General features: G+C 43.7%; 1 protein-coding gene across 1 annotated transcript; it reads right to left on the reverse strand.

The window, feature by feature from the left end:
* Positions 1-68,104: 68,104 nt before the first annotated feature.
* Positions 68,105-210,922, reverse strand: FOXO6 (forkhead box O6). Its single transcript, XM_040337937.1, has 2 exons — positions 209,305-210,922; positions 68,105-70,473 (listed from the first exon to the last, which is right to left on the reverse strand). The coding sequence occupies exons 1-2, from the start codon at positions 209,614-209,616 to the stop codon at positions 69,106-69,108; spliced, it is 1,680 nt and encodes a 559-aa protein (XP_040193871.1). The 5' UTR covers positions 209,617-210,922; the 3' UTR covers positions 68,105-69,105.
* Between the last annotated feature and the right edge of the window lie 77,436 nt (positions 210,923-288,358).

Below are 288,358 nucleotides of genomic sequence, written 5' to 3' on the forward strand. Positions count from 1 at the left end.
GGATGCCTCACAGACGCTGTCAGACTGATTGATCTCCTGACACACAATAAAATAGGTTTGGCATTACACTCCCACCACCCTCCAGTGGCATGTACTGGTCAATGCTGCGTTCACACTTCACGTTCCAGTGGTCTGTGCTGGCATAGCTAAGTAACAGCCACACCCCTCATGACAACTGCCTTCACAAAGACTTGTATTACAGTGGAACAGAAGGATGTGCCCAACCAGACCTCTTACTGAGGCCGTAATAACACTTGTGCGGTGCGAATTTCAGCTCTCTTATCTCTGCAGAGAGATAAGAGAAGTTTTCAGCAGATCCATTGCGTTTTAGCTGCAGATTAGCTGCGAATTTGGAGACCTGGGAGAGGGGAGGGGGAGGGGGGAAGTGTATTGAGCTGAATGAGAGAAATACTGAAGAGAAACTAACACATCTGCGAATCAGCTGCGTACCCATAGAAGATAATGGGCCTGAATTCGCACCTGAGCCGCACCGCAATGCCTAAAATACGCACACATTTTTTTCTGCAATGCGCAGTGCGAATGCATCGCACATATGTGAACCAGCCTCATTGAAAACAATGTATTTAGAAATGTTCTGCGTATTGGATGCGGTTTAAGCCGCACTCAATTCGCATAGGTGTGTTGATTACAAACTGAAACTGGAGTTGTTGGTACAAAGTCTATCTGCATATATAGCTCTGTAATTTTAATTGAACTTTAACTTGATTTTTTTTTGTGAATAGCAATTTGTATTGCTGCTATATACACATGTAGCAGACAATCATATTAACATTATTATAGTTTCTGAACACCTAAAAAAAAATAAGGCTATCGACTAGGGTTTTGCGGGAGTACTTGTACTCCCGCAAATACCCCCAATGCCTAAATAGAATACTTGCCCCGCCGCCGCTGTCGTATATCGCAAAGCCGCCGCCGCGTTAATCACCGCGTGGGGAACATTAGAGTCAGCTTTCGTTTGAATAGCTGTTTTCCCCGCCGCGCATAGACACTCCCCCTTGCTCGGGATTGGACAGATCTGTCCAATCGCGAGCAAGGGGGAGTGTCTCTATACACAGCGTGGCAGGGAAAACAGCTTATTCAAACGAAAGCTGACTGTAATGTTCTCCGCGCGGTGATTAACGCGGCGGCGGCATCATTTAGGTACGGGGGACATGGCTGGATATGTGGGGAACATGGCTGCAATATGTTTGGGGACATGGCTGCATATATGGGGGACATGGCTGCATATGTTTGGGGACATGGCTGCAATATGTTTGGGGACATGGCTGCAATATGTTTGGGGACATGGCTGCATATGTTTGGGGACATGGCTGCAACATGTTTGGGGACATGGCTGCAACATGTTTGGGGACATGGCTGCAACATGTTTGGGGACATGGCTGCAACATGTTTGGGGACATGGCTGCATATGTTTGGGGACATGGCTGCAACATGTTTGGGGACATGGCTGCAACATGTTTGGGGACATGGCTGCAATATGTTTGGGGACATTGTTGCGTATATGGGGGACATGGCTGCAATATGTTTGGGGTCATGGCTGCGTATATGGGGGACATGGCTGCAATATGTTTGGGGACATGGCTGCATATGTGGGGGACATGGCTGCATATATGGGGGACATGGCTGCAATATGTTTGGGGACATGGCTGCAATATGTTTGGGGACATGGCTGCATATGTTTGGGGACATGGCTGCAACATGTTTGGGGACATGGCTGCATATGTATGGGGACATGGCTGCAACATGTTTGGGGACATGGCTGCAACATGTTTGGGGACATGGCTGCAATATGTTTGGGGACATTGCATGGGGGATATGGCTGCATAGGCTAAAAAAGCTGGGGGATATGGCTGCATAGGCTAAAAAAAGCTGCAAAAATGGCTGCAATATGTTTGGGGACATGGCTGCATATATGGGGGACATGGCTGCATGTTTGGGGACATGGCTGCAATATGTTTGGGGACATGGCTGCAATATGTTTGGGGACATGGCTGCAACATGTTTGGGGACATGGCTGCAACATGTTTGGGGACATGGCTGCAACATGTTTGGGGACATGGCTGCATATGTTTGGGGACATGGCTGCAACATGTTTGGGGACATGGCTGCAACATGTTTGGGGACATGGCTGCAATATGTTTGGGGACATTGCTGCGTATATGGGGGATATGGCTGCAATATGTTTGGGGACATGGCTGCGTATATGGGGGACATGGCTGCAATATGTTTGAGGACATGGCTGCATATGTGGGGGACATGGCTGCATATATGGGGGACATGGCTGCAATATGTTTGGGGACATGGCTGCAATATGTTTGGGGACATGGCTGCAATATGTTTGGGGACATGGCTGCAATATGTTTGGGGACATGGCTGCATATGTTTGGGGAAATGGCTGCAATATGTTTGGGGACATGGCTGCATATGTTTGGGGACATGGCTGCAATATGTTTGGGGACATGGCTGCATATATTTGGGGACATGGCTGCATATGTTTGGGGACATGGCTGCATATGTGGGGGACATGGCTGCATTTGGGGACACATTTAAAAAAAAGTATCGGTATTCGGTATCGGCGAGTACATAAAAAAAAGTATTGGTACTTGTACTCAGTCATAAAAAAGTGGTATCGGAACAACCCTACTATCGACCAGTCTTTGGTAGACATGTGCATTAGTTTTCGTCCGAATGCATTTTCGTCCGAATTTCGGGTTTTTTCGAACGCGCAGAATGTGAAATCCGAAAGATCCGACATAAAAAAAATATTTATTTTCGCTTTTATTGCTACAGCAGTTCGATATATATAGGAGATTCGACATGATGCTGATAATAGCAATCTGTGTCTATCGAACCTGTGGTTGAATGTGCACAACCTTAACTCTATTAGTCCAAGATTATTCTACATAGAGAGGAAAGATTCGACATAGAGAGAAAAGATTCAAAATTATAGAGACAGTGTTGGGGTAGACCATTCGACATGAACGATGAAAATTTGACGAAGCAGCGAAAAAACATATAAATGTTGAATCTGTCATTGAAGGCTTATGGTGTCTGTCGAAGGTTCTAAGAAGATTCGACAAGCAGCTAAACTGTACTAAGCCGCAATCGTACATTCCCGGTCAAATGCTCGGCCCATACGCAATAGAAGAATTTGAATGTTGGTTGACTAGCAATAATAATTTATAAATATAATTATTACTAGTGTCATACAACATTAGAATTATACTATAGGCGGAACATTCGACCGGAAATGTACGATTGCGGCGTCGTACAGTTTAGCTGCTCCGTCAAATCTTCTTAGAACATTCGACAGACACCATAAGCCTTCAATGACAGATTCGACCTTAATTATTTCGGATTTTCGGATGAATCTTTTAACCAGTTCCCGACCACCGCATGTACATATACGTCCACAATATGGCACGTACAGGCACATGGGCGTATAGGTACGTCCTCGCCTATTAGCGGGTGGGGGGTCCGATCGGGACCCCCCCCGCTACATGCGGCGGTCGGGTCCGCTCGGGGAGCGATCCGGGACCACGGCGCGGCTATTTGTTTATAGCCGCTCCGTCGCGATCGCTCCCCGGAGCTGAAGAACGAGGAGAGCCGTGTGTAAACACGGCTTCCCCGTCCTTCACTATGGCGGCGCATCGATCGCGTCATTCCCTTTATAGGGAAGACACGATCGATGACGTCATTCCTACAGCCACACCCCCAAACAGTTGTAAACACATACTAGGTGCACCCTAACTCCTACAGCGCCACCTGTGGTTAACTCCCAAACTGCAACTGTCATTTTCACAATAAAGAATGCAATTTAAATGCATTTTTTGCTGTGAAAATGACAATGGTCCCAAAAATGTGTCAAAATTGTCCGAAGTGTCCGCCATAATGTCGCAGTCACGAAAAAAATTGCTGATCGCCGCCATTAGTAGTAAAAAAAAAATAAAAAATAAAAATGCAATAAAACTATCCCCTATTTTGTAAACACTATAAATTTTGCGCAAACCAATCGATAAACGCTTATTGCGATTTTTTTTACTAAAAATAGGTAGAAGAATACGTATCGGCCTAAACTGAGGAAAAAAAATGTTTTTATATATGTTTTTGGGGGATATTTATTACAGCAAAAAGTAAAAAATATTGCTTTTTTTTCAAAATTGTCGCTCTATTTTTGTTTATAGCGCAAAAACTAAAAACCGCAGATGTGATCAAATACCACCAAAAGAAAGCTCTATTTGTGGGGAAAAAAGGACGCCAATTTTGTTTGGGAGCCACGTCGCACGACCGCGCAATTGTCTGTTAAAGCGACGCAGTCCCGAACTGTAAAAACACCTTGGGTCTTTAGGCTGCATATTGGTCCGGGGCTTAAGTGGTTAACAAAACAAAATAAATAAAAACGAATTTTGGGAGTAACTAAATAAATGTATATTTCGGACGAAAACAAAATTCCGAAACAAAATATTTCAGTGTGCACATGTATAGTCTTTGGGAACCCTGATGTTTAAGCTGGCACTTACTGCCTTTGGCTGTAGTTGGTAGCTCATTAGCCTGTCAATTACAAAGACTGGAGCATGCACCTTCCTGACCGCACTGAAAGCCTCCTGTCGGTTATAGGTGTTGGCATGGTCTGTGGAAGGAGCCCGTCTACACGCCTACAGCAGCACCCCCCCATTCCTAAAGGTACAGGTTTTGGGGCTGATCTGAGGTCTAAAGTTTATACATTGGGGCAGATCTGATGTCTGCAGACTATGTATTAAAATTCTCTAAGGTCTGATGTAAATGCATTGGGGGTGATCTGGGGTCTGCAATGCATAAATTGGGGCTGATCTGGGGTCTGAAGTGCATACATTGGGGCTGATCTGAGGTCATAAGTGCATACATTGGGGCTGATCTGGGGTCTGAAGTGCATACATTGGGGCTGATCTGAGGTCATAAGTGCATACATTGGGGCTGATCTGGGGTCTGAAGTGCATACATTGGGGCTGATCTGAGGTCATAAGTGCATACATTGGGGCTGATCTGGGGTCTGAAGTGCATACATTGGGGCTGATCTGAGGTCATAAGTGCATACATTGGGGCTGATCTGGTGTCTGAATTCCATTAATTTAGGCTTTTCTTAGGTCCAAGGTACATGCATTGGGACAGATCCGAGACTTGAAATATATGCACTGGGGCTGAACACGTTTTGTGGGTGCACTAGTTAATCAACTTTTGAACTCATAGTTGTACTGCTAATGGCAAAGTAACATACTTATTTTATAATAAATAATGAGTTTAACATGCTATTAGCAGAACAACTATGAGAGCAAATCTTTTTTTTTTAAAACCTACGATTTCAACACGTTATTGTTCACTGGCACGTTGGTTATCTAATGCTTGTGAACATGACAGCTAATGTGGAAAAGGTTGCTAACCTCTAGTAAAGACAAACTTATGTGTTGGTTTTTCACACTCACCACTTGGTGACCAAACGAAGACCACAGCAACAAATGTGCACCTCTGATGAAGCCACGTGACGTGGTGTAACATGTAAGGGACGGACTGATTTTTGAAGCAATACATCAGTAAGCTGTCATCAGCTGTTTCTTAGTTTCGTTTTCTTTGATCTTTTAAAATGCACTTGTTAGCGTTTTTACCAATAAATTAGCCTTGGTTTACTACACTATGGGAAGCTACCTTTTTTATTTCCCCATGCTGAGCACCACCGCTGCCAAATAGAAATCTGGAGCCTACAAACATTGGATTATACAGGACGCCCTGAACATCCACAGCTAGCTGCAGATTCAACAACACCCCTTGTGGATATCCATTTAATCAAGGCTTGATTACTACCTTGGGAAGGTAAGCGCATTGTGAGCCCACATTATTTGAAGACCCACATGAGAAGATTTTAAACATTTGTTTATCACTATTGGAGAAGTTTATATTTATTTTTGTCTTTATGGAACTTCCTACACTTTTATGCACGTATAAAGGCTGTATTGTTAGCCTATTATTCCAGGACTGATTTAGGCTTCATATTTATGTTTGCCTGCTGACTTTTGCAGCTATTTTTGTGCACACTTCACATAATTCATTGCGCTCGTCACTTTACCTTTCACTATTTTATTGTATTTCTATTTGATATTTATACATTATTAGATTGAGCAGCATCATCACTTTTAGTTCATTACTATTATTTTACTTCACATCTTAAGCTTTACTAGGTAGGCGCAAGAGCACCCTCACTTTATCATAAACAAATGTGTTCTGTTTCCAAGGTTTACTATACCACAGATGTATTTAGATCTATCGCTGGTACATCCAGGATACTATGAATATTTGTGCATTATGTCATTCAGGAATCTTTAATTATTGAGTTATATAGTATCTGCAATAATGTATAAGTGTGTGGTTATCCCCAAGTCCCTTTTTATTTATAATATGAAAAAAAGGGCAATGGAAAGCACTACAACTAATCAGAAGAAAAGAGTGCTTTTCCTGAAACATGTTGTGTACTACCTGACTATAATTAAAGCTATTTTTATCAGCCATCTGTGTCCTTCCTTTGTTCCTCTTTCACACTGTGGAAGGGGTACTTTTTGTGCTTTGTTGCCGATCATAGTAAGATTTCAATAATCAGGTTATAATCAACATTGCTCTAATTTATAAATAATCTTAGCTTATTGCAGTGTCTCAAATAAGGACATTAGCAATGATCATTACCACTTGTTATACTGGGTCTTACCAAAGGATGGAGGAAATAGAGAAGGAAGCATACTCACCTCTCTTACACTCATGTCTCTTACCGTCCCTTCATTGCAGTAATACAGTCTGTGTGGGACTCTTCGGCATTCAATTATTACAGGAGTGCCAAGGCTTCATCCTCCGACCCGTAAACCATGCATCATGCCAATTCAAATTTTGGTTGAGAAACGAACATATCCACCTTTTTATGTGTTGTGTTAAGGCAACATAATTTATCTGTTTAGCAATTATATTGCAGAGTGGCCACTGAGTGTATATATATTATATTACCAGAAGTATTGGGACGCCTGCCTCTACAAGCACATGAATTTTAATGACATCTCAGTCTTAGATCGTAGAGTTCAATATTGAGTTGGCCCACCCTTTGCAGCTATAACAGCTTCAACTCTTCTGGGAAGGCTGTCCACAAAGTTCAGAAGTGTGTCTATGGGAATGTTTGACCATTCTTCCAGAAGCACATTTGTGAGGTCAGGCACTGATGTTGGAGGAGAAGGCCTGGCTCGCAGTCTCCACTCTAATTAATCCCAAAGGTGTTCTATCTGGTTGGGTCATGACATTTCCATAGACTCACTCCTAAACCTTGTGGACAGGCTTCCCTGAAGAGTTGAAGCTGTTAGGCCTCGTACACACGACCGAGTTTCTCTGCAAAAACCAGCAAGAAACTTGTTGGGATTTTTTTTTTGCCGAGGAAACCTGTCGTGTGTACATTTTTCGACGAGGAAACTGTCGAGGAACCTGTCGAGCCAAAAAGAGAGCATGTCTTGTTTTTCCTCAACGGGAATGGAGAAACTTGCCTTGTCGAGTTCCTCGACAGCCTAACAAGGAACTTGATGAGGAAAACGATGTGTTTCGCCCGTCGAGTTCCTCGGTCGTGTGTACGAGGCTTCATAGCTACAAAGGGTGGCCCAACTCAATATTGAACCCTACGGACTAAGACTGGGATACCATTAAAGTTCATGTGCATGTAAAGGCAGGCTTCCCAATACTTTTGGTAATATAGTGTACATGTTGCAAAAAAGTTGTCAATAGCAATGCAGCAATGATTGTGCTACAGTCAATTAAAACCCTTAAGTACTAATCACGATATAGGTGTATTTGATAGCGAGCTTGCAACCTACTTATATTCTTGCTAGAAAAGGGTCTGCATGAGTATAAGTAATATCAAGAAATATAACAAGTACTGTTTAGTGCTTGTCTCCCTCCCTCTCTCTGTCATTACTGTCTCACTCATATGAACCCTGATAATGCGTTGCCTCCATTCCTGGAGCATGAATCCACAGAACATATGGTCTTCTGTGGAAGATGTATCTTCACTCTACCAGATGGCGCCGTGTGATTAAATGGGAATCAGACCCTGCGAGCCGATCACAGATGGGGGCTATTTTCACTTAATTAATAAAACAAAGAAAAAAACCTTAAAGGCTTGAGATCTTAAAGCACAATATGTCTGTCTTACGCTGCACATTGTGTGTAGGCTTGTGTGAATCTGCTATGCTTCACATGTACATTTTGCGTGTTGTTGTGTTGTAATATAATTAATCCATTACATTTAATTAGAAAAACATATTATAGGTTCTATACTTAATATCACATTCTGGAGTCCATTCACGCTTGAGTGGAGCAGAAAAGTCATAGGATAAATATTACCATGGGCAGAAATTGCATTTGTGACCTACAGGTTTGAAAGCAAACAAAGATGGCCATTGTGATGTCTAACAGAGGTGAATATATAGAGTTGAGTGATCGTTTTGTAAAAGACCTTCCTGTAGTGTATACATAATGTGCATACATGTTACAGGCTATCCAGTTTTAACACCTTAGACATAATGTGCTATGGTCACAGAACTTCAGCTGAACCTTAAAATCAGAAAACATACGTTCCAATGACATCTTAAAGGTGTTCAATATCTTAAACACTTATCCTAAAGCAAGAATGGGACCAATGTTCTCCGTAGAGAAGCAGTGGTTTCATTGCAGTTCTTACCCTTTACTGCAGGGGTGCCCAACCAGTGGCCCGCAGAGCCCTCTGATGTGGCCCGCAATCTCCTGCTCTGGGATGGAATAGAATACTGTTATTAGCCCCCTTGGCGGTAAACCCGAGCGTGACTCGGGGTAGGTTTCCAATGTTAGGATCGGTATCCCCGAGTCACGCTCGGGGTGGACGTGCAGAGTGTGCAGCGGAGCTGCTTACCTTCTCGCTGGATCCACAGGCAAGTTACTTACCTTGTCCCTGGATCCAGCGATGCATCCCCACTGTGTGAGCGAGCGGGACCTCGCTCGATTCACAGTATCCCCGTGTGCCGCCGATCTCCGTTCCCTGCGACGTTACGACGCACGGGGACGGAGAACGGCGCCAAATTAAAAAAAGTAAACAAACACTTTACATACAGTATACTGTAATCTTATAGATTACAGTACTGTATGTAAAAAATACACCCCCCCCCCCCTTGTCCCTAGTGGTCTGCCCAGTGCCCTACATGTACTTTTATATAATAAAAACTGTTCTTTCTGCCTAAAAACTGTAGATTGTCCATAGCAACCAAAAGTGTCCCTTTATGTCAAAAATGGTTTTAGAGCAGCTAGAAAACAGCGATAATAAATTATAATCACTTGCAGAATTGTGCGATAGCGATTTGTGGGGAAATTCGTCATAAAAAAAAAAAAATAATGACAGCGACAATTCTGCAACTGAGCAAATTTCAGTGATTTTGAGTTGATTACATTATTGAATAATTTTTATTATAATTATATTATTATTTGTTATAATTATTTATAATTATTTATTATATTATAATTTATAATTTTGTTTTTAAAAAAAAATCATACCCGGGATGCCTACAAGACTCTTGCTTGGTCAGATTTAAGTGAGTTATTTCTAAAAATTACAGGCCTACAGTATAAAACGCCAAATTTCCTTGCAAAATAATTGTACCGCTTTTGGTACGTAATTCCAGACAGAATCATACCGCCAGGGAGGTTAAAGGTCAGTTTATTACTAAAATCACAGTGTATATATGGGCATATCTGTTCTGCAGTGGTTACTGGGCTGCTTTCAAACTGACCCGAAGATGCAGAGCAGTGCACCTGCAGGTTACCTGCACTGAGCCATACACATTCTGAAAATGCACCAAACATGCATCATATAATAGAAGTCTATTGCAAAGTGCAAGAAAGCCAAAGGTACACTGCTTTGGTAAATCACAGCGCATCAGTATGAAAGCAGCCTTGAGCCCCTTTTACACGGCAGTCTGAACCAATTCGACCCTCCATTCACCTCTAAGGAGGCAGATGTTAACCGATTAACCGTCCTACCTCCAATCTGATCCGCTAAAAAAAGAGTATAGTGGGCTGTGTCCGTGTCTGCTCTGCATATGCAGAGCAGACATGGACCTACCATCCGCCCGCTCCATTTTTTGTGGCCCGTTACCAGTTACCAAGTCGCTTAAATGGCCCTTCAAAAGTTGGGCACCCCTGCTTTACTGGCTCAGACCTATAACTTTACAATTAGCAAGGCTCATGCTCCCCACTGTTTGGAGAGCTCTGGCTCAGACTCGGCAGGGAGTACTGCTTTCCTACAGAGAGCAAAGGTCCCATTCTACAGCATTCTGGTAGGACACGTGATTTTGCATATCTTTTATTTTGATTCATTTATTCAGTTAATTTAAACTGGACTTTAAATGGAAAGGGAACTTGAAAGGGAACTACATATATAGTCCAAAACCAACATGGACAACAGAGATAGGACTAATTGTACAGCAAAACAAATACATTGCTAAACTTTCAGCTCTTGCCCATACACAGGGCTGATTTACTAAAGGCAAATAGACTGTGCACTTTGCAAAGTGCAATTGCACTCTGCAAGTGCAGTTGCTTTAAAGCTTAGTAAATGAGGTAAAACTTCACTTTGAGTACCCAAGCACATGCAAGGAAAACAAAAATGACAGCATTTCTTGCGTGCATATGATTGAATGATTGAAGTCAGCAGATCTTCCCATCATTTACTAAGCTCTGGAGCGACTGCACTTGCAGAATGCACAGGGGATAATTTACAAAAACTGGAGAATGCGAAATCTGGTGCAGCTATGCATGGTAGCCAATCAGCTTCTAACTTCGGCTTGTTCAATTAAGCTTTGACGAAGAAACTGGGAGCTGATTGGTTTCTATGTAGAGCGGCACCAGATTTTGCACTCTCTAGATTTAGTAAATCAACCCCACTGTCTATTTGCCTTTAATAAATCATGTGGAACATCCGCTTTAAGCACTCCTCGCCCTCTTACATGCCACATTTGGCATGCAATTTTTTTTGGGGGGGGGGCTTCGTTAGGAGTGGGACTTCCTGTCCCACTTCCTCCTTCTGCCTAGCGGCCACCTAGGCGAATCCTCCTCTCGCCTTAGGCGGCCCCTCCCTCTAGGCGATCTCGCGCATGCACCGTGCATAACCGGCTGTGAAGCCCAAAGCTGTCACGTTTGGGTGCCCAGAGTGGCAATGGAGGCGCCAGCGGAGAGGGGGGAGAGGAGCGACTCTCCGTTCAGCCGCATCACTGGACCATGGAACAGGTAAGTATCTGTTTATTAAAAGATAGCAGCTACACTTTTTGTAGCTTCTGACTTTTAATAAACAAAAAAAGGCTGAAACTCCTCTTTAAGGATGGTGGCTTTATTTGTTGTTTGGTTCTAATGTAGGTACTAGACGACCAGTACCGGGACGGGGTTGTCCAGCACCCAGGGCATAGAGCTAGAACTGTGCCCCCCACTATTAATTCATGCCTTAGAATTGGTGCCCTACCCTGTGATCGAAACTTTGCCCCCTTGCTTCCCTAAACCTAGGTGTACGTAGGCTCGTGAACTCACTTTTTTGGGCGTGCTTCTATTGGCCAGTAAGGGAGCCAATCAGCAGGTACGGAAGACTCGATGTCCACCGGAAACCCACGATCGTTACCCGCAGTGACAAAACGGGGATCTGCCAGGGTTAACAAGGCAGAAAGGGGAGATCACACAGATCATGTCTTTCTGCTAAGCAGGAAGATGGATATGTGTGTTTTCCCAGTCACACAGTCCCCCATACAGTTAGAAAACACCTGCAGGGAACACATTTAACCCCTTGATCACCCCTGATGTTAACCCTTTCCCTTCCAGTGTCATTAGTACAATAACAGTGCATATTTTTAGCACTGATTACTGTAATAATGTCACTGCTTCCCAAAAAAGCATCAAAAATGTCAGTTAGGTGTTCAATCTGTCCACAACAATGTTGCAGTCCCGCTAAAAATCACTGATCGCCACCATTACTATTAAAAAAATAATAATAAAAATAATAATAACAATAAAAATGCCATAAATCCTATTTTATAGACGCATAACTTTTGCGCAAACCAATCAATATACGCTTATTCTTTTTTTAAATATGTAGCAGAATACATATCGGCCTATACTGATAAATAAATTTGTTTTTTTGTTTTTTTTAAATTGGAAATGTTTATAGCAGGAAGTAGGCCCCTTTCACACGGATGGATAGAATGGTGCTTTTAGCTGCGGATTCTACCGCAGCTAGAAGCACATAAAGCTTTCCTATGGCCCCTTCATACACTGCGTTTAGCTGCGGTTTCATTACCTGCGGTTTGGTGCAGATAGAAAAAATAGAATTGACTGCGTCCAGGAGAAATTTGGCGCAGCTATCTGCACATAACCGCAGGTAATCGCAGTGCACTGTGTCAGCGTTTGGTATGAATCTTGAGGGGGAACTCCACGCCAAATTTTAAATTAAAAAACGGCATGTGTTCCCCTCCCGGAGAATTCCAGGCCCTTAGGTCTGCTATGGATTTTAAGGGGAACCCCTACGCCAAAAAAACAGCATGGGGGTCCCCCCAAAATCCATACCAGACCCTTATCCGAGCACACAGCCTGGTCGGTCAGGAAAGGGGGTGGGGACGAGAGAGCGCCCCCCTGAACCGTACCAGGCCGCATGCCCTCAACATGACGGGTGGGTGGTTTGCTTCAGGGAGCGCCCTGAGGCTACCCCACCCCAAAGCACCGTGTCCCCATGTTGATGGGGACAAGGGCCTCTTCCCGACAACCCTGGCCGTTGGTTGTCGGGGTTTGCGGGCGGGAGCTTATCGGAATCCGGGAGCCCCCTTTAATGAGGGGGCCCCCAGATCCCGGTCCCCCACCCTAGGTGAATGAGTAGGGGTACATTGTACCTCTACCCATTCACCTGGAGGAATTTTTTTTTTTAAAAAACACACTACGCAGGTTTTAAAAGTAATTTATTAGGCAACTCCGGGGGTCTTCTTCCGACTTCGGGGGTCTCTTCTTCTGCTCTCCGGTGCCTTCTTCCTTCTGCCGGGCTTCTCCACTATCTTCGGATATCACCCGGTGACCCCACCCCCTTATGTCGTCACCACCCGGAGCATGATGGGACTGTGACATCATAAGAGGCCTATATAAATCATTGCGCACCACGCACTCAGCATTACAGCGGGAGGAAGCGACGTGTCGACATCAAAGACCGGGCCCCTGCTAGTAAAAGAGCTGCAAGAAGATAGCAGAGAAGCCCGGCAGAAGGACACCAGAGAAGAGGGAAGAAGACGACGCGGAAGACCGGGCCCCCGCTAGTAAAAGAGTGGTAAGAAGATAGCGGAGAAGCCCGGCAGAAGGAAGAAGGCACCGGAGAGCAGAAGAAGGACATGTGGCCTAGTACGGTTAAGGAGGGGGGCGCTCGCTCGTCCCCACCCCCTTACCTGACTGACCGGGCTGCGTGCTCGGATAAGGGTCTGGTATGGATTTTGGGGGGACCCCCACACTGTTTTTCGGTATAGGGGTTTCCCTTAAAATCCATAGCAGACCCAAGGGCTTGATATGCTCTTGGAGGGGAACCCATGCTGTTTTTTTATTTAAAATTTGGCGTGGAGTTCCCCCTCAAGAATCATACCATACACAGTGCCTGGTATTGGCAGGGATCCAAGTCGGATCCCTGTTCAATATCGTGCCGCGGCTAAATGCAAACGCAGCTAATCGCACTGTACAAATGCAGCTCATCGCTGCGCCTGGAGTCTTGAATTTCAGCAGAAAATAAACATGCTTTTAACTGTGGCAGAACAGCCGTCCGTGTGAAAGATATATATATATATATTTTTTTAATTGTCGCCTTTTTTTTGTTTATAGTGTAAGGTAATCAAATACCACCACGACCGCGCAATTGTCAGTTAAAGCGACGCAGTGCCGTATCGCAAAAAATGGCCCAATCAGGGGGTGGGTAAATCCTTCCAGGGCTGAAGTGGTTAAGGAATGTAAAAATATAATAGCCAATTTGAAGTAGTCTCTGCCTTTTTTGATCAGTTTCTCTCAACAGTAATGCATAAAAACCTAAATGTGGAAATATGGAAATCATTGGGGCTGATTTCTAAAGGAAAAACTTTTTTATTAGTTTTGGATAGAGTGTAGGTGGATTAGAACATTTTTTATTGGTAACACTTCAAAGAATTACAAGGAGTGTTCATTGGTTTCATATGTCCAATACATTGTATGCAATAAACAGGGGTTACAAAAGGAGCATTATCGGTATATGGGGTAGAAATTGTTTTAAAATGCTGTTGCTAGTATAGGCTCCGAGGGGCGCGCGGGGGGGGGATAACATTTGGTAATCATAAAGTAGGCGTAAACAACTAAAAAAGGGGGGATTAAAATTTGATTATTGTTGTCTGTGCCCCCATTTAGGGAGAGTCACCCTCTCTATATTTGTCCTGTTTTTCATTATCATTGAAATTAAAATTAAAAGAAAATCACAAATTTTGGGTTGTTCCCAGAAAAGTAATAGAGGGGAAATCTTCCAATGGGACACAGATGGCAAAAAAAAAAAAACAGGGGTTATAACCCTCCCTTACTCTATCCAAAATGCAAAAAAGAAAGTTTGACCTATTGTTATACTTTAAAGGGATAGTAAAGGTTTGTTTTTTATTTTCTAAATAGGTTCATTTAAGCTAGTGCATTGTTGGTTCACTTACCTTTTCCTTCGATTTCCCTTCTAAATGTTTTCTTTCTATGTTTTTATTGTCTGAATTTCTCACTTCCTGTTCCTCCTCAGTAAGCTGACTAATCCCCAGCCAGAACAGCACAAGTGATGGGGGCAAGCTTACTGAGGAGAAACAGGAAGTGAGAAATTCAGACAAAGAAAAAAAAAATATAGAGGGGAAATTGAAGGAAAAGGTAAGTGAACCAACAATGCACTAGCTTAAAAGAACCTATTTAGATAATAAACAACGATCCTTTACAACCCCTTTAAGACAAATAGACTGTGCAATTTGCAAGTTTCTCCAGAGCTTAGTAAATGAGGTAAAGCTACTCTTTACAAAGAATACCCAATCACATGCAAGGAAAAAAATAAAAAAAACATTTTTTTTGCTTGTACGATTGGATGATGGAAGTCAGCAAACCTCCCCCCCCCCCTCATTTACTAAGCTCTGGGGTAACTTGCAAATTGCACAGTCTATTTGCCTTAAAGGAGTTGTAAAGGTTCGTTGTTTATTTTCTAAGCTCTGGGGTAACTGCACTTGCAAAGTCCTCAGTCTATGTGCCCTTAGTAAATCAACCCCATTACGTTTAGTAAATCCACCCAATTACATGTAGTGAACTACCGTATTTATTGGCGTATACCGAGCACTTTTTTCCCCTTAAAATCAGGGGGAAATCGTGGGTGCGCGATATACGCCGATCCCCGCTGTCTAGAGCCGAGCCAAGCACTCGGCTAGGCTCGGCCACGCTCGGCTCCGCCCGCCGCAGCCTTGTGCCGAGCCGAGTGTACTGCGCATTCGGCTAGGCTCGCCACGCTCGGTTCCGCCCGCAGCCACACGAGAGGAGCCGAGAGAAGCCAAGAGGAGCCGAACACACAGGAAATCCGGCTCCTCTCGGCGCCAAATCCAAAAAACAAACACGGGCAAGGTGCGGATGGACACGCTGGACGGAGACGGACACGCTGGACGGAGATGGACACCTGGATGGAGGCCACAGACGGACACCTCCAAGGCTGGACGGACCACGCACAAGGAAGCCGCAGACGGACACCGGACAAGGCCGCCGATGGACGCAGGACAGAAATGTAAGTTTTATTTTTTTTCCTTAAACTAACTTTCTAAGCTTGGGGTGCACGTTATACGCCGGCGCGCGGTATACCCCGATAAATACGGTATATCTATTTTCTCCAGTCATTTCTCCAGATATTTGTATACTTTTTTTAGTGTGTATACAATCATATACATCATTTGCTGCAAAACTCCCAATCGCTCCAAACATAATACACTGTACATCCACATCACAATGGTCTAATCTCTTGTTAGGACATATGTCACATGTAGTGCCGGGGAGACTTTACTTATTCATAATTATTTTTAGAGATATCTTTGGCTCAAATGTTCACAAGACCGAATGGGATTATGAATAGGCAAGTATTCTTACAAAGGTGTGGAACTTGAGCTGTTAGGAAAGGGGTGTCATAAATTTGAAGATTTGACAGATGGAGACCAGAGTGACACTTTCAAGAACATCAGAGAATGACGATGGCTATTCACTATCACTAACAAGAAAAAACAGGCCTGTCCAAAGATATAGCAATGACTGACAAATATCACAGAAAATTTGCCTTTAATGCAGGGTTTCCCAACCAGCGTTCCATGGAAGACAAGGGTTCCTCCAGAGGTTACTAAGGGAAAATTGTATAAAAAATTTGACACATATATAAATACCCTTCTTGTACCAATAAATAAGACAACATGGTATTTTTTTTTGGTGGAAGAAGGGTATTTTGTGTAATTTTTGATACTATTTGAATGCAATATTTGAGATTTTTTAAGTTATTTTGTATTTACTTAGCCGTTTCTGGACCACCCCAATCAGATAAACTGCAGAAGGGCTGCACAAAATCACGTACCTGTATGTGATTTCTTGCACAGGCTCTGGGGCGCATGCTTCCAGCGACCCGCTCCCGTTGTGACTGGACACAGTGGGAAACAATCAGTGGGTCCGGCAGATGCAATGTCCCCCAGGAACCGCCGATCGTTCTGAGGAGAGGCAGAACGCAGACCGCCGTTCTGCCAGACGGGAAGATGGAGATCTTGTGTTTCTGCTAAGCAGGAACACGGATCTCTCTCTTCCCTCAGTCAAAGTACAGCCCCCACCACAGTTAGAAAGCACCCCCCTACAGACACACTTAACCCTTTGATCATCCCTGATGTTAACCCCTTCCCTGCCAGTGTCATTAGTACAGTGACAGTGCATTTTTTTTAGCGCTGATCACTGTATTGGTGTTACTGGTCTCCAAAAGGTGTCAGTTAAGAGTCCAATTTGTCCCAAATTATAAAGTAAAGAATAAGGCGCTATACATGTTCATGTGAAAAACTGGCACAAAGAAAAACACTGCATCAACTTAAATGTGCACATAAATGAAAAAATAAGCAAGCATAAAGTCCATAAGTGAATAAATCCCAACACCAAATGAAATGTTTTGGGATAAAACTTCTAGATCTTCCACCACGAGTGCTCAGTATGAAGATGGCCACTCACCAGAGCTGTTTGACCCCTTTTTACAGGACGGTCAAAAAACGCTTTGGGAACACCAGATTGGTTCCGCTAATGGCATTAATCCACTCCAATGGCCACTCAGGAAGGGGCTAGAATGTAAAAAATTACTCCACAGGAGACACGGATAAAAGTCTCATAGTGTAGTATTTTTTTAATAAAGCAGCAGCAATAATAGCAGTTAGACCCCTTTCACACTGGGGCGTTTTTCGGGCGTTTTTCAGGCGCATTGGCGTTAAAAAAAGCATGTAAAGCGCCTGAAAGAAGCCTCTTCTGCAATCCCAATGTGAAAGCCTGAGTGCTTTTGGAGCCCTTTCACACTGCCAGCCACACTGCCAGCACTCGAAAAACGATGGTAAAGCGCTGCTAAGACCCCTTTCACACTGGGGCGTTTTTCAGGCGCTTTGGCATTAAAAAAAGCTCCCTCAATGGGAAGGGGAGCTTTAGGAGCGGTGTATTCAACGCTCCTAAAGAGCTGCAGAGAAGCTGCTTGCAGGACTTTTATGACGCCCTGCCAGCGCAGCACCTCAGTGTGAAAGCACTCTGGCTTCTTTCAGGCGCTTTACGGGCGCCTTTTTTACGCTAAGACTGGGGCGTTTTTCAGGCGCTTTAGTGTGAAGGCACTCAGGCTTTCACATTGGGATTGCAGATGCAGCTTCTTTCAGGCGCTTTACAGGCACTTTTTTTAACGCTAAAGCTCCTGAAAAACGCTCCAGTGTGAAAGGGGTCTAAGGCCCCGTACACACGACCAGTTTCCTCGGCAGAATTCAGCTTCCGACCGAGTTTCTGGCTGAATTCTGCCGAGAAACCCGGCCGTGTGTACACTTTCGGCCGAGGAAGCCGACGAGGACCTCGGCGAGGAAATAGAGAACATGTTCTCTATTTCCTCGTTGTTCTATGGGAGCTCTCGGCCCGCCGAGCTCCTCGGCGGCTTCAGGGCTGAACTGGCCGAGGAACTCGATGTGTTTGGCACGTCGAGTTCCTCGGCCGTGTGTACGGGGCCTAACACTCACATGTAGTGCCTGGCCTGTGTAAACAGCGTGTGAGTGAGTCAGCTGATCTCTGGGAGTGGCGTGCGTTCCACGTTTCGCTCTGAAGGGCAAAGCCTGATGTGGGGTATCAATTATGGACCCGGAAATAGTGGATCCTCTGCTCCAACATATGTTTCGCCGTGATTGTTTCTTCAGAAAGTTGGATGTCCACCATTACTAGAAAAAAAAAAGATAACATAAATATATCTCATAGTTTGTAGACACTATAACTTTTGCGCAAACCAATCAATATATGCTTATTGGGATTTTTTACCAAAAATATGTAGCAGAATACATTTTGGCCTAAATAAAGAATTTTATTTTTTTTACATTTATTTATTGGATATGTTTTAAAACTATTTTTGTTTATAGCGCAAAAAGTAAAAACCGCATTGGTGATCAAATGACACCAAAAGAAAGCTCTATTTGTGGGGGGGGGGGGGGGGGGAAGGACATCAATTTTATTTGGGTATAGTGTTGCACTAATTGACTGTGCAATTGTCAGTTAAAGTAACGCAGTGCCATATTGCAAAAAATTGTCTGGTCATGAAGGGGGTAAAACCTTCTGGGGCTGAAGTGGTTAAAGCAGGGTTTCCCAACCAGGATTCCATGGAAGCCTAGGGTTCCTCCAGAGGTTACCAGGGGAAAATAGTATCAAATATTAGACACATATATGAATACTCCTCTGCCACCAATAAAAAATACATTGTGGGCCAAATCCTCAAAAGGGATACGCAGGCGGAACTGCTGTTCAGCCTGCGTATCCCTGTGCCTATCTTTGGAACTGATCCTCAGAAGCAGTTTTCCAAAGATAGGCAGAAGATCCGACATCTGTAAGAGACTTACACTGTCGGATCTTAGGATGCAGTACCGCATCCGCCGCTGGGGGCATTTTGTGTCGAAATGCCGCCTAGCGTATGCAAATGAGGACTTACGGAGATCCACAAAGCTTTTCAGCTTTGTGTTTTCTGCGTAAGTTTACGTTTGCATACGTAAAATTAGTTCTGCTTTTACAAAGTGTAAACTAGTAACACCTTGTAAAAACAGACCTTTTTTTCGATCGCCGCGATTTTTTTTAAATTTTGATTTTTTTTTTCGGCGCGTAACTTTTTTTTACCCGACGCAACTTTATTGTCCCGTCGCAATCCACAAAGCCCGGCGTAACGTTATTTCGCGCGCTGCCCGTCGGGAAAATGACATCACGAGCATGCGCAGTACGGCCGGCGCGGGAGCGCGCCTCATTTAAATTGTCATCGCCCCCTGCAGAAGAGGACCGCCTTGCGCCGGAGACATTTAAGTTACACGGCCTGAAATTTCTAGGTAAGTGCTTTGTGGATCGGGCACTTAGGTAGAAATTTTAAGTCAGTGTAACTTAAATGGGAAAAGTTAGGCAGGATCTTTGAGGATTTGGCCCAATATTTTTATTTTTATGCAATATTTGACATTTTTAAAGATATTTTGTATTTACTTGGTTGTTTTTGATACGCCACATGTGTCCTGTGAAAGCAGCTTCCCGTTCTAGTTCTAGTCACCTCATTTCTTTTGTATTAATACGTATGCTCCAGGGACCGCACTGACTTAGTGAGTTGGCATATTTCTATGGTTTAAACCATTTTACCTCTTTATTAGCAATAAAAACTGAAGGGGTTCTAATCCATCACTGTATCCATCCCAGTGCATATTGCATGAGATAAAATACCTCATGGTTTCATGAGATAAATACCACATATTTTAATGAAAAATAACGCATGCAGCATTTTAATAGCTTTTTTTGTGAAATGCAGAAACATTTTTGAAAAACGCTTTGAGCTTTTTTACCGCAGGAAAATACCACTTTGTGAATGGCGCCCATTGCTGTTTTATTTTCCTTGCACCTAATTGTGTATTCTTTCCAAAGTGGAATTTTCCCTTATTCACCAAGCTCTAGGGAAACATTAGTTGCCAAGTGAACAGACTATTTGCCTTTGGTAAAGCAACCCCCACATGTCTACCTACTTCTAAATATTTTTGCTATCAGTCCTTTTTTACATAACAATTGTTTAGTGTGTTCAATATCTTGATGCCCCTCATGGGAGAGCTGGCGGGTTTGTTTGCCCCTGTGGTCCATAAAGATACGTGTGAAAAAATGTCACGTCCCCTAACAACGAATAAAGCTTCTTATTCAGCCTGGAAATATTATCTCTGCATTTATAAAAGTAAGCGCTCTGCTTCGATACTGAATGTTGTAATCCCCAGCAGTTTCTGAACTAGAACAATATAGAACTAGAAATAAAATCAAAAACTTTAGTTCACGGGGAGATTTGTACCCTTTTTCTTGAACAAATGTGTCAAATTTTCATTTAGGTTTCAGTGGGGGACTGAAACTCCAAGTGTAAATTTGAAAAAGACAACAAATTTAGACACTACATATAATGGCTTGCAGTCAGTACTATGTTACGTTGTTGGGGCTTAGATACACTTTAACCACTTAAGGGCCGGAAGATTTTCCCCTTAACGACCAGGCCATTTTTTTGCGAGCACTGCGTCGCTTTAACTGACAATTGCGCGGTCGTGCAAAGCTGTACCAAAACAAAATTTACGTCCTGTTTTTCCCACAAATAGAGATTTCTTTTAGTGGTATTTGATCACCTCTGCAGGTTTTTTTTTTTTTTTTTGCACTATAAACAAAGAAAGAGGGAAAATTTGGTAAAAAAAACAATATTTTTTACTTTTGCTATAATAAATATCCCCCAATAAAATGTCTTAATTAGTTTAGGCCAATATGTATTCTTCTACATATTTTTTCTACATATATTTGGTAAGCATTTTGCAAAAAGTTATATCGTCTACAAAATAGGAGATTCATTTATGTCATTTTTGTCATTTTTTTTTTTTACTAGTAATGGCGGTGATCCGCGCTTTTGAGCGGGACTGCCTCATTGCGGCGGACAGATCAGACACTTTTGACACTTTGGGACCACTGACATTTATACTATAAAAGTGCTATACAAATGCACTAGTGGTGATCGAAGGGTTAAATGTGTTCCCTGGGAGGTGTTTTTTTTTTTCATTTTATTCCTTTTTTATTCAAGGTTTCCCAAAATTATCACATAATACACAAATAATGTAAACAGTATCATGGACATGGAGGGTAATAATCCCAACTTACAATACAACACAAACAAGTTAGGCCATCTGATCCAGCTATACAACATAAGTACATGCTTAATTCAAATCCTCTCCCTATCTAGTTACTTCTTCCGGGGTAAAAAAAACTGTATTACCCTTCACCTATTGAAACAAAAAAAAAGAAACCACCAGCAATATCAGTTTAACCATTTTGCCTAGGTACTTCAATAACTCTTAATTAGGCACTATCTAGGGAGATGTTTCTAACTGTGGGGGGATAGGACTGACTGGAGGAGGAGAGAGATTGCTTTTCCTGATCACTAGGAACAGACAATCACTCTCTATTCCCCTGTCAGAACGGGGATCTGTCTGTTTACATTGACAGATCCCTGTTCTGGCTCTCTGCGGAGTGATCGTGAGTTGCCAGCAAACATTGTGGCCCGCTGGTGACATGCGCATCTGCTCTCTCGCTGTGTAGCGGGCGCGTACGCCCACTGTAGCTCTTAAAAGAGCCGACATACAGCTACAGTGATTCGCAGGAACTTTTACCCCCTTCCTGCCCAGTACAATTTTTAGCTTTTAGCGCTGTCACACTTTGAATGACAATTGCAACACTGTAACCAAATTACATTTTTATCCTTTTGTTCACACAACTAGAGCTTTCTTTTAGGCTGCTTTCACACTTTTGATGCTTTACAGACGCTAAAGTGCTAAAAATAGCACCTGTATAAAGCTTGTAATGCGCCTCTCCTCTCACTCCAATATAAAAGCCTAAGGGCTTTCACACTGGAGCGGTACACCGGCAGAACACTAAAAAAAGTATTGCAAGCCACATCTTTGCAGGGCTGTAGGTGTGGTGTATGCACTGATCCTAAAGCACACTTGCCCATTAAAATCAATGGGCAGCGCACCCAAACCGCTGGCAAAGCGCTGCTTTGCGGATGATTTTATCCCTTTTTCGCCTGCTAGCGGGGGTTAAAAGCGCCTCACTAGCGACCAAAAAGCACTGCAAAAAAGACTTTAAAGTGCCATTAAAAATTGCGACTCTTTACCGCCGACGCCCGGCGCTGCTCAGTGTGAAAGCAGTGTGTAAAGGTATTTAACCTCCCTGGCGGTATGATTCCTTCTGGTTTTAGGTGCAGAAAGCGGTACAATTATTTTGCATGGAAATTTGGCATTTTATATTGAAGGCCTGCAATTCTTAGGAATAACTCACTTAAATCTGTCCAAACAAGAGTCTAGTAGACATCCCGGGTATGATAAAGTTTGAAACACAAAATCATAAATTATAATATAAGAAATAACTCTTAAATAAATAATTATAACAAATAATAATGTAATTATAAACAGTGAAAAAATGCGCATACCCAATAACAAAAACAAAATCAAATAAAAAGCAGCAAACTCAAAATGTTATACAACATATAGGCAAATAATAAAAAGTGGGAGTTGCGCTAAAAAAACTTGGTGTATGAGTGACCATAGAAAGAAATAAAATAAAAACGAGTTGTGCTAGAAACACCTCATAATGATGACCAATAAGGCCAACTGTGTAAAAAAGTCCCAAATATAGATACAAATAAACAATAAATGGAAGAGTGGTGCAAATGTCCAGACAATGTAAAATGAATCCAATTCCGTTGCTAGTGCTGGATCAAAATCAGGAAAAAAGCGTTCAAGCTGACCCTTACCGGAAACATAGATCCCCAAGGATCAAAATAAGCAATCCATGATGTATCAATTGAAGATCCAAATCAGAACGGTTTAGGGAGCTCCCACTTCAATGGACTCAGCCCAGTGGAGAAAAAAACAAAACAAAAACAATAGTGCAAAAACGTATGGCAAAACAGGCACTCTAATTTAACTCCCGGTGATAAGTAATAGACAGACACTGTGAAGTAAAGTCGAGGCACCACCACCATGAAGACACACTGACCCTTACCGGAACTCAACGACCCCCAAGGGATCAATAATGCACGGTAGTGTGTTGCAAACTGTCAGCAGAGAAGCGTTTTCAAACAGGTCCTTTCACTCCAGAGGTCAAATGGCCAGGTCCCATGAAAAATATGTACAAACTCACATAGTGAAATACCATCGAGATTTATTAAAAATAAGTAAGTAGAACACTTACACTTAGGATGATTAAAAACAGCGAGGAAGATAAGCAGCCGGCCGGCAAACAAACAAACAAGGTACGTCCTCAATACGCGGTGACGTCAGCATACAATAATGTAATTATAAATAATTACAATAATGTAATTATAAAAAAAATTATTCAATAATGTAATCAAATCAAAAACACTGAAATTTGATGTAACGGGACACTTTTTGGTTGCTATGGACAATCTCCAGTTTCCAGGCAGAAAGAACAGTTTTTATTATATAAAACTGCATGCAGGACACTGGGCAGACCACTAGGGAGAAAGGGGGTGTGTAATTATTTGATACAGTACTGTAATCTGTAAGATTACAGTATACTGTATGTGTATTGTGTGCTTCACTTTTTGAATTTGGCGCCGAACTCCGTCCCCGTGCGTTGTAACGTCGCAGGGAACGGAGCTCGGCACTGTGAATCGAGCGAGGAGACACAGCTGAGGAGGGGACACATCACAGGATCCAGGGACAAGGTAAGTAACTTCCCTCTGTATCCTGCAATGCAATCCTGGCTCAGGGATACCGCTTTTGGTATGAAAAATTCACCCCGAGCCAGACTCAGGAATATCGCTAAGGGGGTTAATCACCATTGGGTTATTTATTGTTTGCTAAATAAACGAAAAAAGACTGAAAATTTCAAAAAATATGTTTTTTTCTTAGTTTCTGTTATAAAATTTGGCAAATAAATAATCTTTCTTCATAAATTTAGGCCAAAATGTTGCTACATTTCTTTGGCGAAAATAATCCAAATTAGTGTTTATTATTTAGTCTGTAGGAAGTAAAAGTCTATGTTGTTGCATTTATACTGTTAAAAATGTGCGTTAGTCATGGAAACATACATAATCATTATGATTATGTATGTTTGCATGACTAACACACGTTATTAAGGGTATAGGCACAACAACATACACTTTTATGTATTAATTCACATTGTGGGAACACAATTAGGTTGTGTGCAGCCACCCATCACAAGATATACCACACATATACTATCTACAAGGTATCTTGGGATAATCCACTCACTTTCTTAGTCTGTATGAAAGTTATAGAGCCCACAAACTACGTTATATATCTGAAAATGTATCAATCCTGATGTACTGACGGCCTATCTAATTTTTTAAGACCCTAAAATGTTTTGTTGTGAATAACTGTGATTGGCCTTCTTGTCCAGTCAGAAGGATGCAAGGCTGGCCCGCCGGCGATCTGCTAGAGTCCAGGAAGGTGATAAGTCAAGTATTTTGGATGCATTGGTGTTGATTCACTAAATGTAAATAGACTATTCACTTTGCAAGGGAAGTTGCACTTTGCAAGGGAACTTTCCCCAGAGATTAGTGAGGTAAAGTGCTGCTAATATCCATCATCCAATTATGTACAAGAAAAAATGCTGGTTTTAAAAAAAATCCAAACTCTTTTTGTTATTAAAGGTCAGGACAGGGAAAAGAAAGAGACATACCACATTGTATATGCATTGTGTAGGACAGGGCTCAAAATTTTAAGCCCTGAGCTACTAGCCAGGCCTCAAGAGTTACTCGCCACCAGTTGCGCCACCTAATTCATACACTGCTCCACGATTAATTGCGCCCCTAAACACGCCCTCGTAGATTATCTCATGGAATGACACTGTCAAATGTTTTATGCAGAATCAAGTTACACAATTAAATATTACCAAAAACAACTTTAACAAAATGGGACAGGGCACTGGGGACAGACCAGAGGGACAGGGCACTGGAGGCAGACCAGAGGGACAGGGCACTGGGGGCAGACCAGAGGGACAGGGCACTGGGGGCAGACCAGAGGGACAGGGCACTAGAACTGGATCTCTTCCCCATTCTCTTGCTGTCTCCTCTGCAACTCCCAACACCATAGCACAGCGCACATTGACACCGGACAGCACACATTGAGACCAGTCTGCTCACAGTGCTCAGGCTGAACTGCTGGACACCTACATAGAGCACAAGGAGAAGAAACTGCACAAACTGGAAGGCTGCCACTCTCATGTCAGGGCAACTTTCACTGAGCGCTGCACTGCCTACCTGGGACACCCGGAGTGTTAATTTTCGCAATCCTCCATCCTCATTACTTCTTGCTCTCTGCTCTCCAGCTACATTGGTCGGGGGGGGGGGCAGGCTCAGAGAGGTCATACTGTTAGGTCCCATGGCTTAATGAGAATTGTAAGGAGAGCACCTGTGTACTGCTCTGCCTGTGCGCGGCTCACCAGACTACTTTTCCCGAGCATGCACCTTTCCTCTTCGGCCGCCAATCCCTTCGGGGCTCTAAGTGTAGGCACAGATTGGAGGGAGATTGTTCATGCAGCCCTGTCATCACTCGCCCCCAGCTTAAATCCACTCACCAAATGCTAGCAGGCGAGTGGAAATTTTGAGGGCTGGTGTAGGATATACAATCTTACATAGTTATTCATGTCACAAAGGAACATTAGTCAGGAGGTCTACGGTAAAATGTCATTTAACCATGCCTGTAAAAAAAAAAAAAATCCTCTGAGCAGGTAAGTAAAGTGATTGATATCCATTAATCAACATCTTGGGTTACCAAACATACCAAACATTCCCTAACTAATATCCTGCCTTAACTCTTTTCCTTTAGACGGGTTTAACGAAAAGCAAAATAACAATGGGGACACTAATATCAGTTCTCACATCAGTAGTAGCCTATCCAACACTGACTTAGAGGGGGCTAGACCCGGTACAAACTAATTGAAACTTGCGTAGAACTCTTTGAAAAAATGCTGTTTGCACATGTTTGGGTATTTATTGCAAAGTGAATTCCTTTACTAACATTTATAGGTAAAGTTGATCCAGGGAATATCAGATTGCCTCTCGGGGGATCAGGAAGGATTTTCTTTCCCCGCCGGAGCAAATTGGATCATGCTTTGCTGGGGTTTTTCGCCTTCCTCTGGATCAATTGTGGGTATAGGATTGTGTATATACAGTTGAAAAAGTGTTTTCCCCCTTCCTGATATATTTTTTTCGCACATTTCTCACACTTAAATGATTCAGATCATCAACTTTTAATATTACACAAAGATAACCCAAGTAAATCCAAGAGGCAGTTTTTAAATTATTATTTAATTTATTCGGAGAAAAAAGCTGTTCAAACCTGCCTGACCCTATGTGAAAAAGTAATTCCCCCCTCCAATGCGGAATCAGGAATGAACTGTGATTAACCACAATTTTTTGGAAAGCTGAGTTAAATTGCACTTGCCACACCACCCAGGTCTGATTACTGCCAGATCTGTTGAATCAAGAAATCATATAAATAGAACCTGTCAGACAAAGTGAAGCAGATCACAAAAAATCACAAATCTAAAAAAATCAAGAACAGATTAGAAACAATTTAATGTACATGTATCAGTCTAGGAAGGGTTTCAAAGCCATTTCTAAAGCTTTGGAACTCATGTGCAGGGCCGCCATCAGGGGGGTACAGGCATTACACCTGTAAGGGGCCCCGATTGTTCCCAGGGGCCCGGCTGGCCCCCCTTCCATTTATTTATTTTTGCATTACACCTTTAAGGGCCCGATGGTCCCCAGGGCGCCCTACAGGCCCTCCCGTTTTTTTTTTTTAAATTGTATTTATTTATTTTTTGCATTACACCTGTAAGGGGCCCAATGGCCCGGTCGGCCCCCCTCCCGTTTATTTTTTTAATTTTTTTAAAGAGCCATTATCTACAAACGGAGATAACGTGGAACAGTGGTGAACCTTCTCAGGAGTGGCCGGCCTACAAAAATGATGCCAAGAGCACGACGGTGACTCATCCAGGAGGTCATAAAAGAACACAGAACAACTTCTAAAGAACTGCAGGCCTCACTTGCCTCAGGTAAGATCAGTGTTCATGATTCAACAATAAGAGACTGGGAAAAATGGCATCCATGGGAGTGCTCCAAGGCCAAAGCCACTGCTGACCAAAAAGAACACAAAGGCTCATCTCACATTTACCAAAAAACTTGATTATCCACAAGACTTTTAGGCAAATATTCTGTGGACTGAGGAGACAAAAATGTACCCTTTGGAAGGTGTGCACCCTGTTACATCTGGCATAAAACTAATACAGCATTTCATAACAAGAACATCATACCAACAGTCAGACATGGTGGTGGCAGCGTCATGGTCTGGGGCTGCTTATCTGGATGACTTACCATAATTGATGGAACCATGAATTCTGAGCTCTATCAGAAAATCCTCAAGGAGACTGTCCGGCCATCAGTTTGTGACCTCAAGCTCAAGTGCACTTGGGTTATGCAATGATCCAAAACACAACAGCAAGTCCACCTCCAAATGGTCCAAACAAAGCAAAATTTAGGTTTTGGAGTGGCCTAGTCAAAGCCCGGACTTAAATCCAATTGAGATGCTGTATCATGACCTTACACAGGCTGTCCATGCTGGAAAACCCTCCAATGTGGCTGAATTAAAACAAATCTGCAAGGAAGAGTGGGCCAACATTGCTCCACAGCAATGTGAAAGACTCATTGCCAGTTATCGCACATGCTTGAATGCAGTTGTTGCCACCAAGGGTGGCACAGCCAGTTATTAGGTTTAGGGGCAATTGCCTTTTCACATAAAGCCAGGCAGGTTTGGACAGTTTTTTGCCTTAATAAATTAAACCATCATTTAAAAACTGCATTTTGTATTTACTTGGGTTATCTTTGTTTAATAATAAAATTAGTTTGATGATCTGAATCATTTAAGTGTGACAAATATGCAGAAAAAAAAAATAGAAAGTGGGCAAATACTTTTTCACACAATGTTTTTTTTATTTTTTATTTTCCCCTACTATATGTTGAACTAGATGGATTTAAGTCTTTTTTTCAACCTGACTAACTATGTAAAAGTGCAACTTCCCTTACAAAGTCAACATCCTATTTGGCTTTAGTAAGTCAACCCCATTCTGTCAAAATATATAATAAATATATTGCGCTACTTTGTAATAAACAACCAAAAAAGGCAGCCAACACAACAAAGAAAAATTTGTGACAGAATAAAGAAAAAAGTGCAGCGCCAATATGAAAAACCCCCCTGGATGGTAGGGATTCACGCATTAACCAAAAATGTTTATATAAGTGTACCGATGTATGTGATCGGGAGCAGAAATACTCCTCCAATTCTATAACACTCCACAAGACTGGGTGAAAGCATGATCAAAAACTTGATATAAAAATCCCTGTGAAAGGAATTCAACAAACAAAACAATATAAATAACTAAATATAGCAAAAAGTTCAAAGGTGCATCTCATGTATGTACTCCAAATCTATGTAGAAACAGTCCACACACTGTGAAAGTAATAAGGAAGCAGTCCCATAGGTAGGCGAAAGATAAAGTGTGTTTTCAAAGATACATTCCCCGGAATTAGTATAAGGTGAAGGTACCCTTACCGGATGGTGTTGACCCACAACTCACGGTACGGCAGGGGGGGGGGGTCACAAAGGCTAAATGGGCTGGTTGCCCTCTCTGGTCTCCATCCCGATCCACTTGACTGGTTGCACCAAAAGTGGTGTGCATTTGATTCGATCAGAATCAATCAGGGTATATCCGCGACCAGATCTCCAACTCCAAACCGGATTCAGTAAAGGGTAATGATTCATCGCAATGGTTCAAACAAGGGGAAAAAAAGAGAAGAGAGCATCTCCTCATAGTGTTAAAATGTAAAAATGTATTTTAAAAAACTTTCAAAATACACACTGGAATCCAACACAAATCGCAAACCAAATCCACATCAGCAAAAAATTAAAACCAAACAGTCTCCCAGAAGCAGGTTACATGAATGGAAGCTGTCATAAATGTTGCGCAGTGAGGAAATGGTAAGGACCAGTGTACCCGACCGGTTTTGTCTGAGAAAGACTTATACAGGGGCATACTATGTCCCCGTATGCCCCCCGTAGAAGTCTTTCTCAGACTAAAATCATATTTGGGCATATCTGTTCTGTAGTAGGTACTGGGCAGCTTTCAAACTGATCCACAGGTGCAGAGCAGCGCACCTGAGGGTTACCTGCACTGAGCCATAAACTTCTGTTATTACCTGCGAGTTTGGTGCGCTTTCTGATTGCACCACACCTACCGGATATAATAGAAGTCTATGGCAAAGTGCAGCTAAACTTTAGGAAAGCCACAGGTGAACTGTACTGCACCCGTGATACGGGTAAACAGTGCATCGGTGTGAAAGCAGCCTTAGGCCCCTTTCACACAGTCAGTCCAACCCAATTGAAACCTCCATTCACCTATGAGAAGTGGAAGATGTAAATGGAGTGGAAACGCCTACCTCTAATCCAATCCGCCATCCACCCGCTCCGCTCATTGTGGCCGGTGACTGGTTACCAAGTCGCTTAAGTGGCCCTTGCTCTTCAAAATGTTGGTCACCCCTGGCCTACATATAGCAATGGCAGCATGCCCGATACCTGTATATGTGTTCACACGATATATCAAATTGTGTTCGATTGTATATTCGTAACATCATCAGACATAATAGTAAATGAATGATAGCTGTGGCATCGGAAAATAGCTTGACGTGTTTCATGGATGTCTCTACTCATCAGGAGCAGATGCGACAACAATTCCTATAAATATATTAGTATAATAGAATAAAAACCCATACTCTAATTAGAGAGGGAACATGTCAAGAAAGATGAATATCTATAAATAGTTGGATCACAACACTTACCAACAAGGATAGTGATGAGTGCGATATGCGGCAACCAGCATAGGGTGAGCCACAAGGACAGTGCCGAGGACAGTGCTGGGGAGTGCATGAATGAAGTAATCATTTCCATATGAAAAAGATTATTGAGGTGTGTAGCTCATCAAGTGTGGGTATCTGGGAACAGAAAAATATTAATTGTGTATATAATTATGATGATAATAAGAGTAATGAATTGATAATTAATTAATTAATAGATAATGAACCCAGTGTGACTCCCTGAAAAGTGATGGCAAAAATAAGGGGAATAATTTCCATGACAATGGGAAGACCATGTGTCAACAAAGTAGTTGGTCGATAGTTCTAGGAATGGCCAGTATCTTTGAATCTACTGATACGAGTCATATTTTCCACTAAAAGTAAATTCTCTTTTTTAACTATGTTCAGTTTGAGCTACCCAGGTTTGTTACAGATTTACTTTATGTGTTCAAAAAATAGGCAGCGTTTGATCCTGTTTTCCTCCAGCGCCAAAAAAAAAAAGAAAGAAAATAAATCAAAAACAGAGTGGTAGAAAAAACATAGATGATACTGGCAGAATATTCTGGAGATTATGAAGAGATTCAGCAGTTCCAAGAAATCACAAGAGAGATGCATTCAGATTATCTAACCATTGTTTAGCTAATGAACCTCTTAGGAAATGTGTCTTTGTCTTCCTGGACAATGGCACTGCCTGTATACAGATGTAGGATAAACTCAATACTGGACCTGGAAAAACATATATTTACTGCAAAGACTCATGTGAGTTATCGTTATTTTTACAGCTCTCCATAAAGATCATAAGAAGGGAGCCAAAGTGCTGTCTATGGAGGGAATGTAATATTGTCTTAGGGGGATAGTAAGCTGAAATCCTTACCTGTGCGTGTGGCACGTCTTCTATGATTAATGTTTTCTTTATACTCTGGTTGTTACTAATCACCGATGTTATGCTATAAATATTATAGGGTTTTTAATGAAGAATCAGGACCTTGCGGTGCTTTTAATTACTAATTTGGGGTTTATTCTCTCACAGGATTTAGGACAGCATCTGCTTCCATTTATACCTTGGATCTTAAAGTGATTGTAAACGATTACCTTGTAAAACAACCCATTCAGTTTAAAATAGAAATAAAAGGCAAAACATTCATGTTTTTAGAAATAAAAAAAATTATAAAATATTTTTGATCAAATTCCCTCTACTCTCAGCTGTATAAGATCTAGGGGAGGACAAACAGCAGTACACTGATCTTCCCTGTGAATGGCTGTGCAGTGTGTGTGGGGGGTGTCAGGATAAAGCCCTGTACACGCGATCGGTCCATCCGATGAAAACGGTCTGATGGACCGTTTTCATCGGTTACCCGATGAAGCTGACTGATGGTCAGTCGTGCCTACACACCATCGGTTCAAAAAATAATCGTGTCAGAACGTGGTGACGTAAAACACAACGACGTGCTGAAAAAAACAAAGCAAGCATGCTTCCAAGCATGTGTCGACTTGATTCTGAGCATGCTTTTGTTTACATCACATGATCAGCTGTCATTGGCTGACAGCTGATCATGTGGTAAGTGGCCAGGGTCGGCCCCTTACTCGGATCTGTGATCACCTGAGTCTCAGTGACGCATGGGGGGCATGCGAAGGGGAGGACATCTATTGATGGCCTCCCAGCAAAGCAGATCCGCGCTGTGGCCGTCATTTGGCTATGATGTGGCGTAGATTTCAAGTGGTCAAAGGGACATCGGCACTAAAAATCAAGGCACTGTTTATCAGTGTCCTGATTATCAGTGCAGTCCCACCACTGCTGTCAATCAGTGCCCACCAGTGCTGCCAATCAGTCCTGTCTATCAGTGCAGCCTCATCCGTGCCCACCAGTCCCGCCTCATCAGTGCCCATCAGTGCAGCCTATCAGTGTCACACAGTGCAGCCTCAGCAGCGCACATCAGTGAATGAGAAAAATTACTTGTTTGCAAACTTTTATAGTGATTAAAGAGGAACTGCAATCTGCTCACATAATTTGTAATAAAAACATCTTTGCCATTCTGAAGCTTCCCTCTGACCAATTTGCATATTATTTTATATATATACTGTGATTATGTACTTGCCAAATATGCTGCAGAAATCTCCCTCCACTGAGTCTGGCTGTAATCATTTTAACTGTGGGCAGCTGAAGCTGTTGCCTGTTCACTTCCTGGATTTACACAGACACACACCTCCAACTCTATAGCACTTATTGGCCCTCTTATGACTCATCCCCCTCCCTTCCTGGCAAACTATCACGAGAGTAAGAGAGAAAGCTGTGCATGATGTCATAAGCCTAGGCTTTTTACCAGACAAGAAACAGGAAGTGGGCTGTATAAGATATTTACTGGCAGAAAAAAATGTTTTACTATCCAAAGTTAAAACAACAAGGACAGAAGATTTAATAGATGGAAAGATGAAAAAAATGACTGAAGTTCCACATTAAATATCACCGAAAGAAAGCTCTACTTGTGTGAAAAAAAATTATAACAATTTCATATGGGTACAGTGTTGCATGACAAAATTAGCGTCCTTTTTTTCCCACAAATAGAGCTTTCTTTTGGTGATATTTGATCACCTCTGCGGTTTTTATTTTTTGCGATATAAACAATAGAGCGACATTTTTGAAAAAAATGCAATCTTTTTTACTTTTTGCTATAATAAATATCCCCAAAAAAGATATAAAAAAAACTTTTTATTCCTCAGATTAGGCCGATACGTATTCTTCTACCTATTTTTGGTAAAAAAATCACAATAAGCGTTTAACGATTGGTTTACGCAAATTTTATAGCGTTTACAAAATAGGGGATAGTTTTATGGCATTTTTATTAATATTTTTTTTTTACTAGTAATGGCGGCGATCAGTGTTTTTTTTGTGACCGCGACATTATGGCGGACACATCGGACAATTTTGACACATTTTTGGGACCATTGTCATTTTCACAGCAAAAAGTGCTATAAAAATGCATTGATTACTGTGAAAATTACAATTGCAGTTTAGGAGTTAACCACTGTAGGGGTTATGTGTGACCTCATATGTGTTTCTAACTGTAGGGGGGCGGGGCTGGACTTGTGACATCATTGATCGTCTTTCCTTATATCAGGGAACAGACGATCAGTGACACTGCCACTGTGAAGAACGGGGAAGGTGTGTTTACACACACCTCTCCCCGTTCTTCCGCTCCTGTGACCGATCGCAGGACACCGGCAGCGATCGGGTCCGCAGGTCCGGCGGTCACGGAGCTTCGCACTGGGTCGCGGGCGCGCCCACGCAACCCACGGCTGGGCACTTAAAGGGGACATACCTGTACGTGCTTGTGCCCAGCTGTACCATTCTGCTGACGTATATCGGCGTTAGGTGGTCCTTAAGTGGTTAAAATCCCTACTCCCCAAAAAATTTCAGTTTTTAAAACTTTTTTTGCATTGATACATGTCCCCTGGGGCAGGACCCGGGTCTCCAAACACTTTTTATGACAATACCATGCATATAAGCCTTTAAAATTAGCATGTTCGTGTCCCATAGACTTTAACAAAGTTAAGGCAAGTTCTGGATCAAACCGAACCGGGGGGGGGGGGGGGTGTTCAGCCCATCCTTATTCCCAGGAGGTTGACGAACAAGCAAAGCAGGAAGTGGAGTGAAGCTTGTAGGGGCGCGGTGCTCCTACTACAGACACATGCTGTTTTGATGATTCCGTCTTGTAAGTGCAACTGGTTTATACCATTAAATTTTGAATTTTAAAGTACTGCACTATTGGAGCATTTCTTTTTATCTTTCATCCCTGAGTTTCATCTGCAAAGCGAAGTTCCCGGGTTATTACTAAAGGTTTATGGGGAGAAGTATTTCCCTGTAGTTGGTGAGAACATTTTATAGTGTTCACGGGAAGCTGGTAAGCAGGATTACTTACGCTCACATGGGTGTGGACAGGGGTGTATTTAGGTTTTGTGCCGCCCTAGGCCTGGTGAAACTCGTGCACCCCCTACTTTATATATGACGCACCCCTTCCCTTTTAAGACCCGCCCTGTCATTTTCATGGGATGAGGACAGAGGAACAGGATGGGATGAGGACAGAGGGACAGGATGGGATGAGGACAGAGGGACAGGATGGGATGAGGACAGAGGGACAGGATGGGATGAGGACAGAGGGACAGGGTGGGATGAGGACAGGGTGACAGGATGGGATGAGCACAGGGGGACAGGATGGGATGAGCACAGGGGGACAGGATGGGGGACAGGATGGGATGAGCACAGGGGGACAGGATGGGATGAGCACAGGGGGACGGGATGGGATTTCACCGCCCCCCGCAAAGTGCCGCCCTAGGCCTGGGCCTTGTCGGCCTAGGCCATAATACATCACTGGGTGTGGAGCAGGATTTATCTTATATGAAGGATCATCACCTTTCCCCTTATCTGTGGCTTTATCATCTATATGAAGCACAGATTTTGGTTTCTGCATTCTCCTATATACAGTGGGGAGAACAAGTATTTGCTTCACTGCCGATTTTGCAGGTTTTCCTACTTGTAAGGACATGTAGAGGTCTGTATTTTTTATCATAGGTACTCTTCAATGGTGAGAGACAAAATCTAAAAGAAAAATCCAGAAAATCACATTGTATGATTTTTAAATAATTGGTTTTCATTTTATTGCATGACATAAGTATTTGATCACCTACCAACCAGTAAGAATTTCGTTTCTCACAGACCTGTTATTTTTTCTTTAAGAAGCCCTCCTGTTCTCCACTCATTACCTGTATTAACCACACCTGTTTGAACTTGTTACCTGTATAAAAGACACCTGTCCACACACTCAATCAAACTCCAACCTCTCCACAATGGCCAAGACCAGAGAGCTGTGTAAGGACATCAGGGATAAAATTGTAGACCTGCACAAGGCTTGGATGGGCTACAGGACAATAGACAAGCTGCTTGGTGAGAAGGCAACAACTGTTGGCGCAATTATTAGAAAATAGAAGAAGTTCAAGATGACGGTCACTCTCCCTCGGTCTGGGGCTCAGTGCAAGATCTCATCTCATGAGGCATCAATGATCATGAGTAAGGTGAGGGATCAGCCCAGAACTACAAGGCAGGAGCTGGTCAATGACCTGAAGAGAGCACACTACGCCGTCATGGATTAAGATCCAGTAGCGCACGCAAGGTCCCCCTGCTCAAGCCAGCGCATGTCCAGGCCCGTCTGAAGTTTGCCAATGATCATCTGGATGATCCAGAGGAGTAATGGGAGAAGGTCATGTGGTCTGATGAGACAAAAATAGAGCTTTTTGGTCTAAACTCCACTAGCCGTTTTTGGAGGAAGAAGAAGGATTAATACAACCCCAAGAACACCATCCCAACCGTGAAGAATGGAGGTGGAAACATTCTTTGGGGATGCTTTTTTGCAAAGGGGACAGGACAACTGCACCGTATTGAGGGGAGGATGGAAGGGGCCATGTATCGCGAGATCTTGGCCAACAACCTCCTTCCCTCAGTAAGAGCATTGAAGATGGGTTGTGGCTGAGTCTTCCAGCATGACAACGACCCAAAACACACAGCCAGGGCAACTAAGGAGTGGTTCCGTAAGAAACATCTCAAGGTCCTGGAGTGGTCTAGCCAGTCTCCAGACCTGAACCCAATGGAAGATCTTTGGAGGGAGCTGAAAGTCCGTATTACCCAGCGACAACACCGAAACCAGAAGAATCTGGAGAAGCTTTGTATGGCCCCGTACACACGACCAGTTTCCTCGGCAGAATTCAGCTTCCGACCGAGTTTCTGGCTGAATTCTGCCGAGAAACCCGGCCGTGTGTACACTTTCGGCCGAGGAAGCCGACGAGGAGCTCGGCGAGGAAATAGAGAACATGTTCTCTATTTCCTCGTTGTTCAATGGGAGCTCTCGCCCCGCCGAGCTCCTCGGCGGCTTCAGTGCTGAACTGGCCGAGGAACTCGATGTGTTTGGCACGTCGAGTTCCTCGGCCGTGTGTACGGGGCTTATGGAGGAGTGGGCCAAAATCCCTGCTGAAGTGTGTGCAGTCCTGGTCAAGAACTACAGGAAACGTATGATCTCTGTACTTGCAAACAAAGGTTTCTGTGCCAAATATTAAGTTCTGCTTTTCTGATGTATCAAATACTTATATCATGCAATAAAATGCAAACAAATTACTTAAAAATCATACAATGTGATTTTCTGGATTTTTGTTTTAGATTCAGTTGAAGAGTACCTATGATAAAAATATAGAACTCTGCATGCTTTGTAAGTAGGAAAACCTGCAAAATCTGCAGTGTATCAAACACTTGTACATGGACTGTGCATTTGGGACTCCTTGTTAGTTTTCCTTTTTCAGTCTTTTTTCACCTACATCATTTTAACTGTATTAGCGCTGCACTTTTTTCTTTGTATTTTTTTGTCTCTTCATAAACCAATTGTGTTCTGTGATTTCCCATCACTTTCTGTTTCTGTGACAGTGGCCTTTAGGACAATGGAGACAGGGGCCAATCTACCCAGAAGGGGCACCACGGCAATAAAAATTAAACAAGGTTTACAGTCTTTCTCTACTTTGGGCCAGATTCACAAAAGGGATACGACGGCGTTTCTCCTGATACGCCGTTGTATCCCTGTTTCTATCTATGCGACTGATTCGTAGAATCAGTTACGCATAGATATCCTTAAGATCCGACAGGTGTAATAGTTTTACACTGTCGGATCTTAGGATGCAGTACCGCGGCCACCGCTGGGGGGAGTTTGCGTCGTAAACCAGCGTTGGGTATGCAAATTAGGTGTTACGGCGATCCACAAAGCTTTTTCCCGTCGTTACGTCGTCGCGAGTGTTAGATTTCCGTCGCAAAGATAGGGCACCTTTAACATGGTGTAAAAGTACTCCACCATGTTAAAGTATGCCTGTCTTTCCCGCGTCGCTTTTGATTTTTTTTTAAAAAAAATATTTTTCCCGGCGTAAATCTTTTTTCACGTCGCGATTCACAAAACGTCGGCGCGTCGTAATTTCGCGCTAAGCACGTCGGGAAATTTGCGACGGGAGCATGCGCAGTACGTCCGGAGCGGGAGCCCACCTAATTTAAATGGCCCCATTCTATTTGGCCCGCCTTGCGCCGGACGCATTTACGATACACCGCCGCAAGTTTCCAGGTAAGTGCTTTGTGGATCGAGCACTAAACCTGAAAACTTACGGCGGTGTAACTTAAATGGCTAACGTTTCCTCGGCGCAATTGTACGTGAATCTGGCCCTAAGTTGAAATGTTTTGTCTTTACACTTTAAATATGTATTTATTTGCAGAAACCTCATAATCTATTTCTTTATATATATATATATATATATATATATATATATATATATATATATATATATATATATATATTTATATATATATTGTTTTTCATCTTGGCCCTGTGTAAAAAAAAATTGGTCAGCTTTCCTATTTTATTTTTAATCTTGTGCCCCATTTCCACTCAGTTGTGTGACAATATTTGTTGTAGATGGACTGTTTGTGGAAAAAAATAAATGTATGACAGACACCCTGTGTTTTTACCTGTCTTTTCTTGCACAACGAGCATCTTCATTTTCTGCAGGCGTGTATTGGTTAATGAGAGCATTAGCTGTCATACTGCTTGTTTTAATCATGTAAAATGAAATATTATTCATTGGCTTGGAACACACATTTTTGTGTAATATTTTTTTACCGATATGTCAAAACATTTCTAGGTGGGTGTCCCCAATTGTAATTTTTATTGCAGTTGGTTCTTCGAATTACACAGTCTTTGGAGGCACTCAGCGTTGACAGTAAATCTGTTTCACCAGATCTTCCAATCAATCAATGCGGTCTCTGTCTTCTGCACTGCAGACGCTCAAACGTTTTATAATCAGTTCTCTCAGTGAAACAATCATCTTTCCATTTCTATAATATAGAAATTGGTCTTGGATAGTGCTCTCTTTTTCTGTATATTCTCAGATGTATTCCCATGCCATTTAAACGTATATAAATGAAAGCAAGTTTAAACGGTATTCTAGCAATGGTAGAATGTTAGACTACGTGGTGCACCAGTTTCTTCAGAACGCTGTTTTCTCCTAATTTACAGAGTGGTGATTGGGGAGCTTAAAACAATGCAATATGCACTATATTTCCAAAAGTATTGGGACGCCTGCCTTTACACGCACAATAACTTTAATGGCATCCCAGTCTAAGGCCCAGATTCTCGTAGAGGCGCCTATCTATAGGCGGGCGTAGTGTATCTCAGATACACTACGCCGCCGTAACTTAGTGAGGCAGGTATCGTATTCACAAAGAGCCCAAAGTTACGGCGGCGTAGTGTAACTGTGCCGGCGTAAGCCCGCGTAATTCAAAGTAGGCTGGTGTGGGCGTGTTTTATGGTAATGAATAGTGACCCAACGTGATTGACGTTTTTAACAAACGGCGCATGCGCCGTCCCTGAACGCATCCCAGTGCGCATGCTCAAAATTACGCCGCAAATAGTCAATGCTTTCGACGTGAACGTAACTTACGTCCAGCCCCATTCACGGACGATTTACGCAAACTACGTAAAATACGACGCTGTTCGTACGTTTCCGACGTCCATACCTAACATGACTTACCCCTGCTTTATGAGGGGTAACTTTACGCTGGCGTATGTCTTACGTAAACAACGTATCTTGATACGCCGGGCGCACGTACGTTCGTGAATCGGCGTATCCAGCTAATTTGCATATTCAACGCGGAAATCTACGGAAGCGCCACCTAGCGGCCAGCGTAAATATGCAACTAAGATACAACGGAGTAAGAGACTTACGCCGCTCGTATCTAGGCTGTTCGAATTTATGCGTAACTGATTCTAAGAATCAGGCGCATAGATACGACGGCTCTCATTCGGACTTATGACGGCGTACGTGGCGATACGCCGTCGTAAGTCCTTTGAGAATCTGGGCCTTAGTCCGTAGGGTTCAATATTGAGTTGGCCCATCCTTTGCAGCTATAACAGCTTAAACTCTTCTGGGAAGGCTGTCCACAAGGTTTAGGAGTGTGTCTACAGTATGGGAATGTTTGACCATTCTTCCAGAAGCGCATTTGTGAGGTCCACCACTGATGTGGATGCAGTCTATGCTCTAATTCATCACAAAGGTGTTCTATTGGGTCAAGGTCAGGACTCTGTGCAGGCCAGTGAAGTTCCTCCACCCCAAACTCGCTCATCCATGTCTTTATGGACCTTGTTTGTGCACTTGTGCGCAGTCATGTTGGAAGAGGAAGGAACAACCCCCAAACTATTCCAACAAAGTTGTGTATGCTGACGCCTTAAGATTTCCCTTCACTGGAACTAATAGGCCAAGCCCAACCCCTGAAAAACAACCCCACACCATAATCCCCCCTTCACCTTATGATTTTGACCAGTGCACAAAGCAAGGTCCATAAAGACATGGATGAGCGAGTTTGGGGTGGAAGAACTTGACTCGCTTGCACAGAGTTCTGACCTCAGATAGAACACCTTTGGGATGAATTAGAGCAGAGACCGCGAGCCAGGCCTTCTCATCCACATCAGTGCCTCACAATTGCGCTTCCTAAGACTAAGTTCACTTTTTTGAACATGTTGCATGTTTCACCCATATTTAGTGTGGAACATGTAACATGTTTCAGCTCTTGCTGCCAGTCCCCCTGATCCCCCCACTCTCTGTTATAAATGACCCCCTAAGTGACCAGTGCTTTGGTCAAATGATTAGCTGCCACTGTAGCTGCACAGGGCAGTGCTTTCTGTAGGGCAGGTAATACAGGGCTTTTTGTGTTATAACCATAGGTGTGCGCAGCTTACTGCATTAGGGTGAGCTTCCCAAAGCTCAAACACACATCCCTTTCTCTGCAGCCTCAGCTGCACTGGACAGTGAATGATAGGTCCCCAGCCACAGTTATATTGTTATTCTGGTTGAAAAAAGACACAAGTCCAGTTTAACCACTTCCGCCACTTCCTGACCAAACCATTTTTTGCAATACGGCACTCCGTCTCTTTAACCTCCTTAGCGGTATTCCCGAGTCTGGCTCGGGGGGAATTTTTTATACCAAAAGCGGTATCCCCGAGCCAGACTCGGGATTGCATTGCAGTATACAGGCTCCTTCGCTGTGTCTCCTCGCTCGATTCACAGTGCCGCCAAATTCAGTTCGGCGCCAAATTCAAAAAGTAAAAAACACAATACACATACAGCAGCCCTCAAAATTTCCACTCGCCTGCTAGCATTTGGCGAGTGGATTTAAGCTGGGGGCGAGTGATGACAGGGCTGCATGAACAATCTCCCTCCAATCTGTGCCTACACTTAGAGCCCCGAAGGGATTGGCGGCCGAAGAGGAAAGGTGCATGCTCGGGAAAAGTAGTCTGGTGAGCCGCGCACAGGCAGAGCAGTACACAGGTGCTCTCCTTACAATTCTCATTAAGCCATGGGACCTAACAGTATGACCTCTCTGAGCCTGCCCCCTCCCCCCGACCAATGTAGCTGGAGAGCAGAGAGCAAGAAGTAATGAGTTAGGTGGAGGATTGCGAAAATTAACACTCCGGGTGTCCCAGGTAGGCAGTGCAGCGCTCAGTGAAAGTTGCCCTGACATGAGAGTGGCAGCCTTCCAGTTTGTGCAGTTTTCTTCTCCTTGTGCTCTATGTAGGTGTCCAGCAGTTCAGCCTGAGCACTGTGAGCAGACTGGTCTCAATGTGTGCTGTCCGGTGTCAATGTGCGCTGTGCTATGGTGTTGGGAGTTGCAGAGGAGACAGCAAGAGAATGGGGAAGAGATCCAGTTCTAGTGCCCTGTCCCTCTGGTCTGCCCCCAGTGCCCTGTCCCTCTGGTCTGCCCCCAGTGCCCTGTCCCTCTGGTCTGTCCCCAGTGCCCTGTCCCATTTTGTTAAAGTTGTTTTTGGTAATATTTAATTGTGTAACTTGATTCTGCATAAAACATTTGACAGTGTCATTCCATGAGATAATCTACGAGGGCGTGTTTAGGGGCGCAATTAATCGTGGAGCAGTGTATGAATTAGGTGGCGCAACTGGTGGCGAGTAACTCTTGAGGCCTGGCTAGTAGCTCAGGGCTTAAAATTTTGAGCCCTGACATACAGTATACTGTAAACTTACAGATTACAGTACTGTATGAAATAAATACACACCCCTTTGTCCCTAGTGGTCTTCCCAGTGTCCTGCACGCAGTTTTATATAATAAAAACTGTTCTTTCTGCCTGGAAACTGGAGATTGTCCATAGCAACCAAAAAGTGTCCCTTTACATCAAAAGTGCTTTTAGAGCAGCTAGAAAACAGCGATAATAAATTATAATCACTTGCAGAATTGAGCGATAGCGATTTGTGGGGAAATTCGTCATCAAACAATAAAAATAATGACAGCGACAATTCTGCAACTCAGCAAATTTCAGTGTTTTTGATTTGATTACATTATTGAATACATTTTATTATAATTACTTTAATATTTTTTATAATTATTTAGAGTTATTTATTATATTATAATTTATGATTTTGTGTTTCAAACTTTATCATACCCGGGATGTCTACTAGACTCTGGTTTGGACAGATTTAGGTGAGTTATTCCTAAGAATTGCAGGCCTTCAATATAAACTGCCAAATTTCCATGCAAAAGATTGTACTGCTTTTGGTACAAAATTCCAGACATTCCAAATCATACCGCCAGGGAAGTTAACTGACAATTACGTGGGTGTGCGAGCTATAGCGTCTACAAAATAGGGGATAGATTTATTTTACTACTAATGGCAGTGATTTGCGATTTTTAGCAGGACTGTGACATTGCGGTGAACAGATCGGACACCTAACTGACATTTTTTACACTTTTTTGGGAACCAGTGACATTATTACAGAGATCAGTGCTAAAAATATGCACTGACATTGTACTAAGGGCACTGGCAGGAAAGGGGTTAACATCAGGGGCGATCAAGGGGTAAATGTGTTCCCTCACTGTGTGTTTTAACTGTATGGGGGATGGGCTGACTGGAACAACACACAGATCTGTCTTCCTGCATAGCAGAGACAGGATCTGTGTGTCATCCCCTGACAAAACAGAGATCTGCCTTGTTTACTGTGGCAGATCCCCGTTCTGTCACTGCGGGGAACGATCGCGGGCAGACAGCAGACTTTGAGTCCGCCGGAACCACTGATTGGCTGCCCAGATCGCCGGGTACGAGCCTGACGTACACCTACAACGATTTGCTCAGCTGAGCCAAGCTGCCACAGTATTACTGCGGCGGCTGGTCGGCAAGTGGTTAACCGAATGAATGGGAAGTCCTCTATGCTGAGTGGCTTACTGTTCATGCCCAAACTGAAGAATAGTAAACAGTTTACTACGCATCAGTTATGAATAAACACACGAATGAACACAGTGAGTGAGTGTGTTCATAGTGTTCATTTGGAAAAGGAAAGAGTCTGAAAATAACATAGTAACTAGCCCCTTCCTTCGCTCACCATTCTGAAACATCCCCCACAGTAGCTGGGGGGAGAAGAGAGGAGGGAAGCCAGCAGTACTGCAGAGAGCGCAACTAGGGTTGCCACCTTTTTCTTTAAGCCAAACCTGAACACTTTAGCGGCCTGAGACACCTTTGAGTGCCCCAAGGAGAGTAGTAACGCAGTGCGCATAGCGTGCCACAGCGAAAGGTGGGTGTGGCCAGATTACTCTTCCTGACATCATCACCCTGCCCTCTGGTGATACCAAACCTGCCACCAGATGGCCGCTGCAGCACTCGGATGGCAACAGATTTGTGTGTGACTATCTTAGTTACTTAGTTTGCGGAAGGGAGTTTAACAAGGCACCTGGCCACTCATTAAAATTAGAAGAAAAGAGGTTTAACCTTAAACTATTGTAGCGCTGCCCCCTCAGGAGCCGCTGGTTGTTTTGGGATCTACCATCTCTTTTGCTTGGCTCACCCCTTTCGAACCCTCCCTTGACACACCAGAAGTCTGGTGGGAATATTGTGACCTCTGCTGGGCTGGGGTCACAATAACAGGCAATGACAACATGACAATTTAACAGTAATATTACCTGCTTTACGGATGGTCCCTCCAGACGAGAAAATACACTTCACACAGTGGTATATTTAAACCAAAAGAATGAGTTTACTTTATATGAACTCAAAGAAGACAAGCATAAGTTTAAATCATAAATGAGCAACTGTCACACATTAACACAATATGATTTTGCATGGGCCCTTGGGGGAATCAGTAATAACAGTAATGAAAAGATCTAAGCTAGGAATGGTACCATTCATCTAAACTAAACAGGCAGTCTATGCTCGCAAGCTTCTTCTAGCGAGCGATCCTGCCGGACAGCTAAAGACCACGTTGCGGCCGGTTGGTGCACGTTAGTTTTGTAATCCGCAAACGGTAAACGATGAAAAGAAAGAAGGTAGTTAAACAAAGTATCCTGAACAGCAACGTTGGTGACCTGATCGCTCGTCAGCGTCAGTCACTTCTGTATAATGACTATAAAGTTAAGGGGCCTCTAAGTATTAGCTGGAGGCCAAACACGTGTCTCCAGCCTGTAGGGTGGCACTAGGTTAACTGTCTAAAGGAAGAGTTTGAAGCTGAGCATGTGCTCTCTCACCCGACCGGCCGATCTGCCTTCTCTTTAGAAGGCGCGTTGATAGATCACTGCTCCACAGCACCAGGATCCTGGACGAGGGTTCTCTACTGTTTCAGTTGTCAGCTGGGTTGCCTCTCCGATCTCCGGGAACAGGGGCTGGATAGTGGAGTCTTGCTTCCTTCAGAATGGCTGGTCTCTCGGTGAATTTAGGCCCAGGCTTCCGGCCTAGCAGCACTGCTGTGTTGTCTTCGGCAGCTCCGCAGAGGAGAAGAATGCTGGTCCGAGAGAGCGAGAGCAGCCCCTCCCTTTCCTTAAGTAGCCTCCCCCATAAGTCTGTGCAGAGGTGTCACATGGTCAAATGATGCAGGGCATTGTGGGAGGTGTAGTCTATTTCTCAATGGAGTCCATATCTCCTGCTATTTAAAGTCCGACAATGCATAACTTTCTTAAAGGTATCTTACATATTTACAAGCGTGAGCAAAGTTCCGGCGGGGATGGCCTGTCATTAGACTTTGACAGGGTGACCCTGCTACACTACGTATTCTTTACTATAAGACTGCATTCACACCTGAGCATATTGTTTTGCCGCGATTTTGCGATTTGTGACCTATAATCACACACATACTGTAGGTTGGACTTGATGGACTTGTGTCTTTTTTTAACTTCACCCACTATGTAACTTTGGGAGCCACAGCCTGGTTTGAATTCAATAATGTGTCTGGGTTTCAGTCCACCTGACCATGGACACATGATTCAAAACCCGAACTGTCTGGGTGAATCCCCTACAGATGGCAACCCTAGGCGCAACACGGGGGGAAAGCCCAGGAAGAAGGGGAAATTGGCACTGCACAGAGTGATTAGGGTGTGCCCAGGCACACCACACCTATGGTTATAACATTTTTTTCACTATGCACTGCAATGTTAAACAATGTTCTCACTGCATTGTGTCACTACACAATTATCCGCATGTATGTCATATATAGCTACTAGGGGACCAGATAAGAAATGATAGATCTCAAGAAAAATGGCAGTCAGTTGCATTGGACAATTTAGATGTTTGTTTTTTTACCCTAAGGGAAACTGTCTCATAATGGACCTGGCCATCCACATCATACTGGATCCATTACTCCCCAAAACATTTTCTGGTGACTCGATAATGTTTTAATATCCAACCATCCTTTAAAGCCTCTGGCCACTTTTATCTGGGAATAACGGGAAAGCTAGTTCTGGTGCATTTCCCACTGCATTCATTTGAGAGGAGGCCTCTAGGTAGATCTGGAACACAAGAGAGGAATTATTCTTCAATATCTACCTGAATATATAATTTATGATCCTCACTTGTTACCAAACCAGTGTTTTTTTTTTATTTGAGATAGACTTTAAAGGGGTATAATTGTATTTATAAGTAGGTACAGAAGCACATTTTTTTTTATTTTTTTTTATGAAAAGGGCCATGTCTATGTAATAAGTGCAGGAATCCACATGAAATAAGGATTTAGCTAACTGTAGTCATATTAGAAAGACAACAAAATCAAATGATATGTAGTTATTGCACTTTCCCCTAATTTATTAAATAAGCCTAATAGGGCATAGGCAACTGGATTGTACATAGTAACCTCCCATCTGTTCCAAGGAAAATAGGAACATTAGTAATTGGTTACATTCAGTAATTTTTTCATAGCTTACTGCATTAAAACAACATCCATTTTTTTTCAGTTTCATAGAATATTTTTTTTAATTACTAAATGACATAGATGGATTCTGGACATTGATAGTGGAAATAACTAATTAAAATTTAGAAATTGCTTCAATTGACTGCCTATCCTCTGTTAAAATACAGCTGTAATTCTAACCATAGTATACAAGAAAAATATTAAAATGAATTTATTTTTAACTGACTTTTTTTTCAAGGCTGCTTTTTTGCTATCTGCATTTCTCAGCAAACCTTCTGTCTATATTTGTGCAACACATAGGGGTAGATTTACTAAAACCTTGTTCCTTCCTATGGCAGACTTCCTCCAGGCCACCAGCCACCTGTGGAAGAAGGAATAAGGTAGGTATTGCTGCATATTTCAATACCCCTAGACAAGGCCGGATTCCTGACAAGGCCACCGAGGGCCAGGCCTCGGGGCAGCAGTGGGTGCAGCTGCAGCACTCCCCTCCCTCTGTCCTTGGGCGCTCGGATGTCACGGAGATGGGTCTGTGTGTGCAAGGTCCCGCCCCCCTAAACCAGCTTGTGTTAGATAGTAGATTAAATCAGTGTTCCGCCCACAAAGCGTATATAAGAGGGATATTTATTGCAGAAGGGGCAAAGAAAAATAAAATAAGAAGGAGTAAATTAAAAATATTAAAAGAGGAGATATATAGGCTGGAACAGGAACATAAATTACAGGGCCAAAAGAGGGAAACTCTCCGCAAGTTAACTTTAACAAGGGATGAATATAAAGCCCTGGCCGGGCAAGAAACCAAGAATTTCATAAACAGGATAGAGAGTGAAAGATATGTCTGGGGAAATAAACCTAGTAAAAACTTGGCCAGAATGGTAAGAAAAAAGAAAACCAGGAATTTTATCGAAAAAATCAGGAATGGGGATGGGGACTTAGTATATGCGACAAATAAAATAGCAGAATCCTTCAGAAGCTACTACGAAAAATTATACAATGTCCAACAGAAGATCAGGGACCCTGCCGAAAAACAGGACAAGATCAAGGAAGTACTACGGCAAACTAATCTACCGAGGATAGAAGAATGTGAGATGGAAAGAATGGAGGAACGTATTTCTGAACAGGAGATAAGTGAGGTCTTAAAAAATACTCCCAATGGGAAAAGCCCGGGACCAGATGGCTTCACGTCGGCCTACATACAAAGGTTTAGTACTATCTTAGTCCCTAGACTATGTCAATATTTCAATGGGTTGGGGCGAGACTATGAGATGAGTAGAGAGGCATTAACAGCTACGATCACTGTCATTAAAAAAGAGGGAAAGGACAATACGAACTGTTCAGGGTTCCGACCTATCTCACTCTTGAATTCAGATACTAAACTGTACGCAAAAATTTTGGCCGAACGAATGAAGGGGGTGATGACTGCCATTGTCCACCCAGACCAGGTTGGTTTCATACCTGGGAGGGAGGGAAAGGACAATGGGGTCAGGGCACTTCTTCTCATGGAGCAGATCAAAGAAAGAGGAACCCCTGGTCTATTCCTGTCAGTAGACGCTGAAAAAGCGTTTGACAGGGTAGACTGGGGGTTCCTGATACAAACACTAGAATGTATAGGAATTGGTCCAAGGATGATCAAATGGATTAAAACGCTCTATTTCCACCCATGCGCTAGGATCAAGATCAATGGATCTTTATCCGCACCCTTCGAGATGAGAAATGGAACCAGGCAGGGCTGTCCCCTGTCCCCTCTTCTTTTTGTCTTATCATTGGAACCCCTGCTGGCAATGGTCCGACAAAATCCAGAAATATATGGAATAGAGGTTGGAGAAGACGAGCACAAATTATCTGCCTTCGCAGACGACATTTTGTTTTATATAAGTAGCCCAAGAGTTACTCTCCCGAAGTTAATAGCTACTTTAAAACAATATGGTGAGGTGTCAAACTTCAAAATGAATACAGAAAAGACGGAGATCTTAAATATCAATATTCTTCAAGAAGAAGAACAATATCTGCGGAAGAAATATAATTTTAAATGGCAAAAAGAAATAAAATACTTGGGAATAAAACTGGCAAATTCCATCAAGAAAATATATAGAATAAATTTTATCCCCCTGCTCAACGAAATAAAAAGGGAAATTAAAAACATATTCAATAGACCTATTTCGTGGTTCGGGAGGATAAATGTAGTGAAAATGGTTCTCATCCCAAAAATCCTATACAAGTTCCAAATGGTCCCAATATACCTTCCACCGTCATTTATTAAAATAATTAACTCCCTCATAATGAACTATATCTGGAATAATAAAAAACACAGGGTGTCTGCTCAAATTCTAAAACGGGCCAAGAAAAAGGGAGGCTTAGCTGTACCCGACATCAGATTGTATTATAATGCTTCGGTTCTCGCAAGGGTTATAGAATGGGCTAAAGAATCCCAGGACAAAAGATGGATAAATATCGAATGCACATTAGCGAGGGCACAGTTAGGGAGATTAATTTGGAATCCACCACAACACAGATCCTTACACACCTCAACACACACAATAACTCATAATGCATGGAGGATCTGGGATAGACTTCACAAACAATTAAAAACAGAATTCAACTCACCCTTTATTGATTTAAAAGAAAACGAATACTTTATTCCAGGGACAAAAGAAGTAGGGGGAAATTGGATCACAAATAGAACACAGTTAAAAGATATAACACTAGATGGCAAAATTAGGACACTTCACGATATTAAATATAGGATTGGAATAAGGGCGCTCGACGAGTGGAGATACTTGCAGTTAGTGTCATTCGTCAAGCGCCTACCACACCCTTTGAGGTCACAAGAGGATTACACCTTATTGGAACAATTGTGTAGTATTGAAAGCTCAAAAGGAAATATATCTAAAATCTATAATTACTTGCAGAAAACGGAAGAGTTGGACACGCTAAAATACATCCAAAATTGGGAAACGGACTTAGGGGTCCCAAGGGGGAAAACGACCATAGGAAGAATCCTGAAAATGACTCACACCTCGGCAGTAGATGTAAGAACTGCCGAGATGAACTTCAAATGTTTGACGAGGTGGTACGCCACCCCAGATAAAATGGCAAAATACAGAGGGGGGGAGTCAGAGAAATGTTGGAGAGGATGTGAGTCAAGAGGAACAATGGCACACCTATGGTGGGACTGCCTGAAAATTAAAGCTTATTGGAAAAAAATCTTGGCCCTGATAAAGATAATAACAAAAAAAGAAGTGGAAGATAACCCATGGGTAGTTCTCTTTCATGGGGGGGAGATCCCAGAGAAGGAGTACAAGGGTTCACTGACCCCTCATTTATTGAACGCAGCGAAACGATTGATCCCCATTAAATGGAGAGACGCGAAAAGTCCGCAAATGTGGGAGTGGATCGACTCCGTAGAGGACACTTATAGGAGTGAGAAATTAAAATGCGGGAGCTATAAACACAAGGAAGGGGAAAAGGATATATGGGTACCCTGGTTGGAATTTAAAAAGTCCTGGAGGTTCGCAGAAAACCTGAGAGAGGAATAGGAACGCATTTTTCAATTAAGGGAAGGAGTTCTTATAGTGGAGTCGTGGGATGGTCAAGGGAGGGGGTGGGTAGGGGGGGGAGGGGGGACTTAGTTGGGGAGGGGGGAGATGGGGTGCTGGGTATTTCTTTGTCACACAGATAAAACTTTTTAAAAATTCCGTACTTACTATAAAAGAGTGAGTTTTAAACGGTGGAAAAAAAGATGATAATACAAAAACAAACAAATAAATAAAATAAAATTAACAAGTATAAAAATTGGCATAAGAAATGCACCACAAATGATGCTAAACCAGATGTAGAGACGGAATTTTGAATAAAATCATGAGCAAGTCTCTCGCTGTGGTGAAGTCTGAAGTGGCAAAAAAAAAAAAAAAAAAAAAAAAAAAAAAAAAAAAAAAAATCAGTGTTCCGCCTATCACACAAGCTGGTCTAGGGGGGTGGGACATTGCACACGCAGACCCAGCTCCATGACATCCGAGTGCCGGAGAACTGAGGGAGGGGAGCGATGTGTGTTATCCAGGAAATGGTGAGACTGCAATCAGTGGGCACAGAGGTTGCATTCATGGGCACAGAGGCTGCAATTAGTGGGCACAGAGGCTGCATTCATGGGCACAGAGGCTGCAATTAGTGGGCACAGAGGCTGCATTCATGGGCACAGAGGCTGTATTCATGGGCACAGAGGTTTTTACTGTATGGTCGCAAGGCCTTGGGGCGGCAAAGGGAATAAATTCGGGCCTGCCCCTGTGTGTGGACCAGATTTCAGCCTTTCCATGGCAAAAAAAAAATCAACTACGTCAATAGATGAAAATAATTGTAAAATTCAGCAAAGACACATTAAAGGGTTATAAGAATTTCATCTTTAGGCATTTAATATAGCAATGACAGTTTAGTATATTATGAGGGGAGATTTACTAAATATGGTGCATGCAGAATCTGGTGCAGCTCTGCATAGTAACCAATCAGCTTCTAGGTTTTAGGCCTCATGCACACTGGACGTTTTTCGATGTTTTTACAGCAGCTGTTTTTGGCAGTAGATGTTTTTTTCTACAGTCATTAAACTCTCCATCATGTTATCTTATGTGCACACATAGGCTGTTATCAGCAGTTTTGGGCAGTGGTGTTTTTGAGCAGTAAAAATAAAAAAAAAAACGAGTGGATTCTGAGAGACATTTTTCAGCTGTAAAAATGCTCTAACGCTGATAAACGTTGATAAACGTCGATAAACGTTGATCCATTGGAAAAAATACAAAATATATAATAATTTCTTTTAAAAAAACGCTAAGGCCCCTTTCACATGTGCGCACCGTATGTCCGCATTTTCATCCATCCGTTACGGATGAAAACGGGACATACATTGGTCCCTATGTGATTGCGGGTGACCATCCGCTGACACCTGTAATCACCTGCCTCCACAAAGCTCAGATTTTTCGGATGGAAGAAGATCCTATTTTCTTCCGTCTGGCGGATCGGATCGGGTGAACACGGACATACGGTCCGTGTTCATCCAATCCCCCCATAGTGTACGGGGACCGCCCTGTCAGCCGACGGCTCAGCTGGGATTTTATGGAGGACCCCCGCTGAGCTGACGGACACACGGAGGTGGATCATTACTGATCCGCCCCGTGTGAAAGGGCCCTTACAGGGAAAACCGATAAATAAACCACTAAAAAAACGCTATTGCAAAAACATTGAAAAAGCTGTTTTTATAACGTTATTGTCAAAGCTTAATTGGACAAGCTGAAGTTAGAAGCTGATTAGTTACTATGCACAGCTACACCAGATTCTGTGTGCACCAGTTTTAGTAAATTTCCCCTCATAGTATACTGAACTGTCACATTACAATGAGCTGACCTGTGACACGGACATTATGCTGGTCTTTTCTTTTTTTTTTTTTGTACATACCGTTTTATCTGTATTTTCCCCCTCGGATTTACACGGGAGTGGGCGTTCCTATTCACAGGGTAAGTGATTGAGGTTCTTCCGACCGGCGCATACAGCGCGTCACGACTTGCCGAAAGAAGCCGAACATCGGTGCGCAGGCGCCGTATAGAGCCGACCCGACGTTCGGTTTCTTTCGGCAAGTCGTGACGCGCTGTATGCGCCGGTCGGAAGAACGTCAATCACTTACCCTGTGAATAGGAACGCCCACTCCCGCGGGGAATCCGGGGAGAAAATACAGACAAAACGGTATGTACGAAAAAAAATAAAAAAAGACCAGCATAATGTCCGTGTCACAGGTCAGCTCATTGTAATGTTCGAATTTTTTTTTTAGGGTGAACCCCCGCTTTAAAGCTTAGGCCCGCCTAAAAAAAAAAAAATGCCTTTAAAGTTCATGTACGTGCAAAGGCAGGCATCACAATACTTTTTACAATATAGTGTATAACAGCCGTCACTAAATGGCGGCCCGCGGTCCGAGTCCGGCCCGAGTGACACTTCTCCCCGGACCGCCAGTACATTTACAAAGTGCAGCGCTGGTTTGCTGGGATCGCGGGTTTCCCCAGCAACCAGTGACGCTGCCAGTGTGTGCCCGCCCCCCCCGCTCCTCACCGCAGGTCCTTGAAGTTTACGGCGGCGAGAATGGGCGTGACGTCACGTTCCTTCCCCTGCAGCTCGCTGTCCAATGCTTGATTACATTGCGAGTAGGGGCCACGCCTGTCTCACGCGTCACTTGCGTGCCCCGCCCCCTGCTACTCCTGGTTCCCGGGTCCACTCCTGGCTCTCCTAGAGGCGTGACGTCCCGTGCGCGCCCCGCCCCCTGCTACTCGTTCCCGGCTATTTGACTTGCAGTATCCGCCCCTGCATTCACGGTATGTGGCATATTGTTAATCACAATTAAGGGGCTAATAATTTATTGTCAACACTACTCCTAAAGGTCACGCTGATGGGCACTTTTTTTTATGTTAAGGGGAACTCTGATGGGTATATTTTTAATGTGTACGCTGATGGGCACTTTTTTATGTTATGGTTCACCCTAAAATCCACTTTCTGTCACTAGATCCAGCATACTGCTGACATCTGCAGTATGCTGGATTTTTTTTTTTTTTTTTGTACTTATCGTTTTATCCGTATGTCTGCTCCGGCTCCGACCGACGTATCCTTCCGGGTATAGGCGTTCCTAAGTAAAGCGCAGTTGATTGACGGGCTTGGATAGCGCGTCACACCTTCCGGAAATAGCCGACGTGACTCTCGGCAATTTACGGCGCCTGCACAGTCAGCTCTACACGGCAGGCGCCGTATAGCGCCGTAAGCAGCCGAGAGTCACGTCAGCTATTTCCGGAAGGTGTGACGTGCTATCCAAGCCCGTCAATCAACTGCGCTTTACTTAGGAACGCCCATTCCCCGACGGATTCCCCGCTCGAGCCGGAGCAGACATACGGATAAAACGATAAGTACAAAAAAAAGAAAAAAAAATCCAGCATACTGCAGATGTCAGCAGTATGCTGGATCTAGTGACAGAAAGTGGATTTTAGGGTGAACCACCGCTTTAAGCGGCACTCTGATGGGTATATTTTTAATGTGCACACTGATGGACACATTTTGTTGTGCCCATCAGAGTGCGCCTTAACATAAAATATGCCCATCAGCGTACACATTAAAAATATACCCATCAGCGTGCCCCTTAAAGCGGAGGTTCACCCAAAAATCCACTTTTTCACATTAGCTCCAGCATACTGCTAACATCTGCAGTATGCTGTTTTTTTTTTTTTAATTATTGTTATATGAGCCCTTGTTTACCAGCTCCGAGCGGGGAATCCTGCGGAGAATGGGCGTTTTCTAAGCGAAGAGGAGTTGATTGACGGCTGCTAAGGCACGTCACGCATTCCGAAAATACACAAAGTCACACTCGGGCGTTTACGGCGCCTGCGCCTGCCGTGTAGAGCTGACTGCGCAGGCGCCGTAAACACCCGAGTGTAACTTCGGGTATTTTCGGAAGGCATGACGCGCTTTAGCAGCCCGTCAATCAACTCCTCTTTGCTTAGGAACGCCTATACCCGGAAGTAATCCCCCGTTTGGAGCCGGATAACAAGGGCTCGTATAACGATAAGTAAAAAAAAGAAACAGCATACTGCAGATGTTAGCAGTATGCTGGAGGCATATAGCTAATGTCAGAATGTTTAAAGCGGGGGTTCACCCAAAAATAAATTTTTAACATTGCATTCAGCCGAGTTGTCCTAATGACAATCGGCTGCTTTTTTTTTCCCCCCCGTACATGCTGTATTTTCACCGCCGCTTCCGGGTATGTCTTCTGCAGGACTGGGCGTTCCTAATTGATTGACAGGCTTCCGACCGTCACATACAGCGCGTCACGAGTTGCTGAAAGAAGCCGAACGTCGGTGCGGCTCTATACGCACCGACGTTCGGCTTCTTTCGGCAACTCGTGACGCGCTGTATGCGACGGTCGGAAGCCTGTCAATGAATTAGGAACGCCCAGTCCCGCAGAAGACATACCCGGAAGCGACGGTGAAAATACGGTATGTACGGGGATAAAAAAACAGCCGATTGTCATTAGGACAACGCGGCTGAATGTAATGTTAAAAGTTTTTTTTTTTGGGTGAACCTCCGCTTTAACATAAAAGTTTTGTTGTGCCCATCAGAGTGCCCCTTAACATAACATGTGCCCATCAGCGTGACCCTTATTTTATGTTAAGGGGCACAATGATGAGCACATTTTATGTTAATGGGCACTGTGATGGGAACACCTGATGTAAAGGGGCGATGTGATGGGGACACATGTGTGATGGGGCACCTGATGTAAAGGGGCACTGTAATGGGGACACCTGATGTAAAGGGGCACTGTGATGGGGACACCTGATGTAAAGGGGCACTGTGATGGGGACACCTGATGTAAAGGGGCACTGTGATGGAGACATTTGTTGTAAAGGAGCGCTGTGATGGGGACACCTTATGTAAAGGGGCACTGTGATGAGGACACCTGATGTAAAGGGGCATTGTGATGAGGACACCTAATGTAAAGGGGGGCTGTGATGGGGACACCTTATGTAAAGGGGGGCTGTGATGGGGACACCTGATGTAAATTAGTGCTGTGATGAGGACCCCTGATTTAAAGGAGCACTGTGATGGGGACACCTGATGTAAAGGGGCACTGCGATGGGGACACCTGATGTAAAGGGGCACTGTGATGGGGACACCTGATGTAAAGGGACACTGTGATGGGGACACCTGATGTAAAGGGACACTGTGATGGGGACACCTGATGTAAAGGGGCACTGTGATGGGGACACCTGATGTAAAGGGGCACTGTGATGGGGACACCTGATGTAAAGGGGCACTGTGATGGGGACACCTGATGTAAAGGGGCACTGTGATGGGGACACCTGATGTAAAGGGGCACTGTGATGGGGACACCTGATGTAAAGGGACACTGTGATGGGGACACCTGATGTAAAGGGGCACTGTGATGGGGACACCTGATGTAAAGGGGCACTGTGATGGGGACACCTGATGTAAAGGGGCACTGTGATGGGGACACCTGATGTAAGGGGGCACTGTGATGGGGACACCTGATGTAAAGGGGCACTGTGATGGGGACACCTGATGTAAAGGGGCACTGTGATGGGGACACCTGATGTAAAGGGGCACTGTGATGGGGACACCTGATGTAAAGGGGCACTGTGATGGGGACACCTGATGTAAAGGGGGGCTGTGATGGGGACACCTGATGTAAAGGGGGGCTGTGATGGGGACACCTGATGTAAATTAGTGCTGTGATGAGGACCCCTGATTTAAAGGAGCACTGTGATGGGGGACAACTGATGTAAAGGGGCACTGTGATGGGGACACCTGATGTAAAGGGGGGGCAGTGATGGGGACACCTGATGTAAAGGGGGGGGCAGTGATGGGGACACCTGATGTAAAGGGGGGCTGTGATGGGGACACCTGATGTAAAGGGGGGCTGTGATGGGGACCCCTGATTTAAAGGAGCACTGTGATGGGTACACCTGATGTAAAGGGGGGCTGTGATGGGGACACCTGATGTAAAGTGCACTCTGATGGGCACACCTGATGTGGCAATGTAATGAGGGACACTTATGGTGACATCTAATGTAAGAGGGCACTCTGATGAGGACACGCTATGTAAGGGGGCACTGATGGGGGAACCTTATAGAATGGGTCAAATGATATAAGGGGGCACACTGATGGGAGTAACCAGCTGTAAGGGGACCTTCCATTGCAGAAACCTGATGTAAGTGGGTACTGACAAGAATACCTGATGTAAGGGAGTACTCTGACGTTGGCAACTGATTTTTGGGGGTAGTCTGATGGGGCACCCAATGTAATGAATTACTCCGATAGGGGCAATTGATGTAAGGGGGAACACTAATACCCCTTTTACATTTACAGAGTATTACCAAAGTGTGTGGAGGAAACCGTAGAAAAGGCACCAGAGAGCATGGCTTGTGCCAAGAAAAGGAAGGTAGATGCTGAAAACAGAGTCTTCAAAGATGAATGGACAGGCCAATATATGTTCATTCTTCCCATTGGAAGTTTAAAACCAATTTGTCTCATTTGTTGCGAAACCGTGGCATTAATAAAAAGTAGCAATGTGAAGCGTCACTACGAAACAAAACACAGTTCGTTTGCGCAAACATATCCACAGCATTCCGAGGTGAGGGCACGTAAAATAACGGAACTGAAAGCTCAGTATGACAGATCCACCAAAGTCCTCTCACATTCATTTACCGCCCAGCAGCGTGCAAATGAATGTTCACTTAAAGTAGCGTGGATTTTGGGACAACACAAAAGGCCATTTACCGATGGTACATTTGTAAAGGAGTGTTTGAATGCTGTTGCTGAAACTTTACTCGAGGGTAAACAAAAAGATGAGCTGTGTGGAAAAATCAACCAGATCCCACTGTCGGCGTCAACAGCAACAAAAAAGACAGAAATATTAACCGAGGATGTATTGGGACAATTTGAGGCAGCTATTCAGAGTGCAGCATGCATTTCTTTAGCCATTGATGAATCCACAGATATAACTGATAATGCCCAGCTTTTGGTGTATGTAAGATTTTTTCACAGAGAAACAAAAGAAATCTGTGAGGACCTGTTGGGTGTAACACCACTTGAGACACACACAAGAGGACAAGACATATATGAGGCCATTAAGGAGATTTTGAGAAAGAGGAAGATTGATCTGAAAAAAGTGGTCTCGGTTACCACAGATGGTGCCCCTGCCATGGTAGGAAAGGAGAGAGGAGCCGTGGCACGACTGAAAGAGGACAACCCTGACCTTATTTCTTACCACTGCATCATTCACCAGACTGTCCTGTGTGCCATTCTATCAGACCGGTTTGCAGAAATCATGAACACAATGATGAAACTCATCAACTTCCTCAGGGTATCCTCATCCCATCAACATCGTTTACTAAGAGAGTTTCTTAAAGAAGTTGAGGCAAATGCAAATGACCTTTTACTTCACAACAATGTAAGATGGCTGAGTAAAGGCAATGTATTGGAACGCTTTTGGTCCATTCGAACAGAAGTAGCGGCTTTCTTAGTGCAACTCAAAAGTCAGAAAGCAAGACCGTTTTTACTGTTTTTACAGGATGAGAGCACACTGGATAATATCGCTTTCCTAGTGGACATAACCTCACACCTTAACGAACTAAATTTAAAGCTCCAGGGCAAGAACAACTCCATCTGTGATTTGATGACCGCTGTCCGCTCCTTCCAGAGAAAACTGGATTTGTTCAAAGAAGATCTGCAAGGAGAGTGCTTGCATTTCACAAAGGTGAAAGGACAGATTGAAGGAAAGAGAGATGTTTCTCCTTTTGTTGAGTTCATCAATAAACTAATTGGAAACTTTAGTAAAAGGTTTGATAGCTTCAGTCTTGGACAGCAGATCCTCCTGTTCATCCACAATCCATTCCTCATTAAAGACGTCAGAGTTTTTTCAAAGGAGGTGACACAGACCTTCAAGTGGGCACACGAGGGATCTCTACAGACGGAAATGATCGACCTGCAGACAAATGTTGCACTAAGAGAGCACTTTGGAGGAACTGATCCTGCTAACTTCTGGCTACAGACTGTTCCTGAGACTGATTTCCCTTGTCTAACGAAGGTAGCACTACACACCTTGACCATGTTTGGATCTACGTACAGCTGTGAGTCAGCGTTCTCCACTATGAACATTATTAAAACAAAGTATCGTTCCAGGCTCACCAATGAGCACCTTCATATGTGCATGAGAATGGCAGTAACTCAATTTAAGCCAAGATTCAAACTACTGGCAGGACAAGCAAAAGCCCATTTTTCTCACTAGACAGGGGAGGTTTTTGCATGAAAAAAAAATGATAATTTGTGCATTTTTTCAAATTGACACCTTTAGTTGTTTAAGTTAGAAGGTGCTTATTTCTTTTACTTGAAAAATGGAGGTGCTTTTTATGTTTTATTAAAGAGTTATTGATTTATTTCCATATTGTTTTTGTTAAAAATAGTTGTTTGTTTTCTATACAAAGACAAGAGCAAATGTAAAGCTATCCTAGTTTCAACTGTCCACATGTTTAATGTTGTAACTGAAACTTGACAATAAAGTTTGTTGAAATGCTAAGGAAATTGTACTTTTCTCATATTTTGATGGACATACAGTGACTACAATCTTTTTGAGTCATAGCACAGACTTGAGGAATCGGACCTCGGCTTAAAGAAAATTTTGGCGACCGGACCTCCTTGAATTTTAATTCAGTACCCCTGGTGTATAATATAGTTTCTGGGGACTCGATGAAACTTGTATAATAGTATTCCTGCCAAAAACTCAGAAACACCAAATACTCTTGCAAATGCAAGGATGCCAGTCCAGACTATAGCCAGTAGATGTGAATCAAAATACTAAATGACCATATAGCATAAATCTATCATAATGTTGCTTACATCTGGGCTGGTAAGCGCTATATATATCAGTACTGATTTTTTAGTACTAGTCAGACACTGACTGTCACAATCTTATGGGCCAGTGTGGCAGCTCACTATGGGCCAATAGAAAGGTAGCTGTATGCTCTGGTCAATACGCATTTTCATTCCAATATACGCAAGGACCCATGGGAAGCGTTACTTCATAAGCTTATTCTGGAGTTAAGGAAACAGGAGTGAGTCCTGGCAACACACATCTTCATGGCCATTAAACAAACCATAGCGAAGGCATGGAAAACACCCCTTCTCTTGTTTTGAGGAGGTGAAGTGACGGTTGCATGGTACGTTGACAAACGAGAAGCTAAGCTTACGGCAATACTTGCGGACGATAGGGACAAATTTCATAAGATCTGGCAACCCTCGACCAGTTCCCGGCAACAAGTCCACTCTCCCACTTTTTTAACATATAGGAAACTCTGACAAGCCCACCAGTGCTGACCATGGATTCCCGGGGGGGTTTCTACTTTCTTCCTTAAGATTCCTGTTTCTTCGGATTCTTACACTTATTCTCTTTTCTCTCTTCAACCTCTATTTTGTATTTCTTACTTTGGGTCATTTTGTCACCAAACGCCAGTAGGCAGTGTCAGTCAATTGTTTTTTTTGGTCTAATTTCTAAGAGCTCCTCCGGAGGACCCCTGGCCCCCCTTTTTTACACATATATATGCAAACATAGACCAAACTCAAGTATTGTATAAAGTTTGTTATATGATGGCCCCAAAATAATGCCTGCTTAATGTATTTCTAGGCTATTGATGGTAACGGGGTATCCTTACCTGGCTACCTTGCTTATGCTTGTAGTTATTAGATGTATCGCATAAAGGGTCTATGTATATGTGACATATAAATCTACTCTTCATCATTGACCCTGGCGTCTATTCGCCGTTTGGCGAGTTTCACTGTATTAAATTCCAGAGTGGGTAAAAGAAAATGAGAAACATACCTGTGGTGATTGGCTGTGCTCCCACCTGTACACAGTTTGTTCCCATTGGGGTGTCCCGTTGAGTGGGAGGCATGCCTGTCATCACTGTCGCGTTGCAGACCTATGGTTACGCAGGGTTCAACTGACCTGGTTATGTTGAATGTATATGCGTTGAATTCGATAAGTATTGCTACTATGCTGTTATTTTTCTCTTTTTTTTTTTATCTGCATATGTACAGTTGAACCTCGGATAAAGAGCATAATCCGTTCCAGGAGTATGCTCATAATCCAAAGTACTTGGATATCAAAGCGAGTTTTCCCATTGAAGTCAATGGAAATGAAAAAAAAAAATTTCCGCATGGACTTCAATGGGATGCAATACCGAATGCGGGAAGAGGTGGGGGGCGTCAGAGAGCGCCGAAAACGTCCGAAAAGGCCAGAGGACACTTTCCTCGCCCCCGTACCTCAGGCCAAATGAGGTACTGCAGGCCTATTTAGCTTGAATTCTGCTCGTCTTGTGAGTCAACACTTGCAAACCGAGTTAGAATTTTAAAAAAATGTTGCTCGCAAATCAAAACGCTCTCAAACCAAGTTACTCTTATACCGAGGTTCCACTGTATTGTATACATTATTGATGGAAACCTGAAATTGCCTTCTTTGATTCCTGGTAATCTCTTTTGTCTTGGAAAATTGTCAATAAAATAATGGTAAAAGAAATGTAAAGGTAACAACAAGCTTCTAAATTACCCATAAATGTACTTTCACTGTCAGAACTGCCCAGGATACGGCTGCATGGGCAGTAAAGTAAGATAATTTTGGACTATGTTGCGGGTACTTTATAGTGGAACATGTTTTCTTTTATTGTTTATTGTAAGTATTGTTGTAAGTATCTTAATAACACAGTACAAATGAGGAGCAATACGCTTTATGACAGTTCTATCAATATGCAATAGTGAAGGCAAATAAGCACACATAAGACATACAATATTTAAAACAATTTTATTCTTGAAAATATTCTGTACAGTCAGTATACACAGGTTTATGTTACATCTGAAGATTCACACACTACACAACAACACCCAAAAAACATTACAATTGCTTTACACTGCAGTGAGGACAAGGGGGGATCCAGATGGGCAAAGTGAAGCAATGTATAGTGATACTGAGCATCATTACACTGTACCACAAACTGATATTGGGATACTCATAACCATTATACAAAGCGGCTATTTTTCATGATCTAAGTATTCAGAATAGTCATCACACAGGGAACTATGTCCCATAAAGAAAACATTATTGTAACTGTGAGATACTACATGGCATTTCCAGGTGCAGTAAGGCACTTTCGGAGTTAGCCTTGTAGGTTCCCCCCTTACCTGTTAGTCACAATCCTCAAAAATCCCCTCCATAGTGGAAGGCATTACCAAAAAGCAACTTTTCAAGTTTATCCCATTATCTGTATAATTCCTGTGCCTAAACTATGCTGAATGATACATAAACGTACCTTGTCACAATTGCAAGACCTCCACTATTAGTACAGAGGCCAAAAAAAAAACAGTCCTTAAAAATTGAGTTTAAAATGTTTTGAGTGTATAGAAAACAAGATACAAATAAAATAAAAATTATTCCGAATATATTTTTCTGTATGTACATGTGTCTGTATATATTAAATTCTGTTTAAGAAATAAAAAAAAAAAAAAAAATAACAATAAACATGTAAACAATCATATATATGCAGTAAATTAGAAATCCTCATTTATGAGGATTCCAGGGCTAGAATAAAATTTCTGAAAATTAGTCTTTAGGTAGTGTTAAAGATTTTATCATACAGGTTGTTTAGTTTATTATTAGTGGAGTTATTTATTTAATATTTATAATGTATTCTCGTCAATGGAACATTTTTTTTTTTTTTTTTTAATTAGGGTAAACTTGGTTCCTTGGCCTTTAGAGCATTTACCTTGTCCTTCGGTTGCTGACATTGTAGTCTTAATAAATAATAGCAGGGAAAGGGCTGTGGCAATGCAGCCTTTCAAGAGCATACTATACACACAGAAAACCATAAAAATGTGATGGAACAGTATACATAGAGAAAGCAGGTTGGCTATAACGCCATAACACAATAAATCACACGACAAAGATCATTATACTCCTTCATTTCAAGTACAGTAACTCTGCTTTGATTCCAAAGCTACATATAGAAAATGGCTTACTGAACTACACGCATTTCCGCTTGATCAGCATCAATATGTACAGTTTGTGACGAACTGGTTGGAAGTTTGATAGTAAATGTAATTCCCTAGGTAAGTGCCTTTTGACTTGGATACACAATCTTTCTGGATGACATTTTGTTACCCTAGCTCATTTCAGCAAGTTTGCAGCCAAATCAGATTTCATTTTTTTTTTGTTAGCTTGTGTTGTATGAAAGTTTTTTTTTTTTTTTATTTATTTTTTGCACAGAGTTTAAAGATCTTCTGCATTTCTGCATATATCACATGAATTATAAGTCAACAACATTAATATTAAGAGGTGCCCGTTCCCTAAAATAAGTAATTTCCCTATGGATGCATTGTGCTTTAGTCTTCATGGCAGACTACCCTGTATACAAGAAAAATAAAGCTGACCATAGACATGTTGCCCAACTCAGTTGGATTCTCATGCCCATGTGCGCTACAAACATACCCGTGGACCACTCTTGAAGAGAAAGTGTGGGATTTACCAAACAAGTTACTTTCTGCAGCAATAAGCTGGAGTTGGATGGTTCCTTCATTCTTTTCCACTTTTATATTGTAATTGCTTAAAGCATTAAAAAGCATTATAAATGTATATACCATGCACTTGATTAATTGTATGCATACTTTTTAACTTCTATGTATTTTACTTATTTCAATCTATTGATCCTGCCAGTTGCAGTATCTACTTCCTTTGTTTGGGTGGCTCCTAAGTAGAAGCAGCATTGTTACTGCTTTTGTAAACTTTGCTTGCGGCGCTTTTACAAACGGGGAGTTAAAAGGATCTGCACTGAGCATGGCACTGTGAATTTGACAGCTAAAATGCATGTGGTTATATCTAAGTAATCCGTCATAAACAAATTAATTTATTGATGAAGGCTTAGTTATACTTTCAGCCCAAAAAAATAGGATTTTTTGTACTCACTGTAAAGTCCTTTTCTTGGAGTTCACCATACAGCTTGGTAATAAACAACATAGGTTATATTGCCACCTACAGGAAGAATAGACACTATGTACAGAAAAAAACTGAAGGCCAGCCCTCTTCTGGTTATAACCTTTCCCACCTTATACCTGCTCAGCTGTAGCAAGCAGTCTAAGGCTGGGTTCACATGGCAGCATGCTCTGGATCACAGCAGGAGTCCATTGCGTCTCCATTCACAATTTCAGGTCCGATTTTAGCTAAAATTTTTGGCTGAATTACAACCTAAAGACGCACAGTGCCCCTGTGCAATTCGCACCGGAGCCACTGCGGAGATGTATGAACCGGCTCCATAGAGAGCCAACCATAATCTCCTGCTATGAGAATTGGATGCGGAGAATCCAGCCAAAATGAAAAAAAAAAAAAATAGAATATGTGCCCCTCAATGGACTCTGCAAAAAAAGGATTTTACTGTGATTCGTAAAATCCCATTTTCTCTAACGTCCACTGAGGGATACAGCATGGTAATAAGAAACCTAGGGATGTCGAAAAGCATTTTAATCCAAGGGCAGACACAAAAACTGCAAATACACCCAAAAAGAAAAAAGGACTAAAATCAAAAAGGCAAACCAAGAGCATTAAATAGCCGCTTGTAAAACCTTTCAACGAAAACAAGCATCTGCTGAGCCTTATATAACTTAGAGAAAGTATGTACAGAAGACCAGGTTGCAGCCTTACAGATCTGAGAAGCGGGGGCCTGATGACAAAGAATCACTCACTGCTGTAGTGGAGTGGCCTTTTATAGGATAAGGAGGCACTTGATTGTGCCTGAGCAAACACCTGTCAAATCTATTTCAAATAATGGATTTAACGCCAAAGAACCTCTTTAACGACCTTCTGGAATGACAATAATAAATTTGTAGACCTAAAATACGGGCTGAAAGATAAACCCTGATGGCCTTCACCACATTCAGACAATGGTGTGAGATCTCCTTGGGACGAAACGGTGCTGGACACAGAAAAGGTAACATATGCTTTTTAAAGATATTAAAGCCAAGGGACCTGTCCTATGCATTCAAGAGTTTCGACTATTTTGCACCTTCCACCCCCATCCCTCTTCTCCTTTCATAAAATCTGTACTATAGCTTCCATGAATGAAAAATGATCTATGGATGGAAAACAGGAAAATGAATGAAAGGTCTGCAGCCTATTCATAGATCATATTTTATTTATAGTGGCTATAGTACAGCTTTTATGAATGGAGGAGGAGGGGGGGCAGAAAGGCATAGCTGGCACTCTTGGTATGGCAGGTCACTTGGCTCAATTAACCCCCAATGCACCGAAAAACAACAGTGGGAGGATTAGGGGGCATCGGAGATTTAAACTAAATCTGCAGCCAGCAGCACAAGGGACAGTCGGATTGGCTCTACTTAATGTCCCTTGAGCTGACTTTTTGACTAAAGCTTCAAGTGAAATTGAGCCGGTGGAAGGAGTTAAAGCCTCAAGGTGTATGGCCTTCAGTTTTCTATGAGCTCTTGTTCTATTTTTCCCTGTAGATGCCAATATAATCTTACAATACTTATTACCATGCTGTGCACCACAATGGATGATAGGGAGATCTGGTCAAGAACTGTTTCTGACACTTGACTGACTGATTTGATGTCTATGTCTGCATTAATGCTCAGCAATCGTATCTTAACTGCTTTAAACTGACAAAAGCAGAAATCTGTAGGGGTTCTACAGAAACTATTCACGGCATTACTGCAATCTAATAAAATAAGCCCTATTTCTTACTAAGGTGAGGTGAAGGTTAATGTTTTAAGGGCATACAACATTAACGTCACTTTCACACTGGTTCACTTCAAAACTGCCAGTAATGGACATGTGACTAAAAAACTGCACTAAAAATGCTTAGCAGGGGCGTTTTTGATGCAGCTCCCATTCGTTTCAATATGGAGGAGCGTTTTTTTTAAACTTCCCAAACATGCTCCGCAAAATGCTTCAAGCAGGATTTTTAAGACCGCACTGCAGAAGCACACCACCCCAGTATGAACATATACGCAGAATGTAAAGGGAAACATTTATTCTTGAGCTTTTCAGGCGTTTTTTTATTTTTTTTTTATGTAAAATCTCTTCAAAAACTCCCCATTGTGCAAGCAGCCAAGTTTGTAAATAGAGGCAAAATACATATTTTCATTTCATAGCTTTAATATGATGGATCTATGGGTGTTGTTAATTTGCTGTTAGTAGAGAAAGGGGAAAACTTCAATTTAAGGCCAGTTTATAGGTTGGCTAGATTCATTTTTTGTGTAAAAAACAAATAACTAGTAAAATCAATACACAAACTTTTACATCTATTTGTATCTATCTGAATTTTCTACATACCTTTTCCATAAAAATAAATACATAAAACATACAATTGCACTACCATGAGCAACATTTTCAGCACCATACCATTGTGATACTATCTTAATTCTTTTTGGTGCAATTCAAAGTAACCCAGTGTTAGCGTTGGATTAAGCCGGTAAATGAGATGGTGCGGTGTCCTTTTTTTAACTGAATCCCCCAATTTCATACATGAACTGCACGTTTCAAAACAGATAACATCATTTTAAGTCACTACATTAAACAACGTTTTAAAAAAATTTGCCTTTCCCCAATTTTCTTTTTTTGCATCAATAAGCAATAGGGCCTGTGTTAATTAGAATTGGGCTTGTGTTGACAGCATCAGTTCGAGACACTTCTGAGATCCTTTAAAATTCATTGACAGGTGCGAATGACCTGGTGCTGAGCTCCTGATTTGCTTCAAGTGAATTCTGCATTCCCTTATGCCCCGTACACACGATCGGAATTTCCGATGGAAAAAGTCAGACAGACTTTTTCCATCGGAAATTCTGACCGTGTGTATGCCCCATCGGAAATTCCAATGGATTCCATTGGAGTTTACATAGAGAACATGTTCTCTTTTCGTCGAAATTCCAATGTGAATTTGATCGGACAAAGGTCCGATCGTGCAATGCAAAAACCCTTCTGGTGCGAACAAATTCACATCAACACAGGCCCTTAAGTAGCTGCCCAGGTCACTAAATAGTAACCTACCATTAAAAAGGCCCTGGGCAATTCAGACTGCATGCAGTTCAATATGTAGTCAATACCACATAACATTGTAACCCTTGAGTTAGCACCATTTTACAAAACACTGTGCATTTTTTTATCAGTAAAAATGCCCTTTTATTGTTATGGCAAATATAGGCGATCTCCCTTGCCGACTTGTGCTCTTTGAAAGAACAAGTGCTTTCAATTTCTTGCAATCTTTCTCCCTTTTTTGTAGAATATAAGAATAGGAATAAATAGAAAAATTTATAAAAAACGGGTACTTTAGTATTACCAAACATTGCTAAATTGTGAAGTCAACTTGTGTTCAATGGCGGTTGTGATAAATTTAGGTAGAAGCAGCGATTATGACCTAAGCAGTTTTGAAAACATATTTAAATTAAAAAAAATAATTGTTGCTCAAGACTATACATAAATACATTTAAAATGAGAAAAAATATAATTTGGAACAACGGGGTCAATAAGACATCCTTGGACCTTTTTAACAAGGAAGTGCAAAGAGCCATTATGTGCGATTTCAGCAATAAATTTTTTATACTATATTTTAGTTTAAAAGATATCTTAACCCAAGAACAAAAATGTAACAAATTGCAGCTTAACAGTCATTAGATATGGAGGTTGCATTAGTTTTAATTTTTCAGTCTAAGAATATTTTTTAGCAAGTACAGAAAATACCTGTTGGTCTTGCCTTGTTCTTGTTACTTCCTGTGAGCGGAAGTAACAGCACAAACAATGTTATCTTCCTTCTTTAAACTGATAATTTCCCCATCCGCACCCTAATGGAGATGAACAAAGGCAGGCATGTTTGAATTCCAGATTGGACAACAACCAAGTATCCCTCCATTCGGTGGAGGAGTGAGTACAGCCACCATAAGGCAAGAAGTGTGGATTTGCAGGATTATCAGTTGAAAATAAAAGGAAAAAAGCTTAAGAAATTAAAATTAATGCAGCCCACCAAATTTAAGCACTGGTAAACTACAATTTAGTAAATTATTTATTTTTATTTTTTCGGTTTAGATAAACTTTAAGGAAGTTAGAACAAAAAAAACTGACTGGTTGCTATGCTATCTCTTTAAAGACCTTATTGTCACTCAAGTTAAAATTTTATATCATTCATAGTATATGCTTATTTAACTTTATTATATATTTCGTTAAAATCTTAGGGTACAGTTTTGTCTGGTGATCACTAAAAGGTAATTATACTGCATCGAAAAGTCTGCGATTTTTGCAAAAAAAAGCTTAAAACATAAGGGGGCTTTCAGGAAATGTTATGTATGTCAATTCTCCAAGTTTAGGGATTTTGATATGGTGAAATGTAATTCCTATTCCTGGCAATTCTAAATGTGTTCACTAATAGCAACCTTTGACCATTCTCTAGGTCTTGATTTGTGAAAACTCCAAGAACCATTTCAATGTTACAGTATACCAGACTCTACTTACAATTGAAATATCAATTTTGGTAGGAAGGACCAAGTCTAGGAGGTTTGAAACTAGAATATAAATAGAGATGTTGTCCACATCAAGCTAATTTTCACTGTCGAACCTGTAGCGGAATAATAAAAACAGCAAATCTGTCTTTATCATCTTTGCATCTTTCATAGATCAAATCCTCTGAATTTCCAACACCACTTCTCTTGCTTGTCTTGGAGCTTGGGTATAATATTACTTTTGGGGTGGGTAGCTACAAGAGATGTTTAGTAGTGCAACTTGATCTCCCGTGATCGCACAATGTTGCAATTTAATCGTATAGCGGTAAGTATAAGCAATTAAGGTCTTCTAATGCCCCGTGCACACGATCTGGCTTTTGCCCGATCAAACTCATATCGGAATTCTGACAGAATACCATCGGAGGAAAAGAGAACATGTTCTCTATGTAAACTCCGATGGAATTCCTCGGAATATCCAATGGAAAAATTACAATGGGCTCACGCACATTGGCGGATTTTCCGATGGAAAAAGTCAGTTGGACTTCTTTCATCGAAAACTCTGATCGTGTGTACGAGGTATAAGCTGATGACACCAGCTTAACCTTATTGTGGATTCAATGACTAAATCTCCTATTTTAACAGATGAGAAGACCCTTCCCAATTGTCCAGCAGCCATACTATTCAACCCACTAGTTTTTCTCCACCTGAATGTTTTTACCAGTTCTTTTGCAAATAACTAATTGAACACCCTTTGAGGTTTCTCACCCATCTGAAAAAGTTGATTTTAAATCGTACAAAGGTCAATCTACTCAAAATTGATATTTCTTCATCTGGGGGTTGTTGGGCACTTCCTTTTATCTCCATTGGACTGGTGGGAAATTCTCTGTCCTTGAGATCTAAGATGAGATCTGTTCATCTACCATGACCATTGTGAGGGGGGCCCATTCTGTTTATTATACAGTATATTATGTATATGTAGCACCCCAAGATGGACGATAACACTCATAACTTCATGGTGGACAGCAACAGAATAAGATTATATGGCAGAGAAATCCCACCTATTACTTTTGCGTGGACTAAAACTTGAAATAAACACTTGCATATTATTAGTCACAGTGTTCAGAGATGACCTTTTTTAATGTGTGTGTGTAACATGCTCCCTTAAAAGATTTGATTGCTGGAATGACTAAAAGAGCTTATAGATTATGTGAACGTTTTACCTGTTCCAGTGGTCTTGTGATCCCAACATCACTTGCCAGACAGCACGACGAGTTCAGTGACCTCACTCAACTGCAGTTATGCAAAACAGCTCAGTCACTGACTTTTCCTCTGAAAATAGTGGGCAATGTAGTAGACCAATGATACCGCTCTCTTTCCAGCATTTAAAGGAGGCTAACATAAAAAAGATATTTAGGTACTTTAACATTCTAAATATATATATATATATATATATATATATATATATATATATATGGCTGGAGTTCAACTTTGAAAGTAAGTAATGCTTTATTCTGAAAGAAAGACCCCCTAAATAAAAACTAAAAATCTGTGTTGCAGCACAATTAACAGTATTCGTATTTTTGGATAAAAACTGACAGTTGGCACCTGAATATTTGAATCTGAATTGGGAACAATTGTCAGTTCTTATAAAACATATCTTTCAGAATGAAGCCCTTTAACATAAAATGGTATTACCAATCATCTCTGACACTGTTAACAGTTAATATGGCAGTCACATGACCACACAATCTTTGGTTCCATGGTTACATTTCTCTACTTCTAGGAACAACCTTCTCATAAGTGCATTTGTCTTTATTGTTTTGTCTAACTACTGAAATGTTGAGTCTAAGGCACCCTTAAGATCCAGTTAATATAATTTGTATCTAAATGCACAGGATTACTTTTGAGAAATTTAGAAATAATGTTATCTTTCGTTACAAAAATTACATATAGGCTGTCTTTAATTTTGTGGTAAAACAGTACAATGCTACTGTATTAAACAAGATGAGGGCATCAAAGGCGACGACTACATTTGAACCTTTTCGCTCATGTTTTATTTCTGAAACAAAGAGACACCCTAATGATCATACTCAGACTAAACTTGGGAACATGAACAGCTTTCACCTTTATGAATAGAAAAAAATAAATTAAAAAAACATACCACACATGTTATCAAACCCTTTGGAAGGACAAAGGCCTTAAAGGCAAATTCTCATAGCTCTTTCCACATTTTATGGGAGGTTAATTTTTTAGCTCTGCTATTAAAACGAAATGGAATTTCAACTAACATCCATAATATAGAATATTGAAGCCACAACCTTATCCAACAAGAGACATTTCTAGAAACCTAGGTCTTTCATATTTTGCAGGAAAATATAACCAAACCAACATTGTATATCAAATAAATATCTAGTTATGCTAAACATCTGTTTGATTGCCTTCAGGAAACAACTTACATTACGACCTGACCTTGGTTACATTTAACCTTGTACCCAGCTTTGATTTGGCTGTGCTGCAGCAGCCATGTTAAACCCACCTTGTGGTGGTAGAGCAGAGTCAAAATTAAAGTCCATTTCATCATTGTCCATGAAGTCGTTGAGGATAATGGATTCCACATCACACTCTAAAGTACCATTAAACATGTCCAGGTCTAAATCTGGTGGAAATCTGTCTTGGTTGCAAACTTGGGGATGATGGTGGTGGTGATGGTGGTGGTGATACACACCTTGGTATGGCCCTTCCAGCAAGTTTCCATGCGCACTCTGACTACTGAAATAGGAATGATGTGGAACTGAGGACAAGCTGCAAGATTCTGAATTTACCAGTCCACTTAAGCTAGCTAAGGCACTGTTATTAACAGAGCAGTGATGGTTTAGAGTGGATGGGTGGTACAAATTGTGGCTCTTTATTAAACTGGTAGAGTAGGGTATGGACCCTGAGTCACAGTTGTTTAGCATGCCTGTGTTCTGCCTGTGATTGCGTTGTGGTCCCATTGTAGAAGCTAAACCTGGATCAGTCTGCGAAATGGCTTCTTTATGTCCATAGGACATTGATGTGAGAAGATCCTGGAGGGAAGAATTCCTGTAGGTGCTTCCAGGTGAGAAAGTAGCTTGTTTGTTCTCTTGGATTGTCTGCATTGGTAATCTTCTCATCATGCCCATTGTTGGCTGACTGTATATGGTGCCGCAAAATGCATTTGACGTGTTGCTTAACGGTGGGCACTTGGAGGTGAAGGAGAACCCAGGGCTGCGTTGGCGCAAGGAAGTAGCCGAGTTTACACTGTAACCATCCTGCAACTCGTCTAATAAATGATCTGAAAGCCCCTCACCCAGACCGATAGAACCACTCATTTCTGCAAGCCTAGGCATTTCAACTGAACAATGAGCACTGGGCGACAGAGCACTAGATGGGCTTGGATACATAAGAGGTGATGAGGGTGTCACCTCATCGTCCTCTAGTTCATCGGGCTCATCATTACCCAAGATAGGTGAAAGTCTTCCACTCATGTTTCCTGCCACAGGATTGGCTCGATTATGGAACTCTGCCCATACCTCAAAATCATCACTTGTATGAGAAGCTGGACTTTCAGACCATTTTGCTTGTTGGGAAGCAGGACTGCCTTCAGTCTGCTCTGGAGCAGTTTGTGCTTGCTGCTTCTTCTTTCCAGCTTTGCCTTTTATTCTTAGAAATTTTCCACTTGCACTGTCAATTGATGCTGCTCTCCTACGTGGAGTTTTTCCAGTCTTTCCACCTTCGGGATTTAGCATCCACCAAGAACTTTTTCCAGTTCCCTCATTCTGAACACGGATGAAACGTGTGTGTAGGGAAAGGTTATGTCTGATGGAATTCTAAAAAGAAAGATAAAGAAAAAATGTGTGATCAGAATCAGCAAAATTATAACATTTAACAATGCAAATGTATATGGTAGACAAAAAAACGATCTAAAGATTTTTACTCCTGATATGTTTAGCCTAGATAATGTATTTCAAACGTTTTTCTATTTTCTCTAAACAAAGCTAAACAGAATGCACCTAAACGCAGTATGAATATATACCGAAATCATGCATTTATATGTGTTGAGAAATGCCCTATAAAGGTTTATAAATGCATGTATGTCACTGTCAGTGTGAAAAAGGTACATTTTTTTAACATATAATTATGCAAAATAAGAAAAAAGAAAAATATGTATTTGTGTTCAATAGATGCCCCAAGTGTTGTGTCTTTTGTACAGCAAAATACCTGTTGATCCTGCCAAAAATTGCACTTATATCTTCCTGAGCACTAATGCAATAACAAGCAGTGTTATCAGCCCTGTCTTATTAATCTATGAACTACAGAACACCACACCCTAAAGCCCTGTACACACGACCGGTTTTCCTGCCAGGAAAACTGCCAAGAGAGCTTTTGGCCAGGAAAACCAGATGTGTGTATGCTTCCTAGCAGTTTTCCCATCAGGAAAACAGACGGGAATCCCGACAGGAAAATAGAGAACCTGCTCTCTATTTTCCCGTCGAGATTCCCGGCGGCTTTTTTGCTGCCAGATTTACTAATACTCTATGGGAAACACTGTGAGGCAGTGCCCATTGAGCATACACACGGCTGGGATTCCCGGCCAAAGCTCCATGGCAGTTTTCCTGCCGGGTTCTTGGCTTTCCCCTCATTTTTCACGGCAGACTTTGTACCGCCGTGAAAACCAAGCGTGTGTACAGGGCTTAAGTTATGGAGATCAGGAGTGGAGGGGGTACAAGCAACCTAGGCTTCTCCTTACAATGAGTAAAGGTTGTTACTTTATAACAAAAAGTGTGTTACAGGCCGAAAATAAAGAAAAAAAGCCCCAAAATATCAAATCAATGCAGCCACATCCAAGTTGCCCATAATTCTTACTACATTTTCCTATCCATTATCCATAATACATAGCACCCAAACACGAAAGGCAGACCAGCACAAGATTCACTTTGTTCGGTTTCTGACAATAACAAACAATTAACACATAGGAATAAAAACTCTTTATTAAATAAGGACCTTATTGAAGGAAGGAATCCAGATTTAATATCCCCCCAAAAATATTAGGACTCCTTCAATAATGGCTGCAGCATAGTCCTGTCTAGCAGGGGAGGGGACCTGGGAAGGGCATGTAGAGAAAGATTTGAACTGAATCGCAGAGACGCTGAGACTGCCATCAATCAAGGCAGCTGGCAGATCCAGACTTGGAAATCAGGATGACATGCTGCCCCGACTGATGGCAGTGACGTCAGAAAAGAGGGGACTTCGGACCGCTATCCGCTGAAAACGGGTCACAGGAGTGCAAAAATAATTGCACTCCTGTGACCCAGAGGAGAAGCCCAGCCTAAAAAGCTCAGGCTAGGCTCCTTTAACCACTTCCATACCAGGCACTTACGCAGCTTCCCGCCCAAGCCAATTTTCAGCTTTCAGCACTGTCGCACTTTGAATGGCAATTGCGCGGTCATGCTACACTGTACCCAAACAAAATTGGCGTCCTTTTTTCCCCCACAAATAGAGCTTTCTTTTGGTGGTATTTGATCACCTCTGCGATTTTTTTTTTTTGCGCAACAACTAAAAAAAGGCTGAAAATTTGGAAAAAAATTACGTTTTTATTTTTTTCTGTAATTTTTTTTGTAAATATGTTTTCTCTTTCAATTACGGGCACTGATATGGCGGCACTAATGGGCACCGATGAGATGGCATTGATGGACATCGATGAGGTAGTACTGACGGGCACAGATGAGGTGGCACTGATTGGCGGAGCTGGTATGCGACACTGATGGGCACTCATAGGCGGCACTGATGGGCACACATAGGCGGCACTGATGGGCACACATAGGCGGCACTGATGGGCACACATAGGCGGCACTGATGGGCACTCATGGGCGGCACTGGGCACTCATAGGCGGCACAGATGGGCACTCATGGGCGGCACTGATGGATACTTATGGGTGGCACAGATGGGCACTGATAGGTGGGCACTGGGCATGGATGGGCACTGTGGGGTGGCACTGATGGACACTGGGGTGGCACTGATGGACACTGGGGTGGCGCTGATGGACACTGGGGTGGCGCTGATGGACACTGGGGTGGCACTGATGGACACTGGGGTGGCGCTGATGGACACTGGGGTGGCGCTGATGGACACTGGGGTGGCAGCACTGATTTTTGCCAGGTTGCCAGTCAGTGCCCATTTGTGGGCACTGACTGGCATCTTTTTTCTTTTTTTTTAATGCTTTTTTTTTTTACTTTTTTTTTTTTTTTGCGGGCTTTTTTTTTTTTTTGCCCACCCTGGTGCTCCAGGGTGGGCATCCCTGGTGGTCCAGTGTGGCGATCCGAGGGGGGGCTGCGCTGATAAACAATCAGCGCGAACCCCCCCTGTCAGGAGAGCCGCCGATCGGCTCTCCTCTACTCGCGTCTGTCAGACGCGAGTGAGGAAGAGCCATCAACGGCTCTTCCTGTTTACATCGTGATCAGCCGTGATTGGACACGGCTGATCACGTGGTAAAGAGTCTCCGCCGGAGGCTCTTTACCGAGATCGGAGATGCAGGGTGTCAGACTGACACCCCGCATCACCGATCGCCGCGATGCGCGCCCCCACGGGCGCGCGCGGCATGAAATCCTGCAGGACGTTCTAGAACGTCCTGTCAGGATTTCATAACCACTTCCCGGACGTAAATCGGCTATAGGCCGGGCGGGAAGTGGTTAAAGGAAGTTGAAAAATAAAAGACTCAGTGGCCAGGTCACCAGGTGATAAAACCATTTGGGGAACACAGAAAAATGATGACTGCTGTGGTAATGCTAGTGACAGATATATATATATATATATATATATATATATATATATATATATATATATAATTTTTGATTTTGCTCATAGCTCCACTTTGATTGCATTCAATAAAATCTGAACAGCCACATAATGTTTAATATAATTATACAGGCATACTTATTTACATTTCACTTTACTTACTATGCTTGACATTTGAACCTGAGTGTCCGAGGTCACCCAAAATTGGAGAGAAGCTACTAGTCTAGTCAACTGCACAACCTCACAGCCAGAAGAGCGCAGGTAAGCAATTCGACCGGCCAGCAGCTGTCAGACTTTAGGTGACCTCTGTCACTCTGATTGCCTCAACAGCAGCGGCTATCATATATCTTTTTAAGTTTTCCTTTAAAATTTCAGTAACTCATAGTACCAGCCAAAAATCTAAAATAAATCAGATCCAGTCTAAGATGAATTTGTACACAAGCATAGGTTGATAATGTACAACCTTAAACAAGGAGTAGTAGGGGGCTGCTAAAGACAACAGTGGCTGCAATCTTAAAGCGGAGTTCCACCCATAAATGGAACGTCCGCTTTTCGGATGGCTCCCCCCCTCCGGTGTCACATTTGGCACCTTTCAGGGGGGAGCAGGGACCTGTCTCATACAGATATTTGCACCCACTTCCGGGCATAGATAGCTGCATTATCTATGGATATCTACGCCACGTCCGGCACCTCCTCCGCCCCCTACTGCTGTCTTTTGAGCGACTTGCAGGTCCCAGAAGGCAGCAGAGACCATTCGGATCGTGCAGCGCGACTCGTACATGCACAGTAGGGAATCAGGAAGTGAAGCTGCAAGCCTTCACTTCCTGATTCCCTTACCGAAGATGGCGGCGGCAGCATCCGACAGCCGAGGTACAGGTTAGCCTCGGGTGACAAAATCGCGGGTGCCCTGGACAGGTAAGTGTCCTTATTTAAAGTCAGCAGCTGCAGTATTTGTAGCTGCTGACTTTAAAAAAAAAAAATTGGGCGGACCTCCGCTTTAACATAAACCAAAGCTGCAGCTTAGGTTCAATATAGTGTGGTACCAAGATTGTTCTTGTACTGATGTGTACTGCTTCTGAGTGATGTGCTTGTGCATACACAAAGGTGTGAGAAGGAGACAACCATTGACTAAGTAATACTGCAGATCAGGAGTAGACCAGAAGCAGTAGAGGGGTTTGATCCTCCAATGGGTGTTTACTACTGACTGTGAAGGGCAAGGCTGTCCTGGAAGTAAACATTTCTGGCTGCTCCTTTTGTAGTGCAATCACCATATATTCATATAGAGCAGTGGTTCCCAACCCTGTCCTCACCCACCAGGCCATGTTTGCAGGTTTTCCTTTATCTTGCACAGGTGCCTTAAATCAGAGTCAATGGCTCGATATTTTGGAAAGATATTTTAGCTAAAAGAAATTACTAAAACATGGCATGTTGGGGGTACTTGAGGAAGGTCCAAAAAGACATGGATGAGCGAGTTTGGGGGTGGAGGAACTGACCTCAACCCGATAGAACACCTTTGGGATAAATTAGAGCGGAGACTGCAAGCCAGGCCTTCTCGTCCAACATCAGTGCCTGACCTCACAAATGCATTTCTGGAAGAATGGTAAAACATTCCCATAGACACACTCCTAAACCTTGTGGCCAGCCTTCCCAGGTGAGTTGAAGCTGCAAAAGGTGGGCCAACTTAGTATTGAACCCTACGGACTAAGACTGGGATGCCATTAAAGTTAATGTGCGTGTAAAGGCAGTTCGAAAGCTTGCTGCTCAGAATTCAGATTGTTGAAGGAACAAAAGCCATGGTGTGATCAACTGCTGAGAGGGGGACAATGGCACGCTTGTTTTTTTTTCGTTTAGGCACATGCTATTACCACAAGTTGCTTGCCAAAGCTATTACCAGTATTGTGGTTAGAACACCTGCCTTTCAGTATTAGGGTCATTGGTTTGAATGTAAACCTAGACACTGCCTGCACAGAGTCTGCATATTCTCCCTTGCGTGCTTGGGTTTCCTCCGTGTACTTCTTTTTCCTCCCACACTTCAGACATCCTGCTAGGTTAATTGGCTCCTGTCAAAACTGACCCTGATATGCACATGAGCTCAGGATCTTAGATTGCAAGCTCCTTGAGGGACTAATGTGAATGTGTAGTATGTAAAGCGCTGTGTAAATTGTCACTGCTATATACACACTTCTAATAATAATATCAGATAAACTTATCCATATCTGGAGGGTTGTAAATGGTGGATATCTACGTAGTACAACATTGAACAACTGCTAGGTGCATGTACATTGTCCCATTTGCCCTGCAAAGACACCAGTGATGATACGGGATCTGGAGTCTAGCGTTATGGCACATGTACTGTTTTTTTCCCAGCTCTTAAGCCTCGTACACACGACCAGTTTTCCCGGCAGGGAATCCCAGCCGTGTGTATGCTCCCTAGCAGTTTTCCTGTCAGGAAAACAGCCGGAAATCCCGACGGGAAAATAGAGAACCTGCTCTCTATTTTCTCGTCGGGTTTCCCGGCAGAGTGTTTCCTGCTGAGAAAACCGGTCGTGTATATGCTTACCTGTCCAAAGGTAAACCCGCGCATGCTCGATAAGCCTTTGACGCATGCGTGGTAGCATACAAGTTTAGTGTAGGGTGTAGCAAGATGGCAGCGACGGCATCGAATGTGACAAGCGCCGGCTCGACGTAGTCGATGACGTCACCACGTTCTTGTCATTCAAAAGAAGGGAGGGGTCTTTTGAATGGCCATCTGTACACAGGGCTTGGCAAGGCAAGCTTGCCAGGAATCTCGTCAGGAAAACCAACGTTTTTTTCCTGACGGGATTCCCAGCTGTGTGTACAGGGCTTAAAGCGGAGTTCCGGCCACAATTTCACTTTTTAAATATAAATACCCCTGTAATACACAAGCTTAATGTATTCTAGTAAAGTTAGTCTGTAAACTAAGGTCCGTTTTGTTAGGTTGTTACAGCATTTAGACACTTTATAAAATAGAAATTGACTGGGGCCATCTTAAGTGTGGGCATCATGAAGCCAGACTGTATGACTTCCTGGATTTCAGCCTTGCAGATCTCGCACATGCTCAGTGCTGCACAAGCAGTGTCAGATCAGGTTTCAGCACCTGTGCTGTCCAAGTCACATGATTCTTTGAGACTGGGGAGTGCACAGACTCCTGGAAAGTTACACCCACTACATTCCCAGGAGTCTGTGCGGTGTAGGTTAGGAAGCATTAAGCACCTAGGTGCAGGAAGTGGGAAGATTAACTATTCTGCCTAGCAACAACACTTTGAAGGCATCTAAAAAAAAAAAATTTTTCGTAAAGGACTAATGACATTTTTTTTTAAACTACTGATGTACGGTTATATTTATGGGTGGAACTCCACTTTAACAATTAGAATATCTAATAGCATTTTAAAAGTAACAATAACCTCCATAAAGAAAAGACAGTGCAAACTGATTACATGTATGCTGGGAATACCAGCTTCCTTTTCCCGAAAGAATCTCACTTGGAGAATTATTGGAGATCTTCATTATGGTCATGCTTCAGTTGTGAGTTAGATACATGACAAATCGCCTAAACTGTTCGCCTAAAATAGAAGCTCATAAGATTGTGTAACCATGCATGATAGCATGGCAGGTTTCCTTCAATGCCAAGACACTAACTGAAATGAAGATTTCTCAGCCACATGCACACTAGGGGGTTATTTACGAAAGGCAAATCCACTTTGCACTACAAGTGCACTGCTAGTGCACTGAATGTGCACATACAAGTACAGTCACTGTAGATCTGAGGGGGACATGCAAGGAAAATAAAAAAACAGCATTTTAGCTTGCACATGATTGGATGATAAAATCAGCAGAGCTTCCCCTCATTTCAGATCTTCCCCCCAGATCTACAACGACTGCACTTCCAAGTGTACTTTCAGTGCACTAATGTCTCGTACACACGACCGGGAAAACTGCCATGAGAGCTTTTGGCCGGGAATCCCGGCCGTGTGTATGCTTCATCGCAGTTTTCCCGGCATGTTCTCTTTTTTCCCCGCCGGGACTCCCGGCGGCTTTTAAGCCAGCAGTTTCTCTATAGGGAAAACCTGCGGTGGAGCATATACACGGCCGGGTTTCCCGACCAAAGCTCTCATGGCAGTTTTCCTGTCGGGAAACCTGGCCGTGTGTAGGGGGAAAAAGCTACCGAGAAGGTTCTCGGTTTTTCGCTCGGTTTTCCCGGTGGACTTTTTACCGATCGTGTGTACAAGGCATTACAAGTGCACTTGCAGTGCACTTGTAGTGCACTTGTAATGCAAAGTGGATTTGCCTTTCGTAAATAACCCCCTATGTGTTCTTTGAACAAAAAGACCGTGCCAGACTGATGACAAAATCGCTTTCTTGACATAATGGGAAATCAAGCAGCCCAACAAAAGATAAGCCGGGACCTAGATGGGGAGAAACAGGGTCCAGAGACAGATAGTAAATCCATGATCCCAATGCAAAAACCCAGTGGTGATTAAATACTACCAAAAGAAAGCTCTATTTGTGTGGGGGGAAAAAAATGATAAAAATGTCATACAGGTACAGGGCCAGATTCTCAATAGGATTACGCCGTTGTGTATCTACAGATACACCGGCGTAATTCGAAAATCCCGCCGGCGTATCATTGTTTTGTATTCTCAAAATAAGATACGCCAGAATTAGGCTAGGATCCGACTGGTGTAAGTCACTTACAACGTCGGATCCTAAATGCAATACTACGCTGGCCGCTAGGTGGCTTTTACGTCGATTTCAGCGTTGCATATGCAAATGAGCCGAATACGCAGATTCCCGAACGTTTTTGTGCCGCTTCGCCGTAGTTTACGTTTTTCCGTAAGCGTAAGGTTACCCCTGCTATATGAGGGGTAACCTTACGTCGGTCCGCCGTATGCCATGTTAAGTATGGCCGTCCGGACAGCGTCGGGTTTTTCCGTCGTTTACGTAACTCGTCGCGAATAGGGCTGTGCGTTAATTACGTTCACGTCACAATCAATGTATTTGCGGCGTACTATGGAGCATGCGCAGTGGCCTACGTTTAAGGCCAGCGCATGCGCAGTTCGTTCGGCACGGGGCGCGCTTAATTTAAATACAAGCCGCCCCCTTTGTTTTACGCGGGGATACGCCGGCCCATTTAGACTACGCCGCCGCAAATTACGGAGCAAGTGCTTGGAGAATACGGCACTTGCTCCAGTAAGTTGCGGCGGCGTAGTGTTAATGGCATACGCTACGCCCCGCTCGTAGATACGCTGATCTACGAGAATCTGGCCCACTGTGTTTCATGGCCGCTCAATTGTCACTTAAAGTGTGACAACGCTGAAAGCTGAAAATTGCCCTGGGCAGGAAGGGGACAAAAGTGCCCAGTAGACAAGTGGTTAAATACGGTTTTGGTTAAAAATAAATAAATAATCAGGACAAATAGATTGTCATGAGGAACAAGTAGATTGGGACTCCGATATAGTCCCCTTGGACAAGTATTTTTTTTTGTCCACATCCTTGTAATAGGTATACCAGGGTGAAAGAAGCATAAACTCTCATATGCTTCCTTTATCTTACCTTCTGTCCATCCCTTATGGGCCTAGATGAGTAATAACTTTGTCAAAGCTGATATTTGCGATTTGCAGTCTCCTGAAGGATGCAAGGGTGCAACTATTCTCTGCTATGACATATTTAAAGACAAGATAGCTCCTGCCTGCACCAAAGGTAAGAAAAGTAAAGTATATCGTATACCCTGACAGCGTATACCGCCTCTAGTAAGACTGTTACTTTATAGGCTTGGATTTAGACATTCCGCTGGACACATGCCATTAGAATTTTATTTGAACGTTTGTAAAAAGATTCTTAAAAATGATTCATTAGAGCATTTGATCTTGTCATTAAGTCAACTAATTTAATTTGAATGTGCCCCTTTTACACAAATTGACCAATCAGGTCTGCCTGACAGCTTTGTAGGCACAGCTCATTGAAAGCCTAATGAAGGTTAATGGGAAGGTGAATGTAAACAGACGTGTGTCTGTTTACATCCGCCTACCTCCGTGTCTTTCTAAGGTCCAGGCACCATTCTTTTCAATTTTTCTAAACCTAAATGTGAAAGATTGACAAAATACACAAGTTCATTTCCATACAGCAGACTATATATCCAACACATGTCCACCACACTCCACTGTCAAAATGCGGACACAAAACTGAACAGACATGGGTGTCACAATACTGTGATCTGTCCTATTCTTCCTCAATTTAGCAGATTATCTGCACATGGATCCAGGGGCGGACTGACAACTCATAGGGCCTCCAGGCAATAGGAGATTAGGGGGCCCCCAGGCAATAGGAGATTATGGGGCCCCTGGGCAATAGGAGATTATGGGGCCCCTGGGCAATAGGAGATCATGGGGCCCCCAGACAATAGATCATGGGGCCACACAGTATACACACACAGTAAAGATACACAGTATACACACAGACACAATACACACAAACAGAATTTTTCTAAAAACACAGATTTTTACATACTGTCCCCGGTTTTACTGAGGCTGTCAATCCTAATGGGGCCCCCTAGTAGCATGGGGCCCTCGGGCAGTTCCCGAGTGCCGAATGGTCAGTCCACGCCTGCATGGATCCCTTGCTGAACAGAGCAAACCACAACTGTGTGAAAGAACTTAAAATGTAGTGCATAGCGACTTTTTAAAGACATGTTAAAGTGTTACTAAACCCACAGCAGTAAAATCAGTCTGTATATGCAGCAGAGCATGCTTGTTATACTCAGCGTGAAACTTAAGAAGTTAATCCTCTGCATTGTTTAAAAAGGCTGTTTGATCATGTCTTCTCTGATCCTCCCCTCCTTCCACTGTCCTCTAACCATCTCCTGGTAAGACAGAGTCTTTAAAGTCACTCTGCACATGCTCAGTTCGGTGTGTATTGCTACAGTTTTTTTTTTCCTTGGGAGGGTGCATGTGATCCACACAGGGCCAATCAGCTCCGTACAGACAGAGGATCAGGGGTCCTGTAGACTCATACGACAGATAACAATGAAAAATCCTCCTACAAGCTTTAACCAGACACTGATAGAAGTCACAAGACTGCTATATCGGGAATCTCTACGAGAAAATAGAGAGCAGGATCTCTATTTTTCTCGTCGAGATTCTGGCTAGATTTCGGGACAATAGAAAGTTAACGACACCCCCAAATCAGTTTGCATATCACAGTGCGAACTGTCAATATGGACAGGAATTGCATTGCATGGGTGTGAACACACATCCGATCCGATTCTGGTGTGGACCAAAAAAAGGGTCCTGTGCTGCGAGTTTGGTCCGAATGCGATGCAAATTCAGCCATACAACCTGTATAGCGTAATTCGCATCGCACAGACATTGCATGTGATTTGCAGTGCAGTGCGGTGCGAATCACATGGTGCACCAGTGTGAACCGGGACTAAGTATATTATTATTATTATAATTATACAGGATTCATATAGTGACAACAGTTTACAATATAAAAAGGGAGACAGTACAGTTACAATAAATGAGGGTTAAGAGGGCTCTGCTCATAAGAGCTTACAATCTAAGAGAGTGTATAAAGCTGCTAATTTAGCCATTAAATTCTATATAATAGCATCCATATAAAAAAAAAAATCCTGCTGAAAAAAACACAGCTGCATTCATATTTCCATCTGCTAACATCACTGCAATATCTTTATTATTTGTTTTTGTCATAAACGTTGATTTCATTCCTTCCCTTTTGTCAAATTATTAGCGGCTACGTTCTTATCAGCAAAATTCCCATCCCCCCCAGCTCAACATGCTCTGTCTTTTCTGTCTAGCTCTCTGGAGATGGTTAGAATTCGGAAGTAGACTGCTTTCACATACATAGCATAGACATACAAAGCTGCTGTATGCAGGGTCAAGGTTTTTACCTCCAAGAATTTATATTTTTCGCCAAAAAGGGGCATAAACAATTGCCCGCGGTTTAAAGATCATCGCTACTTTATTTCCCTTAAAACAGTCCCTTTACTTAATGGATCTGTCACACTTCTTGTTTTATCCCCCTGCCTCGTGGCAGTATAGTAAATATGGTCCACATTTTACTGTTCAGGATCATTCGATCGATTTACTCTCACTTACAAAGAGCGAAAATACAGAGGCTTAAAGGGAAACTCTGGCTCAAAAAAAATAATAATTCAGTAAATAATAACACGTTTTTTTGTTTTTTTTTCATTATTTTTTTTAAGTGGTTGTGCTAACGGATAAAAATTATTTTCCAGCAGCTGTCAGAATGAGGAGTGGTAGTAAGTACATAAGGTTCCAATTTTATAACATTTTATATAATCTGTAGCTTGATGAAACTGCATACTTGTTATGCAAATCTAAAGCATTTCATTCAGCTAAAGGTCTCCTGCAAACCACTATTTTAGAGTGATGTATATAGCAGTTTTGGACTAAATCTGCACACCCTAGTTACAAGGCGTTGTATCTATCGTCAGTTACTAAACATGTTGCTTAATGTCCACTAGGTGGTGGTATTAGCATCTGGTCCTGTCGCACGGCAATTACCATATTCTTCTTAGTCTTGCCTCGGTCTTTTCCTTTGATGTTCTCTACATATCTTCTAGTTACCCGTCTCCAGAGTATTCCCCACTGTATTAATTCCTTTTGTGTCATTCACATTTCAGGAGTCTAAAGTATCTTCCAACTCCAACGCCTACTTCAATACTGTCACAGAATGCCACCAAAGTGACATTTCTCCTTGTTTTCTCACAGTGGATCACTGAAGCAGGGTTATAGTCTGCTAGTTTGGTTTACTCAGGAGTGGGTTTCTAATTTGCATAGGTGACATCTATATTGGAATAACCCTAAATAAAGTGGAAGCCTTCCCTGGATTGTTATTTACAATAATTAGGGTTGTCTCGAGTCGATACCAAGTACTGGTATCGATACCGAGCATTTGTGCGAGTATTTGTACTCGCACAATTGCTCCCTTTGCCTAATCCGAAACTTGGGAAAGAGGCGGCATTACTCGCAACCATAAGTCAGCGGGCAGAGAGGGCGGAGCGGAGAGCGAGTTCTCAACAGGCTGGCAGCAGTGGAACTAGATATGGGGAGACATGGCTGCATATGTGGGGGGACATGGCTGCATATATGGGGGACATGGCTGCATATGTGAGGGACATGGCTGCATATATGGGGGACATGGCTGCATATGTGGGGGACATGGCTGCATATGTGGGGGACATGGCTGCATATGTGGGGGACATGGCTGCATTTATGGGGGACATGGCTGCATATGTGGGGGACATGGCTGCATATATGGGGGACATGGCTGCATCTGTGGGGGACATCACTGCATTCGTGGTTGACATGGCTGCATTTGGGGACACATTTAAAAAAAGTATCGGTATTCGGTATCGGCGAGTACTTGAAAAAAAGTATCGGTACTTGTACTCGGTCCTAAAAAAGTGGTATCGGGACAACCCTGATAATCAGTGCCACCTATCAGTGCTAATCACAAAAAAGTAATGTAGCGTAACTAGCGTATTTGACACCCAGGACATATAATTGGGTTATTAACCCCCTACAAAATTGTTTTTAATAATCTCCTTGAAGTGAGTAACAACTTCAGAAAAAAAAGACAGTAAAAATTGTGACGACCTATAACAACAAATGACCTCTTACATTGGTGATTAGTGGCAAATTGCCCCCCAGCCCTGCTAGGCAGTGTAGCTGAGAGGTTATTTGCCATTGCTCACTGCTCAAGGAACCCCTAGCAATCTCAGGAGGAACCTAGTGCTCACTGCTCAAGGAACCCCTAGCAAACTCAGGAGGAACCTAGCATTCACTGCTCAAGGAACCCCTAGCAATTTCAGGAGGAACCAAGCATTCACTGCTCAAGGAACCCCTAGCAATCTCGGGAGGAACCTAGTGTTCACTGCTCAAGGAACCCGCTAGCAAACTCAGAAAGAACCTAACATTCACTGCTCAAGGAACCCCTAGCAAACTCAGGAGGAACCTAGCATTCACTGCTCAAGGAACCCCTAGCAATTTCAGGAGGAACCAAGCGTTCACTGCTCAAGGAACCCCTAGCAACCTCAGAAGGAACCCAGCGTTTACTGCTCAAGGAACCCCTAGCAATCTCAGAAGGAATCCTAGCGTTCGATGGAACTCTGGTTGAGAAACACTGGGTTAGAGTAGCTGGCCAGCTGTTTTGCTGACCTACTTGCTTTAAAGTGATTGTAAAGGTTAATTTAAAATAAAAAAATACAAATAATAAACATGTCATACTTACTTGCTCTGTGCAAGGGTCCTCCTTTTCTGGGGTCCCCTTGGAGGCGCTCCTAGCTCCTCTTCTTAAGCGAGTGCCCCCACGGAGAGGCAATTTCCATGGCAGCACCCATGCGGGCGTGCTCCCGAGTCCTGTGGCTGCATCCATTGACACAGAAAGCAGAACTCAGACCCACCCCCCATGTCACTGGAAGTGATTGACAGCAGCAGGATCCAATGGCTCCTGCTGCTATCAATCTACAAATGAGGACCCAAGACAGCGGCTGGAACTGCTGGGCTCGTGCTCATCACTGAAACGATCGGGTTCAGGTAAGAAAAGGGGGGACTCTGCAGCACAGAAGGTTTTTAACCTTAATGCATAGAATGCATTAAGGTGAAAAACCCTGAGACTTTACAACTACTTTGAGCCACTGACCCTGGTTCATATCTCAAGTTGAGGTTTAGAAGCGAGTCCGTTTTAGGGTTTGGCTTTGAGGCTTTGTTTAATTCAGAGTTATCTTTTGGGGGTAAGGTTAAAGAATAGCTGTTCTTATAAAACCCCTTAACTCTTGTAATATACCCAGGATAACCAAGAAAATTTGCAAACTTTTTAAAATTATTAATTATTTATATGATTCCCCCTCCCAGGTCTTATGCCGCGTACACACGGTCGTTTTTTGTGATGAAAAAAAACGTAATTTTTAAAAACGTCATTTAAAATGACCGTGTGTGGGGAAAACGTTGTTTTATGTCTTCTGAAAAACGTAAAAATAAAAAATTCGAGCATGCTTCAATTTTTTATGTCGTTTTTCAAAACGTAGTTTTTTGTGTCATAAAAAATGACCGTGTGTAGGCTAAAACGACGTTTAAAACTACGTTTTTAAACCCGCGCATGCACAGAAGCAAGTTATGACGCGAGCTTGAATGGAACAGAGTACCGCCGTACATGCTGAACCTAACCGCGTTTTGCTAGAGCATTTTGAAAAAACTATGGTGTGTAGGCAACGTCGTTTTTTAAAATGAAGTTTGAAAAACTTCGTTTTTTTTAATGCTAAATAATGACGTTTTTTTTCATCACAAAAAACGACCGTGTGTACGCGGCATTATACTTTAGAAATTTGTGATTCTGGCACATTGACGCTGAGGGGCTCGTGGAGAAACGCAGAGTTACCAAAAGGTCCATCCAAAACTGGCATTTTTTTTAACTACATTTTTCTTGGCAGTTTAGATTTGGCATTGTATTTTTGGACGCAGACAAGCTCTTTCGGCACCATCTAATCTGTAACCTAAACAATTTAAATGATCACAGCAGAATAAGTAAATTTTCAGTTGTGATCGCAACATAACCTCTCTATTCCCTAAAGCCTCGTACACACGATCAGTCCATCCGATGAGAACGTTCTGAAGGACCGTTCTCATCGGTTAACCGATGAAGCTGACTGATGGTCCGTCGCGCCTACACACCATTGGTTAAAAAAACGATCGTGTCAGAACGCGGTGAAGTAAAACACAATGACGTGCTGAAAAAAACGAAAGTTCAATGCTTCCAAGCATGCGTCGACTTGATTCTGAGCATGCGTGGATTTTTAACCGATGGTTGTGCTTACTAACGATCGGTTTTGACCTATCGGTTAGGAATCCATCGGTTAAATTTAAAGCAAGTAGGCCTTTTTTTAACCGATGGTTAAATAACCTATGGGGCCCACACACGATCGGTTTTGACCGATGAAAACGGTCCATCAGACCGTTGTCCTCTGGTTAACCTATTGTGTGTACGAGGCCTTAGGGTAAAGAGCAGTTGTAAATTTACAGCACATAAATTCTTTTATTATATCCAAGCAGCAAAAAACAGCAAGAAACTTGCTGGGATTTTTTTTTTGCCGAGGAAACCGGTCGTGTGTACATTTTTCGACGAGGAAACTGTCAAGGATCACGTCGAGCCAAAAAGAGAGCATGTCTTCTTTTTCCTCGACGGGAATGGAGAAACTTGCCTTGTCGAGTTCCTCGACAGCCTAACAAGGAACTCGACGAGGAAAACGATGTGTTTCGCCTGTCGAGTTCCTCGGTCGTGTGTACGAGGCTTGAGGCTCTCAGGAAACTGCACAGCCACCACTGGAGACTGTTTTGGCTGATCCTATAGTCTTCTGAACATGCATGGACAAATCCCACTAATTTCTATGGATAGGCCACCAATTGTTGGGTCGTACAATAGACGGCTTCATCTGATATTTTGTGCAAAAGGTGGGCCACATCATTTTCCACGACTGGCTGTTTAAAATTACACAAAGTGTATGGACAGGGCTTTGCTAAACTTATAAATAGATATTATTCATGGCTGTTGCTATTAAAAACAGATAGCTGTTCTCTACAGTGTATTTTTGCACAGTGCAGACGGCAGATAGGCTGAATTTTAAAGCAAATATAAAATTGCAGAGGTACTTACAGAGTTGTTTCCAGTTTTAATATAGGATAGGAACTTATGTGTTGTAAAATTACACCTTTTTTTTACTTTTATGGGAAAAAGTCAAGGGTTATGTTGAATTCACAACTGTGTCAATATGTACGTATTCTTCTACGATAATAAAAAAAAATTTGGTTATAAAATAGATGGTGCCGAAAGTACCTGTTCCCAAAATTAGAATGCCACGTCTAAACGGACAAAAATAATGTGGTGATTCATGAAAATGCTCTTTTTGGATGGACTTATTGGTACTTACAATAGGATAAAGGCTTCTTAGGACACCAATTAGCTACTCTAATATTTACTGTATGTTCATAGCACATATCATGTGCATTGTTTTCCTCCAAAAAGATGAATAATACTCATAATGCTCAATAAGCACATGTACATTAACCCACATGACTGAAAGCAATAATTAAAATAATTTTCCTGCATATATGTTGTCACGGTCCCTCACACTCAAGATGAGTCTGTCCGCCGTATATGCTTCCTTTGTCCGGTACCAGCACGATCCAAGGTCCCTTAGCCCACCCAGTCACTTGCTAAAGCATCGGTGTAGGGTGAAAACATCCAGATATACACTCAGGGGGCAATTCCCCTTCTTTGCATAATGACATAGGACAGGGTAAACGTTACCTCCTCCAGTAGCATGACACATGGTGTATTCATCTTTCCAATAGTAGACGATCTTTGGGAGGGGCTGCAGCAAAAATCCCCCCCCCCTCACAGCTAATCCACATAGACATATACATCCCATAATAGGTTGCTCCCAAGGCAACACAAACAATAGAACAATGGGATACAGCCACACCTCAAACGATCTAATAAAAAGTATACAACAATATTCCAGCAGTTGGGAAAGAGGAATTTATCTTCACATTTTCTTGAGGGATATTGTTTAGAAATACTACTGTCCAAAGTGAAAGAGACCCTTAATTCTTTCAACAAAAACCACACATATAAGGAAATGCTGAGTCCGGTGTGGTTGTACGGTGAGTCGGGTTAGTGTAGACATAGGCCGCGTACACACGATCAAGTCAAAACCGATGAAAACGGACTGAAGGACCGTTTCATCGGTTAATCGATGAAGCTGACTGATGGTCTGATGTGCCTACACACCATCGGTTAAAAAAACGATTGTGTCAGAACGCAGTGGCGTAAAACACACAACGTGCTAAAAAAATTAAGTTCAATGCTTCCAAGCATGCGTCGACTTGATTCAGAGCATGCGCGTCCTTTTGACCGATGCTTTTGCATACTAACGATCGGTTTTGACCCATCGGTTAGGCGTCCATCGGTCAAATTTTAAAGCAAGTTCTCTTTTTTTTGACCAAAGGATAACTGACCAATGGGGCCCACACACGATCGGTTTGGACCGATGAAACGGTCCTTCAATCCATTTTCATTGGTTTTGACTGATCGTGTGTACGCGGCCTAACAGTCATCCTGTGCCCCTAATAGACACAGGGTAACTTACACATAGGAGGGGCCGGGGGGAGCTGGACAAGGATTTTTTTTAGAGCTCTCTAAGGTAAGCTGGGTTCCACAAGCCCCCCTGACCAAAGTGACTCCCGTCACATGTGTATTGATATATACACACTATTGACCCAGTCTTGAAAAAAAAAAATGTGTCGTGAGGATCACTAAAAAAGATATTTATAGCGCTGCAGTTTAAAACCCACTTGTAATCAAGGCTGTGTTCAGCAACAAATAGATGAGAATAATGAGGATGCTGACTGACCTTCTAACTGAGGCAGTAAATAATGTGCAAAGATGAGTCATGTTTCACTCTTGAACCTCTACATCTTGATGGGATTATTTGAAATGTGAACTGCAGAAAGCTTTTAACACAGGCAGGTATTGCACTGCCCAAAAGTAGTCAATGTGCGTAAATAATGTGTTCAGGCTTATTAAGGGCCCATATAATGTAAATGGTCCTGATGATACATCCTTATTACACCCCAGACTACAGAGAATTATTATGCCTAAAGTTACCAGTTAAAGTACACAGAATTTTGCCAGGAAGCCACGGTTCACCTTTCTTTATAAGAATGTTAGTTGTCTGGCTGTCATGTGGATTTCTTGTATAAAGATAAGAAATGATGACATTTATTAAGTGCATGCTTTCTGTGGGTCTGTGACTCTTAAGGCTCAGCTTGGGAAAAAAAAAAATCCTCAGCAGCACTTAAAAATAAAACAGCAGCTCTGGCTGCAATATTTGCCTACTCTTTACATTGTCCCTTGTAGACTCATATGCTAAGGGATCCTGGCCGAACTTCATTCAAACCAATTTATGTAAGCCTAGGGTGTCAAGGGCCTGCCCACTGTCGTAGGCTGAAAGTAGAATGCTGTAGACCAGTGATGGCGAACCTTGGCCCCCCAGATGTTTTGGAACTACATTTCCCATGATGCTCATCTACACTGCAGAGTGCATGAGCATCATGGGAAATGTAGTTCCAAAACATCTGGGGGGCCAAGGTTCGCCATCACTGCTGTAGATAGTAGTGTCCCCGATGCCACTCTCTGCTGCATTCATGATCTGTCCATTGTAAATGGACGAAGAGGACTTGCGATGTCACTGTACTGAAGACACCTGAATAAAAGGCATATATAAAGATTTAAAAGGGTTGGGGGGTCTCCAATAGTGTGTAGGGGGTTAAAAGGGGTGATCCCCAAACCCAAAATTGGTCTTTAAGTAATGAAGCCAGACAAAGCTGAGCATTTAGCATTTTTTCAGAAGCCAACAATGGCAGCCCTGCACTTTACACTTCTCTCCCAACAACAAACATTGGAAAATTGTCTGACATAGGGCAGACAATAAACAATGTAAAAAGAAAAAAGACCAATGTGCAGACAAAGAACAGTGTAATGCCCCGTACACACGGTCAGGCTTTTTCCCGGCCAAACTCACATCGGAATTACGATGGAATTCCATCGGAGTAAAATAGAACATGTTCTCTATTTAAACTCTGATGGAATTTATCGGAATTTCTCCGATGGGGCATACACACGGTCTGAATTTTCGATGGAAAAAGTCCGTCTGACTTTTTCCATCGGAAATTCCGATCGTGTGTACAGGGCTTTAAAAGAAAAAGTGCATAGGGTGGACAACAAACAGTGGAAAAAGAAAAAGTGCCTAGGGTGGAGGACAAACAGTGGGAAAAAAAGTGCATAGAGTGGATGATGAACAGTGGAATAAGAAAAAGTACATAGGGTGGATGATGAACAGTGGAAAAAGTGGCTGCACAAGAGAGACTGCCCCTCCAAAACAAGGAACACATGGGAGTTCCGGTGGTAGAAATGTATTAGAAATATGCCCTCTGTGTATTTAATTCTATTCAAGAAACTTATGCAGGCCATACATGGTTCGAATTCAGAAAGAATTTTCTTTAGAAAATCTGAAATTTCATGTGTTTTGTGATCCAATGGTGCCACCATTGATTTTCGAAATTCGACCAACCAAGCCTTCAATTTCACCTCATTGCTACAGATTTTATTTTTAGTGGCTGGGAATCTTCTTTTATTTCCAGGTCACACCTCATGCGCATTTCCTTTTCAATTATATTTCTCTCACAATTCTCTCATCATTGATTAGAAGTTGGTAAGTTTTTCCAAAAATTTCCAACATGTGCGATCACTCAAATTCGATGGCCGAAAGAAAAGCGTGCAAAATGGTGCGAAATGCAAACAAATATTCTCAGTTACGATTTTCATAAGAAAATTATTTCGGAATTCAATCCATGTATAGCCGGCTTGAGACTACAATAAAGTGAGTGTCATGTTGTTGTTTATTCCGTATGCTTCAGTATTTTAAGACAGAAGGTTCATTTCACTAAGTAATAACGAATATTAACTATAACAGTTACTTTCAACGAGAGCTGCAAATTATGGTCACATGGTTAAAAACAACGATCATTTTGGCAAATAACCAAGCAGTATAGCTTAGTCAATTGAGCCCAACTAAATAAAATAAAATCAACCAATGGTGGTGTATAGGGCAAAATGTGTGATTGCCTCCCTATTTACCATGTCATTTCAATATGATGTTCAGCAAAAACAACGGGAAAAAATAGAGCAGGCTCTACATTTTTAATGCCCATTTTCATCATAAAAAACGGTCGTGTGTACGCAGCATAAGGGTATGGAGTCTACCTAAATAATCCTTAAAACAGGTCTAGATGAATCTCAGGAGCCAAGTGGCCAAAGCAACTAAAAATATTGCTTCCTAACTTCTCAAAATTTCATGTTGGCTCATAAATGGTTCCTGAATTCTATATTCCTTTCTCCAAAGAACATTTTTCAAATGAGGATCGGAGTGCATGCCATTCAATCAGTACCGGGGAATGACAGCTGGATAATTATTGTTTGAAGAGACAGCCCTTCCAATTTTATTTCTATTTTACAAATCAGCATATTTAAATCTATGCTCGATATATCTAAGATGAATTTAAACATAGCATTGGCCATGTGTCCTTTCCTTATGACTGATTACAGGAATGTCAGACTTCAGACACATTACAGCTAACGCAGGGACACACAAGATTAGCGAGTGCTCAAGCTATAAGTTTAGTGCAAGTGAAATAATTACTATGCAGTAAATGCAGCCTAGTATATTGATGATGAGGAGCCAAGTCGTTAATGAACATTTAATGCTGAGAATTTCTACTTGGTGAAATGAGAATTCTCTCTTTCCTGCATGGCCTCCTCCTCCCAGCTAAAACACTCTCTTGCGTGTTTGGCCTGTTTGGGTCACTGAATGTCACAGCCTCACCCCACGCTGTCTGCGAATGCACAGGCTGAAGCACGCCATTTTCTAGACTAGTATTTAGAGCATTAATAAAATGAACAGGGTAGAAGGGAGTGAAGTTCACAATGTAGAGTGTAATTCCAATAGTACAGGGGTAACAACACAAGAATACATCAGTATGAAACCTGATGCCGCGTACACACAATCGTTTTTTGGCATGAAAAAAACCCGAAGTTTTTAAAAACGTCATTTAAAATCATTGTGTGTGGGCTTCACATTGTTTTTCGGCTTCTGAAAAACGACCAAAAAAAAATTCGAACATGCTGCATTTTTTAACGTCGTTTTAAAAAATGTCGTTTTTCAGGTTGTAAAAAATTATCGTGTGTGGGCTAAAACGAAGTTTTAAACCCGCGCATGCCCAGAAGCAAGTTATGAGACGGGAGCGCTGGTTCTGGTAAAACTACCATTCATAATGGAGTAAGCACATTCATCACGCTGTAACAGACAAAAAAGCGCAAATCGTCTTTTACTAACAAGGAATCAGCTAAAAGCAGCCCAAAGGCGAATAGAACTTCCCCTTTAGAGTGCCGTCGTACGTGTTGTATGTCACCGCACTTTGTTCATCATTTTTCTAAAACAATGGTGTGTGGGCAACATCGTTTTTAATGATGAAGTTGGAAAAACTTTGTTTTTTGGACATGCTGAAAAATGTCGTTTTTTTTTCATGCCGAAAAACGATTGTGTGTACGCGGCATTAGACTAATTTTTCATTTTGATTTTATGGGGGGGAAAAAATATTAAAATAACCCATGGTCGCTAATCAATTAAAAAAAAACTTATAAATTATGATACATGCCATCAACTTAGAAAAGTACATTGGTGGCTCAAAACACAAAAGCTAATTAAATCTTTGTCCAAAACAAAATACATAATTGCTGACTGTACACGACAACTCTACTTACTTTCTATGACCACCCTAAATGATTGCATAATGCTCCGTACACACAATCAGGCTTTTGCCCGGCCAAACTCACATCGGAATTCCATCGGAGTAAAAGAGAACATGTTCTCTATCTAAACTCCGATGGAATTCCTCAGAATATCCGATGGAAAAACTCAGATGGGGCATATACGTGGTCGGAATTTCCAATGGAAAAAGTTAGTCGGACTTACTAACAAGTTGCGCTCCATTCAGTACAATGGAACCATTCTAATAGGAGCGTCTCAAGTCGCTCCGACTTAGAAAAAGTTTCCTGTACTACTTTGGGATGACTTTGGAAGCAGCTTGCATTGACTTCTAGTCGTTTGCAAGCCGCGCTGAGGTCGCGCTGTGCGCGGCAGCTTCAGAATCGGACTACTTTGAAGCCGCCCCCGTGTGAACAGGCACTAACTAATGTATGTCTTGGAAAGTAGAAAGTTCAGGATAATGCAACGTCCTTGCATTAAATAGAACTTTTTTTGTAATAGTAAAACAGGTGTTTTAAAATAACCAACAAAAAAAACAGTTCTATTCAATATAAAGACATTGCGACAGTAATAAGATTATTAAATAAAGACATTAAAATCGGCTGCCGACCAGCAATGATTTTAAACAACACTACTGATGTAAGTAAAGATACATATTTAGTTAAAGAGGAAGTACTATAAGTCTATAATAAGGGCTTACCTATAGGTACTGTTAGGCTTAATGTATAAAGAACGTTTTAAACCCCCACCTGAACGATTTAACTTGACAGATAGTAACTGGCGTTTAAAAACTTCAGTTTTGGTATTTTTACATGCCGCGTTTGCCTGTAAACAAAACATGGCTAAACGCAAGCTTACAAGTTGTTCCGGGCATTTGGCATTTCAAATGCCTCTGAACATCCGTCCTGAACGCATTTTTTTGCTTTCCCATAAATGCTTCCAAACTCAACTGCCTAGAAACTACTATAAACAACCCTGTGTACACGTACTGATAAGATAGCGTAGAGGAGAGATCAGGAGCAGCTGAAAAAAACTCCCAACTGCTCCTAAATGTCCATTTACCAGCAGCAGTTTAAATGAAGAGTAAATATCACCCTGTTTAGGAGATATTTACTGTATATTGCGCCGATTACGTCATCTGCCCATGCGCTCTGAAGCGATGGTCACTGGTGCCATTTCTTCAGAGCCCTGTACCACGACCGGCAGCTCCCGCGTGCATGCGTGGGAGTGACGTCGCTCGGCTCCGGCCAGTCACAGAGCCGGAGTCCGCAGCCCTGGAAGGAAGACAGGCGAAGATAGATGCGGCCTGCAGCGGGGACGATGAGGGCTTTGTTTGCTATTATGCAATGATTACTAGTACATTATGCCTTTACTTTGCAGGTAAAAAAAAAAAAACAGCAGAGTTTAGGTCCTAGTGGTTTGTCCAGTGCCCTGCATGCAGTTTTATATTAATAATACTTTTCTTTCTGCCTGGAAACTTAAGATTGTCCATAGCAACCAAAAAGTGTCCATTTACATCAAAAGCGGGTTTAGACAGCTAGAAAACAGCGATAATAAATTAGAATCACTTGCAGAATTGAGCGATAGAGATTTGTGGGGAAATTCATCATCAAACACTGAAAGTAACGACAGCGACAATTCTGCGACTGAGCAAATTTCAGTGTTTTTGATTTTTGTGACACATTTTGGAGATATTTCACAGAAATGCAGTATAGGTGTTTGAAAAGCTCTGATTACGTAAACAGAAAAATTGTAAACTTTTCTGCCTGACATTTTTGTGGGTACACAAAGCCTTAAACCCTTGACCAAGTCCTTCATCTTACTGAACAAATTCTATAATGATATTTTGTCCACTGTGACATGCCAAAGAACTGAAACTTAAAATGACTTTTTAATGAGACATTTTATGGTTTTATTTTAAGAAAATAAATCATTAAAAACCAAATATACTACATAATGATATATCCCTGTGCTATAGAAGTTCTAAGTTGAGATGGATCAACATAATTATATCTGCAAAAGTAAATCATATCTTGAGATTTTTATAAAGGAAAATAGAAGCAAAAGATGCAAGTATAGCATCCCCTTGTATAAATTACTTGTAAGTCTCCATTTTAGACATGGGGCACTGCATGAAAGCAGACAGGCAACTAAATAAATACAAGTTAAAACCATTAAAGGGGTGTTCCAGCCTTTGTTTAAGTTTATTGAAAGTCAGCAGCTACAAAAAGTGTAGCTGCTGGCTTTTAATAAACATACACTTACCTGCTCCACGGTTCCAGCGACGCGCCGGCCGGGGCTCCGCTCCTCTTCTCTTCATTCCTAGTGTGGGCACCCGGCAGTGACAGCTTTCGGCTTCACGGCCGGGCACCCACTGCGCATGCGCGAGCGGCACTGCGCATGCGCAATCGGCGCGGTCCGATTGGACAGGCGCTCACCTACAGGGAGGGGCTGCAATAAGGCGATTAAGCTATTCGCCTTACCAGCCCCTCGGCGGAAGGAGGAAGTGGGACAGGAAGTCCCACTCCTCCTGAAGCCCCCACTCCCCACCCAAAAAAATTACATGCCAAATGTGGCATGTAAGGGGGCAAGGAGTGGATTAAGCGGAAGTTCAATTTTTAGGTGGAACTCCGCTTTAAAGGGGTTGTAAAGGTTCGTGTTTTTTCACCTTAATGCATCCTATGCAATGATGGCCCCCTCAGCCCCCCCCCCCCATTTTACTTACCTGAGCCTGTTCACCTGCTCGGCTCGTCCCCCGGCATCCTCTTCTCCACTGCTTCTCGGCATTGATTGGATAGATTGATAGCAGCGCAGCCATTGGCTTGCGCTGCTGTTAATCAAGTCCAATGACGTGGCCGCCAGGGGGTGGGACGAGACATACACTCTGGGTCTATGGACGCAGAGTGTATGAGACGGAAGCGTGACCGCAAGGCAGTCGTCGAGGGACCCCAGAAGAGGACGACCGGGGTTACTCTGTGCAAAACAAACTGCACAGTGGAGGTAAGTATGATATGTTTGCTATTAAAAAAAAGAAAGAAAAGAAGCTTTACAACCCCTTTTATCAGTCTCATTTACAAAAAAAAAACAGCTATTGCCAAAAGATTTTTATTTCTGCCGCTCCATTTGTGAGAATAACACAGCTCTGCCAAACAGCACAGCCGTGTCTGGCAGGGCAGAAGATTTTACTTTTTTCTACTACATTTAACGTGTTACTATACCCACAACAGTAAAATTAGTCTGTATATGCAGTAAAAAATGCTTGCTATACTCACTGTGGAACCTAAGGGGTTAACCCTCCGCATTGTGTAAAAATGCTGTTTCGTTCTGTCTTCTCTGATCCTCCCCTTCTTCCACTGTCCCCAATCCATCTACTGAGCATTTGCAGTCACTTTGCACATGCTCAGTTTGGTGTATATTGCTAGAGAGTTTTTTTTTTTCTTGGGAGGGTGCATGTGATCAGCACAAGGCCAATGAGCACTGTCCAGACAGATGGTCAGGGGTTTTGCAGCCTCATAGGACAGTCAGAGTAGAATGAAAACTCCTCCTACAAACTTTAATCAGACACTGACAGACGTCACAAGACTGCTATATACTGCAGTATATATAATGCACAAGACAAGGTATTTAGCAGTTTATACTTACTAAAATAATTGCATTTCCATGTTCTGTGTATTGTGGGAGATATAGTGAATATAGTGATATAGATATAGTGAATGCAGGGTCCTGGGTTTAGTAATACAGTACTTTAAGTAGCAATAGGGATGCACCAATACCATTTTTACGAGTATGAGTACCGATACTTTTTTTTTTTAGTACTCGCCGATACAAATTACCGATACCTACTGCAACTACTGTTTTGTTATTACTTTTTAATTTTGCTATTTTTCAATGTGAAATATTATGTTAATATATATGTGTAAAAATATTCACTAACAAAGCAAACAAAAAAACTTTTTAATTTATTATAGTTTATAAAATAAATAATAAAAATAGTAAAATAATAATTAAATGGAGGAGAATAGGGAGTTAAGGCTGATTAGAGTAAATTAGAAGTTAATAAGGTGTTAAAGAGAGGAACATGTGTGCATCCCTTTGAGCTGCAGATGAAGAAACAGAAAGATACAAAAGGAAACAAGGTAAGCAATGTTTTTTTTTTTTGTTTGACAGCTCCAATTACCGGACCTCTTTAAAACTTCAGCTGTCAACAGGGAAGACCCCCTCAAAGACCCGAGCCTGAAAGTATCGGTTTCAGGTATCTGTGCATTTGCGCGAGTACGATACTTGTGCAAATGCTCGGTATCGGCTCTAGTATCGGTGCAACCCTAAGTAGCATTTACAGGTCAGGCCCCCTCCCTACTTACTATGCTGATTAGAGGGAAGAATGCACCTTTTACAGAGAGCTAAAAAGATCTTGGTGTCAGTTAAAACTTATCTAAGAAAAGTGGATGCTCCGCTTATCCCAACTGAGGTCTCTGCCAAGTGACGTTGGCTCAAATACTATTTTGGAACTACAGTACTGTATTAGGCAGGCAGGACAACTTAAAAAAACACAGCAACCTTAGAGGAACCTTGGTCAAGGAAGCTCTATCTAAACTTTTCTAATACGTTTACCACAAGACCCCCCCCCCCTCCCCCATAGATACATCATAAGTAGCCCAGGATATACATAACACTTGCTGGGAATCCAACCTCATACAGTCAAATCACATACCATAAAAGGATGCATACAAAAGTAAGCATGACCTTTAATTAGTCCCTTGGATAAAAAATACAATTGGAATAATCTTCATATTAACCTTAACTATACCTGTTGTGAGGGTGGGACTCTGTGCTATGGGAAAGATTGCTGGTTTACGCCATATTTTAGAGAGAAAGGCATGCTGATTGCACAGCTGTGTGTTGGGCTATTTAGTCATGACCTGACTATAGCTCAGGGCCCCACCCTACACACAGGAAGTCTGTCCCGGGAATCAGGTGGATTCCCAAATCCCTCTGAGTGGAGTCAGGGGCTGTGTGCATGTCTGCAAGAGGCAGATGTTATTTGGAGTAAGCAAGGTTTGAGCTTAAGGGCTCTTTCACACGTCAGCTCAGTTTTTTAGATCATTTTTTTTTTCATCAGTTGATCCGTTTTTCCATCAGTTTTTCGTCCGTTTTCCGTCAGTTTTTCATCAGTTTTTCCATCAGTTTTTCCATCAGTTTTTCCATCCGTTTTTCCATCCGTTTTTTCTTTTTTTTTGGGGGGGGGGGGGCTTTTTACATATTTTGATGAAAAACGGATGTTAGTGGATCGTATGGTAAACGGATCATCCGCTAACGTCCGTTTTTCGTTCCGTTTTTTTGACGGAAGAAAAATATGGTTTTCTTCCGTCCAAAAAAACGGAACTTAACGCAGACGGATGCTAACGGACGTTAGCGGATGCTCATCCACTAACGGACGTTAACCCATAGGGAAGCATTGCGGTCCGTTAACGGACGTCCAAAAAACGGACGAACAGAACGGACGTGTGAAAGAGCCCTAACTCTAGGAAACTGTTTGGTTCTGAGCAACAGACCCATGGCCTAGGCTACAGGCCTGAAACAGCCGGATGGCAAGTTTGATAGCCAGGAGGCTAAACTGTTGAGTTGACAAGATACAGGAATGGTGGAACCCCCTGCGAGGGCTGCTATTGTATTTGTGAACTTTTATGCTTTTAAACAAAAGTGGGCTACCAGGCCCTTAAAAACTCAGTTCTGGATTGGCGTACTCACTGGAAAACGCATCTATCGCTGGAGTCTAATAACCCCAATCTTACACCATGTATGTTGATTAAATAAACTTAAAGTCATTTTATCTAGACGAAACAAGCCCAAGGGGAAGTCAGAGGTTGGGGTCAGAGGTTTAGTGTTCACTGAGCGTATAACTACACTTTGCTCGTTTTAAGTAGAGTCCACCAAGCTTCTTGCACGTTTTTTATTCTGTAAAATTAATATTTTCAGAAAAGTGGTTCCTTTATGCATGCAAATACAAAGACATTATTTTTTTTTTTTACTGAATCCACTGCTGTTGGCTATGCAATCAAACCTATACTTTTCACAGCTATACTTAATATGTACTGACATGATGGGCAGTTAACATGAACATGTTTTTCAGGCCATTAATATTCGCGGAGTCTGACATGCACTAGCTATCGCAATATCACTCAGTAACTGTCAAGGGATTTGAAGAAAGACTTGGTAATACAATTTTTCACTAGTAAGATAACGGTGTAGAAAACAATGCCATTCTTTGAATCTTATGGTCTATGAAGTGCTTTTAACATGAGCTTAGATTTAAAATGAAATGCGTACCTTCCTAGAAGAAGAAAATTCAACTGCATGAAAATCACACATTTTAAAAATGACTGCTGATAGCTGACAGACATTAGAGATATAGCAATCAAAATTTGTTTCCGGTGCAGTATGTTGTCTGTGCATTTTTAAGCAAAAAAAAAAAAACACAACCCACCTCAATGTCCTGCCATTGAGCCTGCATTAATCTATGCCATTCAATGCAGCTCAAATGATGTGGTGTGAATGAGCTTATGGAAATGCCCAAGCCATTTTTCAGCTTTCAGCACTGTCACACTTTGAATGACAATTTACTAATAATGGTGGCGATCTGCGATTTTTAATGTGACTGCAATATTGCGGCGGACATATCGGACACTTTTGACACATTTTTGGGACCATTCACATTTATAAAGCAATCTGTGCTATAAAAATGCATTGATTACTGTATAAATGTGACAGGCAGGGAAGGGGTTAACACTAGGGGGCAATCAAGGGGTTAAATATGTTACCTACGGAGTGATTATAACTGTAGGGGTAGGGGACTCACAAGGGGAGGAGACCGATCGGTGTTCCTCTGTACAAGGAACACACCATTGGTCTCCTCTCATCTGACAGGACGTGGATCTGTGTGTACACACACAGATCCACGGTCCTGCTTCGTTACTGGGCAATCGCGGGTGGTCGGCAGACATTGTGGCCACCAGGCACGCGCATTGGGTCCCCAGTGACGCGACGGGTGTGCGCCCCCTAGTGGCCAGGGAAGGCAGGGACGTCATATAACGCTCGCCCAGAACAATAGCCGCACCTTCCAGCCATCATTTAACGGAAGGAAAGTGGTAAATGCACACACACCGCATATCTGTGTCCTTAGGCAGCAGAGCTTATTGTGCTGAGAGCACGCTTACTGCACGCTCCCAGTACAGTGACTGAGCTGTCAAAGACAGTACTCCATCTCAGCTAGTGATCAGTAGCTGGTGAGACCGGTCCCGATCATGTAACCACTGTGACAGACAATCACATTGGTCACGTAATCGGCCAATCCTCGCTCACGCCGGTATGAAAACAATATTAAAGGGATGCCAGGGCTGGTTTGGAAGGGGTAAAATAAAAAGGAATAGATATCAGTCCTAAAATTATGGATGAAAATTTGGGAAGCAAACTGGCTGCTTTCCTTCTGCATTTGCCCTACTCTCTGCAAAATGCTACAAACAATTAGTGTTGCTCACGAATATTCGTATTGCGAATATTCGGCTCGAATATGGCATATTCGAGTATTCGCGATATATTTCGAATTTTGCGGTGAATATTCGCTATTCCGAATATTCTAATTTTTTCAATTTTATTTTTAGAACAGATCACATCCTAGAGATCTCCATCGACGTCTAAAAGCATTGCTGGTATGATTAGAGACCTTGGGCCGAGTAGCTGAAGCGATCATTTTATCTTGCCGAAAAATCGCAATGCGATTATTCGGCAATCGGAATATCGCGTGATTATTTTCTTCGCCCTATCTTCCGCATCAGAGCCAATCAGAGTGCTCCTACAGCAGTAGTCGAAATTCCGCAGTAAATATCGCATTCGCATTTTGCGAAATTTCGATAAAATATCACAAATATTCTGAGCCAATCAGAGTGCTCCTACAGCAGTTGTCGAAATTCCGCAGTAAATATCGCATTCGCATTTTGGGAAATTTCGATAAAATATCACGAATATTCTGAGCCAATCAGAGTGCTCCTACAGCAGTTGTCGAAATTCCGCAGTAAATATCGCATTCGCATTTTGCGAAATTTCGATAAAATATCACAAATATTCTGAGCCAATCAGAGTGCTCCTACAGCAGTTGTCGAAATTTCGCAATTATTTTCGCATTCGCAATAGCGAAATTTCGCAAACATTTCATTTCGATAAAATATCACGAATATTCGAATTTAGCGAATATTTCTCGAATATTCGGCTATATATTCGTGATATATCGCGAAATCGAATATGGCGTATTCTGCTCAACACTACAAACAATCCCTTTTAATCCAACTTTTAAATGCTGCCAAAGCATGCATTCCTTATACTTTAACAAACTGTAGCTCCCCTGATCAGCCTTTTGGGTAAAGAAATTGCTCTCATGGAAGAAACTGTGGCATCTGCCAAAGGGTAGGATGAAATAATCTGGTCCTATTGGTTTGACTTTACATGTTCCTCATATTACTATGCACTAATGTCTCTGGTGGTCCTCTAAAGCATTCGGGGCCGTGATGACTACTGGACCTCTAGTGACCCTTGCTTTCTCCTAGTGGTGGTTTTCCTCCTGGAGCTTCCTCTACCCTCTACTCTTTTTTGGTTTCTCTCTCATACAGTCGATTTTTCTGCCATCTCTGATTCATCTCTTCTCTTCTACCTCATTATCTGTGTCAGGGTTATACTACCCGTAGTTTCACTGTACACACCGATTAAACAGCGAACCCCTTAGTACTTAACATTCTGACAGTAGTCTTATGCCCCGTACACATGATCAGGCTTTTGCCCGGCCAAACTAACAACGGAATTCCATCGGAGTAAAAGAGAACATGTTCAATATTTACTAAAACTGGAGAGTGCAAAATCTGGTGCAGCTCTGCATAGAAACCAATGGATGGAATTCGTGTCCCCAAAGCAGGGAATAAATTTCATCTCTTCCCATAGTAAAAGCACCTCACATAGTATAGTAAAACTCTGGCTAGAAACACAGTTGACCCTTTGATCGCCCCTGATATTAACTCCTTCCCAGCGAGTGTCATTAGTACAGAGACAGTGCATATTTTTTAGCACTGATCATTGTATTAGTGTAACAGGTCAGTTAGTGTCAGAATGTTCGCTGCAATATCGCAGTCCTGCTACAAGCCGCTGATCACTGCCATTACCAGGAAATAATCTAAATATCTCATAGTTTGAAGATTCTATAAATTTTGCTCAGAAAATTCAATATACGAGTATTGGGATTTTTTTTTTTACCAACAATATGTAGCAGAATACATATTGGCCTAAATTGATGAAGAAATTAGATTTTTTTATTGGATGTGTTTTACAGCTGCCACCACCATTTTTTTTTGTTTATAGAGCTAAAACTAAAAATCGCAAAGGTGATCAAATACTATCAAAATTTGAGAGAAAAAAAGGGTACAGCATTGTATGACCACGCAATTGTAGCAGAATACATATTGGCCTAAATTGATGAAGAAATTCAATTTTTTTATTGGATGTGTTTTACAGCTGTTTTTGTTTATAGCGCTAAAACTAAAAACCGCAGAGGTGATCAAATACCATCGAAATTTGTTAGAAAAAAAGGGTACAGCGTTGCATGACCACGTCAGCCAAAGTAGAGCAGTGCCGTATCTCAAAAAATTAAGAGGGCTAAATCTTTCGGGGTCAAGTGGTTAACCTGGTGTTCATTATAGCGAGCATTGACTCTACAGAAAAAAATATCTGCTCTTTCAAAAGGGGAGCAATGCTCCTGTAGAATGCCATACTCAATCAACTATAATTTGTGCAACTCAAGCAAGCCTCGGCTAAGTTATGTAGATTTTACTGAGACTTGTTGATAGCAACTATTGATCAATGCAAGAGAAGAGTACAAGTGTTGTTTACCTCTGTCCACACTAGGACCTGCTACCTGCAGGTTTCAATGAAACCTGTACACGACATTGTGCTTGAATTTTGCTAGATTCAGGGAGTGCTGATGAATCTCAAGCACACCACAGATGTCACGAACACTGACCAAAATCTTGCCCAGTGCGCTTTTCTAGAAATAACGTCCGCTTTTTGCTTGCCTCCGCCATCAACATTACAGAGGTATTTTCTTAGAATCAAGGGAATAGATCATCATCTCTCAAAGATATACTAAAGGATGTAAACCTCCAAAGAAATAGTAAGAAGCCTAATAAGTGCTATGAATGGAAATACTCATGAGACCGTAGTGGAGAAGGACGAATGGAGCTTGGCCAGAAAGGGCAAGCTGTGGCTTGCTGGGCGCGGGGCGTAGACATTATCCCCAGGGATATCCAGTCTTTCTTGCAGACTATCCATGTGAACAGTTTGTCGTCCATTATTATACTGGTTACCAGCACAACTTCTAGATTTGTAGACACCCCAAGCCTCTTTGTGCGGATTTTTCATGCTTTCATGTACTGTACGTTTTGCAGAGACTACAAGCAAACATCAGTTTTCATTAAAATGAACATTATTTTGTGTTGCTGTAAAGAAAAGGTAAATATTTCAGATGAAATACTATTAAATAATTCTCAAAGGCTGCACCATGCACCGCATGCCCAAGTTATGGGACTTTTTAGGTTCAAGAATGATAACACAGAAAACATAAAATGACCAGATATGTATAAAGATATAAAGCAAATGCTTTATAACAGAAAGTAGAAGTTTTTTCAAACTTTTCAGTCTTTTTTTATTTACAGTATAATAATAAAATAAAAAAAACAGAGTGGTAAATAAATACCACCAAAATAATTCCTATTTGTATGAAATAATGATATAAGTTTCATTTGGGTACAGTGTTGCATGGTCAAGCAATTGCCAATTAAAGTGCTGAATAGTAAACTAATGCCAGAAGGTGGTCATGAAGGGGGGTCATAAACAGAAGGTGACCAAAAGGTGGTCATAAACAGAAGGTGACCAAGACCAAACGATAGTGCCATCTTGTAATTACCGATAAATCGTTCAATGGACATAAATAAATCATTTTTTTGTTCGTTTTTTCACATATACCTAGTGCAAACAGTTTGAACGGGAAACACATTAACCTTTTAAGCTAATGTTCATTCGGCAGAAAATTTCCAAATTGTCCTTGGTTTTTTCGGCACAAAATTGTCCCAACTGATTACCGATTTGTGCCCATTAACTGGCCGAAAAATGAACGAACTCTCTACATGACCGAATTTCGGTCGATTTTTCGCATAGTGTATGGCCAGCATTAGACATTCATAATAATCAACTCCTGTGTTTTCTAACTCTTGCCTTCTCACACTCATACCTCTCTACTGGCTTGTAGAGTGGAATCCAGAGCCAAGGACAACAGGAGCTGGTTATTATTTTTATATTAATGTGCCATAATCTTTAAGGTCCATGCATAATATTAATTCTAATGTTGCTCATCTTTAAAGGAGTTACCGTATATACTCGAGTATAAGCCGACCCGAATATAAGCCGAGGGACCTAATTTTACCACAAAAAACTGGGAATTCCGCTCAAGCTGTCTTGCATGCACACGGACACAGTAAATTCCGACCGCCCAAAACGCGGTGACGTACAACACTACGACGAGCCTAGAAAAATGAAGTTCAATGCTTCCGAGCATATGTCGACTTGTTTCTGAGCATTCGTGTTTTTTTCTCCGTCGGAGTTCCATACAGACAAACATGTTCTTTTTCTAATTCCGTGGCGGAAAAAGTCAGATGGGGCATACACACGGTCGGAATATCCGATGAAAAAATTCTGTCTGACTTTTTTCATCTGAAATTCCGATTGTGTGTACGAGGCATTAGTTGTCATACAAAGAAACCTATACCATGTAGCATGGTTGCTCTACAGCCTTGTTGAAAGCTGATGATAAATGGGGAGGACCAGCACTTTTCTATAAATATATTTCTTTTTACTACCATGGGTCTCCAAAGCAGTGCTGGTGGGCCACCAGATGAGCACCACCAATCTAAAATATAATACCGAATAGCTGATAAAACAAAGCAGTCTTCTAATTCTATTCCTGAGAGTCAAATCTGATAAAAAGGTCAGAAAATCTATCCAGATCTATGATCTGTAAACCACATGGCCTGCTGATTATTTAAACAAATGGTAGTTCTCTCTCTGATGGGAATTCCATCCAATGTATGTTAGATACAAATGTGTGCATGGACAGGAAGCACTGAAAGATGGCTTGAAAAGGAAGAATAATGTCCTGGAATGGACCATTCAGAACCTTAACCCTTTAGATTATGCATGGTCCCTCCAAAAGAAGGTTCTGCATGAACTGCCACCCTTGAAAATCCTGTACAGGTCTATAAATGCACATACACATAAAGCATATAACAGATCTGCACAGCACATTATAAATGTGATACCTAAAGATAATTTCCACAATCATCCAGGTAATGGCTGGTGTCTCCCTCGCCAATCCATTTAAAAAAGTCACAGAACATCTGAGGCCTCGTAGAGACGAGCGGACATGTCCGATGAAAACGGTCCGCGGACCGTTTTCATCGGACATGTCCGCTAGCAGATTTTGGTCTGATGGTTGTACACACCATCAAACCAAAATCCCCGCGGACAGACAGCGCGGTGACGTGGCGGCGACGTGACGGTGACGATGACGCGGCGACGTGCGCGAACCCGGAAGTTCAATGCTTCCACGCATGCGTCGAATCACTTCGACGCCATGTGCGGGTTCTCGGGCCAGCGGACATGTCCGGTGAGTCGTACTGACCGTCGGACATGTCCGACGGACAGGCTTCCAGCGGACATGTTTCTTAGCATGCTAAGAAACATTTGTCCGCTGGAAACCTGTCCGGTCGGCCGGAAAATTGTCCGGTCGGCCCTACACACGACCGAACATGTCCGCGGAAACTGGTCCACGGACCAGTTTCAGCAGACATGTTTGGTCGTGTGTACGAGGCCTGAGGTTACTTCCACGCTCAGAGTCATTTGACTTTTTCTGCCATGAAAGTCTTGTTTCAGTAGCCCACCAAATACAAATAGGTTTTGAAGGCCAAGCTATACGGGCAGTTTATTTACAGTAGCTGATCAGTGGGGTATACTGTATAGGAAGGCCAAATATTCATTAGCACGGAGGCATCATTCTGTAATTACTAATGTTCTACTGTGCTAATGAAAAACAGAAAACTGTTAAAAATAAATCTATGATGAGTGAAATATGGCAACTGCTAACCTATTTCCAAGGGTGCAGGGTCCAGAGCTGTCACTGATCTGGAACAAGCATGCAACCAGCGAAGTGTAAACTCACGTCCTGCATAGACTTTAGTGGTCGGTGACTTATTAGGTAGTAATGCTAGGATCTGGATGACAGCCCTGGAGCCTGCAACTTTGGAGAGAATCTGTCACTTTGTTCCTTGAGGAGATACAGACATGTTAACTTGTAGGATGAAACCTGACAAGTTTTCCTGACAACAAGAGTAAAAGGTGACGAAGCTTCAGCTTATTGACAGCCTTATTTCTGTTCCTTTAAACTCTGTGAAGGGGGTGTGTTCCTTCCCTCCAATCAGCTCTTAGAGCTCTCCTCACTGACCTCTGCATTGTGTAATTTTGGCTCTCCGCCTCCTTTTTTCAGACAGCTCAGACAAGCTTTATCAATTCTGGACTTTGAATGGATCTAGAGAAGAGAAGACTGCAAATAAACAGGGAGAACTTACAAGGAGCATTTGTGTATAACCTGCGACCAGTTGCTTTACTGGGTATAAGTTAGGGTTTACAAAGGGGTTGTAAAGGAAAAAAAATGTTTTCATAATAAGCATCCTTTACCTGCAGACATTCCTCTTTTCACTTCCTCATTGTTCGTTTTTGCTCAGAAGTTGCTCTATTTCTTCTCTGTTCTGTTCACTTCCTGCTTGTCTGATTGTTACTCACCACCGTGAAGGGAGGCTTTACTGCGGTGGTCAGTGACGTGCTCGCCCCCTCCTGGGAACTACATCTGTGCGTCAGGATGCTCTCCACTTGTTAGAGACTTCAAGGAGGTGTGAATTACTGGGCGTGCCGCAATGCATACTGGGAAATGTAGTTCTTACATGAACGAGCGCCGCAAACCAGGAAGTGAATGAGAGAACAGAAACTAGAACGCCGGAGGTGATAGAGATGAAGGAATTTAATAGGTATTTACTCGTTTTTTAACAGAATCATTACACTATTCTGTCTGTCTACCTTGCAGACATTAATTTTAGGCAAAAATGTATTTTCCTTTACAACTCCTTTAAGATCAGTCGATCCTTCACTTTAAATCAGCTAAATATATTAAAACTGCATCAAAACAAAAGGTCTCCGATATTCACAGCTTGTTTTTTTTTTCCGAAGCAGCTACAGCCTGAGTAGAAAAGTCTGTCTACTGCTAACATGCTGCAGAGTGGGACCCCTCTCTCTCAAGGTGGAAGAAGTGGTCTCTCTACAGAGGTCTGAAAAAGCCCCTACAGAGTGAGACCTATAGCCCTGCGACTAGCAACGGTTCTGCTCCCTGCTGATCAGACACACTGGCAGCTGGCAGCACCTCAAACCCCCCAGCCCCCTTCCCACTCGCTGTCTTACCCAATCCGGGTGCCATGTATTGGCCAGCGAGCATCGGCAGCGGGAACGGGCATCGGCAGTGGGATCGGGCAGCGGGCATCTGCTCCATTCCTCTATCTCGGAGGCTGTGGGTCTCCTCTCCTCCTCATAGGCGTCCAATAGGATTGTTGTCTTTTCAGCTAATAGGGTGACGTGTCTCAAAGCCTGCTTCGTGTTTGGCTGGGAGGAGGATCAGTGTTATAACAGTAAATATTTATTAGCTGTTGTAACACACCTGGATGGCTCCTGAAAGGGGCCGGACACATAGATATCGGGTGGCGCCCATGCGCCCTTAATGGACAGGCTGCCCCTGATCAGACAGCTCAACAGGGGACATATCAAACCACTCTGAAGTAAGCTGGCATGGGACAGGCTTTTCTACTCAGGCTGTGGCTGCTTTAGAAAGAAAACAAACTAAGTAATTGAACAACTTTAGTGTTTTGTATTTAGCTGATTTGAACTGAAGGTTCAATTGGGCTTTAACACCATCCAACACCGGGGCTTACACAGGGTTTAATCTAATCTGATGGAGAAATGGAGTGGTGGGGGAGGGTAGATAAAGTGAGTATCGGATGTTCACCTTGCAAGACAACGTGTCACTTTGCTAAATTCAGGGCTCATTAATGACAAGTTATCAGCTGCAGCCCCCATAGCTTTCTGAAAGGTTGTCACCTTGTATAATTGATTCTGGTAAGTGATTGTCAGGCTTCCTAAATATGATAAACAAAAGATAAGTAAATGGATGAAGAGAAGCAGGCAGCATTTTTTTTTAGCAGTGGCAGTTCAGCTCTAGCGTGTGGTCACAGCCAGACACAGAGTCACAGAGAGACTCAGTCACATGACAGTGACAGAGCAGAAATATTTAACCATGTGCGAGAGGGCACGGCTGGAAAGGCAAGAGCACGCAAGGAATCACAGCGAGACGGAGAGATGAGGATCATAGAAAAAGGAAACACAAGCCAGGGATTCCAGAACCAAGCATAAGGAGAAAGAAGGAGTTAAAGCATGGGTAGCAAAAGCAACCCTTTCCAACCAACCAAAATCCCTCTGTGATACAAACAAAATTTTGTTGGTTCCTATGATTTATTTAATTTCTCACAGAGAAAACATAAAATAAAAGGAACTTTAACTGTAGACCTAAGGGTTTGTTCGTACAGGCCCTGACACCAGTCCTGCATGCAGGCTCCATTTGTTATTGCAGCTGCATCCACCCCAGGCTGAGTGCAGGCAGCTTATAGAAGCGGCTGAAAACACAGCGGTTGCACAGGCACAGCCGCATGTCAAAATTTGATATGCAAGCATGAGCGGGTGCACGAATCAGAACGCAGATACTATCTGCATTTGGATCCGTGCACCTGCCTCCAGTCTACACTGTCTGCGTAGGAATCTGTGCACCCAAATTGTAGCTGTGTCCATGCAGCCGCTGTGTCTACATTCACCTCCATTGGCTGCCCACCAAAAGCCTGAGGCAGATGCAAACGAAGGAAGCCTGCACGTATGATGGGTGTCAGCACCTGTCAGAATAAAGCCTAAAAATATGAATTCCCCGGCTGTCACGCTGCTCTAATGGCTTGCTAACACTGGGTCATAAAAGGTATGCAGATTAGAAGTCATGACTTCACTCTGTCTTTCCTGTTTGTTCCAGGTTCTATAATTTACTGAAGCTTGAAGCAGCCAGGCAAAAAAAAAATGTCAGAAGGAGGACAGCCTAAATGTTGATCTCAGCAAAAGTTTCCTTTGAAGTGGTTGTAAATCTCAGACATGAAGTATGAACAAAGCATATCCCTCTATAGCAGGGGTAGGCAACATGGGGCCCCCCAGCTGTTGCAGAACTGCAAGTCCCATCATGCCTCTGGGAGTAATTGTAACTGCCAGCCCTGCAATGCCTCATGGGAAATGTAATTCCACAACAGCTGGAGGGCCCCAGGTTGCCTACCCCTGTTCTATAGTGTGTACTTGTCTCAATCCAGAGCACTAAGTTCCATTTATGTCTGCTGATCCGTTCCTCTGCTATCAGCATGAATCGCTTCTGACACCAAGAGAAAAATGGTGATGGGGAGGGATCTCCAGCTGATTGACAGCCTCAGCTCTGTTTCTGTGTAAAGTAGGTGTGGGGCCCTTCCCTCCAATCAGCTCTCAGAGCTCTACTCACTGAGTTCTGCAGAGTGTAACTTCATGTCCCCAGTCCCACCCCCTTTTTTCTGAACGCTCAGAAAAGCTTGAGAAATTCTGGACTTTGAACGGATGTAGAGGAGAGAAGACTGAACATAAATAAATACATCTTATATAGGAGGCCAGTCACTTCACTGGGTACATGTCAGGCCTCGTACACACGACCGAGTTTCTCTGCAAAAACCATCAAGAAACTTGCTGGGATTTTTTTTTGCAGAGGAAACCGGTCGTGTGTACATTTTTCGACGAGGAAACTGTCGAGGATCCCATCGAGCCACAAAGAGAGCGTGTCTTCTTTTTCCTCGACGGGAATGGAGAAACGTGCCTTGTCGAGTTCCTCGACAGCCTAACAAGGAACTCGACGAGGAAAACGATGTGTTTCGCCCGTCGAGTTCCTCGGTCGTGTGTACGAGGCTTAAGGGTTTACAACCACTTTAACAAAGAAAGACAAGCAGGTAATGCTATTGGGCAGCATAGTAGCTTAGCGTTTAGTCCTTTTGCCTTGTAGTACTGGGGGGGGGGGGGGGGGGGATCCTCCGTCTTCATGGAGTTTGCATGTTCTCCCAGTGTTTTCTTAGGTTTCCTCCAGGTAGTCCAGCTCCAACCCACACTCCAAAGACATGCTGGTAGGTTCACTGGCTCCTGTCTAAGCCCTCATTCACATGAGGTGGACTCAGTCACTATGGAGTCCGCCAGCTCCCGCCAGCTCAGAGGGAGATCTCTCGCAGATCTCCGCTGAGCTGGCGGATGACAAGTCCCTCTCTGCTTACTGAGCGGGCAGAGGCTTGTGCAGCGCCGCTGTCTCCTGTGGAGAGATCTGATGAAAACGGACAGCATGTCCATTTTCATCAGATCTCACGCAATCCGCCATGGACGGATAGGGACGTATCGCATTGATTTTTTTGGACGGTTCGGATCGGGACGGATGTCAGCGGACATGTCTCCGCGGAAATCCTACGCTCAATAGGCTTGCATGGAGCGGCCGTTCAGGTCCACCAACAAAACTGACAGGCGGACCTGAACGGTTCGACACGTATGAAAGGGGCCTAAACTGGTCTTAGGGCCCTTTTACACGGGGCGGATCAGTAATGATCCGCCTCCGTGTGTCCGTAAGCTCAGCGGGGATCGCTCCGTAAATCCCAGCTGAGCTGTCGGATGACAGGGCGGTCTCCGCACACTGTGCAGGGACCACCCTGTCTTTTCTCCGCTCTCCCCTATGGGGGGATCGGATGAACACGGACCGTGGGCCAGATTCACAAAGAGATACGACGGCGTATCTCCTGATACGCCGTCGTATCTACTGATACGCCGTCGTATCTCTGAGACCTGACGGTCGGATCTATGCGACTGATTCATAAGAATCAGTTACGCATAGATCTCCCTTAGATCCGACTGGTGTAAGTGACTTACACCGTCGGATCTTAGGCTGCAATCTTCCGCTGTCCGCTAGGTGGCGTTTCGTGTTTTACTTGCGACGAATATGCAAATGAGGAGATACGCCGATTCAGAAACGAACGTCCGCCCGTCGCTTTTTTTTACGTCAATTGCGTTCGGCTTTTTCCAGCGGATAGTTACCCCTGCTATATGAGGGGTAGGTAATGTTAAGTATGGCCGTCGTTCCCACGCCGAGTTTTGAATTTTTACGTCGTTTGCGTAAGTCGGGCGCGAATACGGATGGCCATAATTTACGTTAACGCCGAAAACAATGACGCCCTAGCAACGTCATTTGGCGCATTTGCACTGGGAAATTTTGCCGGCGGCGCATGCGCAGTTAAATCGGCGTGGGGACGCGCCTGTTTTAAATTGTACACTCCCCCTAGCCGCGGAATTTGAATTCCGCCGGGGGAGTGAAGATCCGCCGGCGCAAGTTTGGAGGTAAGTGCTTTGTGAATACTGCACTAGCCTCGCAAAATTGCGCCAGCGGATTGTAAATCACATAGATTACGCGGATCTAAAGATCCGCTAATCTATGTGAATCTAGCCCCGTGTGTCCATGTTCACCTGATCTGATCCGCAGACGGAAGAAAAAATAGGGTTTTCTTCCGTCTGCAAAAATCGGATGTTTGCGGAGGCGGATGATTACGGGTGTCAGCGGATGTTTATCCGCTGACACCCGCAATCACATAGGGACCAATGTATGTCGCTTTTTCATCCGCATACGTCTGAAAGGGGCCTTAGTATGTATGCAAGTTAGTAATTTTGGATTGTAAACTCTTTGAGGGTAGAAACTGATGTGAATGAACAGTATACAAAATGTTGGCGCTATATAAACACCTGAAATAAATGAATAAATTGGTCAGGAGCAGCAGGAAAGAATAAAATACGGAGCTTGCAACAGGTTGATGGAACTAACAAAGGACATAAGAGATTGCGCTGCACCTACATAAATGCAAAAGTAAATCACTGATGAAAGCCCAGAAAGAGAAGTAAATATCATTAGCATACACAGATTGTGGTTTTATAAGAAATTAAGTGCACCGTAACATCGTTTGCAGGAGAAAAACGGCGATTAAAGATGAAGAGAAAACAATCAAAGGAAAAAGGATTGCCGACAAAGTACTTCCTTTACAATTCCTATTTGGTATTCAGCAGACAATGAGGGACATATGAAACGCCAATTTGTCTCGGCAACGTAGAAAACCAACTTGCTGCTCCTTTAAATCAAGTGGAAAGGCAGGGAATTCCCTCTAAGAGTGTATGTGTGCATGGGAGGGGGGGGGGGAGCACACACGTCGCCGTGGTTACGGGAGCCCCAGACGGTTGCCATGACGGCCGGCGACAGGAGTGTTACCATAGAAACGTGACTGGGTGTTTGTGGGGACAGAGAAAGTGTGCCTCTGTGATATATACCGATATTTTGTATCAACTCATGTTCCTAAAAAAAGCATTAGTGATATAGAAGTAGTCTATATATAAAGAACCAACTCGACCATAGAGTATAGCAATATGGAAAGATATTAAGCCAAATCTAATATTCAATAAGACAGCTATTCATCATTAATTTGGGCTTAATACATTCTGAATTATTCTTAAAAATATTCATAGTTCCGAGGGGAAAAATTAACCCTTTCTGGTAGCGACAAATCCCACATAATAAAGATTATAAAAAAAAAAAAGATTATAAAAGGATCAATTAAATTCTTTCAGACCACCAGCTCATTAAATTAAATCCCCTATAATTCTAGAAGTGCAAAATGTAATTACGCTTATATTTCTCTGCCCAGCTTATACATACAGGTAACCCTACATACAGGAATACTTTGCTTCTCCCAGAATAATGATAATGTAAAAATCGTGACCACCGTGGGGTTGATGTGATGTACTAAAGGCAAATAGACAGTGCATTTTGCAAGTGAAGTTGCTCCAGAGCTTAGTAAATGAGGGGAAGCTCTGCTGACGTCTTTCATCCAATCGTGTGCAAGCATATTTGCCTTGCATGTGATTCGGTATTCTTTGCAAAGTGAAGTTTTACCTCATTTACTAAGCTCTGGAGCAAATACACTTGCAAAGTGGGCTGTCTATTTGCCTTTAGTAAATAAACTCCTCCTAAAACAACAATCAGCTCTGGGAGAGGGAGGGGGAGGGGGAGGGGCAGGAGAGGTTTGCCTGAAAAATGTATGTTATCTTCCTGGAAAGTCGCTTCAGTTAAGACAGTGATCCGACTTCTGAGGCGACTTCCATTGAAATCAATGGGTACAAATCGCCTACAAGTCGGATTGAAGTAGTACAGGAACCTTTTCTGAAGTTGGATCGCCTTGAGTCATGTGTATTAACACCGCTCCCATTCACTTCCATTGTTTTTCTCTACAGCACGACTTGGGACGACTTGAGGCGACATGAAGTCGGATCGCAAGTCGCCCCAGTGTGAACCGGTTCTTCCTGTACTACTTCAATCCGACTTGTAGGCGATTTGTACCCATTGATTTCAATGGAAGTCGCCTCAGAAGTCGGATCACTGTCTTAACTGAAGCGACTTTCCAGGAAGATAACATACATTTCTCAGGCAAACCTCTCCTGCCCCCCCATCCCCCTCCCCCTCCCTGTCCCAGAGCTGATTGTTGTTTTATTGGCCAATGGAAAGTCTCCTGTCCTGGAGACGACTTCAAGTCGTGTTGTAAATCTCCCCAGATCGCCCTGTGGTTCATGTTCAAGTCGTGTCGGAGTCGCCTCTGAAAGTCGCGCTGGAAGTCGTGTCGCCCTAGTGTGAACCGACTCTTATGCTACAGGGATAAAAATGTTTCACAACCATCCCTATGCTACAAAAAAAAAAAAAAACAGCCCGCACTACTTACCCCATCCAGGTTGCGGTCGGCTTCCCCAATGTGCAGGAAGACAATAGCGAATATCAATTTGCTAATGTCATACAAGTGGGTACGCTCGGAGTTCAGCCCACCCATTTTCAAGACAATTAAAGCCTCAGGCTCTAATCATGTGCTTCTGGAAAAAAAACATAGGCAGCGCCCTGCATGAAAATCAGGGGCCGAGCAAATGGAAATTATGACCCCTTACTGATGCCATACCTGTAGTCCAAACTCTGTTTCACTGAAACCTGGCCAAAAATGACTATCCTGATCTTTTCGCACTGTCCTGGCACAGAAAGTGGGGGGCATTAATGGTTGAGCATATCCCGAGCATCACAGGAACAAACAGACACATGCGTAGTACGCTCTCCCTTTCCCCTGTTGCAACTAACCCATTAAATTGGTCATGTGACTGTTCTCCTTAAAGTTAAATGTGGTCTGCCCACGTAGGGTCAACACCCAGGTACCTTTTGACACCTTCGCTTAAGCAACACATATTTTTCTTTTTCTTCCCCATCTCAACACCCTGTTTGGGAACGGGAAAGCTGCCTGTGTAAATTGTGGGTCAGGGCTCCATATCTCCATATTTGACAGCGCTGGTGCTTAACCTCCCTGGCGGTATGATTCTGTCTGGAATTACGTACCAAAAGCGGTACAATTATTTTGCAAGGAAATTTGGCGTTTTATACTGTAGGCCTGTAATTTTTAGAAATAACTCACTTAAATCTGACCAAACAAGAGTCTTGTAGGCATCCCGGGTATGATTTTTTTTTTAAAACAAAATTATAAATTATAATATAATAAATAATTATAAATAATTATAACAAATAATAATATAATTATAATAAAAATTATTCAATAATGTAATCAACTCAAAATCACTGAAATTTGCAGTTGCAGAATTGTCGCTGACATTATTTTTTTTTTTTTATGACGAATTTCCCCGCAAATCGCTATCGCACATTTCTGCAAGTGATTATAATTTATTATCGCTGTTTTCTAGCTGATCTAAAACCATTTTTGACATAAAGGGACACTTTTGGACAATCTACAGTTTTTAGGCAGAAAGAACAGTTTTTATTATATAAAAGTACATGCAGGGCACTGGGCAGACCACTAGGGACAAGGGGTGTGTGTATTTTTTACATACAGTACTGTAATCTATAAGATTACAGTATACTGTATGTAAAGTGTTTGTTTACTTTTTTGAATTTGGCGCCGTTCTCCGCCCCCGTGCGTCGTAACGTCGCAGGGAACGGAGATCGGCGGCACACGGGGACACTGTGAATCGAGCGAGGAGGACCCGCTCGCTCACACAGCTGGGTGGCATCGCTGGATCCAGGGACAAGGTAAGTAACTTGCCTGTGGATCCAGCGAAAGGTAAGCCGCGCCGCTGCACGTCCACCCCGAGCGTGACTCGGGGATACCGATCTTAGCATTGAAAACCAACCCCGAGTCACGCTCGGGTTTACCGTCAGGGGGGTTAAAGGTTGGCCAATGCTGGCATATGAAGCAAGTCACATTCTTCTATACCCTGAAGTGCCAGGTACTTCCATACTCTGTAATACCATTCACTGGTGGCCATCAGATTTTTATTTATTTTTTTCAGACAAAGATTTTCAGCAAGTTCCCTCAACAAAAGCTAATGAAGCAGGGTTCTTCAGGAACCAGATGAAGATATATTACCACCTTTACAGTGCTCAACCTTTGGCCCCTCCAGCTGTTGCAGAACTACAGGTCCAATGGTGCCTCTGCCTTTGGGAGTCATGATTGTAACTGTCAGCAACTTTCATGGGACTTGTAGTTTCACAGCAGCTGGAGGGCTACAGGTTGAGAACTCATGAGGTAGACCCTCATATTATATGACTATTGGCAAATCTAAAGTAATTTTAAACTATCAAATTACTACTTGTGGCCAGCATAACGGCTATACAAATACACTGATTTCAAGAAAATGTTTCATTGTAAAAATCCATTGCTGACCTCTGCCATAGGTTCTAGTTATGCTGACTCTGAAGCTTCTGAAGTATGCAGATCAGGAATGTTATTGACAAGTCAGAGGTTCATATGTGAATCCTGAGTCTGTGTTCATGACTCAAATTTGAAGTAGGAAGATGAGCATGACAGCAGGTAGCATTTGCAGATCGAGAAATCAGCAATGACAGCCTGCATTGAAAGGTGGGAATGGAGTTGGGTGTATAGGATTTTACTGTGTTTTTTATTTTTGTTTTTTTATTTTTTGTGGTTGAACTGGATGGACTTGTGTCTTTTTTCAACCTGACTAACTATGTAACTATGTAACTAACTATGTAACTATGTTTCTTTTGAAGCCCACATTTTGCAGTGCATTAATGTGCATCATGTTGTTGTGTGTTAATGAGCATTGAGTTAAGGCAGCCCATTGACATAAATGGGCTGCCAACACACCAAAGCATTTGGAAAACCAGATGTTACCTACATTTTGTAATGCGACACACTATTGTGTGTGACAGCGCACTGCAACACAGGTGCATTGCCTTCGATTGTTGGGGTTCAAATGAATGGCACTGCAACACATGTAATGATCTTTGCTATCTGTTCCTCAACACAGAAGACCAAATGAGCTGTAAAGGTTGTTCTCACCAATACGAGACACACAATATATCGCACAATATATTTGAGAAATGCCTAGGCTATGGTTTGCAGCAATGCGGGCACTTTTAAGGGGTCTAAAACAAGGAGGCATGAACAAATTTTTAGTACTTAGTCACTATCCAGACAAATAAAGTCAATCAATCTAGATGTGCCACCTTTCAATGCACTGTAGGGGCGTGAAGGCCACAGCTCATCGCTAACCCATTTAAAGCACACTGCCGTCACCAAACTCCTGCCCCCCACAGGGGGCTCAAAAATTGTGTGAACGAGGGGGTTATAAATGACACGCTCTGATAGAAATAGTATGATAATAGTATTAATTAATAATGGTCGTTATTGGAGGATGGTCATCAGCCGAACTTAACCTCATTTACTAAGCTCTTCAAAGTGCACACAGTCTATTAACCTTCAGCAAATCAACCCTTGTGTGTTTAACACCCATGAGAACTTCATGTGTGTCTTTGCTTGGAGACTGCAGTGGCGAACCTTTCCTAGTAATACTTTTTTTTTTATCTTTCATATTCTTTATTGGTTTTCTGCATAATTAAAATAAATTAAGTTACAATCATATATATTCACATTTTTCTCATTTCTTATATATCATGACATTTTCGATATCCCGCCTTTTACTCTATTATCTTTTTTTCCCCATCCCTCCTCCCTCCCTGCCACATTACTGTTCATATCAATGGGGTTTCTTTTACATGGGATATCCCATTTTTTCCAACCAAGGGTTCCACATTTTGCCAAACTCCCTGATGTTTCTTCTCTTAGTATATATACTACCTTCTCCTTCCATATTGTTTCAGTAACTACATTGACCCATTCACTTACTGATGGAGGGTTCTCTGCTTGCCACCTTGGAGCAATTAGTTTTCTTGCTTGAGAGGCACCTCAACACTACTTTTAATGTGCTGGCTACTCCGCTTAGTTCTTCCCCTAGACCCAGAATACACAGTCTGGGATCTATCTCCAACTTTGTTTTCTATGTCGTATTTATGACATTGAGGATCCCCAGCCAATTCCTAAACAATTTCGGGCACCTCCATATCATATGTATTAAATCCCCTGTATCATGGCACCTAGTAATACTAGTTGCCTGGCTGCCATGCTAATCCTTTGCTTTCCTTTGGACTTCTTATGGCTTCTTAGGACCTAAATTGATCTGCATGCAAAAAAAATCCAAAACCGGGGTCTATAGTGCTTGCTGCTAGGCCAAACAAATACAAAAGCAGACAAATGTTAGGAAAAGAGACTCAGTGGCGTTTTGTAGAGTTCTTAATTGTAAGGTCCCTTTTTTTTTAACTTGTCTGCTTACTTGTTTTAGGTGACTTATTCAGAAAATATCACATCCAGGCAACTAGAGCTTTCGGCATGCCAGCAATGGCAGTCACTGTATTCCTCTTATGACAAGTTTACTTTAAGATTTTTATAAAAACCAGACAGAAGCAAAGCCATGAGAAAAGACATCCTTGTTTACACTCACTTACAATGTACAAAATCATTATGAAGGCAGGCTGGATGAAAAATTATGTTCATATGTGTTGCTGCACCTGCCAGTGCCTCTTGCCCACCCCTCTTGAAGAAACCTTTAAGACCTCAGATGGACTTAAACACCTTCTTCATTGCCAGGCCTCTGCAGAGCCAGACAGTGACTACCCAAATGTACACCATTTCTATAGCCCAGAGCTATGCCGGTTTACCGCAGTAGAGGAACTCCAGACTAGCTGTAGACCCTGTGCACTGCAGCAGAGGTCAATAGTGGAGAGTGGGTCCACATTACATATAAGGTCCTCGTCAGTATCTCCTTCAAAAGAGTGGAGGGAACACTGAGGCCTGGTACACACGACCGTTTTCCTCGACAAAATCCATCAAGAAAAATGCTGGCAGAGCATTTTTGCAGAGGAAAGCAGTGGTATGTTTTTCGTCAAGAAAACTGTCGTGGATCTCGACGAGAAAAAAAGAGAACATGTTCTCTTTTTTCTCGTCGGGAGTCTCAATTTCCTCGTCGTGTTTCTCGTCGGGCTGGTTTACGACGAGAAACACGTTCGTGTGTATGCTTAGAAACCCGTGCATTCTCTGAATAAAGTATGAGACGGGAGCGCACCTTTGATAAAAGTAGTTTTCGTAATGGAGTTAGCACATTTGTCATGCTGTAACAGACTGAAAAGCGCGAATCGTCTCTCACCAAACTTTTACTTAACACGCAGTAACATGAGATTAGCAAAAGCAGCCCCAAGGGTGGCGCCAATGGAATGGAACTTCCTCTTTATAGTGCCGTCGTACGTGTTGTACGTCATCGCGTTTGAGAACGACGAGATTTTGTCTTGACAGTGTGTATGCAAAGAAAGCTTGACAAGATTCTCGACAAGCCTGACAAGAACCTCGTCGAGGAAAACGACTCGGTCGTGCGTATGAGGCCTCACAGCTATGTTTTTTATATAAAAGCAGCAGCTACCCTTTTAAAGGGACCCAGTTGGCATGAGAAAAATTGTGAGTCTGAATCACTGTGAATACTTGCCTGTCCAGACAAAGTCTAATCTTCATTGTTTACCAAAGCAACAACCTTTTCTACTATCCAACACTTCTGCGGTTCTTTTCACTGGCCACTCCATCACTATACGGGGCAGCAGTGGCCTAGCACCTAGTAGGTCAAACTACCACAGAGCCAAGAGGGGGACACACCTAAACAAACATGTTGGGTAGCAATGGCACCCATAGCGCTGCAAGAGAACAAAGACTGGACATGTTGCCTCCTGGACAATTTTCACAGCGCTTTGCTTTACATCTATATTGCACATTTACATCAGTCCTTGCCCCCAAGCAGCTTACAATCTAAGGTCCCTAACTCACAGTCATACATGTACTAAGGCCAAACTTAGATAGGAGTCAATTAACCCACCAGCAAGTCTTCGGAGTGTGGAAGGAAACCCATGCAGGCACAGGAATGCCCTCAAGGCTAACAGCTGAATAAGAGATGAAATATATGGAAACGGTTTTACCTGTTTCTAAAGGATCTGTAATTCTGTTCCTCCAGTACTGTGGTCAAGGCTTCCCGCCACACTGAGCTAACTTAGATAAGTGGGAAGATGCTTTCTACAGACACAGCTCACCATTCTACACCCTAAAGCTGAGCTCCAGGTATGGATTTTATTGCATAGGTTCATTGGTCGAGCTTAGACCCAGGTAACTATGCATACCTGTTGGACCACTGTGGATGCAAAGAATGACTGTACTAGTCTCATCTACTACAGTGTTCGCTACAGTTTTCAGGGTCCCACCATGTACACAACCTTACATTTTTCTCAATAAATGCAAAGTGTTTTTCTGGTTGGACGAGGTTCAGATCATTACATCACTGAGAAAAATGTAAGGCTTTCTGTGAATGGCGTCTGAGCCGAGCATGCGGCCCCTGTAGTTACTATGCAGTAGGGCAGCCACTCCGCATAGGATGCAGAAAACAGTGGCAGTCACTGTAATAGTGGCCAATAATGCAGCGATTCCCTGATTCCATATCCCACAGGTACGACATATGCATATGTAGATTGGTCCAAGCTGGACCATAGTAACTATGCAATAAAATTACCTTGCATGTACACTTGAATTTTAGCTTTAAGCTTGACAATACTAGAACATTTTTATTTTAAGCCAGGCTGGCCCAGTCAGCACCCAGCTCGACAAACTGTGAATGGAAGATCGATTGGGTTGGGTGGAAAATTATGGGCTTAATAGTGACTGCATCCAATTAGATAAAGTCACCATTCACAGAGTCAGGTAGCCATGGGTACCTGAACATAGTAGCCAACACTGGACATTCACACTAAATCTATTAATTTCATCTATTTAATTTTCTCCCATTCAGTCCATGGGCTGAACCAGAGAATTCCAGTCGTGTATGGCTAGCAATAGTTTGCTGCACCAGTAAAAGGTTTCATTCATCTCAAAGGATGATTGCAGCTATCATTCATACAAAGAGCAGATATTCTAAGGCAAGGATGCTGGTAGTGAGAAATGCACGGGAATGCGCTATTCTGACTCCAATTTCTCCATCTGAATGGCGATTTGAAAGCAGCATATGAGTGGGGCAGCAAAGCGCTTTTAGCTGTAGAGGAATTGCAGAGTGATGGGCAGTGTCTGCGAAATGTGTTTTGCTGCTCATTTGAGCAAATCCTAAATATAGAACACCTAATTTACATATTTCCATTACATCTAATAGTAATAACGATGCAAAAGTATTTTGAAGAGAACCTGGAAGCCCAAAGAATTTATGTTTTTCGTAGGTGAAACGAGAGCTTAGTAGATGTCCCAGCACAGATATAGCTGCAGATAATGTACTGCTAGTAATCAAATGTTGCATTACCAAAATTATGTCCAGGATACTTGTGAGTGGGGCTCACGGAGGGGTACCTTTCGCACGGAGCAAATTCACCGATGCCCGGAACCAGGAGTAGACTGGTTAAGGCAGCTCACCGACTTAGAGATGAGCAGTAACAATACAGAATTCCTTTGCAAAGCGACTTGTCCCATGTCACTACACACTGTAACAAGTATGTTTGCATTAGGAAGGGCGTACTGAGCCTGCACCCACTTCACCAGTCCAGCGTACCTCTGTTACCTCACTCAAAGTAACAGAATGGGCTCCTGCTGAGCCCATAGTGTAGACCTCATGTCTGCTTTCACTTAACACTTTCCTTACTGTACCACATGGCCAGGCCATGGATCTCCGTAACTCTAGTCTGCTCCTGGTTATTTTGGAAGGGAGGGAGCCAGAACATCGACCCCCTCACTATTGGATGACCTGCCATCTTGCTCAGGTACGACTGGTTGCGTGTAGCTTGGTTACCCATAGCAACTGCACTCCTTTTCCTTGTCTTGTTGAGTTAAACTTTTGTAGTAGTGTTAATTCATACCCCATATGTGCATTACAGACCCAGGTTCTTTGGAATACGCCAGAGCCAAAATGTGACCCTTTTGAATAACTTAAGACCAGGCTCATAACTATTACGATAACTTTTACTGTAGAAATGTAGCATGATGGTACAGAATGAACAATGTCCTTTCCCTCATCCTAACTAATATGATGTAGTGGCCCAGGCATACTTCCGTGATGCAAGAGTTCATATAGGCATTGTCCATGACTTGGATGCTATCCGTGACTCACAGTATCTTCAGCGCTGTCCTTTCACTCATAGATAGGTCTCTATACCCCTGAACTATGTTCTCCACTCCTGGCTCAGCGACCCTGGTCTTAGCGGTCCCCTTCTTTATATAACAAGTGGTCTTGCCAAAATTAAAAGCCCAGGAAACTGACCCAAAAATGTTTAACCCCTCATCCCCTTGGTTTTTCATTAAGAGGTAGGATGAATGTGGTCGCTCCTGGTGCAACACTTAAAGGGGCGCAGACAGGGCAGGTGGAGGAGGTCAAGGTGGAGGAGGCTTCCCGCTGGTTGCTGCAGCTGCAGCCGCCACCAGATATCCTGTTGGAGATATTTTCCTGCCTGCATCGAATACAGCTAACCCTCCTGTCCCTGGCTGCAGGACTGGTGAGATGTGGGGGGATTGTGTGTTTGATGGGAGAAAAGGGGGGGAATCTGGGGGTGTGATCAGAGTGGAGAGATGGGGGTGTGATCAGAGTGGAGGGATCTGGCGGGGGATCTAAGGGTGTGATCAAAGTAGAAAAATCAGAGTGGGAGTATCTGGGGGGGTGTGATCAGAGTGGGAGTATCTGGGGGTGCGATCACAGTGGGAGAGAGTATCTGGGGGTCCTCAGAGTATGAGGAAATATTTGGGGGTGTGATAAGAGTGGGGGTGTGTGATTAGAGTGAGGGGAGTATCTGGGGGGGGGGGTGATCAGAGTGGGGGTGTATATGGGTGTGTGTGATCAGAGTGGGGGTATCTGGAGGATGTGATCAGGGTGTGGGTGTATCTGGGGGTGTGATCAGAATGGGAGAGAGAATCTGGGGGGTCCTCAGAGTATGAGGAAGTATTTGGGGGTGTGATAACAGTGGGGGGGGTGTGATTAGAGTGAGGGGAGTATCTGGGGGGTGTGATCAGAGTGGGGGTGTATCTGGGCGTGTGTGATCAGAGTGGGGATATCTAGAGGATGTGATCAGGGTGGGGGTGTATCTTGGGGTGTGATCAGAGTTATGGGTATCTCGGAGGTGTGATCAGGGTGGAGGTATCTGGAGTGTGTAATCAGAGTCTGGGGTATCTGGGGTGTGGTCAGTATGGGGGTATCTGGGGAGGTGTGATCAGAGTAGGGGGGGTATCTAAAAGTCTACAGGTTAGTGGGTGCAAATTACTTGCCTTTCCCGGGCGCTGACAACTAACACTACGCCACTGGGTCAACTGCATGTCAAGTATACTTGTTAATGAATCTACACAGGTTCTGAGCCCATTGATACCAGCTCTTACAGAAAAGCCTGTGAAAACGTAACATAGTCCTCCAAAGTTCTAGCCAACTCAGTAGATTGCTTAAAAAAAGGAATCAATTAGTAAAAACAGCAATGTAACTTGTTGATCCAAGGAGTATACGACTGACGTCGGGTATAAGGAAGATTTTTTTTTACCTGTTGATGCAAACAGGATTCAGCTTTTAATAAACTTACAGTATATTTCAGTTCTCCAGGGCTACAGGTTACATCCCATCAAGGAAGGAAAGGAAAAATAATATACATTAAAGATGAGGTAGAACGCATAGTCGTAATTTCCAATAACTTTTATAGATCGCACCAGTCATAAAATGGCAGTGTTACAATAACACATAGGCATCCTATGGTCCAAAGTACATTAAAGACATCTCATAACATCCCACAATCTAGCCGCCAACACCCTCAGCCAGGGTTAATAATTGTCAAAAAAAGGCAGTTGCCATTAACATCTAATTGGACCTTGAGTGGATAGAGTGCTATAGAACATGTTCACTCTGCATAGGTGTATATTAAATATAAGGAGGGCAGGCCAGGAGGATTCAGCTTAAAAGGATCTGGATCAACTGCAGGTTTAGGGTTCTGAAGATGCAAATTTGCAAATGTTTTCATAATTCTTGCTGTTTGTCTAATTCTTGCATTAAAGCCGGGGAAATGACTCAATAGTATATTAACATGCCTTTAATGAACAAGAATGCTGTGTATATAAACGATTTACAATTACACAAATACAAGACATACAGTGCTGCAAATATGCAAACACATGCACATGCTACCTATCCTTTTGTAGCAATGTATTTTAATACATTTTTTGTTTCTTTTTGGTAAACTCAATGTAAAAGTAAGCTCTTGATCTCTAGTCAAGTATGAGTCCCCTATAACTTCTGAGCCACTGGGTCCTTTTACACCACCTCGATCCGCTGTGGTGCATTATTGGAATTCACTGCCTAACGCACCACAACAAACCAAACATTTTCTGCAGCTTAACACATCACACCAAAGTGTGTAATGCGTAACATTACCATGCATCATAGTAGTGCACTTCTAACTGACTTTCTCACCAAAATAAAAAAATGGTAAGCATTGAAAATGAAATGTTCCGACAAAATAGAAGTAATAAGGGTTACAAAAACAAAATCTAAAATCTTGTATATAAAATAATTATACCACTTTGAGGGGTAAATACATTATTTAGTTCCCTGCATTAAAAATAACAAATTAAGCATAGTAAAAAAGAGGAAGTGAAAACAGGCGACACAAAGTTTATGAATAGGGAAAATCCATTAGAATAAAAGATGATAATGTGACAATGGAAAGCAGTGAAGTTCCAGCAAAAAGCAAAGAAGCTTTGCTTTATTATATATATGTACGGGGTTAAATAAAACTATAAAAAAGCAGAATTCTTTAATTGTACCCAGGGCCGATCCGCCCTATAGGCTCACTATGCAAGCCGATTAGGGCCCAGCAAAGCTGCGGAGGGCCCTCCAAATTACTAGAGGCCCTGCCTGGTGAGAAGTCATTTTCAGCCCCTCACCCTGCTTCTCAACTTGCTGGCTGCATGGGAGAAGAGGTAAGAAGTGTCAGCACCCCCCGCTTCTCAGTTTAATGTAAGATGTCATTTCGGACAGCAGAACACCCCATGTGACATGTCATTTTTGGCAGCCCCCCTGCTTCTCAACTTTAATGTGACATGTCATTTTGCTTAGGGCCCCTAGGGAGGTCAGGATCGGCACTGATTGTACCCCCTTTATTATTAGCCTCTAGTTATTTTGTCAAAATACCAGTGAAATTACAATATGATAATCATACTAGGTCAACCTTTCTCAACCTATTTATCACAGAGGAACCTTTCAGGTCTCAGGAAACCCCTGGTAAAATTAATTCATTGGTGGGAATTCAGTGGAAAGAAAACTCCCCTGATAGTGGTGATCAAAATGTCATCCTTGCAGACAGTCGGAAAGATCACTGGTGTTATGCTGCTTTTTCTGCCAAGTGGTGTTGGACCCAGAATCATGCAGACGCCATCATATGGGAGGTCAATTGCCCACAGCTTAAAGAACCTCTAGCAAACTTTAGAGGAACCCTAGCTGAGAATGGCTGGCCTAGTAACATACAGAATTATGCCACTGCAATGATTCACCCCATACCATAAATTATAGTTATGTGGTAACTGCTGACCTCCTTGTGAAATATGGTCCAAACCATATTAAGGAACATCTTTTGGGAACAGGTGGTGAAGCAAGTAAAAGTCCCCCTAGTGACAGCACAGTGGTCAACCTCACCTTGTGTTACTCCCCTTACTATAGAAGGAGGACAAACCAACTGCCTATGGGCCCATTTACAACAAGACAGTTCATTGCAATGTGTTTAAAGAATGTGTTGTGCATCAATATACATTGTCAAAAGGCCCAACTCCGAGAAAAATTTGTCCTCTGACAGACGCGAGTAGACGAGAGACGATTGGCGGCTCTCCAACAGGGGGGGTTTGCTCTGATTGTTTATCAGCGCAGCCCCCCTTGGATGCCCACACTGGACCACCAGGATGTCGCCAAGGACCACAAGGGAAGCACCCAACATGTGGATGGCCAGGTAAGTCCCCATCGCCATCCACATGTACAAATAACATATGCCAATCAGTACCCACAAATGGGCACTGACTGGCACCATCATGGCACAACAAAATGTGTGATGCCCAGCAATGCCACCCACCAGTGTCATCAGTGCCACCCACCAGTGTGCATCAGTGCCACCTATCAATGCTCATCCGTGCCCACCTGTGCCCACCTATCAGTGCCTGTCCATGCCACCTATCAGTGCCATCCATAAGTACCCATCAGTGCCAGCTATGAGTGCCCATCAGTGCCAGCAATGAGTGCCCATCAGTGGCGCCTATAAATGCCAATCAGTGCCGCCTATGAGTGTCCATCAGTGCCGCATATCAGTGCCCATCATCAGTGCCCATCATTGACGCCTTATCTGTGCCCGTCAGTGACACCTTATTGGTGCCCGTCACTGACGCCTTATCAGTGCCGCCATATCAGTGCCCGTCATTGAAGAAGAAAAGGTACTTATTTACAAAATAAATTAACAGAAACAAAGAAAAACGTATTTTTTTTAAAAAAAAATCGCTCTTTTTTTATTTGTTGCGCAAAAAATAAAAATCGCAGAGGTGATCAAATACCACCAAAAGAAAGCTCTATTTGTGGGAACAAAATGATAAAAAAATTGTGTGGGTAAAGTGTAGCATGACCGCGCAATTGTCATTCAAATTGCGACAGCGCTGAAAGCTGAAAATTGGCTTGGGCAGGAAGGTGTATAAGTGCCTGGTATGGAAGTGGTTAAAGCAAACAGCCTTGTAATGTCTGTAGATGGACATAAATGATGACGGACTCCTGGACCATAGACAAAACAGGAGCCAAGTTTATGCATTCCACACACCCAGCCTACAAATAATAACCCTGGCAGAAAGGTGTGGGGCAATACGCTCAGCACTGCAGGTCTAAAGGGCTTCACGAAAAAGTTGAGAGATGCTCAGAAAAAAAACGGACTGTATATTCGTAATTACTATAGATAACATGGTACAATAAGTTTTATCTGTTCATCAATGCTAAGCATCAATATACAGAACAGTGTGTTCCTTCTGTATTATTCCCCATTCTCAATCCTTTTATGGTGTGGCCGTAAAAATAATGTCGGCAGTAAAGAGAAATATGTACAGGGAGCGTCTGCTCTCCTCGTGTGACCTCAAGTTCCTGGAGCCACAGGGGAGAGAGTGGAATCAATTCAACACAGACAGCAGGGACAGACTGGGAAGAGTTCAACTGTACCTAACTGTCATCCAAAGTATTCTTCATAAAACTTCCTTAGGTGGACACGAGTTCCATCAAGGGCACTCCCGTGCTCCATTACACTTCTACACATCCCGTAATATGTACACTATTTTTACCAATTACCTCCATTTGAGTGCCCCCCATCCAGAGGCGATGAACCATACAACGTAAAGTGGTTGTAAACCCTCACATATACCCAGTGAAGTGACTGGACTCAGGTGATACACAGAGATGAAACAAATCCTCCTACATAGGTTGTACCTGTTTATCTACAGCCGTTTTCCCCTACATCCAATCAAAGTGCAGAATTTACACAGAATCTCTCAGCTCTGAAAAGCAGGGGGCAGAGAGCTGAAGTTACATCAGTGAGGAGAGCTCTGATAACGCGTACACACGACCGGTTTTCGGGTTGTAAAAAATCAAGGGGCAGATTCACGTACAAATCTGTTACGCTGCGGCGGCGTAACGTATCCCATTTACGTTACACCGCTGCAAGTTTACAGCGTAAGTGCCTGATTCACAAAGCACTTACCTGTAAACTTGCGGCGGCCGAGCGTAAATCCGCTCGGCGCAAGCCCACCTAATTCAAATGGGGCAGGGCACCATTTAAATTAGGCGCGTTCCCGCGCCAAACATACTGCGCATGCTCCGTCCGTAAGATTACCCGACGTGCATTGCGCTAAATGACGTCGCAAGGACGTCATTGGTTTCAACGTTAACGTAAATGGCGTCCAGCGCCATTCACGGACGACTTACGCAAACAAAGTGAATTTTTCAATTTCGACGCAGGAACGACAGCCATACTTAACATTGGCTAGACCACCTAGAGGGCAGCTTTAGTTTTATGGCGCGTATCTCGACGGAAACAACGTAAATTTAGAGTGACGGATAAAGCGTACGTTCGTGAATCGGCGTAACTAGTCATTTGCATATTCTACGCCGACCGCAATGGAATCGCCACCTAGCGGCCGGCCTAGAATTGCAGCCTAAGATCCGACGGTGTAAGTCAATTACACCTGTCGGATCTTAGTGAGAACTATGCGTAACCTGATTCTATGAATCAGGCGCATAGTTACGGCGGGCAGATCGCAAAGATACGACGGCGTATCAGGAGATATCTCTTTTGTGAATCTGGCCCGAAGTTTTTAATGGTCTAGAAAAAAATGAAGTTTTTTTTTTCAACCCGATCGTTAAAACGGCCTTGCCTACACACGATCGTGAAAAAAAAGGCTCTAACAAAGCGCGGTGACGTACAACACCTACGACGGCACTATAAAGGGGAAGTTCCATTCGGATGGCGCCACCCTTGGGGCTGCTTTTGCTGATTTCGTGTTAGTAAAAGACGATTTGCGCTTTTCAGTCTGTTACAGCGTGATGAATGTGCTTACTCCATTACGAACGCTAGTTTTACCAGAACGAGCGCTCCCGTCTCATAACTTGCTTCAGAGCATGCGCATTTTTTTCACATCGTTAACCACTTAAGGACCTTGGCTGTTTTTCAGATTTGGCGTTTACAAGACTAAAACAGTTTTTTTTTGCTAGAAAATTACTTAAAACCCCCAAACATTATATATATTTTTTTCTAACACCCTAGAGAATAAAATGGCGGTCATTGCAATACTTTTTGTCACACCGTATTTGCGCAGCGTTCTTACAAGCGCACTTTTTTTGGAGAAAAATCACTTTTTTTTATTAAAAAATAAGACAACAGTAAAGTAAGCCCAATTTTTTTATATATTATGAAAGATAATGTTACGCCGAGTAAAATGATACCCAACATGTCACGCTTCAAAATTCCGCCCGCTCGTGGAATGGCGTCAAACTTTTACCCTTAAGAATCTCCATAGGCGACGTTTAAAAAATTCTATAGGTTGCATCTTTTGAGCTACAGAGGAGGTCTAGCGCTAGAATTATTGCCCTAACGATCGCGGTGATACCGCACTTGTGTGGTTTGAACACCAGTTTCATATGCGGGCGCTACTCAAGTATGCGTTCACTTCTGCGCGCGAGCTCGTCGGGCCGGGGCGCTTTAAAAAACATTTTTTTTGTTTTCTTATTTATTTGTATTTATTTTATACATTTTTACACTGAAAAAAAAAAATGGATCACTTTTATTCCTATTACAAGGAATGTAAACATCCCTTGTAATAGAAAAAAGCATGACAGGTCCTCTTAAATATGAGATCTGGGGTCAAAAAGACCTCAGATCTCATATTTAGACTTAAATGCAAAAAAACAAAAAAAAAAAAAAAAAACGTAATTTGAAAAAATTACAACTAGAAAATATTGCTTTAAGAAGCATGGGCGGAAGTGACGTTTTGACGTCACTTTCGCCCTGCTAAGCTATGGGGACCATCTTGACGTTTTGCGGCGGATTTTCGAGCATGCGCACTGGGATGTTTTCAAGAACGGCGCATGCGCCGTTCAAAAAAAAACGTAATATACGCGGGGTCAAGCCTAATTTACATAAAACACGCCCCCAACATCCCCATTTGAATTACGCGGCCTTACGCCGCAACACATACGTTACGCCGCCGTAAATAAGGGCGCAAATTCTTTCTGAATACAGAACTTGCTCCCAAAGTTACAGCGGCGTAACGTATCTAAAATACGTTACGCCGGCTGGACAGATACGCTCAGGTATCTGAATCCGGCCCAAGATCTGTATTTTAATAAGCAGCAAGGAGAGAAGCAAAAATAAAAAACATCATAAAAAAGTACCCACAAACACAATGCCTATCATGCGCAAGTATTTAGAATATCTATAAGGACTGTGTGGGAATGTGTACATCCACATCCAAGAACAACCAGAGATACTGACCATTCCGCATATAATGTACATGCTTATTTATATTTATATATTTATTTTGTTATTTTTTCAATAAATTATACTTTTTGGTCCATTCTTTGCTACTCAGCTACTTAGTCTTTCCAACTCAAAGTCCCATCCGAGGAAACGCACCCTTCGGGGTGTATCGTTGTATTCTGTATTCAGGGACGTGGTCTGACTAATGTTTACATCCGATGCACTTATGAACACCGCCTCCTGTGTTATGTGTCCGCCATAATGTCGCAGTCACGATAAAAATCGAGATTTTGTCTTGACCGTGTGTACACAAAGCAAGCTTTTCGAGTTCCTCGACAAGCCTAACAAGGAACTCATCGAGGAAAACGATGTGTCTTTTTCGACGAGTTCCTCAGTCGTGTGTACGAGGCCATACACACAGCCTTGTGGAGTCTTCCTTACCGGCAGAATGATCAATGTTGCCGGCTATAGCCTGCGGCAATGACCATTCATGAAAAACTGGATGGTTAGATCATCTAGCGTACAACCAACCTGCCTATATATGGGTCAAAATTCAGCCATTCCCTGGCCAGCTTAAGCCTATGTGTCGGCCACCACCTGCGATAGCTTCTTGTACCTGTTCCTGACAGGTACATGAACCTATTTCAAGCACCAACGAATGTGGGAGGGGTGGTGCAACTGAATTCTAAAGCAGGGCTCGACAAATGCCGGGCGCCAGGTCGCCATGGCGACTAGAAATGGTGTCCTGGCGACTTGGCTTGGAAGGTGGACGCCATCTGGTGGTGAGCCGTTGGTATTACAAGTTATTACCACCAGATGTGTGAGCTGGCGCCATCTGGTGGTGGCCGTTGGTATTACAAGTTAAGCATTACAAGTTAAACAGCAATTCTAATGCAATTTTTCACTGCCATCTTCTTCCCTCTAATTAGAACCCCCAAACATTAAATATATATTTTATCCTAACACCCTAGAGAACAAAATGGCGATCGTTGCAATACTTTCCGTCACGCCGTATTTGCGCAGCGGTCTTACAAGCGCACTTTTTTGGGAAAAAATTACACTTTTTTAAATTATAAAATAAGACAACAGTAAAGTTATCCCCATTTTTTTTAATATTATGAAAGATAATGTTACGCCGAGTAAATTCATACCCAACATGTCACGCTTCAAAATTGCGTCCGCTCGTGGAATGCCGACAAACTTTTACTTTTAAAATCTTCATAGGCGACGTTTATAAAAATCTACAGGTTGCATGTTTTGAGTTACAGAGGAGGACTAGGGCTAGAATTATTGCTCTCGCTCTACCAATCGCGGCGATACCTCACATGTTTGGTTTGAACACCGTTTACATATGCGGGCGCTGCTCACGTATGTGTTCGCTTCTGCGCGCAAGCTCGTCGGGCTCCTAACTTTTTTAGCTGGCTCCTAGATTCCAAGCAAATTTGTCAAACCCTGTTCTAAAGCATGCCTACGAAACTCTATTAGCCCCGTTTCACACTGTCACCCACATGTGAATCGCACAGGAACCACATTGCATTCCTGTGTAAGTCACATGCGATTCAGTGCAGTGCACTCTGAGCCCATTCATTTTGAAAAGGCTCAAATCGCAGCGCATTACATCAAAGAAGTGCAGGCACCTTTTTTGGAGCAGCACCCCAACAGGATTGAATGCTTGATTTGTACCATGCGATCAAGTGCAGGCAAACCGCACTGCATTTGCAATGTGTATGTAATGTCATTAACTTTCCAGTGGATTGCAAACACAGTGCGACTGCAATGCGGTGCGCAGGGATCGCTGTGTTTTCCGCACTGCATAAGTGTTAACCTAGGCTTAAGTCCAGTGAATGTTTTTACCTTTTTTGCATCTCAGTCTTCCTGACTACGTGCACTCCAGCCCTGGCACATCAATGCTCAGGATTGGCTTCTTGGTGGTGACGGTGGCAGAAATATGCCTGTTCAGTGAGCATCAGCATAGTTGCTTGCAGGCTCCAATGAAAGTGCCTGTGGCAGGGTAACATTGCAGGAGAGTAATTGGGAAACGGGGGGAAAAGTGTTGTCACCTCATAACAGGGTTTGCCTATACAAGGATCTTTATGGCAGGCTTACCAGGTATTATTTTAATGAAAACTGCAGATTTAAAAAGATTGAAAATGACTGTTGAAATGACATTACCATGTCAAAGATTATATGACAGATGTACTTTGCATTACAATGAGCATGTTACAATAGAGCCAGGGTTTCATTAGGAGTACTAGAGGAAAAAAATTCTAGGAACTCGGGCAGCCCAACTCGCCAGTTTCTCTTATTTTTTTATTTAAAGCGGGGGTTCACCCAAAAAAAAAATGTTTACATTACATCTGGCAGAGGCAGCATACTAAGGACATTTACTTTCGGCAGGTAATTTTTTTTTTTTTCTCCGTACATACCTTTATATTCTGTTTTTGTCCAGGGCTTCCGGGTTCCGGGTTCCGATGACAACGGGACTGGGCGTTCCTATCCTTCTGTTCGATGATTGACGGCTTGTGAAACAGGTGACCTGTCGCACAACGCGCATCACCAGATGTCGGGAAATAGCCAAGCTGCGAGTCGGCACTATACGGCGCCTGCGCAGTCAGCTCTACACGGCGGGCACAGGCGCCGTATAGTGCCGACTCGCAGCTCGGCTATTTCCGGAAATCTGGTGAAGCGCGTTGTGCGACAGGTCACCTGTTTCACAAGCCGTCAATCATCGAACCGAAGGATAGGAACGCCTAGTCCCGCAGTCATCGGAACCCTGAGGCTGGGATAGGAACGCCCAGTCCCGGAGTCATCAGAACGCGGAAGCCCTGGACCAAATCAGAATATAAAAGTACGTTTGGAGAAAAAAAAAAAAGACCTGCCCAAAGTAAATGCCCTTAAAGTGGAGTTCCACCCTCTTTTTCAAGTCCTCTTCATGTCCTGCTGCTCTGTCCCCTTAAACACATTTGGCATATTATTTTTATTTTTTTTGAAAACTCACAGTTTTATTTAGTTATATGGATCTCCTCCGCTGCGGCGAAAGCCCTGAGAGTGGAAGTGGGAGTGGCAGTAGTTTGCTATGCACAGATTTGCCTAAGCCACGCCCTCCTGTTTTTCTTATTGGCCAGTCGTGTCTAGAGGAGCGGCTGAGCAGGATGATAGTGTAGTGGGAGAAAGAAGTAGCAACAAACCAACAGCTTCTCCACTTATGTACAACTATCATGGTCGATCACCAGCCAATTCTCAATGTTTCTTTATGTCCAGCGATCCACGGCAACCCCCCCCCCATGATCGGCGGGACCACCCCCCCGCGATTGGCGGCACCCCCCTCCCGCGATTCGTGGCACCCCCCTGCGATCGGCGACCCCCCCCCCCCCCCGTGATTCGCCGCCGTAACTTAGGACGCAAGTGCTTTGTGAATACAGCACTTGCCTCTCTAACTTACGGCGGCGTAGCGTATATGAGATACGCTACGCCTAGATACGCTAGGCACGTCTACGTGAATCTGGCTATATAACTTTTGTGCAAACAAATCAATATTGGGATTTTTTTTTACCAAAAATATGTAGCAGAATACATATTGGGCTAAATTGAGAAAGAAATTTGTATTTTTGGGATATGTATTATAGCAGAAAGTAAAAAATATTGTTGTTTTTTTTTCAAAATGGTCTGTCTTTTTTTTGTTAATAGCGCAAAAAATAAAAAGCGCAGAGGTGATCAAATACCACCAAAATAAAGCTCTATTTGCGGGAAAAAAAGGACATCAGTTTTATATGTGTGCGACTTCACACGCCCGTGAAATTGTCAGTTCTGTATCACAAAAAATGGCCTGGTCAGGAAGTGGTGCTCTGATTCTGCCCACAATTCCAAATCGCTAAGTGTGAATGGGACCTAAGGGGCTATTTAGGTTAATTATACTTACTAACATGAACAACTTTACTTAAAGAAAATCTTTACACTTGAACATTTCCTGGAACAAGAACATCTGTACATAATCAGTAAACAAACTACACTGAAATGAAAAACACATTTATGAATGAATCCTGCCAAGAGTGATTGCAGGTTTCATTCACACAGGAGTCGCTGTCCGGAAAAATAATGACGCTGTGTAGAGGGATTGCGGGAAGGGGTTACTGGTTTGTGATGTAGAGTGCCCAAATCAGATGGGTGGCAATCCTACTCCCATCTCTCCACAACACCTTTGGTCTATTTCTCCACCTGTTTTCTACATCTTCCTTAATATGCCCCTTTTAAAGGGACCCTGTCATATCAACTATTATAACATCAATGTTCCTAACCTGCATTGAAACTCTTCCCATTATTGTATTTCGTTTGAGGAGCTACTTATCCTTGTATTCATTGAAATAATGGTCACAGTCACTATAACAGATCCCTAGTTCCCAACCCGTGCATAACACTGTTTCCGATAAATCTCCCAATCTCTCCATGTAACTAGTCCTTTTTTACTTCTCCGTTCTCTCTGTAACTATCTATGAGGCCCCGTACACACGACCGGATCTATCCGCTGGGATTTATCCGCAGATCAGTTCCAGCGGATAGATCCGGTCGTGTGTACGTCCGAGCGGACATTTATTGGCGGAAAAAAATCCAGCCGACGGATTTCAAGCGGATAAAAATTTCTTAGCATGCTAAGAAATCTATCCGCTTGAATCCTGTCCAGCGGATTGATCCGGTGGTCTGTACAGACTCACCGGATCAATCCGTCTGTTCCCCTCCCTCGCATGCGTCGTAATGATTCGACGCATTCGTGGAAGTCTTTACCTTCCAGCGTCGCGCACGTCGCCGCTTCATCGTCGCGGCGACGGCGCGACATGTCACCACGGATGGATTCCGCGCGGATTTCGATCTGATGGTGAGTACAGCCATCAGATCCAAATCCGCCAGAGGATTTATCCGCTGGAAACGGTCCAGCGGACCGTTTCCAGCGGATTTCCTCTCGTGTGTACGGGGCCTAAGTGTTCCCTATAGCTCCCTCCATCTCTTCGTGTCACATGTTCATACCTCCTATCTTTTCGTACAATTTTTCTTTCCCCATTAGTTGATCACTATTACTTCTACCTTCTCATTTAACTGATCACTAGTACTTCTTTTACCTCTCTATATAAATGATCCCAAATACTTCTCCTACCTTTCCATATAGTTGATCCCTATTTCTTTTACGTCTCCATTTAACTGATCACTATTACTTTTTTTTTACCTCTCCATATAACTGATCCCCAATACTTCTCCAACCACTCCAAATAGTTGACCCCTATTACTTCTACTTCTCCATTTAACTGATCACGATTACGTCTTTTACCTTTCCATATAACTGATCCCTAATACTTCTCCTACCACTCCAAATAGTTGATCCCTATTACTTCTACTTCTCCATTTAACTGATAACTATTACTTATCTTACCTTTCCATATAACTGATCCCTAATACTTCTCCTACCACTCCAAATAGTTGATCCCTATTACTTCTACTTCTTTATTTAACTGATCACTATTACTTCTTTTACCTTTCCATATAACTGATCCCTAATACTTCTCCTACCACTCCAAATAGTTGATCCCTATTACTTCTACTTCTTCATGTAACTGATCACTATTACTTCTTTTACCTTTCCATATAACTGATCCCTAATACTTCTCCTACCACTCCAAATAGTTGATCCCTATTACTTCTACTTCTTCATATTACTTCTTTTACCTTTCCATATAACTGATTCCTAATACTTCTCCTACCACTCCAAATAGTTGATCCCTATTACTTCTACTTCTCCATTTAACTGATAACTATTACTTATTTTACCTTTCCATATAACTGATCCCTAATACTTCTCCTACCTCTCCATATAGTTGATCACTATTACTTCTACTTCTCCATTTAACTGATCACTATTACTTATTTTACCTTTCCATATAACTGATCCCTAATACTTCTCCTACCTATCCAAATAGTTGTTCACTATTACTTCTACTTCTCCATGTAACTGATAACTATTACTTCTCCTAACCCTCCATATATCTGATCCCTACAACTTCCCCTAACTGATCCTTGTTACTTGTCCTGCCCCAGTTCCCTATAGCTCCCTCCATCTCTTCATGTCATATGTTTATACCTTCTATCTTTTCAGGCAACTTTTATTTCCCTATTACTTCTCGTACCTCCACATACCTTCTCATATAGCTGGTCCCTAATACTTATCCTACCTCTCCACATAACTATTGTTATTACTTTTCCTACCTCTCTACATTAATGATCCCAATTACTTCACATACCTTCTCATATAGCTGGTCCCTATTACTTATCCTACCTCACTATATTACTGATCCCTATTACTTCTCATACCTTTTCATATAGCTGGTCCCTAATACTCATCCAACCTCTTTACATTACTGATCCCTATTACTTACTTACTGACTGGTAGTGGGTAACTGTTAAAGGATGAGGCCCCATACACACCATAGAATCTATACGCAGATAAATCCCATCGAATGGGTTTCAGCGGATAGATTCTATGGTGTGTACACTCCGGCTGATATTTATCCGCGGATATTTCCGAATTCCAGCAGATAGATATTTGTTGACATGCACAGAATATCTATCCGCTGGAATCGGATCCCACGGATGGATCCGCTGGTCTGTACAGACTCACCGGATCCATCCGTCCAAAGGGATTCCCCGCACGCGTCGTAATGATTCGACACATGCGTGGAATTCCTTATATGACAGCGTCGCGCATGTCGCCGCGTCATAATCGCGGCGACGGCACGACACGTCATCGCCAGAGGATTTCCGCGCGGATTTCAATGCGATGGTGAGTACACTCCATCGCAGAGAAATCTGCGGAAATCTTTGAGAGGATTTATCCGTGGAAACGGTCCGCTGGACCGTATCCGCGGATAAATGCTCCCGTGTGTATGGGGCCTAAGTTCACTTTTAATAACATGTTACACCCATAATTGGGGTGTAACATGTAAAACGTTATGAATGCCCCGGCCCCCACGCCTCCCCGATCTCCGCTGTGCCAGCTAGCAGGGGATCTTCTCCACCCGCTATATGTCGAAATAAAAATAAAGAACGTGGCCGTGTGGGGGTCTATCCATCCGGCTGTGTCACTCATTCACAGCATTCTGTAAATGGAAAACTACAAGGGCCAGCAGCCAACGCGGCGATCGGCTTGTAGTTTTCAATGAACTACCACGGCACTGTGAGCGCTGTGGCAGCTCATTCATCCTTCCGGTTAACATGCATCGGCATCCTTGTGTGAGGTACCAGCAAGCCAATACACTGAGGCCTCGTACACATGACCGAGTTTCTCGGCAAAAACCAGCAAGAACCTTGCTGGGTGATATTTTTTTGCCGAGGAAACCGGTCGTGTGTACATTTTCGTCGAGGAAACTGACGAGAACCTCGACGAGCCAAAAAGAGAGCAAGTTCTCTATTTTCTCGACGGGAGTCTGATTTGGCTCGTCGAGATCCTCGATGGGCTGGTTTTCAACGAGAAACTCGGACGTCTGTATGCTAAGAAAAACGCGCTTGCTCAGATTAAAGTATGAGACGGGAGTAAAAGTAGCATTTGTAATGGAGATAACACATTTTTAAAGCTGTAACAGACTGAAAAGTGCAAATCGTCTCTTACCAAACACATGAAAGTAGCAAAAGCAGCCCCAAGAGTTTAGCCAGTGGAATCGAACTTCCCCTGTCGTTGTATGTGTTGTATGTCACCGCGTTTGAGAACGTTTGAGAACGAGGAGATTTTGGCTTGACTGTGTGTACGCAAAGCAAGCTTGTCGAGTTCCTCGACAAGCCTAACAAGGAACTCGACGAGGAACTCGATGTGTTTCGCCCGTCGAGTTTCTCGGTTGTGTGTACGAGGCTTCACAGTGTGCAGGAGACCTGCATGGCATCTGCAATCTGCTGATCGCTGGTGCATTGCTTTACAGGCTCCTGCAACAAAAAATAATAAATGCACTTTTTTTACCCTGCATTTATAGCTTTTTTCTGAAAAAGTGAACTTATCCTTTAAAACTATGAAAACATTAAATGTATTCCAAATGTGGCAGAGGAGGGGGGAAGAGGATTAGCGGAGCTTCTCCTTTTGGGTATGCTTTGCTTTAAGAAAATGTGCAACAAATCGCTTAGGTGTGAATGGAGACGGAATGTAAGAAGAAAGTCAATACTTTCTATGGAGACTTTTTTTTCACAGGTTTTTGGAGAGCCTCAACCAGCCTGCATTTTTGTTTATGGGCTGTTCACAAAATTTTGGATGGCTGAAAACTCAGTAAAACGCTTCCAGCACTTCTTGTATGTCTATATCAACATTCTCTGAACCTTAGAGCGTGCGGTTTATAAAGTCTACACCTTTGCTCGGCTCTCCTTCTCTGTAGTTTCTCCTCAGATAACCTATACTAGAATCTCCTCCGTATCTTCCTCGTTGTATGACCATTCAGTTTTCCCCTTATAACGACTGCTTTCCACCATTCTAAAGAACGACTTACATAACTATTTCAGCATATCCTAAATATATCAGTGTCTACCGTGTGACTTCTCTATGTACACATAAACCCCGGCTCCTATAGTTACGTTTATCTAGCAGGCAGTTTCGTTATTGCTTGGAAGGGAGTGGGGTTTTTCATGGGGTTCATCTGAGGACAAGACTTGACTTCCTTATGCAAGGGTTGAGGAGGGGGGTGAAATCCCTGCAGTTTTACTACATCTACAGAGGAATTACAGGGTCAGACAGGGACGGAGAGGGAACACGCAGACTACGTAAGAGGAGAGCCAGAGCACAGTGAAGACGGCAATAATAAGCTTGGGAGACAGTAAAAAAAGGTTGACGCAACGTTTAAGGAAAACAGAGACAAACAGCAAGAGGAAATGTGACAAAGAGTAAGCCGATAAAAGGAATCTAAAAGGGTGGTGGTTGAATGAAGAAAAAATATGACTAATAGCTATTCACTAAGAAAGGGCTCTACTACAGCGAAGGACTTCATACTATAGGATGAAAACAGGAATCAAACAGATGTGGGCATACTAAAAGGAAACTCCGCTAAGTGTAGTGAACATAAAAAAGCATTATATGTGTAAATACGTGTTTTTATAATGCTGGTAGCTGCACAGAAAAGGCAGGAAAATTCATGGAAAAAGAACATTGAAAAATGCATGTTAAACATCACGACGCATGAAGCTGAAAAAAAAATTATTAGTAAAAATGCTTGCCGGTTGCTAGGTTACTGCAGATTTCATTCTTTGCAAACACAGAATATACATACGATTTTGAGCATTCTAAATGTCACCTTTTTATATGATTCTAGCAATGAGGAAGCAATTGATTTACAGATCCAAAGCCAACACCCTCACTAACTGTGCGCTGGATTGACACCCCAGATTAGAGGAATTGCACCATGGAAGATCAGTTGATTTTATTATGTTCAAACCTACTCGGCTATTAGACCCTTTTTACACCGAGGCGCTTTACAGGCATTTTTGCGCTACAAAAAGCGCCTGTAAACTGCCTCTTCTGCAACCCCAGTGTGAAAAGCCTGAGTGCTTTAACACTGGGGCGGTGCGCTTGCAGGACAGGAATCTTTGGGGTGGTGCGGAAGTGGTGTATTGAAATGAATGGGCGTCGCTTTCAAAGCGCCTTAAAATCGGTTTGAAAGGGCACTTTTAACCCCTTTGGGATTTTTACCTTTCAGCGGTAAAGTGCTGCTAAAACCAGCAGCGCTTTATCGCACCGCCCCAGTGTAAAAGGGGTGTTACACATATGCAGAGTGGAAGTGACTATGCTTTAGGTCTCGTTCACACTAGTACAATCACTGTGTCTGCCATCTTGCTGAAGTGCACGACAATGAAAATCACATTATTCTCTATGGTGCCCGTTTACATCAATGCAATACAGTGTAGTGCAATTTTAGAAACATGCAGGGGATTCTTGTGGTGCAGCATAGTGTGTTTTTGGCCCCACAGACTTCAATAAATGTGCATGCGATTTTGTTTTGTTTTTTACAGGGTTTTGTCTCCTCCTCCTACAAAATAACACATGAAGCATAAAAACGCATCAAAAATGCACTACATAAATGCACTGAAAAACAATATATTATGCAGCAGCACTAGTGTAAACCTAAGCTTATAGGGGTTTTGGACCATGCTTTATTAAAGTTTTCTCTCCTTCCTCGTATTTATACGTTCTAAATGTATTTTTTATTTATTTTTTGTTTAAACTAGATGGGCTTGTGTCTGTTCAACCTGACTAACTATATAATTATGTAAGTCACTACACAGGAGTTACAATTCAAATTTGTATGCATGCATCTATTAGAAGAGACATTTTCCTACAACGGGTAGTAATACGTTTTTCCAATACTGGATTACAATAGGATTTTGTGAGGTTGCCATTGTTGACATGAATAGTGAATAGGGAAGTGTTTACTATTTATTAAAGGAGAAGTAGGGCCAAGGCTTTTTTGGCTACACTTCTCCTATAGATCACAGGAGTGAGTTTTTTCTGCACTCCTGTGACCGATTTTCAGCCAACTGCAGGCTACAGCCCGCTGTCTGCTGACATCATGGAGCCGGTCCAGGCTCAGAAAAGATTCCGACCATATGGATGGGATAAACCCAGAAGCCTGGACTGGCAGCTCGCTCAGCGAGCCGCTGAGAGGCTGAGCCACCCACTACCACCCCCTCCACATCACAGTGCTCCAGTGAGCGCTGGAGGGGCAGAGCAGAGAGCTCTTAGTAGGTTGAAGACCGAGAGCTGAGCGATCAGCAGTCTTAGAGGTGGCGGGGGCAGCTGCAACTGGGATCGGTGCTGCAGCCATCTAGGTAAGTATGATTTTTTTTTTTTTTTTGCGATTTCCATACTTTTCTAGGACTAATTTAGAAATGTTAAAAATTGGCCATGGCCTCCTACCTAGACCCCTAAATGCACTAAGCTAAGTCATCCAATGCACTGTGCAGATGATTACTTACATCCCCTAATGGTGGTGGCCTTCTGCATTATCTTTAACTTGGCTGGTAAGAATTTAGTCCTGGCTTGGCCATGCCTATACACTAACATCACATAGACTTTAATAGAATGTTGCTCCTGCAATATCTTCCCATTCAAATCTATAGGATGTTAGTGTGCTGGAAGCTTTTTCACTAGGTTATTGAAGGTTGGGTTCTAGACCAGTGTTTCATAAACAGGGTGCCAGGGTGCTGTCTGAGTTCCCCCTGTGGTGTCACAAGCACGGGATACAGTTTTCCCTGGATCAGCAACGAGTTGCTATGGTGCAGGCAGGAGAGCCACCAGCACCATAACAACCAATGATGCTCTAGGGCCAGGTCATACAGCCTCATTCTTTGCTATGGTGTTGGGTCTAGCTCACCCGCACCATGGCAATGCATGACTGATCAGGGACAGGTGGCATGCAGGGTCACCCCCAGCATTCAAGAAAAGACAGAAGTCCACTCTCATGCATGGAGGGGCCTCTAATATATGAGAGGGCTCTGATCTGACAGGGGGTTTCTGATGTGAAGGGGGGCTCTGAATAATGGGGGGACCTCTGACATGATAGAGGACCTCCAATGGGAAGGGGGGACTCTGATGTGATGGGGGACCCCCGATTATTAATATTACACAGTTTACACCGTGCTTTACAACATAAGGACAGGCAACACAATTACAATACAGTGAATGTGAAGTTCATTTCATCAAATTAGTTGTGTGCATCGTCCTGGGCTCAGGTTTCCCACTGATAAGTAAAATTAACTTTTTTACATTTTGGACTGTGGTTCCAGATTTTTCACACTTTTATAGGGTGCCACGACTGAAAAAACGTTGGTGGAGGTAAAAAAGCAACACTGGGGGGTGGATCGTCAAAAAAACGTAATTTGTAAAAGGCATCCATGGGCCATTAACATGGCAATATTGTTTCAACGAATTGCGTACAAGGTTTTTTTCATATGCCTTTTATTTTGGCACGTGCGCTTTTTATTTATTTTTTTAGCAAACTGGTCAATATTCAATTCAACTTATTTTTAAAAATGTTTTGCAATGTGCATTTGGTGTTGCACCTTGGGGAAACAGGAGGCAGCAACATTATTTTGATGTTGACCGCAGCACAGCAAACTAGGACCGCACTGTATGCATTCAACATGTACGATCAACTACATAGGTTCATGAGTCATGACTGTGCATTGATTACGGTATTTCATTTAGGAAATCACTGGATCTGAAATAAGTACAGTCTCTGCTACAGCTATGAAAAGATTACATTTGGAGAATGGCCGATGAATGTGATTGGTTGCTGTGGGGCATAAGATGCAGTTGATATTTCAGGCTCTTATAAAATGAGGCTGAGTTAGCAGCTAGGCAAGCAAGATATCCAAGGGACACTGCGTGCAAAGCAATAAACCATGTGGTGCATATGCAGTGTAACTCTGTCTGTGCATTACAACATTCACACTCAGGGACCAATTATAACAATGCCAGTTTAGCATTACCTGTGTGAACCTCTTCTTTCACATTTCAAAACTTCCCTTCCCCCATTTTTGTTTTATTACATTTTTACAAACCCTCCTAAAGAGGAAAAGCTTATCGCTGCTGTACGGTCTCTCAGGGCTCAATTCACAATAACTAATCTGTATTGCTGAAACCCGTTAAATGTGCCATTCCAAAATATCGATCCCAGTGTGACTGATAACCAAAGTCATTAATCCCTGCTTTGGCACTCATTGCTACAGACTAAGCCAGTTTTCAGACTCTGTTGGCGAGACTGATGGTTTATTGCTAATTTACATACTGAACTGAACAATATATATTTTCTGCATGTAAAATTGAGAGCATTCATTTATTATTAGGACTGAGTAACTTTGGTTTCTTTGTTTAAATATATATGGTATGACTTTTTAGCATGCTGTAAGGCTAATGTCAGACGGGCCACTCTGCCGAAAGGGATCCTGTCGCTGACAATTTATGGAAGTCGTCTGTTTGGCCCAAAGTAATCACTTCCTCTGTAGCTGAGGCAGGAAGATGTCACCCCCATCACTAGTGATCGAGAGTCAGCTTTTAGTGTAGCGCCAGTCTTGGGGCGGACTGGGCCAGGAGGAAAATCAGTCTAGTGCCCCCATAAAGCTGCCGCACTACTGCCGGTATAATAATACTGGCAGGGACACCATCGGGGGGGCAATCCATACACGTGGAGGAGGCTAGGGCGGCAGACCCCAACCAATGAGTTGATGTGTGGGCGGGCGGCGTTCCGCAAATGGGAGGGGGGCTTTGCATCGCTTCTAGTTTTGACTGTCCTATCATAACAGTGGACCTCCCACCTGAGTTCTCAGCTAGAGAGGGACAGATGTCATGTCGGGAGGCCAAAAACTGTCAAAAAGTCAGCTGACGGACTCCATAGAAAAACAGGAAGTCAGAGTAAATCCCTGCAAATTCAGGGACTCTACTGCCCCCCCCCCCAAGGCCCTCAGAACTAGTGTCCCCACTGGAAAATGTCAGGGCGGGTCTTAAATGGGGGTGTGGCCTTGACAGGAAAGGGTGGGTCATATTTAAATTAGGGGGTGCACAAGTTTTGTCTGGCCTAGGGCAGCACAAAACTGAAATACACCACTGTCGACAGAGCGACATCTCACTGCATGTAGCTAGATAAGGAGTAATAGGGACGGGGAGGGGCTGCTTGTTAAGCGATCCTGCCACTGGTGGTTTGTCTCTCACGGCAGAATCACCCAACTAGCATCAAAGGTTGGCCATAGATGCCTTGTTTTTTTTTTCGATCAGCCAGAGTTGATCAGAAAAAAAAGAACGGATTTTCCTACCCATACAACCAAAGAATCCTCCCTGCAATGCCATTGTACTCTGACAGTGGGACTTCTCTGCTGAGAGAATACACTGATCAGCAACTGCAGCTTATTGGCTGGAGCCAGATGATCAACAAAAGTTTTCCAACAATCCCATTGCGTAGGAGTTACAACATCACTGCCTGCCCAATGGACAAAGCAAGAAGATCGTGTGTACAGGGCATAAGATTGCCCTGTATTTGGCTCCATCCATCTTCCCATCCACTCTGACCAACTTCCCTGTCCCTGCTAAAGAAAATCATCCCCACAACATGATGCTGCCACCACCATGTTTCACTGTTTAGGGTGATGTGCAGTGTTAGTTTTCTGCCACACACAGCATTTTGCTTTTAGGCCAAAAAGTTCAATTTTGGTCTCATCTGACCAGAGTACCTTCTTCCACATGTTTGCTGTGTCCCTCACATGGCTTCTTGCAAATGGCAAACGAGACATCTTATGGCTTTCTTTCAACAACGCCTTTCTTCTTGCCACTCTTCCATAAAGGCCAGATTTGTGGAGTGCATAACTAATAGTTGCCTGTGAACAGATTCTCCCACCTGAGCTGTGGATCTCTGTAGCTCCTCCAGAGTTACCATGGGCTCTTGGCTGCTTCTGTGATTAATGCTCTCTTTGTCCGGCCTGATAGTTTAGGTGGACGGCCATGTCTTGGTAGGTTTGCAGTTGTGCCATACTCTTTCCATTTTCCGATGATGGATTGAACAGTGCTCCGTGAGATGTTCAAAGCTTGGGATATTTTTTTTATAATCTAACACTGCTTTTAAATTCTCCACAATTGTATCCCTGACCTGTGTGGCATGTTCCTTGGCCTTCATAATGCTGTTTGTTCACTAAGGTTCTCTAACAAACCTCTGAGGGCTTCACAGAACATCTATTAGTTATGCACTCCACAAATCTGGCCTTTATGGAAGAGTGGCAAGAAGAAAGGCATTGTTGAAAGAAAGCCATAAGATGTCCCGTTTGCCATTTGCGAGAAGCCATGTGAGGGACACAGCAAACATGTGGAAGAAGGTGGTCTGGTCAGATGAGACCAAAATTGAACTTTTTGACCTAAAAGAAAAATGCTTTGTGTGGCGGAAAACTAACACTGCACATCACCCTAAACCGTGAAACATGGTGGTGGCAGCATTATGTTGTGGGGATGATTTTCTTTAGCAGGGACAGAGAAGCTGGTCAGAGTGGATGGGAAGATGGATGGATAGGTGGACTCTATTTACTAATTATGTGACTTTAGAAGGCAATTGGTTCCACTAGATTTTAGTTAGGGATATCAGAGTAAAGGGGACTGAATACCATACTTTTCAGATATTTATTTGTAACAAATTTTGAAAACTATTTATCATGTTCCTTCCACTTCATGATTATGTGCCCCTTTGTGTTGGTCTATCACATAAAATCCCACTTAAATACATTTACGTTTTTAGTTGTAACATGACAAAATGTGGAACATTTCAAGGGATATGAATACTTTTTCAAGGCTGTGGAACCTTGCACATTATGGCAAATGCTGGCCACTTCCACCACTTTAAGAATATAAAAAAAAAAAAAAGTCTCAGTACACATTTCATATCCTTACTGGCAATTTTATCCTGACTAAAGTTCCCCTTCAAGTCTACTGCTAGAACATTTATAGACATTGTTAATTTTGCCAGACACGTAATACTAGGGTTGTCCCGATACCACTTTTTTAGGACCGAGTACAAGTACCGATACTTTTTTTCATGTACTCGCCGATACCGAATACCGATACTTTTTTTAAATGTCATGTGACAGTTTTCAAACCACAATACAGACTAAGGATATTTTCTTTAGAATTATGAAGAACTCTAACTCAAGACATTATAAAAGAATAAAAATGAGTAAAAATTAATAAAAATGTTTTGTTTGCTTGTCACGCAGTAGTAAAAAACTCAAAGAATTTTCATAGAACATGTTGATAAATACAAAAAAAGTATTCTATTCAGGCATCGGGAGCATTTGCGCGAGTACAAGTACTCCCGCAAATACTCGGTATCGGTCCCGATACCGATACTAGTATCGGTATCTGGACAACCCTACGTAATACCATAGTTTATTTTATAGATCAACTTCTTTAAAACACCTACAGTGTAGATCACTACTAGTCTAGAGTCTATGGGGCTTCAGCATGCCATCAGGTAGTCTGAAATGTCAACAGCAAACTGTAAGGCCTGGTGCCCAAGGGACTTCTTATGTCAAACAAGAAAATAGCAGTGCAAAGGAGCAGAGTAAAGTGGGGCTATTTGAAGAGGTCAAACCATGCATTTATTATATGGTGGCGAGGTCAAACCATGCTTTTATTGTATGGTGGCGAGGTCAAACCATGCTTTTATTGTATAGTGGCGAGGTCAAACCATGCTTTTATTGTATGGTGGCAACCTCACTGCAATCTATAGTTAATTTTTCATAGATAGATAAGATGCCTAGATTAAATATTAAAGAAACACATTATCTAAGTCACTGACTAAGAATAAAGAAAATAAAACAGAATAATGTTTTTTTTATCACTGTTCCTAAACAGCACACAAAAAAAGGCATATTTAAAGAGACTCTTGCTCATTCAGGGAAATATGACAGAGGCACTTTCAAGTTCCCCATTAACTTACAATGTACTTAAAGTGGAACTTGAGTCAGAAAATCAAGTACTGCTAGATCGCGTCACACTGGCCCCTTTTGTAGGTATAGCTATGTAAAACATTAAAATTTTGTGCCTATACTCTTCAAAATCCAGTAATACACTGTCTCACCTGCACATGCTCAGTTGCTCTGTATTTTTCAGCACTGTGCCAGAAATGTAGAGGTCAATCTGCTGTCAGCCTAAAGATTTGGGCTTCAGCAAAATGGCATCCTCCGACAAGAAGATACAGGAACAAAACTGGAGGCAATTGACAGCACATACTAATTTTGGTAGCATCTGGAATGTATGTTCCTTGCTAAAGAACATTTTTTTTTGATCACTTTGTTATGGGTAAAGTTCCACTTTAAACTCTTTCTCACAGTGCTACCCCTCTACTCCTTTTTCCATTACAGTAAAACCTTGGATTGCGAACATAATTAGTTCCGGAAGCATGCTTGTGATCCAAAGCACTTGTACTGTATATCAAAGCAAATTCTCCCATAGGAAATAATGGAAGCTCAAATGATTCATTCCACAACCATTTATTCATAAGTCATTCAGTCTATAGTCCATATAAAAAGATTATAGCAATGTGATGGGTTGTGTAATCATAAAATGTCCATCCACAAATGGCAGCCTCCCCAAGGGGATTAGAATAAAAATCCAGCAGAACCTACAGAGTATAAAAGAGAAAGAGGCGCCTCTAAATGTTGCAATATGGTTACATTTAACCGCTTAACGACCGGCGCATGTACATATACGTCGGCAAAATGGCACGGACAGGCAGAACGACGTGCCCGCACGTCGCTGCCTTTCCGCGGGGCGGGGTGGTCCGATCGGGACCCCCCCCGGTACATGCAGCGGTCGGTAAGCCTCAGGGAGTGATTCGGGATGAGGGTGCGGCTATTCGTTTCTAGCCGCCCCCTCGCGATCGCTCCCCGGAGCTGAAGAACGGGGAGAGCCGTATGTAAAAACGGCTTCCCCGTGCTTCACTGTGGCGGATGCATCGATCGTGTGATCCCTTTTATAGGGAGACATGATCGATGACGTCAGACCTACAGCCACACCCCCCTACAGTTGTAAACACACACTAGGTGAAACATAACTCCTTCAGCGCCCCCTGTGGTTAACTCCCAAACTGTCATTTTCACAATAAACAATGCAATTTAAATGCATTTTTTGCTGTGAAAATGACAATGGTCCCAAAAAATATGTCAAAATTGTAGGAAGTGTCCGCCATAATGTTGCAGTCACGAAAAAATCGCTGATCGCCGCCATTAGTAGTAAAAAAAATTAAAATTAAAATGCAATAAAACTATCCCCTATTTGTGCAAAAAACCTAGGGCTCCCATGTATGGAGGGGCATGTGGCCTACGTTAATGATGTAGAGTTCAGGCCAGAGAGGCTAACTATTAGGTCCAAACATGGCAACATGATGGAAGGGTGATATTATATCTCCCTGTAAACTCTGACACTAGCCAACACTTGATATTTTGATGCAGCTGCGATGGAGGAAGGAGCGGAGATGAGAATAATTTGGTTGGGGAAGGCGTTAAAGGATTCTTGTCACCGTAAATGGACAAGATGACAGGGGACCAAGAAGGAGCGTGATAACTGCATGTAAAGAACAATTACCACTTTCAACAAATCACATTTTATTTTCTCCTTTAACGGAAAACTGATTGTTTCTTTCTGTAACTGTTACTGAAATATGCATTATACTTTGTATATCTTTATTAAAGTGGATGTAAACCCTCCATACACCCAGTGAAGTGAACAGCCTCAGATGATACACAGAGATTAACCAAACCTCCCTACATAGGTTTTACAGTATATGTATATCTGCTTTCTTCACATTTATATACTGTTTAGAAAGTTGAGATCCTGTTAGGAGATTTTCTCTTCCTGGTTAACACAGAGTGTGATGTCTGGGCATACAGCCAAGATAGCTAATGCCGCGTACACACGATCGGTTAAACCGATGAAAATGGTCTGATGGACCGTTTTCATCGGTCAAAACCGATCGTGTGTGGGCGCCATCAGTTAGTTAACCATCGGTTAAAAAAAAGCCAACTTGTTTTAAAATTAACCAATGGATTCCTAACCGATAGGACAAAACCGATCGTTAGTAGGCACGACCATCGGTTAAAAATCCATGCATGCTCAGAATCAAGTCGACGCATGCTTGGTAGCATTGAACTTCGTTTTTTTAAGCGCGTCGTTGTGTTTTACGTCACCGCATTCTGATACGATCGTTTTTTTAACCAATGGTGTGTAGGCGCGACGGACCATCAGTCAGCTTCATCGGTTAACCGATGAAAACGGTCCATCGGTCCATTCTCATTGGATGGACTGATCGTGTGTACGCAGCGTAACATTGCTGATTGGAGGAAAGGCACACACCCTCTCTCCTCATAGGCAGAGACTCTCAGAGCTGTTTTGTAATAGGTGCTGCTCTCTGCTACTATTTTAGCAACCTCCTTTGACAAAAGATTCAGACTGCTTTTGTCTAAAAAGTAAAAAAATATGTCAGGAGTTCTCAGGCTGATAACAGGGGAACCGTTCAGAAGAGAGATATAAGACTTAGCTCATTGAAAAGAGATAACAAAATACTGCAGATATATGTGCCCAGCTCAAATTTCATGAATCAGGTTTACATCCACTTTAAGGCTGTGTTTACACATGCTGCAGCCGCGGTCCAAATTTTGGACTGAATTCCCACCTGAATCGGTACCAAAGACGCACAGGACCAGATGTGGACCGCGGTCGCCCCGGAGGTGTGTTAACCGGCTCCGCTGAGAGTCGGGCACACTCTTCTGTCATGCAAATTCACGTAAGTGTGAACCCAGCCTAAATAAGCCTGACAGTGACTAATTTGGTTCCACTTTCAGTGAACATGCAAGCACAGCACTGCCTTCGTTTACCAAAAATCTCCCGAAATCTGAATTGAGCAGCAGAAAATAGTTCATAATCATAAGTCTTAATTTAGTAACCTATAGCCACCAATCAGAATCCCTGTTGCACCAGTCTGTTATCACTGACATCTGATTGTTTTTTTTATGGGTTCTTACTGTTAACAAAGAACACTTTTTTATAAAATATAATTTGGGCGCTATAAGAGAATCATTTTTTGAACATACAAAAACAATTTTCTACAATGTTTTATCACAAAGCCAGGATTTAAAGAACAAGTCATCGAAAGTCAGGAGATAAAGAACTTGTCATCGATACCTTTAGTGAAGGTGTTATAATACACGACAGATGACAGACTCTAATTGACACAGAATGTTCAGGGTTAATGAAAGGTGCTACCCAGAGACATGTTTCCTTGGGCACACCCCTCCTGCTGTTAATGATGCAATGTTACAGCATGTTCATCTCTGGAGGGCCCAACGTTCTTGTTGCCACACTCCACTGGGACGCAGAGTCCCTCAGGAGACTTGTCAGGGATTTCATATTTCACTGCCCTACAGAATGACTGGAGCCTACAAATGCTAATAAAGAGAAATGGACAATGGCCTAAAATGTTCTGTATTATGTCCTCCTGCACTGATTTATATTTCAAATGTAGAGTATGTTAAATCCACATAATAAACAAAATGGTGTTCAAGGCAACATCATTCGCATCAGCTGCATTCGCTCTTTCCTGTTCACTTCTTTAAATTTTAATTTAAAACATGTATATTGGGAAATAATTTTGATAAGCTGTGTTAATTCGAAAAATGCCTTTGCACAGAGGTGGGTAAATCTAAGCACCTAAGCATGCAAAAATCAAGCTGTTAACTATATTTATTTGCTCTTGACGCTACGATAAGTCCATATTTTTATACAAAATATAGCTATTTTTTTACTTCTTACCCTATGACTTAAAGGGGTTGTAGAGGTTCATTTTTTAATGTATAAATAGGTTCCTTTAAGCTAGTGCATTGTTTTTTTCCTGTTGGCTGTGGTCATCCAAGTCGGATAAGTAGGTGGGGAGGAGGGTTACATGGACAAGTGGCGAAACACTCTACAAAAATTTGCTGTTTTGTTCAATAAATTTTATAATTCATATACCCCTTCCAAACAGCCACAGATTGGTCAAAAACACCTATCAAAACACACCCTCAGCTTACTAATCGAACAATAAAGGAGCAGAAGTAAACTAGTAAACAGTATATAAATTCATAAAACGCACACACACGTATTTTTAGAACTGTTCAGCTTTAAAAAATACCTGCCAGCTGCTAATGAGGACTTGACCATATCCTGAATTTTACATGAATTTGTTTCCCCAGTAATGCTAGAAAATGAGAGGAAGAAAACGTGAAAAAAAAGCACATCCTATGCCCTTTTGCATTACCAGAGCTGCTATTTTTATCCCAGCAATAGTTCAGAGTAATGCCCCATACACACACAATCAGAAAATACTGTAGTACGAAAAATATCGCTTTCGAAGCGATCGTACAATAATCAGATCGTTAGCACAGAGCTTTCGAGAGCCGATCAGGACAGTTCATCCGATATTATTTGATCGGACATGCACAAAATTATTTATATGCCTGATCGTACAAGTTTCGTTTAATCAGTACATTCAAAATTCAATACAAATGCATTACAACACATGACATCACTTACAAATTTTTTATCTGTCGTACGAGAATTTTCGCGACTTTAGTAAACTCTTAAGATTCGATCTGAGATTAGCATGCAAAAAAAAATGGACGATCATTCGTCCGATAATCTCATTGTGTATACCGGGCATTAGGCATATACCAGTAAAATTTTGTTGAGAGAACATTTGTTTTCTTTTCCCACGGTTACTGGAAAATTTGTAGGCGCAGAATGGAATAGGAGGGTACAACACCTTGGCACCGACAGCATGGGCATGCGGCCGCCCCTCCCTCTGTTTTAAAAAAAAAAAAGGTTACTGCCACTTTAAGAATTTAAATAGGAATAGGTGGGAAAACATGTACCACGTGACATAGGAGAAATTTCTGGAATGACACGTGACAAGTTAGAAGGTTCCAGAACCAGTGGAGCTCATTATATAAAGGGGCTCCGCTATGGGGGTTTTTTTGCCAGTTGGTCAGTGTCGGCGCAACAAGCTTCCCTTTGTTTCAAGGCACATTATGTGGCATTTTCACCCTTTATATTTAAAGGTGGGACTTATTATATTTATGCAGTTGGAGCTCAAGTCCCTATTTACTGAGCTATTTGAATTTTTATTTGATAAGAGAAATGTAAGTTTAATAGTTAATTAAATATTCATCAAAATGCTGATATTTATTTATTTATTTACACCAATAAACGTGCCGTGGCCAATTTTATGCCATTTAAATTTGTGTGTTTCATTATTTATTTATTTAGATAATAATGTGTTCGGGAGAGGGGAAAAAGATTATTTTTCAGTGAGCAAATCTCTTATGCCTCGTACACGCGACAGGTTTCCCCGACGGGAAAACTGCCATTTTGCTTTTTGTCGGGAAAACCATCCGTGTGTATGCTCCATAGCAGTTTTCCCAACGAGAAAACTGCCCGCCAAAAATTAGAATCAGCTCTCTTTTTTCCTGTCGTGATTCCGGGCGGTCTCGTGTGTATGCTTTTCCAAGGGGAAAAAAAACGTGCATACTCAGAATCAAATATGAGATGGGAGCGCTCGTTCTGGTAAAACCAGCGATCGTAATGGAGATAGCACATTCGTCACACTGTAACGGACTGAAAAGCACGAAGACTGAAAAGCGCGAATCGTCTCTCACCAAACTTTTACTAACACGAGGATCAGCAAAAGCAGCCCAAAGGGTGGCGCCATATGAATGGAACTTCCCCTTTATAGTCCCGTCGTACGTGTTGTACGTCACCGCGCTTTGGTCGGGCGGGATTTGGCATGAACGTCTGGTATGCAAGGCAGGCTAGAGAGGAATCACGTCGGGAAAAACTCAGTTTTTTTTCCTGACAGGAAAACCGGTCATGTGTACGAGGCATAACAGTATATGTGGCTTTCTTTCGGGAAGTCCATTCACTTTAAAAAAGAAGGCTAAATGCAAGTTTTTTTTACGTACAATCGAACGACACTTGTCATCGAATGTACTGCTGAGAATGAAGGTTTGTTTGAAAGTTTACTAGTGTATGGCCAGATTAGATCTCCTATACAAATCCAAAATATAAAAGTTGCCTATTCACCAGGAAATACACTGCGCCTACATAGAATTTCTGCCAATTTTAACCACATTTTAAAAACCAAGGCCAAGGCTTCTAAAAAAAATTGGATTATGTGCATTATCCAGAAGCCGTTATGTCATAATATAAGATGATTGTGTACACAAACGGTCATGGTCTAAGCTAACTATGTTCAACATCAACTGAGGAATGACAAGCGTAGGAATAAATATATAGTTTTGGAATGAGATAATTCTTTAAACAGAGCAATGAGTACTAATGGAAAACATAATGTGGTAATAATAAGTGTATATCAACCCACAGAACCTCCTTTAAGTGTTCTTTAATTGACGACAATCTTTTCCATTTTAGCCGTTCAAATCTTTCTAAAATACGGTTCGATTTGATATTATATAAAAAAAACTGGTACAATGTGTTTTTTTTTATTAATTATCAATCATTACATGCCACATTTTTACACTTTAATCGTTTCACTACATTGGTGTTTGTAAGACCCCATACACACTATTAGATTTTCTGCAGATTTTTGTCTTCAGATTTACCAAAACAATGGCGTGCAAGGGCCTGCCTGATTGCATACAAATAGAAAATTTAAGGTTTGACCTCATATTATATGGTTTCGGTAAATTTGAAGACAAAAGTCTGCAGAAAATCTACCAGTGTGTATTGGGTATAAGAATGAAATGTGCTGCAAAAACGAAATCTACAAAGTACAAGATCATTCCATTAAAGCTATTCCTTTTATTTGCATTTCCAAAGTTCCTCTTCTGCATCCTCTAAACTAACCACTTCAGCTCCAGTAGATTTATCCCCTTCATGACCAGGCCATTTTATGCTATACAGCACTGTGCTACTTTAACTGACAATTGCGCAGTCATGCGATGGTGTACGCAAATAAAATGTTTGTCCTTTTTTTCCCCACGAATACAGCTTTCTTTTAGTGGTAATTGGTCACCTTTGCAGTTGCTCCACAGCTTTTACAGGTGTACCCACTAAAGTCGATGGGGCAAACATGCCCGAATATAGAAAAAAAATTATTAACTTTATGTGCTTAAAGCAGAGCTCCACCCAAAAAGGGAAGCTCCGCTTGTATGCTTCCTCCCCTCCCCCCTCTCTGCTGCCACATTTGGCTCCTTTCTGGGGGGGGGAGTGGTTACCTGACCAGGTATCAGCTCTCACTTCCAGGTAAGATCGCCGCAATCGTTGTGCGGCGGTTTACCAAACTTTCGGCCCCTCTTCCTTTCCCCCCGCTGACTTCCTGTTTCCTTTAGTGAAGATGCCAGCGCCTGCACCCGGAGGCGATGGACGGATCAGCTTGGGGTGCCGACATCTCGCTCTCCCTGGACAAGTAAATGTCCTTATATTAAAAGTTGGCAGCTATAGTATTTGTAGCTGCTGACTTTTAATAATTTTTTTCCCCAGATTGGAACTTCTCTTTAACCTCCCTAGCGGTAATCCCAAGTGTGGCTGGGGGGGATTTTTCATTACCAAAAGCAGTAACCCCGAACCACACTCGGGATCGCATCGCAGGATCCAGGCAAAATTACTTACCTTGTCCCCAGTATCCTGTGATGTCTCCCCGCTGTTCCCTGCGAGCATCAAGACCCACGGGGAGAAAGCCTGGCGCCAAATTCAAAAAGTGCAGAAAGCAGATTAATTTCACCTCCCTTTTGTCCCTAGGTGGGAGAATGGATGGACAGCCGCACTCCAAAAAGTCTTGTTGAAAAAAGACGTGCTCTTTATTGTAAAAAGGAAAAAATGCACAGCACACAACAGCATACAGTGGGATAGACAGCTGACGCGTTTCGCATTAACAACTAATGCTTAGTCATAGCTACAAATGAAATACAAAATTCTCAATATATACATATGAGGGTGTAAACCTCAAAACCTCAATATATTGAGAATTTTGTATTTCATTTGTAGCTATGACTAAGCATTAGTTGTTAATGCGAAACGCGTCAGCTGTCTATCCCACTGTATGCTGTTGTGTGCTGTGCATTTTTTCCTTTTTTTCATTTTTTCCTTTTTACAATAAAGAGCACGTCTTTTTTCAACAAGACTTTTTGGAGTGCGGCTGTCCATCCATTCTCCCATCTGCTTAATTCTATGCATTGCCAGCACCCGTGTGATTCCTGAGTGGACATTGATTACCTGCCTGTGCTCACCTGGAGCGGCGGTCTCCCTACCTATCCCTTTTGTCCCTAGTGCTTTGTCTAGTGCCCTGCATGTAGTTTTAAAACACAACGACGTGCTGAAAAAAACGAAGTTCAATGCTTCCAAGTATGCTTCGACTTGATTCTGAGCATGCGTGGATTTTTAACCGATGGTTGTGCCTACTAACAATCGGTTTTGACCTATCGGTTAGGAATCAATCGGTTAAATTTAAAGCAAGTTGGCTTTTTTTAACCGATGGTTAAATAACCTATGGGGCCCACACACGATCGGTTTTGACCAATGAAAACGGTCCATCAGACCGTTGTCCTCTGTTTAGCCGATCGTGTGTATGAGGCCTCAGTGAATGTAATATGGGTGACCGTATAGCTTTTCTATATGTTGTGAAATAAGTGGAATGTCTTTTCCTTTTCATTTATTCATTTATTTATGTTATTTGAACTGACATAAATGTAGGTCATACCAATTAGGTGTGTGCTGGGAGGGGAGCAGGTAATGTTGTGTAAAATACATGCTACAACCGGAGATTGCTTCTGAGCCTCAAAAATGTCATGCCCACAAAGGCCAATCATGCTAATGAACTGACATTCAGGAAATGCTTCCATAAGAAGCTAACACGTTGCCTTCTCCCCTTGTAATAATACACACCAACTCTTTAAGAACTTTGATTAAACATTTCCAGGCTTCTATATGTAACATACTTACATCATGGAATCAGCAGGTTCGTGGGGATCTATAATGACCTATTCAGCCCAACGATTTCATTACAGCCTGCATCCAGAAACATTTCAAATCTCTAGAAGAGGCTTAAAGGTCAACATAATCAAAGTTTAATGCACCTTCTGGACATACGTAAGTGGAGTCTGCGGGTCTATCATATACAACAATCATACTCAGGGACCAATTACAACAATGTCAGTTCAGCAACGTCCATGGTGACCTCTCTCTTTCTACACGACTAGAAAAAAATATTACTTTTAATATTTCTGTTGCCTATAACACTTTCTTTCCGTGAGTTTTCATAATTTGATGCACTGAGACTAAAATACATTATATTTATTTCCTGGCATTAGAAACTGTTACATCTGCTCCAGGCAGATATAAAAGAGACAAATGATTGCAGGTCTGTAATCATGAATATTTAATTAAATGTATGTTTTAAATACAAGCAGAGTAAGTGAATTTGACCTGGTATCTCCTTTAATGGCTTCATTTCTTCAGGACTTCTCCAGAACCTCTCCCATCCTCTGGGACTCCCTGCCCCGGTATGCCCAATCAGCCCCTACCCTGTCCACCTTTAGGAGATCCCTGAAAACTCATTAATTCAGGAAAGTCTATCCCACACCCACCTAACAACTGTCCCGGGGCCACCCCCATCAAATCATTCTCCGCAGCTATTACCTTTTGTACCACCACCCCCTCCCTTTAAAATGTAAGCTCTACGAGCAGGGCCCTCCTGTACCTTCTATATTGAACTGTACTGTAATTGTGCTGTCCCCCCTCTACATTGTAAAGCGCTGCGTAAACTGTTGCCGCTATATAAATAGTGTATAATAATAATAATAATGGCAGACCAGTAGAGTGCAAGGAAGTAGCAGGACAAGGAGCCAATCAGTTCATGTGCTGACAAGAAGAATGTTGATAGGAGGAAAAAGCAGAGTGACAGAGAGATGGGATCATCAGTGTCCTGCTTCTCCTTTCACTATTTAGTCACAGGCTGGGGTGGGTCCAGGATGGACAGTAGACACATGCAGGTAAGTAAACTTCACAATTCCATGTATAATTAATAATATATAGTTAAAATTTCCCATGACAAGTCCATCCACTAAGGGCAAGCAGTTCTGGGAGCAGAAGCTGGTTCTAAGTGTAGAAAAAGGACAATTTTATTAAAACCCACGAGGGGCCACTCACATGTATAACTTAAAAACAGGCTCATCTATGGTGTATCAGGATGCCAATTGTATCATCCACAGGAAGAAGACACCAGAAGTCCACTGTGAACCGCTCGAGCTTGAGAAAGGAGAACGCACATGCCCAGACACGTCATTGTGCATGCTCAGAAACGCATTGCTCTCCACCTTCCGGTGAGGTCATCCAGTAGACACTGGGTTCTACCGCGATTCTGGATGAGTATTAACTGGTTTCCTCCCCCATGGTAGCAGCCCACAGTGGACTTCGGGTGTCTTCCTTGTGCGAATGATACAGTCCACAGCCCAATACACCATAGATGTTTTTGATTTACACATGTGGGCTTGAGAAAGGAGAGCGCACATGCCCAGACACAGCATTGTGCATGCTCAGAAATGCATCCATCGCTCTCCTCCTGCTGGTGATGTGATCCAGTATACACTGAGTCCTAACGCGATCCTGGATGAGTACTAGTTGGCTTCCTCCCCCACGGTAGCAGCTCACAGTGGACTTCTGGTGTCTTCCTTGTGCAAATGATACAATCCATGTTCCGATACACCATAAATAAGCCTGTTTTTAATTTATACATGTGAGTGGCCCCTCTTGGGTTTTAGGAAAATTATCTTATTGTTCTATACTTAGAGGCGCTCTTCCTTCTGTCTTCCGGGTCCAAAATGACTTGGGCTCAGAACAAGTGGGTTGAATGATGATGACCGTCAGACTGTGGACATCTCAGAGAGAAACACTGCAGGGCAAAGCTCTAGATAAATGGTGACTTTTAAGACAAAAGTTGGCTTTGTTATTGCATCTTTTGATGGGCTACTTCTTATCTTGTTATTTTTGGCTGGCTTTATGCTATAATATAGTTCTATGATATGAATCAATAGAAACTATACTCACATATCGATTCGTCCTTTCTCATTTATTACTGAAACAATGGCATTTTTAATCAATCTACCCAGAGTAGGGATGGCCTCTTTTCCCAGAGCGCCCTAGAACTGCTGTCCTCATAATGCTTTTCATAGTAAGGCTCAAGTCACACATGTAGGAGCGATTTGTGCAATTTTGTGTGCTGCTTTTAGGACAGCTCATTCATATCAATGGGCTGCCCTACACACCCATGCGCGTTTTGGGACGTTACAGGAATGCATTTCATTTTGCACACATTTCCGCAACACGCAAATGTAAACCTAGCCTGAAAATAGAAATAAACATGGTGAAGAGCAAATATCATTAATGACGCCTAATATTTGATACTTTCTGGATAACAAGTTTCTGATATTTTGATTTGTAATTTAGTATGTATATCTAAAGCTGCGTAGGTTTCAGCTTGTGTAGTTGAGCATATGAAGCCTGCTTTCAGGTGCATTGAAATTCAATTTGAGATCCGACTAAGATGCTTCCAATTAAATCTAATTTCCTTCACGCCTGCATTTGAACTTCTACTGAAGTCACATCAAGCCACTCTTGCATTCCCATAACCTTGCATGGGGAGAAACCCGTATTTACATCCTCCTTTAAAGCCACACTCTGGGAAAAATCTAACTTTTTTACCACAAACTCCCAACCTATGCTGACAATCTTTTTTTCCCCCCCTTACCTGTTGAAGCCAGCAATACTAACCTAAATGCCCCATCCTTTCCACCTTTTGGTTGTGTTCAGGGGGCTGCTAATCCAGTGCTGCATGATGCTTGGAGACCACAAATCCCCTACTACACCCCTGTGAGAATACTGATCCCCTACACACCTGTTCTCTTTTGTATTCTGAGACGACCCCGCCGGTTGCCATCCAATAGGAAGTGCCCCAGTCATGCAGGCAAGGATGTGAACACCAAAAAAAGGACCCCAAGTAGGAAATAAACACAAAAGAAGAAAACTTGGGATGAAGTATTATGTGATTTCTGCTTAAGGTACGTAAAAAGGGAAGTTCAGATTTTTTTTTTAACACAGCAATCAGATAGAGCAAAATGAAAAGGTAAACTCACAACACCCGACACACACACTTTTTTTTTTTAAGTGTATTTTGTGCGTGTACTCGAGAGAGGAGCCGGACTGCAGGAGTTGGGAGTAGGCAGGCCTCCCCCAGAGGCAATCTGCCACCCTTCTCCATGCCCCGGGTTGCAATGGCAGGTGTGTGAGGGGGTCCTCCCACATAGCCCGCCCTACCTGCTCCGCTTTGAAGCCCAACGGGGCAGAGGGACTCCCTATAAGGGAGGATCTAGCCTGCTCAACCAGCCCCGTTAGTCCTTCGCCTCTCTTTTTAGAGACCGCGTGGTCAAAGTGCGTGCATGTTAACCAAATTTCGAGTGCTTGCAAGTGTGGTGGTTTTTGTGGGAGGGGGGTGGGCGTACTAAGCGCAGGCTTACCTCGCATAGCACACCCACCGGGAGCCGGGCTGAGACCACCAAACTCAATTCACATGTAGCCGAGATCGGGATCCGAACCCCTAGCTGCAGGGGTGAATGGCTTGTCAGCGCAGTGCCAATCGCGTTGAGCCACCGCAGCTCCCCCCACACACACACTTAATTAGCTTCTTTAAAGATTATTTTCCACTACTGCCCACGCCAGCTAGTGTAGTGGACTTGGAATCACAATGCATGCAATAGTGAGTGGTCATTGGTCAGCATCAGCACATGACCAAGCAGACCAATGAGTCCTTTTTGTTTCAGAATTGAGTCTGGTTCTGGGAAGAGTGTGGTTTTCAAATGCCCAGACCACTATATCAGCTAGTGAAGGTGGTGGAAGATGATCTTCAAAGGAGCCCCATACAGCAGGGACCATATGATGGGGAGGGTGCTAGGAGTTAGTTTTTTTTGTGAAAAAGTGAACCAACGTTAAAGACCCCTTTCACACTAGCGGACCGATTGGGTCCGCCTGTCAGTTTTTCAGGCAGACCCAAACAGACCCTCCAGTCTCCTCTATGGAGCAGCAGGTATCAATGGACTTGTGTTCATTGACACCCACCAACATCTGACCCAATCATATCTGCTTAAAAAAAACAGGTGTCTGGGGAATTGGATTGGATGGCAGTCGGGTGTAAGCGGACAGGCGGTCCATTTACATCCTCTAGATGAGAGTGGGCTGTGTCGGTATACGCTCTGCATAAGCGGAGCGGACACAAACCAGCTATCCGTCTGCTCAGTTGGGATCATCAAACAGATTCCCTGCTGAGCAGGCAAACTTCAATGGAGCCCATCCCATGTAGAAGGTCCCTAATGTTTACAAAAAGGCAAAATGCTTTGCTTTCATTTTGTATGGAGTAGAGGTTATTTAAAAACCCTGTCCAGATTTATTTTGTAGCTCTGTCTGACAGAGATTTCACTTCCTGTTCTGTAGGCACAACATGAAGTGATAGTAAATCTCTCCAATTTGAGGGAAAACCTCTCTTAAAAAGTTGCCATTGGATGCTTCGGCTGCCGACATCGCGGGCACCCTGGACAGGTAAGTGTCCATTTATTAAAAGTTAGCAGCTGCTGTATTTGTAGCTGCTGGCTTTTAATATTATTATTTTTTTAGGTGGATCTCCGCTTTAAGTAAAGAATAATCTGTACACCACACAACAAGATTCTGCCTGCAAGCTGGCTGACGGCTCTTTGCAGCCATTTGGTTGCCACTGAGTTTTAGCCACAGCCCCATGTGCAAGCCAACCTGGAATAGCTGATCCAGTTGTAAGTCCAAGGACATTCCAAATCGCTCTGCCAAAAAGTGGTAGCACACGGCAAAATGCCTTTCTGATATCACGTCGTAAGGTAGCACCAAACTTCCACAAAGGACTCTTGCCAGCACAGCTCAATGGGGGGAACTTATGTTACAGGCACTTCTGCCAAGTATTTCCTTCCCCCACCCAGTGATGTCTCCACCTGCCAACTGAGCTGCATCTGGTGAAATTACAAAAGCTAGATAAAGAGATGGAAGAATTTAAATTTTTCGTAAGTATTGTAAGTTTTATATCTTTATAACAATAAATACAATGCACAATGTGGCACAGCGGCTGATCTCCTTGGTGCGATTATATCTAGGGATACTATGATCATTTTTGCACATTTCCTCTAAGTGCTTTGGTTTCTTCCCATACTGTATTCTAGTAACGATAACAGGCTAACGTCCTCCATTCTGTATAGTTACCGTAGGAACATAAGTATGTGAGCTCTTTTGGTGAACTTCTTTATGATATGGCTTCACCTTCTTCACCATGCAAATCAGTGAATAAAATAATAAATACTATATATAGATTTGTTATGTCCTGTAGATATGAGAATGGATTTGAGTTTAGTAGGCTGGATCATCTCCGTAAACCAAAAATTGGACTGCGGCTGTATGTCTAAGTTGGGTATATCTGAAATACCAGTATACCAGTACCTCGAAATCTCCTCCCAGTTCCTCAAAGGATTTAAAGGTATAGCATAAATCTTATGTGCATAAATACATTTATAGACGACTGTTCTATGTTCATTTATCTTATTTCTATCAAATGAAATAATGACTTAAAGGAGAATCAAAAAATAAAGTATAACTAAACCCAGTACCCCGCAATCGCTATGTCTGGTCTCCCACAGTACACGGAAATACAATTATTTTAGTAAATATAAACTGTTTAATACTTTTTCTCATCAGCAGATAGAGCAATCTTGTGACTTCTATCCGTGTCCAGCCAAGCACTGGTTAAAGCTTGTAGGAGGAGTTTTCTGACTGTCCTGTTAGACCCCTGACCCTCTGTTTGGACAGTGCTGCATGGCCCTGTGCTGATCACATACACTCTCCCAATAACAAAAATACTATTCAGCAATACACACACCAAACTGAGCATGTGCAGAGTGCCCCCAAGACTCTGTTCTTTCAGAAGATGGTTTGGGGACAGTGGAAGAAAGGGAGGAACAGAAAAGATGGGATCAAACAGCCTTTTACATAATGCAGTGGATTAACCCCTTAGGTTCCACAGTGTGTATAACAAGCATGATTTACTGCATATACAGACTGATTTTACTGTTGTGGGTTTAGTAACACTTTAAGTTATTAGAAAGGTCGCTGCATAAGCCTTCTTTTTAGAGAAGGTTACTGCTTTTGGCCCCCTCATTTCTTTTTTTTCTTTGCAAAGACTGTCTGACTCGCCCACTGAGCAGGTAGAACCAGAGAAACCAGATCTGATTTAAGCAGATTCAGTGCCAAATAAACCAAACCCAGTTACTACACTTACTGTGAAAGCATTGGCATAGAATTATACAACACTAGAGAGATGTAATGAGAAGAGAGTGGGAGAAATGCCAGTTCACATCTCCCAGGGATAGTCTCATAGACACCAAAAACAGGAAGAATTCAATTACTCAAATTTACATGGAGGAAGGCCCTGCCATACGATATCCATGACATGCAAGGGAATATCGCTAACTTAAAGCGGGAGTTCACCCATTTTTAAAAAAAAAAAAAATCTCCCCTTAGCTTCCTGCTCGTTCGGTCTAGGGGAATCGGCTATTTATATTAAAATATGTGCAGTACTTACCCGTTTTCGAGCTGCATCTTCTTCCGTCGCTTCCGGGTATGGGTCTTCGGGAGCGAGCGTTCCTTCTTGATTGACATTCTTCCGAGAGGCTTCCGACGGTCGCATCCATCGCGTCACTCGTAGCCGAAAGAAGCCGAACGTCGGTGCGGCTCTATACTGCGCCTGCGCACCGACGTTCGGCTTCTTTCGGAAAATCGTGACGCGATGGATGCGACCGTCGGAAGCCTCTCGGAAGCCTGTCAATCAAGAAGGAACGCCCATTCCCGAAGCCCATACCCGGAAGCGACGGAGAGGATGCGTCTCGTAAACGGGTAAGTACTGCACATATTTTAAAATAAATAGCCGATTCCCCTAGTAATAACGAGCAGGAATCTAAGGGGGAAAAGTGCCCTCTAAGGGTGAACCCCCGCTTTAAGAAACAATAGTAGGTAGGATCTTCTAAGCTACGATGTTGGTGCTTTGGGTTTATGTAAAATTATTATTCTGGGCACAAATTATATGTATGTGTATTTCTCAGGCTGCTATATAACAGGACTGTGCAATGGACTATTCATAGTTGATGAAAGATCACATCATCCAGTTCTTGCTTCTTTTCATCCCCAGCTACTGCAAATTGGCAGCTGATATCAGGGGTATACTTGATGTTAGAGCGGGGCTCGACAAAATCCGGGCGCCAAGTCGCAATTGCAACAAGAAATTGTGACCTGGCGCCCGCGCCCATGCCGGTAATTGAGGCTGCGGCTTTGCGGCCTACAAGGCCGCGGCCTCAATCACGCGGCGGGGGAGATGGGGTCGCACGGAGGCACAGGATCCTGTGTCCCTGTGCGCCCCACCTCCCCCGCCGTGCGATCGCGGCGGGTAATTGAGGCCGTGGCTTTGCGGCCTTATGAAGTCCCAAGCTTCCTTTAGTGACCTGGCGCCTCCTGGTGGTGGCCGTCGGCATTACAAGTAAAACCAGTTCAAATGTGTAATTTTTCACTGTTTTCACTGCCATCTCCTTCCCTCTAATTAGAACCCCCAAACATTATATATATATTTTTTATTCTAACACCCTAGAGAATAAAATGGCGATCGTTGCAATACTTTCTGTCACGCCGTATTTGCGCAGGGGTCTTACAAGCGCACTTTTTGGGGGAAAAAATACACTTTTTTTAATTAATAAATAAGACAACAGTAAAGTTATCACAATTTTTTTTTACATTGTGAAACATAATGTTACACCGAGTAAATTGATACCCAACATGTCACGCTTCAAAATTGCGTCCGCCTGTGGAATGCCGACAAACTTTTACCCTTTAAAATCTCCATAGGCGACGTTTAAAAAATTCTACAGGTTGCATGTTTTGAGTTACAGAAGAGGTCTTGAGCTAGAATTATTGCTCTCGCTCTAACGATCGCGGCGATACCTCACATGTGTGGTTTGAATACCGTTTACATATGCAGGCGCTACTCACGTATGTGTTCGCTTCTGCGTGCGAGCTCGTCGGGACGGGGCCCGTTTTCTGGCTCCTAACATTTTTAGCTGGCTCCTAGATTCCAAGCAAATTTGTTAAACCCTGTAAGTTAGAGGACTTCAAATTGGCAACAATAAAGCACGCTCATTTCGTTCTGCACAACATGCCTAATGCTGCGTACACACGACCGGTTTTCGGGTTGTAAAAAAATTACTTATTTTTTTTAATGTCATTAAAAAACAAACGTGTGTGGGCTCCAGAGCATTTTTTACGATGTACGATAAATTTTAAACATGCTCACATTTTTTACGTCGTTTTTAACGTTGTCGTTTTTTTACGTCGTAAAAAATGGTCATGTGTGGGCTTTAAGGACGCTAAAAAAACGCGCATGCTCTGAAGCAAGTTATGAGATGGGAGCGCTCGTTCTGGTAAAACTAGCGTTCATAAGGGAGATAGCACATTCATCACGCTGTAACAGACTGAAAAGCGCGAATCGTCTTTTACTAACATGAAATCAGCAAAAGCAGCCCAAAGGGTGGTGCCATCCAAATGGAACTTCCCCTTTATAGTGCCGTCGTATGTGTTGTACGTCACCACGCTTTGCTAGAGCATTTTTTTTTTCACGATCGTGTGTAGGAAAGGTCGTTTTAATGATCGAGTTGAAAAAAAAATTGTTTTTTCTAGACCCTTAAAAACTGCATTTTTTTCAACCCGAAAAACGGTTGTGTGTACGCGGCTTTAGACCAGTGGTCTCCAAACTGCGGTTGAATGTGGCTCTTTGCTTGCCTTATCTGGCCCTTGGGGCATATTTCACCAACTGACACCAAATATGGGGCAAAATTCCCCTTACTGATACCATCAATTGGGCACTTTCACATTGATATTGTCAGGACTCAGGAGCATTAAGTGCTCCTGCCCCCTATTCCAGCAACCGGGGTTTTGGCTATGACACTCTCCTTGTCTGTCTGTCCACCTGCAAGGTGATTAATATGATCAGTCTCTGGGTGCAAACCAAACCTGTTATAAGCCAGCCAAACTCTCGCTCACGTGCTTGTGATAGGGAGCGATATGTGTGTTATTCTTGATCAAGCCCCCTGTCTGTCTGCCCTGCTCTGCTAGATTGGATTTCCCTGTGTATGACCTTGGACTGGATTTTGGACTATTCCCTGAACTCAGCCTGCCTTTTATCTGGACTGTCATAGAACCATGCTACTTGTCTGCCAATCGCAAGTACCTGTTTTCTTTGCTCAGTTCGTACCTGCCCTGGGGTGGCGGCCAGGCACTATAGAATTGTGTATAAGACCTGGGGGCAACGTTGGGGTAGACATGACAGATATCAACAATGGGGCACTGTTCCTCCCATTTTAATCAATGATGAGGCACTGATGCCAGGGCATTTTCTACTCCCACTGGCCACAGTCTGACCCCCCTCCCCCCTAAAGCATGAAGGACAGTAAACTAGCCCCTTGATTTGGAAGTTCAGAGACCCCTGCCTAAGGCTGCATTCACACTATAACACGGCGTACGCGGCGTATTTTGCCGCCATTTGTAAACTTTTTTTTTTTTTTTTACAAAACATTTACATTGATGTCTATGCCGAAAGCCGCCTGAAAAAAAGGGTCCGGGACTTGTTTTCAGGCGGCAGGCGTACGGCATTTCGGCGTGAACCATCTCATAGACATCAATGTAAATTCGCCCCTCCAGCGGCACGAGCGTCGGGCGTAAATACGCCTAGGTGTGAATGCAGCCTTAGACTAATGACAAAAAATGAAGCTATTGCTCAAACAAACCAGAAACAATAGTCACCCTCATTATATCATACAATTCCTTGAGCAATTTCCATCTCTCAGATAAGTAACCACCAACACCACTGATCTTTTTAACTATCTGTAGGACCAACTGACCACAAATATAAGGAGCATTTTTCCACACTGACCATAATGCCCATAATCAGTGAGCTATAGATATAGTAATTATTAGCTGCCGGAGATCGTTCAGACTGGAAAGTTAGTTCCCGTTCACACTACAGCGACTTGGGATCCGACTTGTGTCGCTCCAAGTAGCCCCAAGTCACACGACATGAGAAATTACATTAAAGTGAATGAGAGCCGTCATAATGTACACTACTGAAGTCGCTCCGACTTAAGAAAAGGTTCCTATACTACTTCAAGGCGACTTGTACCCATTGATTTCAATGGAAGTTGCCTCCAAAGTCGGATCAGTGTCTTAACTGAAGCAACTTTACAGGAAGAGAAAATTGTTTTCTCAGGCAAACCCCTCCCTCCCACAGAGCAAAGTTACCTGTCATGGAGGCAACTTGAGGTTGCCTCAATGTTGCCTTGAAGTTGCCCCACAAAGTCGTGACGACTTTTGTATGTCGCTGTAGTGTGAACCGGCACATATTTCAAGGGTTCCTCCATGTTTAAAAGTTTAAAGGAGTTGTAAAGGAAAAAAAAAATGTCACCTTAATGCAATCTATGCATTAAGGTGAAAAAACATCTGATGATGCCGCCCCCCCCCCCCCCCCCCGAGCCCCTGTTTTACTTACCTGACCCCTCAAAAGTCCCTCGCTCGGTCCCGAGATCCTCTTCGCCGCTCAGCCTGGCCGCTGATTGGCTAGAGCGGATGGATTTGAGAGCAGCGCAGCCATTGGCTGGCGCTGCTGTCAATCACATCTAGTGACGAGGCGAGCCGAGTGATACAGCAAGCGGCTATGGCCGCTCACTGTATCACGGGAGCACGCCCGCAAGGACTCACCACCATGTGAGCTCTCTCGCATGAATGTGGTGAGTTCTTGCGGGAAGGACCAGAGACAGACGCCGAGGGACCCCAGAAGACATGGATCGGGGCCACTCTGCAAAACGAACTGCACAGTGGAGGTAAGTATAACATGTTTGTTATTTTAAAGAAAAAAACAATTCCTTTAAAGCGGGGGTTCACCCTAAAAAAAAAAAAAAAATTCTACCATGTCATCCAGCATACTAGCGCGAGCTACAGTATGCCTTTATTTAATTTTTTTGCGCCGTACTCATATTTAAATCCCGTAGTTAAGTTTCAGACTCCCCGCGAGGAGTAGGCGTTCCTATGCAGAGGGGAACATGATTGACGGCCGGCAATGGCGCATCACGCTTCCCGAAAATAGCTGAAATAGGACTTGGCTCTTCACGGCGCCTGCGCAGTCAGCTCCTAGTCTGTGCGCAGGCACCGTATAGCGCCGTGAAGAGCCGAGTCCTACTCCGGCTATTTTCGGGAAGCGTGACGCGCCATAGCCGGCCGTCAATCATGTTCCCCTCTGCATAGGAACTCCCATTCCCCCGCGGGGAGTCTGAAACTTAACTACAGGATTAAACTGTGAGTACGGCGCAAAATAAAAAAATAAAGGCATACTGTAGCTCACGCTAGTATGCTGGATTTTATGGTAGAAACTTGTTATTTAGGGTGAACTACCGCTTTAAGAAAGGCTGATATATAAAATTACAGATAATTGCTGACTGGTTTGTATTTTCTCTGTTTTCACTTTTCCAACCAGTATACGGCAATCACTTTCATTTTCTAGTCAGTACAAGAAAAATTGTTATTGGCTGCTATAGGCAACAGTTCCGCTTTATTTATTGCATATGTCAACTGTGCATTTATCCAACGCTGAAGATTTAGGAATTCAGTGCATGAAAACACATTTAAACATTTAAACAGTTGCATAGTCGCTGATTGCACACAGTCGTCTAATTACACAAGAATTGCGTGTACAGCTTTTCACCCAGTGAATTGCTGTAAAAATGCACAAGTGTGAATAGGTCTGCTGTTAACAGGAGCCAAGAGATATGAAACATTAGCGTAGATCAACATAAAACGCATATACAAGGGAAATACACATTTGAGATAAATAGCAACCTGCATGCATAAACTTAAAAAAAAAAACGAACATCTCATCACAGCAAAATGTTCTACAATTTTGTGATAGTGCTCATCATAAATTACCAGTTTGAAAGAAAAAAATTACTGTAACATATAGTTAAGGCAGATCATCCATCTTTCTATACTTACTGCCTCTAAATAGCAGCCAGCGCACTGTGTAATCAGGCAAAACACTAAATTATTTTTGTCTTCCTCAGCTCAAGAGGGTTTATTAATCCTTGGCTGCTCTACAGAAATATGACAACTTTGTGCGAGAGGTGGGTCACATTACTGTTTAGGTTAGTTCCAGAAAGAAGAAGATGGAAGCAATCAGCTTCGAGTATGTCACCTCACCAGACCAGGTATAGGCAATATGAACAACAACGAAAGGTGCTACTTACCTCAGATTAGTGAAACTCCTCCTGAGCTGTTGTGTGCAGGATGTGCAGTTGCTCAGCTGCCAAAGTGATAAATGGATAAAGGACAATCCGCAACTCCATATGTGCTCTTAAATCAGTCCGAATTTATTGTATCTCCATAAAAAATACAGCAGAGGTAGACGCGTTTCAGCCGCAAGGGCCTTGTTCATAACCATCAAGGCCTTGTGAACAAGGCCTTTGCGGCTGAAAATGCGCCTACCTCTGCTGTATTTTTTATGGAGATACAATAAATTCGGACTGATTTAAGAGCATGTATGGAGTTGCGGATTGTCCTTTATCCATAGGCAATATGAGGTCCAACTTTCAGTCATTACACTTACATGAAGAAAACTGGTATTTTGTAAACCCACCTCTGAATGGGGGCTGCCATGGGTGTGCCCACCAAGTATCTTTTTGTATTTTGTATAGACCCTGACCAGGTCTCTTGGCTGGAGCACCCCTCCCCCTCTTCATTACCTCACATTAGTGGCCACCAGTGTATAGGAAGAATCCCTTCAGTTCTCCCACATAGAGGAGTTTTTCTCCCATGGTTGAGACCCAGGTTCTTTCATTCTATTACTAAGGTAGGACCCACTAATTCGGGGTACTTTGTCGCAGTAAGTGGGCTTAGCACTATATGACTATATAGTGTGACCAAACCCCCGTATTTTTGAATATGTTCAGGTGTTTTTAACTAGCCTTGCAGGATAAATGTCATTTTTGCATGTGTGCGCTATAATCTGTTTTGTGCCATGGGAAAAAGTCTGCCCGATTACACAATACGCTGGGAACTGTATAAAGGTGGTGGAGAAACCATAAAAAGGAGTAAAGTCAGCACTGTGCAAATTGTTGCCAGTTCCTGATGAACCAGACGAAAAAGATGCTTCGTCAGTGGCCCCAGTCAATATGAAAATCACAATGAAAAGACTACCTCATGGGTTCAAATAATAGAGTACCCACTAATTCGGGGTACTTTGTCGCAGTGGGCTTAGCACTATATGACCATATAGTGTGACCAAACCCCCGTATTTTTGAATATGTTCAGGTGTTTTTAACTGTAATTTTTGCATGTGTGCGCTATAATCTGTTTTTCAAATAATAGAGGAGACACAAAGCATTCAAGGTATTCCCTAATCTGACTGTAGATTTTTTCAATGACCTCATGTTTTTTTGAAAGATTCAGGTTTTCGTGTAATTACGGTAACTGGCTTCCCCTTCCTTATATTATTTTTCTTTCTAGTTTGTGGGAAAATTTAAGTATAACTAAAGGCAAAACTAGAAAAACTAGAAAATTAGATCACCTGACAGCTTTTATTGCTGTCTGTGCCCCCAAATAATGAGATTCTCCCTCTCTATTTCTCCTATTTACAAAGTGAAAGTAAAAGAAAATCCCAAATTCTGGGATGTTCCCAGAAAAACAATAATGGAGAAATCTTCCAATGGGGATCTGCGGGCCCCCAAGGAATTACCTTATTTTTCAGGGATTTCCTCTCACTTCCTGTTTGGCCTAGGGACAGGAAGTGAAGGGAAATCTCTACAGTGGGACACATATGGCAAAAAGAACAGGGGTAAAAATATGACCCCTCTCTTGCTTTATCCAAAGTCCTATAGATGGCATTGTTCTCCTGATTAATTATGAATCTCAGGCCCCGTACACACGTCCGAGGAACTTGACGTGCTAAACACATCGAGTTCCTCGTCGAGTTCTGTATTGAAGCCGCCGATGATCTCGGTGAGCCAACTTTCCTCATTGAACAACGAGGAAATAGAGAACATGTTCTCTATTTGGCCCGACGAGTTCCTCGTCGGCTTCCTCGGTGAAAACACACGACCGAGTTTCTCGTCAGAATCCAGCTCCGATCGAGTTTCTGGCTGAATTCTGCCGAGAAACTCGGTCGTGTGTACGGGGCCTCAATGTCAGTTTCATTGCTTCTTGGGAACTTGCACAGCTTTGAAAAAGCAGAAACACTTCCTAGACAATGATGTGAACTTTCACAAGACCTGATCATAAACTAATTTGCTAGAGTATTTTAGCTTACAATTTTATGTTGTGAGACAGAGGAAGACATATGTAAAAGAGGCATCTATCTTAGTTTCAAGCCTGCAGAGATAGACCTCATTCACATACCATCAAGAAGGAGCGTATTTCTAGCCACACCACCATTAACTAAAGACACAGTTTGGTCCCGTAAGGACAGTTATATGTGAGGACAGCGGCCAGTTGTCTGTACTGTTGGAATATTGATGAGGGGATGTGCTGGACACCTTTGCTGCCATTGTGCTATATGCTGGGTGTCCAGTGCACCCCTGTCCCTTTAAGGAGGGGTGCACTCCCTCCAGGCTTACCTGCCCTCTATTAATCCATTATTATGCATGTGCTTCTACTATGGAGGCTCTCAGAATTTTGAATTAGGACTGCAGATAATACTGGGGTGCCGTGAAGTGGCTCTGCTGCTTACACATGTATTTGCAAATGTGTGCAAACTAAACCCCTGTTTTTAACGCATATTGTTAGACAGGATAATTCAATTCAGTTGGTTGCAGGCTGGTCGGTAAGTTGAGCTAGGACTTTTCTCTGGTTTTGTTTTGCATCCCTATACAGCCACGCATCAATACAGAAATACCAAAGTCAAATTCAACACATGCGGTTTTAATAAAGAGCATTATTTACTGACACAAAACCAGTGGTGGTGCGTCCATAAAGGGCACAGGAGCGATCTACCCCTCTCTCCTGCACCTTTCTATCACCAATAGATAGATTCATGCATTGAATGAATCTATTGTCACCGATCCGCCCCCTATTCAGGTGTCCGGCCCCTTGTTGAGCGCCGGGCATCTGAATTACAGCTGCGTTTTTTTATAAGCGCGTGGGCTCCAATTGGTGACCTGATAGCCATAGGCTCTAATAGGCTTCTAAATTGGTAAACAGCGGGTGCAATGCTGTGCGTTCACTGTTTACTCAGTGCTGTGTTAGGGAAGCGAATAAATCACTTTCCTAACACTGACCCACATCTCAGCCAATCAGGTGCTCAAGTCTGGTTACCTGTCACCTGATTGGCTGAAGCGACAGGCGCTGTGATTGGACGCCTGTCGGGAGTCCAATCATAGCAGAGGATGGGAAGAGGATGGGAGAAGACATCAAGGACTCAGATCGTGGAGGACAGGTAAGTGGGATGGGGGATGCACACTGGCAGCATTTGATGTGGCACAGTAGCGGCAATTGATGGGAGACAATGGTCGCAATTGATGGGGGACAATGGCAGCAATTGATGGGGCACACTGGCAGTAATTGATGGTGCACACTGGCAGCAATTGATGTGGCACACCGGTAGCAATTAATGAGGCACACTGGCAGCAAATAATGAGGCACACTGGCAGCAGTTGATGGGCACACTGGCAGCAATTAATGGGCACAGTGGCAGCAAATGATGGGGGGGGGGGGTTTCAGTAAGTTTGCGCCTCCCAAAACAATGCATTAGTATTGTTCAAACATTTTTTTTTATATTGAAAATGTGTGCATATCCTTAGTCCATCCCTGCAGCTGCCGCTGCTATTTTGGGTTCTTCATGACAGTCAGCAGGGGAAGTGATACATTAATGTTAAAGTGAAAGAATACATCCATGGGCACCCTTTAGATGTGTATTCTTCAGGGAGGTAGCTGGACACTGAATGATGTAGACTTTAGTTATGCAGTCTCCCCATCAGTTGCTTGATTCTCAGGGCTGCTTCTGGAACAGTAATTAAGCAACCGATCAATACAGCACAGTCTGCACCATCCAGTGGCCAGAAGGGGGAACATGCTTGTCTAATGGGTTGCCAGGGATGTGTACTTTCACTCATCACATCACTCATCTGAATCTTTGGCTACAAAGGCAGGTAATGAGAGTGCAAAATGAGTTGTAGACACAGGCATAAATAAAATGAATGCAGATAGGGATTTCTGGAATGATTCTAAGGTATTTATGGGGACTAAATGTACACAAAATGTTAAAGAAACAGGATCTGTATTGGAATTGAAACCTGAAGCAGTTATGCTTTAGGGTATGTGCTATTCTGAGCTTTTGTACATTTTTGGTAACAAGCCAAAAAGGTGTATAATTCTAATACATAAGTAAACAATATATAACACTAATGTGAACAATGTAAGCACTTATTTTATAAACAGTAATATCTCAGATGAGCTCTGCAAATAAAAAGACGTGTATTGTTGGTCTACATTAAAATTCACACATCTCTTTATTTGTATGACTGACAGATAATGGTTGTAAAGGATTCACTTAATGTCAGCTCATGAAAACTCATATAAGACTTCCCAGACATACATATTTGCTGTATATACCGTATTTATTCGAGTATAACGCGCAAAATTTTATACCAAAAAAAAAATCAAAGTTTTGGGTGCGCGTTATAAACGAGGACTGGGGCGGGATGGCAGTGGCGGGACCGATACCGAGTATTAGCGGGAGTACTCGTACTCCCGCTAATACCGCCGATACTAGAATAGAATACTTCCCTCCTCCCCCCTCCCCCCGCCGCCGCCGCCACCAACGCCGCTACAACGTTAATCACCGCGGCGCGGGGAACATTACAGACAGCTTTCGTTTGAATAGCTGTTTTCCCCGCCGCGCATAGACACTCCCCCTTGGACGGATCTGTCCAATCGCGAGCAAGGGGGAGTGTCTATGCGTTGCAGGGAAAACAGCTGTTCAAACGAATGCTGTCTGTAATTTTCCCGCGCCGCGGTGATTAACAGTAGGTGGCTGCATATACAGGGGACATGGCTGGACATACAGGGGACATGGCTGGACATACGGGGGACATGGCTGGACATACAGGGGACATGGCCGGACATACGGGGGACATGGCTGGACATACGGGGGACATGGCTGGACATACGGGGGACATGGCTGGACATACAGGGGACATGGCTGGACATACAATAAATACAATAAATGATTTTTGGCAATTACAATGATTTTATACCGATTTTTAATCGAAAATTAGGGGTGCGCGTTATACACGTGTGCGCATTATACTCGAATAAATACGGTAGGTAAAAACAGACAAAAGCTGCCCATACATGGTTAGATTTTCATTCACATTTTTATAGAAAAATCATTTGTACGAAACATTCTTTGTTACCATCATGGACTCAATTAATTTAGTCTGAAAGCCCTTAAAAGAAACATTTTTAGTGCTGCTCCTTCAGATTTTTTCATCACTATGGTCCAAAACGAATAACTTGACCCCACTAATCATTAAAAAAAACGATAAAAAAGTCAAATGAAATACTATCAGCTTATTTGTAGCATATTAGTATTGGTACCAACCAGCTTATTACTGCAGCTTATGTCATATCTTTTTCTTTCAACCCCCCCCCCCCCCCATCCTTTATTTGGCCTATGCTAATTCATTGACTTGCACCTATCAGAAATGGACTGCTGACTTGATAGATTTGGATGGAGGGGATTGGGAGACTTGCACCAGACACCTTGTTACGACTATGATCTCTGCTAGAGACAGGTTTGTGCAGTTCCTTCATGGAGCTTCGCCTTCGAATGACCCCTCTTGTACACGTTGCCACTCCTCCATTGGTTACTTCTTACATATGGTGTGAACGTGCCCTTCTATTAAATATTTTTGGATGGCAGTGGTGGCTGAACTTAACAGGCTGTGTGATTCGACCCTCGGACTGGACCCTAAGATATTCCTGCTAGGTATCCTGGATGAGGTGAACTTAGGTCTTTGTGTTAAGTTATATACTTTCTTTGCCGCCTTTTATGCTATCGATACTGCTTTACCAATAGAGAAGTTAACTTATGCAAGTAGAAACTGCCCCCAAAAATTCTATAAGATATGATCAACCTGGATAGACTCCTGGGGCTTTAGTCATCCCGTATAATGATATCAGCAGAACTGTACTACTCAACGCCTCTTTGTTTTATGAATGTTGTGCCACTCCCTCTATATGGCTGCTATCCTCCCTTTCTGCCCTCATGTTTCTTCTTTAACCCGTAAGCCCTCTCCTCTGTCCCCCCCCCCCCATACTGTGGGGATGTCCTAATATCATTTTAAAGTACTTCAAGTAGACTAAACTCGTTAAATAGTTGCTTATTAGGTTTTTTGATAGGCTAGTCGATAGATTGTCCTTGTCAACTTACTTGGGGCGCCTCTGTAAGCATTCTCAGATGTAACTTTTTCACTGGAGACTTTGTATTATCGGATGGTGGCTTGTACTCATGTCTCCCCTTTTTTGTTTCCTGTATGGTTATCATGCTGCTTAGTTTGTACGGTTTTTATCTATTTTATACTCTATAAAATTTTCTCCCAAACAAAAAAAAAACATCCTCCTATGCCTCTAAAACTTTAACTATATTGTTTGTATTGGTCATAACGTATTGAGTACTGATAACTTCAAGCTCAGTAGCCAAGGTTTTATTTTAAGTATCTGCAGATATGCCTTGATCTGTTGAGACGCTTCTCACTTTCAATGCTTGTGGCCACAACAGGTCATGTTTTCGAGACTTTCATATATAGCCACAGATTAAAAAAGACACCTTAAATATTCCTCCTGTGATGATGTGGAAAACAAAAGTTCAAGGCCACCAAGCGTTGTGGATGAGAAAAAAAAACCCTGCATACATATATTTGATTTATATACTCTTATTCCCCATTGACATTTAGTGTGAGTATAACCAGATGATTTAGAGGATCTTTTTGTGAGTTTATACACTCAAATCTAGTGTAGAAGCAGATTTGGGCATTTTTGGCCCCATAGAGTTTTAAACATGAGTGCCTGAGAAATGTGTGTAAGCACACGATTTTCACATGTTTTTCAGATGGTAAGTATTTGGGTCAAAAAATGTTTGCATACTTTGAGCTATATGCGACAGGTGACAAACAACAGAATAGTCAGGTGTGAATGAGCCCATTGAGAAAAATGGGATTCTTCATCTTGAGGTTTGTTGCCTCTTTCGTGGATCATACAACAAAACACTATGGTGTGATGGGGGGGGGGGGTGTGCTAAAAATTAAGTGAGTAGGGCAGGCCAAACTCTTCAACCAAGGGTTGAAGGAAAGAAAAATTATTGATTGTCCCATCAACACAGTGAATGAATGAATGAAAACTTATATAGCGCAACACATGCAAACTTAATCGCCTCTGGGCGCTTGTTGTTCCTGTCTCCTTTGGTATCAAAAGAGATGAGTCTTGATCTTTCTCCTGAACGCCAAGTGAGTGTTGATGAGGTAATCCCTCCCACAGTGCTGCTGTTTTGCTGGTGGGAAGCCTTCCCAACCAGCAGAATACAACGAATACTGTTGGCTGCTATAGCCCCAAACAATGATTATGCAGAAAAAAAAATTGACTTCAGTATAACCAGCCTGCTCATAGACGGGTCGAAATTCGTCTGGTTCCTGCAGAACTGGACAAATTGAGATCTGTCTACTGCTAGCTTTAGAGGTCTATGCTGGTACATAAATAAACAAGTAATGAACGCCAGACTGGGAACAGTGGTGCAATGTCCTCGGGAGTCAATTAAATTCACTAGTTATTTTTAACTGCATTCCTTATTTTTTTATATTACTTTTCTCATCAAATTTTTCAATTTAAATACATAATTATAACCAACACATGGAGCACTTGACTGCCGCTCTTAGAAATAAAAGTAAGGAGCACAACGCACAATGGCTTCACTGGGACATGTTTTACTATTCAGATGAATACTAACATTATCCTAACCTGCTAACATTTACTACATTGGATTTGATTTGAGGTCCCATTGCTCCCACCGTTGACCCTCACCCCTTCCATCTGCCCCATCATTTGTTTTTTCCCTTTACACCCCCCCCCCTCCCCTTGAAACATTTATTTTATCTCTTCTCTTTTCAAGTTATCCCTCTCACTCCAGCCACCTTATGGTGCTTCTCTCCCATTTTTTCAAAAAACTAATTTCTAAAAAAAATTAAGAGGTTTCGGTGTGCGTTGACATCGTGGTTATGACGGCTCGGAGGTCATGTGCACAGATTCTGATTCTTGCACCCCTGAACTTGTTTTGTTTTATCACTAGCCGCTACCTCAAGATGTATGTTAATATTATTTAAAGAGGTCCCACACCTTTTATCTCAATGGTAGTTCTAATGCCCCATACATACGATCTGAATTTCCGATGGAAAAAGTCACACAGACTTTTTCCATCGGAAATTCCGACCCTGTGTATGCCCCATCGGAAATTCCAATGAATTCTATCAGAGTTTACATAGAGAACATGTTCGCTTTTCCTCCGATTGAATTGCAATGTGAATTTGGTCGGACAAAGGTCCGATCGTGTGTAACTGGGAAAGATACCTGTATGGCGCTAGTAAAAAAAATTGGGTTCTGCCAATGATGGTTTTTCATGGCCTATATGTACCCATTCATATTATCCTGTCATATTGTATTACTTTGATGCATACCTTTAAATATATATTTTTTTAAATAAATAAATACATAATGATCACAGGTATTAAAGCTGTCATTTGATCTCATTATAGATAGTGATCATTATTGGCAGACAGTGATCAATTAATAAAGCAGTGTTTACTAATCACAACATTTTCTTGAAATTTTGTCCCTCTACTTTTTTCTGTAATAAATTAAAGTGAGCAGCATCAAGACAGAAAGAGAGAGAAAACACATTTTTCCTAGCACCCTACAGCGGATATGTCAAGAAAATTGTGAAATTGAAATGATACATTTCTAAATACTTGCACTTAGATGTGATTACCATGTGGTTAAAGTAAACCTGTGACAACCTTAGGCAATTCAATCCGAACATATGGTAGGAAAAAAGCATAAGCAGAAGTTACCTTCAGTAAAACCACATACCAAAACAATTAGATCGAGAAATGCAAGCAGTATAAGTAATCTGGAAATCTTGATTTTCTTCCCATAAAAGTTGTGCTTACTCCACCATTTCCCTTTTAGTCAATGAGGCTTACAATCACATTAACCTCCATGGCGGTATGATTCTGTCTGGAATTACGTACCAAAAGCGGTACCATTATTTGCAAGGAAATTTGGCGTTTTATACTGTAGGCCTGTAATTTTTAGGAATAACTCACTTAAATCTGACCAAACAAGAATCTAATAGGCATCCCGGGTATGACATTTTTTTAAAAACAAAATGATAAATTATAATATAATAAATAATTATAAATAATTATAACAAATAATAAAATAATTCTAATAAAAATTATTCAATAATGTAATCAACTCAAAATCACTGAAATTTTCTCAGTTGCAGAATTGTCGCTGTCATTATTATTTTTTTTTTATGACGAATTTCCCCACAAATCGCTATCGCACAATTCTGCAAGTGATTATAATTTATTATCGCTGTTTTCTAGCTGATCTAAAACCATTTTTGACATAAAGGGACACTTTTGGTTGCTATGGACAATCTACAGTTTGCAGGCAGAAAAAAAGGTTTTTATTATACAAAAGAACATGCAGGACACTGGGCAGACCACTAGGGGTGTGTTTTTTTTTACATACAGTACTGTAATCTATAAGATTACAGTATACTGTATGTAAGGTGTTTGTTTACCTTTTTGAATTTGGCGCCGATCTCCGCTCCCGTGCGTCATAACGTCGCAGGGAACGGAGATCGGCGGCACAGGAGGACGCTGTGTGAATCGAGCGAGGTCCCGCTCGCTCACACAGCGCGGTGACATCGCTGGATCCAGGACAAGGTAAGCCAGCGCACGCTGCAGGCTCTGCATATCTACCCCGAGCGTGACTCGGGGATACCGATCGCAGCAGAAAAAATCCACCCCGAGTCACGCTCGGGGTTACCGCCAGGAGGGTTAAAGGACCAATAGAAAAGCTTAAATCGCTGATGAGGCAAGGCCACGTTCTAGATTCTAACATTTATATGTAAAGTTGATCCAGGGAATATTCGATTGCCTCTCGGGGGATCAGAAAGGATTTTCTTCCCTTGCTGGAGCAAATGGGATCATGCTTTGATTTTTGTCTTCCTCTGGATCAACTATGGGTATAGGATTGTGTATATGGTATTTAATGATTTATTTTTTTCCCTTTTATTAGTTGAACTAGATGGCCTTATATCTTCTTTCAACCTGAATAACTAATGTACTTATATAGCTTTCTCAAAAGTCTACATCTTTCTTCAGTTTACAACAGCTGGATCCATCGATCCTTCCAACATAAGGATTTTACGGAAGACTTCTTAACTTATGCATGATGTCATCACACTCAATTTCAATTGCTCATGCTTGTATCAGGTTTCCTTTAACTATATGCAAATGTGTTTATTTCTGTGTGGATGCCTATTTGTTTCCTTCTTTAGTCATGGAGGGAAATCAAAAACATTTTAATACTAGCCATTAATGTGTTGAATTTTTAAATCCAGTTTAATCCAGATACTTTAAAAACTTTTATTTTTTACTGGCTAAAAATTAGCTTTTTTACTATTTAATTGAAATGTCAATTCGTATTGTTGATTAATTTTTCTGATCAACAGAGCTACCTGGCTGTAGCCTTCGTAATTTTGCATAGTCACAGCTTGACAGCCGTCAAGAGCCAGATTAACTCCCCACAAAGAGTTGTGCTAAATCATTTTAACTTTTATTGCAATGGGTTAATAGTTCCCCGTTGTACTGCATGTGTGTTATCTATGCGTGAGTTTTACCTTTCCTGGATTTTTTTTTTTCTTCAATACCACACTTTAGTTAAATCTGTTTTTTCTGTCGGGAAAACTGCTAGGGAGCATAGGCCTCGTGCACACGCCCGAGAAACTCGACGGGCAAAACACATCGTTTTGCTCGTCGAGTTCCTTGTGAAGCCGCCGAGGGTCTCGGCGGGCCGAAATTTCCCATTAAACAACGAGGAAATAGAGAACATGTTCTCTATTTGGCCCGACGAGATCCTCGTCGGCTTCCTCGGCCAAAAGTGTACACACGACCGGGTTTCTCGGCAGAATACGGCTCCGATCGAGTTTCTGGCTGAATTCTGCTGAGAAACTCGGTCGTGTGTACGGGGCCTCACACATTCTGTTGGGAAAACCGGACGTGTGTACGAGACATCAGAGATTGAAAAGAAAGACCTGTCTTAGGCCTCGTACACACGACAGTTTTCCTCGACAGAATCCAAACTTGGTGGCAGAGCTTTTTTGCCAAGGAAAACGGTCGTGTGTATGTTTTTCATCGAGAAAACTGTCGTGGAACTCGACGAGAAAAAAGAGAACAAGTTCTCTTTTTCCTCGTCAGGAGTCTCAATTTCCTCGTCGTGTTCCTCAGCGGGCTGGTTTTCGACGAGAAACACGTTCGTGTGTATGCTTAGAAACCCGCGCATGCTCAGAATAAAGTATGAGACGGGAGCGCACCTTCGGTAAAAGTAGCGTTTGTAAAGGAGATAGCACATTTGTCACGCTGTAACAAAATCGACTTCTACCAAACTTTTACTTAAAGCGGTGGTTCACCCTCCATAGCAACATTTTAGCATAAAATTCGGCATAGTAGCGCGAGCTACAGTATGCCTGTCTTGATTTTTTTATCCCCGTACTCACAGTGCAATCCTACATTGAAGATTCCGTCTCCCTGCGGGGAATGGGCGTTCCTATCCAGACGGAGGATGATTGACGGCCGGCTCTGGCACGTCACGCTCCCCGAAGACAGCCGGAGTAGGTCTCGGCTCTTCACGGCGCTATACGGCGCCTGCGCACAGACTATGCGCAGGCGCCGTGAAGAGCCAAGCCTATTTCGGCTATTTCCGGAGAAGCGTGACGTGCCAGAGCCGGCCGTCAATCATCCTCCGTCTGGATAGGAACGCCCATTCCCCGTGGGGAGTCGGTATCTTCAATGTACGAGTGCACTGTGAGTACGGGGATAAAAAAATCAAGACAGGCATACTGTAGCTCGCGCTACTATGCCGAATTTTATGCTAGAATAAATTTGTTTTTTGTTTATAGGGTGAACCCCCGCTTTAACACGCAGTAACATGAGATTAGCAAAAGCAGCCCCAAGGGTTGTGCCAATGGAATCGAACTTCCCCTGCCTTCGTATGTGTTGTACATCACCGCGTTTGAGAACGACGAGATTTTGTCTTGACAGTGTGTACGCAAAGAAAGCTTGTCAAGTTTCTCGACAAGCCCTAACAAGGAACTCGTCGAGGAAAACGATGTTTCATTTACGACGAGTTCCTCGGTCGTGTGTACGAGGCCATGCGCCTCCACATGGTGCAGCCCAACCACTGCCTTGTCCTACAGAACCTGCTCACCCCCTACTACCTCTGTGTGCAGGTCTAACGTGAGAGGCAGACTCTCACGTTAGACCTGCAAACCTTTTTTTTTATTATTCCAAAATAAATATGTTTTTTTTTCTGAAATTACATTGGAGTTTATGTTACCAGTTCTACCAATAAAATGCCCCTTGTTATATCCTTACCATACCATATAGAGGTTATTGTAATCTCTATATTGCTCCCTTTCTGATGTCACAGCTTGCTAGCAATCCCTTGATAGGAGATGTGTGTATGCGCTTGTCTGCATATGTGTGTGTGTGTGTGTGTGTACTATGTGTGTGTATTAAATGGTTTGTAGGATTTTTCATATGGAAAAATAATGCTAAATATTTATCATCAGTCCCCTTATTGTGAGGATTTAGTTCGTAGTTATATATAAAATGAACTGCACGCTTGTAAGCCTTCAGTATTTCTGCATTCTACTCTACACCAAGGTCTTCCATCCAATTTTCTATGCCTCCTATGAATAACCTTTTGTTTTAGAATAAACCCAGAGGATTGTGGGTCCTCTCCATGGGTGAACCATTTTATTACAATTACACAGCTGGCCTCTTCTAAATGGCACATGTCACCTCTCTGGCCAAGCCCTGACACCAATTATTATATCATTAAAAACAGAATTAATTTAGGGGAACCTGACAGTTTTTCTTTTTAAATACCGTACAATGAAATGAACATGTTTCAAACCGGTTCACTCTGTCGCTTAGCTATACAGCAGTACTTCCACGGCATCGCAGCGGTGGGATGGAAACGAGAGAATAAAAAATATGAAATGTATTTTTATGTAGCAGTGATATGTAGTGAATTGACTTTAATTCATACAGTAAATCAACTACTGTTATAAAAGTAACATCAATTTTTACCTGCAAAGAAAAGAAGAAAAGGGCTATATGCCTAAAATCGTTTTTCCGAGAATTTTTACGTTTTTTGGTAATGGGTGCTCGTGGTCTATTTAGCCAATTATAGGAACTATGGGCCAGATTCACGTAGAACTGCGGCAGCGTAACGTATCGTAGATACGTTACACCGCCGCAAATTTTCATCGCAAGTGCCTGATTCACAAAGCACTTGCAATGAAAACCTACGCTGGCGGCCTCCGGCGTAAGCCCGCGTAATTTAAAGGGGCGTGTGCCATTTAAATTAGGCGCGCTCCCGTGCCGGACCTACTGCACATGCTCCGTTTTGAAATTCCCGCCGGCGACGTGCGTAGCGTACTTCCGTATTCCCGGATGTCTTACGCAAACGATGTGAATTTTTAAATTTCGACGCGGGAACGACGGCCATACTTTATACAGCACATATGTGTGCTGTGTAAAGTTAGGGCACCCAAAACGATGACTAAATTTGCGACGGGAAACTAGACTAGCAGCGACGTAGCGAACGCGAAAAACCGTCGTGGATCACCGTAACTCCTAATTTGCATACCCAACGCTGGTTTACGACGCGAACTCCCCCCAGCGGTGGCCGCGGTACTGCATCCTAAGATCCAACAGTGTAAAACAATTACACCTGTCGGATCTTAGGGCTATCTATGCGTAACTGATTCTATCCGTACACACGACCGAGTTTCTCGGCAGAATTCAGCCAGAGCTGGATTCTGCCGAGAAACTCGGTCGTGTGTACACTTTTCACAGAGGAAGCCGACGAGGAACTCGTCGGGCCAAATAGAGAACATGTTCTCTATTTCCTCGTTGTTCAATGAGGAAAGTTGGCTCGCCGAGATCCTCGGCGGCTTCAACACAGAACTCGACGAGGAACTCGATGTGTTTGGCACGTCGAGTTCCTCGGACGTGTGTACGGGGCCTCAGAGATACGACGGAGTATCTGAGATACTCCGTCGTATCTCCTTTGTGAATCTGGCCCTATGTCTCAGTTTCCAGAGGAAATTATTCAGCTATGAGACATTTTATACACTCACCCCTTCTTACAAAGAATGCAAACCCTTTCCTGTGTTCTTTATTATTACTCTTGCTGAGAAGTAACTTACTTCTGTGAATCCACAAAGAGCTGTGTTAGCAATACAGTGCCTTGAAAAAGTAATCACACCCCTTGAAACTTTCCACACTTTGTCACGTTACAACCAAAAACGTAACTGTATTTTATTGGGATTTATGTGATAGACCAACACAAAGTGGCACATAATTGTGAAGTCGAAAGAAAATGATAAATGATTTTCAAGATTTTTTAAAAATAAATATGTGAAAAGTGTGGCATGCAATTGTATTCAGCCCCCTTTAATCTGATACCCCCAACTAAAATCTAGTGGAACCAATTGCCTCCAGAAGTCACCTAATTATTAAATATAGTCCACCTGTGTGTAATTTAATCTCAGTATAAATACAACTGTTCTGGGAAGCCCTCAGAGGTTTGTTAGAGAACCTTTGTGATCAAACAGCATCATGAAGTCCATAGAACACACCAGATAGGTCAGGGATAAAGTTGTGGAGAAGTGTAAAGCAGGGTTAGATTATAAAAAAAATAACCCAAACTTAGAACTCACGGAGCACTTTTCAATCCATCATAAGAAAATGGAAAGTGAAAGAGTATGGCACAACTGCAAACCTACCAAAACAAGGCCGTCCAACTAAACGGACAGGCCAGGCAAGAAGAGCATTAATCAGAAAAGCAGCCAAGAGGCCCATGGTAGATCTGTAGGAGAAGCAGAGATCCACAGCTCAGGTGGTAGAATCTGTCCACAGGACAACCATTAGTCATGCACTCCACAAATCTGGCCTTTATGGAAAAGTGACAAGAAGAGCGCCATTGTTGAAAGAAAGCCATAAGAAGTCCCGTTTTAAGATTGCAAAAAGCCACATGGGGGACACAGCAAACATGTGGAAGAAGGTGCTTTGGTTAGATGAAACCAAAATCGAACTTTGGCTTAAAAGCAAAATGCTATGTGTGACAGAAAACTAACACTGCACATCACCCTGAACACACCATCCCCACCGTGAAACGTGGTGGTGGCAGCATTATGTTGTGGGGATGCTTTTCTTCAGCAGGGACATGGAAACTGGTTGAGTTGAGTTGATGGGAAGATGGATGGAGCCAAATACAATCTTTAAAGAAAACCTGTAAAGCCCTGTACACATGACCGGGATTCCCGGCGGTATAAAGTCTGCCGGGAATTCCCACGGGAAAACCTGCTCGGTAAAGTTTCCCTGTGTACACACTAGAGGTTTTCCCGTCTGGAAAACTGTGGGGAGAGCTTTGGCCAGGAATCCCGGCCATGTGTATGCTCCCTCGCAGTGTTTCCCCATAGGAAAACTGCCGAGTTTAAAACCGCCGGGAATCCCGGCTGGAAAATAGAGAGCAGGTTCTCTATTTTCCCGCTGGGATTCCCGGCAGTTTTCCAGTCAGAAAAACTGCAAGGAAGCATACACACGGCCGGTTTTCACCAGCCAAAAGCTCTCTTGGCAGTTTTCCTGACAGGAAAACCGGTCGTGTGTATGAGGCTTAAGAGTCTGCAAAAGACTTGAGACTAGAGCAGGGGTTCACCTTCAAGAAAGACAACGACCCTAAACATACAGCCAGAGCTACAATGGAATGTTTTAGATCAAAAGCATATTCATGTGTTAGAATGGCCCAGTCAAAGTTCAGAACTAAATCCAATTGAGACTCTGTGGCAAGACTTGCAAATTGCTGTTCACAGACGCTCTCCATCCAATCTGGCAGAGCTTGAGCTATTTTGCAAAGAAGAATGGGAAAATATTTCACTCTCTGGATGTGCAAAGCTGGTAGAGACATCCCCAAAAAGACTTGCAGCTGTAATTGCAGTGAATGCTGCCTCTACAAAGTATTGACTCAGGAGGGCTGAATACAAACGCACGCCACACTTTTTACATATTTATTTGTAAAAACTTTTGAAAACCATTTTTCATTTCCTTTCCACCTCACAATTATGTGCCACTCTATGTTGGTCTACCACATAAAATCTCAATAAAATACATTTACGTTTGAAGTTGTAACATGACAAAATGTGGGGAAAAACTGGAAGCCGATTGGTTTCTATGCACAGCTGCACCAGGATTTCGCACTCTCCAGTTTTAGTAAATCAACCCCTAAGTGTTGTGCAAGCAGCAATATAATACATTTTTGTTCTTGAGTTTAGATCTGCTTTAATTATACAGGATAATGCAGAGACCATAATTCCCCAACGTATTATTACTAGATTGCTATATGATAATAGCGCATACATATATCTGTGCTGTGTTATGATTGGTATTGGGTGTACACCCATCTGTCATGTAAAGGCGTGATTGTCACTAATTCTCCCTGGCTAGGATCTGCTTCTCATAAGCTGGTTAGGGAATATTAAGCAGTACTAAATCCCTGCAAGACTGATCTACTTATGAGTGACAAGCTCCTGTGCACTTAGTTACCCTACCGAGTGAAAAAAGCATCCTTCAAACATCAATTGTGGTATTTTCTGCATTACTAAGTCAGTGGTCAAAATATGCTTTACAAAGTATATACAAAAATGGCAAATACTATCACAGTAATTAGCCTTTTCTCCTCATCAATCAAACCTAAGACTGGGTTCACACTGGTGCGATGTTAGATATTGCATGTGATTTGCACCGCACTACTGTGCAGATCACATGCGATGTCTGTGCCATGCAAATTCAGCCATACAGATTGTTCACACCCATGCAATTCTCAGCAGGGAAGACAGCTGTACTAACGTTGTATTATTAGTACCGCGGATCCGACCTGAGCTGTCAGGGTTTTTTTTTTTTCTTTGTTCAAACGGCTAAGTTAAACGAAAAAAATGATAGTGTGAACTAGGCCTAAGGCCGCATACACACGATCGGTCAAAACCGATGAAAACGGACTGAAGGACCTTTTCATCTGTCCAAACCGATCGTGTGTGGGCCCCATCGATCAGTTAACCTTCGGTCAAAAAAATGAGAACTTGCTTTAAAATTTAACCAATGGACTGATAACCGATGGGTCAAAACCGATCGTTAGTATGCAAAAGCATCGGTTAAAAACATGTGCATGCTCAGAATCAAGTCGGCGCATGCTTGGACGCATTGAACTTCGTTTTTTTCAGCACGTTGTTGTGTTTTACGTCACCGCGTTCTGACACGATCGTTTTTTAAACTGATGCTGTGTAGGCACATCAGACCATCAGTCAGCTTCATCGGTTGGACCGATCGCGTGTACGCGGCCTTAGGGTGCATGGGACATTCTGGGCAAGCCATTGGAGGTCTGCTATAGTAAAAAGTTAAGAATGGCGCGTACACACGTTTCGGGCATTTGCCCGACCAAAAGCACACCGGAATTCCGACGGAATTCCATCGGGGTAAAATACAACATGTTCTATATTTAAACTCTGATGGAATTCATCAGAATTTCTCCGAAGGGGCATACACACGGTCGGAATTTCCGATGGAAAAAGTCAGTCGGACTTTTTCCAATCGGAAATTCCGAACGTGTGTACGCAGCATTAGTCTTCCATTCCGCAATGAGGAATTCCCCACTTCTGTGCCCTTTACGTCAGATCAATGCAATTGGGAGTTGACTAAAAGCTATAATTACCTTTATAACATACAGTCAGGGTACGGCGCATTTAACGCTATAGGGATGAATAAGACACCTGATGTGATATTGTTTCCTCCATGCTGCTAACTTTAGTGAATGGTTTTCTCTTTGGTTTACCTTTGAACACCGTACTCTCCTCCAATAGTCAGTCTTGTCCTGACATAACCCCCCCCCCCCCACACCCTCTCAGCCATTCACTGGGAATCTCAGTGTACTGCTGCTCCCCCCCCCCCCCCCCCAGCTCTTATACAAAAAAGGGAACAAAGGTATTTAATATCTATAAAAAAATGTTTGTTTTTAATATCTATAAAAAAAATGGTTTGCCTTTCATTTCAATTTAAACTGAATGGGTTGTTTTACAAGGTAATAGTTTACAATCACTTTAACATCTTTGCAACCTTGCTATAGCCGAATGACGGCTACAGCGTGGTCCCACTTTGCCGTCATTTGACATCCTCCCATGCTCGCGCTGCCTGTGCGCCCCCTGCGGTGTGCATTGACAGTTATCTGTGATCACTGCGTTATTTGGACGCAGCTGATCACAGGTCGGAGTAAAGAGCCAATCTTGCCAGCTCTTTAACAGGTGATCAGCTGTGTCCAATCACAGATGATAACAGGATTTGCCGGTTATCAGCAATCCTCTCCTTATGCCAGTGCTTCTCAAATAGTGGGGCGCGCCCCCCCAGGGGGGGCCCGAGGCTACATAAAGGGGGGCTCGTTCCGGACCGCGGCGATCGCGCCATTTAGTATCAGCTTCTGTCCCCAGCCTCCTCCACTAGTTAGAGGAGCGGACGGCGGGAGGCGGGACATTTTTGAACTGGGGGACGGGACCAGAGAGGTAGCAGCCTGTCATGTTGGACAGCAGGTGATTGGCTGCTAGGAGGCGGTCCTAGCAGCCAATCACCAGTTCGCCCAAAAGTCTCCCCGCCCGCCCAGTGCTGCTGTGGCTTCACTTGACGAATGTCCCGCCTCCTGCTCTCCGCGCTGAAGTTACAGGTAGGAGTGGAGAGGGAGGAAGGGAGGAAAAATATATGGAAATGTTAAGGACGAGGAGTGGGGGCTGTGCTGTGGGGGGAAAAGGGGGGTTATGTGATGGGGGAAACTGTGTGCAGGATATGTGATGGGGGTCATGTAAAGGGGGCAATACTTTGTGGGGGGGGTATGTGATGGGGTCATGTAAAGGGGGCAATACTGTGTGGGGGATATGTGATGGGGCAATACTGTGTGGGGGATATGTGATGGGGCAATACTGTGTGGGGGGGATATGTGATGGGGCAATACTGTGTGGGGGGGATATGTGAAGAAGGGCAATACTGTGTGTGGGAGGATATGTGAAGAAGGGCAATACTGTGTGGGGGGGATATGTGAAGAAGGGCAATACTGTGTGTGGGAGGATATGTGAAGAAGGGCAATACTGTGTGGGGGGGATATGTGAAGAAGGGCAATACTGTGTGTGGGAGGATATGTGAAGAAGGGCAATACTGTGTGGGGGGATATGTGAAGAAGGGCAATACTGTGTGGGGGGATATGTGAAGAAGGGCAATACTGTGTGTGGGGGATATGTGAAGAAGGGCAATACTGTGTGTGGGGGGGATATGTGAAGAAGGGCAATACTGTGTGGGGGGGATATGTGAAGAATGGCAATACTGTGTGTGGGGGGATATGTGAAGAAAGGCAATACTGTGTGTGGGAGGATATGTGAAGAAGGGCAATACTGTGTGGGGGGATATGTGAAGAAGGGCAATACTGTGTGGGGGGATATGTGGATACAGTGTTATGCAGAGGTGTACTTATAACAATTTTATAGACAAATTATACTACTTACAGTCGCGCGGGGGGCGCAAAATGTTTTCTTCTTCCTAGGGGGGGGCATGACAGAAAATAATTAAGAAGCACTGCCTTATGCTGACAGGCCATGAGGAAAGGAGAGCCAAAAAACAGCAAATCCACACAAGGGACGTCTGCACATACAATCAGGGCACCCTCAACCAGTCAGTGTAGCCTCAACAGTGCCCATTAGTGCTGCCAATCTGTACCCACCAGTGCTGCCAATCAGTGCCCATCAGTGATGCGTGTCAGTGCCAATTAATCCTGCCTATCAGTGCCACCTATCATTGCCGCCTATCAGTGCCTATCTGTACCATCTATCAGTGTATATCAGTGCTGCCTAAAAATGCCCATCAGTGCCGCATATCAGTGCAGCCTCATCAATGCCTCCTCATCAGTGTCCATCAGTACCACCTCATAAGTGCCCATCAGTGCCGCCTATCAGTGCCCATCAGCGCCCATAAGTGCAGCCTATCAGTGCAGCCTCATCAGTGCAAATCAGTGAAGGAGAAAAATTACTTATTTACAAAATTTTATAACAGAAACTAAGAAAAAAATGTTTTACTAATTTTCAGGCTTTTTTATTTTGTTTAGCAAAAAATAAAAAAAACTCAGTAGTGATTAAATACCACGAAAAGAAAGCTCTATCTGTCTCAAAAATTTTTACTTTTGTGTGACGGTTTTGTGTAGTGACCATACGAAAATCAGACGTGGAGCCGTTGTCTGACAAAAACGTACTAACCTGTCATCTAACAATTGTTGGCAGAAAACTGGAAAACAATTGTCTAAAGGAGCGTACTAATGGTAAGAATTTAGGACAACAATCTGTCAACAGACAATCCCCTTCCACCAATCAAATTGTGTGTACAAGGCCTAAGAGTTATGCCGCGTACACACGATCAGATTCCGTCAGAAAAACCTTGGATGGTTTTTCCAACGGAATTCCACTCAAGCTTGGCTTGCATACACACGGTCTCTGAACTTTCGACCGTCAAGAACGCGGTGACGTACAACACTACGAGGAGCCAAGAAAATAAAGTTCAATGCTTCCAAGCATGTGCCGAATTGTTTACGAGCATGCGTCGGAATTTTGCGCATCGGAATTCCTACAGACGATTAGATTTTCCGATAGGAAATGCTCACATCGGACTTTAGCTGTCAGAATTTCCGATTGTGTGTACGGGGTATTAGAAATTCATATTCATTCGAGAATTTTCCACCCTTCTCCTTCAAAATTTTCTCGTCACTATAGTCAAAGAGAAATGTTGATTTGACCCCACTAACTATTAGAAAAATAGAAGAAAAATTCCAAAAACTAATTTTTTTTTTTAAAACAGATTAAACTAGTGTATGGTCAGCTTAAAGGGGTTGTAAAGGTTATTTTTTATTTTCAAAATAGGTTCCTTTAAGCTAGTGCATTGTTGGTTCACTTACCTTTTCCTTCGATTTCTCTTCTAAATGTTTTTTTTCTTTGTCTGAATTTCTCACTTCCTGTTTCTCCTCAGTAAGCTTGCCACCATCACCTGAGCGGTGGTTAGTCAGCCAGAACAGCTTACTGAACAGCTTACTGAGGAGGAACAGGAAGTGAGAAATTCAGAAAAAGAAAACAACAAAAAAAAACATTTAAAAGGGAAATCGAAGGAAAAGGTAAGTGAACCAACAATGCACTAGCTTAAAGGAACCTATTTAGAAAATAAAAACAAACCTTTACAAACCAGTTAAGTATACAGGTATTTTGACTTCTAGATTTCCAAACAGAGGGCAGCAGTGATAGCCCCCTATCTCTTTTGGTACAGGTTGCCTTCAAAACGTACACATTGTTATATACAGTATTTATCGGCGTATGAGGCCCCGTACACACGACCAAACATGTCTGCTGAAACTGGTCCGCGGACCAGTTTCAGCAGACATGTTCGGTCGTGTGTAGGCCCGAGCGTGCCGAATTCCAGCAAACATTTGCCCGCCGGGCCTTTTCCCAGCGGACAAATATTCCTGGACTTGTTTTAAAACAGTCCGCTGGAATCCTGCCCGCTCGGACATGTTCGGTCGTCTGTACAGACCTACCGTACATGTCCGAGCGCCCGCCATCCCTCGCATGCGTCGAATGACTTCGACACATGCGTGGAAGCATTTAACTGGCAGGCCCGCCCACGTCGCCGCGTCATCGTCGCCGCGACGCCGCAGACACGCCCCGCGTAGTGATTACGCACGGATTTCTGTACGATGGTTAGTACAGCCATCGTACAGAAATCCCCGGCCAGACATGTACGGTGAAAACGGTCCGGCAGACCACTTTCATCGTACATGTTTGGTCATCTGTACACGGCCTAACACGCACTTTTTTCCCCTTAAAATCAGGGGGAAATCGTGGGTGCGTGTTATACGCCGATCCCTGCTGTCTCTGAGGGAAGAGGAGCAAGTGCCGCTGAATTACATAGAGCCGCAATCTCCTTCCTGTGTACCCGGCACTCCGTCACTCACAGCCACACCTCCTGGCCCCGCATTGAACCACTGTACTGTCTATCATATGAGCAGGGGCAGGAGGCGTGGCTGCGAGTGACGGATCGCCGGGTACACAGGAAGAAGATCACGGCTCTATGTAATTCAGCGGCGCTCACTCCTCCTCTTCCCTCGGAGACAGCAGGGGTAATCTGACACTGATGGCAGAGGTGAAACTGCAGATGGGCACTGAACAGGCTGCATTTTGGTAAATGTATAGGCTGCAGATGGGCACTAATCAGGCTGCAGAGGGGCACAGATCAGGCTGCAGAGGAGCACAGATCAGGCTGCAGAGGGGCACAGATCAGGCTGCACTAAAGCTGCATTGATGCTCACTGACCATTATTTTGCTTCAAAGTGGTTCATTTAACCACTTAAGGACCGGACCAATATGCTGCTACATGACCCAAGGGGTTTTTACAATTCGGCGGTCGTGCGACGTGGCTCCCAAACAAAATTGGCGTAGTTTTTTCCCCACAAATAGAGCTTTCTTTTGGTGGTATTTGATCACCTCTGCGGTTTTTATTTTTTGCGCTCTAAACAAAAATAGAGCGACAATTTTGAAAAAAATGCAATATTTTTAACTTTTTGCTATAATAAATATCCCCCAAAAACATATATAATTTTTTTTTTCCCTCAGTTTAGGCCGATACATATTCCTCTACCTATTTTTGGTAAAAAAAATCGCAATAAGCGTTTATCGATTGGTTTGCGCAAAATGTATAGCGTTTACAAAATAGGGAATAGTTTTATTGCATTTTTATTAATTATTTTTTTTTACTACTAATGGCGGCGATCAGCGTTTTTTTTCGTGACTGCGACATTATGGCGGACACTTCGGACAATTTTGACACATTTTTGGGACCATTGTCATTTTCACAGCAAAAAATGCATTCAAATTGCATTGTTTATTGTGAAAATGACAGTTGCAGTTTGGGAGTTAACCACAGGGGGCGCTGTAGGATTTGGTGTTCACCTAGTGTGTGTTTACAACTGTAGGGGGGTGTGGCTGTAGGAATGACGTAATCGATCGAGTCTCCCTATATAAGGGATCACTCGATCGATGCAGCGCCATAGTGAAGCACGGGAAAGCCGTGTTTACATACGGCTCTCCCAGTTCTCGCGACGCGACGGAACGGCTATAAACGAATAGCCGCGCCGTCGTCCCGGATCGCTCCCCGAGGGAATCCGACTGCCGCATGTAGCGGGGGGGGTCCCGATCGGACCCCCCACCCGCTAGAAGGCAGGGACGTACAGGTACGCCAATGTGCCTGTACGTGCCATTCTGCCAACGTATATATACATGCGGCGGTCGGGAAGGGGTTAAAAAAAAAAAATCCTGAAACTTCCCTCTTAAATTGGGGTGCGTGTTATACGCCGGCGCGTGTTATACGCCGATAAATACAGTACATTTCGATGCCAAAACGCTTGTAGATCTCAGTCACAATCAGCCCTCAAATCATGTGCTCGTCATATCAATGTGATTGCATGGTGCAATCAGAGATAACAGAGGTCTCATCGTAATCATATTTTCAGTATATCACACAAATCTTCTAGACCTGTAACCAGACAACTATCAAATATGTACACTTTGTTTTGGCTGGAAAAAAAACCCAGAGGTCAGCCAATACACCAAAAAAACAAAAACAAATGGTACCTATTTTTTACTGCTGTCTATTGGACCACTTGTTTTCAGTTTCTAAAAAGTACCTGCTTGGTTCTACAGTGGACTATACAGTAGGTTTTGTATTTTGCCATCAATTCGGTATTCCTGTTATAACCAATAAAAAAATATTAGGTTAGCTGACTGGTACCACCTTGTAGGGTTTGACAAATTTGCTTGGAATCTAGGAGCCAGCTAAAAAAGTTAGGAGCCAGAAAACGCACCCCGTCCCGACGAGCTTGCGCGCAGAAGCGAACACATACGTGAGTAGCGCCCGCATGTGTAAACGGTGTTCAAACCACACATGTGAGGTATCGCCGCGATTGGTAGAGCGAGAGCAATAATTCTAGCCCTAGACCTCCTCTGTAACTCAAAACATGCAACCTGTAGATTTTTTTTAAACGTCGCCTATGAAGATTTTAAAGGGTAAACGTTTGTCGGCATTCCACGAGCGGACGCAATTTTGAAGCGTGACATGTTGGGTATCAATTTACTCGGCGTAACATTATCTTTCATAATATTAAAATAAATGGGGATAACTTTACTGTTGTCTTATTTTTTAATTAAAAAAAGTGTAATTTTTTCCCAAAAAAGTGCGCTTGTAAGACCGCTGCGCAAATAGGGCGTGACAGAAAGTATTGCAACGATCGCCATTTTATTCTCTAGGGTGTTAGGATAAAAAATATATATATATAATGTTTGGGGGTTCTAATTAGAGGGAAGAAGATGGCAGTGAAAAATAGTGAAAAATGACATTAGAATGGCTGTTTAACTTGTAATGCTTAACTTGTAATACCAACGGCCACCACCAGATGGCGCCAGCTCTCACACCTGGTGCACCTTCCAAGCCAAGTCGCCAGGACACCATTTCTAGTCGCCATCGCGACCTGGCGCCCGGGATTTGTCGAGCCCTGCCACCTTAATAACCAAAATGTATATCCACAAATTATATCTACCGGTAGTATCTCCTACTCTCTACATACAATAGTTGGCTGGTGGAATCTGAACATTTATAACCAATTGCTCGAGCTACTCAATTATTCTCTCAACGCATGCATCTATTGTTTAGTGTATGTCAGGTAATCCTTCTATTAATTGGGCTCACTGGGTTAAGTATTACCCATTCACGCATCGTGTTGTATACTTTCCCATAACCTAGTTCCATAGAAACACACAATAACCTGGGCTAGTATTAAAAGAAGCCTATTACAATGTGCATCATAGGTTGCTGGTTGGTAAGTGGTGTTGGGATTGTCCTTTCAAAGAAATGAAGATTTGCTATGGTGCGATGGTGGCGAAGGCATATTTCTGTAGTGACAGTTCATGAATAATACAAGTCCAATTATCATGTGGCAATAGATCACTATTATAAATGACCCACCGGCAAAGAGAAGAGATGCTGGGATCAAGTACCACCTGACCTGATGTGAACTGCAGATGGAACAAATTAAAACAGAAGCACAAGAAAAAATTAAATCTATTTCCCACACACACAAAAGAAAAAAAAAATTGCTTGGTTATCAAAAAAAAAAAAAAAAACATATCTGTCCTGAATTGAGATGTGTATATAAATATTTTTTTTTTTGGTGAAACCAACACCTCTCCAAAATTCAAAAAATAAATGCTCTGGTCGTTAATTGTGAAAAAAAAACAAAAAAAAAAAACGTAAACATTCAGTGCCGGTTCACACGGCTGTGCTGTGAATTTGTATATTTTTTTCACTCAATTCTGAGGTGAGAATTTACCGCGATTTTAACGCGATTTGAATGCAAATTTCAGGAGTGGGACATAGCTGCGATTAATGTTCTAGCCAATGGAATCATAATGTAAAAAAAAAAAAAGGTGTTAACTTCCTGTTTTTTGTGGAGAATAGTGTGGTGGAATTCGCACATATGTAAACCATCAAATGCGATTCCAGAACGATTTAAATTGATGTCTATGGAGACTAAATTCCCAACGCAACACTCTAAACTCGCACAAGACCCTTTTTTTCATCGAATTCGTAGAGGAATTGCAACGCATAGATGTGAACCACCATCATTATAAACAATTACCGTATTTATCCCCGTATAACATGCACTTTTTTCCCCTTAAAATCGGGGGGAAATCCTTGGTGCTTGTTATACGCCGATCCCCGCTGTCTGTGAGGAATATAGGAGCGAACGCCGCCGATATACACATAGCCAAGTGTACTGTGTACTCGGCTAGGCTCCGCTCGCAGTCACGCCCAGTCCCGCCATTGGACCTGTGTTATGTCCATCATAGGAGCCTGGGCAAGGGGCGGGACTGCGAGAGGAGCCGAGTACAGCCGAGTACACAGGACATCTGGTTCTGTCTATCTCTGTGCCGCGGCGGTAATTTTAAACGTTCAAGGTGCAAGGACACTGGGAAAGGCTGCAAGGACACTGGGAAAGGCTGCATGGACACTGGGCAAGGCTGCATGGACACTGGGCAAGGCTGCAATGACATTGGGCAAGGCTGCAATGACACTGGGCAGGGCTGAAGATGGACACTGATCATTCTGCAACAATGAACAAGGCTGCAGATGGACACTGATAAGGCTGCATTGATGGGAATTTAAATGTAAGTTTTTATCCTTAAACTTCCTTCCTAAAAGTTTTTTTCCTTAAAATTCCCTCCTAAACTTGGGATGCGTGTTATACGCCGACGCATGTTATACGCCGATAAATACGGTACTTTTTGGGTGACATGCGAATCTAGTTTTTGTTTAACGCATCGCATTCAGTATCAATTCGCACAAGTGTGAACCGGCACTAAAGGGGTTAACAGAAAATGTTAGCTCTTGAAGAGAGTTAAGTAATCAGCATTCAGTGGATTAAAATCCCTCCAGGTATTAAAAAAAACAACAGTGGACTTGTGATATAAATACCAAATCCAGGAATAGTCCAGCATGTAAATCCAAGAACCTGCCATACACAAGGGGATGCTGTAGGCGTAGTAGTTGAACACCAGGGAAAAAGCCAAGATGTGTGAATGTGTCAAGCACTTCACAATGTGTAAAATCCTCAAACACACATTTAATAAGTGACAGGACAATGCACAGTTGCAATCGTTCTTTGACACTCAACACAGTTAAAACTGTCGCACAGGAACGGTTTACTGCCCGTAACAAATACTCCAATGCTTTTGTTAGCCTAAAGTATCATGACAGGCTAGCCTCATTTGGAGTATGATTTTTAGTATGCCACGTAATGGATATTTCTTTATATGTTACACCTTCGTATTTTATAGTTTTTTTTTGTTTTTGTTTTATTTTTTAAAGTTTTATAAAAATTTACTAGTAGTATACTAAATTGTAGACCTACATCCTTCTATAGCAGAAGACAATAGAAGGGATCTTCTGATGCCCTCCTTGATCCTCAAGATCCATTTTTATATGAGCCATTCGTCAGCATATAGCTTGTAGTCAGAATGTGATCTGATCAAATATGATTTGATGTTTTTTTCACAAGGAAAATATGCAGCCAACTTGAAGGGAAAAACACTTGCCAACACCTTAGGATACACCAAGCTAACCCAACTGTGCATCTGTCAACTGTCCCGAACTTACGTACTTTTCTGGAGGCATACCCAACAAAAACAACCCCCGTCTCAGCAATCAGCCAGGTCTGTCGGAGCCTTCTCAAGTCCCAAAGACAAGTGGATTTTTATTTGAACATTTTATAAAAATTTGCTAGCGGTATACTTATTTGTAGATCTACAGTACATCCTTCTACAACAGAAGACAGCAGAAAGGATCTTCTGATGCCTTCAGTGTTCTTGATCCTCAAGATCCATTTCATATCAGCCATTCATCAGCCTATAGTATGTAAATGGAATATGGTCTCATTAAATATGATTTGATAGTTTTTCCCCAAAAATATATGCAGCCACGTTGAAGGGAAAAACACTTGCCAACATCTTAGGCCTCGTACACACGACCGAGGAACTCGTCGGAAAAGACACATCGTTTTCCTCGACGAGTTCCTTGTCAGGCTTGTGGAGAAACTCGACAAGCTTTCTTTGCGTACACACTGTCAAGACCAAATCTCCTCGTTCTCAAGCACGGTGACGTAGAACACATACAACGGCAGGGTAAGTTCGATTCCACTGGCACAACCCTTGGGGCTGCTTTTGCTAATCTCATGTTACTGCGTGTTAAGTAAAAGTTTGGTAAGAGACAATTTGCACTTTTCAGACTGTTACAGCGTGACAAATGTGCTATCTCCATTACAAACACTACTTTTACCGAAGGTGCGCTCCCGTCTTATACTTTATCCTGAGCATGCGCAGGTTTCTTAGCATACACACGAAGGTGTTTCTCGTTGAAAACCAGCCCGACGAGGAACACGACGAGAAAATTGAGACTCCCGTTGAGGAAAAAAAGGAACTTGTTCTCTTTTTTCCTCGTCGAGTTCCTCGACAGTTTCCTTGATGAAAAACATACACACGACTGGTTTCCTCGGCAAAAAATCTCTGCCACCAAGTTTCTTGATGGATTCATGTCGAGGAAAACGGTTGTGTGTACGAGGCCTCAGGATATACCAAGCTAACCCAACTGTGCATCTGTCAACTGTCCCTTACGTACTTTTCTGGAGGCATAACCAACAAAAAAAAAACAGTCTCAGCAATCAGCCAGGTCTGTCGGAGCCTTCTCAAGTCCCAAAGGCAAGTGGATTTTTATTTGAAAGCTTTATAAAATTTACTAGCAGTATACTAATTTGTAGATCTACATTCTTCCACAACAGAAGACAGCAAAAGGGATCTTCTGATGCCCTCAGTGTTCTTGATCCTCAAGATCCATTTTCATATCAGCCATTCATCAGCCTATAGCATGTATATGGAATATGATCTCATTAAATATGATTTGAAGGTTTTTCACAAGGAATATATGCAGCCATGTTGAAGGGCAAAACACTTGCCAACATCTTAGGATATACCAAGCTAACCCAACTGTGCATCAGTCAACTGTCCCATATTTGCATACTTTTCTGGTGGCATGTTCAACAAAAATAACCCCGTCTCAGCAATCAGTCAGATCTGTCTGAGCCTTCTCAAGTCCCAGAGACAAGTGGATTTTTTTTTTTTAAGGAAAATAAGTACGAAATGAACATATTTTAAATTGGTGTACGGTTAATCAACTCTAACATTTAAAAAAGTACCAATTACTTCAAAATGAATCTATCCCTGAAATATCACATGCCAATTACCCAGCACCTAAAGGTATAAGCTTGGCAGAACCCCAAGGTTTTTCAGGCCCCCACTGATTGCACAGAGGCTTAGAAAATTTTGCAATGAATGGGTCAAAGAACACTGCTTAGTCAGGTAGGTAAAGGTGAAGACAACTTGCCGTACCTGTTACCAGAATAAAAATAGGCAATTGCAATTTTGGAGAAAGTGTTGTATGTAACAGATTTGAACACAATGTGAAAGATTCAATATTTCCTAAGCAGGAGGAGGTTTAGAAAGCTTTGTGGCACTGATATAGTATGCAGCATAGAAAGCAATGGGGGGGAATTACTAAAACTGGTGCAAAATCTGGTGTAGCTGTACATGGTAGCCATGGTAGCCATGGTACATGGAAGCCAACCAGCTTCTAACTTCAGCTTGTTCAATTACGTTTTGACAATAAAACCTGGAAACTGATTCTATTCTCCTGGAAAATGGTTCTATGCAGAGCTGCACCAGATTTTGCACTCTCCATCAACCAATGTGTAATAACCTTGTACAATGTGACAAAGGGAATAGTAAAATTGCTGATTTTTAAAAACAAAAAAGGTGTGGGGGTGCAGGTATACACATATTAAGGGAACTTTCACACTGGTTCACCTCAAAACTGCCAGTAAAACACCTATGCTTTAATGGATAATTTGCTGTGCGGTTTTTAAAGGACATAAGACTCAAAAACTGCACCAAAAACAATTAGCAGGGGCATTTTTGATGCGTTTCCCATGAATTTCAATGGGGAGGAGTGTATTTGGGTTTTTTTTACCTCCCCAAACATGCGCCAAAGATGCTGCAAGCAGGATTTTTTTCAGCGCACCGCCTCAGTGTGAACACATTCATCGATTTCAAAGAGAAGCATTTTTTTTTCATTTTCCAGGTGCGTTGTTTAACACAAAAGCGATTGAAAAACTCCTTATGCCCCGCACACACGTGCAGGATTTCTGACGGGAAAAGTTCCCGTCGGAAATCCCGAGGGGAAAGCCGAGAACCTGCTCGGTCAGTCTTTCCCCCTACACACGGACGGTTTTCCCGACAGGAAAACTGCAATGGAGCATTGGTCGGGAATCCCGGCTGTTTGTATTGTCCCAGAGGAAATCTGCCAAAAACCGCCAGGCAAAAGTCCGCCGGTTTTCCCATTGGGAAAAAAGACAGCTGGTTCCCTTTTTTTGTCCGGTGTTTTTTGGGCAGTTTTCCCTTCGGAAAAACTGCGAAGAGCATACACACGGTCGGGATTCCAGGCCAAAATCTGATTGTGTGTACGAGGCATCAGAGTGAAAGGGCACTTAGTGATTAGAATAAATAAATTGGGCCGGTGTAAACGTACATGTCCGTTTACAACCTGGTCCGCCTGAAAAACTGACAGGCGGACCCAATCGGTCTGCTTGTGTGAAAGGGGCCTTAGATGGTTGCTATATTTTTTTCTCCACGGTCCTACTGTATGTAGGAATGTAGCCACCATCTTTTACATGCACCTGAGATGAACTAAGGAACTATGGACTATAGGATTTGTAGTGCACATCAAGCTGTGCACACAATAGCAATTAACCTGCACTGCTTGCTCCAAACAAATGGAAGTGAAGGGGAAAAAGAGAGATACGGGGGCTCGTAGAGGAAGTTAAAAGGAGGCAGGAAAAGACAGTAAAAAACGATTTAAAGGGGTTGTAAACCATTGTGTTTTTTCACCTTAAAGGGGTTGTAAAGGAAAAAATGTTTTCCCTAAATAGCTTCCTTTACCTTAGTGCAGTCATCCTTCACTTACCTCATCCTTTTGCCTTAAACCAAGGTTCACACTGCTGCGAATTCAAAATCGCGGTAAAATGCGATTTTACCGCGATTTTGCGGCTGCGATTTTGCCGCGATTTCGGCCGCAATTTAATGTAAATCGCGGACCGAAATCGCAAAAAGTAGTACAGGAACTACTTTTTGAAATCGCAGATGCGGCGTCGCACTGATTAGGACAGTGCCATTGCCGACAATTGCCGCCGATTTGAGATGCGATTTGACATGTCAAATCGCATCTCAAATCATTCCAAATCGTACCCAGTGTGAACCAGGGCTCAAATGTCCTTATTTCTTCTAAGAAATCCTCACTTCCTGTTCTTCTGTCTGTAACTACACACAGTAATGCAAGGCTTTCTCCCTGGTGTGGAGAAAGCCTCTTGAGGGGGCGAGCAGGAGTGTCAGGACGCCCACTAACACACAGCTCCTTTCTCTATCTGCAAAGTAGAGAGCGTCCTGACTTGCCTGCTCGCCCCTTTCCCCCTCAAGAGGCTTTCTCCACACCAGGGAGAAAAAGCCTCCCATTACTGTGTGTAGTTACAGACAGAAGAACAGGAAGTGAGGATTTCTCAGAAGAAATAAGGACATTTAAAAGAAAAATCGAAGGATGAGGTAAGTGAAGGAGGACTGCACAAAGGTAAAGGAAGTAAAGGAAGCTATTTAGGGGGAAAACATGTCCTTTACAACCCCTTTAATGCATCCTATGCATTAAGATGAAAAAACTTCTGGCAGTGACCGGCCCCCCAGCCCCCACCCCCCCCCCCCCCAGTTTTACTTATCTGAGTCCCGTTTTTCCCTCGGCGGAGATGTGCTGTCCCTCTCTGCACAGGGTCCCGAGTCTTGATTGGATAGGCTCCCGCTGCTGTCAATAAAATCCAATGACGTGGGCTCCGGGGGCGGGGCTGAGCTCGGCATTCGTGTCTATGGACGCCGAATGCTGGACTCGGGAGCCCGCCCCCAACGTAACCCCCCCCGGGAGAGCGCTTCTCCTAGGGGGGGTCTGATGCGAGGAGTAGCCGCGAGAGCCGCCGAGGGACTCCAGAAGAGGAGCTGCACAGTGGAGGTAAGTATGACATGTTTGTTATTTTAAATAAATAAAAAACAAAGGCTTACAATCACTTTAATGAAAAATAGGATTACTGCACCATTACGTAGTGGATGTGTATGGATTATTTTGGAAGAATAAGGATATGGTTTAATGTCACTTTAAGCTTACAATTTTACCCACTTACAAGAATTTCAAATATCTTAATAGAATACTCTCTATACTCAAGATCCTTTCCAGTTACAGACATTTCTGTCTTCAAACAAAAACTGCAATGAACAGCAATATCCTCTTGTAACAGTATTAAATACGAGTCAGTTCAGAAAAGATGTCTATAGTTACATGAAAGAGGAACTAATCTGATAATGTGTTGCATTATGCGCTAATACATGGAAGTGCAATCTCTTATTTCTTACCAGTTTCCCTATAATTTGCTGAAAATCATGTGAGGATCAGCCTGGAGCATGCACTGTTGAATGTTATGGGCAGAGCTCAGCAGCATCTACAACAGATATATATATATATATATATATATATATATATATATACAGTTTATATATATATATATATATATATATATATATATATATATATGCAGTCCCTCCCGAAACCCCAAAAAATGATTACACTCCTATCTGCATTTAGCCGACCCATAGATTTTTTTTTTCGACTAGCAGGTCGAATGAAGAAAACTGACCCAATTCCCCTTGATGTGGACAGGGGAATCCTCCTGGCTGAGCTATTGGATTCTAACAATGGAGAGGCTTCCCCTCCATCACAATACACTAATCAGCGCTGCAGGCTATAGCGTGCAGTGCTGATTAGTGTATTATGGTGGAGGGGAAATCTCTCCGCTGATCAAGCATGGAGAATCTGATAGGGCGGGTGTACAGAAGTTGATCGTTAGATCTGCACAACCTCCCTTCCCACACATGGATCAAAATTCGGCCAGTCCCTGCTGAACCGGACAAATTTTTTAATCAATGTATGGCCAGCACTGGGACTCATTAACAAATAATGGAGCAAAAAGTCAAGCTGCTCCCACAGCAACTAGATCCTTCATTTACTTTCTACATTGAATGCCGTTATACCCTGGTTGCTTTGTAGTTGATTCACTTTCTGCAGGAGTAATGCCGCATACACACGATCGGTTAATCCGATGAGAACTGTCTGATGGACCTTTTTTATCAGACCAAACCGATCGTGTGTGGGCCCCATCGGTTATTTATCCATCGGTTAAACAATTTGAAACTTCAGTTAAAAATCCACGCATGCTCAGGATCAAGTCGACGCATGCTTGGAAGCATTGAACTTCGTTTTTTTCAGCACGTCATCGTGTTTTACGTCACCGCGTTCTGACATGATCGTTTTTTTAACTGATGGTGTGTAGGCACGACTGACCATCAGTCAGTTTCATCGGTTAACTGATGGAAAAATCCATCAGACCGGTCTCATCGGATTGACCGATCGTGTGTACAGGGCATAACAGTTTTATGATAGCCATACACGCTTGGATTTTTTTAACTGATCATTATTTGATCAAAATTATGGAATCCGCAAAGAATTGTGCAGCCTTGACTTCCCTTTTGATCGATTTCTACTCAATATAGATTGGATTCAATCAAAGTGAGTTGACTGGCCAGGGTGGCCAAATATTGGTCACTTTGCATCTACAGGCAATATTAAGATGCTTTGTTCACAACGCTTTCATATTTTGATTGATCGGATTATTAGATCGCAGGGTGGAAACAGAGATGCAATCGTTAGCTTACGATTGTATTTACAATTGCATCTTGACTAGTAGTTATTGATCTGTATTGGTACTATAACCTGCAGGAGGTGTAAATAGTACTGAACACCAATCTATCGCCAATTGTACAGCCATGACTTCCCTTGAGTGAGTGAGTGAGTAACTTGTATAGTGCTACAAATGCGAACTAAATCACCTCAATGCGCTTTTTGCATCCAGTGCTGTCCTGTGTCTTCAGAAGAGGTGGGTCTTACGTTTTTTTCTGAAGGCCAGATGGTTTTCTTCCATGCGGATGTCCTTGGGTAGAGCGTTCCATAACCGTGGTCCTTGGACCGCAAATCTTTGTTCCCCTTTAGATTTGTAGCGGGTCTTGGGGATGTGGAGGAGTTTTGGTTAGTTGACCAGAGGGCGCGACTAGGGGTGTAGTGTTTTATTTTCTCTGATCGCTTTCTATTCAATATAGATTGGATTCAATCAAACTGAGTTAGACTGGACAGGGTGGCCAACTATTGGTCATTTTGCATCTAAATGCAATATTAAGATGCTTTGTACACAAAGCTTTCATATTTTGATTGATCGAATTATTAGATTACATGGTGGAAGCAGAGATTCAATCGTTAGCTTACGATTGTAATTTACAATTGTATCTTAACAATGGATCAAAATCCACCTCCACCTGTGTGGCTTATTGATCAAATGAGATGTCAACTACAGATCGATTATTCCTATCACAAGAGAGAGCTACTATTTCACCTACTTATATATTAGAATACTCTCTATTAGGGTTGTCCCGATACCACATTTTTAAGACCGAGTACAAGTATCGATACTTTTTTTTTAAGTACTCGCCGATACCGATTACCGATACTTATTTTTATGTCATGTGTCAGTATTTTTTTTTATTTTACAATTAAAAAATTTCAAAACTGTTTGTTGTTTTTTACAATGCTTTCTTGGGGGGGGGGTGGATGGTGTCAGTGTGTTTTTTTATTTTATTTTAATATGTATTATTTTTTACAATTAATTATTTTTATTTATTGCTAAAAAAAAAATCTTAGCCCTGTTAAGATATCAGGGGGTCTTAACAGACCTCTGACATCTCCCCTTTGAGACAGAGAAAGAGACTAAGGACAGTCCCTTTCTCAGCTGCACTGAAAATGAATGGAGAGAAGACAGAGGCTCCTATCCATTCATAAACTGAAACATTGTAAACACAGGTTATGATGTTTCAGTTATATGAATGAACAGAGTCAGTGATCACTGACTCTGTTCATTCGGAAAAGGTAGGAGCCGGGTTCAGCGGCTCCTACCGCCGCTCTCCATCCTGACAGAGGGGGTGGAGGAGGAGGACATGGAGAGTGACACCATGGAGGGGGAAGCAGCGGCACGGAGGGGGGACATGGAGCATGGAGGGGGAGAGCGGAGCATTGAGGAGGACAGCTGTGGCAAGGAGGGGGACAGCAGCGGCACGGAGGGTGACAGCAGCGACACAGAGCGTGACAGCAGCGGCACGGAGGGTGACAACAGCGGGACGGTGGGGGACAACAGCGGCACGGAGGGGGCAGCAGCGGCGCGGAGGGGGAGAGCAGCGGCACGGAGGGGGAGAGCAGCGGCACGGAGGGTGACAACAGCGGGACGGAGGGGGACAGCAGCGGCACGGAGGGTGACAGCAGCGGCACGGAGGGGGACAGCAGCGGCACGGAGGGGGAGAGCAGCGGCACGGAGGGTGACAGCAGCGGGACAGAGGGGGACAACAGTGGCACAGAATGGGACAGCAGCGGCACCGAGGGGGAGAGCAGCAGCACGGATTGGGAGAGCAGAACCGAGGAGGATAGCAGCGGTACGGAGGGGGGACACGGAGCGTGGAGGGGGATAGCAGAACGGATGGGGGGAACTGGAGGAGGGTCGGGTATCGGGTGAAGTATCGGAGCATTTTCCCCGAGTACAAGTACTTGGGGAAATGCTTAGTATCGGTCCCGATACCGATACTAGTATCGGTATCGTGACAACCCTACTCTCTATACCCAAGATCCTTTCCAGCTACAGACACTTCTGTCTTCAAACAACAACAAAAAACTATTGGAAAATAAATCGATTGTTTATCGAAAGGACCACCTTTAGAGTGCCACTGCAAACCAATATTATCTTTTACACAGCAAATTGGGGTCTTTCATTGGATGCTTCTGTATAGCACAAAACATAAAAATGTAAACAATCAGGATCTAATAAAAATAAACACATTTCATAATATATAGCATAAATTGATACTATATAGAATACTAACATTGAAAAAACTAATAATGAGCTGTCCATGCAAGCCTACTAGTCAGTTCACGGGTATTGACTAGTAGTTATTGATCTGTATTGGTACTATAAACTGCAGGAGGTGTAAACAGTATTGAACACCAATCAACTGATCAGATGTGCAATCTTGGCAAAGAACTAGCTGATGCCATTCAGAATTGTCTTCTGAATTATTGTGTACCTGCTGTAAGAATAAATGACTCTCAATCAAATGAATATTCCCCATGGCTATATTTTTTCATGTGCCGATACACATTTACTTTGCACAGATTCCACTTACTTCACTGTTCCTCTTACTGACTGGCAGAAACTTATGCTGGCCATACACTATACAAAAAATCGGCCGAGCCCATTTTAAAAACAAACATTCATTGAGCCGTGAGAGCAAGTTCGGACGGCAAGCACATTAACCTTTCAATTTACCGTTCATTCGGCAGAAAATTTCCAAACTTGTCCTTTGTATTTTCGACTCAAAAACGTCCCAACGATTTTGTGCCCATTAACTAGAAAAATTAACGAACTGGCCAAATGACCAAATTTCGGACGATTTTTCTTATAGTGTATGGTCAGCATTAGACTGAACATACTGCAAGTATCAATGTTTAACTCTTCTGGCAAAAGAGCCAATGAAATAATTTTATGGGCCAACGCCACATTCCAAAATAAATATAACGGTACATATAAGACTGAAGCCTTGTACACCAAAATCACATCGGAATTCCATCGGAGTAAAAGAGAACATGTTCTCTATCTAAACTCCATTGGAATTCATCGGAATTTACGATGGAACTACTCCAATGGGGCATGCACGCGGTCTGACTTTTCCATCGGAAATTCCGATCGTGTGTACGGGGCTTAATACTGCCGAGTATAGAAGAGATGTAAGGTGAGAACATAAATGTAGTCCAAAGTTCAGAAGAGACTAATAGTAGTAACAATAAATAAATTAGGCTAGGTTCACATTTGAACACAGCGCCACACCACGTTTTGCATTATACATTTTAGTAAATTTTTTGTGCTTTTTTCACGCAACAACCTATTGACTTGAATGGTCTGCCTGTTGTGCAACCAACGCAACAAAGAAGCTCCAGTACCAAAAGTTTACACTGAGCCAAACACACTTGGTAACGCGCAACTGCTACTTGTGTTTGGGGTGATATTACAAAAATAAAGTCAAGGCAATCGCATTGTGCGTTCTAGCACCTTTTTTATTAAGCATTTTCAAAAGTATGGTCAGAAACACCCATTTTTGCCTGCGTTTCCGCTACACTCAGGTGTGAATGCAGTCTTAAAGTGAGCTCCATCCAAAAGAGGAAACTCCGCTTGTTCGCACCCTCCCCTGCCACATTTGGCACTTTTTGGGGGGACCTGGTTTTGACAGGTATACGCTCCCACTTCCACTGTGGCGATCTCCGAGTATTTCCAGCCCCTTCTCCTTCCCCCTGCTGCCTTCTGGGGCACACACAGGTCCCAGAAGATGTTGGGACCATTCAGAAAGGGCAGTGCGACTGCCGGTTTCCCTTAATGAAGATGCTGGCGTCTGCACCTGAAGCTGATTAAAGAATCGGCTTGAGGTGTCGAAATCACTGGATCCCTGGACAGGTAAGTGTCCTTATATTTTTTGTCCAGACTGGAGCACCTCTTTAAGGAGGAATTATTAGTGGCAAAGCTTCAGATTTTTTGACTTGTTACTAGGTACATCAGACAATGTTCTGCAGAAGAAACGTGGTAATGATACATTATGTAGCTATAATACTTGTTAAAAGGGAAGCTTTTACCAGAAAAAGGTTTGAGCTCCTTGTCACCCAGGGGACAAAGTGCATGTGTGTCCCAAATCGATAAGATTCCTTGGATGCTGAGCTAGCGTGGTTGACAGCATGCCCCCTTTGCCCCACCATGTTCTCCAGGAGATAAATAATAAATGAGCACTGGATGACAGCGACAGCACAAGCCTGTATTTTGCAGCAGTACAAGTTGGTGCTGTATAGTCTCATGAATGGGGTAAAGGAAGTGGTTGTGGCGCCTAATGCTGTACTGGCTCATAATAGGGAAGAAAAAGGGGGTAGTTCCTAGTACTGTGCTGGCTTATAATTTGGGAGAAGGTAAAGGTGGTGGTCCCTGGTACTGTGCTGTTAGCTTCCCCATAGAAACGCCCATAAATTGGGCTTCAGCCTAGAGAGGAGCTGACAGCCAGCAGAAACAGAAATAAACATGGCTTTTTTTTCCTAATGGTTCTGAACAGGACAAAGTGCTACATTTATTGTGTCACCTGGGGAACTAGAAGAACAAACAATAGTTTTCTTTATAAAATTTTAGATTCTAAAGGTTATACTGAGTTGACTGTTTTCATGATTCAAAGGCCACCGGGTTAACTATTATATAAAATTCAGATGAGTATTATAGGAAAAGATACCACACTAATATGTTGTATGTGATTTCTCTGTAATATGTAGATATGTACAGTATGCATTTGCACTGTTCTAGAAATGGTTAAGTCGATCTCTCATTGGACAATTAACTCTTTAAAAATAATGCTGTCTACTTATTCAGGCAACAGAATGCCACATGTCTTTTGGGCAGCTGACATTAGGATAAACTACTTTACATCAATTTTCCAGTATAAACATGCATACATTTATATTATATTCCATCTTATTCTCCTATACAGTATAAAAGCTAAGTACCACATTAACATCGGGGATTCTGCCTCCAGTCCAGTGATTTCCCATGTGGATCTCTTTTTCTTCTATATCCTACCTCTGGCACTGACCGCACTTATCTATTTGCATGCCAGCAGTAAGGCATCACACACCTATTTCGTTTTACATTTTCAGCGAGTATAGTTCCATCACCTCTTTCTGCTCTCCGCCCCCAGCTCTGCTTTAAGGAATGACCCCTACTCTATAAGGTCAGCATTACTGGAGGCTCCCGCACACAAAGAACTTTACACCCTTGTGGTTCATGCGCCACCTCACTCTCGGCTCTTCTCCCGTTGGAACGTGGTGAGGGAAACACTCACAGAACGTGGGTTTCCCGCACCTCAAGTGTAAACGAGCCCTAAATCCACTGGCTGAATAAAAAAAATGATCTGTGTATAGTCAGCCTGAGGCTGTGAAGGCTGTGGTCCACCCACACTGGCAGCGCCTGCACATGTGCTCCTCTGCACTCCACAGGGAGGAAATGCTCATGTTCCGAAGAGATACCAGAAATTGAGGACACTAATCTTTGTGGCAGTCTAAAATATTTCTTACCTTTTCATTTTTATAATGCTTATACAGTACTCTTACTCAAGGCCAGAGTCAAGGGGTGGGCAGGAGGGACGGCTGCCCTGGGCGCAAAATGTATTGCAGGTATGCCCTATGCCAGATGCTTCTGTTACAAGGCTGGCAGGAGGAGTGACAATGACATCACTGGAAAGGGGTGGGCGCAGTTTGGCCCCTTTGCCCTGGGTGCTGGATGAGCTTGGCCCGGCACTGCTCTTACTCTTATATTAACCCCATCAGCACCTACCACAAGAACATGCACACTAGCCCCTCAATGCCCATCTCATGTGTGTTAGCACCTCAGCAGCCAATGTTAAGTAGATGTGTGTTAACCCCTAAGCACTCACTTTTCGGCTTGTATTCGTTAACTTCTCTGTGCCAAATCATGTGTGTTAGTCCCTCAATGCCCAGTTCCCGATGGCTTTGCATTAATACATTGGTGCCCCGTGTGTTTACCCCTCAGCACCCAAATCCAAACACATGTGCTATAACCCCTCAATGCCCATCCCTTTTGCATACGCAATAACCCCTTAGCACCCAGTCCGTAGTGCATGTACAGTAAACCCTCTGCATCTAGTTCCTAGCTCATGTATGTTAAGCTTTTTGCTCTCGGTCCCCAACTCGTATGCGTTAAATTTTTTACATTTAGTCCGTGCCACATCCCCCCCAATGACTTATGCCGTGTACACACGGTCAGATTTGTGACCGGGCAAACCTCTCGGAATTTCCAACGGAAAAATAGAGAACCTGCTCTCTATCTAAAGTCCGTCGGAAATTCCGACGTAAAAAGTCAGATGGGGCATACACACGTCGTAATATCCGATGAAAAGCTCCCATCGGAAATTCCGACCATGTGTACAAAGCTTTAGTGCCCATTCCCGAGCCCATGGGCAATAACCCCTCAGTGTCCGGTTCCCAGAGCATCTGCATTACCTCCTTAATGCCCCATGGGTAAAAACCCCTCAACACAAAGTTCCTAGCACATGGGGGCCCTTCAGCACCCAGTCTGCAGCACAGGAACAATGACCCCTCAGCACCCAGTCCCCAACTCATATGCATTAATTCTTCTGCAGCATCAGTGAATGTGGCTTAACTTCTCAGTGCCCAGTCCTCAGCATATAGGGATGAACCCCTCAATTCCCAGTGCATGTTTATTAACCCCTCAGCACTTAGTTTCCAGCATATTTTCATTTACCGCTTACCAAACATATTTGCTAGTATAAATAAAATTATATATTTTTTTAAATAGTGATATTCACCACAAACCATTTAGCACCCAGTCCCCGGCTCATGTGCATTAACCCTTCATTTCTTAGACCGCAACCATTAAGAGTTAACTCCTCAATTTCAAGTCCCCAGAGCATGTGCTTTAACCCTCAATGCCCAATTCCAAGTGTGTACATTCACCCCTCAGTGCCCAGTCTTTATTTCAAGGCAATAACCTATTCTCTCACAATCTGCACTGCATGCACATTAACCCCTCAATACCCAGTATTATAATTAACCTCTCAGTGCCTTGCCTACAGTTCATGTCTGTTAACTCCATAACACTAAGTGACTAGGTTATGTAGATAGACTCCAGTCTGGGGTCCAGTCCCCAGCACATGTGCATTTACCCCTTAGTGCCCTATCCACACCACATGCACATTAACGCTTTAATGCCCAGTTTGCAGCTTATGTGCATAAACCTGTAAAGCCCAATTTCCAGATCGTGTGCATTAACCCCTTGGTGCCCAGTCCTCAGCATGCGTAAGTTAACCCCTCAGTATCCAATCCCAAGCCGCTGTGCATTTAGCCTTCAACACCTGGTAGCCAGCTCATATTCATAGAACATTTACCACTCCCTGTGTGCTAAACTCTCAATGCCCAGTCCCCATACATATAGGTACCCCCTCAGCACCAAGTCCTCATAAAATGTGCATTAATTCCATCCTCTACACCACTGCATAAGTTGCTTAGCACCCAGGGCATGTGCATTAGTTCCTCTATACCCAGTTTCTAGGGTGCATTATCCCATTTGTATTCTTTGCATTGTACCCCCCCCCCCCCCAAGCACCCAGTCCCCAGGGCATGTGCATTAACCCTTCCATCCCTCATAGCATGTGCAAAAACCACTTGGCACCTAGTTCTCATCTAATCTGCATTAACCCCTTAGTGCTTAATTCGCTGCCCAGATGTCTTAACTCCTTTGTGCTCATTCTTCAGCGCTTATACCTTAACTTCTCAGGGAACCAGTCCCAACAGCATGTGCGTTAACCCTATAGTGCACAATTCCCGCAACATGTGCATTAACCCTATAGTGCACAATTCCTGCAACACGTGCCCCATGGAGTGTTTCAGTGCCAAGACCCCAGAATCTACGCATCGTCCCCTCAGTGCCCAACGTACAATGCATGCGCAATAATTGCTCAGCACCCACCTCACAGTGTATGCATATTAACCCCTTTATTACCCATCCCCCAAGCATTGAGCATTTGCATTCACCCCTCTTTACCCCAGTCCCTATGGCATGCACAGAGAGTGGACTCTATAGTGAAATTCCAGATCACGTGTGTCAGAGATTTCCTAACCCCTGTTGCTTTCTCTGCCAGATTTTGCTATAAACGTAAAAGAAAAAAAGTACCATTTATATCGCAACACACACACAAAATAAAAATGACATTTCCTAAAGGAAGCATTTCACAAAATTACAAAAATAATTAACCTAATTAACAAATAACCCTAGTTCATAAAGGGAAAACATGGATTTTTTTTTCTATATATATATATATATACATATATATATATATACACACATATATATATATATCTATATCTATATATATTTATATATACATACACACACACATATATATTTATTTATATATATATATACACACACACACACATATATATTTATTTATATATATATACACACACACACATATATATTTATATATATATACACACACACACACACACACATATATATATATATATATATATATATGTATATATATATATATATATTCTCTCTACTGAGTACCGTAACTGGCTGGTTAGCAAATTATTCTGCAGTGGCTTCAACTGTGGAGCATTTTCTGTCCAAGGTGCTGCCCCAATAGACCAAAGCTAATGTTCCCTTTGGCACCAGTGCTTGCACAAAAAATAAATGTATCTCACATCTAATCTTCCAACTTTGAATATACATTGCCATGCATACCTACTCCTTGCCAGGGATTCCCCTGCATGCACACTACACAGACCGCTCATATTAATAGCAGTCAAGTGCCAGTTACCCATCATTGTCACATCAAAAATCAAATCTTTTCACCTCCACAACCATCTGTCTTGGCGTTTGCACATCAACACATAACTATAGAATTACATTTAAGTTTTAGGGGGTTTTTTTTTGCGTGCTTCCGATCAACCTAAAGAAACCAATTGAGGGTTCTCACCTTCCACCCAGCAGAACTGTTGCTGTCACCTTTGTCTTTGAAGTAGGGTACAAACCGGACCATCCAGTCGTAAATTTGGGATAGGGTCAGTCTTCGCTCTGGAGAACTCTCTATAGCCTTGGTGATGAGATCGGCGTAGGACAAGTTACCCCAGGCGTTCCTGCGCGAACTCTTGGCTTTGCGCATCTGCCCTGGATCCAAGCCAGGAGGAGGCAAGGGCATATCCGAAGAGGGTTCGGGGAGCGGGGGCCAGGTGCAAGAACGGGGGCGTCCCTGAGGCTCCACATCTGACTCAGCTTCCAACTTCTCCATCACTGGCTCACAAAAGTACCCCGCTCTTTTACTCAGATCACAAAAAAATTAAAAAAAACGACTTAAATCCTCATTTGCAAAGGAAATAAAAAAAGACAGTCAAATACGGTGTAAAAAATAAAATAAAAATAGGCAACGGCAAGGACGAATTTCCTCTGGAACAGCTTGGTGCAAGCACAGCAAATAATGAAAAATCTTTGCATGTATATCATTTGAAAATCAGCTTCATATTGGCAACAAAAAAAACAAAAACAGTGTTAGTCTTTTTTTTTTTTTTTTCGGATATTCCCAACAATTTAGAAGGCTGATTTTATCATTTGCAGAATTCTTTCAAATCAGCTGAACAGAAAGTCTCCCCCCCCAGTCCTGCCAATCAATAGTCAAGTGTCAGAAAAGAAGCGGCGAAAAAAAAAAGTCAGCGCCTATATTGTCTGCCAAACGCTTCGCTTATTCCAAAAAAAAACATCAAACTAATGTCAATGGGCGAGCAGCTATCCAAAAAAAAAAAGATGAGACACTTGAAGACGTTGAAATGGACCGATCAATCTTGTATTTTCTGATATTGTCAAAGGAATATGAGCAGGTTCGCAATAATGAGCCGCTATTGAGCAACAACAAAGCTGCTTATGACATAATGTTCCAATTGCTGTCCCAGGGTTCAATCTAAAGCCAAAAAATGTCAATTGTAGATGTGATCTGCGAGGAATACAAGCGGGGAGGTGAAATCAGTCCAAAGAGGTGTCTGGGCTCAGTCTTTCGCAGCAACAGATGTTCCTAAAACAAAAATCCCCCAAAAAATAAAAAAATCCAATTCAAGTCTTTCCACCCCAAAATGTGCTGGGTGGAGCCAAAAGTCCCCCCCTTACCCCCAGACACTTCAATTGAATAAGAAGATCATGGCTCAGCTGGCACTCGCTGAAGGCAGGGTGGTTCCGAATTTGTTACCTTTGCTCTTTTAGTTGGTTCCTGTGGATCGGTCACGCGTGGCCCCCCAGCAGCCAGATCGTCACGTGTGGAGATGCTGCGGTGTGGGGAAAGGCTGCTGTGGACAGACTCATTGTACGGTGGGGGATCTCGGGTGACACCCCGGATCTGGAGGTGTGTATGATCCGCAGGGGGACCCTGACACCTGCTCCACAACAACACAGCCCCGGGGGGGATCCCTCACTCTTCTTCCAGGCTCCCTCCTCCTTCTCCTCCTCCTGGGATCCAGCACCATTCAACCAGGATTTGGGATCGGCTGCCTCTGCACTCTTCACCTTAAGCATTTAGAGAGAGAGGGAGCGAGACAGAGAGAAATAAATAAATAAGATGCAGCCCTTCGCCCCTCCTCTGCTGTCTCCTCCTCCCCATCCCCAGCCTGATGCTGCCTGCCTGCCTGCTACTCCTAGGATCTCTACGGCTGCTGACAAATGTGCATGGAGAAACCACTGGGATCCATTCTGCACACTCAAACTTCACTCATGGTCAATGGGTGTGATCGTCTATTCCAGCGGATCACAAGAAATCTACCAGGAATAAATCACAGGGAAGGGGGCATTCTCCAGTGGGCACAATCATTCGATCATTCAATGTATATGATCTATAAATGCATCAAATCACATTATCATCATCAGATCAAACCTTTATTATCAGATCACATGTATATCATCAGATCACACTATTATTTCAGATCACATTTGTACATTTGTATCATCAGTCAGATCACACTTATTATCAGATCACATTTGTATCATCAGATCACACCTTTATTATCATATAACATGTATATCATCAGATCACACCTTTATTATCAGATCACACCTTTATTATCAGATCACATTTCTATGATCAGATCACATTTGTATGATCAGATCACACTTATTATCAGATCACATTTGTATCATCAGATCACACCTTTATTATCATATAACATGTATATCATCAGATCACACCTTTATTATCAGATCACACCTTTATTATCAGATCACATTTCTATGATCAGATCACATTTGTATGATCAGATCACACTTATTATCAGATTAAACCTTTATTATCATATCACATGTATATCATTAGATCACACTTTTATTTCAGATCACATTTTTTTGATCAGATCACACCTTTATTATCATATCACATTTCTATGATCACTCTGATCACATCTTTATTATCACATCACATTTGTATGATCAGGTCACACCTTTATTATCATATCACACATTTATGATAAGATCACATTTGTATGATCCGGATCACATCCTTATTATTAAATCAAATTTGTATGATCAGATCAAATCTTTATTATCAGATCACATTTCTATGATCAGATCACACCTTTATTATCAGATCACATTTGTATCATCAGATCACACCTTTATTATCATATCACATGTATATCATCAGATCACACCTTTATTATCAGATCACACCTTTATTATCAGATCACATGTATATCAGATCACACTTTTATTATCAGATCACATTTCTATGATCAGATCACATTTGTATGATCAGATCACACTTATTATCAGATTAAACCTTTATTATCATATCACATGTATATCATCAGATCACACCTTTATTATCAGATCACATTTCTATGATCACTCAGATCACATCTTTATTATCACATCACATTTGTATGATCAGGTCACACCTTTATTATCATATCACACATTTATGATAAGATCACATTTGTATGATCCGGATCACATCCTTATTATTAAATCAAATTTGTATGATTAGATCAAATCTTTATTATCAGATCACATTTCTATGATCAGATCACACCTTTATTATCAGATCACATTTGTATGATCAGATCACATTTGTATGATCAGATCACACCTTTATTATCAGATCACATTTGTATCATCACATCTTTATTATCAGATCACATTTGTATCATTAAATCACACCTTTATTATCAGATCTTCTTATTTTTCAGAAAAAAAAAAACCATGTGTCGCCTTATACAGCTAGACGGTATAAAGAGCTATTGCAATACAGAGGTGTCCTCGTTTCACTATATAATGAGCACGCTCACTAATGGTGAGTACAACCACACACTGTCCCCCTTCTCCCATAATGACACTGTGATCGCTGTCACACAGAAGCCGGGAGCACGCTCCAACCAGGGCTCACAGGACTGGGTGTGGGCGGGGCAGTGGGTGGAGCCCCCTGTCTAAAGCCCTCTGTCACAGAAGAAGCCGGGAGCACGATCCAACCAGGGCGCACAGGACTGTGTGGGCGGGGCAGTGGGTGGAGCCCCCTGTCTAAAGCCCTCTGTCACAGAAGATGTCGGGGGCACGCCAGGGCGCGCGGGACTGGCTTGTCCGTCTTGTGGGCGGGGCATTGGGTGGAGCCCCAGCGTCTAAAGCGCTCTGTCACACAGAAAGCCGGGAGCACGCTCCAATCATAAACGCGCAAGGACTGTCTTGCCCGTCGTGTTGGGCGGGGCTGCGTGTCTGACGCCCTCGGCTCCAGACTCCAGGCGCTTGCAGCGAGACTGACTCGCAGCCACGTGGGTGTGAATACACGGCGCTTCCTCCCCGCCTGCTACGATGAATTGGTCACGGTTCGCTGCCCATTGGAGGAGGCGTTCCAAGCCACGCCTTTCTGGCCATTAGTTGGCCGTGATGTAGAACCGTTCCACCTGTTTGGATTGGTCAGGAAGGTGCCTCATAGCAAGGCATGTCCAGGAAACCCCTGTTTGAAGTGGTTGATAAGGGCAATCGGTTTATAGGCTCTTTTCAGGGATGCATCTCCCAGGTCATCAGAGAGGGGGCGCTCCGGAGTTGATAGTGTGCAATATTGGAGGTTTCCTGTGACATATAGGGGCTGATTTACAAAGCCTTTGCTCCATGATTCATGAAGCAAAGGCTGGAGCAACAGCAGTTTTGGAATTTACTAAATGAATGCGCTGCCAAAGCAGCACAATTCCTTATTTACTATAATGCCGAGTGCGCCCAGAAGGGGGCGCATGGTGCGCCTCTATGGACCTGGCACACGGCATTTAGAAATGTAAAATGAAAGTGTTTGTGGGTGTGTTTATTAGGGGGGTGATGTGGGGAAGTGTAGTGACATGTGTTTGTTTAACAATTACTGCCTAATTGAAAATGACTTTTCTGAAAACTAGTAAAGTACATTTAAACCTGCGGGAGGTTTATTTGAGTACTGCACATGCGTGAGCGGCAAATTCGGGCACTTACGCACGCCGCTCTACTACGCTGGCAAAATATTGGTAAATACCAAGCAGCGTAGCTGCCTTTGCGCGGCTTGAAGCGGCGCATGTGAATGCCCGAATCGTTTTCAGCTTACGCTGACCATGGGAACTCCACGCCAAAATAAAATAAAAAATGGCGTGGGTTCCCCTTCAGGAGCATATCAGGCCCTTAGGTTTGGTATGGATCGTAAGGGGGAAAACCTACGCCGAAAAAACGGCGTGGGGGTTCCCCCAACATCCATACCAAACCCTTATCCGAGCACACCGCCTGGCCGGACAGGAATGGGGGTGGGGAGTGCCCCCCCTCCTGAGCCGTACCAGACCGCATGCCCTCAACATGGGGGAGTGTGTGCTTTGGGTCAGGGGGGCACTGCACCCCCCACCCCAAAGCACTCTTGTCCCCATGTTGATGGGGACAAGGGCCTCATCCCCAGAACCCTGGCCGGTGGATGTGGGGGTCTGTGGGCGGGGGGGCTTATCGGAATCTGAAAGACCCCTTTAACAAAGGGGACCCCCATATCCCGGCCCCCCCTGTGTGATATGGTAATGGTACCTTTACCATTTCACCGAAAAAAATGTAAAAAAAAGACAGTAGCCGGTTTTTGACAATTCCTTTATTAATGTCTTCTTTCCGCCCTTCTTGTTCTTCTTCCATCTTCTTTTCTGCTTTCATTCGGGTTTCTTCCTTCATCTTTTTCTTCCTCTGCTTCTTTCTTGGGTCTTCTCGTCCGCATCTTGCACCGGCTTCTTCCTCCATCTTCTTCTCCTTCCTTCGGTCTTCCCGTCCGCATCCTGCACAGCTTCTTCTTCCCCGGACGATCCGCTTCCAATTGAAGTTCCCGCCGCTCCCGTTCTTCAGACAGTTCTTTTATCACTGAGGGCGCGGCGTCATCCGGTGACTCTGACGCCACGGGGAAAGCCATAAGAAAGTACCCGTGTGGTACATCTGCATCAGAGGGGGGCAGGGTCACAGGAGCATCACACAGCGGGAACTTCAATTGGAAGCGGATCTTCCGGGGAAGAAAAGCTGTGCAAGATGCGGACGATCCGCTTGCAATTGAAGTTCCCGCTGTGTGACGCTCCTGTGACTCCGCCCCCCTCTGACGCACATGTACCACACGGGGTCTTTCTTATGACTTTCCCCGTGGCGTCAGAGGGGGCGGGGTCACAGGAGCGTCACACGGCGGGAACTTCAATTGGAAGCGGATCGTCCGGGGAAGAAGCCGTGCAAGATGCGGACGAGAAGACCCAAGAAAGAAGCAGAGGAAGAAGATGGTGGAAGAAACCCGAATGAAAGCAGAAAAGAAGAAGATGGAAGCAGAAGCGCGGAACGAAGACATTAACTACTTAACCCCCGGACCATACAGGGAGTGCAGAATTATTAGGCAAGTTGTATTTTTGAGGATTAATTTTATTATTGAACAACAACCATGTTCTCAATGAACCCAAAAAACTCATTAATATCAAAGCTGAATATTTTTGGAAGTAGTTTTTAGTTTGTTTTTAGTTTTAGCTATTTTAGGGGGATATCTGTGTGTGCAGGTGACTATTACTGTGCATAATTATTAGGCAACTTAACAAAAAACAAATATATACCCATTTCAATTATTTATTTTTACCAGTGAAACCAATATAACATCTCAACATTCACAAATATACATTTCTGACATTCAAAAACAAAACAAAAACAAATCAGTGACCAATATAGCCACCTTTCTTTGCAAGGACACTCAAAAGCCTTACATCCATGGATTCTGTCAGTGTTTTGATCTGTTCACCATCAACATTGCGTGCAGCAGCAACCACAGCCTCCCAGACACTGTTCAGAGAGGTGTACTGTTTTCCCTCCTTGTAAATCTCACATTTGATGATGGACCACAGGTTCTCAATGGGGTTCAGATCAGGTGAACAAGGAGGCCATGTCATTAGTTTTTCTTCTTTTATACCCTTTCTTGCCAGCCACGCTGTGGAGTACTTGGACGCGTGTGATGGAGCATTGTCCTGCATGAAAATCATGTTTTTCTTGAAGGATGCAGACTTCTTCCTGTACCACTGCTTGAAGAAGGTGTCTTCCAGAAACTGGCAGTAGGACTGGGAGTTGAGCTTGACTCCATCCTCAACCCGAAAAGGCCCCACAAGCTCATCTTTGATGATACCAGCCCAAACCAGTACTCCACCTCCACTTTGCTGGCGTCTGAGTCGGACTGGAGCTCTCTGCCCTTTACCAATCCAGCCACGGCCCATCCATCTGGCCCATCAAGACTCACTCTCATTTCATCAGTCCATAAAACCTTAGAAAAATCAGTCTTGAGATATTTCTTGGCCCAGTCTTGACGTTTCAGCTTGTGTGTCTTGTTCAGTGGTCGTCGTCTTTCAGCCTTTCTTACCTTGGCCATGTCTCTGAGTATTGCACACCTTGTGCTTTTGGGCACTCCAGTGATGTTGCAGCTCTGAAATATGGCCAAACTGGTGGCAAGTGGCATCTTGGCAGCTGCACGCTTGACTTTTCTCAGTTCATGGGCAGTTATTTTGCGCCTTGGTTTTTCCACACGCTTCTTGCGACCCTGTTGACTATTTTGAATGAAACGCTTGATTGTTCGATGATCACGCTTCAGAAGCTTTGCAATTTTAAGAGTGCTGCATCCCTCTGCAAGATATCTCACTATTTTTGACTTTTCTGAGCCTGTCAAGTCCTTCTTTTGACCCATTTTGCCAAAGGAAAGGAAGTTGCCTAATAATTATGCACACCTGATATAGGGGGTTGATGTCATTAGACCACACCCCTTCTCATTACAGAGATGCACATTACCTAATATGCTTAATTGGTAGTAGGCTTTCGAGCCTATACAGCTTGGAGTAAGACAACATGCATAAAGAGGATGATGTGGTCAAAATACTCATTTGCCTAATAATTCTGCACTCCCTGTATTGCTGCCCAAAGACCAGAGTACTTTTTGCGATTCGGGACTGCGTCGCTTTAACAGACAATTGCGCGGTCGTGCGACGTGGCTCCCAAACAAAATTGCCGTCCCTTTTTTCCCACAAATAGAGTTTTCTTTTGGTGGTATTTGATCACCTCTGCATTTTTTATTTTTTGCGCTATAAACAAAAATAGAGAGACAATTTTGAAAAAAATGAATATTTTTTACATTTTGCTATAATAAATATCCCCCAAAAATATATAAAAAAACATATTTTTTCCTCAGTTTAGGCTGATACGTTTTCTTCTACATATTTTTCGTAAAAAAAAATCGCAATAAGCGTTTATTGATTGGTTTGCGCAAAAGTTATAGCGTTTACAAAATAGGGGGTATTTTTATGTCATTTTTATTATATATTTTTTACTAGTAATGGCGGCGATCAGCGATTTTTTTTTCGGTATTGCGACATTATGGCGGACACTTCGGACACTTTTGACACATTTTTGGGACCATTGGCATTTTTATAGCGATCAGTGCTATAAAAATGCATTGGATTACTATAAAAATGCCACTGGCAGTGAAGGGGTTAACACTAGGGGGCGGGGAAGGGGTTAAGTATGTCCCTGGGTGTGTTCTTACTGTGGGGGGGGGGGGGGGGGCCTCACTAGGGGAAACACTGATCCTCGGTTCATACATTGTATGAACCGAAGATCAGCATTTCCCCTGCTGACAGGACCCGGAGCTGTGTGTTTACACACACAGCTCCCGGTCCCCGCTCTGTAACGAGCGATCGCGTGTGCCCGGCGGCGATCGCGCCCGCCGGGCACACGCACGGGAGTCGGGGGCGAGCGCGCGCCTCCGGCGGCGCCCGTGCGCCCCTAGTGGCGGCTGGGAGAGAGGACGTTATACTACGTGCTCTCGCCCAGCCGAGCCAACTTGCGGACGTGGAACGGCGGTGGGCGGTCGGCTAGTGGTTAATAAAGGAATTGTCAAAAACCGGCTATTGTAATTTTTTACATTTTTGACACTTTTTTTGGTGAAATGGTAGAGGTACAATGTACCCCATTACCATTTCACACAGGGGGGGGGCGGGATCTGGGGGTCCCCTTTGTTAAAGGGGTCTTCCAGATTCCGATAAGCCCCCCGCCCGCAGACCCCCACAACCACCGGCCAGGGTTGTGGGGATGAGGCCCTTGTCCCCATCAACATGGGGACAAGGTGCTTTGGGGGGGGGACCCCAAAGCACCCTCCCCATGTTGAGGGCATGTGGCCTGGTACGGTTCAGGAGAGGGGGGCGCTCTCTTGTCCCCCCCTCTTTACTGGCAATCAGGCAATGAGGGCTTAGAGCAGGGTTCCATGGGACACTAGGGTTCCTCCAGAGGTTGTTAGGGGTTCCTTGAGCAATTCCTGCCTGATAGATAAAATCCCACATTGATCTTTAAATCCAGACCAGGCCTTTTCTGGCGGGTTTAGTGAAAATGTGATAGTGACAAACAGTATTTTTTGCAAGAAAATTACGTAGCGCCCACCCCCCCCCCCCCCAAACATTATATATATCTTTTTAAAGCAGAAGCCCTAGAGAATAAATTCATGGGTGTTGCAATTTTGTATGTCACACAGTGGTAGTCCCACAGAGTTTTTCTTTTTTTTTAAATAGTGGGTGGGGGCATACACATTTTTCTCAATCTTAACGACCTCCCACCCACCTTATAGCCAAAAGATGGCTACAGCACAGGCTCACAGTGCCAGGAGGGCATCTATGAACGTTGTCCCGTGATCACACTTCATGCTTGCATTGGCACAGATCTGTGATCACTGTGTCCTTCGGGGTAAAGAGCCAATTACAGCAGCTCTTTACCATGTGACCAGCTCTGTCCAATCAAGGTTGCCATCTCATCCCTTTAAGACTCCTTTCACACTGGAGGCTTTTTAGCTCTAAAAATAGTGCCTAAAAACGCCTCCCTTGCAGTCCCAGTATGAGAGCCCGAGTGCTTTCACACTGGAGCGGTGCGGCAGGACGTTAAAAAAAGTCCTGCAAGCAGCATCTTTGCGGTGCTTTAGGAGGCCGCTAGTGGGGAGCTTTTAACCTCGGCTAGTGGCCAAATAAATGGTTAAAACTGCCACTGCCATGCCACTTCAGTGGCACTGCCCATTGATTTCAATGGGCAGGGGCGCTTTAGGAGCGGTGTATTGCTGTCACAAGGAATGTTAATAGCGGTAGGCATTTGACAGGTATTCTTTATGGCGAGACCAAATCCCTCCTCTGGCCCTTAAAATCATTCAAAACACCAAGATTGGTGCTATGCTTTTGATTTTTTTTTAAATGGCACCGTTGACACCTGGGTAAATCAGAAGTCGTTTTAGGGCATCGCTTCTGGGTTACCATAGCCAAGAGCCGATCCAATCTTTGTTCAGCTCTCAAACCAGCCGGCAGCTCTCTCGCCGGGGTGAGGAGGAGCCCAAGAAAGCCGCAGGAGGGGGGGTTTCCTGCTTGTAAAAGCAATCCAGCGGCTAGTTAGCAGCTAGGATTTCTTTTACATTGGAGCAGTGGCATCCAGTAGATTTTTGACAGCAGATTATTCCGTGTGTTATTCCGAGGCAGTAGACCTTGGCCCGGATTCAGGTAGATTTGCGAATTTTTTACGGAGGCACAGGGCAACGTTTTTGCCCTGCGCCCCCGCAAATTTACTGCGCTGCCCTTGATTCACGGAGCGGTAGCTCCGTAAATTGCGTGGGCGCGCCGGCAAAATGCCCGGCGTAAGCGCGCGCAATTTAAATGATCCCGTAGGGGGCGGGAAACTTTCCCGACGTGCATTGCGGCAAATGACGCCGCAAGGACGTCATTTGCTTCAAAGTGAACGTGAATGGCATCCAGCGCCATTCACGAATCACTTACGCAAACTACGTAAATTTGAAATTTCGCGCCGCGGGAACGACGGGTATACGTAACATTGGCTGCCCCTGCTAATAGCAGGGGCAGCCTTACGCGAAAGACGCCGTACGGAAACGACGTAAACTGCGTACGCAGGGCTCGCGTAACGTTGTGAATCGGCGTTAGTATGCAATTTGCATACTATACGCTGAGCACAACGGGAACGCCACCTAGCGGCCATCGCAAGAATGCAGCCTAAGATATGCGGGCATAAGAGCCTTATGCCGCGCATATCTTAGGCTGCAGTCGGCGTAACGAGGTTCCTGAATCAGGAGCATTCGTTACGCCGGGGCAAGTAAGCGATTGCACTGTGTAACTATGGTTACACAGGCGCAATTGCTTCTTGAATCCGGGCCCTTGTGAGTGCATATATTTTACAATTTTGTGGGGATGTTTTAATAAACAATAATGTGCAATGAGATTTCTTTCTTTTCTATGTGTGTGGAACATTATGGATTTGTGAATGGTGATTAGAAGAGTCTGACCAGAGACATTAAGCGTAGTTTGACCTACCTTAGTGTACACTTAGGAAGTCAACAACGTGTCGTGAGTTTGGTCCTCGAAGGGCGCAAGAGTAGGTTTATTTGAAGCACTTTTATGGACTGTTAGCATTTTAATATTACACTTTATGAATTGTGGCACTGTATATATATAAAAACCGGTACAGGAATGATGTCTGCATCTGCATAATAAAAGCTGCAGAATAACCACCCGAAGTCCAGCGATGTACGGGTACGTTGTTGGTCCGGAAGTTGTTATAGTTATCTGTAAGAGGGCATTCTTCCCACTGACCATCACACTAATGTATCATGAGGTGTAGATATAGTCATTTTTAGCAGGGGTTTCCTGAGACCGGAAAGTTCATGAAGATGTTCCTCTGTGTGGAAAAGGTTGATCAGGGCTGGGTTAGAACGCATGCACTAAAAATCGGGTGATGAGGGGTTATTACAAAGGCACTAAAAATCAGTTTATGAAGGGTTATTACACATGCACAAAAAATCGGGTGATGAGGAGTTATTACACATGCACTAAAAATCAGGTGATGAGGGGTATTACACATGCACTAAAAATCGGGTGATGAGGGGTTATTACACATGCACTAAAAATCGGGTGATGAGGGGTTATTACACATGCACTAAAAATCGGGTGATGAGGGTTATTACACATGCACTAAAAATCGGGTGATGAGGGGTATTACACATGCATTAAAAATCGGGTGATGAGGGGTATTACACATGCACTAAAAATCGGGTGATGAGGGGTATTACACATGCATTAAAAATCGGGTGATGAGGGGTTATTACACATGCACTAAAAATTGGGTGATGAGGGGTTATTACATATGCACTAAAAATCGGGTGATGAGGGGTTATTACACATGCACTAAAAATCGAGTGATGAGGGGTTATTACACATGCACTAAAAATCGGGTGATGAGGGGTATTACACATGCACTAAAAATCAGGTGATGAGGGGTTATTACACATGCACTAAAAATCGGGTGATGAGGGGTTATTACACATGCACTAAAAATCGGGTGATGAGGGGTTATTACACATGCACTAAAAATCGGGTGATGAGGGGTATTACACATGCACTAAAAATCAGGTGATGAGGGGTTATTACACATGCACTAAAAATCGGGTGATGAGGGGTTATTACACATGCACTAAAAATCGGGTGATGAGGGGTTATTACACATGCACTAAAAATCGGGTGATGAGGGGTTATTACACATGCACTAAAAATCAGGTGATGAGGGGTTATTACACATGCACTAAAAATCGGGTGATGAGGGGTTAATACACATATAATTTAAAAATGGTTGAAGAGGTTTTAATACACATGCGCTGAGAATCAGGTGATGAGGGGTTAATACACATGCTCTGCGAATTGGGTGATGAGGGGTTAATATACATGCTCTGAGAATTGGGTGATGAGGGGTTAATGCTCAGAGAATCTGGCAATAAGGGGTTAATTGCTACGTGATTGGACCCTGTAAAAAAAAAGACAGGCAGTTCATTCCTAGGTATAATCTCTCCTCGGTAGACCGGGCTTCAGTTTTCTTGCCATTGTCGAAGGTGAAAATTACTGCTATGCAGCTCTCTGCACAATTTTACCAGATTGTCGATGGTTCCAACAGGCATCAGGAGACTGTATCTATCCATTCCTTTGGCTGTCATGGCTCAGAGTACTGGAACCCGGACTCCCCACCAGACTAAGAGACGGAATAATGGCCTGTATTGTTGCCGGTTGGAACTGGACCCTTTGTTTACAGAGCCCTGCACATTAATATTGCCTGATGTATTATGGTAGGGTACTCAACAGGTCCATGCCAGTGAACCCCAGCTGGGGGATCAAGTCCCTGAAAGCCCTCTTGGCAAAGCCAGCTGTGTTGGGTTGGTGAAGTTAGGACCAGAGCTTTTTTTCTCAGAAAATAGGTGCAGGAACTCAACCACAGATTTCACAAACAGTAGAAGGGTCTTAAAGGGGCATTAAATACCAGAATTGCATTACATACAGAGCGCAGAGTTCAGCGGGTTACAAAGCTGTCACTTGTAAACACAGAAACCAGACGTCTGTGTTTACAAGTGATTGTGGTGAGCAGGCACCAAAGGGTCTGAGCCAAAGGTGGTGGAACTCAGTTCCCCCAAGTTCCCCCTGAAAAAAAGCCCTGGTTAGGACCCTGCTAAAAAAAAGTCCTTCATCTGGGCTGGTGAGTGCCCCTGGATAGCCCTGTTAGTAATCCTATAAAAAGGTACTCCCACCCCCCAACAACCCTACTTTGGTACAAGGAGTGGTGGCCCTGCTGTTTGTCGGCTTTGTGTATCAGCTGCTTTTGTATGGTGCTTTTTACTGTGTGCTTCTAGCGGGCTGAGACTGCTGTTTGGAAGCATCTGTGTGACATGCAGGTCACAGGATCTGGTTCTGCTCACTGTTCGATATGCCTGGACCACTCCTTTATTTATTTACTTGGGGATTCCCCTTGGGTTTCTACCATTTTTATGCATCTAAATGCTAAATCGCAGTGGCAATGGTGGGGGGGGGGCTGTGGAAGGTGAAATACTTCTCCACCCTCTGCATTCCCTGATGACACCCAAGTCACGCATGCGTAGTCCGTGCTGTCATGCTTGTCTTTAATGGATGTGTCCCTTTCTCCTCCCGTTTCTTATTATCAGTGGAGGAACATCTGGAGGAGAAAGCAAACAAATTCATACCAGAAGATGTGGAGGGGAAAGACTCCTCCTCAGAGGATTCTGCACCAGAGGAACCCCAGGATCAGAGTTTACCTCAGATTGAAAAGGCCGTTTGGGAAATTTGAATTTCTCGCAGAATTTGAAACTGCTGCTTCCTGAGTCCTCTTCTAAAATAAATTTAGGACTTGGATCATGGCAGCTGCCATTAGTTCCTCTGGCTTCTCTATACACTTTCACCTTTAGTGTTGTTTTTTTTTTCCAACAACTGGGATTACCCTGTTGAAGTGCTTGCTCTGCTAGGAGATTGACCTAACAATATCCCTGAAAAAATGTGTTGCCTTGGAAGAGGCGTATGCTTTTGGTGACTCCAGTGATCTCTTATCTCATAAAAATTCTCACATTCTTGGCTTAGGTGGCTCAGGAGCAGGGCCGATCCTAGGCAGGGTGCGCGGGGTGCTCCGCACCCAGGCGGCGCAGAAATGGGGGCGCCAAAGCTCCAAAGTAATCTAATCCCTCCTCCTTGTCTGTGTCCAGAGGCGGAGCACATGTAGCGGGTGCTGCGGTTCCCCATCCCGCTTGCTCTCCCTGCTGGCAACTGACAAGAACGCATACCTCCCGCTGTCCCCGGAATCCGGGTTGGGTACCGCAGCGGAGCCTAGTATTGGAACACGTTCCGGTACTAGGCTCCACTAATTAATTCTGTGCGGTGCGTGTGGAGCGATCTCCTGTCTGCCCCGCCCCTTCTGTGTCGGCTCTTCTCCCATAGGTGGTGTGATGAGAGGCTTCTGGGTTGGCCGGAGCTGCTACCAATCATCCGTACACTCCCAGAAATGCTCACCGAGTACCACCCTCCTAGTAACCAAAGATGCCACGTATGCCCCGCTCCCTGTAATGTGCTTCTGCTCCCAGCGTGCCTGAGCTACAGGGATCTATTGGACAAGTACTGATCTATGGGGACACCTGATGTGGGGGGCTCTGATGGGGACACCTGCTGTGGGGGGCTCTGATGGGGACACCTGCTGGGGGGCTCTGATGGGGACACTAATGAAGACTTCTTAGGGGAGCATCTCTGTGTTTGAGTCATAGCCATAGAAACATTTGTAAAGGGGAGGAGTTAGTAAGATGACCACACCCATGTGGGGGCGCAGCAATATTTCTGCACCCAGGCATCTGTGACCCTAGGATCGGCCCTGCTCAGGAGGAAGTGATTCTCACCCTCTCTTGGGCAGAGCTTCATTGCCTGATCTGTCTGCCATTCACTTTCCAGGAATGGAAGATTGGCAGAAGGATTTCCACAGTATTCAGCAGTTGTGGAGCTCTGTCAATAGTGGGGCTCTCCAGGTGGACCTTTGGTTATCCAAGTTCAGGGCGTAAGTGGACAAGTTCATCCTCAGGCATTTGCTGTGGATGTTCTGGGGATGCCACAGGGCCAGTTCTCCCTGAATTATGAGAGAAAGGGAGTTACCGCTCCAGGTGGGTATGATGAACAATCAATGACTATTCAGGAGATCAAGGGTGCCGGCAATGCACAAGGCAAATTGTAGACGAAAAAAGATGGACAGCCGCACTCCAAAAATCCTTTAGGTTGTCTTTAATATAAAAAATGAAAAAATGCACTACAAAAACCAGCAGAAAATGGGGATAGCAGCCTACGCGTTTCACACTATAGATCAGTGCTTAGTCATGGCCATGACGGAAGTGATCCTGGAAGTACGACACATGAGTTTAGAATCCCGCTATTTAAGCGTGGGGGCAGTGGGTTGGCGTGCACCCCATTTGATGTCTGTTTAAGACGATCCAGTTCTTAGGAGCCCTTGGTGTGAACAAGCGTTGGTAATCCACCACCGTATGGTGAGCTGGGTCCCCCCCGGAGGGTAAGAGTATTAATTTCTCTCCCCCTGCCCAAAGGTGAAGGCACTCCTGGGTGACACTCTCTATAGCACACCAAGTATAGATCACTTGAAGTACCAAGTACAGTGCGACTTCGGACAAGTCTCGCCCCACTTGGATATTTACTGTTGAACTGTCTAGTGCTCATAACTTTGGACTCTGGCAATTTATTGTATGTAGATTGTTTTATTTCACAGTGATTAAGATACACTATTTTTGGTGTTGGGATTTTCATTGCATTTGTGTTAAATTTTTCACATAATATTAACATACTTTTTTATTTTTGAATATATACACTGCTCATATTTTGAGCATGGTTTAGTAATATGTTTGTCTGTGCACATTGGGAATAGTCATATTTTCCCAAGGTTTCACCCACGTAATTAGGCATTGATGGTTTCCATATCTTCTCATTTACAGCGCTACACTTTATACTTTATTTGCACTATCACAATTCTTGTCTGATTGTAGTGTTTAGCTGCTATTTCTTGTTTTTGGCGCAATATTTGATTTTAGATTTTTTGACTTCTGTCTGATGACCTCTCCGTTAGCAAGGAGGTGACAATATGATTAGGTGTGAGTGACAGTCCATGTTCCTCGCAGAAAGGGTGCTATGGAGACCAGTTCTGTCATTCACCAAAGGAGAGGAGGGAGGCCTGTCAGCTCCAGGCTTCTTGTGTGCTCTTGGTTTACAAGAAATTCCACCTGCCTATAACCAAAAGTGTACAGTAATTGAGCAGCACCAGTGCTTGTAGTTCCTCACAGCACTTCTCATTCAATCTTTTACCCGTGCCTAGTGGAGAAAGCAAATTGAGGTGACTACAGCTTTAGCCACATTACTTATAAAGGATGTCCCACTGTATGCAGACATCTGTATCCTAGAGAAATCTTCACTGCAGGGATGCCGGTCCTCTTTCTGTCTTTGAACTACTAGTGCTGTAATGGTTAACAGCTTTAGGTCTTCGGGCAGTACAGCAATACAGATGGCCCACACCCCTCCTTCTTTCTCCATCATTGAGAAATGTCAGTTCATTGTCTACAGTGCTTGTAACACCATCTGTGAATGGGTAGGAGTCTGATCAGTCTCGGGATTCTCTCCTCCATTCACATTCACGTGATTCCGTTCATTCACTCTTTAGGAGCCTGTCCACACCAGTACATTCACTGGTGCGATGGGGTGCCATTCATTCTGTGTGGCACCCCTTCACACCTACATTGTGGTGTACATTCATTGGGCAATACAGCATGTGCAATTTTCAGTCCCATGTGGTCATTTTAGAGCCTGTTAATATTGTTGGGCTCCTGCGACACACGTTAATGCATTCATGTGTGTTCATTATACTGTAGCGGCCAGGATGATTTGAATTGCCCCTAAGGCCCCGTACACACGAGAGGATTAATCCGCGGGAACGGTCCTCCGGACCGTTTCCGCGGATAAATCCTCTGGCGGATTTTGATCTGATGGTTGTATCTGATGGTTGTACTCTAGCCCCACTCTTCCTCTACAAGTGTGCAAATATATTCGGGTCAGCTTATACTCGAGAATATACGGGTACTATTGGCCAGATTCAAGTAGAGGCGCGTATCTTTATGCCGGCATAGCGCATCCCATTTGCACTACGCCGACGTAACATTGTGAGGCAAGTACTGTATTCACAAAGCACTTGTCTCCTAAGTTACGTCGGCGTAGCGCAAATGGCCCGGCGTAACCCCGCCTAATTCAAAATAGGCAGGTAGGGGGCGTATTGTATGGTAATGAATCGTGAACTCATGTAAATGAAGCGCCGATCGTACGGCGCATGCGCGCGCATGCTCAGAATCACATCGCAAATACTCATTGCTTTCGACGTGAACGTAACCTACGCCCAGCCCCATTCACGTACGCTTACGCAAACGACGTAAAATACGACGGCTGGTGAGTTTGGTGGTCTCAGCCCGGCTCCCGGTGGGTGTGCTATGCGAGGTAAGCCTGCGCTTAGTACGCCCACCCCCTCCCACAAAAACCACCACACTTACACACGCACTCGAAATTGGGTTAATATGCACGCACTTTGACCACGCGGTCTCTAAAAAGAGAGGCGAAGGACTAACGGGGCTGGTTGAGCGGGCTAATCCTCTCACTCCCTTATAGGGAGTCCCTCTGCCCTGTTGGGCTTCAAAGCGGAGCAGGTAGGGCGGGCTGTGTGGGAGGACCTCCTCACACACCCGCCATTGCCAACCGGGGGAATGGAGAAAGGTGGCAGATTGCCTCTGGGGGAGGCCTGCCTACTCCCAACTCCTGCAGTCTGGCTCCTCTCTCGAGTACACGCACAAAATACACTTTAAAAAAAAAAAGATACGACGGCTGTTCCGACGTCCATACCTTGCATGGGCTGCGCCATCTTTTTGGTGGTTTATCTTTACGCCTGAAAAACGCCTTACGTAAACAGCGTATCGGGCGCAAGTACGTTCGTGAATAGGCGTATCTTGCTCATTTACATCTTCTAGGTGTAAATCAACGTACACGCCCCTATCGGCCAGTGTAAATATGCAGCTAAGATACGACGGTGTAGGAGACTTATGCCGGCCGTATCTTAGCAACAGAGAAGCGTATCTCAGTTTGAGAATACGCTTAAAGATACGACGACGTGCATTCGGACTTACGCCGGCGTATCTACTGATACGCCGTCGTAGGTCTTTAAGAGTCCGGCTATTAGAATTTAAAGGGATGCATTTTACTTTTATTGCAAAAATGCTTCAAAAACTATTAAAAAGTCAAATACAATACAATCTTATATATACAAAATATGTTTATTTTTTTAAAACTGTCCATTTCGGTTTTCGGTCGAATGCATCCCGAATTTTTGGTCCAGAATTTTCATTTCTGTGCACCACTAATTATTGTTCAAAGATTGGCTAATTTTATCCTTAAAAAATTATATTATATTATACTTGCTCCCCTTATGGCAAATTTCTGAATTTTCATGGTGTAGCTTGATTAATTGCATTGAGTGTCCTGCATTGATACTTTGTTATCAAAGGTGAACAGCTAGCTGCGGTTGGTAAAGAATATGCTATCTTTATTGATTTTGTCTGCAAATGAATACAATAATGGCAAATGTACTTACACTGCACATCACAGTTTAGAAGCTGTTCTTGTTATCACAGGAAACTTGATTTAAAATAAAGTGCTTTCTGTTCGTAGAGAGAATTAATACACCTGATGGCATCAATTTTGTGCTCTTCAGATCCTCATTTGAATGTAAATAAATGTTAATACCAGATTAATGTACTCTACTTCTAAAAAAGAGCCTCTCAAGTTTCTGCAGAGTTTGAAAGTTGTACCCCCTGCACGTGAAGACAATATATAGATATGTGAAGAAGTAGATGTCTTTCAAACAGTACTTACAGCTAAGGCTGATATACTTGAACAGATGACACATACAATTGACACTATGGGCCTGATTTACCAAGCCTTTACTCCATGACTCATGGAGTAAAAGCAGGAGTAGCAGCCGTTTGGCCATTTACTAAAGAAATACGCTGCTAGTGCAGTGTATTTCCCTAGTTACTAATGTGCTCCGTGCGCCCAGGAGAGGGTGCATTGTGCACCAGTACAGACCTGGCGCACGGCACATTAAACTGTAAATTGCGGGGGTTTGGGCGGGAGTTTATTAGGGGGGGAGGTGGGGGGATGCAGGGGAAGTGAAGTGACATGTGTTTTGAAGTGTTTGGCGGGCCGAATTGAAAGGGAAAGTGTTTTTTGAAAACAGATCCCCGTACGCTTGCACAGTGCGCCTGAACCTCGGGAGGTTCATTTGCATACTGGGCATGCGCAGAGAGAAAAGTCAGGGATTCCCGTGCGCCCTGTCAGTACGCCGTGAAAATCTTGGTAAATACCAAGCGGCGTACCCGTGAATGCGCTGCGTGACGCGGCGCACGGGAATCTCCGAGCTGTTTTCAGCCCTGAAGGGGAACTCGGCGCCAAATTTCAAACTTGAAATCGGCGCGGGTCCCCCTTCAGGGCTACATTAGGCTCTTAGGCTTGGTCCGGAACGTGAGGGGTTAAACCCGCGCCGATTCGGCGCGGGGGTCCCCCCCAGATCCAAACCAAGCCCTCATCCCAAGCATGCAGTCTGGCCCGGACAGGAATGGGGGAGGGGACGAGCGAGCGGCCCCCCCCCTCCTGAGCCGTACCAGACCGCATGCCCTCAACATGGGGGAGTGTGTGCTGTGGGGGAGGGGGGCACTGCCCCCCCACCCCACAGCACTCTTGCCCCCATGTCGATAGGGACAAGAGCCTCTTCCCGACAACCCTTGCCGTTGGTTGTCGGGGTATGCGGGCGGGGCTAATCGGAATCTGTGAGCTCCCTTTAATAAGGGGGCCCCCAGATGCCGGCCCCCCACCCTATGTGAATGAGTATGGGGTACATCGTACCTCTACCCATTCACATGGGGGAAATGTAAAGTAAAAAAAAAACACCACACAGAATAAAATATTTTATTAATCTGCTCCGGAGCCCCCCCTTTCTTCTTTAGTTCTCTTAGAAGGGGGGGTTTCTTCTCTCCCGATCTTCCGCCGGGACCCTGGGCTTCGGTGATTTCTGCCGGGGGAGGGCGCCATCCCTCGGTCCTCTCCGGAGCCTTCCGCCGGATGCCCCCACCCCATTTAAGCTCTTTTTCATTAGGGAGGGGCATCCGGACTTCGGGGTCTTCTGCCGGGGGATGGCGCCTATCCCCCGGTCTTTCCGGTGCCTTCCGCCAGGGTTCCGGTCTTCCTGGTCTTCTGCCGGGGGTGCGCCAACTCCCCGGTCTTTTCTCTTCTGTCTTCTCTGCTCCCTCTTCTGCCTGGCTCCCCCGCGGAGCCAGGGCTTTCTTCCGTCTTCTTTCTTCTCTCTTCCTTCTTCTGCCTGTCTCCTCCGCGGAGCCCAGGGCTTGTCTCCGCTGTCTTCTCCCTTCTCTTCCATTGGATGTTGACACGACGAGGTCCGGCGTTGGAATGCCGTCTGAGCAGTGGGCATGGACTTATATAGGGCAATGCCACCATGTGACCTCAACCCATGTGACATCACATTCCCATCATGCCCAGGGAATGTGATGTCACATGGGTTGAGGTCACATGGTGGCATTACCCTATATAAGTCCATGCCCGCCACTGACACGGCATGTCAGCGCGGAACCTCGTCGTGTCAACATCCAATGGAAGAGAAGGGAGAAGACAGCGCAGACAAGCCCTGTGCTCCCGGAGGAGACAGGCAGAAGAAGGAAGAGAGAAGAAAGAAGACGGAAGAAAGCCCTGGCTCCGCGGGGGAGCCAGGCAGAAGAGGGAGCAGAGAAGACAGAAGAGAAAAGACCGGGGAGTTGGCGCACCCCCGGCAGAAGACCAGGAAGACCGGAACCCTGGCGGAAGGCACCGGAAAGACCGGGGGATAGGCGCCATCCCCCGGCAGAAGACCCCGAAGTCCGGATGCCCCTCCCTAATGAAAAAGAGCTTAAATGGGGTGGGGGCATCCGGCGGAAGGCTCCGGAGAGGACCGAGGGATGGCGCCCTCCCCCGGCAGAAATCACCGAAGCCCAGGGTCCCGGCGGAAGATCGGGAGAGAAGAAACCCCCCCTTCTAAGAGAGCTAAAGAAGAAAGGGGGGGCTCCGGAGCAGATTAATAAAATATTTTATTCTGTGTGGTGTTTTTTTTTTACTTTACATTTCCCCCATGTGAATGGGTAGAGGTACGATGTACCCCATACTCATTCACATAGGGTGGGGGGCCGGAATCTGGGGACCCCTTTATTAAAGGGGTCTCTCAGATTCTGATAAGCTCTCCGCCCGCATACCCCGACAACCAACGGCCAGGGTTGTCGGGAAGAGGCTCTTGTCCCTATCGACATGGGGGCAAGAGTGCTTTGGGGTGGGGGGGCAGTGCCCCCCTCCCCCACAGCACACACTCCCCCATGTTGAGGGCATGTGGTCTGGTATGGCTCAGGAGGGAGGGGGGCGCTCGCTCGTCCCCACCCCCATTCCTGTCTGACCAGACTGCGTGCCTGGGATAAGGGCTTGGTTTGGATCTTGGGGGGGGGGGGGGCACGCTATTTTTTTGGGCCCCGGTTTAACCCCTTATGTTCCAGACCAAGCCTAAGAGCCTGGTATGCACCTGGAGGGAACCCACCTTATTTTTTTTGGGGGGGTCTGGAGTTCCCCTTCATGAACAGCGATCTGTCATTTACACATGTCAGTCCCATCCCCCCCCCCTACAGTTAGAACACACCCAGGGAACATATTTAACCCCTCCCTCGCACCTAGTGTTAACCCCTTCCCTGCCAGTGGCATTTTTTGAGTAAGCAATGCATTTTTTACAGCACTGATCGCTGAAAAATGCCAATGGTTCCAAAAAAGTGTTCGATGTGTCCGCCATAATGTCGCAGTACCGATAAAAATCGCTGATCGCCCCAATAACTAGTTAAAACAACAAAAAAAAAAAATTTGTAGACGCTATACCTTTTGCAAAAACCAAACACTAAACGCTATTTGCGATTTTTTGGAACCAAAAAGATGTAGAATACGTATCGGCCTAAACTGAGGGGTTTTTTAGTTTTTTGAATATATATTTTTGGGGATATTTATTATAGCAAAAAGTAAAAAGAATTTTTACATATGTGGGCGGGACTTACGCAAGTCCCGCCCACATATATAAACATCGTTCAAACCACACATGTGAGGTATTGACGCGTGCGTTAGAGCGAGAGCAATACTTTTACCACTAGACTTTCTTTGTAACTATAAACTGGTAACCTGGAAAAAAAAATAAAAGGTCGCCTATGGGGATATTCACGGAATTCATTTTGGCCCCATTGCAGGAGTGTTTCCAATAGTAAAGCGTGACATGTAAGGTATCTATTTACTCAGTGTAACATCATCTTTCACATTATCCCCAAAAATTGGGCTCACTTTTGTGTTTTGTTAATTTTTAACCACTTGAGCCCGGACCATATTTCTGGTCAATGACCGGGCAAGTTTTTGTGATTCGGCGCGGCGTCGCTTTAACTGACAATTGCGCAGTCGTGCGACGTGGCTCCCAAACTAAATTGGCAACCTTTTTTTTCACACAAATAGATTATTAAATGTGCGTGTTTACTTCTGTCTTTAACACCTCCCCTTCAGGCTGGAAAGCATCAGATCAGGGGAAACAAAAAAAAAAAGCTCTCATTCCATTGCAGCTTGGTTCCTACATGTGTGATGAACTGAGCATGCTCAAACACTTAGAAAAAAAATATCCTTTCTTTTTAAAAGGTGAAAAACACTCATTGGATGCTCATAGAGCGTGGTTTGGGTTAATTGCAGGTGTGCCCAATTACAAGCTCACCCAAACTAGAGACTGCAATTTGTTCATGTGATTTCAATTGCTTCATTACTAGCACTGTTATAAAAAGCTTGGATCGATCATTCCTCAGCTGCCCTCAGAAGGGGCAGGCTGGCAGAAATGCTGTTGCTAAACACAAATGTGGTTTGTTGCATGGGTTTTGTTTTATTTTGCCAATGGTTTTGGTTTATTTTTAAATAATGTTCACTTTGATGTATTTGTCTATGTGGCCTTATTTTATGAAAAATGTGTAAAGCTATGGTTAATTAGAATTTTGAAATGTATTTTTGTTTGTTTGTCTTTTTTTGCTTTCCTTGTTTTGTTGACCAATAAAAATTACTTTAAAATTGTTAAGTTTGTCTTTTGTTACTTTTTCATGCTACATATGTTGACAGCTGCAGCTGAACTAGGTTTGGGCCTAACAAATTATGTGTGATTTTTGTCTAAGCTTCTTTCCTGGTGTGTAATCATGAAATGTTTGCCATGTTTATTCTCCCTGACTTTAAAGACAAAAACTGGTAAGTATTTTATTTATTCTGCAGTGGTCCTCAGCCCTCAAGTACCCCCGACAGGACATGTTTTGGGGATTTCTCTTATCAAGAATTGCTGTCCAGACTATTTTAAAGCACATGTGCAAGATGAAGGAAAACCTGCAAACATGGCCTGTGGGGGGGGTTTGCTATTGGTGGACAGGCTTGACGTGCTGATTTACAGCACTGTGCTTAAATCTAGCGCAAGGCAATCCTATTCAAATTGTTGGTGTTTGAGGGAAGCCAAGTGAGTGTTAGAACCCCTGCTTTGTGTTTTTTTATTTTTGTGTTGAGCTTTGTGTCCCTTTTCTTAAAATTGGCTTCACTTCCTGTCACACAGCTGAACAGGAAGTGAGGTTAAAACCCTACCAGTGTCATTTCTTGGGGACACCGGTCAATCTAACTAGTGTCCCCATTAAGCAAATTGCACTCCAGCACTGCTGTGTACACCCCAAATCATGGGTCTTCAAACTACGGCCCTCCAGTTGTTCAGGAACTACAATTCCCATCATGCCTAGTCATGTCTGTGAATGTCAGTGCATTACAAGGCCTCATGGGATGTGTAGTTCTACAACAGCTGGAGGGCCGTAGTTTGAGGATCCCTGCCCCAAATGATTATTTAGTTTGGGGTTTAGTAAAGGCAAAGCCACTCTGCAGTACAAGCATAGTTGCTGAAAATCTGAGAGGAAGCACTGATGGTTTTAACATCCAATCCTGTAGAAGCAAAGTTGTTTTGTTTTCTTCCTTGCTTTGCACTTGTAGGAGTGGATTTGCCTTTAGTAAATGGACCCCAAAGTCCAAGATCCCTAATAATTTGGGGTGTACACAGCAAAATGCTAGAGTGCAATTTACATAATGGGAAACTATTTAGATTGATCTGTGTCCACAAGAAAATATATTAGTAAGGTTTTACCCTCACTTCCTGTTTGGCTATGTGACAGGAAGTGAATGAATTAGAAAGGGTGAAGACACCTCACAAATGTTGTCACTATCAGGGGTGCAGACATCCCCAAAAAAATGAGCAGATAATACTTATTTGCAAATTAATAATTTTTTAGTTAACATTGGGTGGGGTGCTCTAACACACACATTCCTACATATTAGCAACGCTCTATCCTGGCCTATTGGCATGGTTATATTTTCTTAGGGCTCTCAATAAAACTCTATGAAATTTGTGCTTAAACTAGAACCAGGGGCGGACTGACAACTCATGGGGCCCCCGGGCAATAGAAGATTATGGGGCCCCTCTGGCTTACAGATGACCACCACGCCAGGAGGTAGTGCAGAGGCGGGCAGCTAAAATCTTGGGATATTCACATTAAAAGCATGTCATTTTCGGACATATCAGGGACAGATCTAAAAAAAACACAGATTTTTACATACTGTCCCTGGTTTTACTGAGCCTGGCAACCCGGATAGGGCCCCCTAGTGGCATGGGGCCCTCGGGCAGTGCCCGAGTGACTCAATGGTCAGTCCGCCCCTGACTAGAACTATAATCAACACGTTTTATTTTCTTTAATTTGGGATAGAGTGAGGGAGGGTTATAGGCCCTGTCAGTTTATTTTGGATTATCTGTGTCCAATTGGGGAGATTTGCCTTCACTTCCTGCCCCATAGCCAAACAGGAAGTGAGAGAAAAACTATGCAAATTAACCACTTCCCGCCCAGCCTATGGCCGATTTACGTCCGGGAAGTGGTTACACAATCCTGACAGGACGTCCTGCAGGATTTCATGCCGCACGCGCCTGTGGGGGCACGCAGCGCGGCGATCGGTGATGCGGGGTGTCAGTCTGACACCCTGCATCTCCGATCTCGGTAAAGAGTCTCTCACGGAGACGGAGACTCTTTACCACGTGATCAGCCGTGTCCAATCACGGCTGATCACGATGTAAACAGGAAGAGCCATCGATGGCTCTTCCTCACTCGCGTCTTACAGACGCGAGTATAGGAGAGCCGATCGGCGGCTCTCCTGACAGGGGGCGTTCGCGCTGATTGTTTATCAGCGCAGCCCCCCCTCGGATCACCACACTGGACCACCAGGGATGCCCACCCTGGACCACCAGGGTGTGCAAAAAAAAAAAAATTATAGAACAAAAAAACAAAAAGCATTAAAAAATAAGAAAAAAGATGCCAATCAGTGCCCACAAATGGGCACTGACTGGGAAAATCAGTGCCACCCCACAGTGCCCATCAATGCACAGTGCCCACCTATCAGTGCCCACCTGTGCCACCCATAAGTATCCATCAGTGCCACCCATAAGTGCCGCCCATAAGTATCCATCAGTGCCACCCATAAGTGCCGCCCATCTGTGCCGCCCATCAGTGCCGCCTATGAGTGCCCATCAGTGCCGCATAGCAGCGCCGCCAATCAATGCCACCTCATCTGTGCCGTCAGTACTACCTCATCGATGTCCATCAGTGCCATCTCATCGGGGCCCATCAGTGCCGCCATATCAGTGCCCGTAATTGAAAGAGAAAAACTTATTTACAAAAAAATTAACCTAAAAAAAGAAAAAGGTTTTTTTGTTTCAAAATTTGCAGTCTTTTTTTAGTTGTTGCGCAAAAAAAAAACGCAGAGGTGATCAAATAACAACAAAAGAAAGCTCTATTTGTGGGGAAAAAAGGACGCCAATTTTGTTTGGGTACAGTGTTGTATGACCGCGCAATTGCCATTCAAAGTGCGACAGTGTTGAAAGCTGAAAATTGGCTTGGGCGGGAAGGTGCGTAAGTGCCTGGTATGGAAGTGGTTAAGGGAATCCAGTGCCCCCCCAGAACTAGTGTGTGGGTCCCCTGAAAATTACTGGGCGGGGTTATACAAAAACAGGGTGTGACCTTGACAGGAAGGGGTGGGTCATTTTTCTATTAGGAGGTGCAGATATGTAGTCAGGCCTAGGGCAGAACCAAACCTTAATATACTACTGCATATTAGGGCTTATTTAGACCGGAACCGATTTACAGCGTGTTTTTATATTGTGGGAGGAAACCCACGCAGGCACAGGGAGAACATGCAAACTCCATGCAGATGCTGTCACGGGCGGGATTCGAACCAACGACTCTTTTGCTGCTAGGTCAAAGTGCTATACACTACACCACTGTGGTGAACGAACATGATTGCAGCTGAAAGCATGAGATCTATTTTTTTTTTTTTTCAATACCATGCTTTCCAGCCTTATTGACCCCGCCTCTCTCCATAAAGAGGACCTGTCACACACTAGTCCTATTACAAGGGATGTTTACATTCCTTGTAATAGGAAGAAAACTGATCATTTTTTTTTTATTTTTTTATTTCAGTGTAAAACATTATAAAACTAAATAAAAATAAATAAGAAAACCCCAAAAAAAAATTTTAAAGCGCCCCGTCGCGACGAGCTCGCGCACAGAAGCAAACGCATACGCGAGTAGCGCCCGCATATGAAAACAGTATTCAAACCACACAAGTGAGGTATCGCCGCGATCGTTAGAGTGAGAGCAATAATTCTAGCCCTAGACCTACTCTGCAACTCAAAAAATGCAACCTGTAGAATTTTTTAAACGTCGCCTATCGAGTTTTTTAAAGGGTAAAAGTTTGACGCCATGCCACGAGCGGGCGCAATTTTTAAGCGTGACATGTTGGGTATCATTTTACTCGGCGTAACATTATCTTTCACAATATAGAAAAAAATTGGGCAAAATGTATTGTTGTCTTATTTTTTAATTCAAAAAAGTGATTTTTATCCAAAAAAAGTGCGCTTGTAAGACCGCTGCGCAAATACGGTGTGACAAAAAGTATTGCAATGACTGCCATTTTATTCCCTAGGATGTCTGCTAAAAAAAAATATATAATGTTTGGGGGTTCTGATTAATTTTCTAGCCAAAAAATTGTGATTTTCACATGAAGGAGAGAAGTGCCAGAATTAACCCGGTGGGCAAGTGGTTAAAGTACTCATGGCTATAAAGAATAGAGTCATTGCTCATTAAAAAAAAAAAAAAAAAGGGGGTCCCTCCAAATTAAATTACCAGGCCCTTCAGGTCTGGAATGGATATTAAGGGGAACCCCGCCGTAAAAACCCCAAAAAAAAAGACGTGCGGTTCCCGGCAAATATCCATTCCAGACCCTTCAGGTCTGGTGTGGATTTTAAGGGGAACTCCACCCCAAATTGAAAAAAAAAATGGCGTGGAGTCCCCCTAAAAATCCACACCAGACCCTTATCCGAGCACGTTGACCTGGCCGGCCGCAGAAAAGAGGGGGGGACAGAGTGCGGCCCCCCCCCCTCTCCTGAACCGCACCAGGCCACATGCCCTCAACATGGGGAGGATGTCCCCATGTTGATGGGGACAAGGGTCTCATCCCCACAACCCTTGCCCGGTGGTTGTGGGGGTATGCGGGCGGGAGGTTTATCAGAATCTGGAAGACCCCTTTAACAAAGGGGACCCCCAGATCCTGACCCCCCCCCCCTGTGTGAAATGGTAATGGGGTACATTGTACCTCTACCATTTCACCACAAAAAAAATGTCAAAGTGATAAAAATGACAGTAGCCGGTTTTTGACAAATCTTTTAATAAAGTCTTCTTTTCTTCTTTCCTTCGGGGTTCTTCCGCTGCTTCTTCTCGTCCACATCTTGCCCGACGTCTTCTTCTATCTTCTCCGTCCGTCCTTCCGCCTTCTGGTCCCGCATCTTGCCCGTTGTCTTCTCCGTCCGCCTCCTCGTCCGCATCTTGGGTCTTCTGCGGTCTTCTTCTCGGTCCGCCGCCTTCTCGTCCCCTGCGTTTGAATTGTAATTGGCCGCCGTTTTCCCGCTCCTGGGACCCGCCCCCCTCTGACGCCACAAGTAAACTCCTTAGAAGGTCATGTGCGTCAGAGGGGGGCGGGGTCGCAGAGCGTCACACAGCGGGGGAATTCAATTTCAATCGCGCCGCCCGGAGAAGAAGTTCCCGCCGTGTCACACTCATGTGACCCCGCCCCCTCTGACGCACATGACCTTCTAAGGAGTTTACTTGTGGCGTCAGAGGGGGGCGGGTCCCAGGAGCGGGAAAACGGCGGCCAATTACAATTCAAACGCAGGGGACGAGAAGGCGGCGGACCGAGAAGAAGACCGCAGAAGACCCAAGATGCGGACGAGGAGGCGGACGGAGAAGACAACGGGCAAGATGCAGGACCAGAAGGCGGAAGGACGGACTGAGAAGATAGAAGAAGACGTCGGGCAAGATGTGGACGAGAAGAAGCAGCGGAAGAACCCCGAAGGAAAGAAGAAAAGAAGACTTTATTAAAAGATTTGTCAAAAACCGGCTACTGTCATTTTTATCACTTTGACATTTTTTTGGGGGTGAAATGGTAGAGGTACAATGTACCCCATTACCATTTCACACAGGGGGGGGGTCAGGATCTGGGGGTCCCCTTTGTTAAAGGGGTCTTCCAGATTCTGATAAACCTCCCGCCCGCATACCCCCACAACCACCGGGCAAGGGTTGTGGGGATGAGACCCTTGTCCCCATCAACATGGGGACATCCTCCCCATGTTGAGGGCATGTGGCCTGGTGCGGTTCAGGAGAGGGGGGGGGCCGCACTCTGTCCCCCCCTCTTTTCTGCGGCCGGCCAGGTCAACGTGCTCGGATAAGGGTCTGGTGTGGATTTTTAGGGGGACTCCACGCCATTTTTTTTTTCAATTTGGGGTGGAGTTCCCCTTAAAATCCACACCAGACCTGAAGGGTCTGGAATGGATATTTGCCGGGAACCGCACGTGTTTTTTTTTTTTTGGTTTTTACGGCGGGGTTCCCCTTAATATCCATTCCAGACCTGAAGGGCCTGGTAATTTAATTTGGGGGAACCCCTACACATTTTTTTGTTTGTTTTATGAATGAATCCCTTTAGAATTGTCAGAGCCGACAATTCATTATAGCCGCGTGTGAATTTTTAAATGACTTTTTTCCTTCAGAATGTCACTTTGTGCAGGGGGAGTTCTAAGTGCGGGAAAAATGCGCTATTTCACATGCTGACATTACACCCCCCCTAGGTACGAAATTTAAAGGAATATTTCACTTTTATTGTTTCACTTTAAGAATTATTAATTTCACTGCTCCCGAAAAAACGGCCGTTTTAAAAAATAAAAAAAGCATTGATACATGTTCCCTGGGGCAGGACTGAGGTCCCCAAACACTTTTTAGGACAAAACTTGCAGATTAGCCTTTAAAATGAACACTTTTGATTTCTCCCATAGACTTCTATAGGGAGTTCGGCGCGGCTTTACATATTAGTTTCAATGCGCCGGCTGCTACGCTGGTTCATGCGCCTGATTAAGCCTCCACCCGGAGTACTAATTAATGCATGAACCAGCGCAGCGCACATAGCTTAGTAAATCAGGCCCTATGTATAAACAAAATGAAAAAATGTGCAAATGTGCTATAAATTAAATTTAAATGGATCTAAAGCTGCAGACACATCCGAGATAGTATCACTCCCATTAAATGTGCATATAAAAAAGTGCTGCTTTAAAAACAAATGTGCATAGATAAAAATTCATCAAAAGGCAGTGAACAGTGATAAAGTGCCTTAAATCAAAGGAAATGTTAAAGCGGTAGTAAACCATGTACAGTACTTGCCTTCTTTTGAGAAAAGGGGGTCATGTCTATTTGGTAAGCAGGCACTTTATCACACGCTTGTTTATGGTGGCTAAAGGAGCACTTTAACGCAGATTCACTGGGTTTGAGCATTGGGAGTTTCTTTTGGACTATTTAATATTTCTTTTGATTTTTTTAAGGAACTTTCTCACCGCGTCGTATCTTTATTTTGAATTCCCAAACAAAGATACGACGGCATTTGGCTAAGATCCGACAGGCGTACGGCTTCGTACGCCTTCGGATCTTAGGATGCAATACTTCGGCGCCTGCTGGGTAGAGTTCGCGTCGTTTTCCGCGTCGGGTATGCTAATTAGCTGTTTACGGTGATCCACGAAGGTACGCGCGTTCGTCGCATTCTCTTACGTCGTCGCTAGTCGGCTTTTCCCGTCGTAAAGTTGCGATTGCTATTTAGGTGGTGTAAAAATAGACAGCCCATGTTAAAGTATGGCCGTCGTTCCCGCGTCAAATTAAAAATTTTTTTTGGCGTAAGACGTCCGGGAATAGGAAAGGACGTAACGCACGTCGCCGTTCAAAAAATTACGTTGGTGCGACGTCATTTCGCGCAAAGCACGGCGGGAAATTTCAAAACGGAGCATGCGCAGTACGTTCGGTGCGGGAACGCGCCTAATTTAAATGATAGTCAAAAATATTCCAATTGCACACCTTCCAGGAAATGGCCAATAAGTAAAAGGGTGCTGAAACGATTACCGTCTGGGAACCGGAAAGCAAATCATATACACATATTCGCCAGCACACCAAGGATCATTTAAAAAACGTCCAAAAATTTAATGCATGTTAGCGATCCAGAAAAAGCAACGTTTCGAGGTCGCGCAGGACCTCTTCGTCAGGCAAAAGATACCTGACGAAGAGGTCCTGCATATATCATTTAAATGATATATGTGTATATCATTTAAATGATACACGCCCCATTTGAATTAGGCGGGCTTGCGCCGGACGGCTTTACGCTACGCCGCCGCAAGTTTACAGGCAAGTGCTTTGTGAATCAAGCACTTGCGCTGAAAACTTGTGGCGGTGTAACGTAAGTGACATACGTTACGCCGCCGCAAATGTATGTGAATCTGGCCCCATGTATTCATTCTCATAATCAAAATCAGGGGTCCGCCACTTTGACATGCTGCATCCTCTGCGCTACTAAATATAAGTGAAAATTTAAATTTAAAAAGTTGGACTGCTGCAAAACCTAAAAGTGTAAACATGAATATAATTTACAGTGATCTTACGCATATCCTGTAATATCCCATACACAAAGTGAATCATAAATATTGACAAATTAATTAAATATATAAAGTGAAGTCCATTACATATAGTTACATAGTAGGTGAGGTTGAAAAAAGACACAAGTCCATCAAGTCCAACCTATGTGTGTGATTATATGTCAGTATTACCTTCATAGGCGTGCGCAGGGGGTGTCTGGGCACACCCTAATCACCGCTTGAGGTGCAGATTCCCCCTGCTGATATTGCACCAATGCCCCTGAACAGGGCTCCTAAAAAAATTGTAAAAAATAAAAATAATAAAATTATAAAAATAAAAAGCCACCGACACTGTCCACGGCCCTACTGACATCAACCACTGCTCCACTGACACCATCCATGTTTTAAAACATTTGGGGTGCACACCCTAATGCAACAGGCTGTGCACACCTATGATTAGCTTGTATATCCCTGTATGCTGTGGTCATTCAGGTGCTTATCTAATAGTTTCTTGAAACCATCGATGCTCCCCGCTGAGACCACCGCCTGTGGAAAGGAATTGCACATCCTTGCCGCTCTTAGGCCCCGTACACACGAGAGGATATCCGCTGGAAACGGTCCGCCGGACCGTTTCCAGCGGATAAATCCTCTGGTGGATTTGGATCTGATGGCTGTACATCAGATCGAAATCCGCACGGAATACATCCGCGGGAAAATTGTCATTTTCACAGCAAAAAATGCTATAAAAATGCATTGTTTACTGTGAAAATGACAATTGCCGTTTGGGAGTTAACCACTAGGGGGTGCTGAAGGGGTTAAGTGTGACCTCATATGTGTTTCTAACTGTAGGGGGGCGGGGCTGGACGTGTGACATCATTGATCGTGTTTCCCTATATGAGGGAACACACGATCAATGACAGCGCCACAGTGAAGAACGGTGAAGCTGTGCTTACACACAGCTCTCCTCGTTCTTCAGCTCCGGGGACTGATCGCGGGACTCCGGTCACGGAGCTTCGGATCGGGTCGCGGGCGCGCGCCTGCGACCCACGGCTGGGCACTTAAAGAGGACGTGCTTGTGCCCAGCCGTGCCATTCTGCCGACGTATATGTGCAGGAGCCGGTCCTTAAGTGGTTAAACTCCCTTCCACGAAAAGCGTATATACCTATTGTGGGGTCACCAGTATGGTATTTGTAAATTGAAATCATATCCCCTCTTAAGCGTCTCTTCTCCAGAGAGAATAAGTTCAGTGTTAAGTTCAGTGTTCGCAATCTTTCCTCATAACTAATATCCTCCAGACCCTTTATTAGCTTTGTTGCCCTTTGCACTCTCCAGATACGCCGTCGTATCTCTGAGTTGCGCCGTCGTATCTATGCGCCTGATTCTTAGAATCAGTTACGCATAGATTTCCCTTCGATCCGACAGGCGCAAGTCTCTTTTACCTCGTTTGCGTAACCCGTCCGTGAATGGGGCTGGACGTAATTTACGTTCACGTCAAAACCAATACGTCCTTGCAGGGAATTAGGAGCAATGCACACTGTGCTGTTCGTGAAAAACGTCAATTACGTCGAGTCATGGTTATTTTACATAACTCACACACCCCTGTTCAAAATTTGAATTAGGCAGGCTTACGACGACCGATTTACGCTACGCCGCCGCAACTTACGGAGCAAGTGCTTTGAGAATACAGCACTTGCCCGTCTAAGTTGCGGAGGCGTAACGTAAATCGGATACGTTACGCCCGCGCAAAGATACGCGGATCTACGAGAATCTGGCCCTCTCTATTTCCAGTACATCCTTCCGTACCAGAGTCTTGTAGAGAGGAAGAATTATCGTTTTTTTCTCTGGAGTTAATCCCTTTTTTAATGCATGCCAATATTCTGTTTGCTTTGTTGGCAGCAGCTTGGCATTGCATGCCATTGCTGAGCCTATCATCTACTAGGACCCCCAGGTCCTTTTCCATCCTAGATTCCACCAGAGGTTCTCCCCTCAGTTTATAAATTACATTTGTATTTTTGCCACCCAAATGCATTATTTTAAATTTTTCTACAATGAACCTCATTTGCCATGTATTTGCCCACCCCATTCATTTGTTCAGATCGTTTTTGCAAGGTTTCCACATCCTGCAGAGAAGTTATTGCCCTGCTAAACTGTTTAGCACCATCTTCACCATTTTGAACATTGGATGAATTATACTAATGGACTTCACTTTATATATTTACTAAATTTGTCACTATTTATGATTCACTTTGTGTATGGGATATTACAGGCTATGCACAAGATCACTCTAAATTATATTCACGCTTTTTACAGATAACCTCAGTAAACCCTCCCAAATGCCCACAATGCAGGAAAAACAAGTCTCTCTCTCTCTCTCTCTCTCTCTCTCTCTCTCTCTCTCTCTCTCTCTCTCTCTCTCTCTCTCTCTCTCTCTCTCTCTCTCTTCGTGCAGCCAACAACAAGGGTTTAGGAAAGTCTGTTTTTCCCATTGTAAATTGTCTGCAATTTTTCCCCATTGAAAATGTTTCTAAACGCGAGTTACCACGTTTACACGCTTTTAAAAGCATTTGGGGTTTCAAATGTCACTAAACTACCCCGTACTGAATGTGATTTTTTCCTTTTTAGAAAAATGCTTCTAACCTTGACTACTTCTAAACTACTATAAACGCCTGAGTGTACATGTACCCATAAAGTAGCATTGAGGAGAGTTCAGAGAGTTCAGGGGCTGTTAAAAAAAAGCCTAAGGGGCAGATCCACAAAAGGATTACCACCGTCTACTGATACGCCGGCGTTAGTTTAAATTTCCCGCGTCGTATCTTTGTTTTGTATCCACAAAACAAGATACAACGGCATCTGGGCTCGATCCGACAGGCATACGTCTTAGTACGCCGTTGGATCTAAGCTGCAACTTCTTCGGCGGCCGCTAGGTGGCGTTCCCGTCTAAATCCGCGTTGAGTATGCAAATTAGCTAGTTACGGCGATCCACGAACGTACGTCGGCCCGGCGCATTTTTTTACGTCGTTTTCGTTCGGCTTTTTCTGGCGTATAGTTAAAGGTGCTATATGGTGGCGTACTCAATGTTAAGTATGGCCGTCGTTCCCGCGTACAATTTTGAATTTTTTATGTCATTTGCGTAAGTCGTTCGCGAATAGGAATTTGCGTAGAATGACGTCACCGTCGTAAGCATTGGCTTGTTCCGGTTAAATTTCGAGCATGCGCACTGGGATACCCCCAGGGACGGCGCATGCGCAGTTAAAAAAAACCGTTGTTTACGTCGGGTCACGACGTATTTACATAAAACACGCCCCCATTACATCCATTTGAATTCCGCGCCCTTACCCCGCAAGAGATACACTAAGCCGCCGTAACTTACCGCGCGAATTCATTGAGGATTCAAAACAAAAACAAGTAAGTTACAGCGGCGTAGTGTATCTTAGATACGCTACGCCCGGCGCACTAATGCGCTGTTGTACGTGGATCTACCCCTAAATGTCCGTTTACCAACTGCAGTGTGCATGAGGCCTTATAGTTTATTCTCTTTTTTGTTCCTTTGCTCAGCTTTAGTAATTGTATAACTTCCCATGCTCTGAAGAATTAAAATATGTCGAAATTATACAATTTTATAGCTCTCATTATGCATTGACCCCTATGAAACCCCTTTCATGCTTTGAGTGAATTTGCCCCTCTATCCCTAGAGGGCAGTGGTATCATTTCTTCCCTATACAGACATCCTAATGGCTTTTATCTTCCAGACAAATCCGCTCCGATGATTCCGTTTTCCTTCCAAGATTGGTTGAAAAGCATATCCACAAATGTACACATTATATGGCAGTTCTGGAAACAGTCATTAAATTACATACTAGGTAGTACATGAACCCTTCTAAAGTTCACACTTTTTTTCAACGGGCCCTGCAAATAATTTCAAAAGGTCCCTGCATTGTGGCAATTTTATTCACGATTTTTAGCGCTGTAAAGCATTATGCCCTTTGTGGAAATATGCAGTATAATGGCCCAAATTAGGTTCACAACTATCATTGACAATGACAATTGACTCTATCCCAGATGTGCCCCTTCCTTGCGAAAAGTTATTACACTCTTTATTTAGTGCTATTCATTGGGTTATTGCTTTCAACTGGCACTCTATTGTCTGCAACATGATCACAGGTATTGGCCCATATGGAATCTATCAAAGTTATAGAGGTGATATATCATACTATTAACAATACCATGCCCATTTTTGAACAGAAGTGGGATTACTGGTCCTCACATTGAAACACTCTTTATTCACCTTTAATATCATTTTGGGTTCCTTTTTTTTACTCTGACTTTGTTGTTCTGAATCCATTCTGTTCTACCCCTCTTGACCCTATTTGGTAGATGATTTTGGCTTTAGCCAATAGCTTTTCATTCTGCTGCCGTTTTGGCCCTCTTTTCTTTTGTTGTTATGGAACAATTTTTTTTACTAGGTCATGCTTTTGTGAGGCCCCGTACACACGACCGAGTTTCTCGGCAGAATTCAGCCAGAAACTCGGTCAGAGCTGGATTATGCCGAGAAACTCGGTCGTGTGTACACTTTTCAGCGAGGAACCCGTTGAGGAACTCGTCGGGCCGAAAAGAGAACATGTATTTCCTCGTTGTTCAATGAGGAAAGTCGGCCCGCCGAGCTCCTCGGCGGCTTCCACACTGAACTCGCCGAGGAACTCGATGTGTTTGGCACGTCGAGTTCCTCGGTCGTGTGTACGGGGCCTCAGTGTAAGCGACTGATTTAATGTTACGTTCCATTTGCACTTTTTCCGGTACTTGTGATGACATGTTTTGACAATCTATCTTGCTACATGGCATTTCAGTGATCTGTATTTTGTATATCTCTTTTATTTTGACCTCAATAAAATCATTTGTCCCCCTCATATCCTGTTCACAAGACCTGTAGCTGCTATACCCTCTATCCCCCTGGCAACGGGTTTTGTACGTTCCCCACAGTAGATCTTTGTAAAGCAAATGGTGATGTAATTACGTCACTGCTCGCTGCAGTGGCCAGACCTGGGAGTCTCAGACTCTGATCTTCCCACTGTGCTGGATAGATTGATGGGTCAGGAGACTTTTGGTCTGTTCTACCTTCTATGTCTTCACACATTCACTAACAGACCTAGAGTCTCCTGGCGCAAGTTATGCAAATTAGCCTTATGCCCCCTTATCACATCCATATACGCTATTGAACTTCAATAATATAAAGTGTACACAGATATAAAATATTAAGCTGCAAAGTGGGTTGGCATTTTCTATAGGATGAGGTGGAGTGGAGGGGCAGTGCTGTCACGATCTCCACATCGTCCAATCAGAGTACTTGTATTTATTTAAAAAAAATACAAATCACTTCTTGTATGGCGATTGGGTTGAGTAAGTAACCCTATGGTCAGTGTGCAGTGGGGCAGCCACTTGCATAGAATCTGAGCAGGATTTGGAAGATTGCAGCTATCACTGTCGTAGCACTGACTGTTACAGTGCTTTCCTTATTTCTCAGCAGTCCATTAGTGTGAGTAATACATACTCACATTGAACCATGCTGGACCATTGTAAGTATGTAGTACAAATCATTACTGGAATTATTATTATTATTATACAGGATTTATTGCACAGCGCTTTACAATATAAAGCGAGACAATACAGCAACAATACAATTCAATACAAGAGGTGTAGGAGGTCCCTGCTCCTGCTCGCTTACAATCTAATAAGTTTAGCTAGTAAACAGAAATTAAACTGCTATGCATCTAAAACACATGCCAGAGATGGTCAACACGACATGTTGTCAACATTAGCTACCAAAGCTTCTTTTGCTTTCCTGACTTCCAGTCTTTTGGGCTTCAACAGACCACTCTCATACTTTTATACTTTTGGTGTTCATTTGAACTCCAGTATCAAGGCAGATGACACTGAAATGTATCCCCTGTGACAGTGTAAGACCCTGCCACTATATAAATTGGGCATTAAAGTGACACCTGATTCTCAAAACTGCAGTTTGAGGAGCCCTTAGGCCCCGTCCGTACACACGGTCGGACAAAACCGATGAGAATGGTCCGACGGACCGTTTTCATCGGTTCACCGCTGAAGTGGCCTGACGGCCTGATATGCGTACACACCATCGTTCCAAAAACCGATCGGGTCAGAACGCGGTGACATCAAACACACGACGTGCTGAATAAAACAAAGTTCAATGCTTCCAAGCATGCGTCGACTTGATTCTGAGCATGCGCGGGTTTTGAACGGATGCTTTTCTGTACTAACCATCGGTTTGGACCGATCGGGCAGCGGTCCATCGGTTCGGTTTTGAAGCATGTTTTAAAATTTTGGACCGAAGGAAAACAGACCGATGGGCTATACACACCGTCGGTTTGGACCGATGAAACTGAACCTCGGTCCATTCTCATCGGTTTTGTCCGACCGTGTGTACGGGGCCTGAGAGGTTGATTGTGAACGGAGAAAGAGGAGTTCTATACTTTCTCCAGATTTGGTAGTTCTGCATTGAGGCTGGGAGCTTGACGGTTCTAAAGAGTATTGGATGGGACAGAACCTTCAATTCGGGGGCCAGGCTTTACTTGACTGTGTGAGTGCACAGGTGTGCAGGGTCATTATAAGGCAGATCTGAGCATAGCTCAGGGTAAATGGAGTTGGAGTTGTTGCATTTGCTGTAGCCAGGAGGGAAGTGTGCTCCTGTCTTGAGACCAAGACAATATCCTCAAGACAGCGCTCCATGTGGTAGAAGTTCCAGGCCATTGGATTGAGTTGGGCCAGCTGAGAGAGGCTAAGGAGACTGTGAGAATCTGGGAGACTAGAGCAAAAGAAACTGGGAGAGAGCCCAGGGGAGCCAGAGCAATCTGAGTCTCAGGGGAGTGAGAGCGTCTGGGATATCAGGAGAACTTCTACGTAGAGGCTAAGAGTAGGCCCGTGCAGGAAGGTACTGCAACTAAAGCTGAGTGAGCTTAAGAGCCAGGTGGCTCAGCATTTTGTGTTTGGTGTGAAGCTGAATCCCATATGTGGGAAACCCAATGTTATAAAGACTTTGTTTTTCTTTCTTAATAAAAGTGGGTTACCAGGCCCTTAACTATAGTTCCAGTCTGCTGTGGACTCACTGTACAAACGCATCTACCGCGATAGTTAGCATCCCTCCTATCACACCCCTAACTCCCAGTTTCTGTTTCTTATTATCTTTAAAATATTCTGCTGTCTGTCTGTGAATTTTTCAAACTGTGGATAAAATAGAACGTGTTATTTTGATGCCATTTCAAACCTATTTAACGGTCTGAATTAAAAATAAAACCTCCTGTTGATAACATCCCAATAATGGCAGTTCCCCATGGTTACTGTATTGGGCAATCAAACATTACGTTTACATGCTAATTACCTCCTGTCATCTCCAACTTAAAAGCATTTTCGTCATCCTTCCATCCCTCACACATGACACAATTTAAATGCTACTGCTTTCTCCCATCATATCCTGGCTTGATTGTTGTAACACCCTCCTCTGTGGCCTACTAATGAATAGACTGGCATTTCTCCAATCCATCCTGAAGTCTGCTGCTCAATGTATCCACCTCTTCTCAAGTTCCTCATCTGCTACTCTTCTTTGTCATTGTCTCCATTAGCTGCTTCGCATGTTTCGTCATTAAAATATAATTTCAGTGATGAAATGCGTCAAAGGGATGATCTGTGGTTTTTCCCATATACAAGCATTATAGTGCTATAGGCACTTGAGTAACATGAGTGCATTTATGTTTATTGCTTTTATACGACTGTGTATATATATGTTTCAGTAAGAAAATTACACTATACTGTATGGTTTTTATTTTCATTCGTCAAACCATTTATGAGACCATACTTAAACGTATAAGAGGGTGAAAAGAATTGTAAATTGTTTGAATTCTGATACATTTCCGTAAAGAAATAAAAATGCTACAATGTGGTGGTGAACCACAGTGATGCAAATAGAAGAATGGAAGGGACTTTAAATGAAGCTCATGATGACAAAGACATGTAGATGGTGGGAATATAAATATTTATTGATATTGCATACAGAACATGGATGTGAGCATTAATTACATGTACAAAAACGCACCTATCAGAAGGCACCAATCCTTGATATGGTAAAAAAGAGGGAGATCTGCCATATTGATATAGAATAGTATATAACATCTGGTGCAGATGTTATTATTTTAACCATACTATTCTATATCAATATGGTGGATCTCCCTCTTTTTTACCATGATCATTGATGTTTGTTAGGCATGTTATGTACTAGTTTTTGCATATTCAAGGATTGGTGCCTTCTGATAGGTGCGTTTTTGTACATGTAATTAATGCTCACATCCATGTTCTGTATGCAATATCAATAAATATTTATTATCCCACCATCTACATGTCTTTGTCATCATGAGCTTCATTTAAAGTCCCACCCATTATTCTATTTGCATCACTGTGGTTCACCGCCACATTGTAGCATTTTTATTTCAAATGATAGGGATGGAGGTGCATGACTCTACCCAGCCATGACCTAATTTAAAGTCCCAAATTCCCCCTTCCCCCCTTGTTTTACCTTTCCGTAGTGCTTGTCCAAATTACAAAACCATCATAGGTGAATTATAACAACAAAATCCTTCAAAAGTGCAAATAAAACTTACATGTTCATCCAATAAAAAATATTTTTCAAAATAATTTTTATGAGTAATAATAATTCTTCAAACAAGGTGCTCCTAAATTGTGACCTTCTGCAGCCTTCACCCTGCGTGGGTCAAAAAATACATGCATGTGCTGCAATCCCCAACACCTATTCACCACTGCGCTCACCTCAATGTTAGACCTATATTCGGTCCAAACTTGCCTTCCCCAGCTGGGGTGTACTCCAGGTTTTAGATGGCTGATCGATTATCCTTCTTCTCTCACCTCTCTGAGTTCAACTGTGCACTTTATGTGAACTGTATGAGGAAACTACTTTTCTCTTCTGCCTTCCCTCGATCAAAAAAAACCATGCTCTCATTGTGTAGTATTTAACTACTTCCAGACCTTAGGTGTTTTTCAGATTCGGTGTTTGCAAGACTAAAACAGTTTTTTCTGCTAGAAAATTACTTAAAACCCCCAAACATTATATATTTTTTTTCTAACACCCTAGAGAATAAAATAGTGGTCATTCCAATACTTTTTGTCACACCGTATTTGCGCAGCGGTCTTACAAGCGCACTTTTTTTGGAAAAAATTCACTTTTTTTAATTAAAAAATAAGACAACAATAAATTTGGCCCAATTTTTTTATATATTGTGAAAGATAATGTTACGCCGAGTAAAATGATGCCCAACATGTCACGCTTAAAAATTGCGCCCGCTCGTGGCATGGCGTCAAACTTTTACCCTTAAAAATCTCGATAGGCGATGTTTAAAACATTTTTTAAGCTACAGAGTAGCTCTAGGGCTATAATTATTGCTCTTGCTCTAACGATCGCGGTGATACCTCACTTGTGTGATTTGAACACCGTTTTCATATGCGGGCGCTACTCGCGTATGCGTTCGCTTCTGTGCGCAAGCTCGTCGGGACGGGGGGCTTTAAAAAAAAAAATTTTTGTTTTCTTATTTATTTTTATTTATTTTATTATTTTTTACACTGAAAACAATAAATAATAATAATTTGATCACTTTTATTCCTATTACAAGGAATGTAAACATCCCTTGTAATAGAAAAAAAGCATGACAGGTCCTCTTAAATATGAGATCTGGGGTCAAAAAGACCTCAGATCTCATATTTGGGCTTAAATGCAAAAAATAAAAAATAAATAAAAAATTTCATTTTTTCAAATGACCAAAAAAAAAATTTGTCTCTTTAAGAGGCTGGGCGGGACTGACGTTTTGACGTCATTTCCGCCCAGCCGAGCTATGGGGACGGGCGAAAGAGATTTTTCCTTCAGTCTCGTCCCCGCTCACCAGCCGACAGCACCCGATCGCCTCCGCCGCTACCGACGGCTCCGGTAAGCGGCGGAGGGCGCGGGAGAGCGGCGGGAGGGGGGGGGCCCCTCTCCCGCCACCGATAACGGCGATCTCGAGGTGAATCCGCCGTGGAAACCGCCATTATCGGATTCCAGACCGCGCACACTAAAGATTGATACCTCGATTGTGGCAGCAGCTGCTGCCGTTACCGAGATATCAGTCTTTAAAAATAGGACGTACATCGTCGTGCGCAGGTCTGGAAGTGGTTAAAACACATAGGGCCAGATTCACAGAGATCGGCGTATCTCTGTGAGGGCGTAGCGCATCTCATATGCGTTACGCCAACGTAACCTAGAGAGGCAAGGACAATATTCACAAAGCACTTGCTCCCTAAGTTACGGTGGCGTAGCGTAAATGGGCCGACGTAAGCCCGCCTAATTCAAAGTAGGCTGGTAGTGGGCGTGTTGTATTAAAATGAATCGTGACCCCATGTAAATACGACTCAATGGCAACGACGTGAAAGTAACCTACGCCCAGCCACATTCACGTACGACTTACGTAAACAACGTAAAAATATACGCTTGTTCCGACATCCATACTTTGCATTACCTGAGCCTCATATAGCAGGGGTAACTTTACGCCGGACGTAAGCCTTACGTAAAACGGCGTAGCTAAATCCGACGGGCGCAAGTACATTCGTGAATCGGGTTATCTAGGTCATTTGCATATTCGACGCGTAAATCTACGGAAGCACCCCTTGTGGCCAGCGTAAATATGCACCCAAGATACGACGCCGTACGGCAACTTACGTCGGTCGGCTGAAGCCATATTTCAGGCGTATCTAGTGTTAGGAATCAGGCGCATAGATACGACGGCGCATCTGGACACTTACGCTGCATATCTGTAGATACGCCAGCGTAAGTGTTCTCTGAATCTGGCCCATAGAATTTATTGAAAGCATCCACTTACATTAAAGTTAAAGACAATGCGTTTGTCCCTATTTTCAGCAAGACTTGTGTCTCCTATGTTCTCCCGATGCACTATATCACCCGATTCCTTCCAACATGTTTTGTCCCTACCACGTGACTTCCCCAGAGGAGATAGCGAGGGATGATATAATTATTTATTTTATTCGCCTTTCTGTAGTGGAAGAGGACAGGAAAATAAATATACATAAACAATTAATTGTGGTAGTATTGTAAGATAAATTGTTAAAGTGGTTGTAAAGTCGGAAGGCTTTTTATCCTAATTCATTCTATGCATTAAGCTAAAAAGCCTTCTGTGTGCAGCAGCTGCCCCAGCACCCCCTAATACTCACCTGAGCCCCATCTCTATCCAGCGATGTCCACAAGTGCCTCGGCCGCCTGGGACTCTCCCCCCTGATTGGCTGAGACACAGCAGCGGCACCATTGGCTCCCACTGTCAAAGTCAGTCAGCCAATCAGGAGAGAGAGAGGGCGGGGCTGGGCCATAGCTCTGTGTTTGAATGGACATAGGTAGCTGTGGCTCAGCTCGGTGCCCCTATAGCAAGCTGCTTGCTGTGGGGGCACTCAACAGAAGGGAGGGACCAGGAGAGCAGAATCTGGCCTGCTCTGTGCAAAAACAATTACACAGAGCAGGTAAGTATAACATGTTTGTTTTTATAGAAAAAAAATGAGACTAACACTGTGGAAAAGTGTAAGTCAGAAATGTTGTACATACTAGATTTTCATATAGAAAACCCCAGCACTATCTTTTCACTTGTTGACTGCTTCTGTCCAATGAAAATCCATGCACGGTGCATGATCTAACAGAGGGATGGTAGTGGCCCTCCTTTGACATATTCAGTGTGTTTTGTACAGCAAGAGATCAAAATACATTGGCTATTCTGGGCATAACAGTAAATCACTGTATGGAAAACTTCAAGGTGGTGCCTTTAACTTTCTACTTGCTGGCTGAAAGTAGTGAATAAAATGTTTATATGCAATCAGATTTAATTGACTAAAATAAAATAGTTTTTTTTTTTGTACAGACCACATCAAATTAAAACATACTTAAACCCAATACATTTATTTTAACAGCAGTCAGTATTAGCAGTATCCAAGGATGAGGCCCCGTACACACGGCCGAGGAACTCGACGTGCCAAACACATCGAGTTCCTCGGCGTGTTCAGTCCTGGAGCCGCCGAGGATCTCGGCGGGCCGAGTTCTCCCATAGAACAACGAGGAAATAGAGAACATTTCTCTATTTCCTCGCCAAGGTCCTCGTCGGCTTCCTCGGCCGAAAGTGTACACACGGCCGGGTTTCTCGGCAGAATTCAGCTCTGAACCGAGTTTCAGGCTGAATTCTGCCGAGAAACCCGGTCGTGTGTACGGGGCCTAAGTCATTGGTGGCATAAATGCACAGTAATTCGGGATTTTATTGCTTTTTTTTTTGTTCAATCATACACACAAGGGGTATCCATAGGTGCTTCCTCTTCTTGGGTGATAACACTTTGTTCAGCTGCAGTGTTTTCCTTCAAACTCCTGATGTAAGGCTACAAGCACACGTGCTAATGCACATGCACTGCATGCTGGCATATTCTCTTGTAGTTACCACAATAATACTGCGATATTTTATAGCACCACCCCCTGTTGATAAAACTGGTTCCCCCCAAATAGTATTCATTCTGCCTGTTACTACAACCAACAGTCCATACACACCAGCTCCAATAACTCAGTCGCAGGGGTCTCCAAATGATGGCCATCCAGTTGTTCAGGAACTACAATTCCCATCATGCCTAGTCATGTCCGTGAATGTCAGAGTTTTACAATGCCTCATGGGATGTGTAGTTTTGCAACAGCTGGAGGGCCATAGTTTAGAGATCACTGGTAGGGGGTGGCTTTTTAAAGTTCATTGCTTGAAGGACTTTAAATAGGTGGGGTGTTTGGGCATTGGATACTCCGAAAAAAGCTTTACAGTACCGCAAGGACTATTGTCCCTAGCCTCCCATTCAAAGATTCTGCTGCGGACACAGGAGAATGGCCAGTACTATGAGAGCCATCTCAGTCCATAGCAGTGGCGGTTCGTCCATAGAGGGCGCTGGAGCGCCGCCCCCTCTGGCTCTCACCGCCACTGAGTCAAATAACATAGATTCATGCATTGCACGAATCTATGTTATTTTCGCCGCTGCCGCTGTTATTCAGATGGTCGGCGCTCAATGTCCGGCCATCTGAATAACGCCAGCTGGTTGGCTGTACGGAAATGTCTATCAAAGCCAACAGCTCTGATAGGCTTTCCCAATACAGCCCTCGGGTCCCGGAAGCTTATTCTCGGAGCGCACAGACTGTACACCCATTGAATAAGATGACAGGCGTCTCAGCCAATCAGGTTGGCTGGTTCTGGCTACCGGTAACCTGATTGGCTGAGACGCCTGTCAGTCATCGAGGGCGGGAGAAGACATCGTGGGACGTGGATGCCTAAAGGCAGTAAAGGTAAGTGTCGGGCGGGGGAGGAAGAAAGCAATTTACAGGGCACAGTGGGGACAATTGGCACAGCGGCGACCATTAAAGGGCACAGTGGCTGCGTTTAATGGCATGGCACAGTGGTGACAATGTATGGCACAGTGGTGACAATGTATGGCACAGTGGCTGCGTTTAATGGCATGGCACAGTGGTGACAATGGATGGCACAGTGGCGGCGTTTAATGGCATGGCACAGTGGTGACAATGGATGGCACAGTGGCTGCGTTTAATGGCATGGCACAGTGGTGACAATGTATGGCACAGTGGCTGCATTTAATGGCATGGCACAGTGGTGACAATGGATGGCACAGTGACTGCATTTAATAGCATGGCACAGTGGTGACAATGGATGGCACAGTGGCTGCGTTTAATGGCATGGCACAGTGGGGACAATGGATGGCACAGTGACTGTGTTTAATGGCATGGCACAGTGGTGCAAATTGATGGCACAGTGACTGCATTTGATGGCATGGCACAGTGACTGCGTTTAATGGCATGGCACAGTGGTGCGAATTGATGGCACAGTGGCTGCATTTGATGGCATTGCACAGTGATGCAAATTGATGGCACAGTGGCTGCGTTTGATGGCATGTAACAGTGGCTGCGTTTGATGGCATGTAACAGTGGCTGCGTTTGGGCACAGTGAGACTGCAATTTTTTTTTCCTTTGCGCCCCCCCAAAAATTTTGAGCACCACCCGCCACTGGTCCATAGTTCTCCCTGGCACTTGAAGCACACAGTCACTAGGGATCAAAACTCAGAGTCAGTCCCCAGAGCAGCTACACACTTTCCAGCTTCCTCTGGACACACCCCAGTGAGCAAGACAATCCTTCTCCAGACCAAATCCTGTAAGATGAAATTCCACAGCCAGCTTCTCAAGTTGATTCAGGTCTTCAACCCTGCCACCTCACGGAACAGATACACAGTCCACAGGCTGCCTCAAGGGGCAGCAGCCCCATAGGCCTCAGAGAACCCTCCCTAATGAGGAAAGAACCCTCTCTCCAGGGCTGCAGACAATTTATCACCTCCCCAGCCACCTTGTGGGCCCTCCCCTCTAGTGATTGGCTAGGGCTGGTAATTTGCCTCTCTCAGTCTATAAAACCCTGAACAGACCAGAGGAAACAATCACTTCTCCCTTGACTATAGAAAGAGCCCAAAAAATAAATTTGCCTAGCATCCTACACTTGGAGTGTGCTACATTTAGTTCCTGATGGAGTGTGCACACATTAACATACTGTAAAGTTCATACAAAAAGCTTATAGGATGTATACAGAACAGAGATAAAACTATAAAAAGTGAGGGAAAATCTTTATTTTTTAAACAAAAAAATGGCAATCCTATGTTACTTATAGAGCTCTACAAAACCGTATTATTTTGTGAGAGCGTAGTTCTATTTTCACCTTTCTACTGATCCCAGCATCATGTTCTTTTGATTAACACTGCTCTGTTTCTTGGTGCAATTTGCATTGCAGCTTTTCTCTGAGACCTCAGAGAGCAACTACAAAGTCCACAGTCCACAGGCTGCCTCACGGGGCAGCATCCCCAGAGGCTTCAGGACCCTCCATAATGAGGAAAGAACCCTCTCTCCAAGGCTACAGACTATCTATTAGCTGCAGGCATCATCCCGGTACTGATGCCGCCCCCTACAAAATGCCACCCCAGGCAAACGCCTAGTTTGCCTCACGGTAAATACACCCCCTGCTTACAGCATTCTACAAAACCATATTCTTTTGAGAGTTTAGTTCTATCTTAACGTTTCCATGGATCCCAACATCATGGGGGTTATTTACTAAAGGCAAATTCACTTTGCACTACAAGTGCACTGCAAATGTGCACTTGAAATTGCAGTCGCTGTAGATCCGAGGGGGACATGCAAAGAAAATAAAAACAGCATTTTAGGTTGCACATGATTGGATGATAAAATCAGCAGAGCTTCCCCTCATTTTAGATATTCCCCTCAGATTTACAGCGACTACACTTCCAAGTGCAATTTCAAGTGCACTTTGCACTTGTAGTGCAAAGTGGATTTGCCTTTCGTAAAACACCCCCCATGTTCTTTTGATTAACACTGCTCTGTTCCTTGGAGCAATTTGCAATTAATACAGGTTTTAATTGCACTCATTTGTGCATGTGTGCTGGGAAAACTTTTGTTTGCGCTGTGCAAAGCCCTTCCATGTGCACCTTACTTCAAAAGTTAGTTATATATTGGGGTGGATGCCATTTTTGTATTTCTTGCTTGTTAAACTGTGGGGTGCCCATAGACATAAGACGGCTACCAGAAGATCTGACTACTGAATGATGGTTCTTCAGGCAGATCACGTTATAAACATATGTATTCATATTAGCATGTTCATGCATTTTGTAGACGTCCCTGGTACAAGACCTACCCCAGAGGAACAATTTAATAGACCAACTCTTCCCCCGAGACTGGGAAAAGAGGCTTTATAAGTGTCACAGACAGGGCATTTTATATTACTGTTAGCTGATCCAAAAGTAATCAGCTGAATACGGAAATCTTATCTCATATCTATGGTACTGTTATGATTTTTTATACATAGCCAGATTTAGTGATCCACTGTGCATCAGAATCATCTTCTGTAACTCATGATGTCACATTCTGCATAAAATCGTTAAAAGGATCATTTCAGTTTTCTTTGGATTACATCTTACAGCATGCAAGGAAACCTCTCTGACAAAATGACACACAAAGTGGATCATGCTATTCCATTTAAGACTCAATTCCCATTAGTAGCGGCCAAAACACTCGCAACACTATTGTATGTATCGCAAACCTTAATTGAGCATTGGTTCATGTATACAAAAATACGGCAGATCTTTTTCTGTTTTGAAGTAAAGCAGAAAATGAAAAAACAAATCTTTTAATTATAGCGTATAAGCCGACCCGAATATAAGCCGAGGCACCTAATTTTACCCACAAAAATTTGGGAAAACATATTGATTTGAGTATAAGCCTAGGGTGTCCATCTGCATGCCTCACTGTGCCTCACTTTGCCTCACTGTGTCCATGTGCATGCCTCACTGTGTCCATGCCTCACTGTGTTCATGCCTCACTGTGCCCATGCCTCACTGTGTCCATGCCTTACTGTGTCCATGCCTCACTGTGCCCATGCCTCACTGTGCCCATGCCTCACTGTATCCATGCCTCACTGTGCCCATGCCTCACTGTGTCCATGACTAGACTGACATTTAACATGGGAGCCTATGGAAGGGGTGCCAGGCTTTGAAAAATCATCGGTGCTCCCCAGCCGTAGGTCTCTCAGACAACAAACTTTGCACACTTGTAGAGGAAAAATGGGGCTATATGTGTGCCAAGTTCCGGGTCCAGGGGACCCACGACCGTCCGGTACTGGGTCCCCAAAATCACTGGAGAAATTACCATTTAACATGGGAGTCTATGGAAGGGGTGCCCGGCCGTAGGCCGTAGGTCCTCCAGACAACAAACTTTGCACGCTTGTAGAGGAAGAGTGGAGCTACATGTGTGCCGGTACTAGGTCCCCAAAATCCGGGGGAGATCAGGCGCAAAAAGGTGACTCGAGTATAAGCCGAGGGGGGCATTTTCAGCACAAAAAGGTGTGCTTAAAAACGCTGCTTTTTTTTTGAGTACATACAGTACATTCATATACTGTTAGGCTGTATATATTCTCCTTGTGTAAATACACTGTATGCAAACCTTCACTTTTGTGGAGATTTTACAGATTTAACAAACTTCTCAGCAGCTTTTGTTCTCTGGATGCTGTGGCAGGTCATTAAACCAAATAATAGTGAAGCACTTTCAACTTAATTGCTCATAAAGTGACATGTGCAATAAATCATTAAAAGTCTCATAAATGCAGCAATCAAATACTAAATCCATAAGAATAAAAAAAACATATAAACATACGTGTTGAATCCCATATAATACATTTCACAATTGGTGCATAAATGTCAAAAATCAATATTTAGTGAATAAATGTGTAGTCCATATACACATACAATCGTGGTGCAATCCCTTTATGATGCCTCTATCCTTCCGTCCGTGTACTTTCTTCACATAAAAAACACACCACTGCAGTGCCCTTCACCACCCCTTCAGGGTATCTATCTCCTCATCTGGTACTGTGGACCCCCGAATATCAGAATATCAGAGGGACCACATGCGCTTTTTAATGGTTCAGAGATTTGTCTACTCCAGACGTTGGACCTCGGGTATCAGTCCCCCAATGGAAAAACACAGAAATCCAATAGTACAGACAGTTTTAAATACAATTTTACTGCTAAAAATAGGCATTTCACTTACATATATTCATAAATAGACAGACATATCAAAGACTGGCAAAAAGCCATTCACAAAGATGGCATCTTGGTCCTACCCAACGTAATGATGTCACTGCTCACCTCACGCGTTGCGGCCTAAATTATGTGCTCAAAGGATGAGAACAGTCATCGGCCACGAAGCTACCAACCTGCAAACCAGGGCCATCTTAATGCATGGGCACTCCTGGGCACTGCCCAGGAGCCCCAGGTATATGGGGGGGGCCCACAATAATCTTGCATTACATCATACTTGGTTGTGTCCCAGGAAGCGTCCCAGAACCTATACTGTGCCCTCCTGATCCCAGTGTTGTACCCTCCTGACCCCCCTTGTACTGTGCCCTTCTGCATTCCCCCCTGTACTGTGCCCTTTGTGCTGACTAGTCTTTGATTTACGGAATGTTTTCTTTTTGTAAAATCGACTTTATTGAAAGTACTAATGAATATATGTTTAATTCTATCTACTATTTATACATTTTCTTGAAAGTAGGTGTGTAAATTGGGTCAAACTGGTGGAGCCCCAATGACTTTACTTTGCACAAGGGCCCATGATGCTATTAATACGGCCCAGCTGCAAACTGAACAAAGGATTTCTAAGAGGTTCCTCTTTTCATGCTAAACCCCCGCTGAACTTTTTCGTTCTGACAGCCGCTGGTAGCGGCTGTCAGAATTTCTCAAGCAGCGGCTGCATCTGATTGGATGCAGCCACTGTTCAGCCAAACATTTTGCAGAAGGCTCCTTCACATTGGCCAAAGTTTGCTCATAGTATGGTCAGCTTATGTGTGTGTGTGTGTGTGTGTGTGTGTGTGCGTGTGTAAGGGGGAAGGATAGATGCCTGCTAGAATCATACAATTAATTCTACAAAGAAAATGTATGTCGGTGTCCCTCCAGATGTGCAAGTACCCTTGGAAAGTACCTAAACATGAAAGGCTGTACACTGCCAAATCTCATAGAAATCAATTAGCTATTTATGGAACTGATATAGCACTTAGCGTTGCTCCTTTCCTCTACTCCTGCTGGTGGTGTGAAGCAGCTGTTACTTGTATCATTCACAATCCTCAGAAAACACCTCTGTTTGCTGCGAGCATTCTTTATTATAAAGGAGCTGATCCATCAGTCGATTTACACCTCCAGATGCTGTATCCCTAGAAAGCTCTTATATTCAGTACGAGTTATATAAAGAAAAGCGCAGCCGAGATTTGAACAGCCATTTTTATTCTTCTAAAAGTGCTTTGTTAGGGCCAAAAGTGCCAGTTCAAGCCAATTTAAAGCTGAACTTCAGACCGATATAACAAAAACTCTAAATTGTGCAATCATTTATTTGCTAAAGAATAATTCCAGGCATGGGATATTTTCATATAGTTACATGGATCCAGCTTGGGCCAATGTAGCTGTGTACACTATATGGGGACACTTGCCTTTACACGCACATGAACTTTAATGGCATCCCAGTCTTAGTCCGTAGGGGTCAACATTGAGTTGGCTCACCCTTTGCAGCTATAACAGCTTCAACTCTCCTAGGGAGACTGTCCACAAGGTTTAGGAGTGTGTCTACAGTATGGGAATGTTTGATCATTCTTCCAAAAGTGCATTTGTGTTGTCAGGCACTGATTTTAGACGCAAAGGCTTGGTTCCCATTTTCCACTCTAATTCATCTCAAAGGTGCTCTATTGGGTTGAGGTCAGGCCAGTCAAGTTCCTCCACTCCAAACTCGCTCATCCATGTCTTTATGGACCTTGCTTTGTGCACTAGTCCAAATGGGGATGGCCCCTTCCTGTTCTAACATGACTGCGCACCAGTGCACAAAGCAAAGTCCATAAAGACATGGATGAGCAAGTTTGGGGTGGAGAAACTTGACTGGCCTTACCCCAACCGGACAGAACACCTTTGTGCTGAATCGGAGCAGAGACTGCAAGCCAGGCCTTCTCATCCAACATCAGTGCCTGACCTCACAAATGTGATTCTGAAAAAATGGTCCAACATTCTCAGACACACTCCTAAACCTTGTGGATTGCCTTCCCAGAAGAGTTAAATCTGTTATAGCTGCAAAGGGTGGGCCAACTCAATATTGAACCCTATGGACTAAGACTGGAATGCCATTAAAGTTCATGGCCCAGATTCAAGAAGCAATTGCGCCCATGTAACCATGAGTTACACGGCGCAATTGCTTACTTGCTCCGGTGTAACGAGTGCTCCTGATTCAGGAACCTCGTTACACCGGCTGCAGCCTAAAATCTGCGCGGCATAAGGCTCTTATGCCTCGCAGATTTTAGGCTGCATTCTTCCGGGGGCCGCTAGGGGGCGCTCCCATTGTGTATCAGCGTGTAGTATGCAAATTGCATACTACCACTGATTCACAATCTTGTGCGGGCCCCGCGCAAGCCAGGTACGGAGTTTTTGTACGGCTACTTTAGCGCAAGGCTGCCCTTTCTAATAGCAGGGGCAGCCTGTGCTAAAGTATACCGCCGCTCCCGCGTCACGACGTTCAAATGTTACGTCATTTGCGTAAGTGCTTCGTGAATGGCGCTGGACGCCATTCACGTTCACTTTGAAGCAAATGACGTCCTTGCGACGTCATTTGCCGCAATGCACGTCGAGAAAATTTTCCCGACGGTGCATGCGCTGTACGCTCGGCGCGGGAGCGCGCCTAATTTAAATGATTCCCGCCCCCGGGAATCAATTTGCCAGCGCGCCCTCGCAAGTCACGGAGCTACTGCTCCGTGAATCGAGGGCAGCGCAAAATATTTGCGTGGGCGCAGGGCAAAATCTTATTAAATCTGGGCCACGTGTGTGAATACAGGAGGCCGGCCGCTTTGCACAGGTGTAACTCAGAAAATGCTTTGCATTTACTGAATGAATGCACAGCATTCTCGGATTGGACGAGGTGGAAAGGCAGGGTGGTGACATCAAGCTTTCCACCTGGTCAGTATTAGCATACAACAGGTGCTGGGGATCAATACTAATAATGTCAGCTGTCATGCTGACTTTCTAGCTTTAATCGTTTCTGGGGCATTAGTCCGCAATGATTATGTAGATCAGGAACTCCCACATCACCTGCTATATAAGCTCAGTGGCTCAACTGGGTGAATAGGCATCACAGTCTTGCAGTGGCAGCTGGTGCTCAAAACAATTGCAGCCTCACTGTGCCCATCTAATGCAGCCACTCGGCCCATCAAATGCAGCCACTGTGCCATCAATTGTCACTACTGTGCCATGCCATCAAACGCAGCCACTGTGCCCATCAATTGTCACCACTGTGCCCTTTAATTGTCGCAACTGTGCCCTTTAATTGTCGCTACTGTGCCCTTTAATTGTCGCCACTGTGCCCTGTAATTGTCGCCACTGTGCCAATTGTCGCCACTGTGCCAATTGTCGCCACTGTGCCCTTTAATTATCACCACTGTGCCCTGTAATTGTCGCCACTGTGCCAATTGTCGCCACTGTGCCCTGTAATTGTCACCACTGTGCCAATTGTCACCACTGTGCCCTTTTATTTAGCCAACTGTGCCCTTTAATTGTTGCCACTGTGCCCTTTAATTGTCGCCACTGTGCCCTGTAATTGTCGCCACTGTGCCTATTGTCGCCACTGTGCCAATTGTCGCCACTGCGCCCTTTAATTGTCGCCACTGTGCCCTGTAATTGTCGCCACTGTGCCCTGTAAAATGCTGCCCCCCCTGCCCGTCACTTACCTTTCTGGGGTCGGCCATCCTCCTTCCACGGTCCCTCGATGTCTTCTCCCGCCCTCGATAACACTTCAGCCAATCAGGTTACCGGTAACCAGAATTGGTGAACCTGATTGGCTGAGACGCCTGTCAGTCTTATCCAAGGAACGCACCCCCCGTGCGTCCCTGGATAAGTATTTGGAAGCCTATTACAGCCCCTATGGACGCACCGCCACTGCAGTCTTGTATTTCTAAAATGCTGACAATCACATCCTCTCTACACCTCTCGTGAAGGCAAACAAAATAGCACCATTTGTTTCCACTTGTGTATGGTGTTTATTCTATTAAAGCAGAACTCCAGGACTATATTGTTTTAAAAACTAGGTTTAGCTAGATGCTTGGCTAGAGGCAGAGAGAGGTTTAGGGCACACTGCTGCAGTGTCTTCTGTTCTCCCAATAGACTTCAGCTGAATGGGTTAACACTACTCTATGGGCTAACTATAGCTCTACCTTCTGTTCATGTCCCTAATACAGCTAGGGATTTTGCAGCTGTGGTGGCAACTCTGCACGTTCCCAGTTTTCAGTGAGTTTCTATACTGAGCATTTCCTCCCTATCACATCTGAGCAGCCCGTGTGACTATAGATTCAAACATGTGGGCGTATACACAGTGGCAAATGACAGCCCACTCCATCCTTCCTCCTCCATGCACACTAACTAGCTAAACACAACGGGGGATGAATATTACATATAGATTAATGGTGGCTTCACCTCCCTCTTATTCTAAGACACAGGCTGGAGGGGTGTGACACAGCCTGTGACTGGCAGAAATCTGCCCACAGCATGTTATTTCCACATAATACTAAAGATTTGATTCCAAATATATATGTAAATGCCAATTTAAAACAGTTTATTTAATTTTTTTATTTTATTTGACTCTGTATTCTAAAGGCTGTTTTTTTATTTTGAGCATGTGAACAGCAGCTGAGGGCTAGAAGCTCCTCCTGCGCATGTTTCCCTTCAGACAGGCTCAGAAAGATCTGGGTCATGTGACAGTTGTATATCGATTCGAAAAAAGGTACCTCAATGTTTTTTGTTATATTTATTATTAAAATAATTACAATGCCATCATCCACATACAGAAATATAAGGGACAATGTAAATTAAACAGTGAGGCCGGGATTCACATACATCGGCGCAGCGCAGAGAGGCATGCACTGTATTCAGAAAGCCATTATTCACCAAGATGCGCCAGCGTAACGTATTTTCGAAGGCGTAGGCCAGCGTAAGTGTAAGTGGGCATGACCCCATGCAAATGATGGTCCGAGCGTTTTGCAGTGGTTTATGTCGGGCGTATCTTAAACGGCGCATGCGCTGTGACGTGGATGTATGGCCTGCACCCCTCTGCGCATGCTCACAACCACGCCCGGCGTAACCCCTAAGATACGCCGGCCCACCGCCTACGCCCAGTGTATAAATACACCCAGACATGCGCCCGTTGAGCGCAAAAGTACACAAGCAGCTTTTGGTGTAGGTACTTTTGTTTTCTGTTTTCTGAGCCATGTCTGCTCCAGTGACTGGGAAGGAGAGGAGGAAAAAATACTTTACACCAGAGGAGAAGGCAATCATCATCAATGCCATCTCAAGGCACGACGTGTACCTCCATGGGGCAGAGAGTGGCACGACCAGCAAGGTCCAGAAGGAGGAGATCCTGCAGGAGATAACCATGCAGGTCAATGCCCTTGGCCATGAGGTTAGGTCCTCAAGGGACATAGCCCAAAAAATTTATGACCTGCATCGTCTGGTCAAAGACAAGCTGGCCACGATGAGGAGGCACGCCAGGGGCATGGGAGGTGGACCAGCCAGGAAGATCAGGCTCACTCCTGATGAGGAGGAGATTGCCAGGTGCCTGGAGAGGGAGCAGGTAGAGGGCCTGGAGGGCTATGACTCCATTGATCAGCCCTTGGGGACAGGTAAGTGTGTTTTATCTCCTATCCGGTGTGTAGCATGTGTGGGGGTGCAAGGGAACATGTGAAAAGTGTGTGGGTCCACCAACATGTGAATGCTTTGTGTCATCCACAGATGTGCTGGATGGAGCTGGGCCGTCGTCGGCTGCTGGGCGACCCACGGCATCCCAGGGGGAGTGTGCCCACACCTCTCCTCTAGAGGAAGTTGAGGAGGAGCACGGTACTCTAGAGGAAGATGTATACCTCGTGGAGAAGATCCCCATCCCTGGAGCCTCCCAAACCTCCTCCTCCATCAGGGAAAGCCCCTCAAGGGCCTCCTCCATTAGGGCAAGCCCCTCAAGGGCCTCCTCCATCAGGGCAAGCCCCTCATCCCCCTCATCAGGGAACTCCCCTCAAGGGCCTCCCCGTACAGATGGCCCCAAGCCTCTCCTGCCCCCAGGAAGGCTACGAGGAAGACCAGGGGTGATCCTGATGCCTTTGAGGAAAATCTGGCGAGGGACCAGGCCCGGCAGACCCGCCATTTGGGTTCTATAGTGAGTGACATGCACCGTGTGGCAGAGAGCCTGGCCTCCTCGGCCCAGACCCAGGCTGCCTGCACATTGGCTGTCCAGCAGGCCCTCACACAGCAAGCTGATCAGAGTACCTCCATCTCTGACAGCCTGCAGGATGTGAGAGCCAACTGCACTGCTATAGTGACCTACCTTGGGGAGCTGCAGGCCACAACATCAGGCCTTGTGGCAGAGGTCAGGAGCCTTGCAGTGGCTGTCCAGGCGAATACAGCTGCCATCGAGGTGGAGGGGAGGAGCCTGGCATTGGCCGTACAGGCGAATACAGCTGCCATCGAGGTGGAGGGGAGGCAGAGGAGGCGCCACCAGCCGCTCACCACCACCCGCCAGCTGCGGATGCAGGCGGAGACAAATGCGGTCCTCACCGATGCACTGATGATCTGGCACACAAAGTTTGGGGAATACAACAGGGACCCCCCGGACTTATCCAGGTATCGGAAACGGGACTTCAGGATGCCAAATGTGCGTTCCACCACTGCACGGGTACGTATGTGTGCAGTATTGCATCTTCTCTCTCCTCTGGTTTGGTGATTCCGGTATGGAGTCATGAGATGGGGCCCAAGTGCATATGCAGAGTCACCTGGAAGGGAAAAGACAGGAGGATGTTAGCCGTGCATGTGCCCCTCGTGATGTCTGCATAATGGGGTCGGACAGTCATGCCTGACACCCATGTCACTCACCAACCAGCCAGCTGTCCCCATACACGTTCTGTTCGAATTCTGTTGGGATGTTGCTTTGACGGTATATGTAGCTGTCATGGCTGGAACCTGGGTGTTTGGCACGGACGTGCCATATGAGACATTGGGCATCGGCTATCACCTGTACGTTGATGGAATGCCAATGCTTACGATTGCGGTATATGTGCTCTGTGGCACGGGGGGGGGGGGGGGCGTAGTGCCACATGTGTGCAATCAATGGCCCACACGGTGCGTGAGAATCCGGCAATTCTGAAGAAATCCTGCATTGCCTTCTGCCGCAGATGCTCATGGGTGGGTTTGATGATGTGGTGGGACATGCGTGTGAGGATTGCGGAGACAACCTGGTGCACACATCTGCTCATGGTGGATTGTGACATCCCAGCCACTACTCCACTTGTACACTGAAAAGATCCACTGGCGAGGAAATGCAGTGTTGCCAGTACCTTGACCAGTGGCTGCACTGCATGTGAGCGTTGTGTCTGGCTGGTGATTTCATCATGCAGGGCTGTGGCTAATTCCAGGATGGCATCAGGGCTGAAGATGCGATACACCTCCGATTCCCCCATGCCAAAGACGTTCATGCACATTCGGTATATCCTCTCCCATGCCCTCCTACGTGCCTGTAGACGCAGTAGTGCTATGACCATGGCTGCCCCTGGCATGTTGGCATACAGATGTGTTGTCCTGCAAGTGTAGTTGCTCAGCTCGTCCGTAACAGTGCTGCTGTAGCTGCTGTCCAGCTGACCTGTGCACGTCTGTTGCTGAGTTACCCCTGCTTTCTGAGGGGTAACTTTAGGCCGGACGTACAACTTACATGCGCCGCACGTAGCCTGCGCACGTACGTTTGTGAATCGGCGTATCTTCCTCATTTGCATAGGAAATATTTGCATAGGAAATATAATGGGAGCGCAGGATGCGTCCAGCGTAAATATGCGCCCACGATACGCCGGCGTAGGAAAGTTACGTTGGTCGGAAGAAGCCGATTTTCAGGCGTATCTAGTTCTGTGGGTACGGCGCACAGATACGACAACGCAAATTTACACTTACGCTGCGTATATTGAGATATGTCGGCAGAAGTGCTTTCTGAATCCGGGCCTGAGAGTTTAGTGTGTGTTTGGTATCAAAGGAAACTCCCCCATCCATCCATGTCTCCATGCTTTTTTTTTTGCTCAAAAATCCCCTTGAAAAACACTCTCTAGCATTTTTGGACTGCGGCCATCTTGAGTAAGGCCCCTTTCACATTGGGGCGGGAGGCGCGGTGGCGGTATAGTGCCGCTAAAAATAGCAGCGCTATACCGTCGGATTTGCCGCGGGATTCGGACGCTAGCGGGCGGTATTAACCCCCGCTAGCGGCCGATAAAGGGTTAATACCGCCCGCAATGCGCCTCTGCAGAGGTATTGCCGCGGTTTCCTATTGTTTTAAATGGGAAGGAATGTTATACGTGCCAATCCTCTCACCGCTCCAAAGATGCTGCTGACAGGAGATTTTTTTCTCTCCTGCCAGCGCATCGCCTCAGTGTGAAAGCCCTCTGGCTTTCCCTTTGAGTATGCAGTGAAGGAGTTTTTCAGGCGGTATAGCAGCGTGTGAAAGGGGTCTAAGGGTAGATGATTCATGTAGCATTTACTTCCGGGAATCCATCTGCTCTTAGCTCAGGCATGCAGACAGAAGAGTGTGCTTAGCAGAGAAAACCCCTCCTTCTCTCCTGAAGATTCCTGGGATGTATGACATCATTTGCATAGCCATAGAAACCAGGAAGTAACCGAAAAAATTGATAAAAAAAAGTTTAAAACAAGTAAATATAATATACCTTCCTTTCCTATCTATTTACTAATGTTAGCAGCATAAGGCATAATTTCCACTTTAAGAGACTTGATGGTTGGCAGCATTGAATAATGGGAGATGAAGTTTAACTACTTAAGGACCGGGCCTATTTTTCAGACTTAAAATCAGTATTTTTTTGCTAGAAAATTACTTAGAACCCCCAAATATTATATATATTTAGTTATATATATTTTTTCAGACACCCTAGAGAATAAAATGGAGGTCGTTGCAATACTTTATGTCACACCGTATTGGCGCATCGGCCGTACAAGTGGAATTTTTGGGAAAAAAATACACTTTTTTGAATAAAAAATAAACAGTAAAGTTAACCTAATTTTTTTAGAGGAGGTCTAGAGCCTAATCTCGCTCTAATGATCGCGGCAATACCTCACATGTGTGGTTTGAACACCGTTTTCATATGCTGGTGAGCCTTACGTATGCGTTCACTTCTGCACATGAGCTTGGCTCGATGGGGCGCTTTAAAAAAAATGTGTTTGTTTTCTTATTTATTTTACGTTTTATTTTTTATTTTTACACTGTCATTTAAAAAAAAATTGGGTCACTTTTATTCCTTGTAATAGAAAAAAAAGCATGACAGGACCTCTTAAATGTGAGATTTGGGGTAAAAAAAAACTCACACTATGGGGGTTATTTATGAAAGTCAAATCCACTTTGCACTACAAATGCAATGAAAGTGCAGTCGCTTTAGATCTGAGGGGAAGATCTGAAATGAGGGGAAGCTCTGCTGATTTTATCATCCAATCATGTGCAAGCTAAAATGCTGTTTTTTTTTTTTTTCATTTTCCTTGCATGTCCTCTCCAGATCTAGAGCGACTGCACTTAAAAGTGCACTTGCAGTGCAAAGTGGATTTGCCTTTATTAAATAACCCTTTTTTTACAAATTTTTTCCCCCCTTTAAGACCATTGACGTCGCTTCCGCCATCCAATGTTATGGAGACGAGTGGGGACCAGCTTTCTTACACTCAGCATCCACCTTCAGAGAGGAAAGGACCAGATCGTCTCCGCCGCTACCGACGCCTCCTGTAAGCGTCAGAGCCGACCAGAGTGTGGCGCACCCGAAAAAAGTGATCTCGCGGCAAATCCACCGCAGAGACCACTTTCATATGAAAGCGGACTGCCCACTGTTGAGAGGATACCGGGGTGGGATGGTGGGAGTGCTGAGCGAGTGTCCCCATGTTCCATTTGCAGAGGCGAACCCTTTGGATTAGCACTCGGAAGATCACAGCTATCACTGTATGTAGCAAGGACTACTACAGTCATTTTTCAACATCCCCAATTGCCCCCTCGGATATCCAATAAGGATACTTGCACTGATCCAAGCTGGACTAACGTATATTAGCAACAAATATAATCCCTGGTGTTCCACTTTAATGTTGTATGCCAACACTTGGTATATTAAATGATCTTTTTAGTTTCAAAACTGTTTATTTTCTTGCAGTTTCTTTGTGCATCTATGACATATATTTTTCATTCATGGCACAATGTGTCAATTGGATTTAGGTCAGGCATGACATAGAAATGCACCTTTTTGTGTAGCTCTGGCGTTGTGCTTCTGGTCATTGTCATTCTGAAAGACGAAGTGTTGTCCCAGTTTTAGCTTCCTTAAAAATGGCAATATTCTTCCTCTAGGGCACTTTTGCACTTTTTCTTCATTTATTTACTCTTGGGATTAATATTATGTTTTATCGCTAACACACAGCTTTGTGGTACTGAGGAGGAATATTTCTTGGATTTTGTAGTCCTTCAAAGGGAACATCATAAATCTGGACAATTCAAACTCATGTGTTATGATGAAAATGTACTTTCAGTGAAACCATTATAACAACAGAATCTGTAGATCCATGGATATAGACAGCTAAATACATGCAAATATTGACTTTTCCTGTTCAGTCTTGCCACCCAGGGGCGGACTGACCATTTGGGCACTCGGGCACTGCGCGAGGACCCCATGCCAGTAAGGGGGCCCCATCAGGGTTCCCAAGATTATAGTTGTCCCGCCTTTCCAGTACCTTCACAGTGTGTGTATGTGTATTCTGTGTGTATGTATACTGTGTTTGTATACTGTGTATGCATACTGTATGTGTGTGTGTGTGTATACTGTGTGGCCCCATAATCTCCTATTGCACGGGGGCCCCATAATCTCCTATTGCCCGGTGGCCCCATGAGTTGTCAGTCCGCCCCTGTTGCCACCTGACCCCCCCCCCCCCCCAGCTGATCTATTGGCAGCCCAACTGACCAATAAGGAGGCACAGATAGTGGTGGCATAAAAGATGTTTTAACCTTTGCTACATACAACAAATTGGATAGAGTTCCACTTTGAGTGCTGAATTTGCTCACTTGCACATACTGGGCCAGATCCACAAAGAACTTACGGCGGCGTATCTATTGATACGCTGCTTAAGTTCTACGATGCGCGTCGTATCTTTGTTTTGCATCCACAAAACAAGATACGCCTGAATGTGGGCTAGATCTGACTGACCTACGTCTTAGTACGCCGTCGGATCTTAGGTGCATATTTACGCTGGCCGCTAGGTGGCGCTTCCGTTGATTTCCGCGTAGAGTATGCAAATTAGCTAGATACTCAAAAAAGTGTGATAACAAAGAAAGGAGAAGACCAACTTTTTTGCCCAAGTCAAAACCTATGTTTATCTCAAGCATACGTAACCACTTCACATCCTTAGGCTGTTTTAAATCATCCTGGACTAGGAGTGGTTAAAACAAACTCATGGCTGACTACCAACCCTCCCAGAGCAAACAGTACACATTGTATATGTCTTGTTTACAAAATTATTTGCAAGTATTTACAACCTGAAAGTCTGTTATTAATGTCTTCCCCTTACATACAATATCTCACAAAAGTGAGTACACCCGTCACATTTTTGTAAAATATTTTATTATATCTTTTCATGCGACAACACTGAAGAAAATACACTTTGCTACAATGTAAAGTAGTGAGTGTACAGCTTGTATAAAAGTGTAAATGTGCTGTCCCCTCAAAATAACTCAACACACAACCATTAATGTCTAAACCGCTGGCAACAAAAGCGAGTACACCCCTAAATGAAAATTTTCTAATTGGGCCCAATTAGCCATTTTCCCTGCCCGGTGACTCGTTGGGGAGCAGGTGTGTTAAAATTGGTGTTCTCACTCTCACTCTCTCATACTGGTCACTGGAAGTTCAACATGGCACCTCATGGCAAAGAACTTTCTGAGGATCTGAAAAAAAGATTTGTTGCTCTACATAAAGATGGCCTAGGCTATAAGAAGTTTGCCAAGACCCTGAAACTGAGCTGCATCACAGTGGCCAAGATCATACAGCGGTTTAACAGGACAGGTTCCACTCAGAGCAGGCCTCGCCATGGTCGACCAAACAAGTTGAGGTTGTCTTTGGAAAATAGACGTATGAGTGCTGCCAGCATTGCTGCAGAGGTTGAAGGGGTGGGGGGGTCAGCCTGTCAGTTCTCAGACCATACGCCGCACACTGCATCAAAGTGGTCTGCATGGTTTTCGTCCCAGAAGGAAGCCTCTACGTAAGATGATGCACAAGAAAGCCAGCAAACAGTTTTCTGAAGACAAGCAGATTTAAGACAGGGATTACTGGAACCATGTCCTGTGGTCTGATGAGACCAAGATAAACTTATTTGGTTCAGATGGTGTCAAGCGTGTGTGGCGGCAACCAGGTGAGGAGTACAAAGACCAGTGTGTCTTGCCTACAGTCAAGCATGCTGGTGGCAGTGTCATGGTCTGGTGCTGCTGGCACTGGGAAGCTACAGTTCATTGAGGGAACCATGAATGCCAACATGTACTGTGACATTCTGGGGGTTATTTAGTGATTAGGGTATGCCTAGACACACCTGGCACACCCCCTGTGCACACCTATGAAGCTGCTTAATCTCTTTTCATTCATTAAACTATATGGCCGCCATGTAAGCAGCAGCCTTATATAGTGTGGGACGTGGGCTTAGCCCCCTGAGCCATGATTGGCCAAAGGCACCCTGCCTTTGGCCAATTATGGCTCTCTGAACAGAGCGAGCTGTGATTGGCCAAAGCATGCAGGTCAGGTGCATGCTTTGGCCAATCATTACACAGCAATGCACTGCTCATCCGTAGTTTTCACGTATTGGATAAAAATCAATTCCTGTCTCCTTCTAAGTTATAGTTTGTTCAGTACTATGGGCCAGATCCTCAGAGCGAGTACGCCGGCGTATCTACTGATACGCCGGCGTACTTTCAAATTACCCGCGTCGTATCTTTAGTTTGAATCCTCAAACCAAGATACGACGGCATCTGGGTTCGATCCGACATGCGTACGGCCTCGTACGCCTTTGGATCGTAGATGCAATACTTCGGCGTCCGCTGGGTGGAGTTCGCGTCGTTTTCCTCGTCGGGTATGCAATTAGCTATTTCCGACGATCCACGAACGCGGCCGTCACATTTTCTTACGTCGTCTGTAGTCGGCTTTTTAGTTAAAGCTGGTATTTTGCGACGTCATTTCGCGCAATGCACGGCGGGAAATTTCAAAATGGAGCATGCGCAGTTCATTCGGCGCGGGGACGCGCTTCATTTAAATGAAACCCGCCCCCTAATCGCCGATTTGAATTCCACTGCCAGAAATACACTACGCCGCCGTAACTTACGGCGCAAAATCTTTGAGGATTCAAAAGAATGCCAGGTAAGGTACGGCGGCGTAGCGTATCTCTGATACGCTGCGTCGATCCATTTCTATGTGGATCTACCCCTATGACTTTATTGGTTACACCTTTACCATTATTAGGGTGTGCCTCATTCTTCTGGGAGATTTTTGCCTCCAAATTGGTACTTTGGGTGTACAATATCATATTGTGTTACATACATTTTTGATTCTTCTAAAGTGCACTTAATTCCTTTTCCGCTCCTCCACTTAGGTATTATTTTCCTGAAGATCTGTTTTCTTTTTCTAACCATTAATATTTAAATTTTTGTTTCATTTTTATTCATTTTTATTTCTTGCTTGTTTGCTTTTTGGTATTGCATTTAAAAAGTGCAGAACAAAAATAAATAAATAAAATAAACATTTGTAAATATCTTTGCAACACTTTGTATAGGAACTAATTTTAGTGTCATTTAAATGGGACAAATGAAAGAATTAAATGCATGCTTTTCATCTAGTGTAGTGGTCTCCAAACTGTGGCCCCGAAACCAGATGCAGAGTTGCAGACCTTTGCTTGCCTTTAACCGGCCCCTGAGGCATTATTTCTGCCACTGACACCAACACTGGGGCACTATTCCTTCCAACGACACCAACACTGAGGCACTATTCCTTCCACTGACACCACCGACACCAACACTGGGGCACTATTCCTTCCACCGACACTACCGACACCAACACTGGGTGACTATTCCTTCCACCGACACCAACGATGGGTCATAGTTCCTTCCAACAAAAAGGGGGCACTATTCTTCCCACTTACACCAACTATTGCTCCCCCTTATACCAAAGATCAGCATTTTTTACTCCCATTGGGCACAGTCAGGCCCCTCTAAAGTCTGAAGGACAATAAACTGGCCTTGGTGTTCCTGTCAGCAAGTGGTTAACACAAGATGCAGCCATGACCTCTGTACTATTTTTTCAGCCAGCTATCGGCTGTTTTGTGAAAATGATCTAGGTGGCTTTACGCCGTCTGAGCACTTTGACAGCACTGCAAAGAGCCGCCCCTTTTCCTTCCACCGCCCCTGCTGGTTTCCTGGGCTCTTCCATTTCTCCAGGTAGTCTAAAACCAAGGTAAGGGCCTGGGACGACTACACACAGAGATGGAGGAACATCCATTTCTTGATCTCCTCTGTGATGAATGAACCTGGACAGAGCTTTTTTTCCCCCCTCAGCGAATAGGCAGCAACTCTCCCCTTCTGAGTCACCCTTCATTTCTGCTTCCAACCCACCTCTGAATACCGTCCGTTGGTTAAACCGAGTACCCACCTCTGAGTACCACCCCTTTTAGAGAACACAGAACCAAGTATCATTTTGTGCTACTAAGTGATTTGCAGGGAATTTGTTCATGATGACAAGAAAGACAGTAAAATAGATCCCCCCACAGTAAGCAACAATAGACCCAACCCCAGCAACAGTAGACCCCCCCAGCAATGATAGACCTCACCCCAGCAACAATAGATTCCCCCACACAACAACAGACTTCCCCCTCAGCAACAATGGACTGTAACAATAGACCTCTAGCAGCAATAACAGATCTCTCAGCAGCCAGCATCAATAGACCATCCAAGAGCCAGCAACAATAGACCTCTCCCTCAACAATAGATCCCTCCCAGCAACAATTCACCGCCACAGCAACATAACCCCCCCCACACTAGCGACGATAGACCTACCCAGCAACAATAGACCTCAACGCAAAAATTGATCCCCCAGCAGAAAGCATCAATAGACCCTCCAGCACTCCTTGCCATTACATAATTCATTGCTGGAGGTGCTGGAACCGCGTTTCCCTCCATGTTCTCACTGAAATAAAGCCTTGAACCGGGAAGCAACAAGGATTTTGTCACTTCTGGTTTCAAAGCTGCCATGCCCAGGCTGTTACAGCCAGGGAAACTGTTAACCAAACACAATTTGTCCTTAGTTAGCTGATTTGGAAGACGGGAGAACCGTGATTTCTCCATAAAGAAAAAAAATCGAGATCTAGCACGCATATGTGAACAGTGGTTGCACCACACTTAAGGTATTTCTGCAAACGTCAAAGTGAGAGCAATAATTCTAGGACCATGATTCACAATTGACTCTAAACTTATAACTTGAAAGGCTTTTAAAGTCTCACCTATGGGCAATTTTAGGCTGTGTGCAATTTTAAATCTTGACATGTTCGGTATCTATTTACGCAACATCAACTTTTATGTTTTACCAACAACTTAGGTATTGTTTTGGAATATTTTTTTCCTAAAAAATTGTATTTGATAAATGGCTGTGCAAATATTGTGGGACATAAAACACAACAGCTATTATGGAAGTTCAACATGGCACCTCATGGCAAAGAACTCTCTGAGGATCTGAAAAACAGAATTGTTGCTCTACATAAAGATGGCCTAGGCTATAAAAAGATTGCTAAGACCCTATAACTGAGCTGCGGCACGGTGGCCAAGACAATACAGTGGTTTAACAGGACAGGTTCCACTCAGAACAGGCCTCGCCATGGTCGACCAAAGAAGTTGAGTGCACGTGCTCAGCGTCATATCCAGAGGTTGTCTTTGTGAAATAAACGTATGAGTGCTGCCAGCATTGCTGCAGAGGTTGAAAGGGTGGGGGGGCCAGCCTGTCAGTGCTCAGACCATACGCGGCACATGCATGAAATTGGTCTGATTGGCTGTGCAAGAAAGCCCGCAAACAGTTTGCTGAAGACAAGCAGACTAAGGACAAGGATTACTGGAACCATGTCTTGTGGTCTGATGAGACCAAGATAAATGATTTTGGTTCAGATGGTGTCAAGCGTGTGAGGAACCAGGTGAGGAATACAAAGACAAGTGTGTCCTGCCTACAGTCAAGCATGTTGGTGGGAGTCTCATGGTCTGGGGCAGCATGAGTGCTGCTGGCACTGGGGCGGTACAGTTCCTTGAGGGAACCATGAATGCCAACATGTACTGTGACATACTGAAGCAGAGCATGATCCCCTTGCTTTGGAGACTGGGCCGCAGGGCAGTATTCCAACATGATAACGACCTAAACACACCTCCAAGATGACCATTGCCTTGCTAAAGAAGCTGAGGGTAAAAGTAATGGTGTCAAGCATGTCTCCAGACCTAAACCCTATTGAGCATCTGTGGGGCATCCTCAGACGTAAGGTGGAGGAGCGCAAGGTCTCTAACATCCACCAGCTCTGTGATGTCATCATGGAGAAGTGGAAGAGGACTCCATTGGCAACCTGTGAAGCTTTGGTGAAGGAAGTGTTGGAAAATAATGGTGGCCACACAAAATATTGACACTTTGGGCCCAATTTGGACATTTCCACTTAGCGTTGTGTACTCACTTTTGTTGCCAGCGTTTTAGACATTAATGGCTGTGTGTTGAATTATTTTGAGAGTACAGCAAATTTACACTGTTATACTGGAAAGGTAAGAAAGGATATTTTACTGGATATTAACAGTCTAAGCATAGTCCTGCCCAGAGTTCATCTTTAACAATAGCTTTGTCATTACTTAAAATAACTAGATAATACATACAGCATCTCACAAAAGTGAGTACACCCCTCACATTTTTGTAAATATTTTATTAAATCTTTTCATGTAACAACACTGAAAAAATTACACTTTTCTACAATGTGAGGGGTGTACTCACTTTTGTGAGATGCTGTATGTATTATCTAGTTATTTTAAGTAATGACAAAGCTATTGTTAAAGATGAATTTTGGGCAGGACTATGCTCAGACTGTTAATATCCAGTAAAAGAGCTTTTCTTACCTTACACTAAATTCTTTAGCTCTTTTCACAATTGCTCTGCCTCTTTTAAATCCTCCACTGAATCAGTGCCTAATCATGCTGTGTCACCCTTATTTCCTTTTTACAAGACCAATGGCCGAGTTCTCTGTTATTATTCCTCTGGCCATTGGTCATGTAACTTCCCTGCTGCTCAATCTAGTGGCAAGGCCCCCTGGCATATGATTCGCCCACTCCCATTGTGTTTTTTGAGGCAAGGGACCGGTGACTTCTGGTCTGTCCCACCCATCACAACCTCACATTGTAATCCAGGCCATTCATAGAAGATATTCCCATGGAATCGTGGGAACTGTAGTTTGCAATTGCAGGGGTGTTTAACGAGTGGGTGTGACATACAGTTTTTTTTTTAAAGTCAGCAGCTACAAATAATATAGCTGCTGACTTTTACTATTAGGGCACTTACCTGTCCAGGCATCCAGCAGTGTCCTCACCCTAGTCAATTCTTGACTTGACTCTCGGGTGCTGGCGCTGCCATCTTGGCTAAGGGAAACTGACAGTGGAGCCTGGTTTCCTACTGGGTATGCGCAAATCGTACTGCGTTTTGTGAATGGGCCAGCTGCAGGGGGGAGGAGAAAAAACAGACTCAAAGCAGAAATGTTGAAATGGCTTTGGACCATTGGGAGTGTACAGGTGTGAGATCTGAACTTGATACATGAGTAGGTCCCTCCTAACTCTCTTGCCTTGAGATGTATTGCAACTGTACTGTCCCCCTTTGTTTTGTAAATTGCTGTGCAAACTTTTGGCACTATATAAATCCCGTAATATAATAATAATAATATTAGCCAGAGCAGTTGTAGTTGTACTCATATGTTGTTTTATGTAAGTTGTCTTGCTTGCCAAACTCTGTGATATTTTTGGTTACACCTTTGTCATTATTGGGGTTGGACCCTATAATGGTAAAGTTTTTTTTGGTTGCATAGCATTATATTGCACTGGTAGGCAACCTTGTTATTCCATCTATGGTGAAACTACAATGAGGTATTGCCCAATATCGGGACAGTGTTGAGGATGGAGAAATTGATCTATCAGCACAGGGGTACTGCCCACAAGTTTGAGAAGCTATGGGAAAAGTGGCTGGATGTACCGGGTCTTGCCCCGGTGGACTTGGTGATGGATAGGTTGCTGGGCATTAATATTGGGTGAGACGTGGATTGTGATAAGATGCCATGAGAATGTTGTTTGGATTGTTGGGAGGGGGGGGGGAGCTACCTCCAGATTGGGGATGCTATGTCTGTATTTGTCATTTTCTCTCTGTTTTTATCTCTATCTTATATCTGTCCCCGATATGTAGAGGGGATTTTGTATGCCTTGTACCTCTGCAAACAAAATAAAACTTTTGTTGGATTAAAAAAAAACAATGAGGTATTGCAAGACCCTGACATCCAAAGGCAGAGACATAATGTGATCTGTAGTTTCACTATCTTTTCCCTATACATTTGTGGACAGTGCTGCTTGTCTCGTTCTGTGTGATGGGTGCAAATTCTTAGCATCAGCATTATTTGAATCACCCTTCCACTACTGTCCATACCTCTGAGAAATGAAAAGTATGGTGTAGGCCAGTGTTGGCGAACCCTAGCACCTCTGATGTTTTGGAACAACATTTTACATGATGCTCATGCAATGTAGTTGAGCATCATGGGAAAGTTGGTTCCAAAACATCTGGTGTGCCAAGGTTCGCCATCACTGGTCTAGGCCTTGATATAATAGGTTCTTGATGCCAAGAACAAGTCTAACTTTTGCAATTCCCCTAACCATCCCTTTGATGTAAAGTATCCCTAAAACTCCCCCTAATACGTAAAGGGTCAGTCCACCCCAAACTGATATAACAGTTAACGGATCAGAAAAATAATTTTATCTCTCAGAGACTTTGTCAATGAAATATCTACTGTTGGTTTCCTGGATCCCATTCTCCCTGAAGCGTTTATCATTTATTTTATATAATGGAGTGCACTACAGGAAGTGCTGGAACACATAAAGGTGTTCCCAAAAAAAATATTTATGTATATAAACAGTACGAAAGGGAGGACAGACCATATTGGCCCCATAAATAATGAGGAAGGACATCTGGTTACAAAGGATGGGGAGATGGCGAAGGTATTGAATTTATTCTTCTCCTCAATTTTCACAAGGGAATTGGGGGGCTTCAGTAACCAAAATGACAGTGTTTGTCCTCATGACACATCACAGGATGCAACCTGATAGCTAACAGAAGACAGAATTAGACTTTGGAAATGTAACATTAATAAATCACCGGGACCAGATGGCTTGCACCCGAGGGTACTTAGGGAACTCAGTCAAGTAATTGCCAGAACATTGTTCCTAATTTTTACTGATAGTCTGATAGGTAATAGAAGTTGGATGAATAAGGAGTTATAAGCTTAGCAGTGTTGCCAACCTACCAGATTGAAATTTACTGACACAACATCCAAAATTTACTGGCACAGACACATTTTTACTGGCATTTCAAAAGTTACAAAATGACAGTTTTAAGTGCAAAGTAGAGTATACAGACAAATGCAATATACATTTAGCAACATGATTAAGACCCCTTTCACACTGAGGAGTTTTTCAGGCGGCACAGCGCTAAAAATAGCGCTGCTATACCGCCTGAAAAACTCCTGCCCAGCAACCTCAATGTGAAAACCAGAGGGCTTTCACACTGAGGCGATGCGCTGACAGGAGAGAAAAAAATCTCCTTTTAGCAGCATCTTTGGAGCGGTTAGAGGAGCGGTATGTATACCGCTCCTTCACCGCTCCTTCCCATTTAAAACAATGGGAAACCGCGGCAATACCGCCCGCAATGCGCCTCTGAGGAGGCGCATTGCGAGCGGTATCAACCCTTTATCGGCCGCTAGCGGGGGTTAATACTGCACCGCTAGCGTCCGAATTTCGCGGCAAATCCAACGGTATAGCGACACTATTTTTAGCGCGCGCTATACCGCCACCACGGCTCCCGCCCCAGTGTGAAAGGGGCCTTAAGGTAGAAAATAAGGCGAAAGCTCAGGGACAGGAGATAGGAGGGCAAAAAATTAGAATAGGCGGCACACACACATAAAATTGACTCTAAAGCCCTGTGCACACAATCGGTTAGACCGATGAGAACGGTCTGATGGACCGTTTTCATCGGTTAACCGATGAAGCTGACTGATGGTCAGTCGTGCCTACACACCATCGGTTAAAAAAACGATCGTGGCGGAACGTGGTGACGTAAAACACAACGACGTGCTGAAAAAAATGAAGTTCAATGCTTCCAAGAATGCGTCGACTTGATTCTGAGCATGCGTGGATTTTTAACCGATGGACGTGCCTACAAACGATCGTTTTTTTTCTATCAGTTAGGAATCCATCGGTTAAATTTAAAACAAGTTTGCTTTTTTTTAACCGATGGATAAATAACCGATGGCTCCCACACACGATCGGTTTGGACTGATGAAAACGGTCTATCAGACCGTTCTCATCGGTCTAACCGATCGCGTGTACGCAGCCTTACAGTGACACTGACAGCACTGTGCAGCAGCACAAATGATGAGACTTCACTGACACAACACGTCCTAGTGACAGTGGGCCATATTCTGAGTAAAGTTACGATGGAGTAACTCAGGATACTCCATCGTAACTCCCATGTTTGACCCGTGTATCTATGCTCCTGATTCTCAGAATCATTTTTGCATAGATACACTTAAGATCCGCCATCTGTAAGTCACTTACACTGGCGGATCTTAAATGCAATGACGCCGGCCGCCGCTAGATGGCATTTAAGTGAAGGAGTCATTTGCGTATGCAAATGATCCTTCTACGCCGATTCACGAACGAGTTCGCGTCGCGTAACCGTCGCTAACGTCGTTTGCGTAAGCGGAAACTTACCCCTGCTATATGAGGGGTAAGTTTCCGCAAGTCTCGCGTAGGCCATGTTACGGATGGCGTCGGGTCCCCGTCGTGTTTTTTCGTCGGATACGTCGTTTACGTAAGTCGTTCTTGAATACGACTTTACGTCAATGACGCACACGTCGGCGTCATTGACGTTTTCCGCCGAGAACTGGAGCATGCGCACTGGGCTTTTTGCAGCCCGGCGCATGCCCAGTTCTTTTGTATCGGGGGCGCGCTTCATTTGAATAGAAGCCGCCCCCTTGGAGATCCGCCAGGCTACGCCGGGACACTTACACTCCGCTGTCCCAACTTATGGAGCAAGTGGTTGGGGAATACAACACCTGCTCCAGTAAGTTGGGACAGCGGAGTGTAAGTGCCCTAAGCGAAGCAGGCGGATATTTACTCAGAATATGGCCCAGTCTCTCTCCAAGCCAAGTGGTCCACTCCAGTCTAAACAGACCTGTCCAGGTCCCAGCCTGCCTTGTGCAGGCCCACACACAAGGCTTTGGTCGCTATGGCTTGGCTCCATTGCACCATGACATCACACTCAGGCACCGCCTCCGCACTCGGATGGTCTGAGCCAGCTCCGGACCAAGCCGAGTGTCACAGACATATTTTTCACTGGCAACATTTTACTTTTATTGGCATTTACTGCCAGAAGAAAATTTACATTTTTTTACTGGCTGACAGTAAAAATACTGACGGTTGGCAACACTGAAGCTTAGGGAGACCATTATGCATTTGGATCTTGATCTAAATGTATAAGATACATTACATAATTTAGTACAATCAAATATACAGTGGGCCTGATTCCCAAAAGAGATACGCAGACTTAACTCCATTTTTCTAAATTTACACGGCGCGTATATTTGCGCACGATCTTCAAAACGAGTTAAGCAAAGATTTCCGTATTTTCAGCCGTACTTAAATTAGTTACACCAGCGCATCCCCGGGCGCAAATTACGCTAGTCTCTCTGCTGTTTTTGATAGGCAAAGATGCAAATGATGGAGTTAGGGCGATTCTCAAAATTAAGTGTGTGCGCCGTATTTTCCGCCCTGTGCGCACCTGTTAGTTTTCCTGACTAAATTTCCACATTATAAAACCAGCCCTAATTTTACACATGCCGTGGAAGGGTTTGCTGTAGGTAGTGACTAGAGCTTAGAGCTATAGTTGAGAAGGGTCGTTTTTGAAAAATGCCAGGGCCAGCTATGATTCTGACGGCACTTGCTGCCTTACAGGCACAAAGGAGGAGGAGGGCACAGAAGAGGAGGAGGAGGGCACAGAAGAGGAGGATGAGGGCACAGGCGAGAGTTTATCGTCCACGGCGTGATCTTTTGCAAATGCCAGATTATGAGGTGTATGGCAACTACAGGTTCGATAGGGAAGCCATCCTGGAGATCACCCAACTTCTTCATGAGGATCTTATCACCCCAACCAGACGCTCCCATGCCCTGACACCTCTTCATAAAGTGATGGCAACCCTGCATTTTTTATCCAGTGGCTCATTCCAGCGTGCATCTGGAGGTCTGGCTGGGATGGTGCAGTCGACAATGAGTAGATGTATCCATCAGGTGGTCCCTGCCATACTGCGGCGCATGACCAACCAGTTTGTGATGCCCACCCAGGAGGAGCAGCGTCTGCAAGCCATGACAGACTTCTACAGCATTGCTGGCTTCCCAAGGACCATCGGGGCGATAGACTGCACCCATGTGGCACTACAGCCCCCCCATGAAACTGAACACCTGTTCAGAAACAGGAAAGGCTGGCATTCGATAAACGTACAGGTGATCGTAGATGCCCATGGCCTCATCTGGCACGTTTGTGCCAAGTTTCCAGGGTCGTGCCACGACAGTTACATCCTACGGCAGACCAAGATCTACCAAGACTTGGAGCAGAATGTGTATGGAGACAGCTGGCTGATTGGTGAGTGACATTGGAGTCAGGTATGCCCCCCCCCATGATGCAGACATCACAAGGGGCACATGCATGACTAATATCCTCCTGTCTTTTCCCTTACAGGTGACTCTGGATATGCGTTGGGACCCCACCTGATGACCCCCTTTAGGAACCCCCAAACACCCGGAGAACACAAATTCAATGAGGTGCACATCCAGACCCGGGCAATAGTAGAGCGGACATTTGGCCTTCTCAAGTCCAGATTTAGATGCCTTGACAAGACTGGGGGTACACTCTTGTATTCCCCAGACTTTGTCTGCCAAATTATTGGGGCATGTTGCATCCTCCATAATTTTGCTGTGAGAAGGGACCTGCATGTTGAGATATGTCCTGACCTAACCCCCCACCCAGGCAATCCCCCCCCCCCCCAAACCCTTCTACCCGGTCTGCTGAGGGCCAGGCAATAAGGAGACAACTGTCTGAAGGCATCTTTGCCCAGTAAATGGACCCTAATTATCTTTTTATTTTGGCTTTCCCCAGAAAAAATCACAGAGATTATGTGACATGTAAAAATTTTCTTTGCACATAAAATGCACATTAATTATATGACAATGAGAATGTTTTTTTTTGGGTAGAAAACGCACAATAATTATCTCACAATGAGAATGCATGAATGCACGTCACTGTGGTCCCTAGCACAGACACATCACATGCACATCGAATTGGATTAGATCCAAGTACCCCCCCCCCTTTGGTACTTGGGAGCAGTAACGCCCCGCCACGGCTCCAATTATGTCACTGTGCATTCATACACCATTCAGGAACCTAGGATGACTTCTCCCTGGTCCTGGGGATCCATACTCCACCAAAACTGAGGGTGACACCCTTATGTTTTCAGGAATGCCACCCCCCCACATTCACACATCATTCACACACATAAACCAAATCATAAGTACAGTAGCACAAAAAAAAACATAAAAAAAAAAAAAAGTACCCCTGCAACTTAAGGATGTTGCCGAGTGCTCCTTCTGGGCTGCCCACGGGCACGGGCACGGCCACGGGGACGGCCACGGCCGACTGGGGGATCTTCACGGGGGGGGTCTGTGCAGGGGAGGGAGTATTTTCATGGGGGGGGGTCTGTGCAGGGGAGGGAGTATTTTCATGGGGGGGGTCTGTGCAGGAGAAGAAGGAGCCTCCCCTGGTGTCTGTCCTCCTGCTGGCCTTCCCTCCAAGGCAACGGCTATCCTTGTCAGACAGGAAGTAATGTCAGCCGTATTAGCCTGCACAGCCCGGGTATTGGCCTGCACAGCCTGGGTGAGGGCAGTCACCTCCTGGGCCACGCCTGTTGTTGCGTTTTTCAGGTCCCACAAACACGTGATGACCCCCACTGAGTTGGTGGCCACCTCACCCAGTGACTCCCTCATTGCACCCAGGCTGCGCTCCACCTTGGTTATAGATTTTTTTATTTCAGCCAGACTGCGGGTCTGCCGGACATTGTCCCTCAACAGACTGACCGGCAGACGCACCCAGGGCCGGCGCTACCAATAGTCAGGCAGCTGCCTAGAGCGCCAGGGTAGGGAGAGCGGCAAAATCCAGATCTCCAGCCACTCGCTGGGGATTCAGACTTGTAAGATACCTGTGTTTCCTTCCAGTAGGCAAATGAAAACTTCCACCCTGCGCCCTATAAAATAGAGGGCGCAGCATGAAAGTGAAGCCAGGGAAGGAAGCAGACGACTGGCGGGACTTGCCATGCATGGCTCTCCCAGGGGGCGTGATCCCTGTACGGTGGCCGGACACTGGGCTCACCTCTCTGTGTGCACTACGCTATCTCTGTACCGTCCTGTCCTCAGGTAATGGGAGTGGCGCGTGTGTTTGGGGACAAGGCTGCCTCCCGTAGAGGGCCCTGTCACTTTATAGAGGGCAGCTTCAGGCTTCATGTATCCGGACTCCCGCCCTACTGGACTAACGTCCGAATAACAGCATGTTTCCTGAGGCGGTCCCTATCACTACGACCGGAGGGCTGGGATACTGTAGATCGAGGGGGACTTTTTTTTCTTTTTCGGGCACCTGCAGACTTTTTCCTGTGCCAGACGCTTTTGTTGAAGTAGAAGTCCCGGCGCTCTCAGTTCCTGCTGCAGGCCTGGTGAAGTGATTCCGCTTTGCCTTCACATTGCCTGATTCCTGCAGCAAGTAAGTGCTGAGGAAATCAGGCAGAAGAAGGGGACTGACAGGCTGGGGAAAAGCTACCTGGAACTGGAAGCAATCCGAGCAGGCAGAGGCAGAAGAGTCCATCTAGCAGCTCAGCAGCCAGCCAAGCAGTGCACACAGAGGGATTTCTGGCAGCAGAAGTCACAGGAAAGGTACAGTCATGACAGTACACACACACTTTCCCCATGCCCTGACCGTTGCCTACCTTCTAATATACTGCCCTATCCTGTTTGTATACTGTCTGTCCGTATACTGCCCTAGCCTGTCCGTATACTGCCCTAGCCTGTCCGTATACTGCCCTAGCCTGTCCGTCTACTGCCTGTCCGTATACTGCCCTACCCTGTCCGTATACTGCCCTACCCTGTCCGTATACTGCCCTAGCCTGTCCGTATACTGCCCTAGCCTGTCCGTATACTGCCTGTCCGTATACTGCCCTACCCTGTCCGTATACTGCCCTACCCTGTCCGTATACTGCCCTACCCTGTCCGTATACTGCCCTACCCTGTCCGTATACTGCCCTAGCCTGTCCGTATACTGCCTGTCTGTATACTGCCCTAGCCTGTCCGTATACTGCCTGTCCGTATACTGCCCTAGCCTGTCCGTATACTGCCTGTCCGTATACTGCCCTAGCCTGTCCGTATACTGCCCTAGCCTGTCTGTATACTGCCTGTCTGTATACTGCCCTAGCCTGTCCGTATACTGCCTGTCTGTATACTGCCCTTGCCTGTCCGTATACCTGTGGACCACGGCTGGCATGAGAAAGCGAGCCAGTGCCACCACTATTTGTCTTTAGGCCATAGCTAGGAAGAAATAGGTAGAGAGGTGCCGCAAAAATCCCCACCCCCACCACCGTATACATGAGCGGGGCAAAGGGGGATCAGGGACAGGGGCGGAGCCAAGGGGCGGCAAAATAAGGTTTCGCCTAGGGTGTCAAAGATCCTTGCACCAGCCCTGGACGCACCAACCCCCCCCTGGTTTCCGGGGTCGGCCTCCTACTTGCCCCTGAGGCTTGTGGCCTTGGAGGAGGAGTTGGAGTGAGCCATGGGTGCTGCTGCATGTTGGAGGAGGGTTGGAAGGGGCCACCCATGATGGTGGCCTGACTGCTGGGCGCCTGTGGGGTTCCCTCAGGGGATGACTCAAAGGTCATATCTTGGCCCATCATGATTTGCTGCCCAATCTCAATATTGTCATCTTCCTCCCCCTCATCCTCCTCCCACTCAACATCCAAATTAGGGGAGTTGTAGGCACTCCCCTCCCATGGCGAATCCTGCCCTTCTTGGGACTCTGCATCAGCCTGTCTTGGGGGTGGTGCAGCAGCCTGCCCTGATGGGCCAGCAACCTCCTGCCCTGATGGGCCAGGAACCTCCTGCCCTGATGGGGCTGCCACCTCCTGACCTGATGGGGCTGCAACCTCCTGGGCTGATGGGGCTGCCACCTCCTGGGCTGATGACCCAGCAACCTCCTGGGCTGATGGGGCTGCCACCTCCTGGGCTGATGACCCAGCAACCTCCTGGGCTGATGGGGCTGCAACCTCCTGGCCATCTGGGGAGGACACAAAACAATCACAGGTTGGTGGATCCACACACTTGGCACATCTTCCCTTCCCCCACCCACACATGCTAATCACCAGATAGAAATTCCCAAAAATTACCTGTCCTCATAAGAGGATCATTGTCAAAGCCAGGCAGGCCCACCACCTGCTGTGGGTGGAAACACTGGGCCACTGCCCATTCCTCCTCACTCATCCTGACTGGGCAGGGTCCCCCTCCTCCAGTGCCCCTGGTATGGGCATGCAGCGTTGCCAGCTTGTTCCGGGACACGCTCCTCAAGTCATTGATTTTTTTTTTAACTCCAGCGATGGTCCTGGTCTCCCCCCCCCCGCCGCATTGATCCTATCGGTAATATTTTTCAGGATCTCCTTCCTCCTGGCCGGGGTGGTGTTGTGGCTCTCAGGGCCATGGAGAAATCGCCCATATTTAATGACGCCCTGAGCAAGTATATGCTTCTCTGCCGGTGTAAAATTTAGCTTCCTGCGCTTGGGAGCCATGACAGACAACACCCAGCAACAGGGAACTCACCCAAAAAACAAACAACAATACACACACACAACAAAGAAAATAAAAACAAGCCAAAAAAAAAAACAGACAGCTACTATAAATTCAAAAACAAACAGGCAAAAAAGGGAAACAAAAAACAATCACACACCAAAAAAGACACACTTATCAAAAACAAACAGGCAAAAAAGCAAAACAAAAAACAATCACAAACCAAAAAAGAAACACTTATCAAAAACAAACAGGCAAACAATCAAAACAAAGAACAAATTAGCAAAAACAAACACCAACTATACACTCCAACTCCACAACAACTTTTCTCACAAACAAATCTTACCAACAAACACTGACAAACGTTCAAAGCAGAAGCAACTTGCTTTAGGAAGGGAACACAGGGAAATACTTTTGCAATAGAAGTGTGTATGACTGGGGCTATTTAGACACAGGGCGATCCTCAAACTAAGTACGCTTGGCCTTTTACCTATCTCACTGATTGCGATGACCAAAGTTCTGCACATGCGCAGTGCGGTCCAGATTCGTGCGCGCATGTGCAGTACGGCCGGCCCTTCATTTGCATGGGGTCACGGCTCATTACAATGAAGCACGCCCACTTCATTCCCACTTGCCATAACCACGCCTTACGCATTGGAACTTAGGTTAAGGATGGCGCAATTTTGTGCGCAAATGCGCTGTGGATACGGTACTTACGACACCAACTTAGGGCGCCGTAACTTAAATGACATAAGTTAGAAAATCCTAAATTTACACAGGTTTTTGGGAATCAGGCCCAGTGTTCCTATTTTAGTTTGACACTGAAGTGGTTAATGCACTAAATTAACTTAAGCTTGGGTTTGGTGGTCCAAACGATCAGATATATAATAGTGGATCATTTGAACTCTACCATTAAAGTACTGAAAAACTTTTTTTTATAATGTCATGGAGATTTATTTCAGTAAATGATTATTCATTTCATGCTTATACCATGGCAAATTACTAAGATTCTCTCCCCCAACAGCCTATTTTACATGCATTTTATGGCAAGTTAAAAATAAACACCCATGAAATATGTTAAGTGTAATTGTCTTGCAGACTTTTTTTTAAGCTACAAGGCTGGCCAGCAAGAATTAACATTATCACATAATAGCCATTGCATATGCTAGTTTTAATATGTGATTTTGCCAGATTATCCAATAGCAGGGGAAACGTCTTCAGGTTTATTCTTCCTTTTTTAATGATGAATTATTATGGGCAGCACATATTAAAAATAATAAAAAATAATAACATGGAAACAGTTTTTGCTGTCCATAACAATCAACCAATACAATTTTTGCTTTTCTATTTCCTATGCAAGATCACAGAACAAAAGGAAGAAGCTAGTTAATGGCCATGGGAAAAATGACTATTCTTCCTTTGGACATATTTATACATAATCTACTGTGAATAAAAAACAGTGCAGCGCTAATCACATGAATAACATGAATAAGAAAAACTCATAACAACAATAGATAATAAAAATGCGACTATAAAGTGCTAACAAATATTGAGAATCAGTGTAGTACTACAAATAAAACTTGAAAAATAGTGACATTCATGTAAATTATAAAATACAAATATTTTGAATATCTATGATCATAAACAAGTGACTATCACACATGCCCACAAAAGTGCAGTCAAAAATATATATAGATGTAGCAATGTGGACTACAATTATATAGTATAAGTATGAAGTACAGTGATCCTCTGGTATTTCAATGCATCGCATGTCCCTCTACTGCCCAGTGTTATCAACTGACATCATGTTTGTGAGCAAAGCTAAAGGAATTGTGGGATGAGTAGTTCCTCAGACCGATAATTGCTTTGCATGACTCTGTATTTGGACAACATATCCCAGGGATCTTTGCTACCATCAGAGAGATTGCTGGGAGGAACTATATAAGAAGCCAAAGCCCTGCCCTGCGCTCTCTTCCTCCTGGGTCTGACACGAGCCAGACCTCTCCGCCCATGGAGAGGTTTCGGCCTACAATGCAGTGTATCACATTCCAACCCGGATGAGAGGGCCTAGCACTACTTGGTGCTTGTCAGAAATCCATTCAGCACCACTTCGGTCGCCCGCCAACCTGTGTTCTGAGCTTTACATCGGGAGATTGATACGGCATAGGTGGGTTGGATTGTTCATCAGGTCATGGCAGTGCAGATGAGCAGGTAAATCCAAAAAGCCCCTTAGGGCATGGAGTTCACCAGAGCTTCACAGGTAACCACTGGCCCAGTTCCCGAAAGGAAGGGTTAATGCTCTGCTTCAGTATGTCACAGTACATGTTGGCATTCATGGTTCCCTCCATGAACTGTAGCTCCCCAGCGCCGGCAGCACTCATGCAGCCCCAGACCAGGACACTCCCACCACCATCCTTGACTGTAGGCAAGACACTCTTTGTACTCCTCACCTGGCTTCCGGCACAAACGCTTGACACCATCTGAACCAAAATCATTTATCTTGGTCTCATCGGACCACAGGACATGGTTTCAGTAATCCATGTCCTTAGTCTGCTTGTCTTCAGAAAACTGTTTGCAGGCTTTCTTGTGCATCATCTTTAGAAGAGGCTTCCTTTAGGGACGACAGCTATGCAGACCAATTTGATGCAGTGTGCGGCGTATGGTCTGAGCATTGACAGGCTGACCCCCATCCCTTCAACCTCTGCAGCAATGCTGGCAGCACTCATGCATTTATTTCCCAAAGAAAACCTCTGGATATGACGATGAGCACGCGTTCTCAACCTCTTTGGTCAACCATGGCGAGGCCTGTTCTCAGTGGAAATTGTTCTGTTAAACCACTGTATGGTCTTGGTCACCATGGTGCAGCTCAGTTTCAGGGTCTTGGCAATCTTCTTATAGCCTAGGCCAGAGCTTTTTTTCTCAGAAAATAGGTGCAGGAACTCAACCA

This window comes from Rana temporaria, chromosome 2, assembly GCF_905171775.1.
Source record: "Rana temporaria chromosome 2, aRanTem1.1, whole genome shotgun sequence".
NCBI classification, from domain to species: domain Eukaryota; kingdom Metazoa; phylum Chordata; class Amphibia; order Anura; family Ranidae; genus Rana; species Rana temporaria.

Excerpts from the sequence above, each read along its gene's own strand:
- FOXO6 (XM_040337937.1), bottom strand. The coding sequence starts at position 209,616 with ATGGAGAAGTTGGAAGCTGAGTCAGATGTGGAGCCTCAGGGACGCCCC. Across the intron at positions 70,474-209,304 it reads ACAGTTCTGCTGGGTGGAAG|AATTCCATCAGACATAACCT; the intron begins GTGAGAACCCTC and ends CTTTCTTTTTAG.